The sequence below is a fragment of the Pan paniscus genome, chromosome 3 (genome assembly GCF_029289425.2).
Source record: "Pan paniscus chromosome 3, NHGRI_mPanPan1-v2.0_pri, whole genome shotgun sequence".
NCBI lineage: Eukaryota > Metazoa > Chordata > Mammalia > Primates > Hominidae > Pan > Pan paniscus.
In genome coordinates this window covers 34268804-34557161 of record NC_073252.2, presented here as the reverse complement: position 1 = coordinate 34557161, position 288358 = coordinate 34268804, and the positions used below count along the sequence as shown (strand labels likewise).

At 34.7% G+C, this 288358-nt stretch overlaps 1 long non-coding RNA gene across 1 annotated transcript; it reads left to right on the top strand.

Moving 5' to 3' along the window:
• The first annotated feature begins 105558 nt into the window (after positions 1-105558).
• LOC130541426 (uncharacterized) lies at positions 105559-252726 on the top strand. Its single transcript, XR_008955482.2, has 4 exons — positions 105559-105683; positions 115988-116127; positions 248107-248168; positions 250239-252726. It is a non-coding gene; the product is annotated as an uncharacterized LOC130541426 (long non-coding RNA).
• Positions 252727-288358: the final 35632 nt, after the last annotated feature.

Here is a 288358-nt window from a genome sequence, read left to right as displayed (position 1 = left end):
TACACTAGGATATCTACTTGACGTATATTTTTTAACATTTTGTGTTAACTTTTCATGCAATATCTTGTACTGTCAAATCTGTAGATTCAGGTTACTTTTATCCCTATTTTTCTAAAATTTTATCTTTTTTTCTTTTCCCTTATATTGCTTCTCTTTTTCAATGAAATCACTTACACATGTGTTGTGTCTCTCTTGCCTGTCTTCAACAAGCATTACTTTTCCTTAATGCTTTTTCCAGAAAACTTTATATTTAGAATCCTTTTTGATTTACAGAAAAGTCAAATGGCCACCAATGTGGCCAGGGATAGTTTCAATCTCATTTCAAACATATGAATTAAATATTTCACATTAAATCAGGTGCTGTCAGTAAAAGAAGGCAAAACTGAGACAAGGCAAGAGAAAATGTCAGACCATTTTGGTAGAAAAAGAAATTGTAACCATATAACAACCGGCTTTAAACAGGGTATGGAAGGAGAGAGTGTGGATGGTTCAGCATTTTATCTTGATGTTGGGAGTGCTTAAAGCTGAATGAAATTTTGTTCAATAGATTTAAAAATTCTGCATGTTTGTTTTAGCTGAAACTGGCATAGTTATCACTTTGCTGTCATCTGAATCTGCTGTCTTGTGTCATTTCCTGACAAATAACAATACTTGGTTGTTTTTGAATTTCCTAACTTAAAGCACATTGTAAGAAATTATGAAATAAATATTGAAACAAATAAATATATGAAGACCTTTATTGAATAAAACTCACAGTGCAAATTTAAAGAATAACTGTTTTTTTTTTCACCAAAACGAACAGCAAAGGAATAAGCAAAGGAATACGGAAATATCAAGTATGTAGTTGGCTGAAAATGGCCCCAAAATATATCACATTCTAATCCCTGGAACATGTAAACATTCCCTTATTTGAAAAGGGGGTCTTTGCAGATACCATTCATTTCAGGATCTTTAGGCGGAGAGATTATTCTGGATTATTTGGTTGTGCCCAAAATGCCATCACATGTACCTTTATAACAAGGAAGCAGGGAGAGTACACACACGCAATGCAGAAGATAAGGTGATAAAAAGATAGGGACAAAGGTGATGTGGATGGAAGCCTGGGAATGTCATCAACCACAAAAGGCAAGGAAGAATGAACTAACTAAAGAAAAAAAGAAGAAAGGAAGGGAAGGGGAGAGGAGGGGAGGGGAGGGAAGTGGAGGGGACGGGGAGCCTCCCGAGTTGGTTAGAGGCCAACACCTCGATTTAACGCAGTGATACTGATTTCAGACTTCTGCCCTCCAAAACTGTGAGAGAGTAAATTTCTCTTGGTTTGAGTCACTCTATGATAATTTATTACTTTTCCTACTATCATAGGAAAGTAATACAAAGTATCTGCTTATTAAAAAATAATCTTGGTAGTACTCATACATGTGAAAGATTTGGAAAATTCAGGTAAAATACAAGTTTCTTTCTTCTTTCAATATTGATTAAAAACAATATTATGTGTTTTCCTTTTGAATCATTGAAGATGCATAACTTGAATCCGTTTAAAGTGTACAAACTTCTTGCATGCAATCTCCACTGAATATATGTGTGTGTATGCACATATGTTCCAAATATGTGTGTATATAATATATATTTATATATCTTATAAAAAGTATGTATCATATATATGCTGATATAATGTGTGCCTATGGAAAGAACGTCTTGGTGTTTTTACTAATATTTTTCTTGTTGGCAGAATAGTAATGCGATCTCAGTTGAAAGCCACAGACTAATTGTATAAACTGTGAATATTGCCTTTTCTGAATCTGTATCTGCAAAAGCAACATGGAGTTAGCACCATCAACCTCATGGATTACTGTGGGAGTTTTACCAAATAGCAAAGTTAAAATGCATAGCACAGAGCAATACAGTGTTTGAAACATAGGAAACACGCAACAAATAATAGAGTCATTTTCCCTTTTCCTGCAAACAAACTTAATATATTTCAAAAAGAATTAATCTGGCAGTAGACCAGAATTGTGAAAATTGTAGTTATGAGAAGTAAGATTGCTTCAGTATCCATTTTCCTTATAAATGGCTAAGCTTGGATATTTTGGAGGTTGCATCTAATTTATCATTACTGTGAAGATGTCATGTAACACTGTATAGAAAACTGGCTTCTGTGAGTGCAAGGATGTTATAGTTTCCAATAAAATTACAAAATATTTACTGCATCGGACCAAAGACTGTGTCTGATTTCAATAGTAAGTAAATAAAGACCTGCTCTCAGAGCCTTAAATCATTGTCATCTCTACACAGGCTTGTTATTCATTTCCAGACTAAAAGGCCCAACACCGCCCAGTTCTATTGATTGTGAATTTTCTTCTTATTGAATTTTACAATCCAAAGCAAATAACAGGGCTAAAAAGGAACAGTCATGAAATTATTAAAACTCAAGTAGAATTTATTTTAACAACATACGTGAAAAGCTCCAAAGTTGAAGTATTAATCAAATTTATAAAATTCAATTAATCATACAGTAAATGTTTTTAAAGCAATATTTCCCTAGGGGGGAAAATTGAATTAATTATAAGGAAGTTTGCTAACAAATGTTTGCTACATGCATAATGTAAAAGCATGATGAGGATTCTATTTTCTACTCAAAATGATGCAATGCCAGTTTTACGGTTGTAAAAAGAGACAGTGCCACAAGTGAGCTCAGGGCTAAATCTGTCTTTGTTGAAACCAGCTCTTGAGCTAAGGCTCTAGCTTTTTGTTACACAAAGGAGAAATCATGAACCAACTGTATAAACCATTATTAAAAATGACAATTCCATTTATGTACGGCATACAGACCCTTTCAAAGTAAAACCTAATGACTGAGCTAGTTAGAACAATAAACTGATAGCTTTTTCCTAAATGCAATCACACATTACTGCTCCCAGAATTGTAGATGGGGCATAATCGATACCATTATTTAGCAGTTCCCATAAGTCTGCGTGTTGCACCACATGCCATGAGATCCAAATAGATCAACTATTTAAATGAAAAAAATAATGGCACTAGAAAAAGTACTTGAAGAAAGCTTGATTGAATTTCTTTATATTTTGAAATGAGAAAGGCCATTCTCACTGTAAGTCAAAATTCAAAACTCGTAAAAGGAAAGATTGATAAAATTACCTACATAAACAAACAAAAAGCAAACCTATTTGAGCAGTAATGGTAATAAACTGTGTCCCTACTCAATTATCTTCTTTAGCTGCCCATTTTCTGTAACACAAAATAAAAGAAAAACAATATCATTCAAAAATAACTAAACTCCAACTTGGTTATTTCTTATGATATTTGGACTAAACTTTAGTTTTTGTGACCCATTTTCAATTTTTATTCTGCTGTAGATAGCATGGTCATCAATCTGCTGTATGTGTATGTATTTCTGTGTTTACTTTAATCCACTTTTTAGAAAATAATTTTATTTTCTGAGTATGACGGAGCAAGATATTTATTCACTCTTTCTGAATTCCCAGCTCACTCTTCTGTATGCTTCTTAGTAACACTGGGCCTGAGACACTATACTCTAAATTTCATTTCCCAAAGTCTCTTACCAGATGGTTTTCTTTTCATTTGTATCAATGGAATGAGGGGCGGGAGACGGGGGGGCATGGAGAGGGGGCCTTGAGGGAGACAGCAAAGAGGGAGGAAGTAAAAAAGAATTATCTTCCAGTTTTCCAACTTTGCCTGCATCCTTCTAGCAGCAAAAGGCAGTTAGGGTCCAACCCAGTATCTGCCAGCACTCCTAGAACCAGCCATCTGCACTGTGTCAGGGATGTCAGCACCAGCTGCACAGTGACCACACCCCCAACACACCACACACACACACACACACACACACACACACAAACACATCTACACAAGAGGTCCAAGCACTTACTATGAAGCAGGAGCCTCAGGAGACCCCTTTCCAGACCTTCAGAGACCAAATGACAATTGTTCAGCCACTGGCTCTAAGCACATAAGTTTTGTGACAGCATATCGTCTCTTAGGTTCCCCAGCATATGGAATAGTAGCTTTTTAAAAGCTATACACATTAGTTCCTATATTTAATTATCGCTGGTGCAATACCAACCACTGCTTCTGGGTTTTTGATTCTTTCTTTCAAAGCCTGTAAGTGGTACCAGGATTAGTCCCAGGAATCATATCCTTAAATACAGATTTCTGAAATTAGTTTTGATGATGAATACAGTTAACAGAAAAAGATGGTTTTTAGCATGCGGTGGTATCAAAATTACTTAAATTAACACTCATCAGTCTTTTAGGTTGATATGATTTGGCTGTGTCCCCACCCAAATCACATCTTGAATTGTAATTTGAATTGTAATGCCCATAATGTGTTGAGGGAGGGATGTTGTGGGAGGTGAATAAATCATGGGGTTAGTCCCCCATGCTGTTCTTGTGATAGTAAGTGAGTTCCCACAAGATTCAATGATTTTATAAGGGGCTTCCCCCACTTCGCTATGCATTTCTCTCTCCTGATGCCATATGAATAAGGATGCATTTGCTTCTCCTTCTGCCATGATTGTTAAGTTTCCTGAGGCCTCCCCAGCCATGCAGAACTGTGAGTCAATTAAACCTCTTTCCTTTATACATTTTCCCAGTTTCACGTATTTCTTCACAGCAGTATGAGAATGGACTAATACATAGGTTATACTATCTAAGATCAGGCAGTTGTTGGCCATTATTGTATTAATACTGACATAAAGAACTGAGGGTGGGAAGCTGGTTTCTGATTATTCCAAGAGGCTTATAGAAATAAACATAAAAGATCAGTGTCTTAAAGTTTTCTTACCAATCACAGAGAATTAGAGAGGTACTATCGTGGTCCTAAAATAATCACTTACATCTTATAACGACTGAGGAGATAACAATGAAAATTATACCCCAAATTTAATTATGCTGGTTGAAAATAATTATACAAGTTGAATTCTTACTTTTTAAAGTCACTTCTATGGAATTGTCACTTATTTGGGAGTAAAATGAGAAGGGATGAATTTTGACACTTGTTTGTAATTGAAACCCTTAAATATTAAAATTTCCTTTAGATTATTTTACCTGTGGAAGCATCATCTCCAGCAGTGGGTAAGGAGACTAATTTTATCTTACTTCATAACTGTAGGCTGTTGCCTTGCATGGGGATGTCATTTCTCCTCAAGACACAAGTTCACCACAGCTTATTGTTCAAGACTTATGATTATAATCATATTTTAGCATGCTTCAGAGATAAGATAAAAATCAGACCCAGAAGATTAGTTTATATTTCAAAATATGGGCAAGATTTGCTAATTTATAAAGGCAACAAAACTGAAAAATATATGTGGGGACTAGGGATACAAGAGAATTAAATCAAGAAAGCCAAAACATATCAATACACTGGGGCAGTATACTAAGTGGAGACACTTTGGTTTCTTGACTGAATATATTAGTTTAAATATGAGGAGTAATTCTACTATTTATTTGGTTTGTTGACTGAAACCTAGCCTTGACAACGTCAAATATTCAATGAGGTTGAGATGATTTGCAGGTTGAGTTCTCTGGAAACAGCAGCCAAAATGAAGTTTTAGTGCAAAGCATTTGTTAATGATCAATGACTTTGAAAAAATAGGAGGAGAAACAGGGACCATATAAAGGGAAGAGCTGAAATACAATGCTACCCCAAATAAAAAATCAGTCAAGTTAGTGATGGAGAGCTCAGAAGCAGGGATTTCCATTCTAAATTTTCATGCATTAGACCAAAATAGCTACAGCTTTATAATCCCTCCTCAGTTAGCTGTAGAACATTGGCTGCCTCAGGCAAAACATGACCTTGGACAAAGCTGTCCCTGAGGCAAAGGTAGGTCCTGAAGAACCTGACAACTGGAGGTTTTCTACTGACCACACTTTCTTTAAATAGGCAGCTATTCCTTCTTTGAAGGGGAATCTAGGTAGAACATCTGTCTACCACACGATGTCAGAATGTCCTTGACATGATCTACAGGAAGAAATCTGATGTCTTGGCAAGGTGAAAAGGCTGAGAGGGATTCTTCATGTGTGGTGTCAATATCACCGTGTATTTTCTGAGGACGCAGAGAACACTGGCCTGAAAGACATTAGTCTCATCAACTCTTCAAACAATGGTACATTCAGGGCCTCCCTCCTTCTAGTAGTCTACTCAGAAGATGTTTCTATTTGGTTTTATGACTTTTTAAGAACTGGCAACTTAATCTGAAAGCAGTTTTTCACATTATCTCTTTAAATAACAACCACAAGTATTCATCTTTGCCCAAACACAACAACATTTTATACTATGCTTTTGTTTCTGATGTTGATAACTGAGATAACATTCCCTCCGTCTTGTCTGAAATAAAATTCATAGTCACTCTTCAAATTGTTTTTAACATATTTTGTTTCTTTAAAGCTTTTTAAAATTACTTTTGACAGAATAGATTAGTCCATACCATAGCCTGTAAAACCAACAGATTATATTACTACATTTTGTTTACATATTAAATCTTCTACCACATTAGTTTAATATCCTTGAGAGCATGGACTAAATCTTAGTTATCTTTTTAATTCAGTATTTGAATTATACTGAATTCCCTCACTAATGTTTGCTGAAAAAAAAAACATTATGGCAAATGTTTAAGTAATGATACAATTAACTAAAATTAGGAAGTGAAGAAGAGAAGTCTTGTAAAGGACATGGGAAAATGATAACTTGCTCAATTTAAGAGAACTTGAGTTTGAAGGGTCTAAGACAGACCCAGACATAGAGAGATATGTTGATAGGATAATGAATGAAACAATACCTGAATGAATAAATTAATGAATGTGAAATATCCCAATGGAAAGTTGTTAGACAGCAAAAGCTAGTCCCTCAGTAAAGGAGATCACTTAACAAAGTAATCATATTATTTCGTGACTGACATCATTGTACTTAAGAGAATGGGATGCTGTAGCTTCTTCAAAAGTCTCAGGATCACTTCATGAATGAAGACTCTCACAATTATTTTCTTAAGCAGTATTACTAAGAAATAATTGATATTCAATAAACCACACATATTTAACATGTATTTAAAGTATATGATTTGACAAATGTTCACATATGCATACACAATAAAAACCATCACTGCAATCATGAGAAAGTATATATCCAAAAGTTTACCAATGCCCCTGGTAATTCCTCCCTCACACTCTTTTTTACTCCACATCTCCAAAACACAATTGACCTGTTTTCAGTAACTGCATATTACTGTTTACTTTCCTGAGACTTATAGAATGAATTGATATGGTATGTACTCTTGTATTTTGGTCTGGCGTATTTTACACAGCATAAATATTTTGTGCTTTATCCATCTCAATACATGCGTCAATAATTTATTCATTTCAATTGATAAATAGCATCCCATTGTATCGATATAACATAATCATTCATCCATTGGTAAACATTTGGATGTTATTTGGACAATTTGGATATCTTGGTTATTACTTGAATAGTTATCACTTGGATGTCCATTGAATAAACAATGTATAAATTGGTTATTCATTATCTGGTGATAAACATTTGTACCATTTCCTTTTTTTTTTTTCTTTTCACTTCTTTTAGCTTTTACAAAGAAATTTTTGGCTATTGTAAATAAAGCTGAACATTTGGTATAAGTCCTTAAAAGGACATATATTTCCTTTTTCTCTTTCATAAATACCAAGGAGTAGAATGGTTGGGTCAGATGATAGGGCTATATTTAATTTTTTAAGAAGCTGAAGAACATTTTCCAAGAGATTTTACCATTTTACATTTCTAACAACAGTTTATGAAAGTCACAGGGTACACTTTGTCCAAAACTCTTAGAAAATTATATGAATGAAGATCCACGTTAATGTTATATATCCAGTATTGCAGATTTTTTTTCTATTTATCATAATTTTTCTGTTCCTGTCTAAAGCCATTTATGTTTTAATTCCCTTTAAACTTTTCAGCATTGTTCAGTTATGGTTTACTTTTCTTAGCATTTCCTTGTTTCTATTAAGAGCCATTTTCCCTGTCTTCTATATTACAGATTGGTTCTTTTAAAGTCCTTTCCCTTTCTAAGACATGGAAAGCAGTAAGCATGAGCTGAACTTAATGCTTAATCTGACACTTCATGTTTCCAGACAGTTAATCAGGGAATCTTTGAAACAGATTGAATCTCTAAATCTTTTTTTTAAAGATGGGACTTTGTTTTTTGTGGCTCCTTAGAGTAACTTCCTTGGATGTCTGCCTGTTTCGTGCCAGGCTTCTTATGTGGCTTTCTTTATGTGTTCTTATTTTTTCTCCGGTACTTCGTTCTACAAAATTTCTTATTGACAGTCATAATTAATCACAAATAAATTTACATGAACAACTAATGGCATCTACCAACTGAGAAGCAGCTAGGAATTTAAAAGCTTTACTTACATCCCTACCTTTTTTTTTTTTTTGGCTAAAATCACAAATTAACTCTTTTGCCAATAATTCACATTACTATGACATTCTACATTACCATAAATAGTTTAGTTCAGTGAAGTATTTAATGATGAAACACCACACTTTCCTATTCCCTCACTTCAATAAGCTAGCTGTGATTATATCTCCTCTTTAATTTCCTTTTTAGGCAGTATGCTGTTTTTTTGTAAATAGCTCTTCTCATATTATTGGTATTATGTCTTTACATGTTTGTTTTCCATTATTGTGGTGATTATTTTAAAGACAGATCAAGTATTATGAGTCCTTTTATCTTTATACGAGGTACTCAGTTCACATATAATTTTTTCAGATGTCACATTTATATGATTTCTGCTTTCCTGGTTTCAGAACTTATAAGAGCTAGGCATCTAACAGGAAATATTTAAAAATTTATAGATAGATAAATCAATAACAATTTTTTTAGAAATATTAAACAATATCTTTATTGATTCTGAACTAACCTGCCCTCTTATGCTGAACTGACCTTTTCAAAATGATTATTGACAGAGAACATAACCAGGCCATTCTTTTTGTTTTTTACTAGCTAAAAAGGTTTATGATCTCTAGTATTATATGATGATAAATGACAGTCACAAGTTTATGTTACCATTTATGTATTTCCGGTCTGCATTGCAACATTAAGACACACAATAATCTCAAAAATTGGTATTATTTTTCATTTCATAATATAGAAATGTTACACATGCCTCGTACTGTTTTATCTGTACCAGCCTTGTTGGTAGATAAGGGAGGTTGAAAGAGCTACCTACAGTTATAACAATTCAGGCTAAGACTTATTCAAAATTTGCCAGAGAGAGAGACACTTCCATTAATCATGAAAATCAACAGGGAGGCTATAAAAGTAAGAACATATCTGTGAACAGTAAAAATGCTAAATAATGGAATGGCAGTTAGGTCCTTTTACCTCCCCAAACAATTAAAACCTACTTGCGAAAGCCAAAGCCATCATGGTAGGGTAGAGCAGAGCTTTTAAATATTCAGAGTGGATGTTATACCGGAGCATTCAGAATTGAAGAGACGGATTTGAATGGCAATGCTAATTCTGTTGTTAGTCATGGGCTTAAGAGAGGCAGCACAATGTCATGGAACATAGAAAGGTATTCTTTTCTAGTATACCTTCACCCTGCTCCAATATATTCTATCATAACGGATGCATTTGACCTAAAAGTTCCTCTTTTATATTGCCTTTGTTCCCAAGAGAGTTTATTCTCATTGTTGTCTTCCATTAAGACTGGTTTCATCAGAAAATCGGAAGGCCACTTATGTTAAGGGACTTTGGGAGGATAAACAGATTAGAATGAGACTAGGATAATTGTAATGAATACCTAAGGTTCAAAGGAGAAAGAGAGAGACCTACAAGTGGGAGCAAAATATAGTCAAACTGCACTTACATTATTAAGAAATTGACATAAGACTAACCATAACTTAACCAGATATGAACTTTGCTCTCTAACCCATAAGGCTAACCCAGTCAATTAGCCTATCTTTACCTTTTTTGACTGTATTTTGACTGCAAATTGGTCTCAACAACTGAAAGATAACAGGAGGAGTTTGGATAGCAGAAGAAAATAGGTAAGGCTCTCTTCTTCTGTGTCTTCCCTGCTTCACTTTTTGGATTATGGCAAATGCTACACCCCTGCAGGAATACAGCCTCTGCTAGTGTACCCATTTCAAGGATTCCAACTCTTTTGGAGCTCTAATAACATTATGTCTTCTCTTTGCACTATCAGACTGAGAGTGGCAACTGTTTTCCTGTTGTCACTACTTGAGTGCTTCAACATAAGTTGTTTTTTTTTGTTTGTTTGTTTGTTTTCCCAGAGAGTCTTGATCTGTCACCCAGGTTGGAGTACCATGGTGCAATCTCGGCTCGCTGCAACCTCTGCCTCCTGGGTTCAAGAGATTCTCCTGCCTCAGCCTCCCAAGTAGCTGGGATTACAGGCACCCGCCACCACGCCCAGTTAATATTTGTATTTTTAGTAGAGATGGGGTTTCACCATGTTGGCCAGGCTGGCCTTGAACTCCTGACCTCAAGTGATCCACCTGCCTCAGCCTCCCAAAGTGCTGAGATTACAGGTGTGAGTCACTGTGCCCAGCCACTTCAGCATCTCTTACTGGTTCCCTTTGGTTCTCTGTGGTTCTCTTTTTGGTTTCCTTCTTTGTGCTCATTATCTCTGTTGAGAGTCACATTATCAAAACCTTAGATCCTCCATCTGACTACAAAACATTAGCCTCTTCTGTCATTTCTTATTAGTATCTTTCTTATGTCTGCCAAGTGTCTTTTTCAACTATCCCACATGCTGTATTTTCTAGAAAGCTTATAAGTCCCTTTGAACTACAGCTTTTTTTTTAACTCATTTTTTTCTTCAACCATCCCCATCCACTTCCTGTCTCATTTTTACTCTCTCTTCTTCTAATCTCTTATTCTTTATTACTATAGGTCATATATTTTTCATTTTATCATAACTCCATGACTCTTTGTCTTACCTGTCTGTGTGACAAATATACTATTTTCTGTTTAAATGTTACGGTAAGTAGTCAGACACGAACAGGGAAGGAGAGTCCCTTGCCCTCAGAAATGCCAGGCAACTGTCAAGTTGGTTGTTTAATTGTCTCAGTAAAGTAATAATTGGTCACAGTCAACACCAGGGAAAGGCAGTCTCCCCATAGATAGAAAATACCTGAGGCTGGGCGTGGTGGCTCATACCTGAAATCCCAGCATTTTGGGAGGCCGAAGCGGGCGGATCACCTGAGGTCGGGAGTTCGAGACCAGCCTGACCTACATGGAGAAACCCCATCTCTACTAAAAATACAAAATTAGCCAGGTGTGATGGCATATGCCTGTAATCCCAGCTACTTGGGAGGCTGAGGCAGGAGAATCGCTTGAATCTGGGAGGAGAAGTTTGCCGTGAGGCGAGATCACGCCATTGCACTCTAGCCTGAGCAACAAGAGAGAAACTCTGTCCCAAAAAAAAAAAAATACCTGAGGCTGGCGATCAGCAGCTTCCCATTAAGGTCTCAGGACTTGGGCAAGTAGGCTCAAGCATGCACAGAAAGAGGTAAAATGGTGGAGTTTAACTGGTACATGACCTGCAAGGAACACTTGACTGGTAAGGGAAGAATGTCTCAAGTGAGCACGCATACAACTTCAGTAAACACATTGTGCTTGTGCCCCCTCCAAGTGCTGGCAGGCCCCTGCATATGTGGACAGCCTACCCCAAGGGAAGAATCATGGGAGAAGTAACACAAGACCCTGGAAGCATGCCAACACATAAAACCCCAAGTCAAAAATCAAAGCATGCACTTGATCTCTCAAGTCATCTCCCTGGCCCTTTCCCAAGCATACTTTACTTCCTTTCATTCCTGCTCTAAAGCTTTTTTTTTTTTTTTTTTTTTGAGACGGAGTCTTGCTCTGTCACCAGGCTGGAGTCCAGTGGCGTGATCTCAGCTAACTGCAACCTCTGCCTCCTGGGTTCAAACGATTCTCCTGTCTCAGTCTCCCAAGTAACAGGGACTACAGGTGCACGCCACCATGCCCAGCTAATTTTTGTATTTTTAGTAGAGACGGGGTTTCACCATGTTGGCCAGGATAGTCTCGGCCTCTTGACTTCAGGTGATCCGCCCACTCGGCCTCCCAAAGTGCTGGGATTGCAGGCGTGAGCCACCGTGCCCGGCCTATAAAGCTTTTTAATAAACTTCCACTCCTGTTCTAAATGTTGCCTTGGTTTCTCCTTCTGCCTTATGCCTCTTGGTTGAATTCTTTCTATTAAGGAGGCAAGAACTGAGGTTGCAGGAGATTCATACAGATTTAATGCTTCGAACATATTTTGATGCCATATGATTCAGATACATTTCCTGGTTGTAAGATATGTGTACACCTTGCCTTCTTTGGCTGGTAGCATTCAACCCCCGTATGTGTTTTTTTTTTTTTTTTAACTTTTCACTTTCAGGCTTACTAAACAACCCCCAGAACAATTCCTCTTGGCCACAATGGCTCTGCTTTTCCTGGCTCATCTCTCAGTTTCACCCTGATTGGTGGCTCACAGGGCTGAGAAGGATGTTGGAGTCTGCACCGAGTAGACTTGAGATGCCAATGGTCATTTTGGACAAAAAGGTCATGAGAGTGGTAGGGCTAAAGCCAGTGACTGTGCAATGTCTGGAGTTTCCTCTGCTTTTTCCACTAAAATAGACTCTTTTACAAAAACCCACACCACCTATTCTCCTGTTTTTTTCTCTGTGTATTCTGAAATGGCCTTGCACACCTGCAGGACCTCTGCTTAGGAGGCAACCTGTCTTTTCTCTAGCTTTGCTTTGCATGCCACGTGACTCCTTTCTCTGCTGTTGGCTCCTTGCCAGGACAGACACTAATTGGAACCTTGGCTCTGCCAGCTCCTTATGACTTACCATGTGCTTTCCATTCCTGTTATGCCCCAGGGCCATGTTTTCCGGTGGATTTTGAACCAATTTTTTGCCTGCATAAGATCTCACCCTGTGGTCCTTTAACAACCCCATCTCCTTTTATTTATTTATTTATTTTTTTAGTTAATACTACTTTGTGAGGAGAGGAAATTCTGCCTTTGCCATTTGTGAGCCCTTACCCATGCCCCAAAATCCTCCAGAAGTTTCTCCTTCATGTCAAGAGGGCCAATAAACATTGCCTTCCAGAATCCAAGGGCTGCTGTTTTTGTGAGCATATAAAGGCTTTCCATGAGTATTCCTCTCACTTCCTCCTGCTTCCTCCTGTAGCCTCCATTTCTGTAATTACTTCCACACCCTTCTCAATATGCATTAAGACCTTCAAAGTCATATTTGAAGGGAGCGAAGTCCTGTTCCCTTGCAGCAGGTTGCTGAGAAATAGGCTTTCCATCTTAAAGAACATGGGAAATTGGAATGTGAGAAGAGAAGTAATCATTTTTTTGCTAGAATTCTCCAAGTGAGAGTCACTATAATGTCATGGAGACAAGGCTATAGGACAGCCCAAGACTGCAGGTTCAGGAAACCATAGGACAGAGCTGAAGGCTTGTTCTAGGCTAACAAATTGCCATTACAACAGAGACAAAGTCAAGGTTAGGGGTACCCAATAAGACCGGTTCATTCCAGATACCCCAAGGATAAACAAGCAGATCTCTGTTGATTCCAGGATCTCCTCCATTCTCAAACGGATAATTGTGATGAGATGAGACCAAGGTTAAGGGTACATGATAAGACCAGTTCATGCTGGAACTCTAAGGATGAATGGAGGATGAATGGGGGAATGCCTTGTTCAGACTAATAATAGGAAAGTAAGAGGTGACACCTTCTTTTCCTTTTTCCTTTTTTTTTCTTCTCTGTTCTTTTTTTGCAGACAGGTAATTGTGTCTCCATAACACAAGACACACCCCTCAGATGCATCCTCAAGGGAAATGTCCGGTATCTCCAAACCTTAAAACAAAAAATTAGGTTTCCTTTGGAATACTGTTTGGCCCAGAAATGAACTGGGAGAAAATTATAAAACTCAGCCTTAAAAACTATGCAGCCATAAAAAAGGATGAGTTCATGTCATTTGTAGGGACATGGATGAAGCTGGAAACCATCATTCTGAGCAAACTCTCACAAGGACAGAAAACCAAACACCACATGTTTTCACTCATAGGTGGGAATTGAACAATGAGAACACTTGGACACAGGGTGAGGAACATCACACACCGGGGCCTGTCATGGGGTGGGGTTGGGGGGAGGGATAGCATTAGGAGATATACCTAATATAAATGATGAATTAATGGGTACAGCACAACATGGCACATGTATACATGTGTACATGCAGTAACAAACCTGCACGTTGTGCACATGTACCCTACAACTTAAAGTATAATAATAAAAAAAATACTCAGCCTTAAAACCCAGTGACCTTACACAGGAAATACTCAAATTAGCCTCCTCATTCTTTTATAACTGAGATCAGGACAAGGAGGATAAGGCTAAGGAAAAGGAAACATGCAAGGAGAAGAGGCAGGCCCAACTATTGGCTGCTCTGCAAGCTGTCTGGCCTCCTCCAGGTTGTCTTAAGGGCACTCCTCAGGTCACTGCCACTGCTGTGAGAATCCAGGCCACTGGAATGCAAACTGCTACTGCAGGATAAATGTGGAAAAGCCCCACATATCTTGCCCCCTCTGCCACAAGCTTGGCCACTGGAAACTCGACTGTCCGGAGGGCCAAAGGGTCTCTGGACAGAATCTTAATTCCTGATGGCCTTGAGCTACGGGGCTCTCTGCTCGATTAGCTCCCAAATCAGACATCATCATCAACAAGAGAAAGACAAGGCCAACTCTGTAGGTGGCAAGTAAAATTATAAATCTGCCTTTTGGGTTCAAGAGCTATCTACTCTGTGCTAACCTTCTCTAAGCAACTCTCCTCCAAATCCTGTTGGGTCATAGGAGAAAATGGCATCTGCCCTCTCTCCAAAATAAAAGATTCATACTCCTTTGGAGAAAACCATACTTTCAAAATAGGTCCCTGCTTAATATTTGCCCAATCTCTGAATTCATCTTTTTCTCTAACAGCCCTATTTCTCCCAAACAGCTATGTGAATCCTTAACCAATAACTTAAACCCAGACATTCCTACCTCATGATTTTAGAAATATCCCACACTTACTTGACATGCCCTAGCAAAAATCTAATAAATTATTTATTTATTTGTAGGGGAATTAATAAAAGAAGTGTTATACAATGTTAAACATTATTGGGTCTACTAAATGTCTTAAGGTCATACACAACTACTATGACTCTTAACTGTACAACTTGCCAGCTTTAAAGCCATTAATATCTAGGTTAGGCCTGGGGACATACAGAGTTATCCATGCCTCCTAGCTATGCTGGTAAGAGTCAAACCTTAACTGCACTTCTGTCTAGTATCCTAGGCTTCAAACCTAGTACATAAAGATAATTGATTACTTACCAGGTTTTTCACCAAAATATAAGTTGCTGAGTTAACAGTGTAATATGTACTTGAGACTACTGCAAAAACAGTTTTACATCCAAGGCATATAAGGAAAGTAGAATGTAGTTTTGTTAAAAAAGCACAGGAAGGCTTGGGAATGTGGAATTTTGCCTACTTTAAGAGGATACAGGATTATTTTAGGTTGCATAGGATAAAGCTGAAAGTTTAAGCAAGTTATGGAAAGTTTGTGAAATATTAATGTTGTTAAAGATTCTGTATATGAATACATTGGCTAAAATTAAAGGGGTAACATTCAGTTTATCCATAAATTGAACATTGGGATAAAAGCACAACACAGTTTTCTTAGAGCATTGTTCTACTCTATAACAGAAAATTGTAAAGGACTATGAAAGGTTTATGAAAATCTTACCTTATGGTCAAACTGATCAAGGCTGGCTAGATTTATCTACAAGGTTTTATTACTAACTGTGTTTGACATCAATAGTACACTAATGCAAAGGTATAATCTGGCTTTCTTTGAGTTTTATTTGTATAAATGTGTTATTGGTTTGTGTTCCAAAATTATGCAAAAGTCCCATAATTCTTACATGACTTAGTATATGTCACCGATAATAATTATAATTTTTATGTTAAATTGTTGTGTGCCACAGAGCTAACACATTTTCCTACCTATTGTGTCTTTGGCTGCCCTAAGGCTTTCGGTCATCTGCAGATAATTGTTGTTTTGTTTTAATCCTCTTTAAAAGGTAGTTTTGTAATCACTCATAGGGTTAAATGCAGTTTCTGATAACTTTGATGACTGTGACATTAGAACAAAAGAAAAAAACTTTCAGGGCTCTCATGTAGATCTGGAAATGTTTATAAATATCAAGCACAACAGAAGTTAACTACGTGGACTGAACTCACAGAAGACTTAAAATATTTCTTGTATGTCTTTTTGCTTAAAATGTTGCTAATTCTTTGTTTCTCAAAGCCAAGAAAACATTTTCTAAGCTATATACAGCTTTTAACAATTGAGTAAAGCATACTCCTATAAACAAAATTTGGAGTATATTTCTGTCTCGTAGATTTGTTCAGAATTTGGAGTGATTCAAGAGTATTCTTAACTTATGGCAATATAGTTATTTATATAAATACCATATTAATTTTTTTTTTTAACAGGACAAAGTTGGAGAAACTGGAACTTTGACTGGAATGGCATGCTTTCAGCTACAAACAGATTCCTTTAAGGAATCAAAGTTGACTTATAGAGTCAATAAAAGACCCTTAGGAAAACTAGTCTTATACTTTGTCTACACAGTTCCTATACAGGGTTTCTGACTTGTGGTAAATAAATAATGACACTTTCAGAACAAGTTCCTGAGTCCCAAGTCATCTTGGGACCTCAATGAAGAGGAATTTTTCTAACTTGTACAGGTATTTGACGGCACAAACCCATGGCTGGGCTTAAGGCTTTAAAAGGTCTTATTTGGGATTCCTTGTGAAGCAAAGTTCCATAAAAGCCAATTTACAAAAGGCAAATAATTATTGTTGATACGCTTCGTACAAATAATCAGGCCAAGTGTAATAAGGCTACAGCTTATTTTGCAAGCAAATCAGTCTTATCATGACTTGTTGTTAAAAAAAAATGAGGACTGGAGAGAGAGAAATTATTTTAAGAACTGTGGTATACCTGTTATTAGGTGCCAGACTCATTAATTATTTTTTAGTTTTTGTCTGCACTTTAGACTAATCTTGCTTATTTCTTTGAACCAACCAGTGATCTTTGACTGCACCTCAAAAGAAACAAGAGAGTAATGCAGTGTAATGTAGAAAATTTGAATCAATATTTTAATTCTGGGCACATATTGAAATTGGCTGGCAACCCCATGAACTCAAGTTTTAGCAGGCATAACTATAGCCACCAGCTACCTGGGTATGTCAGCAGTCTTAGAAATTTTTGAAACTGTCCTCACCCTGCTATTTTGTTTTGGCATCTCTACTTTTCCTTTTTGGTCCATGTCTTCTAAATCTAATAACACAATTTATCTCCTCTTGCCTTCAGGCCATCAATCTCCAGATGATCCTCAGTGAGAGATACTATCCTCTCAATATTCACTTGTCTACAGGGGACCCCTATGCTGCCCATTAGTCAGACACAACAGAGGCAAATCCTTCCCTTTTCTCCTTTGGAGCTGTCTAAATACCACTTTCTCCAATGCATGGAGCCACCCTACTCTCACAGTTAGCAAGAGGCCAAGACCCATAGAACAACCATCACATCCCCTCTGTCAGCAGGAAGCAGTTACGGAAGACTGACCTTTGACCATTTTCCCCAAAGAATTGGGGTCTTGGATTCTTGAGCGTAAAAAAATGTTAGAGTAGGTAGTTAGTCAGACATGAACAGGGCAGGAGAGCCCTCCAAACTGCCACCAAGAATGGCAGATGACCATCAGGCGATGGTCAGGCAATTATTACACTCTCTCTCTAAAATAATAATTGGTTGCAGTTGGTGCCACAGAAAGGCAGTTTCCCAATAGATAGAAATACCTGAAACTGGTGATCAGCAGCTTCCGGATAAGATCTCAGGAGTTGGCCAGTGGGCTAGAGCATATGCACTAAGAGGCAAAATGCCAGCGTTTGACTGGTAAACTACCTTCTAGGGAGATTCAACTGGTAAGGTAAGAACACGTCAAGTGAGCATGCATACAACTCCAGTAAATGCACTGTGCACACGGCCCCTCCCAAGTGCTGGCAGACCACTGCTCACGTGGACAGTCCACCCCAAGGGAAGAATCAGGGGAGAAGTGATTCAAGACCCTGGAAGCATGCCAACATAAAAAACTCCAAGTCAAACATCAAACCATGCACTTGATCTCTCAAGTTGTCCACTTGGCCCTCTTCCAAATGTACATCACTTCCTATTGTTCCTGCTCTAAAGCTTTTTAATAAACGTTCACTCCTGCTTTAAAACTTGCCTCAGTCTCTTACTCTGTTTTATGCCCCTCAGTCAAATTCTTTCATCTGAGTAAGCAAGAATTGAAGTTGCTGCATACCTGTATGGATTTGCTGCTACTAACATACGGACAAACTGTTGTGGAAGCAGCATTCAGAAGACACACTCTCAAAAGCAGACTTGGCCTTTTTCTGACTCCATTACTTCAATAAATTGATTAACCTCATGAAACTGTTCTGTTTTCTGTATCAAGGCTGTACTAAAAACAGTGCTGCTTGCCTCACAGGCTTGCTTTGAAGACCAACTAATGTAATGTAAATAAAAATGCCTTGAAAACTTCAAGGTGATATCTGAGCATATGTATTATTATTTTATTTGATCATTTAGGATTCTAAAATAAACCACTTTAGCATCATTTGTAATATATTATAACTATAAATGTTGGAAAATGGTGGCTGGAAAGTTATGATAACATTTTATACATAATTATTTGAAATATAAATAGAGCAACATTTTCTTTTACAAAGAAGGAACACAGACAGGTTGCTGAAATTATGAAGTTTCTTAAATACTCTGATTCCATTGGGATATAATGAATAGAAAATAATTTTAAAAGAATGAAATAAAATCTGATGTGTATATTAACCCCTACACTCATCTCTACCTAAATTTTATCACATTGCATTTCATGTCTGGTCCGCTTCTGACTGAACTGTGTATATTTTTATACTTTTCTTTCTTCAATATTTTAACCAATTGTCAGTGTTGAAGCAGACCAACTTTTAGCAACTTTTGTCAAGAAAAATGCTAACGCTGTTTGCCAAAATTGTCTAGATTTATTTGTAATAATATATGTATCTTCCCCTCATTTCTTTAGAATAAGTCACGTTAGTTTACATTTTTTAACTTCTACTTCAGTATGTGGATTATGAGACAAGAAAAAAAGACATCTTGCTTTTTCCTGAATGCACAAGTCTGCCATGTGGAAATATCCTTCAAGGAAATATGACAAGGACTCTATTTTGTTTTATATATATAACTTTATTTATAATATAATTCCGCAGAACCCTCTGGTAGAAAAACAATGTCCTCTGAACTTCAACTCAGTATACTTCCCCTGATAATCAGATTGCACATTGACATGACCTTGTAATTCCCATTTACTAAGCCATTTCTATTTGAAACAAGAAATGATTTTGCCTTCTTTCTTATCTGAGGTAGTATTAAATAGAGTTTCCCTCAACACGCCCAGTCACTCAATCTCCTTGTTTCAAAATGCAGTATACATAATCAAGTTGAAAACATGTTTACTACAATATATTTAATAAAGAAGAATGGTAACCTTCAGTGAGTATCCATTAAAATGTTATATCTCAGTGCATTGCAAAAAGCTGAATTTGAAAATTAAGGCTTGTTTATGTAAGAACAGTGATTTTAAAATTCCACTAATTATTTCTCAAATCACTAGCAGTAGGGCTACAATTAGTGGGGAAAAAAGTCCCTAGGCAGTTAAAAACATTGAGCAAAGTTTCAGGCTGGCATTAGCAAAAAATAAAGATGCCACTTCTTTGTATTCTTAGTGATATCTTTTTCATATCAAAAGCACAGTTTCAAACTTTGTAACAGAGCAAGTATTCTATTTAGTATTCATTATCTGAAAGAAATAGTGATAATTAACTGTATCCACTGAGATAGCTGCTAATGATATGTGCTGAGACCAGGCTGGTGATGTTGAAATCTATTGAACTAAAGACAGATATTTCTAAAATCCAATTGTGAGCTCTATTTCTTTCTTACAAAAATGTTGATAAGACCTACTATATAAAGGAATTACTAATTACTTGATGGAGAATTGTATCTCAGTGATGATTCATTGTTTAAGAAATGACATTTTGTTCTTTAAAATTGTAACTCCATTTCTGAGAACTGTCAAGCTCTCTCTGAGCTTTTGATCTGTAATGATATTGCTAGATAGGCTCAAAAATGTATAATCATAATAGCATAGCATTTTTGTTCTATCTTACTTAAACTATTATTTAGAAAGAAATGTCATTGAGATATACAGGTTATGCTCACTTTGCGGTTAAAGAACACAAAATAATATACAAGGGGTATTTGAATGAACCATGGGAAGAATTGAGAGAATGCTGTTATCACTATATTTAATAATTTGTGAAAAAAATCACACTGAAATAGAATTTTCCATCATCCAGAAATGTTTCCATTCTTTAATAACCATGCCTAAATAAGTTTCTAGTCAATGTTTCATTTAAAATTTTATTTCTTATACAATTAAATATGTGTCAAAAAACCTAGGTCCTTAACATAACTGAATATAAAATAACTATAATTTAACAGATTCTTATTCCTATTACAAAGCCACTCTTAAAGAAAGATGATGCTTTCTTCATGGCTGGGTTAATTTTAGTTATTCAAATTAGTAATTCCTTCTTTTATTAATAAACATTTAGTGAATGTGTACTGTGGTCCACGTATAGTGATATACTCTGGAAATACTAGGATAAATGATTCATAATTCATGCCCTCAGGGGTGTATATTGAATGGAAACACAGACATCCTAGTGTGCCACATCTCCATGCATTTACCAAGAGTGATATGTGAATGCTTAACTGAATTTCATAGTGGCTCTGACATGCAGCCACAAACCAGTGTGGAAAAATATATATCGCTGATGCAGAAACAAACAAAAGAGCATATTGCTTTCGGTATACACTGGAGGTAATGCCACTTCACATTGATAAAAATTAAATAAAATTAAACATAACAATACATCACTATCACCACAAAAAATACAAAAATTAAAGATTTATTTTCCTAGATTAGCTTTTAGTTTAGATTCCTTAAAATAAACTTTTCTTGTTTATTTTCAAATGGCCCAGTTATGTTTTGATTTGTTTTTCCTTTACTTGGGAATATCATACTAAGCTTGGCTAGATCACTATTGTTTTGGTCAATGAGTTCCACTCTGGAAAGTTTTATTGTAACCATTATTGAGAGCTAACAATATAGAAAAGGGGAAAAAAAATCCACAGACAAAGCTTCCTTACCCTTTTTACTGTTTTTGTCTAACTACATGTGGCAAAGCAGAGAAGTAATAAGTCAAGGGCTTCTAGTATGTGTGCATATGTTTTTAAATTCTGTCTATACCCTCACAGAGCTACCTTGAATAAATATAAGGCTTTTAAGAACTTAGCTGATGTAATGGATCTATTTGATAATTCTGTGTACTCTCCTGAGTGTGAATAGAAAAAAATAAAACTCTTCATTTTGGAAATACGTCTGCCTTCATTCATATAAAAATGTTGGTCTACTTTACATATAAATATAAAAAAGTAAACTACATAAGTTTAATGTGAAAGTACAGGCAATATATCTTACTTATTTTGAAATAAAATATTGTTCTTATTTTACTTGTTAATATGCAATAGTAACACTTAGAGGTGAAAAGATTGTACCATTTTTGGAAAATAATTGAACAGAGAAATATTATAGCTTTGCTTCTTTTCCAATGGATTATAAATAGCAAACATTAAAGTAAAATAAAGAATCAAAGCTACCTTTCATTTATCTGTTTTTTCCATGTGTTAAAAATGAAATTCTATTAAAATGATATCAATTAAAATGGTAGTGTTTTACTGAGTAGAATAACATTATAATGTTCAACATAAATGGAAGAAAAGGATATGTCATTAATGATTCTTTACCTTTTTCTAAAAGTACTTAGCCTTTGAGATACTTTGTTATCAGTAAAAATATTCTCCTGCTTTGCATGCTTAATAAAAACAACCCGCAAAAATCATAAATGCCTATTATGTTTCAAATATCTTCCTCTTTCTAAACATGTATTATTTCATTTTCTCATCACTTTTATATGATATGAGTTAGATACTATTAGTAGCTCCATTTTGAATGCATGAAATTTAAGTCCTTTTTTTCCTCTCTTCCAATTTCAGATATCCAATTGAGTTCATTCTCTCTTTATTAAGATAATTAACAGATGGTTCATGCCTATAATCCTAGCAATTTGTGGGGCTAAGGTGGGATGTTGACTTGAAGCCAGGAGTTCCACACCAGCCTGGGTAAAAAAGGAGACCTATTTCTACAAAAGGCAAAAAGTTAAAAAAGAAAAAATTAGTCAAGTACAGTGGCACAAGATTAGAGTCTCAGTTACTCAGGAGGCTGAGATGGGAGAATCCTTTGAGTCCAACAGTTGGAGGCTGTAGTGACCTATGATCATGCCACTGTACTCCAACCTGGAAACAGAGTGAGACTGTGTCAAAAAAAAAAAAAAAAGATGGGCTGGACATGGCGGCTCACACCTGTTATCGCACTTTGGGAGGCCACGGTGGGTGGATCACCTGAGGTTAGGAGTTTGAAACCAGCCTGGCCAACATGGCGAAACCCAGTGTCTGCTAAAAATACAAAAATTAGCTGAGTGTGGTGGCACACTCCTCAATCTTGGCTACTCAGGAGGCTGAGGTAGAAGAATTGCTTGAACCTGAGAGGCAGAGATTGCAGTGAGCCGAGTTCGTGCCACTGCACTCCAGCCTTCCCAGGCTGGAGCGAGACTCCATCTAAAAAAAATAAAATAAAATAAAATAAAATAAGAGGAGGAAACCAAGCTAAATCCACAGGCAGAAAATGTAACTAATTGTGTATTTGAGAATGAAGATAATGTTCAGATCATGAAATTGGAATAGATCCACTTCAAAACTCTTACTAACATTTGTATCTAAATATGTGACAGGAGTACTGGGCAGATTAGTCTCCCCTGCCCCCCAATTCATGTCCATCTGGAACCTGTGAATGTAATCTTATTTGGAAATAGGGTCTCTGAAGCTGTAATTGAACTAAAATGAGATTGTATGGAATTATTGTGGTTCCTAATCTGGCGAATAGTGTCCTTATAAAAAGACGGATAATTTGAACACAGAGATACACATGGAGAACATGACTTGATGACGGAGGCAGAGATCGGAGTCATGCTGTCACACACCACGAAATGCCAAGGATGATTAGAAATGATGGGAAATGGGGAGAGAGGCATGAGATAAGTTATCTTACTGAGCCCTCAAGAAAGAAGCAATTTTGCCATTATTTCCATCTTGGACTTCTGGCCTCTAAAGTGTTAGAGAATAAAGGTCTGTTGTTTTAAACCACTGTGTGTTGTGGTGATTTGTTATGACAGCCATATAAAACTAACACAATATGTTACTGTTAAGTTGAAAAGTGGCGTTTTCTCCATCTGGCTGTTTCATCTGATCTAGATCCAGTTCTTTCCTTGTACATAGACGGTTTTAGCCAAGTTTATTTAAACATACAAATGATTTTATTTTTATCAATTAAAGCTCTACCCAGGCTATCGTAATGATAAAGTCTTTAAAATTTAATGCAAAGGTAACTTGTCTCCTCTCCACCATTTTGAATCTATTGTAGGCTTGGAATCTTGCTCTAGGGCGTTGGAGAAGTTTACTCCTTTTCTTCAACTCTGCTCTTGTCATGCTTCATGCCTATGCACTATCCAGTTTACAGACACTTCAAGCATTGACGTAGAAAGAAAACACAGAAAAAATAGAAAACTGAATGCATTGTGCTTTATTATTAGGGAAATCTGCACATTAAATGTACAATTATTGGCTCTCTCTATAATGTTGGGTTTTATATGTTAATTAGAGATATTTACCTCCTCTACCTTCACCCCTTGGTGGAAAAATTCAAATGCAATTCATAATGGGAGAGAGAATCTCCACCTGGCGTTTTACAACTTAGCCACATGAGCCTTGGTTTCCATGCTTTCTACTTTGTTGGGTCAATTTTCAACTCATGTCAGGACAATTGGGTAGATTCTCTTAAGAAAGCTCCAGCCACCTTCCTTCTGCATGGTTCAATTTTGACAAATAGAATACAAGATTTTTGAAACTTTCACTATAGATAAAAACATGGATCGCAGATAGTGAATTTTGTGATTCCCTGATACACTGTTATCCAAATCTAATGACCATCTAGCCACTGCCCCTCATAGAGTCCTCATGCTTCCCAAACTCAATAGTGTATATGTTAACATCTTTGAGTCATTACCTCAAAATCCCTGTCGTGTACTTTGGCTTAAAATAAATCGACACAAAACACTGACAAGTTCCTCCATAAATAGAGTCTCTCCTTGACCTTTCTAAATTATTATAGGTGAGTGATTACTAATGCCGAGAGAATCAGTGCTACATTTCCTTAACATGTCATGTGTATGTAGTCAATGTCACACCTTAGATCTGGGGTAGTTGGTACCCAAGGCCTCTGCTGAAACTCTGAGATAACATGAAAATATTATACTAAATATCTTGATATATAAGAAGTCTAGAATATTGTTTTCCTTGTCCCTTCCTTCTCTCACTCTCAACAAGAAAGGAAAATATTTTTTTAGTTTGAATTACTCATAAAAACTACAGATTTCTATGCACATATAGCATAATTTAACAAAACCTATTTTAAAAATATATAGGCTTTACTCTGTCATCTTCACCTCTGTGAGATGGGCAGTCATATGTGTAGATGAGGGTGTTTTGTTCTCTTTAAGATGATTAAAGTAGATTACTACTTACTTTTGGTACTATCCTAGTTTAAAATGTTTTGTAAACTTTGTGAGATTATTGACTGTGTAGCATTTTATTGTCCTCTTCAAATATTTATAAAATCAAATTATATATGACCTTGGGCCATACTATTGATTATGCGTGCATTAATGTAGAAAATATCTTGCATCACTGGTGTCTCACCCACTGCCTGGAACACAGAAGACAAGCAGTAATTGATAACCCAGTGTCAAGAAAGTAGAGAGAGTGAATTTCTTATTCTCTTGAAAGAATTAGAAGTCTTTTGGGATTCTAATGGAATCAGAGACCTATTAGATTAGTCAAAGCTCTTAGCTAATAAGAAATGAATAAATGGAGAGAGGCTCTATTCTAAATCTAGCATGGTATATAGAGAGGCAATGCAAACTAAACTGCCAAGTAAAATATCTTTTACGTTTGATAAATCTATCAAAATTTAGACTTTTTAAATAATAAAGTATGATATCAGGATTCTATGGGGGTTTGACCAGATTCTTTGATGTGAGTATATATCAAATGCTATTGACAAAACACAAAGCTCTTCATATATACATAAATAGGGCTGCACCACATGCATTGTGCTTTTGGTTTATGTGACAATCATACCAGTAATAATAATTATAATGAAAGTTCCAGGATCTTTTATTCTAGGATGTACTGTTCTGAGAACACTATATAGATAAGCTCCCTTAACATTCAGAAAATCAAGGAGTTAGACACACAGTCATTACTCCCATATTACCAGTGAGGAAACTGAGGATCATAGAGGTTATATTTCTCATTCAATGTCAAACAATTTAGAAGGGATGAAGTCAGAATTTGATTTTTTAAACGGCTTCAGTGTTGATGCTGTTACTTACCATACTGTATAGCTTCTCTGAAAATACGTTAAAATCCACAAAGCAAAATTTGACTACCATAAATTTAAAACTGTAAATTAACATTAAACATTTCCATATAAGACAACTTATATATTTCTATATTAGCTAATTGAGAAAACTAAGTTTTCCTTATACAAAGACAAGAAATTTATCTTTATTTATAATATAGATATATTTATCTGTAAGAAATTTTATTGTTTTTTAAAGAACAAATGGAAAGTAGAAACAACAGAAAAAAACAGGCATTGAAAGTAATTCTTAAAAATATATGTTCTTTTTACAGCAGGTTGCATTCAAAATTATGTTTATGGAGAAAACTATCTTAGGTTCAATAAATCTGTAAGAAAATATTATAGTAGATATTTCTTTGTAAACCAAAGTAGTTCCTAGTTTATGCAATGCCCTGAAGAGAAATAGAATTAATTACATTAAATCATTAGCCTGCTCTGTTTTTCTGATACAACTAAAAAAATTCCTTTTGCCTGTATTTAAATGAAATCAGAACTATGGAAAAGGCCAAAAAACAAGAGATATCGTATATTTTATTTTAGTGGAAAATACACAAGAACAAGAACTTGAAAATATGGATTTGTGTGTTTGTTGTGCTTCTGACAGCAGAGTTTCACTACGTTTTTTATAGTCGAGTTTCTCCATCTGGACAGCAAAAGCAATGACCATTTCACCTCTATGTCCCACTCCTATTTAAATATCTCAAAATCAACTAAATATTTAAGATGATGGAGAACACACAGAAGAGCATACTTTTCAAAGTATAAAAAAATCTGAGTTATATATAGGTATATGTGGATGACATTTTTTCTTCTTAGTTTCTCACAGCTCATCTAAACAAGAAGACTTAGAAATATTGATCACCCTAATGACGTGAAGAAACTTGTTCTTATTTCGTTGAGTAATCTGAACTTCGCAACAGAAACGAAATTAAGTCAATGATTATCATAAACATAACTCCAAAACTTAATTGCTGTAATGAATCAGATGTTGAGTAAATTCCAAAACATATTATTTATCTTCTCTTACTCTCATTTATGCTATCCTTTTGTTTCTTTATACATTTACATTTTATTCATTTTATTTTATTTACATATATAAATATATGAAGAAACAAAAGGATAATATAATAAAGGATATATATATGCACACATATTTATATACATTTCATTATGTCTCTTATGGCAGATCTTTAGGAAAAAAGGGTGGTACTTAAAAATATGTTCTAGCATTACATAGAAATGATAGTTAACTACAAAATGTAAATGGGAATTGATTGGTTTATTGGTTTATCTAAAACCTATTGTTTATATGAAAGTGTTATCTTGTCATGTTGTATAAATATTTGCTCTAATTCACAATCTAATTTTAATGTTAACACTTGGATAAACTGTGAAGTTCTTTGCAAATGCTTGGGGATATGAATGAATGAAGACAATAATTATCCAGATTAGAATAAAAAATAATATGTTCTAAATTTTACATAGGCATGCTTTCCATGTATTCATATTCAAGAATATCTCTTAGAAATATATAAGTACAGTTTTCTATTTTGACTTTGGAATTATTAAAATAGGAGATAACTTAAATAATGTATCCAGAAAATTATATGAATCCCAGCCACAGCGTGTGGTTGTAATATCTGTGAATGACATTCTCTGGAACTGTACAGTGCCCAACCTGTGCACTCATACCTATAATCACTGAATATATAGAAATACTTCAAAAAGAATACCTTAAAAATAAAAAAAGAAAGGAACACTTTGAAAATAAATGATATAGTTGGTCTGTCCATTTTCCATGTATTTTGGCTAATGAGCAGGCTAAGATTCGTATTCTTAAAGAAAAAGTAAGACACGTAGAAAAATAATCACTGAGACTGCTGTTTAATACAGAAGACAGATTGGTGAATGGGGCCAAATAATCAAGCAAGAATAATTCCTTTTCAGGTTCCTTCACTATTTTAAATAGGTTGAATAATAATATTTTGATAATTATGAAGATAAATAATTGAAACATAAAAGGTAATTATTGTGGCCAAGGTCATATAACCAGCAAACTGGTGATTACATTGAGGCAAAGGAACTGAAGTTTAAACTTTTCCTATTAATTTCAGACACCACAGTTATTTGACTTTCTGTGCTTCCTGTATGATGGAGCTCCTAGCCATATTTGGGTTGGTCATAGCATCTTATTATATTCCTGCCTCAGGTTTTCATCAAGAGATAAAAGTAATAATAAAAACATCTACCTCAGAAAACTGTTTAGGTAATTGCATGTGCTAACTGTGTAAAGCTCTCAATAGTGCTCGGTACCTAGTAACTGATACCTATAAGCTTACTAATTTCATGTTAATTATAATTATTTTTATTAATGCTGACTTTATGTCATGATATTATGTTTAAGAAATTTTTATTGGATAACGGTGCGATGTTTTATACTAAATTTCAAACTTTTAAATGAAGACTGGAATAAATTTTCTCAAATAATTGTTTCCAGAATATCACAAAAGCTGCCATTTTCCTTTCCTGTGGATGTGAGAACAAAACAGTTGGGAACAGGACAAAATACAAACCTTCTGTTTATATCACAATTTAGTTTTCTAGAAGTAGAGAGAGAGTCATAAATGAAATGATCTAATTCAGGAACAAAAACAAGTGCAATATTTCCACTTTTATCTTTTAGTAATATTGAATTTTTATTAATAAAAATTATGCATACTAAATATATTTTAATCCACAATATACTTTAATTAAAAAACAGACAATGTAGAGATGCCAACCTAGACACTAACATGTGGGTAATTACTTTGAGAACCACCTAAGGGAGAATAAAAATACATTTTTAAAAATCCAACTGCAACAGAAAATGATTATTTGCATGACAACTAAAACATAAATATGTATGATAATTGTGTCAATTAATGTAAATTAAGTAGTGTAAAAAGAAACAATAAAATAAAATTTCTTAGTAATTTGTTTCCCTTAACTTTTCTATAGGGCTACGGAAGGATTCATTGATTTGTACTCACAGTAGAAAAAAGATAAATGTTTTATAGACCTATGAGATTATACCCTGTTCCCTTGGCCCATATACTATGTCCCAAATAACTATCTACAATGATGGAAATCCTCTACATAGGCTTTTTACAATATAATAATCACTTGTGCCTATTGAGCTATTTAAATAGTACCAGTGTTTGTAAAAATATCAAATTTCATATTATTTATCTGAATTAATTTAAATTTAAACATGTAGAGCCTTATGTAGTTAGTAGCTACTGTATCAGGTGGCACAGTTTAGAAATATGCAGTCGTTGTACATTTTATTCAAAGCATCAGGATGCACAACAGTGGCAAATAGTGATGGCAGTTTCACTAAGTACACTGAAGCATGTACATTTAGTCAGGTGATACTGATGAGACAGCAGAAAACCTATGGCTATTCCTGAAGTTGAGTGAGGGTTGACATGGTGTATTTTAGCAAATTGTACAATAGCTTACCATAATACCCACTGTGGAGTTAGAACATCCAAATAGTTTTTGAATGAAGAATAAATAGAGAAAAATGTTAATTAAAGAAATGATTACATATTTTATCTTCAGTGAGAAAACTATCTTTGTTTGGCAAAAGAAGAATTTAAAAAATCACTTAAATTCTTCTTTTTCCTACACAAAGAGAACATTTTTGTCAGAGTCCAAAGAGTAAAAAAAAACAGACAGCAAAAGAAGATGAATAAAAATGGGGAAAATAAAATTACAATAATGTTTATTCGTATGGTCTTAAGCAGAAACAGAGGTTATCTGAATAGAAAGTACCTACTGAGTAATTCTCAACAGAAGAGGGTAAACCAGGAAAAATATTAGAGTAAATGTACTAGTTTATTCTCATGCTACTATGAAGAAATATCTGAAATCGGGTAATTTATAAAGAAAAAAGGTTTAATTGGCTCACAGTTCCACATGGCTAGGGAGGCCTCAGAAAACTTACAATCATGGTGGAAGTGCGTTTTCTCAGGGCAGCAGGACAGAGTGAGTGCACAGTGAAGGAAGAAATCCCTTATAAAGCCATCAGATCTCACAAGAACCCACTCACTATCATGAGAACATCATTGGGGAAATCTCCCCCATGATTCAATTATCTCCACTTGGTACTGACCTTGACACATGGAAATTATTAAAATTCAAGGTGAGATTTGGGTGGGAACACAGAGCCAAACCATATCAATAAATAAGAAAAAGTTATGGTATGTTGTGAGTATTTACATCAATTTTTTTCTTAAAGTTTACCAAAATAAATTTAAATATTGAATGTGTATATTTGTGTTATTTCCAAATGAAAATGGTGAGCAGTTCTCAACAGAAGAGGGTAAACCAGAAAAAATATTAGAGTAAATATAATTATTGAGTTCAAATTCAATATTTGAATTTCCATATAGAAATGAAACAAATACCAACACATATTCAATATTTGAATTTACTTACATATATATATATATAACATACACACACATATATATGCACACATATTCCATAGATTGTGTATACACACACACACACACACACACCAACACATATATTCCATAGATTGGGCTTTCTGTGCTTTACTAGATTCATATAAGATAGTATTTTTGTTTACACATAAACACTTCTATAAAAGTGGAAGAAGATTTAGAAAAAGAGAGAAAAAATATGTAAGAAAAGTATATAATAGGTAGAAAGTAAATGACAAAATAAAATTCCCCCAAGAAACATACATATGTGGGAAAATTCTATCATCAAACTGAAGGCAGCAACAATCTCAAACTACCAGCCATGAATACAAATATAGTAGAATTTAGGCTAACATTAAGAAAGAATATTTTAGGGAAAAATATTCACTACCTCAGTGTTTAAGTTGGGCACTGATTTATCTGAAACTAATGAGAGAGAACCCTTAGTAGATTAACTTCCTGCATTCTTCCCACAATAAATGTGTGACACATAAATCGTCTTGGAAATTAAACAGGGAACATATTTTATGCCATAATTAAAGCAATGTCTGTTTGCTTCTCATAAAGAACATGAAGATAAAGAAAAAATTAATTGTGATCCATTTAGAATCTGGTGTCAAATAATGTATGCATTATATAATTCTAGACATGTACATATTGGGATTAAAATACGCTATTTTATCTAGGTTCACAGAGACGTTATCTGTTACACAATTGTCCTTTTCAGACATAGAGAACGTTAGAATAAGATTCTATGTGACACAAATGAAAATTCATTGCCTTGTGCTCTACTGTTTAGTATGAATTTATGAGTTTATTATCTTTAGGGTAAATTTTATATCCATATAATGTTTCTAGCCATATTTTCTGCATTATTTTGGAAATATAAAATATGTGAATCTGAGGGTATGCATTATCTTCTTGTTAAACACAAATTTTATAAAATGTGAGGAAAGTCAATTTATCTGTTCAATACAAAACCAGGTCATCAGAAATTGCCAATTATGTAATATCTCTCTGACATATTTTATTGATTTAAAATTCACCTATTTTAGATGTAAGTGTGCATGTTCTTTACTACTCATCAATGTATATAAAAGTTTGAATCATAATACATATAACTTCATGTTTTGCTCTTTGCACAGAGTACATTTGTAATTCTTCTTGTTGTCTTTTATCCAGTTTTTTAATCCTGGCATTTATGGTCTTCTATCTAACCTAATTATCCCCCTTTCTTCCACCTAATGTTATTAGAATCACTGAGATGTCTTCAGTAGAGCGTATCTTTTTATTCTTCCTCATTTTTTTACCTCTGCCTGAATGTTCCATTCTACCTGCTCTAGCCAATTTAAATATACCCTGTGGTGTAAAATTTCTCTACTATTGACCCAATAGACTTGATGATTGCTTCTCCATAACACTGTGTCATATACACATATACAGGGTTACTTCCTTAAACATATACAAGATCCTTGAGAGCTTTGTTCTGTTCATCCCAAGCTGAACATAAAGATTTGAACCTTATATAAAGCCAATAAATATTGTAAAAGAATAAAGCATAAGGATATATTTCTACCATGAAGTTGTTTTGAAGATTTCTCAAAATGCCTGGTTACCTGAAATTTCCAGGGCCATTATATTGATATCTATTCCTGCCTGCCTCTATAACAGAGTTTAAAAAGCTCATCACCTCGTGTGTTTGGGAAAAGGGTCTGGTCCTGAGAATGGGCTAACTTTTAAGAGAAAGAAATAATCCACAACTTCAAAAATAGGTAGACAAATAAACAGTCATGGTGAAACACTGAAAAAGAGGCATATGCTTCCAGCCTAGAAGATTACTTGCCTGAACCTCTGACTTGCATTTGAAGCTAACTGGCACTTCCATGGACACCCTTATAGTTATTAAGTGTCAGAGCAGATGGTGCGCTCTTTGCATATCCACAATTATATCTAACCCTCTTGGAAGACTTTTTAAATGTTAAACAATAGTAGCAATAAGAATGTGAAAAACAGTAAAAATGAAAGAAAATAATAAAATAATTCTGTGTATTCTACAATCACATTATCTAAATGATTTTAAGTTTATGATTTCTACTTTTGACAGAAAGTTGTATGTGTCCTTGCTAAACCAAGATAATAATTTTAATACTCTTATTTATTTATTGTTTTTTGAGATGGAGTCTTGCTCTGTCACCCAGGCTGGAGTACAGTGGCACGCTCTCAGCTCACTGAAACCTCCGCCTCCCAGGTTCAAGCGATTCTCCAACCTCAGCCTCCCAAGTAGCTGGAATTACAGGCGCATACCACCACGCCTGGCTAATTTTTGTATTTTTAGTAGAGACTGGGTTTCACCATGTTATCTCCCTGACAAAAAATTTCAGAATGTTCTATATTTTTAAAGCAGGTGAAAAGTTTTAAATTGCCATCTTGCCACGTCCTCCTACACATTCACACAATGGAACTCACTTGCCCTTCCTGTGTCCTACGCTTAACTATGCCATGAATAGAAAATATAACAATCTTCGTCTACTCTTAAAGCATCTGTTCTTTTGTTAGTTGCCTACTATGCTGCAAGTAACTCAGCATTTTAGAAAATCCTGTTTGCGTTCATAACTTCGCCCCCTCCATATGGCAAAAAACTGGAGCCAAGGTTGTTTTCATGTTTTGTGGATTCTACTGAGACAGGAATCCCCACACACTTGAAACAAAGTTTAACCTTAAAAATTGTTAAAGAAGAAAAGACACAACATTATCATAGAGGAAAGAAAATCACAACTCTCAGATGCAATTAAGGGGAGAATACATTTATACAATTTTTATGGAAAGCAATTTAAATAAAGAAATGTTTTTTACATAATCTCGAAAGTGGAAATTTATGCTATACTATTATTTTCTCAGGCTATAATAAAGGTGTGTAAGAATATTTTCTTGTTAAAATACTTAACATGGTTGATATGGTTTGACTGTGTCCCCAAACAAATCTCAACTTGAATTGTAATAATCCCCAAGTCTCAAGGGCAGGGGCAAGTGGGGATAATTAAGTCATGGGGGGCAGTTTTCCCCATACTGCTCTCAAGGTAGTAAATAAGTCTCATGAGAGCTGATTGTTTTATAAATGGGAGTCCTCTCCACAAACTTTCTTGCCTGGCACCATGTAAGATGTGACTTTGCTCCTCATTTGCCTTCCACCATGATTGTGTGGCCTCCCCAGCCTTGTGGAACCATGAGTCAATTAAATCTCTTTCATTTATAAATTACCTAGTCTTAGGTATGTCTTTATTATCAGTGTGAGAACAGAGTAATACAATGGTGTTATTTTATTACTTTAAGTTTTTTGGAACAAGCAAGATAAATGCAAACAGTTGATTGGCTAAATGAATGGTAATACAGGCATAAAATGCCATGAAGGTACATGGTTAGGAAGAACACACATTCTGGAGTCACAGTACTTGGGTTTGAATTCTAGTTTTACTACCTTCTAAATGGGAGACCTCTGATAATATATGTATTTTCTCTGTACTCCTTCTCCTAAAATGAAGAATAGGGACATAATAGTGCTTACTTTCATAGTTTGTTGTTAACCTTAAACAGGTTAACCTTTGTTAATTTTTTGGAATAGTTCTCATCATGTAGTAAGTACTACATTACTGTTAACTTTAATATGTAGCCAAAAATATTAATTTTGTTAAAAAACATATAATAATATTGAAAGATTTTCTGAGTAAAGGAACACGTCTTATTTGGTTGTATCATAAAACCAATCACCTTTGCAGATCTTTCTCCCTTCATTTCAAAAGCAGAAACGTAATTGGTCAAAAGTATTTTGTGAAAACAACTTTCACAAATTGCTTTAAATGATATGTGATTTATAAATGGAGATGATATGAAAATTTGTAATAAAAGAATTGAAGATATTCAGTGATTCTGGTTTATGGTTATAGAGTGAATTTTAGTATTGTAAGCTCTTTAAACATAAGTGAAAAGATAAAGGCACATTCTGAACATATGGGCAAAGGCCATATGATCTTAATGTCAGAAGTAACTGTATCAGAGATCAAATATTACAAATAATGAACCACTTATTCAATTGTTTTGGCATACTACCTAGAAAACTAAAAAATATCTTGAATCTTAATAGTTCAGTAGGTTACCAACAATTCATTGATTTAAAAAATGCAGTTCACAATGTAACAAAAAGCAAACACAAATAATTAAAAACACTAAAACTAAAGGGCTCTTAACCATCTACCAGCATGTGATCAATTCCTGAATTCAGAGGTGAACTTTCATATAGTTCATATAATTTCATAATTCATGAAATAAATTGTATAAAGGTGATGAATAATTATTTGAGCTCTCCTATGATACTACTTAAGAGTTAATCAGGCCAGGTGCTGTGGCTCATGCCTGTAATCCCAGCACTTTGGGAGGCCAAGGCGGGCAGATCACCTGAGGTCAGGAGTTTGGGACCAGCCTGGCCAACATGGGGAAATCCCATCTCTTCTAAAAATACAAAAATTAGCCAGGTGTGGTGGCGAGCAACTGTAATCCTAGCTACTTGGGAGGCTGAGGTGGGAGAATTGATTGAAACTAGGAGGAAGAGCTTGCAGTGAGCCAAGATAGCATCACTGCAGTCCAGCCTGGGCAACAGAGTGGGACTTGGTCTCAAAAAAAAAAAAAAAAAAAGAGTCAACCAGTCTCACCACTTTTCTTGCAGTTACATTATTATAACTTATAACCATGGTATTCAAATTGTGGACATTTGACGCTCTTAATATATTTTCTGAAAGATTGTGTATAAGTATATAAGCCTAACTTTAGTTTCAAAAATTAAAGTAGTAAAACCAGCATAATATTTTGTAATAAACTTTTCAGATCCTAAGGTTTTTGTTGAAACAATAGCCAAGCATTATATCCTCAGGCCAATCTATGATGTTTTCTGCAGAATCCCTAGCTCACTGGTTCTTTTTAATTGAGAACTTCTCCACAAATTTTAGTTTATGTTTTAAAACATATTTCTGTAAGTAAACTGTATCCTCTGAATCTCCTTCAATCTCTTTCCTCTGAATCATTTTCTAAATTGCTGGTAGAGTAGTTCTCCTAAAACCCAAATATGAACAATGTGACTTTTTTACTGCCTACTTGTTTGAATCTCCAGTACACAGAGCCTAGGCACTTCATATTCCCTTTTAGTGGTTTTTTCTTCTCCACATACTTATCTTGATCTAAAGTGAAATATACAAGCATACGTTGCAGATATTGCAGGTTTGGTTCTGCATCACAGCAATAAAGTGAATATTTCAATAAAGCGAGTCACACACTTTGGTTTTGGTTTGCCAGTGCATATACATTTTGGTTTTCCAGTGCATATAAATGTTATGTTTACATTATATTGTAGTCTATTAAGTGTGCAATAACATTATGCCCGAAAAAGTATATACATTAATTTAAAAATACTTTATTGCAAAAAAATGCTAATGATCATCTGAACCTTTCCATGAATGTTGTAATCTTTTTGCAGGTAGAGGATTTTGCTTCAATGTTGATGGTTTCTGAATAATTAGGGTGGTGTTTCCTGAAAGTTAAGATGGCTGTAGCAATTTCCCTAAACAAGACAACAATGAAATGTGCTGCAATGATTGACTCTTCCTTTCACAAAAGACATCTCTGTAGCTTGTGATGCTGTTTGATAACATTAAACAAAGTAGAGCTTCTTTCAAAATTGGAGTCAATCCTCTAACAACCCTATGAACTGTTTTATCTGCTAAGTTTATGGGATATTCTAAATCCTTGGTTTTCATTTCAACAATATTCACAGCCTCTTTGGCAGGAGTAGATTCTATCTCAAAAAACCACTTTGTTTATCCATAGAAAGCAACTCCTCATCAGTACAAGTTTTTTCATGAGATGGCCACAATTGAGTCAGATTTTCAGGTTCCCCTTATAATTCTAGCTCTTTTAATATTTAGAGCTGGGTGCAGTGGCTCATGCCTGTAATCCCAGCACTTTGGGAGTCTGAGGCGGGTGTATCACTTGAGGTCAGGAGTTCGAGACAAGCCTGGCCAACATGGTGAATCCCTGTCTCTGCTAAAATTACAAAAATTAGCCGGGTGTAGTGGCGCATGCCTGTAGTCCCAGCTACCCCAGAGGCTGAGGCAGGGGAATCGCTTGACCTTTGGGAGCGGAGGTTGCAGTGAGCCGAGATTGCACCACTGCACTCCAGCCCGGGCTACAGAGTGAGACTCTGTCAAAAAGAAAAAAAAAATTCACCACATCTGCAGTGACTTCCTCCACTGAACTCTTGAAAAAGTAATCAATAAGTGTGGGAATCAACTTCTTCCAAACTTATATTAATTTTGATATTTTGACCACTTCCCATGAATCATAAATTTTTTAGTGGCATCCAGAAAGATGAATCCTTCCCAGAAACTTTTCAATACACTTTGCCCATATCCATCAGAGGAATCACTACCTATAATAGCTATAGTCTTATGAATGTATTTTTTTTAAATAGTAAGACTGGCAAGTCAAAATTACTCCTTGATCTATAGGCTACAGAATGAATATTGTGTTACCAGACATAAAAACAACAATAATCTCCTTGCACATCACCATGAGAGTTCTAGAATTATTATGTACATTGTCAAGGAACACTAATATTTTGAAAGAAATATTTTTTTTGTTGTTATTTTCCCTGAGCAGTGGATCTCAACAATGAGATTAAAATATTCAGTAAACCATGCTGTAAACAAATGTGCTGTCATTCAGGCTTTATTGTTTCATTTATACAGCACACAGGCAGAGTAGGTTCAGCATAATTCTTAAGGCCCTCAGGATTTTTCAGAATAATAAATGAGCATTGGCTGCAATTTGAAATCACCAGCTGTATTAGCTCCTAATATGATAGTCAGCTTGTTCTTGGAAGCTCCGAAGACAGGCCTTGACTTCTCCTCTCCTGCTATGAAGTCCTAGATGGCATCCTCTTCCAATAGAACACAGTTTTGTCCACAGCAAAAGTCTGTTGTTTAGTGTAGTCACCTTCATCAATTATCTTAACTAGATCTTCTGGATAACTTGTTGTAGCTTCCACATAAGCAATTGCTGCTAACCTCTTACTTTTATGTTATGGAGGTAGCTTGTTTTGTCAACCTCATTAGTCAATATCTGATACCTTGCAACATTTCTTCTTCAGCTTCCTCGTTCTCTCAGCCTTTATAAAATTGAAGGCAGTTAAAACTTTGGTCTGAATTAGGTTTTGGTCTAAGGGAATGTTATGGCTGGTTTGATCTTCCATCCTGACCATTAAAACTTTCATAGCTAATAATCAAGCTGAAAATCAAATCAAAAAGTCAATTCTATTTATAATAGCTACAAAAAAAATAACCTGGAAAGACTTTGACTCAGGAGGTGAAAGACCTCCCCACAAGAAAACTACCAAACACTGATGAAAGAAATTTCAGATGATAAAAACAATTGGAAAAACACCCCATATTCATGGATTGAATCAATGTTATGAAAATGACTATACTGCTCAAAGAAATCTACAGATTCAGTGCAATTTCTACCAAAATACCAATGCCATATTTTATAAAATTACTAAAATATTCTAAAATTCATATGGAACCAAAAAAGAGCCCAAATATCCAAAGCAATCCTAAGCAAACAGAAGAAACCTGGAAGCATCATATTACCTGTCTTCAAATTATAATACAAGGCTATAGTACCCAAAACAATATGGTAAGGGTATAAAAATAGTACATAGGTAAATTGAATGGAAAAGAAAACCCAGAAATAAAGCTGTAAACTTACGGCAAACTGATCTTCAACAAAATTGATGAAAACATACACTAGGGAAAGAAACACTATCCAACAAATGGTGCAGAAAAAATTGAATTGCCATATGCAGAAGAATGAAACTGGACTCTCACTATATACAAAAATCAATTCAAGATGGATTAAAGAGTTTAATGTAAGACCTACAACTATAAAATATTAGAAGAAAACCTAGGGAAAACTTCTGGACATTGGCTTTGGCAAATAATTCATGACTAAGACCCCAGAAGCAAATGCAACAGAAATAGACAAATGAGACTTAATTTAACTAGAAAACCTTCTGCTAGTAAAAGAGATAAGCAATAGAGTAAACAGACAAGCTGCAGAATGTGAGAAAATATTTTCAAACTATGCATCTGACAAACGACGAATATTCAGATTTTTACAGGACACTCAAACATATTGACAACAACAAAAAACAAATAACCCCATTAAAAAGTAGGCAAAATATATGAACAGACTTTTTTTCAAAAGAAGATATAAAAATTGCCAAAAAACATATGAAAACATGCACATCAGAGAAATACAAATTAAAATTACAATGAGATATCATCTTACGCCAGTCAGAGTGGCGATTAGTAAAGAGGCAAAAAATAACAGATGTCGCCAAGGATGCAAATAAAAGGGAATGCTTATACAATGTTAGTGGAAATGTAAATTAATGCAACCTCTATGTAAAACAGTATAGAGATTTCTCAAAGAACTAAAAATTGAACTGCAATTTGATCCAGTAATCTTACTACTGAATTTCTACCCTAAGAAAAATAAATCATATCAAATAATATCTGCACTCGTATGTTTATCACAGCACTATTCATAATAGCAAAGATATGAAATCAAACTAAATGTTAATCAACAGAAGACTGGATAAAGAAACGTTGTGTGTGTGTGTGTCTATGTGTATATATAGACACACACACGTATATATAGACATACACATATGTATGTGTATACATATATACGCCCTATGGAATGCTACTCATCCATAAAATGCAATTGAGAGGTGACAGCGTGCTGGCAGTCCTCAGAGCCCTCGCTTGCTCTCTGCACCTCCTCTGCCTGGGCTCCCACTTTGGCGGCACTTGAGGAGCCCTTCAGCCCACCACTGCACCATGGGAGACCCTTTCTGGGCTGGCCAAGGCTGGAGCCCACTCCCTCAGCTTGCAGGGAGGTGTGGAGGGAGAGGCGCGAGCGGGAACCGGGACTGCCTGCAGCACTTGCGGGCCAGCTGGAGTTGCGGCTGGGCGTGGGCTTGGCGGGCCCCGCACTCGGAGCAGTCGGCCAGCCCTGCTGGCCCCGGGGAATGAGGGACTTAGCACCCGGGCCAGCAGCTGCGGAGGGTGTACTGGGTCCCCCAGCAGTGCCAGCCCACCGGCGCTGCGCTCGATTTCTCACCGAGCCTTAGCTGCCTTCCTGCGGGGCAGAGCTCGGGACCTGCAGCCCGCTATGCCTGAGTCTCCCACCCACTCCGTGGGTTCCTGTGCAGCCCGAGCCTCCCCGATGAGCGCCGCCCCCTGCTCCACGGCGCCCAGTCCCATCGACCACCCAAGGGCTGAGGAGTGCGGGCGCACGGCACTGGGACTGGCAGGCAGCTCCACCTGCAGCCTCGGTGTGGGATTCACTGGATGAAGCCAGCTGGGCTCCTGAGTCTGGTGGGGCCTTGGACAACCTTTGTGTCCATACTCTGTATCTAACTAATCTGATGGGGACGTGGAGAACCTTTGTGTCTAGCTCAGGGATTGTAAACGCACCAATCAGCGCCCTGTCAAAACAGACCACTTGGCTCTACCAATCAGCAGGATGTGGGTGGGGCCAGATAAGAGAATAAAAGCGGGCTGCCCAGCCACCAGTGGCAACTTGCTGGGGTTCCCTTCCACACTGCGGAAGCTTTGTTCTTTCGCTCTTTGCAATAAGTCTTGCTGCTGCTCACTCTTTGGGTCCACGCTGCTTTTATGAGCTGTAACACTCACCGCGAAGATCTGCAGCTTCACTCCTGAGCCCAGGGAGACCACGAGCCCACAGGGAGGAACGAACAACCCCAGACGCGCGGCCTTAAGAGCTGTAACACTCACCGCGAAGGTCTGCAGCTTCACTCCTGAGTCAGCGAGACCACGAACCCACCAGAAGGAAGAAACTCCGAACACATCTGAACATCAGAAGGGACAGACTCCAGACGCGCCACCTTAAGAGCTGTAACTCACCGCGAGGGTCCGCGGCTTCATTCTTGAAGTCAGTGAGACCAAGAACCCACCAATTCTGGACACACAATGAGGTATGTCCCTATGGAAGTTAAGATTCATAAGGCAGGGTTTTTTTCTTTTTTTCTTTTTTCTTTTTTTTTTGAGACGGAGTCTCAGTCAGTCGCCCAGGCTGGAGTGCAATGGCGCATCTCCTCTCACTGCAAGCTCCGCCTCCCAGGTTCACGCCATTCTCCTGCCTCAGCCTCAGGAGTAGCTGGGACTACAGGCGCCCGCCACCACGCCCGGCTACCTGTTTGTATTTTTAGTAGAGACGGGATTTCACCGTGTTAGCCAGGATGATCTCGATCTCCTGACCTTGTGATCCGTCCACCTCGGCCTCCCAAAGGGCTGGGATTACAGGCGTGAGCCACAGCGCCCGGCCATTTTTTGTTTTGTTTTGTTTTTTTAAATTTGTTTGCAAAATGCCTTTTATTCTCAGCCATATTTCCATTGCCTAATACATGTTTTCTGAATAAATGCAAGTGGCACATATTGAATGAATAAATGGGCCTTAGCAGACAGGTTGGCGTAATGGTTAAAAACATCTTGCCTACAGTCAAAGTGCCTATGCTTGATTCTCTCTTTGTCATTCGTTACCTGTATTTTCCGACCTATTTAGTTCTTTTTTCTGTGCCTCATTTTGCTGTATTATAAAATGCCACACAGAATGGATATGACAAAATATAGTAATATATAAAGCACTCAAACCTTAAGCTTAACTTTCTTAACTATCAATATATTTCTCATTGTCTTTGTTCAGTACTTTTGCATTTTCATTTTATACATTTGTCTTCTCTCAAGAAGGACAGGGAAGAGATATTCCCTACACACATATGAAGGCTTTTCTATATCTTTTTTCCTTAAGGCTGCTAATATCTTATTATGGAATATTGGTTGTTATGGTGACAGGAAGAAAGGATGAGGAGGGCATTGAAGAAGATGTTTTGATAGTTAAAATTAAAGTTAAACGATTTTAATGATAATTTCCTACTTGGAATTAACATTGTCTAGGAATCAATTTGCTACTAGTTTATACAAAATAAACTCTTTTATACCAGTAAATACAAATCATTAAAATCTCCTAATATTTTTGAACCAGACTTGTTTTTCTCTTCTGTACTTTACCCTAAGAATTTATCCTTAGTGGCCATAGGAATAGAGGAAGAAGTTCTGGTTCTGCTATTAGTTTTAAGAGGCCAGTAAGATTATATTGAAGTACAATAGAGCTAACTCAGAATGATGCCATGCAAAGTTTGTTTTTAAAAGTTTTCTATATTATCTGAGGATGTGATCCTGAGGGCCAGATACTGTGTCATTGCCCTGCATGGGCTAATGCATGTCTAGGTATAAGAGACTCATGATCTCTTTTTACCCAGATCTATCTAACAGCTGCTGGGGTCCTCATGAAAGATTTCAGATTGTCTGCTGAATTATCACTTGGTACTTTGTCCAGTGCAGAAACCTCCATGATTAGGGACAAAAAAGGGCAATTACACAGCTGAGGGACATGTTCTTTCTCATCACTGAAATGAATTATCAGGTGGTAAAATAAAATTGTAAGAATGTGAAGATAGATGTCTTTTTATTTTGTTTTAAATAAATTGGGGTTGTGCTTACAAAGAAGAATTAAGGGACCCATGAGAAGAGATAGAATAAGTCTATAGACAAAGACCAGACATGTTTTTTTCCTGTTTGAATTGTACCTTAAATTCTTTCAAGAAACACTTTTCTTCTTTGGATTAGAGACCACATTGAAAATATCATAAATTGATGGCTATAAAAGATTTATCTTTTATAGATATATCTTTTGTATCTTTCAGATACAGATATAAATTAGTATCTGGACGTTTTCTATATTACATAGGGTCATTCTAGAATAGTTGCATGTTTTCTGAATTCAGAGCCTTAGGTTAGAAATTTACCACCCTAAAATACTTCCTATCCAAATGTGTTAAAAGAATAATTAATCTGGGAAATTTTAAAAGCCTCCTCAAATAAGATACACTGTTTACTGAATACATTTTTAATCAACCAATAAGGTAAAAATGGTGAAGTATGACTTGGTTTTATCAGAGATCCAGAGGGTTTTAGTATATTAATTTGGGATTTGGCTGTCTTCCTATAATTGAACTTGAATATACTCCTCACTTTCATATTTTCTGATTTGATACAGATTACAGAATTTTTGAAATAGTCAATTTAGAAGTCATAATGTATCTGTTAATGTTCAATAATGGTTATAATATAAATAAATATAAGCCTTAATTACATGTAATTGTTAATATTAAGTGTCAACTTGACTGGATTGATGGGTGCAAAGTATTGTTTCTGGGTGTGTCTGTGAGGGTGTTGCTAGAGGAGATTAACATTTGAGTTAGTGGACTGACAGAGACAGACCCACTCTTAACCTGAGTGGGCACCATCCAATCAGCTGCCAGAATGGTTAGAAATAGTGGACTGAAGAAGATGGAATGAGCAGACTTACTGAGTCTTCTGGCCCTCATCTTTCTCCTGCCCTCGAACATCAGACTCCAAGTTCTTTGGCTTTTGGACTCTTGGACTTACACCAGTGGTTTGCTAGGGGCTCTCAGGCCGTTGGCCACAGACTGAAGGCTGCACTGTCAGCTTCACTGCTTCTTAGGTTTTGGACTCAGACTGAGCCACTACTGGCTTCCTTGCTCCTCAGCTTGCAGACTGTCTACTTACCACAGGACTTTACCTTGTGATCCTGTGAGTCAATTCTCTTTAATGAACTCGCCTGCATATATACGTATATCCTATTAGTTTTGTCCCTCTAGAGAACCCTGACTAATACACTTTAATACTAAAATTGGGGTTTTTTTTTTCTTTTTATGGTAGTATGGAATTAACAAATAATATACAATTTGAATGATGTTTATATTGTCTTTAACCCACAGAGATAATAACATAAGTCTGAAAACTGCAATTGGGCCTACTAAGGTGAGTGAGCTTATCTTAGCTATGCTACATATTGCTTAGCTTTCCTTGTGTGTCTCTGTGAATATGTATTTTTTTTTATTTTAAATTTTTGTGGTAAATAATAGGTGTATATGCTTATTGGGTACATGAGATATTTTGATACAGGCATGCAATGCATAATAATCACAACAGCTCAAGCATTTATCTTTGGTATTACAAACAATCCAATTATACCCTTTTATTGATTTTAAATTTATAAATGAATCAGTGTTGACTATAGTCAGCATGCTGTGCTATCAAATACTAGATCTTATTCATTCTTTGTAATTTTTTTTTATTCATTAAAAGTCTTCACTTCTCTCACAACTTCGCACTAGGCTTCCCCACTTCTGGTAACCATCATTGTACTTTCTATCTCCATGAGTTCAATCGTTTTAATATTTAGCTCCCACAAAAAAGTGAGAACATGCAAAGTTTGTCTTTCTATGCTTCGTTTATTTCACTTAACATAATGATTTACAGTTCCATCTATGCTGTTGCAAATGACAGAACCTTATACATTTTTATGGCTGAATAATATTCCACTGTGTATGTGTACAACTTTTTTTTTATCCATTGCTCTGTTGATGAACACAGGTTAAATCTAAATCTTGGCTACTGAGGACAGTGCTGCAATAAACATGGAAGTGCTGATATCTCTTTGATATACTGAATTCCATTCTCGCGGGTATATACCTAAAAGTGGGATTTCTTGGATCATATGGTAGCTCTATTTTGTGTTTTTTGAGGAACCTCCTAACTCTTCTCCACAGTGTAAGAGGGTTTTCTTTTCTCCACACCCTGGCCAGCATTACTTATTGCCTGTCTTTTGGATACAAGCCATTTTAACTGGGATGAGGCTATATTGTAGTTTTGATTTGCATTGCGCTGATGATCAGCAGTATTGAGTACCTTCCAATATACCTGTTTGTCATTTGTAGATCTTCTATTGAGAAATCTCTTTCCTGATATTTTGTTCGTTTATTAATCAGATGGTTAGTTTTTTTTCCAATAGAGTTGTTTGAGGTCCTTATGTGCTCTGATTATAAATCCTTTGTCAGATGGAGAGTTTGCAAATATCTTCTCTCATTCTGTGGGTTGTCTCTTAACTTTGTTGATTGTTTCCTTTGCTGTGCAGAAGCTTTTTAATTTAATGTTATCCCATTTGCCCATTTTTATTTTGCTTGCCTGTTCTTGTGGGGTATTACTCAGGAAACCTTTGCCCAGTTCAATGTCTTGGAGCATTTCCTATTTTTTTTCTTTTAGTATTTTCATAGTTTGAGGTCTTAAATTAAAGTCTTTAATCCATTTTGAGTTGATTTTTGTATTTGGCAAGAGATAGGGGTCTAGTTTTATTCTTCTTCATTTGTGTGTTAGGCCATTCTTGCATTTGCATTGCCATAAAGAAATATCTGAGACTGGGTGATTTATAAAGAAAAGAGATTTAATTGGCTCACAGTTCTGCAAGATTTACTGGAAGCATAGTGCTGGCATCTGCTTGGCTTCTAGGGAGTTCTCAGGAAGCTCACATTAATGGTACAAGGCCAAGGGAAAGTAGGTACATCACACGGCAACAGCAGGAGCAATTGAGAGAGAGAGAGAGAGAGAAAGAGAGAGGAGGGGATGAGGTGCCACACAATTTTAAATGACCAGATCTTATGAGAACTCACTACTACAAAGACATTACCAAGCCATGAAAGACCTGCCCCGATGATCCAAATACCTCCCACCAGGCCCCATCTCTAGCATTAGGAATTACAATTCAACACAAGATTTAGGTGGGGGCAAATATCCAAACTATCTCAGTATGAATAACCAGTTTTCCAAGCGCCGTTTATTGAAGAGACTTTCATTTCCCCAGTGCGTGTTGTTGGCATTTTTTTTTGTCAAAAATGAGATAGCTGCAGATGCATGAATTTATGTCTTGGTTCTCTATTTTGTGCTGGTCTTCTATATGTCTGTTTATATTCTAGCATCATGCTGCTTAACTTACAGTAACTCTGTAGTATAACTTGAAGTCAGATTACGTGACTCCTTTAGTTTTATTGTTTTTGCTCAGGATAGCTTTGGCTATTCAGAGTGTTGTTTGATTGCATGTAAATTTTAGGGTTGTATTTTTCTTTTTCTATGAAGAATATCAATGGTATTTTGATAATGATTGCATTTAATCTGTAGATTTCTTTAGGTAGTATGGACATTTTAACAATCCATGAACGTAACCTCTTTCAATTTTTTTGTGTACTGTTCAATTTATTTTATCAATGTTTCATAGTTTTTATTGTAGACATGTTTCACTTCTTTGGTTAACTTAATCCCTAGACATTTAATTTTATTTGTAGATATTGTAAATATGATTACTTTATTGATTTCTTTTTCAGATTGTTTGCTGTTGGCATATAGAAATACTACTGATTTTGTAGTTGATTGTGTATCCTGCAACTTTACTAAAGTTCTTTATCAGTTCTAATAGATTTTTGGTGGAGGCTTTAGGTTTTTCCAAATATAAGATTATATCATCTGCAAACAAGAATAATTTGACTTCTTCCTTTCAAATCTGGATGCTTTTAATTTCTTTCTCTTGTCTGATTGCTCTAGCTGGGACTTCCAATACTATATTGAATAACAGTGATGAAAGTGGAAACCCTCGTCATATTCCAGATCTTAGAGAAAAGGTTCTCAGTTTTACTCAATTCAGTTTGATATCAGCTGTGGGTCTGTCATGCATACCTTTTATTATGTTTAGGTATGTTGCTTCCATATCCAGGTTTTTGAGTGTTTTTATCCGGAAGGGATGTTGAATTTTGTAAAATGCTACATCAGCATCAATTGAAATGATAATATGATTTTTGTCATTCATTCTGTGGATCTGATGTATCACAATGATTGATTTGCATAAGCTGAGCTGCACTTGCATCCATGGGATAAATCCCACTTGGTCGTGATAAATAATCTTTGCAATGTGATGTTGAATTCGATTTGTTAATATTTTCTTGCAGATTATTACCTCAACATTCATCAGAAATATTGGTCTGTAGTTTTCTTTTTTTGATGTGTCTTTGTCTGGTTTTGGTATCAGTGTAATACTGGCTTCATTGAATGAGTTTGAAAGTAGCCCCTCTTCCTCTATTTTTGTGGAATAGTTTAGATTGGTCTTAGTTATACTTTAAATGTATAATAAAATTCATCAGTGTAGCCATTGGGTCCTAGGATTTACTATGAAGATAATTTTTATTATGACTTTGATCTTACTACTTGTTATTTGTCTGTTCAGGTTTTGGATTAATTTATTATTCAATGTTCGTTGGTTTAATTTATCTATTTAATTTATCTTACCCATTTCTTCTAGATTTTCCAATTTATTGACACATAGTTGCTTACAGTAGCCTCTAATTATCCTTTGAATATCTGTGGTATTGATCTTAATGTCTCCTTTTTCATTTCTGATTTTGTTTGAGTCTTTCCTCTTTTTTTCTTAGTTTGGCTAAAATGTGTCAGTTTTGTTTACTATCTCAAAAAACAACTTTTTGTTGTATTGATCTTTTGTATTGTTTTCTTCATTTCAATTTCATTTACTTCTGCTCTCATCTTTATTATTTCCTTCCTTGTACTAATTTTCCGTTTGGTTTTCTCTTGCTTTCCTAGTCCTTTTAAGTGCAACATGATATTATTTCTTTGAGGTTTTTCTACTTTTTGATGTTGCTGCTTATTGCTATGAACTTTTTTCTTAGTACCACTTTCACTGTGATTGAGTATAGTGTGTTTCCATTTTTATTTCAAGAAATTTTTCAGTTTTTAAAAAATTTCTTTATTGACCAACTGTTCATTCAAGAGCACACAGTTTAATTTTCCTGTGTTTGTATATTTTAAAAATTTTCTCTTACTGATTTCTAGTTTTATTTCATTGTAGTCAGAGAAAATACTATATACAGTTTCAATTATTTTTAATTTCCAAGTTTTATTTTAAGTTCAGGGGTACAAGTGCAGAATATGCAGGTTTGTCACATAGGTAAATATGTATCATGGTGGTTTGCTGCACATATTATCTCATCAGGTATTAAGCCCAGCATCTATTAGCTAATCTTCCTGATGCTCTTCCTCTTCCCACCTCCCTCCTCCCTCCTCCCACCTCCCACCCACCTACAGGCCCCAGTGTGTGTTATTTTCCCCCATGTGTCCATGTGTTCTCACTATTCAGCTCCCAGTCATAAGTGAGAACATGTGGTATTTGATTTTCTGTTCCTGCATTAGTTTTCTGAATATAATGGCTTCCAGCTCCATCCATATCCTTGCAAAGAGATGATCTTTTTCCTTTCTATGGCTGCATTGTATTGCATGGTGTATATGTACCACCTTTTCTTTATCTGATCTATTGTTAGTGGGCATGTAGGTTGATTCTATGTCTTTGCTATTGCGAATAGTGCTGAAATGAACATACACATGAATGTATCTTTATACAGAATGATTTATATTCCTCTGGGTGTATACACCATGCAGTATATTTCTCATTTCTCCTGACTGGGTGAGACCTTCCAACTAATGTCTCCAACCACCTCCTACAGGTTCGTTTGGGCTGGCAATAGGACACTACACCCCTGAGATGGAGCTTCCAGAAGAAGGGGCAGGCTGCCTTCTTTGCTGTTTTGTAGCCTTTCCTGATGATACCTCCAGGTATGGGAAAATACTGAGGCAACTAGAGTCTGGAGAGTACCCCCAGCAAACTGCAGCAGCCCTGTGAAGGAGAAATGGGATCGAGGACCCACTTAAAGAAACAGTCTGGCTTCTTTTGGGTAGAGCAGCTGTGCTGGACTGGCTGAGAAGTCTGAATGGCCAAGGTGGCTGCCTGCCCTGCTCCTCAAGCACTCCATCCCAGGAAGAAATTAGAGCTCTGTCAGCCCCATAGAATGTGGGTGGGGGTGGCCGGAAGGACTCACTCCATGAGAAGTTGATCAGGGTTCTGCTTAAAGAAGCAGTCTGACCACTATCTGGCAAAACCACCGTGCTGCACTACTAGGGATACCCTTCCTCTTCTGAATTCTTTAGACTCTCCAACGCTCACAGGCTACAATGGTTGAGTCAACGAAACAACAGAAATAATGCCTGCCCCTTCACTTGGGGGCTCCATCTGATCTCAGGCAGGCTCCATCCTGTTGCAGGTGGCAGGCTGGAATTCCAAGCCAGTGGGTCTTATCTTGTGAGGTGCTATGGAAGTGGGGCCCTCAGAATAACACTGCGCACCTCACTGGATTCTGCCGCTTTACTATGGGTATGTACAGACTTCCCACTTTGCTTGAGTTGCAGACATGTTTTTTTGGGATCCCAGGGGCTGAATGTGTAAAGCTCTTGGATCCCTGTTCATGACTGAGCAGCTGATCTGCCAAGACTCCACACAGCTTTGTGTGTCGAGCCCTTGTGGTGTGGGCTCACAAGGGGATCTCCTGATCCATAGGTTGAAAAGATCCATGGGAGAAGCCTGGTTTCATAGGGTCATACCACTTCCCTTGGCTGAGGGTGGGGATTCTCTTGGCTCCATGTTGCTTCCAGGTGGGCCATTGCCTCACTTGCTTTTCTTTGTTTCCTTGGGTCAAGTTGTTTTCCTAATCAGTTCCAATGTGAGAAACTGGATATTTCAGTTGAAGGTGCTGTATTCATTCACCCCTTTTGTTTCTCTCTGTGAGTGCCGTGGATCACAGCTGCTTCTAATAGGCCATCTTGGCCCCTTATAATTTCAATCTTTAAAAATTGTTTGAGACTTGTGGCTTAATATGTGATCTATCATTGAGAATGATTCATGGGCTGAGGAGAATGTGTATTCTGTAGCCATTAGATACAGTTTTTTATAAATATCTATTAGATCTATTTGGTCTATAATTCAGTTTAATATTGATTTTTTTGTTGTTGTTGTTGATTTTCTGTCTGGAAGATCTGTTTAATGCTAAAAGTGGGGTGTTGAAGTCTCCAGCTATTATTATACTGGGGTGTATCTCTCTTTTTATGTCTAATAATATTTGCTTTATACATCTGGGTGTTCCAATGTTGGGACATATATATTTACAATTACTATATCATGTTAATGAATTTAGCAGTTTATCATTATATTATCACCTTATTTGTTGTTGTTTATAGTTTTTGTCCTAAAATATATTTTTTATGTGTAGATATAGCTATTTTAACTCTATTTTAGTTTCCATTTGCATGGCATATCTTTTTCCATCATTCTATTGTCGGACTATATGTGTCTTTGTTGGAGAAGTGTATTTCTTGTAGGCAGGGATCATTGGATCTTGTTTTTTTAATCCACTCTGCCACTCTATTATCTTTCAATTGGTGAGTTTACTCCATTGCCATTCAATGTTATTATTGATAAGTAAGAATTTACCACTGCCATTTTTTTTTTCTGATTGTTTTGTGGTATTCACTTTCTTCTTTGCTTCCTTTCTGTCTTCCTTTTAGTGAAGATAATTTTCTCTGGTGGTATGTTTTAATTTCTTGCTTTTTATTTTTTGTGTATCTGTTGTATCCCTTTGATTTCAGGTTATCATGAAGCTTGAAAATAATATAACCCATTATTTTAAACTGATGGCAACACTAATTGTATAAACAAACAAACAGAAAATTAATAAAAACTCCACATTTTAACTTTATGCCTCCACTTTTTAAGATTTTTTTTTGGCTTCCACTTACATCTTCCTCTACTGTCTATGTCTTGAGAAGTTGTTGTAGTTATTATTTTTTTTCAGCTCATCATTTAGTCTTTCTACTTAAGGTATGAATAGTTTATACATCACACTTACAGTGTTATAATACTCTCTGTTTTTCTGTGTCCTCACTAGTGAGGTCACAGATGATTTTTAATGCTCATAAATGTTCTTCTCTTTTAGACTGAAGAACTCCTTTTATTATTTCTGGTAGGACAGGTCTGGAATTGATGAAATTGCTCAGCATTTTTTTTTGGTCTGGGAAAGTCTTTATTTCTTCTACATGTTTGAGGAAAATTTTTCCTGGATAGTCTGTCCTAGGATAAAAGGTTTTTTTCCTTCAGCACTTAAATATGCCATGCTGCTCTTTCCTGGCCTGTAAAGTTTCCACTGAAAAGCCTTCTACCACACATATTGGGGATCCATTTTATATTATTTTTTTTTCTTTTGCTGCATTTAGGATCCTTTCCTTATGCTTGATTTTTGGGAATTTTATTGTTAAATTCCTTGAGGTAGTCTTCCTTGGGGTAAATCTCCTTGGTGTTCTATAACCTTCTTGTACTTGAATATTGGTATCTTTCTCTAGGTTTGGGAAGTTATCTGTTATTATACCTGTTAATAAACTTTCTACCCCTATCTCTTCCTCTGCCTACTCTCTAAGGCCAATAACTCTTAGATTTGCCCTTTTGAGGTTATTTTCTAGATTCTGTAGGTATTATTCATTCTTTTTTCTTTTGTCTCTGACTGTGTATTTTCAAATAGTCTGTCGTCAAGCTCACTAATTATTTCTTTTGCTTGATCGAATCTGCTATTAAGAGACCGTGATGCATTCTTCAGTATGTCAATTGAATTTTTCAGCTCCAGAATTTCCGGTTGATTCTTTTTAATTATTTAAGTGTCTTTGTTAAATTTATTCAATAGGTTTCTGAATTTCTTCACTGTGTTATCTTGAATTTCAGTGAGTTTCTTTATAACTGCTATGTCCTGAAAGGTCACATATCTCTGTCTCTCTGGGATTGGTTCTAGATGCCTCATTTAGTTCATTTGAGGTCATGTTTTCTTGGATAGTTGTGATGCTTCCGGATGTTTGTTGGTGTCTGCGCATTGAAGTGTTAGATTAGATTATTGTAATCTTCACAGTCTGGGCTTGTATGTACCCATCCTTCTTTGGAAGCACTTTGTGTGTTGTAATCTAAGTTTCTGGTCACTGCAGCCATATCTGCATTAGGGGGCACCCAAGCCCATTAATTCTCTGGCTTTTGCAGACTTATAGAGGTACTGCCCTTGTTTTGGATGTGATCAGGAATAATTCTCTGAATTACCAGGCAGAGATTCTTGTTCTTTTTTCTTACTGCCTCCCAAAGAAACAACCTCTCTTCCTCTGCTGAGCTTTGTGGAGTTAGAGGAGGAAAGACAAAAAACCCCTGTGGTCACCTGAAGCCAACACAGCACTGGGTGTCACCCAAGGTCCAATGTAATCACTATTTGGCTGTTGCCTCTGTTCATGGCCCTAGGGCTATATAATCAACAGGTGGTGGCATCAACCAGGCATGTGCCCTCATGAGCTCCCCTGGGGTCCAGGAGGTTTCAGAGATGCTGTCTGAGAGCCAGAGCCTGGAGTCAGAAACTTTTGACATCTATATGTTCTATTATACTATAGTGAGTTGGCATCTAAATCACAAGACAGAGTCTATTATACTCTTCCCTCCCTTCTCACAGGCAGATAATTCTGTCCCCATGGCCACCACTGCCACATGCCCGTACTGCCAGGCTACCACTGATGTTTACTTCAAGCCCAAGGGCTCTTTTATCAGCTTGTGATGAATGCTACCTGGCCTGAGACTCACCCTGCAGGGCAGTGAGCTCTCCTCTGGCCCAGGGCAGGTCCAGAAATGCTGTCCAAGTGCCAGGGCCTAAAATCAGAGACCCCAAGAGCTCACTTGGTACTCTAACAAGCTGGTGTCTAAGGTGCAAGACAAAGTCTCCTTTATTCTTGTCTCTACTTTTCTCAAGCAGGAGTCTTTCCTTGCAGTCACTGCAGCTGGGAATGTGCTGGGTCACATCTGAAGCCAACATGTCTCAGTCATGCCCAAAGCCCATTATATTACCTGCCTACCGCAGCTGATTATTAAGGGATCATGGGCTCTTCAGTCAGCAGGTAATGAATCCTGCCAGGATTGCTTTCTTTCCTTCAAGACAGAATGTTCTCTTTGGCTCAAGGTGTGTCTAGAAATGTCATCAAGGAGCTGGAACCTGGAATCAGGGCCTCATGACTCTGCCTGGTGCTCTATCCTACTGTGGCTGATCTGTTATCCAAGTTGCAAGACCAAAGTCGTCTGTATTCTTCTCTCTCCCTTCAAGAAGAACAAAAACGTCTCTTTGGGAGCTATGAGCTGTGCTACCTGGGGTTAGGATAATGTAGTGAAGCACTCCCTCAGCCACTTCAGCTGGTGTCTCACTAGGTTGCCTTCCCCCTAGGTCTACTGGCTATCAGCCCAGAACAGCACTAGGACATGCCTAGAAGTTGCAGTCTTTGTGGCCTAGATGGGCTTTAAAGTTTATTAGGAACTCCATAGCACTTTAGCCCATGGTGCTGAGGCTTGCCAGAACTTAATTTCTGCTGGATGATTCCTCTCTAGCTATGGCTTGTCTCAGCGCTCCCTCCTTGGGTGTTGGGTGAGTTCTGCCCAGTATCGCTTTTCACTGTGACAGGGCAGCTCTGAGTTCCACTACAATGTTCCATAATCACTGAGATGTCCCTCCCTCAAGGGCACAGATTCTCTGTGCCACATGGCCACTGTCGGGGATGAGAGAGAGCTGTCATTGACAATTCAAAGCTGTCTCTTTTACTCTGTTCAGTGCCTCTTTCAGTGATATGAAGTTAACATTAGATACTGTAATCATGCACCTGATTTTTGGTTCTTATGAGGGTGATTTTTTTGTGTGGATAGTTGTTCAATTTGATGTTCCTGTTGGGAGAACAATCAGAGGAGGCTTCTATTCAGCCATCTTGCTCCACCTCTCCTCTATGTGTTTTGGTTAATATAAAAAATTCTGGGTAATTGCCAAGAACAATGATGAATTACATTAAAGAGTGTTGAAAATACATAAAGATAATTTATGTGTATCAAGTTTATATGATGTAATTCCACCCAAGCTGAGATGATATCATTAATGAAGAGCACAGATTCTGTCCTTCAGAATTTGGCTTTGGTAGTCCTATAAAAATTGTAATAAAGACAAAGGTAGGTTCTTATATTTTTTATCTTGAACTTTCCATGTGGGGTGTTATTAACTTTAAGGGTTTTGCATATTTTTCTGATGATGTTTAATAATTTGTCTATACTCTCCAACATTGTATTGCTATGTCTTATCTTTTGTAACTTAGAAAAATTGCAAAAATTAAGGAATACATCATGATGTATATCCCAGGTTTTCTGAACTTTGAATTTACAGTATATATTTTTCAGAGTACCTAGCATTGTCACTAATCAATGCAATTGATTAGAGTAGCACCCAATGGTTTTATATTCAATATTTTCTCAGGTACAAGAAGTTTTGTGTTTTTAAATTCTGGACACAGATGTATAATTTCATGACTATTAGGGTTCTGTACCTCCAGAGAGACAGTTACTGTGAAATTTCAGCAAAGTGTAAGAATGCCCAGAACTTCTACTATTCTTCGGTGTTACTGGTGGCCCAGGGAGGCAATTACCATTTTTGTAATTGAACATGGCAGAGGACAAATACTAACTCCCTAATTTTAAATGACTATTTTAGATTTTGTATCCCATATTTTCCCTTCTATATTCCTAAGTATAAATATTAGTGAAAATCAAAATAATAGATGTCAGTTATATATTGTTGCAGTAAATATAATGATAGAATGTAAACAGGTTTAATATATTTCACTAAATATGTTAAGATTTTAGAGTTAGATCATGTACAAACCTTAAAGCAATGTCATTATTGCTAAAGTATCCAACATAGTACTTTCATGCAATTTTTGGAAAAATAAGCATGTGTAAGGATCATCTTCATAGTTTTAAGTTAAATCAAATTTTTTTCTCAGTGCTCAAGTCCTTTATACAAATGGAGTACTATTTGTGTATAACCTATGCACATCTTCTCATGTACTTTAAACTATCGCTAGATTTCTTTCTTTCTTTTTTTTTTTTTTTTTTTTTTTTTGAGATGGAGTCTCACTCTGTCACCCAGGCTGGAGTGCAGTGGTACGATCTCAGCTCACTTCAACCTCCACCTCCCAAGTTCAAGCGATTCTCTTGCCTCAGCCTCCTAAGTAGCTGGGATTACAGGCATGAGCCACCACACTTGGCCTTAAATCAGAATTTAAAATTAATTCTTTTAAATCTCTAAAATAGTCTAGATAACAATTGGAAATGTTACATTTTTGTGACACAATTTTTAGTCTAAAATTTTTTTTTGGTTGAGTTGTCTTGTTAAAACAACAATGATTAATTTATACAGCTCTTAGTATCTTTTGATTTTCTCAAGATTTAAGCAGAAAACTATAAAACTTAAGATTATATCAATTGCTTTTTTAGGGATTATTTTAAGTATTTATAGAAGATGATGCCTGTGAAAACATGAAAAATGTGCTGAATAATTGAGGCAACTGTCCAGATGTTGAGGTGAGAGGAATACTCTAAGGCACAGAAATGAGCTTAGAGATAAGTTGTTACATGAGAAAAACAGATTATTTTGGGATTAATCTTTGGATAACATCCTCAGTTCTTTATTCAAAAGGAAAGAATCCATAAAAAAGGAATCACGGAGTAAACCAAACAAATACCCCCTACTCTATTGTTCTACAAAACAGTGAGATGATTAAGTATCCAATAAATCCTTTAGCTATGTTATTAACAACATATAAATATATAGATTATAGGTAATAGGCACTTATGAGACATTAAAATATAATTGAACTATATATATAAAATTCTCTTTGAAAAGTATTTCAATTGTTCATAATTATTGTAATAAAATATAATAATGAAGAATTTTTTACATTAGAGCATTCAAAATAAAAGTTTCTGATACTGCTCAACATAGCCTAATTGATGGTAGCTATAGGTAGGACAAGAAAAAGAGGAAACTATTGAACTTAAACAAGAAGATTTCTGAATACTTACATATCTACCCTTTGTTATATATTTAAGCAATATGCAAATCACTTATAAAATTTTGTGCAAATTTACAGGAATTAATAATGTATATTTTTTCATTTGTTTCTGTCTTTAAACATCCACTAAAGACATTGAATAGAACAAATGAGAGCTAACAGATAATTTCCTAAGTAGTCACAGATTAGTGAAAGATGACCCTAACCATTCTTGGCAGACAGCTATGAAAAATCCACGGCCTTCTGTTCATTTCCCTACCCTTTAATCATAAATGAGTGTTTCAAAAGATGAGCTTGATTAAATCAATCTCTTCTGAGCTTATATATGTTAATAAGTTAAACTTTCCTTTCTCTGGTTTGTTTAACTAAAATTAGTATCAAATGCACTGTATTAAATTTTAATTTTGTGGTTAAATTTTATTATGTGGATTTTACTCATAATGCAAAATAATTACATTTGTCTTCATAATCAAACCAAGAGTAGACACAAAAGTTGTGTGTGAGTCCTTCTAAATGTTGAACCTGTTGCTGTCTCCCTTGATTCTGTCACATCTTCTTTGTATACAACCCATGCATTATTAATAATTCACTTTTCTATGTAATAAAAGTAAATTTTAGTTTCTTTTTTTCATAAGCCAAATCTTATACTATTTTTATAAACAATAACCGTATACATGAATTTTAGGAATACATTTTACACACACACACACATCTATATTCACAACAATATGTAGTATTTTCAGTACATTTCAAAAATATTTAAATTGAATGCATATATCTTAATATGATTAAGCATACTTTTGTAAATATGCTCTGTCATATAGGTTGGGAACTCTCTGTACATGTAAAACACTAGCTTCTCCTCATCATATGGGCTCTAAAATTATAAACACACTGGTCAGCTCAAAAGAGACAGCTCCACTGGAATATCTTTCAAACTCTCTGCAACTTTTTGCTAAAGCCTTAATTTCTTCTAGCCTCTCTCCCCACACACATAAAATTATATCATCTCTAAATTTTGATTAGCTTGTTAAACCAGATTACATTAACATTTTTTATGTGCTTAGATAAAGAATCTTCTCTTAGAATGCATTCACTGAAAGCATTGATTCCTGTTTGTGAACACATGTTCACAATTACATCTCACTGTGTGATGTCTGCACAATCTCAAGTTTCAAAATTATTGTCAGAATTCAAATGTAATCTATCTGTTTTAAAATCTCAGGATCCATTACCTTATACACACAAATATATAAAAAGTAGCATAGTACATGTAAAATAATTCTAGGTAAGTAATCTTGTAATTAAATATTCTAATTGGAAAAATAACATGTGCAACTGTGTATAACACTAAAATTTAAATGTGCAAAATTGTAGATTATACTATTAATCGTGATATCATTTCATCCATAAATGATCATATAGTAACATCATATATGTCTCTAACCATAAGTGAGTTGACAATATGTTTTTCACGTTGTCATTGCTTGCCACAATTTCTTGTGCTCACACATTTTCAAACAATTAAAACGTGCTATTATTGTCCAGGTTATTTCAGTTTGTGAAGAGATAAAAGACAATTACTGCTCTCACACAGAAAAAAAATGCTTTGCATTTATTTGTTTTTGTTCCAAGTCATAAGATTCATTTAGTTATCATAATTTCTAAGGCAAAGCAAAAAATATGCAGAACAGCGCTATTTTCTTCTAAACAGAGATGATATACAAATAAAATAAGAACACTTTGAAACATTCTCCTAAGAGATATCACAGAACATATGCTACATATTCGTGAGTCAGTGGTTTTAATAAATTTCTAGTGCTTTTTAGCCAGTCTGGTTCATTTTAGATGTATTATTCATAGAAATATATTTACAAAATCACATACCTATTTTACTTAAATAAGGAAAAATATGGAGTGTATAATTCAACTGGGGCACATTTACTATTTCTCTTTTCATTTAATATTCTCTTTATTAACCTTTCTCCTTTATTAACCTCCCTTCTTCTCCTCAAAAAAGCCAAAAGTAGTTAATTCCAAAGATTAAGCGCCTGTAGTTCTATGTTGGGATGTTGTTAACAAAACATGAAGAAATTAGTTGATGGTTTGTGAGAAGTCCTAGAGATTCATTGATAAAGTTATATTTTGCTATGCACCTTCTCCTATATATCTATGACAAATGAGGCTGCAATACAATTTTCCTCTTTAAAACTTAATCGGAAATATTGCTGGAAAAAGGTTAAAAATGTCATATCTTTACATATTTAAAATGATCTGTTCATGCTTTTCTAACTAACTCAAGATAAGGGTAAATTATTTGTTAGTAATACTTTATTTAAAAATGTACTTTCGCAAGCTACTATAAACATCATTTCTGCATTACTTTTTATGGCTGGGTTGTTAAGAGCAATAAAGACAAATGATAATACCTGCTGAGTTCCTGCTGCATGCCAGGAGAATTATATCTATTCTTCACCAAGCTGTCTATGATGGGTATTTGCATTACTGTATAGATGAGGACTAAGAGCCTGAGAGGGTATATTTGTCTTACTCTAGCTCATGAAATTAATACGTGGTAAGGTTCAGGTTAGTCTGAAGTTGAAGTCTATCTTTTTTCTATTAGCAAACCCACACATCCTAAATACTAGTCTATAAAATGTATCAAGATGTGTTATTCAGACCTTGGTCCTGACTGATGGGTTGCCCATAAGACAGTTTGGACATGGAATAGGTATATATATCATTATTATAACCTTGGAGAGTTTTTGATTGTATGGATATCTGCATAGTAATAATAAATGGCAAGATTGTTAGAAAAGTGCTTGTATTCTTCAGCTCTAAGTTCTTTATTGTATTGGTTTACATAAACATATAATAAAATAGTTTCTTAAGTAAGACATTCATATTATCCCATGTCTCCCAGATCTCATTTTACTATGGTCCATGGTATTGGATTTAATGTAAAGAGTATATAAATTGATTTTATGATCATGAATTTTCCAGATTTTATTTATGGGCCTAATGTACAATATTTGGAATTACATCAGTTTTACTTTTAATATGTATGTTGTTAAAGTTAGGTTATTTAATATATATGTTATTAAAATATCAATAACTATAATATGTATAAATGCAAGCATAATTGAGGTTTTCTTTTACAGGTCAAAATAAGTTATTGATGTATACTATTCCTGTTTAGATGTGCAGATTCAGTAGCAATATTGAAAAGCATTAATTGTCTACTGGTGTACAGGAAATTTTAGTCCATACCGGGTATAGATAGCTCTTCCTATGAGAATGAGTTGCTACAAATTCCAGGATAAAAAGTCTCAACATAGTCAACTGGTCTCACAAAGAACAGTGCCACTTTACAGGATAAGTGATTTTCTCTGTAGTTGAAAGTTTGACTATTTAGGGAGATACGCCTTAGAAAGGCTTATTGACTGAGAGTAGTGCTCATGCAATAGCCCCTTTTTTCTATCATTCTATGTGGTCACTTTGTTTATATGTGCATCATGCTGTTTCCAGAGTAACTGATGATAATCCATAACCAAAGACTGCTACCCAAGTCATTTAAGTATTTAAAACTTTCACAAGCCTCCACTGGTGACACCTTTCACTACTAAAACGTTGTATTTTTTTAAAATTTCTATATTGATTTGAGAAAAGCATTTTAAGAAATTGCCACTTGTTCTTCCCCACTATGACATGTATTATCCCATAGAGAAAGGACAAATGTGGAGGTTATTCCAACTGCCAAGTATATTAACCATAATTATATATACCAAGTGGTTCTACTCACCCCACATGAACGCTGAGTCAAAATTTAGCCACAGCTTCACTTATTGCCTAGACTTGATAAGCCACCACTCTAACAAGGGGAGAGGGGTGTCAATGTGATGTTTAGGTACTCTGGCTTTAAATGTCAGCACAGGCTGGGCACAGTGGCTCACGTCTGTAGTGCCAGCACTTTGGGAGGCCAAGGCAGGTTGATTGCTAGAGCCCAGGAGTTCGAGACCAGCTTGGGCAACAAAGCGAGACCCTGTCTCTACAAAACATACAAAAAATTAGTGAGGAGTGGTGACGGGTACCTGTGGTCCCAGCTACTTGGGAGACTGAGGCAGGAGGATGGCTTATGCCCAGGAGGCAGAGGTTACAGTGAGCCCAGATTGCACCATTGCACTCCATCCTGGGAAATAGCAAGATCCTCTCTCAATAAAAATATAATATAATATAATATAATATAATTATAATGAACATAATATAATATATAAAAAATAAATATCAGCAAATATCCTGTGTTCAGTAAACTTAAAATGTCCTAGATGGGCCGTGCGCGGTGGCTCACGCCTGTAATCCCAGCACTTTGGAAGGCCGAGGCGGGTGGATCACGAGGTCAGGAGATCCAGATCATCCTGGCTAACACGGTGAAACCCCGTCTCTACTAAAAATACAAAAAATTAGCCGGGCGTGTTGGTGGGCGCCTGTAGTCCCAGCTACTCGGGAGGCTGAGGCAGGAGAATGGCGTGAGCTCGGGAGGCGGAGCTTGCAGTGAGCCAAGATGGCGCCACTGCACTCCAGCCTGGGTGACAGAGCAAGACTCCGTCTCAAAAAAAAAAAAAAAAAAGTTCTAGGTGGGTTTTTTGTTTGTTTGTTTTTGTTTTTGTTTTTGTTTTCCCCTAGCGCAAAGAGCCGTAAAGTAATTTGGAGAAGTATTGGGGAAATTTTACAGCATATATTTGACTTTTGCTTATTCTGTTTTTGGTTGTTTTTTGTTTTTCTTTTTTTCTTTTAGAGATGTTAGAGATGGTTAGAGTTGTTAATAAGAGACTTCATTGTCAGCCTTTCGTCCCAGATACGTTATGCTCTAATAATCATCTTTAAAACTCCCTCTGGGTCAGGCAGAGCTTGCAGTGAGCCGAAATCGCGCCACTGCACTCCAGCCTGGGCGACAGAGCGAGACTCCGTCTCAAAAAACAAAACAAAACAAAAACTCCCTGTGGGTCAAGATGCTTTGGCTGCCTCTCTAGCCTTGCCAACCATTATGGTCATTGAAACCTTCTGCTTTTTGGCATCTAAGCACCTGCATTTAGTTGCTATTACTTGTGGGGAGAGTTGAGGGAGAGACATCATTCTCCATGCATATAAATGACCCAGATCTGTGACCTGCTGTCAGCCCAAGCCTGCAGAGGGAGTCAGTACTAAACTTCTTAGTGGTGCTAAGAAATGGTACTCTTCTCATTGATGCATTTCCAATGGCTAAGGTGAAGAATATATTCTAACTTTACATATTGTATCTAATCTAGCACTGTCTCAGCCTCTTTAGACCTTCCACACCTGTTTCAGTATTCTATTGCTGCACAATAAAATATCACAAAGCATGAGCTTATATTATTTAAACAGTTCCGAGGGCCAGGAACTGGAGAGAATTGATTGAGGTGGTTTAGGCTTGGGGTCTCTTAGAAGTTTGCAGTTAAGATATCAGCTGGATCTGAAGTCAGCAGAAAGCTTTACTGAAAAACTGAGGGATTCACCCCAAGGTAGCTGCCTCACACACCTGGAAAGTTAGTTCTTATGGTGGTCAGAAGGCTTTGGTGCCTCATCATATGGAGCTGTTCATTGTCTTTGAGTATCTTCCTGACATGGCAGCTGGCTTCCACCAAAGTGATCCAAGTGAGTGTGTTTCAGAAGTTACAATGTCTTTTATAATCCAGACTTGGAAGTCTCATACTATCAGTTATGCCGTATTCTATTGGTCACATAGACCAACCTTGATACGATGTGAGATGAGACTACTCAAGGAGTATAAACACCAAGAGGCAGAGATCATTAGGGGCCATCCCGGAGACTAGGAACCACAACCTGCTTTCTGGACTACAACATTCATATCTCTTCCACATCAAAATTCACTCTCCCCTCAAGTACTCCAAAAGTCTCACTCGAAAGAGTATCAGTTCAAATTCTAGACTTGCATTGTCTAATCATGTCCAATTGTAGAGGAGTTTCCCACTGTGATTCCTTTAATGCAGATCTTCAAGTGCAATTTCTCTCAATCTGAAGTCTTTGAACTATTCCACAATGATGTGTCATGTATATGAGGAGAAATATACTTTGTTTTTTAAAAAGTTTCTTCAACATTTCCTGTGAAAGAAGCAGAGAGATTTCTGCAATCAGTAACTCATTGTATTCATTGGAAACTTAAAACAACAACAACAAACAGAAACCATTTGTAAGTAAAATTATTGAAAGTATAAACTGGATTTAAGAGAAAACTCAAGTGAGACATAACAAATGGCTTCCAATATTTAATATGTGGATCATGAGTTAGGATTTCCTATGGGTCATAGAAATAGTACATACAATTCTATAGAATACCTTGGCATGAAGTATGAGAAACACAACAGCAAATAGGTGGTAGAATTTGTAACCCTTCAACTTTGAAACCCTAGGTTTTCATGAATGTGTAACATCAAAAATAATATTAAAGGACCACACTCAATCAAATTGTCAAAATTTGGTTTAGAGTCCTGAGAACTAATGAAATAATGCTTTCATAGTAAATGGAAGATGGTGAAAAAAAGAATTTAAATATAATTCACAGCATTCCATATATGTTTTAACATAGGCTCAGATTATGAAAAAACATTCTAAGTTGTTGGTGCAAGAACGTTCTCATTCGACATTTATAAGCCCTTAAATCACTTTTATGTTCCTGAAATTTTGGTCATTTAATTTCACATTTTTTTTCTCTCCCTCACTGTCTCCTTTGTTTCATTCTTTTTTAAATCTTCCTTCCATGCTTCTCACCTTTCTCCCTCTCTTAGCCATGTTTTTTTCTTTTGTTTTTTTTTCCACGTTTAAGAATTTATTTTACACTCAGTTATATTTATACTTATCAGCCAGTTCAGAATAGAGCATGAACTTGAAGTCAGAGTAATAGAATTTAATTCTCTATGCAGCCACTTCGAAAGATGTCTTGGGCAATGTATCTTCTAATAGTTCTAAACTCCATTGTCCTAATTTGTAAATTGGAGAATTTTAAAGTACCTAACTCAATTATTTACTAGAAAAGATGTAAAATAATTTATATGAAACTAGCATGTATTCAGATAAATAATAATGTAAAGTATTCTTGTTGTTCTATTTTATGACATTTAACAATATCATTTTCCCTGATACTTGCATCCTTCTATAAATCTTTGCCAGGGCAGAATTGTCTGTTTTGTAAGAATATATACTCCTAATAAACACTATGATAGTATAGATTCCTCTGAATCTTATACTAGACTCAGTCTAGAGTCTAGAGCCTTCTGTAGTATGCCTCAGTTTATGAGGTTCATTTTTTCTTTTTTGTCTTCATCATGTGAACAATAAAGGTTAATATAAAGGACGTAGTTATGGCAGAAGATAGTCCAAATTTGTACAAATGTTATTATAATACTATTTTGAAACAAGTAATTAAACTGCCTACACAGTAAGCTTATGGATCTCAAAGTAATCTTACAGATTAAAGAGACCAAACTTTTATTTATTCAATGTCCTCTGGATAATTTCTCCAAGTACTATCTGCATTCAAGATGAGACCTACAAACTGTAACATCTAGGAACATAGCTCCTATGCACGTACTCTTTATTAATGGTGATTTATAATGGCAGTAATGTAATCCTCATTACTAACAAAAATATAGTTCAAACAGAAAATTCTGAGGAAGGAGGTTTGTTCAAAATAAATATTAATTGCTTTGACATGTTAAGTTAAATATTTTAAATACAAAAAGCCAGGTAGAAAATATTTCACATAAATGCAAGTATTTCTCATAAATATTATAGGACCAAAAGTCATTTCAAGGTGAAATAATATTTATTAATCTGATCAAATAATAATTGTTCACTAGGATTTAATTTAAGCTTTATTAGTTTATGACTATCTTTCTTTGTAGATTACTCAAATAGAAATATACATATGTAGTAAAAAATGTGATCTGTTTATTGAAATAATTTTCAATTAACATATAATTGCCAAAGCAGCAAAATTGGTAAATAACAATAGGAGACAAGCATGACAGTTGGTCAAACATATGACTTTTCTGTATTGAATTGGTTATAATTCAGATAGTCAAGGAAGCTTTCTTTGTTATGCATCTCTCATAGCCATCAAGATGGTTCTGGTTCAGCATGCACACTTTGCATCTTTACTTTCAACACAGATAGATAAACCCCTTCAGTGATCTTCATGACATGCTGTGTGGATCAGCTTTAAACACACACTCCAGGATAATAACTGCCTATTTTTATGCATTATGGGATATCTGATCAACAAGAAGATGCTAATTTTGGAGAGTGTCACAGGTTCTCTTGCAAGGGTTCTTTCTGAGTCCATTTTGTGTTGCTGTAACAGAATTTTGAGACTGAGTAATTTATAAAGAAGAGGAGTTTGTTTGACTGAGAAACTCCAAAAGTACTCTGCCCTGGGTTTAATATTCTGGATGCAACTTGGCACACTAAGCTCCGGGGTTGCAGAACACGCTGTTTTTTGAGGAACGAGAACTCAGCAGGGGTAGTTTCATGCATTTCCTCTTCATCACAGGATGCTGCATTCTCAGTAGATTTCTGCTCAAGAACTGAAAGGAAGAAGGGGAGAGCTGGGTGGCCAAGCCCATCTGGGGACCTGTCTTCCTGTATCTCCTGGAAGCAGGTACTGAAATGAATTTATACATGCAGGAAATTTATTATGAATGCTCTTGGTATCAACATTTTGAAGGAAAATGAAATGAATTGAAGGAGACAATGTGCAGTCCCGCGGTTAAAGCAATTCCTCTGCCAACACTGTGAGAAATTTTGAAGCTAATAGGGCTTTTCAGAGTTTGACCAACTCTCGGGGAGAAGGCTGGGTCTTTATACCCTTGTGTCCAGCAGTCACTGAATGTGGGCTGACCGGGAAAGAGAACATGAACAAAGGGCAGGTGACACTGTTCAGCAAAAACAATTGCTGAATAAGGCTCAGCTCTCAGATGACAACCTTCTGACCAGGCAGAATAATAAATCAGTACTAACTGGGAGGAGGCTTTGCTACCTGACTTGAACAGCAAAGCCTATATGAAGTCCCTTCCTTGCACTACTTAGATCCATTTACTTAGTTTGATTCCTGGGGGCACCTACCTTAATACAGTGATCCTCTTTTTCTGCAGAAAAATTTTAAAAGAAATATTGGTGAAACAACTGGCACACTATATTCCCTGCAGCTGAAACTGCAGGAAACTTTACAGAAGGCAACACATTGTTTTCCTTCTCTACCTCTGTAAATTCCCTTTACTCTTAGCTAGCCACACCTCTGTGATCAAAATGGCTCACCTGGTGGGATGATCAAGACTCATCCTTGAGAGTTTCAATCCTCTGTTTAATATGCCCTTCTCAAGCCATAGGTGCTGTGCTTTTTCATTTACCATCAAAATTGGGCAAGAAAATTGTGCTAGTCCCTTTTGTCTTGCTATAATGCAACACCTGAGGCTGGGTAATTTGTAAAGAAAAGAGGTTCATTTGACTCACAGTTCTGCACATTCTATAAAAATCAAGGCGCCAATATCCACTCTGCCTTTTGTAAGGCCTCGGGAAGCTCTCAATCATGGGGGAAGGCAAAAAGGAAGCAGGCATATCACCTAGCAGTAGAGAAAGAGCAAGGGAAAGAGAGAGGAGGAAGTGTCAGGTTCTTTTTAACATCAGTTCTCATGTGAACTAATAGAGCAAAAACTCATTAATTACTCTTGGGAAGCCATCAAACCACCCATACTTCAATGGCCTTAATATCTCTCACCAGACCCCACCTACAAAATTTAGGCTTGCATTTCAGCACGAGATTTGGAGGGGACAAATATTCAAACGGTATTAGTAATTTTTAGAGATGGTTAGCAAATACACTTATCCCTGTCCTACCTCCTCCTAATGATTACAATTAATTAACCATTTCAGGGTGATGATTCATTGACTTGCTTGCTGAATTCTTGGCACAAGATGCACAAAGTGGCCAAACAAGAGCTATAGGTTAAAATTCAATAGGATTTTCTCTTGCATTGTTTCTTAGTGGAAATGTTCCTCTTTTGAGAAACAGGTTTCTTTTTCTACACAGCACAGAGTTATAAAGATAGAATCACAGATTCCTCCAGCAAGTCATGGGAAATGATGGCAAGTGGGACAATTTCTGCATCTGTGCCTTGGTTACTGGACTTATGTATATACATATCAGAATACAGGAATGAATAATGCAATTGATTTAGCATATACACAGCATTCCAAAGAATGGTGACCCTCTTAATAGAACATTGTTACAAAACCCAACACTCAGCTATGCCTTCAATAGGCTGTTCACCACTCTCTTTTGTTGTTCCACTATTTTTATGTTCATGACTCTCTTGACATAATCTTTTTAAATGTAAAATGAGTGCCTTGATCTGATGCAATATCATAGGAGATGCTGTTTTGGTGAATCAAACACTCTATGAGTCTTCAGTGGGGGTTGCTGGTTGACAGATTGCAGGCAAGAAAAACAAACTCAAGTGCAAAGTAAGAAGTGATTTCAGTAAAAATAAATTTCTACCCTATTTCAGTGTGGAAAGATTCAAATTTAATCATTTTATCACCAAAAACTGGCTTGTATCTTTGAGGAACAATGCCATATCAGGAATTCAATGTCCATCTCTCATTCTGGAAGATTCGACACTTGAAAGTGTCAGTAGCTTAATCAGACTTGTCTTATGTAGAGACTATAGCTTTGCCCCTTTGTATTCATACATCTACCTATTATTCCTGCTCTGGGTGGTCAGTGACAGAGGTGGGTTGATATAAATTTACTGAGTAAATCTATTTGACAATTTAGTGTCTCTTCCAATGTGGTTGATCCCTGGTAGGCATTTAAATGCAATACAGCTATTACTATGTTCTGTGACCATTACTGGCCAGTCCTCCCACAAGCTTATATCTAATATTTTCATTTTCTGTCTTCCAATCTTTTTCTTCCAAGCACCTGACCAATAGGTCAAGCGTTTGCAACTGTCTGTGAGTCTGGATGCGTTCCAAACTTGTGCTACTTTCTCTTCCACACATAGTGGATATCAGATGTCCTGCCCAAAGCTCTGTCCTTTGAAGAACTGTCTCTCATCAGGGTATTTCACTGTTATTCCTGAAAGGACCTGTGGCACAGACAACATCTATTTTCAGCTTAATTAATATTGAATTAAATTATTTAATTTGATTTATTTTTAATGTTTTCTGTGACCTAGTGAATATATGTCTGCCGTGCTTTTTTAACCTACATATCTACCATGCTTGGGGTAGAGCTTCTGCTTTCCCAGTAAAGCTGTGTGGACAAAGAGAGACCTGGACCTCTCACCTGCTCTTTTTGGAATAGAACTTCTGTGTCATGCAACAGGAAAAGAGGAAGAACATGTGTAGCCTTTTTGTGTATCTGGGGTGGGAGATACCACAGACCTTGATTGAGATCTGAGGGGAGAGGAATACCTGCTTAGAGCCTCTGCATTATTGAGCTGGGTCTGGGGAGCAGGCCACAGCTCACGCCAATGACTGCAGCTTTTTTTTTTTTAAGACTCAGTAGATTGGGCCAGGCATGGTGGCTCACGCTTGTAATCCCAGCACTTTGGGAGACCTAGGTGGGTGAATCACATGAGGCCAGGAGTTCGAGACCAGCCTGGCCAATATGGTGAAACCCTGTCTCTACTAAACAAACAAAAATTATTCAGGCATGGTGGCGCATACCTGTAGTCCCATCTACTTGGGAGGCTGAGGCAGGAGAATTGCTTGAACCCAGGAGGCGGAGGTTACAGTGAGCCGAGATCCCACCACTGCACTCCAGACTGGGCAACAAAGTGAGACTCTTTCTCAAAAAAAAAAAAAAAAAAGATTCAGTAGATTTTCTTGAATAAAAATTTCTTTATCTTCTATAGTCCTTTAGGGAAATTTTAAGACTTCAAATGTTTATTTTTAAATAATTTTTATCAGTTATGATTGCTTTGCTTAAGAGAGTGTTTGTGGAGTTCTCACTGCCTTAATTCTAGAAGCTACCTCACCTAAAGTATTTTTTACAGATGTTTAAAAAATCAAATCTGTTTAGAAAAACATGTATACCTAATTATTTTATGTATCTGCAATGAATTTGGGGAATTTCAATAGGAAAATATTTATTGAATAGTTTCTTTGTATAAATTGTGCTGAAAACTCCAGCTAGTGTGTGGCATTTGATGTTAAATTACCACCATGCAGAAGAGAATCCAGACCAGAGTGAAAGTTAAAAGATTATCTTACACAGATCTTAGTCCATATGTAGGAATCAGAGAATGACAACTTCAGTAGTAGGGAAGTAGATTTTCTATATATAAAGAAAGTTCAGTAACAATCAGGCAGATAATAGAAAATAATTAGCCAAAGTGTGCAACAGAGGAGGCTGGAAGAATGTTATTGAAGAAACAAGAGGGCAAAGATAAAGTACAGTAAGCTTTATAAGGTCAAGATATGAATGAAAGAAAGATAGGAAGCAGAATTTCAGCTGGCTTATGGGAAACAGATGAAGATGAAACTCACAATATTATAAAAATAATGGCTTTTTTAAAAGTGACAGGGGATCTGCACCTGATATTGAGTGCCTAGCATTGTTTAAGTGTAAAAGTAAACTGAAAGAAATGTTTCTCATGGATCAGAGACATTTCCTCAAGTTAGAGACTCTGCAATGTAGATAGAAGGTTAACTTTCCTGAGGGTGGGTGTTTCTATTTGTTTCAAAACTTTAGAGCACAACTTAGGGAAGGCATAAGGTTCAAATAAAATGAACATTCCCTGAAAGAAACAAAATATATCAGAAACGTTTTAAATGAATAAATGTTAATATATGACAAAAATAATATGTCTTGTCTGAGCTGACAGGTTTCAAGGTGGTCAGTTAGCCAGACTGAAAGTGATAATCATGACTTTATTCACTTACTGTACAGAAGAGGTAAACATAGGTGCCAATACCTTATTGGGAAGGAAAAGTTGGCGGAAATATCCAGAGCCTTAATATTTTCATGTTATTTTATAGCATAATTAAAAGTCTATTAATTTATCTGAAGGAATACATTCTATACATAAAAATTTATATATTCTAAAATGTTCAAGTTTCTTATCATAGAAAACATTGGCAACAACCTACATGTCCAACCATGGGGAAATGGTTGAGTAAAGCCTGGTGTGCTTCTTAAAAAATTATATAATAGTTAAAATTTTAAAATGGCAGTTTAAAAATAATACAGTCATTTTTCATTATTATGTTAAATGAATACCAAAAAACTCTGGTTAAATCCAATTTTCCACTCACATTCCACCTATATTTATGCAGCCAAATGAGGCTAGAGGAAAATATACAACCAAGCCGATTTTTCTTAATCTAAATCCCTAACCACAAATCTTTATATTGCCGTGCAATTATACTATACTTTCCTAGTCTGTTCACTTTCTTACTTTACTAGGTTATTTTACACTTTCTTCTCAAATTTCTGATATGTCCTCTCTGTTTTTCTCTAACAGATATCCTTATTTCATCTATGGAAATAAAAGTGGTGACTAAAGACATTTTAATACATGAGCTTGCACTAATGATCTACCTGTCTCCAGCATCTCTGCTCATATATTCTATATTTCTTACTTTTAAGTGTATTGTCTGTGCCTAATTCCATGAGTAAACCTTCCATGCTCCTATACAAGTCCATCCCTGTCACCTGGTTGCTAAATCAAACCCTTTTACTCTTTCCTACACAAGATATTTTCCCAATAGTTCCCTAATCTCTCTCTTGCATTATCAAACTGTTCTGTCAAATGAATCATATTCTTTAGTATAAAACCATAATTTTCTTTTTTCTCATGTTAAAGAAAGCAAAAAAAAAAACAACAGTCATTTATCACATAACTTTTATCTTTTACACATAATTCCTGAAAAGGGTTGCCTTCACTTTCTCTCTTTTCTCTTGTTACCCAATTCCAGTCAGATTTTGAATCATGTCATGATTAAACTAGTTTTCTCAAGGATCTTCATATTATCAAACCCATCATCATCTTATTGGATCTTTTAGTAAATTGGAAACAGTGTAAATAATTACATTAGTTAACATCTACTGCACCACAGAATACTGTCTCCTTTAACTTTTGGCTGTTTTGGTCCATTGCTCTATTTTCCTGAGGGATTCTTTCTATCTCAACCACATTGTAGCATTTAACTAAATCAGAATGTTGTCTCCAAATATTAACTCATCTCTTTCTACCCTCAACAGTTTGGTAATCTCATTCAGTCTCAGTATTCTACTAATAGCACCCCAAATTGCATCACTAGTCAAGATCTCTCCAAAAGAATCAGAGTAATTTATCCAATTGCTTATTCATAATATAATTTGGATCTGTGTCCCTACCCAAATCTCATGCTAAATTGCAATTTCCAGTGTTGGAGGTGGGGCCTGGTGGGAGGTAACTGACTCATGGGGGTGGATTTCTCATGAATTCTTTAGCACCATCCCCCTTGGTATTGTCTTGGTGGTGCTGAGTTCTCATGAGTTCTGGTTGTTTAAAAGTGTGTGTCACTTACACCCTTCGTCCTGTTCCTGCAGGATGCCAGCTCCCATTTTTCCTTCCACCATGAATAAAAAGCTCTCGGAAGCCTCCCCAGAAGCAGATACTACCATGCTTCTTATACGTTGTATACATAAAACAGCCTATGGAGTTGTGAGCCAATTAAAATTCTTTTCTTTATAAATAACCCAGTCTCAGATATTTCTTTATAGCAATGTGAGAATGGACTAATACACTCAGCATCTTTGCTTGGCTAGCTAATGCATATTTTATAACTTCCAATGTCCCAAGTCCCAACAAAATTCAATTGTTATATCTAAAATCTAATTATTCATTCTCAGTTAATGACAACTTTCAGTTGTTCAGGCCAAAAAAATTGGAGTCACCCTGAATCTCTCTCCTCTCCTCTCTTCTCCTCTCCTCTTCTCTCTCTATCTCTGTCTGTCTGTCTGTATTGCACCTTTTAGCCATGCATGAATGAATCTTACTGGATCTACCCTCAAAATATGAAAAAAATTTGTTACCTGATCCAGTTCACTATCAATCCAATGCTTGGATTATTGCATTGCAGTGACTCTTAGCTCATCTCCCTATATTCCTGCCAACAATTCCTATAGTTTGTTCTTAACATAGAAGCCAGAAATATGTTCAAATAATATTAGTTTATATTACTCTTCTGTGAAAAGAGATAAGTTGTAATAATTTTTCTCACTCTGAATGAAACAAAAGCACTTCCTTATATAGTCCAAGCCCGTAAAGCCCTTTGATTTCTGATTCCTCATAACCCACCTGAGCTTCTCGTCTACTAATCTCTCCCTTCATCATTCTTTTCCAGTTACTCTGCTCTCACTCTAGCTTGGGGTTTTTGAAACAGCTATGGACTTCCCAGAGCATACTCTTCCCACAGGTGTTCATACAGCTTATTCTCTCCTCACCTTAAAGTCTTTCCTAACATAAAATTCACACTGAGGGCTTCGTTGACTGACTTAAGGTTGCAGCCTTCCTAGTACTGCATATACCCTTCCCTGCCTTATTTTTCTCTGGAATAATTCTCACTATATAGCATAATTTAATTTTGGTGTTTACTTTCAATGACATCCATCTGGAATTTAAGCTTTCTGATGAGTTTATGTTTCTCCAGAGTCATTATAACTTTCTAATATATTATAAAATTTAACTATTAATTTTAATGACTATCTCCCTTTGAACTAGAATATTATCTTCATGATGGCAAGGACTGACATATCCCTGATATCTAGAAGAGGGACTGAAATTGATATTGAATAAACATTTCATGAATTCAAATATATTAACAGAGTGTTTTGAAGTGTTATGCTTCTCTGTACTATCCAATTTTTCTTCCAATGATTAATATAGTGTATATGTATACACACATATACAGAAATTAATATAGTATATATGTATAAAGGCATATACAGAAATGTATATGCTTACATATTAATAAACAATTACAGTTCGATTGATCAATAAACAGATCAGTTCTATTTATAAGAAGCTTACAGAGTAGATAAGAGTAGATAAGAAACATAAGCCTGGGATGAAATTACTTCAGTGGTCAGCTCGTTATATAAAATGTAGACAAGAAGAGCTATTAAAATTTACTGAAGGGTGAAGTCACTTTGGCCTTAAAGATAAGGAAGGCTTTAAACCTATTTTGGAATAATTATCAGCATTTTGACAGAAAGATGTGTAATATCATTCCTGGCAAGAAAAACTAAATGTGGAACTTGAGAAAACATCTCTTTCTCAAAATGACATAGGTCATTTCTATTATGCTTATCATAATAAATCTCTCACTAGATTTATTGTCTGAGATGGCTCATTTTGGTGCTAGTTTAGAAACAGATTTAGAATAACAAATTGCTCATTGATTGTAGATAGTAATATAGACTAGTATAGGCCATGTTGCATAAATTTATTTATTTATTTATTTTTTGAGACAGAGTTTCACTCTTATTGCCCAGACTAGAGTGGAATGACATGGTCTCAGCTCACTGCAACCTCCGCTTCCCAGGTTCAAGCAATTCTCCTGCCTCAACCTCCCAAGTAGCTGTGATTACAGGTGTCCACAACCATGCCCTGCTAATTTTTGTATTTCTAGTAGAGACAGGGTTTCACCATGTTGGCCAGGCTGGTCTCGAGCTCCTGACCTCAGGTGATCTGCCTGCCTCGACCTCCCAAAGTGCTGGGATTACAGGTGTGAGCCACTGTGCTTGGCCCCGTGTTGTATACATTTAGAGTAGAAGTGGTGAGTAAATGTTGCATTGGGGTGGGAAGCTGCTAAACATGTAAGTATTAGTTAAGATCTCATTATAGTCTCTGGTATGTGGAATCTAAGTTCATAGAAGTAACAACTAACAAAAAGTAAAATGATGCATTTGAAAGAACATGTGTCTAAAGTATTTAGAATGCCTGAGATTAATTACAGTTAAGGGAATAATACTTAAATATATTATTTGAAACTAAAACATCATTGATAAATATATTTTAGGAAAAATTCCATAAAAATGATAATACACCAAAGTATTATACCTTGAAAAAAATAACTCCTGTTGACATAATTTTTATCCTGTTTACTAACTTGCATCATGATTGTAAGAAAGTTTTTCATCTCTTGGGAAAACTGACTGTTATTTAGTACCTTCTATATGTCATTTATGTTCTATCATTTATTTTCTATGTGTCATCCCATTCCATCTTAATGTTTAAAGCATTATTTCTCTGTATGTATAGTATAAAAAGAGTCTCAGGGAGTTGAGAAAGTTGACCGAGATCACATAGCTAGTTGACAGTAATGAGACTGCATGGCCCTGAACCCTGCATTCTTCCATTATTTTTCTTTGACTATAGCTCATGTAGGATTGTTAAAGTGAGCATCATATGGGGTCAGAAGAATCAAGTTTCTGTCTGCACTCTTTTTATTTCTGCCACATTGTTAATCCTTCAATACATCTGTACATCCTTCTCCTTTCTGCCTGGAGTGCTATCGCCAACTCAACACTTCTCCTGTGTACATATGACATTTGTTCCTGTTTCAACTCAAATCACTCACTCTAGAATGGCTTCACCAAATTCTCAGAGAAGTTCAGATTTTCTTCGTATACGTGCTTATAATATGCTATTTATTTCCTTTTATCCCTTATTATGGTTTGAGATGTTACATTTGTGTGAAACTGATTAATGCCAATCTCCTCCACTAGGCTATAGGAGTAAACACCATGTTTTTACTTACTATTGTGTTCTTAGAGCCACCTATATTGCCTTTCAGTGAGTAAAATCTTGAAGATGTTTGTTGAATATAAAAATATTCTCTGCTTTAGGGAATATTGCTTGAGAACATTTTAGCCAAAATCTCCAGTTCATGGTGTTGTTGTGAGGAAAAAGTAATAATGTATGAAATGTGCTTTTCATCTGTCATATGCTATTTGAATACAAGTTAAATATGCATTCTTAGACTTACAGCCAGACTCTGTCTTAATGGGAACCCACTCTGGCCATATCCTCAGCACCTATAGAGTACTACATGCCACATCAAGCCCCCATTTACTTGTTGCCTTTAATTATTTTCTATGCATTTTTTTGCGTTGAATTTACCTCACTGTCTCAATATGCTGCAACAAGAGAGGAAAACTCTCTATTCTTTATTGGAAACAACAATGAAACTACTAAAAAGAGAGGCCCCTGTTGGCATGTGGACATATTGTAAAATGGATGCATAATTGTATTCCACATGTCACACTTAATTGAAGAGTAACTTTGAGATTAAGCAATAACTAACTTGGAAAAGCAGAAACTTCAAAAAACTTAAAATGCTGTGGTTTCTGCTTTTTCACTCTTATAACAGACTAGCCTGACTTAAGCAGTCTTGACTGAGGAAAATCTCTTGCGGCTTAAGTAGCTAAAAAAGTAGTTAAGACACTACTGCTATATTTCCGTAAAGGCTAACATTTTGCCTCAGCATATGAACAAATTGGCTCTTCATAGGAGATCTTAACAGAAAGATAAATGGTATTATCTTTGAATTTCAGACTTTGGATTAAATGCTGCAAAACATGTTTCCTCACAAAAATTATAAAAGCACATGGATTAAAAAACCCGGCTTCAATGTCAACAAATAAAAATAATGAGTAAATAAATACTCTTTTAGAGGCTGTATTTTCCCCTTTTCACAAATAAGTGTTATTGCAAATATTAGACTCCATGTGAATAATTTTCTTTTCAAATATTTCCATGGACTTCCACTTCCACCTGTGATGAACTAGCACGTAGAACAGCAATACTTCTGCAAAGAACAACTAGAAAACAAAACAAGCAAAATACAAAACAAATATATCACAAATATATCTTCTCTTTAATATCATGAGAGAGATGCTAAAGGTATATGGCACTCTGGGGCCAAAATCATAGACAGAAGAGACACTTATAAAGAATATATTAATTATTAAAGTTATAATAAAACATTTTATACCACTGTTTTATTAAAATGTTTGTCAACTTCTGTGCAATTTGAGAAAGACATGGAGGTACTGAGTAGAATTTATCTTCTAAGAGGTAGAGAATTTTTTTTTTATTATACTTCAAGTTTTAGGGTACATGTGCACAACGTGCAGGTTTGTTACATATGTATACATGTGCTGGTGTGCTGCACCCATTAACTCATCATTTAACATTAGGTATATCTCCTAATGCTATCCCTCCCCTCTCCCCACACCCCACAACAGGCCCCGGTGTGTGATGTTCCCCTTCCTGTGTTCATGTGATCTCATTGTTCAATTCCCACCTATGAGTGAGAACATGTGGTGTTTGGTTTTTTGTCCTTGCAATAGTTTGCTAAGAATGATGGTTTCCAGCTTCATCCATGTCCCTACAAAGGACACGAACTCATCATTTATTATGGCTGCATAGTATTCCATGGTGTATATGTGCCACATTTTCTTAATCCAGTCTATCATTGTTGGACATTTGGGTTGGTTCCAAGTCTTTGCTATTGTGAATAGTGCCGCAATAAACATACGTGTGCATGTGTCTTTATAGCAGCATGTTTTATAATCCTTTGGGTATATACCCAGTAATGGGATTGCTGGGTCAAATGGTATTTCTGGTTCTAGATCCCTGAGGAATCGCCACACTGACTTCCACATTGGTTGAACTAGTTTAAAAGAGTCTTCCATGGTGTTTGGAGACCAAAGCTGAAATTTAGAATAATCAAAGCCTCCCCAGGAGTTAAGGAGTTCAAATAGTAGAGAAAGACAAACTACACAGAAGTAAAGTCAACAACAGGAATACTACTGGGCCAGATACCACTTTTCCAAGCAAACTTATAAACATCTCTCCTTTTGTCAGCTGGTACAATATTAAATTTGCTAGTGGAGAGCCCTGGTGGGACACTGCAGGAAGAAAAGGTTTATCTTCCTGGTTCCAGTATGCGTTTCCTTCTTGCTCCTCTGGTGATTGACAGCCACAATGAAACTAGACTCCTAGTGGTTCTCACTCTCAAGTGTGTTTCAGAGGTGCTGCTGGGGGCAGCTTTCCCATAAGTTTCAGCGTTGCTCTAGTGGGCAGCTTTCTAGCAGTTGTTGTTGGCACATCACTATGAAGTTTCCCAATGAGTCTCCACAGCATTCTGGAAAGCTCTCCATCAAATCTTACCAGTGCCCCACTGGGCAGTTTCCTGATTTTTATTCCTGGACTGTAGCACTTCAGCAAACTTCTCCATAAAGGGCTGAAGTCACATCCTTTCAAAGGAAGTCTGAAATCTGAGAGTCAATTGGCAAAGGTCTCCCAAGTTTACTCCCTTCCCGGATACCCTGCTCAGTCTTAATGGCTGATCCCTGTATCTACTTTTTTTCTGAAAGTTATTCTTACCTTATTTAAATAGTAGTCATTGGTTAGTGGTCCTTTATGTTAAAATTCTGACATTCAAATTATTGGTGTGATTATTTAAATGCCAGAATTTTACCAGAAAGAACCATTTCCTGACTTTACATTGACTAATACAACCACCTTGTTATTTTCTACCCAGCTTAATATTTTCTTGTCCACATACCTCTTACTTATATGAGGTACTTAGTTGAACCCTATCGGTAGCTTGTCCTACAGTCCCCTCATCTCAATAATCCTGATAACACAAAGCCACATTAGTATGTATTCACTGGTAGCAAAAATATATTTAATTATTGATCAGAATTCAGTAGCTCTTCATGAAGGGTTTGGCTACCATGTACTGAAACATACAATTTAAAAATAACTAACAAAAAATGCCTAAGATTGCTAAAATTTCTTCCCAACCAAAGATGCTTTCATTCAGTCATACTAAAAATAGGAGTTTGCTGTTCAGATGTCATTGAATTTTTTTCGAAGTTTGTGTTTTTGTCTTAGTAACATTCTGACAAACAGTTTTTAAGTACAGATGATTGGCATGTTGGGAGAAACTATAAAACTTTTAATAAAAAAAGTTTAATAATTTAACAGATGATGGAAGAATTCACCCAGTCATAATAAATTAAGTTTTAGAAAGTTTCTTAAATGAAAATATGTGCAATAGAGCTTATTCTTATTTTTGTTACAGAAAAAAAATTTAGGAAATTTTTTGTAGTACTTTGCTATATTATTTTCATATTAATCCTTCTCTTAAATTTTGAAGAGCTAGGGTAAAAAAGCATTGGCAGAAAAAGATCATCTTCATTTTTTTTGGCCTCTAAATCCAAGTCTGTTATTTAATTTTTGATTCAAATAAAATTGTCAAAAGCCAACAAATACCAATGCATATTTTTCCCACAGTTGAGACTAAATTTTTCTCACCTTGATTACCAATAGAGATTAACCAACTTTTCCCATCTGTGATTTTGTGGTACATGAACCAGAAGCATTTTAGCACGTGATGACATTGTAAGTACCATCAAGCATTATTACCCACACGTTTGCACAGTCACTGCTGCTCATCTAAAACTACAAGTAAGAGAGCTAAAAGCAAACTTTACATATCCCTGTGATGGTAGTATGTTGAAAAGCATTTTACAATACACATTTTTGTAATAGGATCTCAAATAATCAAGCATTACTGAAATATATTGTTAGAGATGATCTAGGGAGACGGCTATGCAATATCTAGTCACATTTCTTCTTAGATCTTTAAAAAAATTAAATGATCTTTAAGACAACTAGAAAGTGCATTTATTCTCACCATACCACTTAAAACCCATCTTCATTTTATTGAGAATATCTAGTTGTGATTTAAGTGTTAGACAACTGGAAGAGAGAACAACCTGCTTTGCATCAAAAGTCAATTACACACTTCACTCCAATTAACTTTTAGTGGAACTACTTCCGGGAAAATTATAAAGATGACAAAATAATAATGATGCTGGTTTAATTCTTTTATACCTATTTCTAGATTAAAACACATTTCCAATAATACTGACAGGTAAAACAACTTTTCTCCATTTAGAAATGAGTAAACTGAGACTTAGGGCAAATATATGCTTTTGCCAATCATGTCATAACATCAGTGTGTGAAGAAGCCCAGGCCCAAACCAAGGCTTTTTGATGTTTGCAGAATTAATGGCTTTTAGATCAGAAATTGCAAAGTGCCAAACATAAGCATAATTTAAAATAACAATCACAACAATAATATTTATTATGACTTTACTGTGTGATAAGGGATATAACAAGTAGTCTATGCATGGTGTAATCTAATTGCCAGAAATAATCTACGTCGCAGATACTATACACACACCCACACACATACACATACACAAACACACACACACATGCACATGGGTAGGGGGCTGCTATACCTCTCTATTTCTATATCTAACATCTTTCTGACAAACACTTGGAATCTTGTTCCAAGTCGATTAGCCAATAAACAACAGAACAATAGGAAATGAGCAATACATAATATATTAGTGCACATGAAACTATCTCTGTGTAAATTCTATTTTATTAATAAATTTATTGAGTTTTACGAACTACGCAGCCCTAGGTTTTACCCTTTGGTACAAATACCAGATCCAGTAAATACGGCTTTTAATAAAAGCTTTTTGGAATTCATTCTGTGCCTCCTGAGGATCTTACTCAATAAAACATAAAACCATTTGTTTTACTACTTGTTGAATTATTTTCTTCTATGATAGTTCCTGTCATTTATTTGAATTAAATATATTCTGTATCTCCAAGGATTCCTTCTCCCAGGTACTTAGTATGTAGAACTGTGTATCATTGCTTTTTCTATTACATTCATGGTATCAAAGTACAGTGAGAGCAGTGTACCTGAATGAAGGAGATGGGAGTCCAAAAGTGGCATTTCTTTGTCCATGACATTACTTCAGCAGCTCTATAGTAAATGTACTCAAGTTCAAATTGTCACCTCACCACTTCCTAGCTTCATATCAATGGAAATTTAGTTAATTTAACTATGCCTATAAGTCTTATAGGATTGTTGTGACTTGTAAGAATAAATAGAGTAAAACATGGAAAATCGTGAGCACAGTGTTCAACACATAGTATAGCTATTAATAAAATATGTTATAATTATGACATTGTGTGCATATAATTTTCTTCATTTATATCTAATAATATTTAGAAATATTACAAAAAAGTATATACTGGAATTACTTACTTCCAAAGAGAATTTGAAAATCTGCCATCATGTACCTTGTTTTTAATGGAAGTAAAAGATAATACCTATTAAATACCTCAGTGCTTTATTATTGCCTTTTGATGTCAATAATCATTTTCAACAAGTGATTTTCAAATATAAATTCTTAGGAACAATTTTTTTGGACAGCTTCCTGTGTTTTCAATAGTCTACTATATACTGGTCACACATTCTACTTCAAAGTCAACTTCAGTAGTCTCATTGGAAGCTCTTTCTCTTCCTCCTCCCTATTGTTCTCCTTCTCCTCCTGTTTCTCACTGATATGGTTAGCTTTGTGTCCCTGCCCAAATCTCAGCTCGAATTGTAATCCCCAGGTGTTTAGGGAGATACTTGGTGGGAATTATAAACTCTTAATAAAAGTTACAGTGGCTTTGTATTCTCAGTATCTAAGATGTTGATGATTTTTTTACATTTATTTATGACATACCTAGATTTTCAAAAATAGAGTAGAAATGTTTAGTATGGAAGAAAAACCAGTAAAAAAGCACAAAGAAGTTATCCGAATAAAATTATTTAAAAGGGAAAGAATAGGGAATTTAACAGTCTGGTAACTAAGCCATTGTTTAATATGAATGCCTGTTCTTGTTTGCTGTTTTGTTTGTTGGTGGAGAATCTAAGATATGAATCAGATGAATCCATACATTTATATAATCTTTATTTAATATTCCAAAAATAAATGCTATGAGCTTTTCTTTAAAATTTCACATCCAGAGTATTGAATTTAAGCTAGTTATAAAGATGCTGGCCTCTTAACAGAAATACACACCTTAAGTGATGAATATTAGTCAAATGAGCATGTAAATTCAAATAAAATGAGAAGATTTTAACTTTGAATAACTTAGTAGATGATGGTGCCCAGGCAAAGAGGAGGAAAAGAGGAGAAGCAGCAGAAGGTGGATAAATAAGAAAGAAGATCAAGAGGAGGATGAGTGTGTTAGTCCATTTTCACACTGCTATAAAGACATACCTGAGACTGGGTAATTTATAAAGAAAAGATGTTTAATTGACTCACAGTTTATTAAGAGTTTATAATTCATTGGCAATAAGTATTCTATATGAATGCACACATACAGAAGACAAATGCAAAGGTATAGTAAGAAATATTCATTCTGCTATGGAAATCACAATTACTATGATGAATAAATGCTTGCGTGGGATTCTAGCAGAGGGAACAGAATGTGTAAACCGTTAAGGTAAGGAATGTTCTAGTAGCCTGTAGTCCCAGCACTTTTGGAGGCTGAGGTGGGCAGATTACAAGGTCAAGAGATCGAGACCTTCCTGACCAACATGGTGAAACCCCGTCTCTACTAAAAATACAAAAATTAGATGGGCGTGGTGGTGGGTGCCTGTAATCCCAGCTACTTGGGAGGCTGAGGCATGAGAATAGCTTGAACCCGGGAGGTGGAGGTTGCAGTGAGCCGTGATCGCACCACTGCACTCCAGCCTGGTGACAGAGTGAGACTCAGTCTCAAAAAAAAAAAAAAAAAAGAAAAAGAAAAAAATATTCTAATAGCTTAGCTTGTATAATATGTCTGGAAATTTGACTATGAAAAGTATGAAAAGATGAATTCTAAAAACCAAAGCAAGCAGGTAATATAAATGGAATTCCTCCTTCACCATGCTACAGCTTCTAAGATTTATCCTGAGGATAATTAAAAGTCATCGTTTGATTTTAGATTGATGATATTTAATTATGAATGAGATTATTTAATATCTGCAAAACTTCAGCATAAAAATAAGCCACAGAGGACTGGCAGTGGAAAGCCAGAAATACCACTAAAATTCAGGCTGTATTATAAACCAGGTGAAAAATCATGGCCTGAGAAAACTTAATATTGGCAGAAATGGAAAAACAATACATGACATGTATTAATCATATGTATTTATAGATTTTGAAGATATATGAGAGGGGTATGATGGAGAAGTCACGTAAACATATATGTCTCTTTTGCTCAGAGTAAGGGATGGTGGTATCAACCATCACGATTACGATAAATGAGAAGAACAAGTTGGAAACAATACACTATTATGAATTTGATGTTGGAATTGTTGAGTTTTGGGTGCCACTGAAATATTTCTAAATAGCAGGGAGATATTTGGAAAAGTAGACCTGGACGTTGGAGAGACATCTGGCCTGAGATGATTAGCTGAAAGTTACAAAACACAGATTACAAATATTGCCACTGTAGTGAAGTATATCTGCAGAAATCATGCAAAAAGTGAAAAGAGAGTGTAGGATACAATGCTGGGGAAAGTGTCAGAGAATATTTAAGGAAAATAGTCCTCTTCCTCCATACCTCACATCTTAATTATTTAATGTAAATTTTATCTGAGTACAGTTTTTCCTGTAGCAGTATTATCAATAGATAATGAATACCTTCTCTCATACTTTAATAGAACAGAAGGAGACAACATAAGGGAGAGACAAGGAGCTTTCTCATCTTTTATTTGTCTATCTTTTCACTCTTTTGCAGACAATTAAATAGCACATCTTCTTGTTTTGAGGGTCATGCCATTCATCTAAAATACCTTTTCCTTGAATCTAGTAATTAAAATAAAATAAATAGCTATTATGGAATATTCATTCTTGTATAATCATTGTAACATCCCTTAAACTTTATGTTGTCTTTCAGTCTATCAATTTTTACTTTCTTGCTTTGTTCAATACCTAAAGTGACCAAGAACATGAAATGCATAACTTCAAACTCTCTGGTCAAAATACCCAAATCCATTGCCTTCTTGATTTTTTTGTTTTTGTCACTTTGCTGAGCCCAGCCTAAAAGCAATTCCATATTCAGTTATCTCATCTAATTTATAGCTGATTAAGAAATCCTGGGTATAATCACCTAACCTGTCAGTACAATAGCTAGGAAATGTATTATTTCCAGTCTTAACTCTACACTGTCCTCCTCTTTTTTAACAATGCCCTTAACCTCATATCCCTCTCTAAACTTATTTCTCCTCTGTTTTACTTCTCTTGAGAGAGTAGACTCTACTGCCCTCTCTATGTCTCTACTTCCTCCCATGCACTCATAGATCTACAAAGAGTCTGGCTCCAGTCCCATACCTCTAAAGAAACTGCTCTTTATGATTCAGCAATGTCCTGCTGGGGCTGAAGACTTTGATGAGGTTTGATGTACCCATGCTGACAGAGCAAAGGTATCTCTTTTCTGAGATTAGCTATGAGGATACCACTCACTCCTCCTTGGCTAGAAACATGCAGGCCTCTCATAAACCAGACACCATTGAACAGATTTCCTCATTTCACATACATCTTTATCCAATCTACAGCCAAAAACAAATTTAAAAAATGTAGTTTTTGCAAATGGAGCCTACTAAATATTAAGGAAAACTGTTCCAACCATGAGTGTGCAAATTGCAAGAAACATGCAAATCTTTTTAAAAAAATCTTTATTTTTACAACCCCAAATGCAAAGACCATGTAATTTTGGATCTGCTTAAGGACATCTTGCATACCATATGGATAAGCTTACCTTACAGTGATGTCAGCACATAGAAAAAACAACTGAAACAATAGATTTATTTTTCTCTTCTTTTTTTGCTTTAATCAAGTTGTTTTATTTTTATTTAAATACACGTTCGTTTTGAATAATCAATATATCTACCTTAAAAATTTGTTTTGAAAATTAAATGAAATAAAACATTATTATATTTTAGTTTGCAAAAAATTTAAATATGCTTTTTGTTAAAGCACAAAGTGCCAACAAAAACGTCTTATTCAGTCAAAAGGATATACTTTAATTACTACTTTAAAGGGAAAATGAGCAAATTTACTTTAGAGAATAGGATCTAAATATGTCAGCTGACATGGGAACTTGGGGTAGACAGTTTTAAGAGAGAGTGGTAATGTTTGAAATGAGCACTTTTAAAACATTTAAATAAAATACATTTGATTACTTACCCATAATATTTAAAAACACACAAAAAATTAACAATTATGTGTTAGTATTATGTTATATTTTTAAATGTTTAATACAAAATGATTATATGTAAAACATGCAAGTTATAAAACTAATTATTTGGTTTATTTTTGAGTTTTATAAGAATGATGTAATTATATAGGTAGTCTCCTAGAACTTCCAACATTCTAATTTTTAAAATCCATCCATGTTATTGGTTCTAGACATAATTCTTTCATTTGCTCTGCTACATATCATGGTAATTTTATCACAATTTATCCATTTGTTATGCAGATAGAATTTGTGTATGTATACATTTTTAAAAATTAAAACAAACAAAACTACTATGTACATTCTTGTACATATCTTTGGGCACACAAATTCAAGAGTTTTTCCAGAGGTTATAGTGAGAAATGGAAATGCTAGTTCACTAGAGAAGTTTTGTTTTATCTGAGACAACACCAAATGGTTTTCCAGTGTTGGTTAATTAATGTACACTGTCATAAGAAATATATTGTGGCCCCCTTTAATCCATATCTTGCCTAACATTTTTACCAATCAATAAGTAAAATGTAGTTCTCATTTTGTTATTAATTTATATTTTCCTGCTCCTGTAACAAGCATAATTTTCTGTATATATTGGGTTAGGTACTTAGCCTTCTGAAAAATTTCTGCACATCTTATCACATTCTCTGTTTTTGTTATTTTAAAAATTTTAAAAGATTAATCTGTATATTAATCTATGTTCAACTTTCTGTATTCCTATTATCTTCCTCCAAGGAGCTTGTCTTTTCACTTTTGTTATGGTATTTTTCAAATTAACATATGTTTTTAATTTTGTTGTGAAATGTATCGATCTATTTTTAAAAAATAAGAATTTGAGTGACATGCTGGAATTATTTATTTATAATTCTTATATATTCAGGATACTTTTGTATATTATTAACCATTCTTATTTATTCAGTAAACTTTGGCTATTTTTTGTCATTTGTTCTTCCATTTCCTGTTTGAGTTTCTGCTTGCCACATTTCTCATACAACCTATTGAATATTTATTTGAAATCATAATAAGTCTATAGGCTAGTTTGAAAATAATAGATCCCTATACAATAAAGACAGAAATGTCTTTATTGAGTGAACACAAGATAGCTCTCAAATTATTTGTCTTATTTAATGTTTTCAATAAAATGTTACCAATTTCTGCACAGAAATCTTACACATATTTTGTCAAATTTATTCTCAGTAACTTAAATCTATTGGTACTGTGAATGGGTCTTATTTACAATTCCAGTTTTCTAATTTTAGGCTACCATTTTAGAAATAGATCATTTATCTGTACAAAAATTTAAATATTTATGAAATCATTCAGTTTTCTGATTTTTCTTGAGTCACGTTTTTAATTTGGTTTATTTAGGACTTGACAATCTTGCATAGGTTTTTAAAAAATATTGGTATACAGTTGCTTGTAATACTTTACTCTCTTAAATAACATCTGACTGTAGCATGCTTTTAGTCCTACTATGCTGTTAAGGGTGTGCCACTTTCTCTTTCTCTCACTGTTTCTTGATGGTTCTTTTAAAGTATTGTATATTTTGTCTTCAAAGACGCAACACCTTTACTTTTTAAACTGTGTTTGTGTGTGTGCGTGTCATTGTAGATATTGCCCTTCCTTCCTTCTTTCCCCCTTCCCTCTCTTTCTTCCTCCTTTTTTAGTGGAATAAAGCATACAGGGATAAAATGTGTATTTCAGAGGCATTCAATATAATGAATGATCCTAAATTTAGTACGCTATGTAATTGCCACACAGGCAATGAAATAAGAAAATAACACCTCAGACATGCCCCTTGTGCTCCTGCCAAGAGCCTCTTTGCCCTATTTGAGTTTGTTGAATTCAGGTAGATGTGCCAGCATGAAATTCTTCACCTTGCTGCTGGCCCCTAGGCTCTGTCCCCACAGCAGTACTGCCTTGGCAGCTCACCTCAAGGCAAGTCTTCTGAATTAAACTTGGCTCCCACTGCAGTAGTTTCAGCACATATTTTAGGAAGGGGTACAGTTTTGGTGACCTCTCCTTCATTTGTTAGACCTGTGATGGCTCAAGGAGAATTTATTCCGCAAGTGCAATTTCCTCAGTGCCATGATGCTATACGCACAGCTATACCATTTGCTATTAAAGTTAATATTTCAGTCTTAAGGGAGGAAGTACATCATCATTCTTTTAAGGAAGTCCGTAAAGTGGACCACTTAGATTTGGCCTAAGTTGCACCATGTGTTCTTGGGCAAAATGCAAATTATGTTCTTGTACCTCAGCATTCATACCACTAAAATGGAACAATTACAGTAGCTATGACATAGGGCTGCTGTATAGATTAAGTAAAAAACAAATACAACAGTATAATAATATATGGAATGTGGCAATCAATATAACAGTAGTTGCTATTATTATTAAAATAATTTCATTTAAAATATACATTTAAGTTTTTTACCCCTGGGAAACACTTTTTATAAAAGCAACTTTGATTTAACATAATGTGCTGCAGAATGAATGAGCCACTACCACAATTATTTTCTTAATTAATTTTCTGACTAATTCAAAAACACTGTCCTCTTATAAAACTGCTATGGTTGGAATAATTTCTTGTCAATGACAGTTTTAAAATGCTGACAGTGACAATCACAATTTGTCATTAAAATGTTAATTTTAGAAAAGTGTCAGAAATTAAAAAGTCAAAGTAATAAATCCATGTCTCCATAAATGACAGTATGGCATAAAATTTTAAGACACTAGGAATTTTTATTTTATTGTAATCTGATTGCTTTTGAAATGCTTAAAATACACCAAATCTTTTTTATCAGTAAATACATTTAAGATAAAATAAGTTATACTATATTTGCTTAATTTATCTCGAGTTATTCTTATTATGTCATTGAACTTTTTCGAATAAGTATAAGAATTAGGTAAAGCATCAAGTAAGGAATAATAGGACACTTGTTTAACAAAATAATTTATGAAATATACATTTGAAAATTTGATTTTAAAATTATCTTTCAGTCATAGTGCATGTGTTGTCTGAGTTGGCTTATATAAATACTTCTGAAATTAACTGAGTCAGACACAGTGAATCAACGGTATGCAGATAACTATATTTTTGTGTTCTGAATATTTCCAGATGGTGCTTATTACTGCATGATACACATGATTGTATCTCATACTCCTTGTGTATTTTCTAGGGGTTAATAACAATTGAAAAAATGAATACGAACGATAACACCTTTATTAATTATGAAAATTTAATTCTGCTATTCTCCCTTTATTTGCAGAGATATTACAAAGTACAACATGTCTAAACATTTTATCTCTTCTTATTGCTTATTTCACAGGGTGAAAGGAATTTTTCTGTTATCCTAAAATTATTAGTAGAAAGGCATATTTAAATCATTTGAGCTCATCCCGTAAACCATCAAACATAATAATTATTGGGCATTATTTATAGAAACCAAATAAACTGTTGTTTTAATAATAGAGCATCTTTCGAGCTGTGATGTTTGATTAACAAGAGGCATTTTGTTTTGGGGGTGTTTATGTGGGTGTGTTTGAACTAAGCATCAAACGTTAGAATTGCATTGATATCACTGACTCTTAAAGCAATTTCATTGTGACTTACAAAATACGGAAGAATCTCAGTTAAGTAACTAGGTAATTGAGTCTAGTGGAAATAACCTTTGGCCATAATCTAGATGCAGACATTATGAGTTGCAATTTTTACTACATTTCACAGTAAATTCTCTATTTCATTCATTCATGAATAACCTCATAAAAAAATCCTTCCTCTTTCTTCTAATGAAACAATGTGGTAGAAATGAGAAGAATGAGATTGCAAGAAATAAGTGAAGTGCCCTGAAAGTAAAGGGGGGCAACTGCCAGTTGTCATTAACTCTGTTGGGTTTTTCCCAGGTCTGGGTCAATACCTGTGATAACCAAAATATGTAGATATAGCTACAACATAAGATACGTAACTCAGGTCACCATAATTGATGTATAACTGTAAGGTTTTGCAAATTTAGCTTAATATTTTCAAATGGAAGGTAAACCATAATGTTATTTGGGGACTTGATTATAAATATCGCAAAGTAAAATTTTATCGTTTTGTAAGCAATTACTTTGGTATTCGAGATTTCTTTTTAACATAAAAACATAATAGGGGTCGGGCACAGTGGCTCACTCCTGTAATCCCAGTACTTTGTGAGACCGAGGTGGGAGGATCACCTGAAGTCAGGTGTTTGAGACCAGCTTGGCCAACACGGTGAAACCCTCTCTCTACTAAAAATACAAAAAAAAAAAAAAAAAAATTAGCCAGGCATGGTGGCACATTACCTGTAATCCCAACTACTCAGGAGGCTGAGACAGGAGAATCATTTGAATCCAGGAAGCGGAGGTTGCAGTGAGCCGAGATCACACCACTGCACTCCAGCCTGGGTGACATAATGAGACTCTGTCTCAAAAAATAATAATAATAATAAAATAAATAAGTAAAATAAAAACAATAGGATATACAGCCCTTCTATAATTAAATACAGATTGTATTGATGGCTTACAAACTTTAGCTACTCTAATTTTACTTATATGGAAACTTTTTTTTAGTATTTGAAGAATCTCTCAACTTGACAGGCTTAAGAGAGAGAAACTTTGCCCTACCCAAGTGATATGGGAGAGCTAGAAGAATTAAAATCTGACATACGCCCACAAAACTTAGTAACTTTTTCACCTCTTGCTAATTTCCACATTTGTATGTATGTTTAAAAGATACATTACCTATTATAAAACAAATGCAAGAAGTTTCCAGGTTGTTATGTAGTTTAAATTATTGTTTCCACATAACTCCTTCAATTTCTGAATAATTAAGTGATATTACTAATTATGGTAGTAATATTTGACCTTAAAACCTATCTATAATAGCAATGTACCAAAAAGAGCTCATGAAAGAAATTCTTCCTTATTCTTTGTCATTGAAGTATATGGATGAGACTAGGAAATTATAAGGAGATAGATATCTGTAGCAGGTATCCATGATGAAGATACTTACTTATAATCAGTTACAGAATACATGAGAAACTTTAGAAACAAGAAACACAAAAATATCACCTCTTATTCTCAGTGAATAAGTCTCCTTCATATTCTGGGTAATCCAATTGATTGGTTCATTCAGAAGTTAAGAACAAGGAGTCACAGAGTTTCTCAGTGTTTTCAGAGGTTACCAATGTTACAAGATTTGAGATAATAAAATAATAAATTATTTTCTCACTATTAGGCTTTTTCCTAATTAGTGAGCTAATAATACAAATCTGACAGGTGCAAATGTGCTCTCTGATATCTTTCACTAAAGTAAAAATATCCGCTTAACCACAGCTAAACACTGGAATTTTTTTAAGTGTAAAAGCAAAATATGATTTATAAGAATCTGCCAAAATAATCATAGTTAACACTTAACCATTTATATGTGAAACTAATAGGTTTCTTTCCTCTAGAAAAGTTATTGTCCAGAGATAAAATTTTTATTGGCAGAATCAATACATATATTTAATTAACACTTCCATTTTGGTTCAAAATTGATATTTATTTTCCAAAACTTATTAAGGTAAAATTTACAAAAAATAGGATTTACTCAATTTAAGAGTATTATTTGGTAAGTTTTAAAAATTGTTTAAAATTATGTAGCTTCCACCTTAATGAGATAAAATTTTTCCACTGATGATTTGCTGTCAAATACCTTTTTTCCAACCTTTTTGGAAGTAACCATTTATTTGCTATCTGTAACTAATAGCTTTGCCTCTTAATACTTTTTTATAAATGGAATAAACATTTGTATGTAGTCTTATGCATTTCACTTATTTTTCTTGTTACAATATTGTTATAACTCGGCCATGTTGTTGATGTATTGATAGCTCATTTCTTCATATTGCTGAAACACATTCCATAATTTGCGTATAGCCATTTTCTTAATCCATTCACTATCTGAAACACATCCCATAATTTGCATATAGCCCATTTATTTATCCATTCACGATCTGATGACTAATCACATTATTTTTAGTTATTGACAAATATAAATAATGCTGCTCTGAGTTTCACATAAACGTCTTTGTGTTAAAATAGCTCTTCATTTATATTGGAAAAAGTCCTAAGAATGAGAGTGCTAGACTATATAATAAAGTAAAACTTGTAAATATTAATTTAAAAATACCTAAAAATAAATTTGAGAAGGTAAAATATCTCTACAAGGAAAACTATGAAACACTGATGAAAGAAATTGAAGAAGATACAATAAAGTGGAAAGACATCTCATGTTCATAAATTGAAAGAATTAATACTGGAAAATGACCATACTACCAAAAGGGATCTACAGATGCAATGCAATCCCTGCCAAAATATAAATGACATTCTGCATAGAAATAGCAAAAGAAAAAATTTCTAAAATTTATATGAAATCACAAAAGACCCCAAATAATCAAAGCTGTCACAAGCAAAATGAACAAAACTGAGGGCATTACACTACTACCTGACTTCAAAATATACTACAGAAGTGTACTAACCAAAACCTCCTGCTACTGGCATACGAACAGACACATAGACCAATGGAATGGAATAGAGAACCAATAAATAAATCCACATATTTATAGCCTACCGATCTTCAACAAAGATGCCAAGAACATTCATTGTAGAAAGGACAGTATCTTTAATAAATTTTACTTAGAAAATTGGATATTCATATGCCAAAAAAAATGGAACCAGACTTCTATCTTCCACTATTATACAAAAATCAACTTAAAGTGAATTAAAGACTTTAATGTGAGACATGAAACCATGAAACCACTAGATCAGAAACCATAGACTCAAAAACACAGACTCAAAACTATGAAGCCACATATGGGAAATGCTTTAGGATACTGGTATAGGCAAGTATTTTTTAAAGAAGACCTTAAAAAACACAGGCAACCAAAGCAAAAATAGACAAATGGACTACATCAAACTCTAAAGTTTTGGCACAGGAAAGAAAACAATAGTGAAGAGACAACCCACAGAATCGGAGAAAATATTTACAAAATATTTATCTGACAAGAGATTAATATCTAGAATACATAAGAAACTCAGATTACTCAACAGCAATAATAATACTAATAATCTAATTTTAAAATGGGCAAAAGACTTGATTAGAAATCTTTTTAAAGAGGACAAACAGGACCAACAGGTGTATAAAAATACTTTTGCTTTTGTTGCTTATGCTTTTGGTGTCATATACAAGAAATCACTGCCAAGACCAATATCAGGAAGTGTTTACCTAACAGTTTTATACTTTCTAGTCTTAGGTTCAAATATTTAATCAATGTTAGGTTGACTTGTTTTGTGTATGGTGTAAAATAGGGTTGAAGTTCATTGTTATGCTTGGAGATATTGAATTTTCCCAGCACCGTTTGTTGAAGAAATTGTCTTTTTCATATTGTGTGTTAATGGCACCCTTGTTGAAGATCAGTTTGATCATATTTGCATATGTTTACTTATGGGCACTCTATCTGTTCCACTAGCCTATATGTTTGTCTTAATACCAGTGTCATAATGCTTTAATTAGTGGCTCTTTGTAATATATTTTGAAATCAGGGCATTTGATTCTTCCACCTTTGTTCTTTTCCAAGACTGCTTTGGCTATTTGGAGTCCTTTCTGGTTCTATATGAATTTTAGAATTGCTTTATTTATGTTAAAAAAGTCATTATAATATTGATAGGCATTGCATTGACTCTATATATAGCTTTGAGTAGTGTGAGCATTTTAACAATATCAATTTTTCCAGTTCATAAACACAGGATATCTTCTATTTATTTGTGCCTCTTCCATTTTTCCATCAATGTTTTATAGTTTTCAGTGTGCAGATCTTTTAGCTCCTTAGTTAAGTTTATTCCTAAGTATTTTTTGGTGCTACTGTAAATGAGATTATTAATTCTCATTTGGCTGTGGGTGTATAGAAACACAATGGACTTTTGTATGTTGATTTTGTATCCAGCAACTTTACTGAATTCATTTCTTAGTTTTAAAAGTTTTTTGGTGGAGCTTTTAGGGTTTTCTGTACATATGATCATGTAATCTGCAGAGTAAAATTGACTCCTTTTTCTGATTTAGATGTTATTTTATTTTACATTAATTGATTAATTTTTGCCCAATTGCTATGACTAGAACTTCCAAATCTATATTCAACAGAAGTGGTAAGAATAGGCATCTTTGTCTTGTTCCTGAACATAGAGAAAAACTGTCAGTTTTTCACTGGATTTTATCATGTTGAGCCAAACTCCTTCTATAATTAAGTTTATTGCGAGTTTTTATATAATTTTTTAGTGTTAATAGTTTAGTTAAAAAATGTATGACTCTCCCATATAAAGGATTTAATTTTACTTTTACCCTCTATGTAGTGGAAACTACTATACATATGTCCTATGGCTTTTTTTCACATTAAGGAAATTGTTCATATTAATAAATATAGCTATAGTTCATTTATTTTAACCTCTTTACTTGTATTTACTTATATGTGTGGGACGTGTGTGTGTGTGTGTGTGTGTGTGTGTATTTCACCATACTTTTATCCATTTTAGTGTAGATAACATGTACAGTTTTATAACTTTTTTTCTGAAACATATTGCTAGTATTTGTTATATAATGAATAAATAATCTAAGAATGTAATTGTTGAATTATAGAATACAGCATTTTTAATTCTACTAGTTATTGCCAAAGTGCGAAGTCAATTTACAGTTACTCTACATTTGATGCAACCTCTGATGTTGCTGGAAATTATGACATCATTGAGGGTTCATTTACATTTTTGTTATGAATAAGTTGAGTAAATTTTTTTTTTTTTTTTTTTTTTTTGAGATGGAGTCTCGCTCTTGTCATCCAGGCTGGAGTGCAGTGGCTCGATCTTGGCTCACTGCAAGCTCTGCCTCCTGGGTTCACGCCATTCTCCTGCCTCAGCCTCCCAAGTAGCTGGGACTACAGGCGCCAGCCACCACGCCCAGCTAATTTTTGTATTTTTAGTAGAGACGGGGTTTCACCGTGTTAGTCAGGATTGTCTCGATCTCCTGGCCTCGTGATCCACCTGCCTTGGCCTCCCAAAGTGCTGGGATTATAGGCGTGAGCCACCATGCCTGGCAAGTTGAGTAAATTTTTGTATATTATGAGTTCTTTTTTTTCTCTCTAGTGAAGTGCCATATTAGTTATTTTGCATTTTTGTTGGTTCATTTTTTATTTATTAAAATTACTTTTTCACATGTTTTATATACAAATCATTTCAAATTTTAAATGAAAATGTTTATACCTTTCTCCCAGTATGTGGCTTGACTTTTTATCAACGGCAGAACTTTTATCTTAATGTAAATGAAACAGATTTTTTTTTACTATTTGCATTTTTTGTCTTCTTGAAGAATGTCTTACTCCACAGTCATAAAGACATTACTTCACATTACCTTCTAAACATTTTGTAGACTTTATGCTTTAGCCTTTAATCCACCCGGAATTTATTTTTGAGAATGGTATGATATAGAATATCAATTTTATTTTTCTATATTTTAATTATTTATTCCAGAATAATTTATTAACTATTTAATAATTTTATTCATAATTTGAAGTGCTATCTTTCACAATTCAAGTTCCCATATGTACAAGGAATAATTTTGGATAATCATTCTGTTTCATTTGTCTATTTATCATGGGAAAAGCTTACAAAACCCTTATTACTAACACTTTATGGTAAGTTTTAATAACCACTTTAAAGTCTAGCCATCATGTTTATTTTTAGGAGTGTGTCAGGCATACTCGACTTTGCTCTTCTGTATAAAATTTAGTTTCTGTTCTCCTGATAATTGCTTTTATGCCTCTGTTTAAAATTGCAATTACTCTAAAGATTGTTTTTACAGGTCAGACATTTGATAATACTGAAACTCCTATTTAAAAATGTATATTTCTACATTTGCTTATTTCTTTAAATCATAAAATGTGTTGCATATTTTCTCTGTAATAGTCTTGCATATACTGAATTATATTTTTCTTAGGCTAGAATACATATATAAACAATTTTATTAGGTCCAACTATTTTAAAGCTTTTTTCTCCCAGTTTTCTATGTAGACAGCTGTAGCACCTGAAAATAATGAGGATTTATTTACTTCAATTTTAAATTTTCAATATATTTTCTTCTGTTATCACAGTGTATTGGACAAAACTTTAGATGAAATATAAATAGATTTAGTAGTTTGATAGATTATTGTCTCTTTTCAAATCTTAAGAAGTGTTTTTGGCATTTTAATCATTAAGTATATTAATATCTCAGTGGTTTGTAGATGTACTTTATTGCATTATTCTTTCTTTGTTAATAGTTACTATTATGAAAGTTTGTTAAATATTATCAAAATATTTTAATCTTTCCCCTCACCTTCCAAGACAGCAGATTTTGGCATTGTTAGCGTGCCTCTCCTACTTGGAAAGACAGAATAGTGTGTATAGATTCACACTGAATTTTTTTCCAAGAAGCAACACAGGAATTTAGCTGAAAAACTGAAAGAAACCACAGACCCTTTGAAAGAAGTGTCAGGCTGCAGCCTGTACCATGAGCCAGGTGGAAAACTGTAGGTCCTCAGAGTGTGAGAGGTGGGAAAACTGCTTTTGTTATTATACACTCCCACTGGGGAACCTGGCTAGCCAGGCCACGGGGGCAGGCCTTAACCCTACTCATCACTGTAATTTAGAGAGCAGTGGGGAGTGTATGAGAAGGCGTGACATTGTGACATGCATTGCATGCATTCCCAGTCTCCAGCGAGGTTGGAGGGAAGCCATCCCTGATTCTACCTCACAGAAGACCTCCTGGAAGTCTGGTAGCTAACAGAGGTGTTGGCCGCATGTTAAGAAGAGCTCGCAACTGAGATTTGCAATACAATCTCGAGTAGGAACAAGTTCCCTTGGCCAGAACTGAGGGTCAAGTGGGAACTATGCTGCGGCCCTGAGTGTAGGAGCTGGCAGATCAAGAGGGGCAGGGTCTGAAAGCTGAGGTTGCTATCTCCATGGGAAGGCTTATGTCAGTTGTGAGTTCTGAGCATAGACTGCCTGAAAACCAGCTAACTGCTTTACCAAGTGTGTGGGAGCTTGGTGGAGCTTACCGCTGCCTGCTACTTCCCACTCCCCATGTAGATTCTTCTGTACAGCAGCGGCAGCTGCACTCCTTAATGGAACATTACCCCAGTGTCCAGAGAACTGCTCTCTGATCCCCACTGGGGCCATTTCTAGCCTGGCATGTGGAGAGTCAGAGCGCAACTTGCCTGACATTGTCTCCACTTGGCTTTGCACCTCCACCTAACCCGGTAGCTTAACACAAACGACAGAGACTTTTGGGAGCATTATGGTCCTGCTCATTGACTGTGACACCAGAGTACCTCCCCTGCATAACCCAAGGCAAGCACAAATCCCACTGCTACCACTTGGAAGTACCACCTCCTGGCTGGATGCCAACTGACATAGTCCACTACAGCATCTCCAGGTAGAATAACACAATGCCCAGGAAGGAGAAAACTTGTCTGTGACTTCAGCTATCACCATTGCCTGCATCACCCTGGCTAACTGGGAAGTTCTGAGTCTGTCCACATAACGAATTCATTGCTACTACAACTGGTATTTTAGAAAGCCAACACACTAAGCCTATTTATAGAGCTGCCATCCCCATCTGAGCTGGTGCTGGTATCCACTGCTGGGAGATGTGAGGACAGGTCACATTACTGGATTTCTTGCAAACATCCCCCAACATAAGCTTGGAGTGTGACTAAATCCAGAGCAGCAGCAGCAGCAGCATTCATAGCAGTCTGGCTTTCATGAACTCCTACTCATAGGGGAAGGAGGAGTACACTACATCAATGGAGCAATCTGTGGGACAAAATAATCCAGATAGCAGGTCTTCAGTCTCAGAACTTTCCACTTCTGGGAAGTTTCTATCAGCAGAGACACAGGTGCAGTGCTGGACTGATCAGGGAATGTGTGTGATTCTACTCCAACAGTCAGACAGCCCTAGTGCTCATGAAGGGTCTTGGAGAAGTAGACTTCTTTTCTCCTTCATCCATCACTGCAGACACAGCTGGAGCTTCTTCCACAGAAGCTCAGAATAGGTGCATCTGTATACAGCCTTTCTGGAATATTTTAGGATGACTGCATTTCCACATGAGGAGTGCCCTCTAGGTTCAGGCTTGCATGAGGAGAAGAGTCAAAATTCCTACTTACATGGAACATGAACATTCCTGCATATGAAGAGGTGCCTGTCTGTTCGAATAGCCAAAACAGTGGGTCAGGAGTGTGACTGGGAAGTGGAAAACTTTTCTGCTGCACTGGCAAGTGAACTGAGGTGGCTCCCTCTCTTCCTCTTGAAAAGACTTCAGTGTGTTTCGCTGAGAGCTCCCCAGCTGCCTCTCACAAGGCTAGGACCTCTGCCAACCACTGGGTATGGCATTTACCCATGAGAGTAAGCCACAGCTGGTTTTTACCCATGGAAACGTCCCCTACTGGCTTGAGGCCTGAGCTGTTCAGCCCAATAAGTAAAATACTGGGGGAAAGTTAAATAAAATGTGCACACCACTAGGGAATGAGATTAGCTTCAAGAGACTTTTACCACTCCAACCAAACAGGAGACAGTGAACTTGTTCACATACCAAGCACATTGCTGCTACAACCAGCATCTGAGAAAGCCATCATGCAAAGACTCCCTATAACCAAGGACCTCATACAGAGTCTTCAGCACTAAAACCACCAAGAATCAAATTAAACTATAGTAAACTAAACATTAAGGTCACATCCTCAAAAGAAAGACAAAGAAATAATAATTTTAAAAAGACAGTTAAATAAAAAATAAATTCAAGAATAATTAGAATAGTCTACCCACTACCCAAATGAAAAGAAATAAGAAAAATAACTCTGGCAAATGAAGAAACAGGGTACTATAACACCCCCCAAAAGATCAAGCTAGCTCTCTAGCCATGGTTCCAAACCAAGATGAAATATTTGAAATACCAGGCAAAGAATCCAAAAGACTGATTATTAAACTACCAAGGAGTTATAGGAGAAAGGGGGAAAACCAAGATAAAGATATTTGAAAAACAATTCAAAATATGAATAAAAATTTTTCTAAAGAAATAGGTATTTTAAAGAAAAACCAATTAGAACTTCTGAAAATGAAAGACACATTTAGAGAAGTACAAAATACAGTGGAACAATTTAACAATGGACAAGACTAAGTAGAAGGAAGAATTTCAGAGCTCAAAGAAAAGCCCTTTAAATTAACTCAGTCAGACAAAAAGAACAAATAATCCAAAGAAATAAACAAAGTCTCTTAAGAAATATAGGATTATTCTAAAATGGCCAAACCTAAGAATAATTGGTGTTCCTGAGGCAGAAGAGAGGGCACAAAGTTTTGAAAAATTATTTAAAAGAATAATTGAGGAAAAGTTCCCTGTCCTTGCTAGAGATTTAGATGTCTAAATACAAGAAGCTCAAAGAACTCCTGGGAGACTCATTGCAAAAATGATGTCACCAAGGCATGTAGTTATCAAGCTATCTAAAGTCAACATGAAGGCAAGAATTCTAAGAGCAGTGAGACAAAACCATCAGGTAACCTATCAAGAAAAACCTATCAGACTAAGATTTTTAGACAGAACCTTGCAAGCCAGAAGTCATTGAGATTATATCTTTAGTCTCCTTAAACTGAATAACTGTCAGCTAATCATTTTTTTGGTCCAGAAAAATTGTTTCATAAGTGAAGGAGAAATAAAGTCTTTTTCAGAGAAGCAAATGCTGAGAGAATTTGTCACTACCAGAATAGCTCTACAAGAAATGCTAAAAGGAGTTCTAAATCTTGAAACAAAAGGTAGATATGCACAAGAATAGAAACTCTTGAAAGCATAAAACTCACAGGGCTTATAAAATAATAACACAATAAAGAAAACAAAATATATAGGTAACAATCAACATGATAAATGAAACAGTACTTCACATCTCAATATTAACATTGAATATAAATCATCTAAATGCTGCACTTGCAAGAGACAAATTGACAGAATGGATAAAAAAATCACAAACCAAATATTTGCTGTCTTCAAGAGACTCACCTGACACGTAAGGATTCATATAGACTCAAGGTGAAGGGGTGGAAAAATATCTTCCATGCAAATGGAAGTTAAAACAAGCAAGAGTAGCTATTCTTAGATGAAACAGACTTAAAGCAACAACAGTAAAAAACAAAGAAGGTAATTATATTATGATAAAAGGACCAATCAAATGAGAAGATATTACACACACACACACACACTCACACAAATATATATATACACACACACACATGCACCTAACTCTGAAGCTCCCAGATTCATGAAACAATTATTACTAGACCTGAGAAAAAAAATATATCATCACAATAATGGACTTTAACTCTCCAGTGAAAGCATTAGACAGATCACTGGGACAAAAAGTCAACAAAGAATTGAACTGCACTCTAGAACAAATGGATCTATCAGATATTTACAGAACATTATATCCAAGAAATACAGAATATGTATTACTTCTATCAGCAATGGAATATTCTCCAAGACAGATCATATCATGGACGACAAAACAAGTCTCAATAAGTTTTAAAAAATAAAATTTATATCAAGTATCTTCTCAGACTGCAGTGGAACAAAACTAGAAATCAACTCAAAAAACAATCCTCAAAATAATGCAAATACATGAAAATTAAACAATCTGCTTCTGAATGATTTTTGGGTTAACAGTGAAATCAAAATGGAAATTTAAAAATTTTTTCAAAATGAATGATAATAGTGACACAAGTTATCAAAATCTCTGCTGTGCAGTAAAAGAAGTGCTTAGAGAGAAACTTACAGTGCTAAATATCTATGTCAAAAAGTGTGAAAGATCTGAAATTGAAAACTTAATGTCACATCTCAAGGAACTAGAGAAAAAAGAACAAACCAAACTGAAAGCTAGCAGAGTTAAAGAGATAACAAAGATTAGAGAGAACTAAATGAAATGGAAACAGCAACAACAACAACAAAACAAACAACACAGCAAAAGTAGGTTGATAAACAAAATCGATGGATCATTAGCCAGATTAACCAAGAAAAAAAGAAAGAAGATTCAAATAAGCTCAAATATAAATGTAAATTGAGAAATTAGAATGAACACCACAAAATACAAAAGAGTATTGAAGATAACTCTGAACACCTCTATGCATACAAACTAGAAAATCTAAAGGAAATGGACAAATTACTGGAAACATACAACCTTCCTATCTTGAATTAGGTAGAAATGGAAATCTTGAACAGATCAACAACAAGTGGTGATTTTGAATCAGTAATAAAAAAAACTTCCAACAAAACAGCCTGGAACCAGATGGATTCACAGCTGAATTTTACCAGACAAAGAAACATTAGTACCAATCCTACTGAAATTATTCCAAAAGATTGAGAAAAAGGGAATCCAATCTAATGAAGTATTACCCATTATCTTCATTCTATGAAGTCAATACTACCCATATATCAAAACCAGGAAAGACATAACCAAAAAACAAAACAACAACAACAACAACAAAAACCCCAAAAAACTACAGACCAATATCCCTGATGAACATAAATGCAAAAATCCTCAACAAAATACTAACTGAATTCAACACCACATCAAAAGATAATGTCATAATTGAGTGGATTTTATCTCAGAGATGCAGAGATGGTTTAACATATGCAAATCAGTAAACATAATTTATCACATAAGCAGAATTAAAAACAACAACCATATATATGAATATATATGATCATCTCAATAAAATTTTGCATCTGTTTATGATAAAAACCCTCAACAAACTATGCACAGAAGAAACATACCTGAAAATAATAAAAGCCATATATGACAACCCCATAGCTAACAGCATACTGAAGTGGGAAAAGTTGAAAGCTATTCCTCTAGGAACTGAAAAAAAAAAAAAAAGAAGCTCACTTTCACTACTTCTATTCAACGTAGCACTAGAAGTCAGTCAAATCAGGCAAGAGAAAGAAATAAAGGGCATCCAAATTGGAAAAGAGGAAGTCAAAGTATCTCTGTTTGCCAATGATATTATCATATTCTTGGAAAACTCTAAGGACTCATCCAAAAGACTTACAGATTTGATTAATAAATTCTGTAGAGTCTCAGGTTGCAAAATCAATGTACACAAATCAGTAGCACTCTTATATACCATCAGGAACCAAGCTGAGAATCAAATCAAGAACTCAATCACTTTTGTAGTAGCTGCAAAAATGTACTTATAAACATGCTTAACCAAAGAGCTGAAATATCTCTACAAGGAGAACTACAAAGCCCTGCTGAAAGAAATCATAGATGACACAAAGACATGGAAACACATCCCATGCTCATGGATTCGAAGAATTAATATAGTAAAAATAGCTATACTTCCCAAAGCAATCTATAGATTTAATGCAATTTCTATCAAAATACCAACACAATTTTTGACAGAATTAGAAAAAAACAATTCCAAAATTCATATGGAACTGAAAAAAGAGCCTGAATAGACAAAACAAATTTGAGAAAAAAGAAGACATCCAGAGGTATCACATTACTAGACTTCAAGTTATACTACAAGGCTATACTTACCAAAACAGCATGGCACTGGTAGAAAAGTAGACACACAGACCAATGGAATAGAATAAATAACCCAGAAATAAAGCCAAATACTTACAACAAATGATCTTCAAAAAATATACAAAAACATAACTTGAAAAAAGGACACCCTATTTAATAAATGGTGTTGTGAAAACTGGATAGCCACATGTAGAAGAATGAAACTGGATTGCTATTTCTCACCATATGTAAATATCAACTCAAGATGGATCAAAGACTTAAATCTAAGACCTAAAGCCATAAGAATTCTAGAAGAAAACCTAGGAAAAACTCTTCTAGACATTGGCCTAGACAAAGAATTCATGGCTAAGACCCCAAAAGCAAATGCAATAAAACCAAAAATAAATAAACAGGGCCTAATTAAACTAACAGCTTCTGCATAGCAAAGGTAATAATCAACCAAGTAAACTAAAAAACCACAGAATGAAAGAAAATATTTGCAAACTATGCATTCAACCAAAGACTGATATTCAGAATCTATAAGGAACTGAAACAAATCAGCAAAATACAACAAATAATCCCATCAAACAGTGGGCAAATTGCATGAATGGACATCTCTCAAAAGAAGATATACCAATGGCCAAGAAACATATGAAAAAAAATGCTCAACATTAATAATCATCAGAGAAATACAAATTAAAACAACAATCAGGTATCACCCTACCCCAGCCAGAATGACCATTATCAAAAGGTCAAAAAGCAGTAGATGTTGGCATGGACTTTGTGAAAAGGGAACACTTATACACTGATGGTGGGAATGTAGATTAAATACAACCTCTATGGAAAATAGTATGGAAATTTCTTAAGGAATCAGAAGTAGATCTAATATTCCATCCATCTATCCCACTCCTGGATATCTACCCTATTCTCTAGGAACCCTATATTATCTTGGTGAAGAGTTTTTCACTACTGATTCTATTTGTCTAATTATTATAAGCTTGTTCATGTTCTATAGTTCTTTAGTCAGTTTGTTAAATTGTAATTTTATAATAATTCCTCAATGCATTTGATTTATATTTTCAAACTTACTGACTATAGTTACTTATAATGTGTATATTTAAATACAAAGGAAAAGAAGTCATTATATTAAAGAGACACCTGCATGCATATGTTTATTACATCACCATTAGCAATTGTAATGATATGGAACCACCCTAAGTACCCATCAACTGATAAATGAATAAAGAAATTGTGATGTATATACATCAAGGAATACTACTCAGCCTTAAAGAAGAACAAAATAATGTCATTTGCAGCACCTTGAATGGAGCTGGGGGACATTATTCTAAGTGAAGTAAGTCAGAAATGGAAAAGCAAATATTGTATGTTCTCACTTAAAAGTAGGCACTAAGCTATGGGTACACAAAGGCATACAGAGTGATATAATTTGGTGACTTAGCTGGGGGAGAGTTGGAAGGAAGTGTGGGATAAAAAAACTACATATTGAGTATAGCACATACTACTCAGGTGATGAGTGCACTGAAATCTCAGACTTTGCCATTATACAATTCATCTATTTCACCAAAAAACCATTTGTACCCCCAAAACTATTGAAATATAGTTGTAATAAAATTAAAATAGGGGAGTGATTATAATAATAGATTTTCTAGTGTTGAAATGTCTTTATATACTTGGAGAAAGTCTATATAGTTAGGATATATTTTTGTAGGTATATATTGCTAGATTTTGTTTAATAATTTGTTCATGACTTTAACATCTGTGTTTACTCGTAAATTTAGTTTTAAATGTTTTTTCCCATAATGTCTTCAATGGTTTTGTTACCAGGCAAGCTAGCATCATAAAATATCTTGAGAAAGAAGGTAGGATGTTTTACATGGTTGTTTACACTGCAGAAGAAGAGCTTGTGTACAAATGGAATTATTTATTCTTTAAATACTTAAAAGAATATTCCTGTAAATCTTCTAGGAACTTTATATTTTCTTGGTGAAGAGTTTTTAACTACTGATTCTATTTGTTTAATTATTATAAGCTTGTTCAGGTTCTGTAATTCTTCTTTAGCCAGTTTGTTAAATTGTAATTTTATAATAATTTCTCAATGCATTTTATTTATATTTTCAAATTTTTTGACTATAGTTACTTATAATATGTACATTTAAATACAAATTTAGTAGCATCTATGGTTATATTCTCTTTTTTATTCCCAAAAGTTGTATGTTTACCTTCTCTCTTTGTTTCCTTTATCATTTTTTCAGGGGTTTGTGTATATAAGGGTTTGGTAGAGTTTTGGCAGGGGTTTGCCCACTTTTTATTAAATAATTAAATTTTCAATTAATATTTATCACTATATATATTTTATTCCTGTCTACTTTCTTTGAATATATTCTGAATTAAGCATTTGAACTTTTAAACTTATGTTCAGCTAATTATCTTGTGCCTGTCTTTTATAATGTGAGCATTTAAGGGCATAAATCTCCCTATGCATAATCTTTCATCTGCATCCCGCAAGTTGTAATACCTAGTGCTATTTTTGGCATTCATTTAGAAATCAGTAACAAAATTTGTTACAATTCATTTCTAAAGCAATTACAATGAGTATGCAAATACCTTCTGATGATTGTGAATATGTCTACTTCATTCAATAAACATTTATATTCTTACAATATGATAGATTCTGGAGTTAGTTCTCTCATGATGCTGTTTATTCCTTGTATGATTATTCATTTTTGACTCTGATGCATTGATTTGCTGAGGATCTTAGTTGGTAGAAATAATATCTCAAATGAGGGAAGATTCCCCTGGTGAGGAATTTCACTTCATTTTAGAAAATGACCCACATTATTTCAAAGACTTTAATATAAATTTAAATTTATGAATTGAGATTTTCTTGAAAGAAGAGTGTTATGGACTGAATGTTTGTATACCCCTCAAAAATTCATATTTTAAATTCTAACTCCCAATGTGACAATATTGGAGGTGTGGCCTTTGGGAGGAAATCAGGTCATAAGGATGAAGCATTCATGAATGGAATTAATTGCTCTTACAAGAAGAGAAAGGAGAGAGCTTGCTTCCTCTCTCTCTGCTCTCTGCCATGTGAGGACACAAGAACATGGCCCCGGCTCAGTGGCTCATGCCTGTAATCCCAGCACTTTCAGAGGCCGAGGCGGTAGGATCACCTGAGGTCAGGAGTTTAAGACCAGCGTGACCAACACAGAGAAACCCCATCTCTACGAAAAATACAAAATTAGCCAGGTGTGGTGGTGCATGCCTGTAATCCCAGCTATTCGGGAGGCTGAGGCAGGAGAATTGCTTGAATCCAGGAGGCAGAGGTTGCAGTGAGCCAAGATTGCATCATTGCACTCCAGCCTGGGCAACAAGAGTGAAACTCTGTCTCAAAAAAAAATAAAATAAAATAAAAATAAGATGGCCATCTTCAAATTGGGAAGAATGCCCTCACCAGAACCCAAACATGTGGGCACTAAGATCTCAGACTTCCAGCCTCCAGACTGTAATAAATTTTTGATGTTTAAGTCACCCAGTTTATGGTATTTTTGTTAGAGCAGCCCAAACTGACTAAGAGAGGTATTGTAATTTTGGACTGAAATCTACATTTGGATTTGCTATGGCTATTGCTTTTCAATAGAACCTTTACTTCACAGTCATTCAGCACTAAATTTTGAGACAAGAGAAACTCCATGAAGTCTGGAAAATTATGAAGAAAGTCAAAAGATTTTCTATATTTATAATTTCTTTTTATACTAAACCTATAGAATTTTGGTTTTCTCAGTTTGAATGGGGGGTAGTTATTAAGCTCACAGTCTTAGGTGAACTTTGAATTTTATATTCTATGCTTAAAATCAAAGAGATTATGAAACGTGATTAATAATTAACAAGGGATTTCAAAGAGTTTTCAAAGTGAAAGCCAGCTTCAATACCTCCTAAACTCTTTGGTTTGTACTTTCACTTAGTTCTTTACCTATCAAGTGTTTCTTATTTACTTTACAGCTCATGAAAACAGGTACAAGATATTACATTCTGGCAGATATATAGTTGTAAACTGTGACATTGTTTCAATATTAAGCTATTTCCTCCTGGATTGAATATTGTATTTAGCCCTTTCCCTGCAGCTGAGCTGCATTTGAGGTCTTTATTCTAAGTAATAGTTATAAAAGTCATGAGGCAAATAGTGTTTCATGGGTAGAATTACACATTCGCAAAGCTTCTAATTCAGACAAAGCAGGAAAGACTCCTTAGCCTTCTCAGATAGTAACAGAGGGACTGTGCTTGGTTGCAAGAAGTATTTCGACATCTAAATTCACCTAAATTAACACTTGTGATTACTGAATGCTCATGGTTTTCTAGTCATTGCTTGCAATTTCACATATAATTTCTGGCATGATTATGAATTCTGTCTATATGTCATTCAGTGACTCATATGATCACCTGTTTCTGTGGTTGTGTCAGCCTTCAGAGCTAAGAGAGATGGTTGCAGCCCTGAAGCTCCCTGATCATTTTTACCCACTTGAGTTGAGCCTTTATAACACTGAATTTATCATATTCTTTCTTCTAACTTCAGTTCAGTTAGAAATAGGCAACCCTTTAGCTGATTATTATCATGATGATTTATTAAAATTCTCCCTCCGTTTTCCAAACTTGCTTCCAAGAGCAGCTTTATGCCAAATAATCCACAGGTCAAAATGTAAATGATGAATTCTCCACTGCTTACTTCGGACTAGCCAGTGGTCCTGCCTATGCTGCTGACATAGCTTCATGTGCCTTTGAGTCCAACATAGGACAAAACAAATTCCACGTTTGCATCTCTTTGAAACTCCATTGCCTGTGACTACTTGATATGGTTTGGCTGTGTCCTTACCCAAATCTTATCTGAAATTTTAATCTAAATTGTAATCCCCAGGTGTCCAGGGAGGGACCTGGTGGGAGGTGATTGGATCATGGGAACAGATTTCTCCCTTGCTCTTCTTGTGATAGGAGTGAGTTCTCACGAGACCTGATGGTTTTATAAGAGGCTCTTCCCCTTCCCTCCCTCTCTCTTTCTCTTTCTCTCTCTCTCTCTCTCTCTCGCTGCCTTGTGAAGAAGGTGTCTGCTTCCCCTTCATCTTCCACCATGATTGTAAGTTTCCTGAGGCCTCCTCATCCATATGGAACTGTGAGTCAATTAAACTTCTTTCCTTTATAAGTTACCCAGTCTCGGGTATTTGTTTATAGTAGTGTGTAAACAGACCAATACAGTACTCAGTTACTGTATTGAAACAATTTCATGTTGCCTGAAATAGAATCGTCTTGGGCTAGTTTAATTTGAAGGACATTTATTAAATGTTTTATGAGGCTTACGGAGAGATTAGAGGGGCCCAAGCCTTGCCTCTCTACAGGGCCTTACTTTTTGATGTGGCTGGGTATTTTTGTTTGTTTGTTTCTTTTTACATGTGGCCAAGGTTCCTCCTCAGAAGCCCCTTTTCCGTGGCTACAGTGCTTGACAGGTTTGATTAATGCCACTCACTCCTTTTACCTTACACCTGGGGAAGTAAAAATTTCCTAATGTCGTTGATTCTGACTTTTTTGATTCTCTGAACACTGCCCACTACTTTATTTAAGAAAGAGCTTTTCTATTAACCCTTTAAATATTTCACCTATTTTCATCAGGATCTTGACTGATGTAACCATACTTGATTGGTGATTCCTAAACGTGGCTGCTAATAAAACATTTGGGAATGTTCAAAGTTATACAGATTTTAAAATATCTATTTTTTAAAATTCTGAGCCATACTCTCAGACTAATTAAATCAGGATTTTTTCAACTGGGTTTGGACAAAAATATCATTTTGTTTTCTCCATTATTGCAATGTACAATCAAGCTTTGAGAAAAAGCTGCTCTAAGGTATAAATTTCAAGCAGATTTAGACTCTGTGTATTAACCCTATAGAGAAAACTGAAATCTAAATGTTCCCTTTCCTTGTCATTCATTTTGCCCATTAAAGGAGCAGCTTTATTGTCACTTTGAGTAAATATAAATGTATGAATTGATTACAAATGGAGATGTAGAAGAACAGATAGAAAGATTTGGCCTCCTTTGTCGTGGAGTATTGTAGCAAATTATTGGAAAAATTAAAATTCAACAGCTTCTATGCTGCACAAAGAAGCAGATATAATATAAACCAGAAATAAGTATTTTTGAGTATTATAACAATGTAGTCACCAATTTTATTTTGTTGGTAGTATTTTTTTTCCAACTGACTCTCATGCTTTATTTTCTGCTGAAAACTTTCTTTAATCCTTGTCAGGTACACACAGGCTTAGACAATATTTAACCAACTGGTATTTACATGTGATGAGAAACATGGGTACATTGAATTTAGAAAGTTAAATGTAGCAAACAACCTGACAGACTGTTCAGTCTTTAATAATGTGAGAATAAACAGAATAAATTAAAAGCACCCTATATTCTTATCAGCTTCCTCATGGGCTTTGTCCAAACAGCTTGAACAACTGCAAAATAATATTCAGGTAATTTTCAAGCATTCTGCTGTTATCATTTATTCTTCTTTGTTTATATTTGACACAAAATAGTTGTACATATTTATGTGGAACAGATTAATTATTTTGATAAATGTATGCAATGTGTAATGATCAAATCAGGGAAATTGGTATATCTGTCACATCCAACCTGTATCATTTCTTTTTTTAACATTCAAAATCCTCTTTTCTTGCTATTTGTGCACATGCCATAAATTACTGTTAATCATATTCACCCTACAGTGCTGCAGAAGAGTAGAACTTATTCCTCCCATAGCTATAATTTTGTATCCCTAATTAAACTTTCCCTATCCTCTCCCATGTCGCTACAATTCTCAGTCTCTAGTAACCATAATTTTACTTTCTACTTCCATGAAATCAATTTGTCTTAGCTCTCACATGTAAGTGAGAACATGTAGTATTTATCTTTCTTTACTGGATTTATTTCACTTAACATAATGTCCTGTCAGCTCATCCGTGTTGCTGAAAATAACAGAGTTTTATTCTTTTATATGGCTGAATAGTATTCTATTGTGTATATATACCACATGTTCTTTACCCATTCATCAGTTGATGGACATTTAAGTTGATTCCACATCTTGGCCATTGCAAAAATGCTGCAATAAGCATGGGTGCAGATATCTACATATGTTTTTGATATACTGACTTTTTTTGTCTTTAGATGAATAATCAGTAGTGAAATTGCTGGATCAAATAATTATTTTTGTTGTTTTTTGAGAAAATGTCATACCGTTTTCATAATGGCTGAAATAATTTTTATTTTTCACTAACGGTGTGTAAGAGCTCCCCTTTCCCCATATTCTTGGCAACATTTGTTACTTTTGTCTTTTTTTTTTTTTTTTTGAGACGGAGTTTTGCTTTTATTGCCCAGGCTGGAGTGTAATGGTGCAATCTCAGCTCACAGCAACCTCTGCCTCCTGGGTTCAAGCAATCCTCCTGCCTCAGCCTCCAGAATAGCTGGGATTACAGGCATGTGCCACCATGTCTGGCTAATTTTTTGTATTTTTAGTAGAGACAGGGTTTCTCTATGTTTGTCAGGCTGGTCTCGAACTCCTGACCTCAGGTGATCCACCTGCCTCTGCCTCCCAAAGTGCTGGGATTGATTACAGGTGTGAGCCACAGCGCCCAGCCTTGTCTTCTTGATAATAGTCATTCTAACTGGGATAACACGATAGTCCATTTTGGTTTTGGTTTGCATTTTTCTGATGATTAGAGATGTTGGGCATTTTTTTCTCATATACTCATTGGCCATTTGTATATCGTCTTTTGAGAAATATCTATTCAGAATGTTTGCCCATTTTTAACGGGAATGTTATTATTATTTGCTCTTGAGTTGCTTGAGTCACTTGTATATTCCCAATATTAGTCCCTTGTCAGACGAATACTTTGAAAATATAGTTCTCATTCTACAGGTTGTCTTTGCATTCTGTTGATTGTTACCTTTGCTGGAGAGATGCTTGTTAGTTTGATATATTCCTATTTGTCTATTTTTTTTTTTTTGCCTGTGCTTTTGTAGTCTTATCTATAAAATATTTTCCTAGATCAATGTTCTGAAGGATTTCTCTTCTGTTTTATTCTAGTTGTTGAATAGTTTTGGGTCTTGAATTTAAGCCTTTAATCCATTTTACGTTGATTTTTGTACGTGGTGAGAGATAGGGGTGTAGTTTCATTCTTCTACACATGGATATCCAATTTTCCCAGCACCACGTATTAAAGAAACTGTCCTTTTCCAAATGTATGTTCCTGTAAACTTTGTCAAAAATAAGTTGGCTATAAATACGATATGTGAATTTATTTATAGGTTCTCTATTCTTTTTAATTGGTCTATTTCTGTTTTTATACCAATACCATGTTATTGTGGTTAATATAGCTTTGTAGTATATTTTGAAGCCAGGTTGTGTAATGCCTTCAGCCTTGTTCTTTTCACTCAGGATTGCTTTAGCATTTTGGAGTCTTTTGTGGTTCCTGTTTTCCATCAGTTTTGGTATGCTGCATTTCTATTTTCATTTGTGTCAATAAGTTTTTTTAAATTTTCTTCTTAATTTCTTAATTGGCCCACTGGTTTCTTTGGAGCATGCTGTTTTATTTCTCAGTACTTGTAGAGTTTAAAAATTCCTCTTGTTGCTGATTTCTTGTTTTATTCCATAGTGTTCTGAAAAGAGACTTGATATGATTTTGATTTTTTAGAATTTTTGAGATTTGTGTGGACTAACATATGGTCTCTTCTGCAAAATGTTCTATGTACTGATGAGAAGAATATGCATTTTGTAGATGCTGGATGGCATGTTCTGTGAATATCTGTTAGGCCTATTTGATCTATAGTTCAGTTTAAGTTCTATGTTTCTTTGTTGATTTTCCATTGAGATGATCTGTCCAATGCTAAAAGTGGGATGTTGAATTCTTCCATTAATATTTTATTGGGGCTGGGCACAGTGGCTTACGCCTGTAATCCCAGCACTTTGGGAGACCGAGGCGGGCAGATCACCTGAGGTCTGGAGTTCAAGACCAGCCTGGCCAACATGGTGAAACCCTATCTCTACTAAAAATATTAAAAAAAAGAAAAGAAAAAAATATAGCTGGGAGTGGTGGCAGGTGCCTGTAATCCCAGCTTCTCAGGAAGCTGAGGTAGGAGAATCACTTGAACCCGGGAGGTGGAGGTTGCAGTGAGCCTATAACACACCACTGCACCCCAGTCTGGGTAACAGAGCAAGACTCTGTCTGAAAAAAAAGTTTATTGAGTTTGATCTTTCTTGTTAGCCCTAATAATATTTGCTTTATGCCTAGATTATCTGGTGTTGGGTACGTATATATTTGTAATTGTTATATCCTCTTGGTGAGTTCATTACTTTCTGATTATATAATGAACTTTTTTGTCTCTCATATTTCATTTTTAATTAAGGTCTATTTTGTCAGATGTATAGCTATTTTTATACATTTTTAGTTTACATTTGTGTAAAGTATCATGTTCCATCTCTTCTCTCTATGATTGTTTTTATAGATGAAGTGAGTGGCTTGTAGGCAGAATATAGTTGGGTCTTGTTTTTTAATTGATTTAGTAAATCTCTATCTTTTCATTTGAGAATTTAAACCATTTTTTTCTCAACGTTGTTATTGATAGGTGGGACTTATGCCTGTCATATTGTTAGTTCTCCTTCCTTCCTTCCATCTGTCCATCCTTCCTTCCATCCTTCCTTCCTCCCTCCCACTTTTTCTTTTTTCTTGCTTTCTCTTTCTCTCTCTTTCTTTCTTTCTCTTTCCTTCTCTCCTTCCTTCCCTCCTTCCTTCCTTCTTTCCTTCCTTCCTTCCTTCTTTCCTTCCTTCCTTCTGTTCCTCCCTCCCTCCCTCCCTTCCTTTCTTCTTTCCTTCTTTCTTTCTTTTTCTTTCATTCTACTTTTTTAAATTTAATTTTATTTTTGGTCCCAGGGTACATGGGCAGGATGTGCAGGTTTGTTACATAGGTAAACTTCTGCCATCGTGGTTTTCCACACCTATCAACCTGTTACCTAGGTATTAAGCCCTACATGCATTAGCCATTTACTCTAATGCTTTCTCTCTCTTTCCTTGTATATCCTTTGTTTCTTTTTTCATCTCTTTATATCTAATTTTTCAGTTTGGTTTCTCTCTGAAGTTAATAGTGTTTGAGTCCTTTCTTTTTCTCATTTGTGTATCTGCTTTACCAGTGAATTTTATATTTTTGTGTGTTTTCATTATAGTAGATATCATCCTTTTGCTACCAGACGTGGCGGCTCTTTTAGAGCTAGCCTAGTGGCAATGAGTTCTCTCCATTTTTGCTTGTACCAGAAAGACTTTTTTTCTCTTATGAGGCATAGCTTTCTGCACATGGTATTTTTGGCTCACAGGTGTTTCCTAACCCCCCTCCCCACCCCCAGGATGATGAATATATCAGCCCATTGTCTTCTGGTTTATAAAGTTTCTGCTGAGAAATCTGATGTTAGTCTGATATGCATTTTCTTATATGTGACTTAACACTTTGCTATTTTTAGAAAATTTTCTTTGTGTATTTGAAGTTTGGCAGTTTGACTTCAATGTGCCTGAAAGATGACCATTTGGGTTGAAATTTTTGGATTTATTTGAGCTATCTGTATCTGGATCTCTATTTCTCGCTCAGGACTTAAGTTCTTAGCTATTATTTCATTAAATAGATTTTCTATATTTTCTCATCTCTTCACATTCTCGAACATTAAAAAAAGTAAACATTTTTGCACTTAATGGTGTCGCATATGTCATGTAGAATTTCTGTATTATTTTTATTCCCTTATCCTTTCTTTTTTACTGATCTGACTGTGTTATATCATAAGACCTGTCCTCAACAGATTTTTTTTTTTTTTTGCTTTGTTTGGTCTAGCCTATTGAAACTCTCAAGTGCATTTTTATTTGATTTATTGAATTCTTCACTTCCAGGATTGTCATTTGGCTTTTCTATATGATATCTGTTTCTTTATTGAATGTCTCATTTAGGTTATGAATTGGTTTCCTGATTTCTTTGCATTGTCTGGCTATATTCTCTGCTATCTGAGTTTCATTAAGATCTTTATTTTGTATTCCCTTTCAAGCATTTTATAAATTTCCTTTCTTCAAGGTATATTAGTAGATAATTTTTGCATTACTTTACAGCTTTCATGTCTTCCTGTTTTTAATGAAGTTTGAGTCCATACGGTTATATCCATGCATCTGATATAATGGTTGATAGTTTTAATTTTATGGATTAGCTTTCATAAGGTAAAAGTATGGTTTGGCTGTGTTCCCATCCAAATGTCATCTTAAATTTTAGTTCCCTTAATTCTCACATGTCATGGGAGGGAGTTCGTGAGAGGTAATTTAATCACAGGGGCAGTTACCCTCATGCTGTTTTTGTGATAGCAAGTTCTCATGAGAGCTGATGGTTTCATAAGGGGCTGATTCCCCTTTTCCTTGACACTTCTCCTTCCTGCCACCATGTGAAGAAGGATATGTTTGTTATCTCTTTCTCCATGATCTTAAGTTTTCTGAGGCCTCCCCAGCCCTGTGGAACTGGAGTTAATTAAACCTCTTTTCTTTATAAATTACCCACTCTCAGGTATGTCTTTATTAGCAGCATAAGAATGGACAAATAGAGTAAATTGGTACTGGGTAGTGGGGCACTACTGAAAAAGGTACCTGAAAATGTGGGAGCTACTTTGGAACTGGGTAGCAAGCAGAGGTTGGAAGAGTTGGGAGGGCTCAGAAGAACATAGAAAAATGTGGGAAAATTTGGAACTTCCTAGAGACTTGGTGGACTCAGAAGTCAGGAAGATGTGGGAAAGTTTGGAACCTCCTACAGATTTGTTGAAGGGTTTTGACCAAAATGCTCGTAGTGATATGGACAATAAGGTCCAGGCTGAGGTGGTCTCAGATGGAGATGAGGAACTTATTGGGAACTGGAGTAAAGGTCACTCTTGCTATGCACAGAGACTGATGGCATTTTGTACCTGCCCTAGAGGTTTGTGGTACTTTAAACTTGAGAGAGATGATTTAGGGTATGGGGGAAGAAAGTTTTAAACAGTGAAGCACTCAAGAGAAAACAAAGCCTAACATTTGGAAAATTTGCTGCCTGATAATGTGATAGAAAAGAAAACTTCATTTTCTGAGGAGAAATTCAAGTCAGCTGCAGAAATTTACATAAGTAATAAGGAGCCGAATGTTAATTAATAAGACAATGAGGAAATGTCTCCAGGGCATGTCAGAGACCTTCAGGGGCAGTCCCTCCCATCACAGGCCTTTAGGCCTAGGAGGGAAAATTGGTTTCTTGGGTCAGGCCCAGGGCCCCTTGCTGTATAGCAGCCTTGGGACATGGTGCCCTGCATTCCAGCTACTTCAGCTTCAGCCATGGCTAAAAGAGGCAAATGTAGAGCTCAGGTCATTGCTATTGAGGGTGCAAACCTCAAGCCCTGGCAGCTTACATGTGGTGTTGGGCCTGCAGGTGCACAGAAGTCAAGAATTAAGGTTTGGGAACTTTCACCTAGATTTCAGAGGCTGTATGAAAAAGCCTGAATGTCCAGACAGAAGTTTGCTGCAGGGGTGGAACTCTCAAAGAGAACCTCTGCTAGGGCAGTGTGGAAAGGAAATGTGGGGTTGGAGCCCCCACACAAAGTCTCCACTGGGACACTGCCTAGTGGAGCTGTGAGAAGAGGGCCACCATCCTCCAGACCCTAGAATGTTAGATGGACTGATAGCCTGCACTGTGCCCATAAAAAAGCTGCAGACACTCCACTCAATGCCAGCCTGTAAAGGCAGCCAGGAGTTGGGGTGTATGCTGCAAAGCTACAGGGGTGAAGCTGACCAATGTGGGAGCCCACCTCTTGTATCAGCAAGGCCTGGATGTGAGACATGTAATCAGAGGAGATCATTCTGGAATTCTAAGGTTTAATGACTGCCCTATTGGATTTTGGACTTGCATGGGGCCTGTAGCCCCTTTGTTTTGGCCAATTTCTCTCACTTGGAATGGGTGTATTTACCTATGCCTGTATCCCCATTGTATCCAGGAAGTAATTAACTTGCTTTTGCTTTTACAGGCTTATAGGCAGAAGGGACTTGCCTTGTCTCAGATGAGACTTTGGACTTGATCTTTGAGTTAATACTGGAATGAGTTAAGACTTTGGGGGACTGTTGGAAGGGCATGATTGTGTTTTGAAATGTGAGGACATGGGATTTCGGAGGGGCCGGGGTGGAATTGGATATGGTTTGGCTGTGTCCCCAACAAATCTCTTCAGCTGTAGTTCTCATATTCCCCATGTGTTGTGGGAGGGACCCAGTGGGTGGTAATTGAATCATGATGGCAGTTACCCTCTTGCTTTTCTTGTGATAGTGATTTCTCATGAGAAGTGATGATTTTGTAAGGGGCTTTTCCTTTTTTTTTTTGCTCAGTACTTCTAGCTGCTGCCATGTAAAGATGGACGTGTTTGCATTTCTTTCCACCATGATTGTAAGTTTCCTGAGGCCTCATTAGCCCTGCAGAAATGTGACTCAATTAAATCTCTTTCCTTTATAAATTACCCAGTCTTTGGTATGTCTTTATTAGCAGTGTGAGAATGGACTAATAGAGGGTAAGACATTTTTCTGTAGATGTAGCTATAGTGTTGATTGAGTCGTGCTTTGGCTTTGGTTCTGGGTGGACACAGTAATGGATTCTTTATATGATTTATTCTGCTGTAATCTCTCAGTGGTATCTGCAAGTTCGTTACTGGCTTAGGCTGTTATTGTTTTTGGAAGGTGTGGTATGAATTTTGGGGGATGGAAAAAGCCTTACAGAGAGGTCCTCAGGCTTCTGGGTGGCATATGTGGGCACTGTCACTGGCAGCAGTGTCCCTGGGTAGGCTAGCTGTTGCTCCCCTGGGTGGCACATGTGGGCATCAGTGGTGGCAGTGTTGTGCATGCATGTGGTTGCCAATGACAGCAGATATGGGCACATGCACAATTGCTGCCAGCAGTGGTAACCTGTGCAGGCTGATCCTCATGTTCCTGGGCAGCAGTCATGGGCATGTAATGACCCTACCACTGGAGGGCATAAGGTTGCTATTACCAGCACTGGGTCCCAGCATGTGGCTTGCAGGTTGTGGGAAGTGGTTACTTTGGTTCCTTATATCCTGGGAGCAGCTTCCCTCATGTGCTGGACTGCCTGTTCCCCAGGATGCAGTGTATTGTATGTACCAGGAATGTGGCTGCATTGCTGGGTTCAGCTGGCACTGTGACTCTGCAGCTCTCTGAGTGGATGTGAGGGGATTCTGGCAGGGCTCTAGGAATGTGGTGATGCAGGGGCTCTTGGTTTTGAGGGCAGAAAGTAGTCTAGAGGGAGTCTACTCTCAAAATAGCACTGTGCTGCAGCAGCATGGGTCCTAGATATGGGGAGGTTACAGTGTGAATTCCCTCTCTGGACTAATGGAATCACATGAGTTCCAGGGAGTTCTCTACTATGAGGACTGAGGGGATCTTCCATACCTAAGACTGCAGGGAATGTGCATTGCTAGGGATCTCCTGCTGCATTATCTCCACAATGGAATGTTTTTCTTCTCTCAGAGTCAATCCCAGCTGGCTGCTTTGTCTCCCTCTATTTGCTGCCATTTTTAAGTTTTTGTGTCTCAGAAAATCATTTTCACTTTCTCGCTAAATTCCAGTGTTTTCCCTTAGAACGCTACTCCACATGTTATTATCTACTTCCTGTTTTAGTACCTCTTTGTGGAATAGGTGAGTGCTGGGCATCTCTAGTCAGTCATCTTGATGATATCTTTCTCTAGTTGCAGTATTTTAAACATTTTCTGAAAGAAGAATATAGCCACATTACATCAAAAGTGCCCTTCAGAGAGTCTGGTATTTTATATTGCCTGAAGTTTCATATAACCATCAAAATATCCATATATATGTATACATACATATATACACACATATACATATATATACACATACATACAAACACACAAACACATATATTGAGTCATTTTTTCAGAAATATTTCAGAAAAAGGGAACTGTGTGTGGAGACCTTGCCTGGCTTATTCAAAACTAAATACCTACAAAAGTGTTTGAATTGTAATATTTTGAATATTTGCCAAAATAATGATCAAATGAATGAATGAAACAAGTATAAGCATACATGAGTTTGAAATTCAGGGTAAAATTTAAGGCCGAAGACAAATCTATGAATCATGGGTATGTAGATAGGTATACAGTGAGCCCTTTATATCCCGGGGTTTTACATCTATGGATTTAACCAACAGCAGATTGAAAATATCTTAAAATCCATCTGGCCTGAACGTGTACAGACTTTCTTCCTGTCATTATTTTCTAAACAACACTATATAACAACTATTTACATAGCATTTACATTTCATTGGTAATATAAGTAATCTAAAGATTATTTAAAGAATATAGGAAGATGTGCGTTGTTTATATGCAAATACTACACTACTTTATACAAGAGACTTGAGCCTTTGCAGATTTTGGCATCCCTGGGAAGTCCTAGAACCAATCCCCAAGAAATATCAGCCAGGATGAGATTACCATGAGATATAGTGTATTAAGTACAAAGTTACAAAAAAGAAACATAAGAACAATACATCCCTGAAATACACTATATTTACAAGTTGAAAAAAAGGGAAGGATTCATAAAATGGAACTCAGAAGTACACATCAATAAAGCAGGAAGAAAATCAGGAATCCATAATATCACATAAGTCAAGGGAATTTACTGTTTAAAGAAGGAGGTGCTGTTCAATTTTTCTGAGTGATTCTGAGAGAGCATGTAAGATGAGAAGAGACAAAGGGCTTTTGTTCTTTGTAATAGGAGGTCAGTGGTGATATATACATGAACAGCTTCAGTGGAGTTCCAGGGGCACAAGTTCAGCAAATAAAAGAAATTCAGAAACTTGAAATGGATTACAGCCAACTATTTGAGTTTTCATGTGAAAAGTGACAAAAAATAGGGCAGTACCTGAAGGCAGATAGGAGGTCAAGAGAAGCTTCTAAAAATATAGATTGCAGATATAGAACATGTTGTAAGTTAATGGGAATTATTTCTTGATTTTACAATAATTAAAATTTTTAAGTCAAAGCTGGAAGAAGTAATTTTATTTAGTAAATGCTAATTAATAAAGAACATTAAATTCTTCTACTTTGTTACAAAAAGAAAATTGAGAAGTGAATGGATAGTGGAACACACCAGCCATTAGCACAGATAGTTATAAAAGACGAAAAAACAAATATCATGCTATGGACATAAATAACTTAATGGATAAATTGGACTTTTCCTTTTATTATCTTGCATAATAATCTATAATCTATTCAAAGATACTGGAAGCAACAAGACAATGAAGTGATGTGACCAATCTAAAAATATTTTTCCTCTAAATATGCTATCACATATTTTATATCTGACCACAACAGCATGTGCATAGATCTATGCTAGCCTAATTATAGTGCAATTAACGATTATTGACTTCTACCACTAAATTATAAGAATTCCTTTACCAGAAGATTCATTTTTTATGATTATTTTTATTTATTTCTTTATTTTAGGGTTAAGAATGTAGTCTCTGGGGTTCTAGTATCTTGATTCTAATTCTACTGTATAGTCTTGCTTAAGTTTTTTAACTTCCTTAAGCCTCAATTTGATTTATTTTAAAATGGACATAATATTAACATATACATAGTATGATTTTCCAAGGTATATCATGACACATGAGTCAAGTTTTTAGTTCATATAGTAAGCACTCAATAAATTTCGCTATTATTGTTATGTTTCAGGAACCATGATAGTGTTTGGTACATAGAGGACACTGGAAATAGTTTTCTTAACTGAACAAGTGACTAGAATAAAGGAATTAATGAACGACATCAGAGCCGAAATCCCAAACCGTGAATCATAAAAGGATCAGACAGCAAAGGTAAGGATAGTGTTTCTTGAACAGCTGTGTCAGTGTGTCCATGATCCTGAGAGGAGAAGGGAAAGTCTTGGTTGACAAAAGTGCTGATTCTGAACTGTGAATAGACTCAAGAATATCACTGTTTTGCTTAATCTATTCTTTGATATCTAGTTTAGGGCCAAGAAGGAATATGTGTTCTTGATAATGACAACAGATATGTATATTGATCATAGCAAGACATATAAGATAGCTGCTTGGCCAGAAAAGGAGGAGAGAGCTGAGCCTGGGGACCTGGTTATGAGCAGGTGGTTTGTGTAGGTGGCTTTGGTACTTGGTTTAAAATATAGCTGGGTTCCTGGGATAGAAAGACAAAAATACTCTTAAGAGAGATTGCATAAAATTTGGCCACCAATGAAATCTAGGTGCTTATTTATTATTTTGACATATTATGGTCTTTTAAAGAGGAAATTTATACATTGTCTGTATTTATAATATAAAATGACTTGATCAGAAAGAGTAAATAGAACAGCTGATTTTTAAAAATGCTACTAATTCAAGTTCTAGAGAAAATTAATAATTTTAATAATAATAACTACATTTTTAATAATATCTTTGTTTTCTCTGTAATGAAGTGCATAAATTTAGTGATTCATGATAAAGTCACCTGCATTTTCCTCCAAGAAATTTAACTTCCAATTCTATGGGGAGTTTTCAGTAACAGAACAAACACTCGAATTCTCCAATGTTTACAAACTGTTACGGAATGTTGGTACTCTCTTGGGATTTTTGTCCCTGACAAGCAATTAAGATTAGATTTTGAGAATAAATTGTGTCAAATGAGTGGATACAGAAAGAGTGGTTCTGACAAAAAATAATAAAGCATCATGACAGAGATAGATAGGAAGGCTTACACTAAACAAGGACACAAATAGTAGTTAAGAAATTTTGAAAACAAACCTACTTTTACTACCTACAGCATATATTTGATAGATTCACCTGAGGATACAAAACCAGTGAATTTATCTCTGGGCTTACCCTCGAACAACAAAAAAGGAGTGAATTTCCATTTCCACAAGAAACATTATGAAATCTCCTTGTGATTTCCCCTATTTTTTCTATATCATAACAACTTATTCTTTGATCTTAGTTGGATAATATCCTTGTGATTGTCATTTGTTCTTTTAAAAAATGCACCTCTGTACACATGAGTAATTGAGTATAAACATCTGGAGCCAGATTGCACATTTAAACTATGGATCAATATTCCTCCAGAAGTGATAAAAACTTTGTGTGTTCTAAAGTAGTAAGAAAAAAGAAGTACCTTTCTGTTATTATCCAGTAGCTCACAGGAATGTGAGCACAAATTATTCTAAGTAAATAACAACATTCAGAGCACACTGTGCTATAACACGGCATGATAATGGATACCATTTGCTGGTTTCTATTGGTTTTCTTCTCAATAGCTATGAAGTCGGTTGGGATTTGGTAAATGATATTTGTCTCACACTGAGAAAATGTGTATTCCCTCAAACTGCTGTTTCTCATGTAGTGCTTATGTATTTATATGGATATTACTGTTAGGAAAAATCCTACATTACCTAGTGCACTCAGCCCCTCTTTCTGTAGTAGCAGTAGTTGTTGTTCTTGTTTTGTGGCGGAGAATTGATTGTTGTTTACTTGTTTAATTTTGTCAACATATTTTGAAATATGAATTTTAGGAAAATAAAGTAAAAATGAGTTGTGACAATTCAAACTTTAATTAGGGGCCTTAAATTTTACATTCATATATGTAAATGTTTGCATTATTATTCTGTAAATATTTGAATATTTAATCATGTAGCTGTATATCACTATTTTTTTTAGGTTTTAAAGTAATCAGGGATTACTTTATGGGATTATGTGAACTTCTTTTTGATTAGTATTTATTTATTTATTTGGTTTTTATTTATTTATTTATTTATTTATTTTGAGATGGAGTCTCGCTCTGTCGCCCAGGCTGGAGTGCAGTGGTGCGATCTCGGCTCACTGCAAGCTCCGTCTCCCAGGTTCACACCATTCTCCTGCCTCAGCCTCCCAAGTAGCTGGGACTACAGTGACTGGCTAATTTTTTTTTTTTTTTTTTTTTAGTAGAAACGGGGTTTCACTGTGTTAGCCAGGATGCTCTCGATCTCCTGAACTCATGATCTGCCCACCTCGGCCTCCCAAAGTGCTGGGATTACAGGCGTGAGCCACCACACCCGGCCTTGAATAGTACTTATTTAGACTAAAACTATGGTAGTTACAAAATAAAATCCAGTGTGTATAATAGGTTATGTTTTTTAAAAAATCTATTATAATTTTACAAAGTAAATTAAGACTTGGGAACATAACAAAGAAGGAAGCACCCAAAGACAAACTAGGTCTATTTTTTCAGGAAAAGATAAATTTATTTCATCTTCCTAACATCTCTTAAATTTTTCATAAGCAATCTGGAACCCTTCCACTGCCGTTTTTCTTGTTTTGTTTTATATCTCACCTTTGGGGTATTGACAACTTATTTTGAGTAAGCAGATGTTCATATGATTATTCCTCCCTATCCATGTGCTCCATCTTCCCTCTTTATAATGTGTAGACCCAGCTCATTCTTCACCTGTCATAGTATGCTATTCCTTGCCCTCTACTTCTCCCTATCTCTGAATTGCAGTGCCCTAATTTTTTCCTGCCTCCCATACTGCCCTAATTTTTCACAACTTATTGCACTGTCCTGTTTCTTTGGATTTAAATCCTTTTGTCCTTCATCAGTCTTTTCACTCAAATGTGTATGTACATGGACAAATTTATTTTGGGATCAAAAATTGAAAAGAACAAAAAATGTCTACAAGGACACAAAGAAATATAATGTGTACCGGTTTTCTCCTTGTTTTTCTCAACATTTCTCCAATTATATTATGGAAACAAAAACACTAGACTCAGACAGCTTTCAATAAAGCATAGTAACTTTAGAAATATTTAGAATATGAAAGGAAGCCATGAAGTATAAAGAAAAAAAGCTATGCTTTGTATTTACTATTTTCTAGGCCAGGAGGCCACAGTGTCAAAAAATTAATTCACTGTATTTCTATCACTTTTTAAAGAAAATTCTGGTCAACTAAATTTAAAAATCATAAAGACTGCTTTTAAATAGTTGAAGACTAAGTTTTAAAAATATGTATATATTAATATTTAGCAACTTTTTTTTAAATTTTGACATTGAATAAAATACTAAGTTTAAGATGATGAGGTAAGCTTTGGTAAGGAAAATTAAAAACCTACTGAATTTAAATTCTAGAATTTTAGATTTTAATATAAGGCTAGTGGTTATTTGAACATAAATAGAAAAAAAAATGAGTTCCTAGTCAGCAAAGTGATTTACACAAGTTACATGAAAAGTTTTCTAGAGTAACTAGAGCTTTAGAGCCTCCTCACTCCAGGGTATGTTCTTTGGAATAAAGTGCTTGTTTGAATTTCATTTGCCATCTGTGTGACTTACATCCCAGAAAACACACACAAAAAAACACAAAAACAAATAAGAAATAATAATACCAGTCAGTGCTCACATTTTGTTTAATTCTATATTAAACATAATAGATGGATTGACATTTTTGAGCAGTGATATGATCAGTGAAATCATTCTTAATATGTTGATCAGACCATATCCAATATTCTGGATCATGGATCTGTAAATTTTTTCAGTAAAGAGCCAGATAGTATAAAGTATATGACTTTGTAGACTCTATGGTTTCTGTTGGCAACTACTCAACTGGGCCATTGCTGCACTAAAGCAGGCAAGCACAAAACTTAAGCGTGTGAGTATGTTTTAAACGGCACTCAAATATTGATTTCATATAATTTTCATGTGTCACATAATATTCTCTTTCTTTAGCAATTAAAATTGTAAAAATCATCATTAGGTCATGGACTATGCAAAAATAGGTCATGGAGCACATTGGTCCACTACACCACTCTTTGCTTGTCTTGAGTGAAACACAATCATAATGTTGATAAACATAGAAATAAGGTTGGAAACCTCAATGGTGTCATCCACTAAAAATGTAGTAGTCTTTAAAGAAACTTCAAGACTAGCTGGGCACAATGACATGTTCCTATAGTCCCAGGTACATGGGAGGCTGAAGTGGGAGGATCCCTTGAGTCCAGGAGTTCAAGGATATAGTGTGCTATGACCACACCTATAAATAGACTACACTCCTGCCTGGGCAACATAGTGAGACTCTATCTCTTACTAAATGAATGACTGGATGAATGAATGAGTGAATGAATGAATGAAATTTAAAAAATAAAAAATTCCGGACCAATTTTGTTCTTTAAAAATATCTAGAGTATAGGTAAGGAAGATTCACTCAGCAAGCACACACAATGTACCAGGCACCCCCTGGACACATTTCAGATACATGAGCAGATTTAATCACCATAATATGTGAGATGAATTAACAATGATAAGGCTAATAGGAAGGGGCTAACTAACTTACCCAGGAACACACAACTATTAGGTGATTAAACCCAGAGTTCTAATCCAAGCCTTTGGATTCCAAAGCCTCAGTTTTTTCCACTTTCCCTTATTATAATAAAGTTCATGTTAAATAAGGAAAATGTATGCAGTTTGATTCCTCAGTAATATATGATACCCCTTCAAACAAGTTTGAGATTGATTAGTGGTGACAGCATTTCAGATATCATTATGCAGAAAAGGCTGCTGAGAAATTCCCCTGGAAGGAACATAAAAGCTCAGGGAACAGATGAAATTACAAGCGTAGCCAAATCTACTCAATAAAACTTGACTTTGTCTTTTTTTTATGTTTAAGCAGATGAAGGCCACAGGGTGGTCTGAGTTCAAAATTGATGCTTACTCCAAATGAAGAGCAGTCTTTAGTAGTGAAGGAATCCCTTGCATATCTACGGGACCTTGTTTATGAAAGCAGAGAACCACTGTTCTAGCAAACTGGCAAAAACTTACATTTCCCTAGTTTTGCTGGCTCTGCAAAACATTGTGCACAGCTGTACTCAAACCCATTAGCTCAACCTTTCAGAAAATTCTCTCACAGAAATTGCTTAGAGGTTCATAGCCTGACAGTTGCTGTGTGTTTTGAGAGCTTTACCTGTCGGAAGCCGGCTCAGCATTCTTTTGCTTAATTGGTCTGTAGAGACTGGTCATTTTAGATGAAGAAGTTCCACACCTCGGAGAGAATGACATCTATCTCAGCCCATAATCAGCTAATTTGGAGAATGGGACTACAGCTAGCTCTGGGGGATGCTTACCCTCCACTCTATGTTGAGACAGGGTGAAAGGACTGTAGAAAGCACATCAAGCAATGTAAAATTAAGGGGAAACTGGGAATAGAGAAAAACAGTGTTTAAAATATAAAAAGTGTATTACTTCAAAATCTAGGATACCTGTGTGTATATACAAGTTTTGAAATTTAAAAAGGAATATCTAATTTTGATTTCAGATTGCCAAATAATGACATTTCACATTTAGTTATAGCTTTGTCTATCACACAAGCTGTTTCTAAGATCAATGAATTTTGTAGCGGAAAGGATCAAAAGAATAGAGTAACTTGGGCCTTGAATCATGAGGGTGTGCCAGATAATGCTTTAGGGAGCAAAGAAGCAAACAGCGTATTCATTTCTTCCAAGTAATTTACTTAGAAGGCAGTTTAGCCTACTGGTTAAAAGCTTGCAGCTTGGTGCATAGCAACCCAGACTTATGCCTGGGCTTGCCATCTTCTAGCAATGTCATTTTGGGCAACTTAACTTCTCAGTGCTTCTGTATTTTTAACCTAAAAATCAAATTCAATTGAATTATCTTTTATTCTTATCCTTAAAGCTTTAAAATGTAACATTTAAATCTTACTATTTTGAATTAAAAGTCAGGACCATCCTTAAAACATTCTGGTGGCAAATCATTAAGGATATGCCAAGATGACTGATAAAATTATAATTTCTCTTGAATGTTATAAAAAGCTCCTATTACTCTCTAGGTGCTTATTGAAGAGTCCAGGAATCATCACATTGTTCTATCTTATTTAAAAATGAACACTCTCTTTAAAAAATAAGAACTATAAAAGTTATACACTTTCACAAATAAGAAAACACCAACAAGAGCTATGTAAAATATGCGACTGTTTTCTTCAATTTTTACTTTAGAAAACATTATAAAAGCACATGGACACCCTAAAATGACACTCAGAGAGATAAGTCATGGTCATTATAAATTCAGCCTGAACCATTAGAAGTAAAATAGCCAGATATATTTATAAAATTATAGCACATAAGAAAGTAATGATGATCATCATTTCAGATTAATAATGTGGAAAAAATAATGCAATATAATATGGCAAATATGAAACAGGAAGATTCAGGACATACTCTATTAAGCTGAACATTTGAGTATTTAAAAGGGAGAACAGATGGCTTAGGAAAATGTCTGGGATATTATTTAATTGGCACACAAACTTCATTGTATTTTATCATGTGTATAAATAGGAATGATTTAGAAATATAAAACTATTTAGTTTGATATAAATTATTATAAAAATGTTTATATTTGTTTAAGTGGTACAAGGTGACCTGATTTTATCAAATACAAAATAATGTAACAACACTAAAAAAATAAAAAATCTATGGAAAATGTTGTTTTCATATTTCTTTACTAATTTAATAAATGGTTCCAATTAAGAATTCTTAAATCAGTAATGAAATATCTTAATAGTCACTATATTTAGATTAATGTATGAGAAATCATTAGACCTCAAAGCAAAAATTATACAGGATAAAGTTAAACAGGCAAGGAAGACTTTAATTTATTGCAATGCAGTGTGGAAAGGGGTGGACATAGGCCATTTATGGTTGTTAATTGGTGTTACCCAAATGAAAAGTAAACTTTCTGATATTTTCATAACTAGACGTAGTTTTACAACTTAGAATATGTCACCCATTGAAGTCAGATTCCTACCCTACCACAGAGGCTGGGAGGTAGAGGTGCTGTCTTCCTTGATGATGATTATATATCAAAGGGATGGCTCCCAGGTCCTGGTGAGACAGTCCTGGGTGGTAAATCTGACAAGAGGCTTTTATAAAGATCTGCATTTCAAAGACGCAGAGAAGAAATCTGTAATTACAAGTTTTCTAAAGGAAAGGGAAGTCAGGGTCTATAGTAAGGAAGAAGCTTCTCTAAAACATAGTCAAACTGAGCCCATCTTGTCAGTCTAGATACTATGAAACTGTCACTACAAAAGTGACAGTTTTCTTCAGGAACCCGTTATTGATCTAAATATAGGTACACTGTTAGGAAAAGCACCACAAATTAATAGCAACTCAGAGAATATGTTAGAGAATGAAGGCAAGGCGAAAAGGAGCTTGTAGACAGGGCCAGGCTGGTGGTGGACTCCAGGAGTCAGTTCTGATTAGGAAATGAACCAGTAGCTCAATACATTAGAGTTAGACATAGCTCAGAAAACAAAAATTTAAAACACTTTAAAGGCAGTAGATTAACCAGAGATAGATAAATATGGAATTAGAAGATCTGAAACTTACATGCAGAGGCATTCAATAATCTGCGCACACCCTTGCAATGATTTTTGTTTCGTTAATAGTAGGTGCTACTAGAATCTCTGTGTCTTTTGAGGGAACTCTATGGGCTATACTCATACCTGTGGTTGCCCAGACCTTAAGGAATCATTCACATACTAGGAAGCATTTAATTTTCTGGTAATGACTGAAATGTTGCTTTTTTGGCTGGACCTGGGCCTCCCAATGTCTTCTTCCTCTCCCCCTCCTCTTGTAACCCTCCTTAGAGACTATAAAAACGAGACTGAAAAAGAAAGTGCCCTGTGCTGTGTAATCTCACTTATCAAAATGCTTATTCCACAGTGAATTAGTTTCCCAAATTGGCCACACATCAAAATGGCATTCAGGATTTGTAATTGTTAGAATAGGTAGTTAGGCAGACATAAGCAGGGCAGGAGAGGAACCCCCAGGAATGTCAGGCAAATGTCAGGTGATGGTCAGGCAGTTGTTAAACTGTCTCTCTGAAATAATAATTGGTCACAGCCAGTGACAGGGGAAGACAGTCTTCCAATAGATAGAATACACCTGGAGCTGGATCTGCAGCTTCCCAGTAAGAACTAAAGAGATGGGCTAGCAGGCTCAAGCATGAATACTAAGAGGCAAAATGGCAGATGCATGACCTTCCTCTGTGGGTGTTCAACCAATAAAGGAAAATTGCCCCTAGAGAGCATGAGCACAACCTCAGTAAACACACTGTGTATGTGTCACACTCCAAAATGCTGACCAACACTGTGCATGCAGCAGTTGAGCAACATCCTGCCCCAGAGGAAGAACCAAGAGAGGAGAAAAGAAAATCATGGAGTCATGCCAATGTATGAAACTCCAAGTCAAGAAATGAATGGGGCACTTGAGTCCTCAGAAATAACACCACACATCTACAACCATCTGATCTTTGACAAACCTGACACAAACAAGCAATGGGGAAAAGATTCCCTATTCAATAAATGGTGTTGGGAAAACTGGCTAGCCATATGCAGAAAACTGAAACTGGACCCCTTCCTTACACCTTATACAAAAATCAATTCGCGATGAATCAAAGACTTAAACATAAGACCTAGGACCACAAAAATCCTAGAAGAAAACCTGGGCAATACCATTCAGGACATAGGCATGGGCAAAGACTTCATGTCTAAAACATCAAAGCAATGGCAACAAAAGCCAAAATTGACAGATGGGATCTGATTAAACTAAAGGGTTTCTGCACAGCAAAAGAAACTATCATCAGAGTGAACAGGCAACCTACAGAATGGGAGAAGATTTTTTGCAATCTATTCATATGACAAAGGGCTAATATCCAGATTCTATAAAGAACTTAAATTCACAAGAAAAAACAAACAATGGCATCAAAAAGTGGGCAAAGGATATGAACAGACACTTCTCGAAAGAAGACATTTATGCAGCCAACAGACATGAAAAAAATGCTTATTATCACTGGTCATTAGAGAAATGCAAATCAAAACCACAATGAGATACCATCTCACGCCAGTTAGAATGGCAATCATTAAAAAGTCAGGAAACAACAGATGCTGGAGAGGATGTGGAGAAATAGGGCTTTTACACAGTTGGTGGGAGTGTAAATTAGTTCAACCATTGTGGAAGTCAGCGTGGTGATTCCTCAACTATCTAGAACTAGAAATACCATTTGACCTAGCAATCTCATTACTGGGTATATACCCAAAGGATTATAAATCATGCTGCTATAAAGACACATGCACACGTATGTTTATTGTGGCACTATTCACAATAGCAAAGACTTGGAACCAACCCAAATGTCCATCAGTAATAGACTGGATAAAGAAAATGTGGCACATATACACCATAAAATACTATGCAGCCATAAAAAAGGATGAGTTCATGTCCTTTGCAGGGCCATGGATGAAGCTGGAAACCATCATTCTCAGCAAACTATCACAAGAACAGAATACCAAACACTGCATGTTTTCACTCATAAGTGGGAGTTGAACAATGAGAACACATAGACTTAGGGAGGGGAACATCACACACCAGGGCCTGTTGGGAGGTAGGGGGCTAGGGGAGGAAAAACATTAGGAGAAATACTTAATATAGGTGACGGGTTGATGGGTGCAGCAAACCACCATGGCACGCATATACCTATGTAACAAAACTGCACGTTCTTCACATGTACCCCATAACTTAAAGTATAATAAAAATAAATAAATAAAGATGGATCTTTCACAGAGAAGTTTTGAAAATGACTGATCTAAATAACATTATGTAAAATGATAGGAAAACTCTAAGTTAAATAAAAAGAAACAAGTTTATTTCTTGCAGGACTTTACAAACTCCTTAAAATGGAAATTCACAGTGTGAATCTCCAGATAACAGTTAATAGAATGGTTTATTTTCTTTTGGGTGTACACCCAGTAATGGGATTTCTGGGTCAAATAGTAACTTTGTTTTAAGTTCCTTGAGAAATCTCCAGACTGCTTTCCACAGTGGCTGGACTAATTTACATTCCCACCAACAGTATAAAAGCATTCATTTTTGTCCACAGCCTCATCAGCATCTGCTGTTTTTTGAGTTTTTGATAGCAGTCAACCTGACTGGTGTGAGATGGTATCTCATATATACCATTGAATACTACACAGTCAAAAAAAAAAAAACACACACACCAATAAAATCTTATCCTTTGCAGCAACATGAATGGAACCAGTGGCCATAATCCTAAGGGAGTTAATGCGAGACCTAAAAACCAAATACCACATAGCCTCATTTACAAATGGAAGCTAAGGCCAGGTGCGGTGCCTCACACCTGTAATCCCAGCACTTCAGAAGGCCAAGGTGGGTGGATCACAAGGTCAGGAGTTCGAGACCAGCCTGGCCAATATGGTAAAACCGCGTCTCTACTAAAATTGCAAAAATTAACTGGGCATGGTGGCTGGCACCTGTAATCCCAGCTACTCTGGAGGCTGAGGCAGGAGAAGCGCTTGTACCCTGGAGGCAGAGGTTGTAGTAAGCTGAGATCGCACCACTGCACTCCAGCCTGGGCAGGAGAGCGAGACTCCATGTCAAAAAAAACAAAAAAAGGAAGCTAAATATTGATTAGCACAGATAGACATAAATACAGGAACAACAGACACTGGACTACTAGAGTAGGAAGGGAAGGAGGAGGGTGAGTTAAAAAAACTAACTTTCAGGTACTATGCTCACTTCCTGGGTGATGGGATTCATATCTCAAACCTCAGCATCATTTAGTATGTCCATGTAGCAAACATGGAGAAGGACCCCCATATCTAAAATTCAAGTTGAATTTTTTTGAAAAGTTGAGTAGACAGTGTTTCTAAATTTATTTGAACACACTGTTTGTTTTTTTTTCTTATTCAGCATCTCATGATCTCTTGTAACTAAAATTCTTCAGAACCCATGGAAAATACCTTTTCAAAAATAATTAATGGATGCATAAGAAATGCCGTTTTAGTTAGCACATACACATGCAGTAAGCGTCTTCCAGAAAATCTCTAAGTGCTCAATTTTCTAGAGAAAGAGTAAATTAAGTACTAGGAAAGGAAATATTCTATTCAGTTAACTAAACAATACGTAAGGTATAAAAATACACAAGAAGAAACTAAATATGATTACCTTGTACCTTTAAATTCAATAAATATAGGCTTGTTGAAGACTTACTATGTGTTAGTTTTTATTCTTAGGTAGCATCTATTCCAAGAGCAAAAATTGAAGTAATAAACATGAGGGAAACCCAATTGCTAATGCAAAATATTCTGTGTTTTATTTCAGAGGCAGTTTTATGTGCAAAATATTTGAAAATGTATTTTCTTTGATTTTTATAACTTTGAAGAGTCCTAGAAGATGATAAACTCTATTTTTTTCATGAGACTAGAAACAAATTGACTTCTATATATTTCACATATTTAATAGGATAGAAACAAACACAATACCTTATGTAAGAGAAGGCTGTGCAGTACTATAGCCTATTGAAAAAGGATATTTCCAGCCCTGCCTGAAGACCCTGAAGGTACTTTTTAATCTCAGAACAATTCTCTGAAGTACCAGCTTGTTTATTTGATTTGCCTGTCTGTTATCTACTAGTGAGCCAAATAATTCTGCATTTCTTACTCATGGCCCTAATTCTTTAGAGAGCTTTCTAGGGGTCATACCCATGCCTTACTGTCTCAGTTTACTCAGGCTGCTCTAACAAAGGCCCATGATCTGGATGGCTTTTAAAAAACAGAAACATATTTTTTACAGTTCTGAAGGCTGGAAGTCCAAGATCAGAGGGCAGCCTGATCAGGTTCTAGAGAGGACTCTCTTTTTTCAGGTTACAGATTGCCATCTTCCCATTGTATCCTCACATAGCAGAAGAGGGCAGAGAGCTCTCTGGGATATCTTTTATAATGGCACTAATCCTACCCATGAGGGTTCCACCCTCATGACCTAATTGTTTCCCAAAGGCACCACCTCCTAATATCATTGTACTAGGGTTAGGATTTCAACATTTGTTTCTGAGTGGGGACACAACAATTCAGTCCATTGTACTTACTAAATATCAAATCTGTAAAGTAATAACACTGAACATCTATGATATTTGTTTTAAAAAATATGCATGCAAATTAGAGTCGCCAGAGCATCTAAATGCATATGTTACAAATGCTCTAATAATGAGATTTTGCATATTTAATATGAAGAGAAAAAACAAACACAAATAAAAATTGTGAAATTACAGTCAAGTCAGGGCAATATATATTGTGCATTACAAATGAACATTATCATTGAATCTATTATCTTTCAATATTTAGCTATCCCTGTGGATTATACTACTTTGGTAAGGTTTCATGAAAAAGGAATTTGAAGTGGGGATTGAAAGAGAAACAGGGCTGACAGAAAAGTATTTTAAGCAGGGAGAATATAGATTCAAAGGTGGAGAAAAATGCATGGCACATTGAAGGCGTAGCTGGTGGGCCAGCAAGCTCCTTAATTGATATAGAAAAACAATAGAAAATACTTTCACCTAGAAATTATCTAAGGTTGTCCAGAGATTAATTGTAAGTTATCATAAATATTAAGCTAAGCTGAATAGATGTCATAAGCAGTTCCGTATCACTGAAGGTATTTATTTAAGAAGGTCAAAGTAGAATTTTAGGAAATTTAATCTGACTGCTATGTGAATCTTGGCATTGGAGAAACAATACTAAGAGACCATACAAAAGTCAATTTGTAAGAGGCATCAGTTACTAAAACTAAAACTTATTACTGGTCAGGGAGGTGAAGCAGAATTGTTCTTATCAGAGATACTGCAAGTATTGATGCTATTAACAGCTAAAAACTGTGATAGCTCGGTGGATGGGAAGTCAGTAGACAGAAGAGTGTTAAATTTATTTTCAAAGCATCAAGCCTATCCATGTAATAGACTCTCTGATGGAATTTTTACAAAACACTGTAAGAGATGCCCACTAGTAGATATTAAAATAGACATCTATATAGATGTTTATACAGACAAGTAGATGTTTATATAGACAAGGATGTAAAAGTGGGACAATATCTTACAAATATTGTCTACTCTGTATGGAGAGGAGGCAGAAAATTAGAGAAAAGATTATAATAAAAAATTAACATTTAAAATCAAGTGTAAGCACTGTATTTGAAGATGTGACAATGAGTAGTATATCTGAATGAATAAGGGAAGACTAAAAATTTCAAGTAGGCCTAGAACTGAATTTTTATATGAATCCACATTGAATGGGTGAGAACTATATAAGTTTATTCAGCTAATGAGACAGAAAAAAATGCAAGTAAGAGGAGCTCTAGAAAAATATAATGCAAAAGCACAAGTGAAAACTAGAATACAAACCAAATCATGTATAACATACACAAGTGATAGCTATGCAAAAATAAGAAAGGAATCCATGTGTCAAATGCAAATAAAGCTTGAAAATCTGAAACCATGTAATTTTCTGTCCATGTGTTAAACAATATTGGAACCAGATATATTTCCTGGTCCCTGTGTTAAACAATTCTTGGAAGAAGCATAATTTCTTGTTCTTTGCTAAGCAACACTGAGAGCAACAAAAATAACTCCAATGCTTACTGAAGGAAATACCAGTTCCTAGAAGGTAAGAAACCAAAACAATTGAACAGCTTACTTATGGCTCATTTAAACATCTTCATCTTGCTGTACCCTTCATCCAAACAATTGTCATAATAGTAGCCCATCTACTTTCCAACCCTGTAACAGCCATCTCAAAATTCTTCAACTCAAGCCTTCAAACTGCAACTAAACCATGCCCATATTTTCCATTTTGAAACACTTCTAAGATTTTTGTTGAGATACTGCTCTACTTTGCTTCAATAAGTCTAATGAGCTTTGTTACGTCTTATCAAAAGGTTGTTCTGGTTGTCTTTTTGGAAATAAACAATTGATTCTTGATGAAGAAGCAAAAAAAAAAATGAGAACATTCATATTCATTAACCTAATGAGTACTTACATGGTGCCTACTAAATGCCAGATGGATAGAGTAGCACATGATAAAGTCTGTCCTCTTATGGACAGACATTGGAATTGGGAACTAATTATGAAATAGTACGTAGATGAATAAACAAGATAACAATTACAAATGCTAGGAAAACAATAAAATAGGGTAACGAGATAGAATTGCTTGTTGGAACTAATTTAGATTAATAGTACAGAAAGGCTTCTCTGGGGAGGTGAAATTTGAGGACAAGAACAGGGTCAGGGAAACTTAAAATAAGATGCTACAATTGCAGATTTATAGTTCTATTATAAAGCCTGACAACAATGACAATGACCACAAAGAAGGAGGAGGAGGAGGAGGCAGCCAAAATGTCTAATGTGAAAACTGTGTCAGCTCCATTATATGCATCTTTTAATACTTTAAACAACTTTAAGAGATAAGTATTGTTAATACAGCCACTTTATAAAAGAAATAATGGAAATTTGTGTGGTTTAGTAATTAATCAGGTTACGTAATTAGTGAATGGTAGAACCCAGATCTGCCTAATTAAAAAGCCTACCTTCTTAAGTTAGATACTATAATGTCAAGAGTTCATTAACATATAGAGAATATAGAAAATTATTGCCCAGTTCTATAAATATGTCTTCTATACCAGACTCTTCCTCTAGTTTTTGTAGGTTTTGTTTGACAGGTTAAAGAAAGTGAAAATTTATTCATTTATTAGTTTTATTACATAACAGGTAGATAAAGAAAACCTATACAAATTTGGAACAATGTGTAAACACCTTTCCTTTATTAGGAATTTTTTGTCATATATCTCTGACCAATCAAGTATTTTTTAAAATGCTACATTCACTTTTTAAAAATTGACACCAGACTGTAATTTCCAGAGTATATTTAAAGACACTGGCTCTACTGACAAGATACATTTTGCCATTCATAATGTGTGGTGGCTGTAGGGAGATTGAAAACTTCTGTCAGGGATACTAGTAAACATATTCTGGAGTACTCTTTTCAGTTTGCTTTTGTCTTACACTGAAAACTGATTATGGCAACTTTTGCCTTAGGGGCTGTGTGGAGCAGTGTGTTCATTGATTAAAGAAACTAAAGATGTATCAAGACAGAGTGAAACACAAATAAGGAGTTTCAAAGGCATCTAAACATGAGATTTCTTCAGGGCACACACATTATCTTAAGCTTCTAAACTTCACATAAAATGTCTTTATATAATCTCAACCTCATTTAATTTTTAGAAGGTAAAATCAGTCTTTGCAGGCTGCAATAAAAATGGAAGTTTTTCAAATCTATATTGAACAAAGAAAGAATATCCTAGTAAGAATAAAGCAAAAATTTTACTTGGTTTTACAAATACATATAAATATGACTAATTGCCATATCTTTGTTTTATCTTTCAATGTAGATGACTGAATTTGCTTATTACCAGAGAATACCGAGTAAAAAATTTGTTCTTAAATACTCCACTCAAGACTGAGACAACCAATCTTTTCCCTCATGTCTTATCAAAATTACAGACTTCAACTAAAAATGACTTCATCAGTATTGCACATCTCCATTACCATTGATTTTGATATAATATATACATATAGAGTAACAGTCCTCTGGATTTAACGTTATATCATGTACTATCTTCTTTGTAGTTATGAGCAAAGGTGAACTTTTTATGTTAGATGTCATATCCTAATACACCTATGACCACGGAACCCCTAAACAGGTTAATGATGTAATGTGATTTAGTGTTTTTCTCTGGGTACGTCTCCCACCTTCTAGAGTGGATGTATCAGCAAAGCCCTCCAATATGCTAGGCATTTCTTGCTCATTTAGACCAATTAGCATAATATTATTGATTAATGAGTCATTTTAATGTTCTGTGGGACATCCAGATGGTCCATATCACTTTGGACAATGTTATGATACATAACCAAATAATTGACATAGTTCTAGAGCTAAGCTATAAATGTGTATTGTTTCTTTTCTATGTGAATCTGAATATAAACTGTTCACCAAACCGATGTCTTCATACTATGTCTTGGAGATCATGTAAATCTGCTGTAACAAATATATCACATTTGATATAGAGTGAGAATTTGGTGCCACTAAATTGAATTTGTGAAAATCTGCTGTCACTAAAGATTTAGAGCTTTACTGGAGGATCCAGCCTGGTGAGTTATGTGTTGATATCATAGGAATCCTCAGCTTTGTGTTCTTTATGTACTTAAGGGTGGCATTATTTTAATAATCCCTTCCCACAACTCCAGAACACGATTTCTTTTTGATTTACTATCTTGACTCCTGAAGGGGTTGTTTTTGAGGCTATCACTTGACTTTCACCACAATGATAGCCTTATGCCACAGGACAATCATGCAGTAGGTGGTGTGAGTGATTGTGTCGAATCACAAGTATGGTTACACCGATTATATATGTGGTATATTTGTTTTCCATTGCTGTATCAGAAATTATACCAAACTTAGTGTTTAAAATAATACACATGTATTATCTCACAGTTATGAAGGGTTAGAATTTCAGAAACAACTTAGCTCAAGTTTTTGTTCATGGTCTCCTAAGGCTGCAATCAAGGTGTAAGTCATACTACATTCTCATCTAAAGGCTTGCCTGAGGAGGGATCCATTTGCAAGCTCTCCAGGTTGTTTGCAAAATTCATTTCTTTATGGTTTAAAACTGAGGTCCCTGTTTTCTTTCTGGTCATTGGCCAGGGACACTCTCATCACTTCTTGGCCACCTCATAAGCCCTCTTATAACATTGCAGTATACTTCTGCAAAGCTGGCAGGAGTTTCCCTCTCTCTACTCTGACAGAGTGGGAGCAACATCCTATTGCCTTTGCTCCACAGCATAACCTAATGAAAGGAGCGACAGCTCATCACTTTGGTAATATTATTTTAGTTAAGTTCAAGTCACAGGTTTCACTTGCGCTCAAGGGGAAGAGATTCCATGAGAGTAACTCACTGGGGTCATCTTAGGGTATATCTACCACATTTGAAGACCAGGTAAATCCCCCTTGCCCTGCACAGGATAGTAAATATACCTTAAGGAAGTGGCCTCTGTATTGTTTTCTAGCAAATAGTGAGTGATAATCAGGAGGATTCGGGTGATTAGGGTGTCACAGATATAGTCTATTACTGGATATCACACATGGGAGATAATGAGGTAAGCAATTATAACCATATCTCCTCTCCTCTATGCCCATCTTGAATAAAACAGAGATAAATATGAGAGTCAGAGGTAAACTTTTATTAATTTTTCTTGTGAAAAACCGCTTAGAGAAAAGTTGTTTAGTTTTAATGCCATACGTACTTTCTGACACTATTTGAATTGAACTTAGCCCATCTCAAAAGTTACCCTGCTATGCTTACTGCAGGCCAGTGGGGCTCAGCAGCACACGTTCTCTCTTCAGGCAAGCAGGAAGGACTGCACATGTCCAGTTTGCTCTCCCAACTCACCAATAAGTTAATGCACCCCTTTCCTTTTGGTACTAATTGATTAAGGATACATAGCAGGAAGTTAAGCCAGGAAGATGAGTTATCAAATATCGGTTCTTTAAGATTAATAAGTGTTTCACCTAATATTCAGTCATGAGTAGAATCAGACACATATAGATTTGGAAGTTAACACAATTATAACTAATGTTTATTTTTCATGTTGGTCAAGTTGTGTAATTATTCTGTGTTTTGGTTTCCTCTAGCCAAAATGGCAATAATAATAAATATATTTATTTCATGGAATTTTATTGTATTAATTAACTATAATGCATATAAAAATACATGTCAAGAATAGTGAGTGCTCAAAAGGTTGACAAGTAGTTATTATTATCGCAGGTGTATACACATGTTTTTAATTTGTAATCTCTTTTTGTTTCTATAATGAAACAGTGTCTGCTTCTGGATCCATATCTTGGACACATTTCATTTTCTTTTCTTTCTTATTATCTTTCCTCTAAGTGAGAATGTGGTGAAAAAGATTAGGCATCATATTTTGCTCATTCTCTCTGAGAGCTCAAGTAGTATCATTGCTATGAGACAGGCAGACACATTAAAGCTAGATTCTGAGCATCTCTGTTCAACTCCCAAGTATCTGATCCTGAAGAGTGCTATATCTGATCCTGAAGAGTGCTATATCATCTGCAATCTGTCTTGTTAAAACAAGTTCTCCATCTTCCCTTATATAACCTCTTGCGTTTCCAGTTATGCCAAAGCCACATGATTCTTCCTTTCTTTCATTTCAGAAACCTAAATTCATCTTTGACTCCAATTGCTTCTCTTCCTATTTCGGGATAATTTTTGTATTTAACCTATCAATTCTTCTCATCTTCTTAGATCTATTTATATTTTTATTTTATTCTCAATGTCTCATCCATAGTTCATCCCTTCACTGGCTGTTTATCTTTCTTGGGCTATTGCAAAATTTTCTAGCTTGTCAACTTGACACTCATCTCTTCTTGTTTCAGCAGTTTCTCTATGATTATCAGGATAACATTTGTAAAACACAATTGAAAACATACTAAACTATAATGTAAGACCATCAGAATCATCCCAATTATAATAAAATAAATATCATACTCTCATCTGACACTTGGTATTTTTCATAATCTAGCATATCATTAATTCAAGTTTATCACCTGATTTTTTCTTAAGCAAATTCTACACTAGAAATAACACAAATTCTAATGTGTTATGCTTTTTCCAACACCTTCCTCCTTTCATGAAGCGTGCTCTTAAGTCAGCTTTTCCTAATGGCTTTTCCTTTGAGTCAGCATAACATTCATTGGTATCGCACTAGGCATTGGACACATATAATTGTATCTGTTTCCTATTATAAGAAATGAAGAAAATATCATTCATTTTACAAATGGTATAATGTATGCAAATTACCAAATATTGTGCTTTTAAAATACTAAATAGTGAAAAAAGTAACTTTCCTTATTATTTTTAACAATTATGTATATGCTTACTAATAACAATGAAGATTATATGAGTGATGAGGATATTGAAGAACAGAAGAATACAAAGAGGTAAAAAAATAAAAAAGAGGAGAAATATAGTTAATTGATTTATTTATCAGCTAAAATAAGTTTTCTTTGCCCTTTATATTTTGTGCGCACAAATTTTCTATACTCTTCAGACTAAGAGATGTTTATTGCTGAAGGATGAATACAGTTGTTTTATTTTTAAATATGTGTGGCATTTGCAACAAGAGGATAAATTAATAAGTATCAAGATTATTGAATAAAATATATTTTAGAATGACAAATGGTTTCAATATGTCAGCTATAGTCTATGGATCAATATGAATGCTAAGAATAAAATCATCTATAATATATTTTCAGCTTCTTTTTTAAGGATTCTCAGGTTATAATTTGTGGGAGGTAGCATCATCAGAAATTTAACAGTAGTAATTTATGTTAAAAGAAAAGATTTATGATAGGTATATTTTTATTCATGAAATAAGATAAATTGAAATTATCCATCATTACTGTCTAGAAGAGTTTGGTTTATTACAATTTATTTTATAGAGTATTCTGTAGGAAATAGAGTTGGCTAACTTACATTTTATTATTAGATTCACATCATTTTTATTCCATAAATATCAGCTGCCAAAAACTTAATGTTATGGGAGAGAAAATCAAAACCTATTCAGAAAAAAACTTTATTTTAGTATTTGCTACTATTTTTGTAGTTAAGGTCAAATTCTGAAAATCCATTAAGCAAACGCAGATCTGAATTATTCTCTTTATTGTTAAAAATCACTTTATAATACTAAATTTCAGCATCATAGAATGTTATTTATTCTTTCATCCATTTAATCAAGCACTTTTGAACATCTATAATACACCTGAAATTCTTCCAGGAACTGTTAACAAAAACAGCAACTAAAAAATGTACATTAATTACGATTCAGCTATATTTGAGGAGGCTGTGTTCTACTCGGTTAGAAACATGAAAAACAAACACACAGAAATACCCAAACATACGCACACACACTGCATATGTGGTATGGTCAATGCGTGTGCACTGTGCAATGCACTGAGAACTCTTCTGATTCTTGCAACACAACATGAAATCTTCCAAAGACAAAAAGTAGAGATGGTCATTCTGAGCAGGAATAATCTGACGTTCAAAGACACAAGAATCTGAATGTCCCTGAGATAGTCTAAGGGATGCATGATATTCCACATGGCTAGAGATAATGCTTGATTTGGGGATAAATGAAAGAAAGAAGAAGTGTTCAGATTTGGAATAGTCCATGGCAGAAACAAATTTTGGGACTTCTAATTTCCCCCAATATACATTGTTAGTTATATACTGAGTAGTATCATCTGTATTTAGAAATAATATTATGAAACTCATTTGACTTACCTCCCACTGGGTCCCTCCCATGACATGTGGGGATTATGAGAACTACAATTCAAGATGAAATTTGGATGGGGACACACTCAAACCACATCAAATTAAATTGAGATAACATATTTAATTTATACCAGAATGTTGGCTATGTATTACACATAGCTGTATAATATGTGCTAGTACAATTTATATAATTATAAACCAAAGATGTTCTCTTGGCAAAAGCAACACAATTATTGTTTTAGAAAAATGAAAGAAAAATCATCAGTGATGAAAGAAGTGTGTGTGGAAGGAGGAGATATTCAGGAAGACAACTTGAAAAACTCCTGATAAATTTTGGTGAGAAATAATATAAAATAAACATAAAAACACCACAGTCTAAACAAAGATGTGACATGTTCAGGACATATGCAGGAGGAATTGATAGGAACAGAAAGAACCAATTATTCCCATGAGCTAAGTGAATGATAATGTTCTTTAAGCCTAAATATTTTGAGGGTGACAGCAATAATATTACCTTATTAATACTTTAAAATTATTCATTAGCATATATAAAATGATTTATTATAAAAAGAACAATACAATTTATATTGTTCTTGGTTGAATATAGTATGCTATTTAACTTTTGCAAAGAACCTCCAAAATAACTTCTATTATTAACTCCATTCTAAAAATACAAAAATTAATGCTTAATTAGCTAGTAAGTGATGCAACCTAGAGCTTAAACTGAAGTCTGTCATATTTTCAGAGCCTGAATTCTTAACACTCATTTTGCTGTATTGGTATTTAGGCACCATTCAAATTGTTTAATGATGGTTTTAAAATTCAAAGGCTAAAAGGTTTAAATCCTAATTGATTTATGTTTCTGTTCACTGATCTATAAAGCTCTATTGAACCAGATTACATTTCTACAGTCTAACTTTTTATATAAAAATATGTTTTTAAATATAAGAAGTTGTCAAAAACTTCAATTTAAAAATATTTTTTGTTTTCATTGTATTTATTGATAATTATTTTCCTTATGAATTAATTGTGCTTTTTTATGGACTTCTTTGACTACTTTACGTTTACAATCTCATTGTTGCATGTCTCATTTTTTGACTTCTTAAAATTAGAGAGACTTCAAAGCACTGTCATTCTTCAGTGGGTGACCTTCCTTCTGAGGGACATTGCCCTGAAACATTCCTGGCATCCCCTAGCATCTTGGAGAACTTGACAACTTTAGAAGTAGTTACTTGGAGTGCCAGTCATAATTTATTTGGCTGGAAATTCTGATGTCAGACAAGATTAGGTACAAGAGGGCAAAAATTATCTGCCTTTACAGTTTGCATTTTGGTGAATTAGCTAAAGAGCAAGAATGTCGACAAATGATGTGACTTACCTATCTTTATACCTATGTCATATTAGAGAAAATGTAGACTACTAATGTGTGATTTATATAAATAAATTTTTAGGAATATTTTACCTTGAATTGTCCTTGATTTCAGTTTGTTCACAGTGCACAACATGTACATTATCTTATATAGCTACAGATATATCCTGTTATTATATTAAATTTATTATGTAAACAGACTATTAATATATACTACAATTACAACAGAAGCATCAAAGAGGTATGGCTATATTAAGACAAACTCACTCATTCTGTGGTAATTTGATTTGGCTGTGTCTCCACCAAAAATCTCATCTTGAATTGTAATCCCCTTAATCCATATACTCCCCACATGTCAAGGGAGAAATCAGGTGGAGGTAATTGAATCATGGGGTTGGTTCTCCCCTTGCCGCTCTCATGACAGTGAGTGATTTCTCATGAGATCTGATGGTTTCATAAGTGTTTGATAGTTCCTCCTGCATATATTCTCCTTCCTGCTGCCTTGTGAAGAAAGTGCCTTGCTTCCCCTTTGCCTTACTGAGGCCTCCCCAGCCATACTGAACTGTGAGTCAATTAAACCCTTTTCCTTTGTAAATTACCCAGTCATGGGCAGTTCTTTACAGCAGTGTGAAAATGAACTAATACATGTGAGAAAGCATGGATTACTCTATCCTCACTCAGGAGAAAATGTTAGAGATTGTGAGGTGGTTTCTAATAGTTTGCACGTCGTGTGTCCACTAGCTCCCCTTTTCATGCACACACTACTCCCTCCCCCAAGCCTCCAGAAACTCAAGATAGATTCACAAAAAAACAGTTTTTAAAATGAAGTCATGTCAGAAGCGATGATAAAATTCTCATTAGAATAATATATAGAAGTAATGGTAATTGGCACATACTCAGCATCCTCTGATAGTCTACTATGTGGCCATATCCTTAAGATGATCTAATCACCCTTCCTTTCACCAGAGCATCTCAAGTCAGTGAGCCCCATCTGTCAGTGGAACATCAAGCAAACTGACAGTTTGACATTTTTTCCCTGGAGTCTGTGCTTGAGATAAGATGAAAACTAGAGCTCAGTTGGGGATGAGAATGAAAACTTCAAGGATAGAAAAGACTAGAGGATCTCTTGGTTAGGAGAAGAGAGATAATAGGTCAACAGAGTGGACACTGGAGATACAAAGAGCCATGCACAGGCCTATTATTCAGAATCCATCTTGCTCTCCCTCTCTTTCTTTCTCACTCTGTGTTTCTTCATCTCCCTCTCGTCTTTTGAGAGGAAGTACAGAATTGTGTTTTAGACCATGCAACTATGAAGTAAAACTACCTGTATTTGTATTCCAATTTCACTGCTTCTACTTGCCTCAGTTTTCCTCTCCATAGAATGCCCCAGTTCAAATTCTTATCCTCGCCTAGTATTGGGGGTTTCTGAGCATTGATGAGAAGTACTCTAAAATTTCTACTAGGATAATTAGTTCAGATAGGAAGTAGTGCTGTCTGTTGTTTTTTAAGAAAATAAGAAAGATAACTTTAAGAAAATAGACACCCAGAATATTAAATTCCACAGGATCTGAAATTACATAGAGGTGAGCAACCCTAAATAACCCCCAATATGCTCTGGAATTTGGCAGTCCTCTTTTCTCTTACAACAACCTGCCTTTGTTCTCAAACTTCCATCACTAATACCATTTTTGGAATCCATAAGGTGACCATTTTTACTTTTTCCAAATTGGAAGAGTTTTGAGTATAAAAGGGTACATTGTCAACAGTTACACTGGCCCAACTGTGACTATTAACTATCCTACCTTTATTGTGAGATGTCACCATGGGGTTAAGTCTCTCTCTCCAAATATATTTCTTAAAACAAAAATATGATACATGTAAGGACCACCTATGACATGGTTTGGCTGTGTCCCCACCCAAATCTCACATTGAATTGTAATAATCCCCCCATGTCAAGGGTGGTTCCAGGTGGAGATAACTGAATCATGTGACTGGTTTCCCCCATACTGTTCACGTGGTAGTGAATACGTCTCACAAGATCTGATGGTTCTATACATTGGATTGTCCCTGCACAAGCCCTCTTGCTGCCCATGTAGGATGTACCTTTGCTCTTCTTTCATCTTCTGCTACGATTGTGAGGCCTTCCAGCCATGTGGAACTGTGAGTCCATTAAACCTCTTTCCTTTATAAATTGCCCAGTCTCAGGTGTGTCTTTATTAGCAGCATGAGGACAGACTAATACAATGTAATTAGCTCACTTGTTTATATAACTCATTAGATTGAATCATCAATGAGTAGGACTTGAAAGAACCAAACTATGGAATGAGTAAGACTTAGTTTGGAGGAGAGGGATTTGATGAAAATAAAAGTGGTGATGTTGGAAGATGGTAAATTCATGTAAAATGTTTATGTGAGAGATTCTGAAATAAAGGCTGCAGCCAGGGATTATGATAAGGAAGAGGAGGTGAGGGAATAATCATGAAATAAGAGAGCCTGAAATCAGCCTTGAACCACTACACATTTTAGCCTAGGGAAGTTCCTGGTTTTGGTGGACAACTCTGACCAAGATCTTTCCCTGGGGCAGGGCCTCATCCTAAGGACACTTCCAAATACATGCATCTCAGACTCAATGTTTGAATGAGTTCTTTCCTAAGTGGGTTAACTCATTTGTATTTTATATAATACATTTTAGGTCAGGTCTGAGGAACTCAAATTGCTTTCCTCATTTAAACTGCCTTCAGGCATGTACTCATCTGTATTTCCTGATAAACTGTACACATCCCATAGCCTTATTTAGGGAGCAATTTTTTAAAAATAACTTGGTTTAAAATAATGATGAATTAGAGAGAGAGAGAGTTTTTTTTTTTTTCACGTATTTTACTTGAAACTGAAATGAGACAATCTGAATGCTAATTCCAAATTAGGAAAAAAAAATAAAGTAACATAATAGAAATTAGAAACAGTGTAGGAATGGTGATAGAATTTTGTATATTTTTGGACTATAGACCTTGTATCTATTAAGAACGCTCTAAGAAAGATTATACCTCACCAGTTATATGGGAAAGGATTATACTGTAGATGGAGAGAGAGATTAACTTCAAAGATTAAATTCAACTCCACTGAAACAAAAGACAGGATGATTTTTAAACACTGAGTGAGTTTATACTACTGTAGATGGAGAGAGAGATTAACTTCAAAGATTAAATTCAACTCCACTGAAACAAAAGACAGGATGATTTTTAAACACTGAGTGAGTTCATAAAAAAGGGCTGCATTATGTTAGGGCAAGTTTGTTTAATGTAATTAGGCCATTAGGCTCCTACATTTCTACAGAGACCAGGAGATAGAGGCCCTATCTTTCTTGATTATTACATTTCAAAGAGATAGCTCTTGGGGCCTTGAGAAAGATATTTCTGAGTTTTAGAATATTTACATCTCAAAGAGACAGGAAAGGAATTTTTAATTGGAAGTTTTTTTTAAAGAAAATGATCTAAGAAAAAGGAGATCAGGAACATTAGCCAGGAACTAGGGAAATTTTAAGTTGGCTTTAGTCAGTCGGTAGTGTGTTTAAACAGTAAACTGTCTGTAGGCCAATGTTGCCTCCCGTTTCCTCTCTGATGAAGTAGAAAAGTAAAAGGATGAGGCAGGGACAACAAATGTAAATAATCCTCTAGTCACATGCTCGATTAAGGAACTATTAGCATTTTTATACTATTTTAACTCTCTCCACATTTTGTGGCCATCTTCTAGAATAGCCTTCTTAAACAAGCTCCTAAATCAGTCTCTTCCTCACCCTACTTGTATCCCCAATTTCAGTTGTATTCCTTGCTCTTTATTAGCAAGGCTTCTGTGCTTATGAATGAATATGAAAAATGAAGACACATTACGGTGAGTCTCTCATAATAAAGCTATTTGTTTGTCATAAAAAGCAGACAAACATATATAATTAAAGTGAAAGGAATAGTACTACTACAGAAAAGGAGCCTAGCATAGCTATTCACAAAGGGATTACAAAGATAAATTTGCATATTGTTCCGACTTTGAAGACTACAATAAATACTTAATTCTTCAATGCCCAGACACTGATGAACATCCAAAAGCATCAAGACCATTCAGGAAAACGTGATCTCACTAAATAAGTCACCAGGGCCCAATCCTAGCGATACAGAGATATGTGATATCTTAGATAATTCAAAACAGCTATTCTGAGGAAGCTCAGTGAAATCCCAGATAACACAGAGAAAGAATTTAAAACCCTATCAGATAAATGTAACAAAGAGATTAAAATAATTTTTAAAAATCAGTCAGAACTTCTGGAGCTAAGGCTGGACATGGTGCCACATGCCTGTAATCCCAGCACTTTGGGAGGTCAAGGCGGATGAAATACCTGAGGTCAGCAGTTCAAGACCAGCCTGACTAACATGGTGAAAACTCATCTCTACTAAAAATACAAAAATTAGCCAGGCATGGTGGCATGCACCTGCAATCCCAGCTACTTGAGAGGCTGAGACAGGAGAATCACTTGAACCTGGGAAGCAGAGGTTGCAGTGAGTCAAGATTGCACCACTGCATGCCAGCCTGGCTGAGGGAGTAAGATGCTGTAGAAATAAAGAAGGAAGGAAGGAAGGAAGGAAAGAAAGAAAAAGAAAGAAAGAAAGAAAAAAGAAAGAAAGAAAAGGGAAAGGGAAAGAAGAAATTCTGGAGTTGAGAAATGCAATTGACATACTGAAGAATGCATCAGAGTTCCTTAATGGTATAATTGGTCAAGCAGGATAAAGAAATGGTGAGCTTGAAGATGGGCTATTTGAAAATACATAGAGGTGACAAAAGGAAAAAAAAATTAAAAAGAATGAGGCTTGCCTGCAGGATCTAAACAACAAGTGTCAAAAGGGAAATCAAAGAGTTCTCATCCTTAAAGAGGAGGTAGAAAGAGAGAGATGGGGACAGAAGTTTATTTAAAGAAATAGTAACAGATAACTTTCCAAACCTAGAGAAAGATAACAATATTCAAGTAGAAGAAAGTTATAAAATACCAAGCAGATTTGATCCAAATAAGACCACCTCAAAATATTTAATAATGGAACTTTCTAAAAGTAATGGATAAAGAAAGGATCCTTCCTTTAGGATTCTAAAGGAGGAAGAGAAATCCAGCAAGAGAAAAGAAACAAAAAGCACATAAACGAGCTCCAATATATCTGGTGGCACATTTTTTAGTGGAAACCTACTGTACTCATTTTCACACTGCTATAAAGAACTACCTTGCCGGGCGCGGTGGCTCACGCCTGTAATCCCAGCACTTTGGGAGGCTGAGGTGGGTGGATCACGAGGTCAGGAGATTGAGACCATCCTGGCTAACACGGTGAAACCCCGTCTCTACTAAAAATACAAAAAATTAGCCGGGCGCGGTGGTGGGCGCCTGTAGTCCCAGCTACTCAGGAGGCTGAGGCAGGAGAATGGCGTGAACCCGGGAGGCAGAGCTTGCAGTGAGCCAAGATAGCGCCATTGCACTCTGGCCTGGGTGAAAGAGCAAGACTCCGTCTCCAAAAAAAAAAAAAAAAAAAAAAGCAACTACCTTAGACTTGGTAATTTGTAAAGAAAAGAGGTTTAATTGACTCACAGTTCCGCATGGCTGGGAAAGTCTCAGGAAACTTACAATCATGATGGAAGGTAAAGATGAAGCAAAGCACATTTTATTTGATGACAGGAGAGACAGAGAGTGGAATTGCCATACACTTCTAAACCATCAGACCTCGTGAGAACTCACTCACTATCATGAGAACAGCATGGGGAAACCACCCCCATGATCCAATCGCTTCCCACCAGGTACCTCCCATGACACATAGGAATTGCAATTCAAGATGATATTTGATGGGGAAACAGAGCCAAACCATATTATCCTGACCTTGACTCCCCTGAATTTCCTTCTCACATTACAAAACAAAATCATGTCTTCCCAACAGTACCCCCAAATCTTAACTCATTCTAGCATTAATCCAAAACTCCAAGTCCAAAGCCTTATCTGAGACAAGGCAAGTTCCTTTTGCCTATGAGCCTGTAACATCAAAAGCAAGTTAGTTAGTTCCAAGTTACAATGGGGGTACAGGCATTGGGTAAATGCTTTCATTCCAAATTGGAGAAATTGGCTAAAATGAAGGGGCTACATTCCCCATGCAAGTCCAAAATCCAACAGGGCAGTCATTAAATTTGAAAGCTTCTAAATCATCTCCTTTGACTCTGTGACTCCTACCTGACAAGCAAGGAGAGTTGGGCATGACATATTTAAAGTGCTGAAGAAAAATACTTTTATGCTAGAATAGTATATCCTATGAAAATATCTTTAAAACCTGAAGGACAAATAAGACTTTTCCAGATAGACAAAAGCTGAGGAATTTCATCAGCACCAGACCTGTCCTATAAGAAATGCTAAAGGGAGTTCATCAGTTGGAAAGAAAAGGGAATTAATAGCAATAGGAAATCATTTAGTATAAATAAGTACATAGACATATTTGTCTATGTACATAAATACATAGACAAATAAGTACAAGACATAGAATATTATAAAACTCTAACTGTGGTGTGTAAACTACTCATACTTTGAGTAGGAAACGCTAAAAGAGGAACCTATCAAAAAAATAACTGGAATAACTTTTCAAGACTTAGGCAGTATAATAAGATATGAATAGAAACAAAAAAAAAGTTAAAGCTCAGGGGGAAGTTGTTAACAAGCACAATTTTGTGAGTTTACCCTTTGTTTGTTAGCTTGTTAATTTGTTTATGCAATCAGTGTTAAGTTGTCACCAGTTTAAATTAATGGTTTATAAGCTGTTATTTACAAGCCTTAGAGTAACCTCACGTCAAAAAACATACATCAATTACACAAAAGATAAAAAGCAATAAAATAAAACATACCACCAGAGAAAATCATCTTCACTAAAAGGAAAACAGGAAGGACGGAAAGAAGGAGAGAAAACCAGAAAACAAGTAACAAAACAGCAGGAGTAAGTTCTTATTTGTCAATAATAACATTGAATGAAAATGAACTAAACTCTGTATTCAAAAGATATACCATGGCTAAATGGATAAAAATAAGATCCAATGATCTCTTGCCTGCAGGAAATAGACCTCACTCATAAACACACACATAGAATGATGATAAAGGGATGGAAAAAGATATTCCATGTTAGTGGGAACCAAAACAGAGCAGAAGTAGCTATACTTCTATCAGACAAATAGATTTCAAGATAAAAATTATAAAAAAGGAAAAGAAGGTCATTAAACAATGAAAAAGTAGTCAATACATCAAAAGGATGTAACATTTAAAAATATATATTCACTGAACACTAGTGTGCTCAGATATATAAAGCAAATAATATTGGAGCTAGAGAGAGATAGATCCCAATATAATAATATTTGAAGATTTCAACACCCCGCTTTCAACATTGGACATATTATGCACACAGAAATCAACAAGGAAATATCAGACTTAATCTGCACTATAGACTCAACAGAACTAACAGATATTTACAGATCATTACATCCAGTAGCTGTGGAATACACATACTTCTCCTCAATACCTGAATCATTCTCAAGGATTGATTATATGTAAAGTCAGAAAACAAGTCTTTAAATATTCAAAAATAATTAAAATAATATCAAGCATCTTCTCTGACCACAAAGGAATAAAGCTAGAAATCAATAACAAGAGGAATTTTGGAAACTATGCAAACACATAAAAAAGAAACAATATGCTCTTAAATAAGCAATGGGTTAAGAAATTATGAAGAAAATTTAAAAATTTATCGAAACAAATGAAAATGGAAACACAACATATTAAAACCTTTGGGATATAAGAAAGCAGTAATAATAGGAAAGTTTACATCAATAAAAGCCTAGCATTTCCACTGTTCTGATAAGAACAAAATGCCTGTGTGTATAAGCGACGAAGTATGTATTGTCTAATTTTAATAATCCTGCATACTAATTAAATGCATTTAAAGTGCAAAATAAAAAAAAGAAAAACTTCAAATAAACAACCTAAATATGCCTCTCAACTAGAAAAGCAAGAACAAATAAAACCCAAAATTACTAGAAAAAAAGAAATAACAAATATAAGAGCATATAAATGAAACAAAAATTTGTGTTTTTGAAAATATAAGCCAAATCAACATTTAGTCCATCTAACTAAGAAAAAATGAACACACAAATAAATAAAATCAGAAATGAAAAGGAGACACTGCAACTGATACTTCAAAAATTCAAAAAATCATTAGAGGTTACTGGGAGCAATTATAAGTCAATAAATTTAAAAACCTAGAAGAAATCGGTAAATTCCTAAACCCATAAAATCTAACAAGATTAAACTACGAAGAAAATCAAAACTTGAAAATGTTGATAACAAATAATGAGAATAAAGTTGTAATGAAAAGTCTCCAGGTTGGAAAAAAAAAAAAGCTTGGATCCGTTGCATCCAGCGGCTTCACTGTTTAATTTTACCAGATATTTAAAGAAAAAATACAATTTTATTCAAACTATTTGGAAAAATAGAGGAGGATAGAATACTTCCAAACTCGCTCTACAAGGCCATTATTACCCTGATATGCAAAACAGAAAAAGACATATCTAAAAAAAGATAAGAAAACTAAAGGCCAATATTCCTGATGAACATGATGCAAGAACATTTAACACAATGCTAGAAAACCAAATTTGACATTGTGTTAAAAAGATCCTTCATTGTGATCAAGTTGGATTTATACCAGGGATGCAAAGATATTTCAACATATGCAAATCAATCAATGTGATACTTCATATCAATAGAATGAAGGATAAAAATCATATGATCATTTCAATTAATACTGAGAACAAATTTCATAAAATTCAACATCCTTTCAGGATAAAATCCATCAAAAATAGATATGGAAGGAATATACCTCAATACATTTAAGCCATATATGACAGATCCACAGCTAATATCATACTATAGGAGAAAAACTGAAAATCTTTTCTCTAAGATCTGGAACAATACAAGGATGCCCACTTTCACCATTGTTATTCAACATATTACTAATGGTCCTAGCTAAGGCAATCAGACTAGAGAAAGAAACAAAAGGCATCCAAATTGGAAAGGAAGAAGTCTTATTACCCTTGTTTGCAAATGATGTGAGCGTATGTTTGAAAAAAAAACCCTGAAGACTCAACCCCAGAATTATTAGAAATGATAAACTAAATTCAGTAAACTTGCAAGATATAAAATCAATGTACTATTAGTAGCATTTCTATCTACTAACAGTGAACAATCTGAAAAAGAAATCAAGAAAGTAATTCCATTTATATTAGTCACAAATAAAATTAAATGCCTAGGAATAAACTTAACCAGACAAATGAAAATTCTCTACAACAAAAACTAGACACACACACACACACACACAGAAACACAAACACACACAAAGGAAATATTTTCCATGTTCATTGATTGGAAGAATCAGTGTTAAAATATCCATACTATACAAAGCAATCTTTAAATTCAATGCAATCCCTATTGAAATATCAATGACATTCTTAACAGAATTAGAAAAAAAAATAAAATTTATACAGAAACACAAAAGAACCAAAGCCATCCTGAACAAATAGAACAAAACTGAAGGAATCACATTATCTAACTTCATTCACACTACACTACAGAGCTATTGTTACCAAAGTGGCATGGTGCTCTAATAAAAAAATACACATAGACCAATAGAATAGAATATAGAACTCAGAGATAAATCCATACATCTACAGTGAACTCATTTTCAACAAAGGTGCTGTGTTAGTCCATTTTCACACTGCCAGTAAAGACATACTTGAAACTGGAAAGAAAAAGAGATTTAATTGAATGTACAGTTCCACATGGCTGAGGAGACCTCAGAAGAATGGCGGGAGGCTAAAAGCACTTTTTACATGGCATTGGCAAGAGAAAATGAGGAATATGCAAATGTGGAAATGCCTGATAAAACCACCAGATCTTGTGAGAGTTATTCACTACCATGAGAACAGTATGGGGGAAACTACCCCCATGATTTAAATTATCTCCCACAGGATCTCTCCCACAAAACACGGGAATTGTGGGAGTGCAACTCAAGATGAGATTTGGGTGGGAACACAGAGCCAGACCATATCAGTCTGCCCCAGGCCCCTCTAAATTTCATGTCCTCACGTTTCAAAACCAATCATGCCTTCCCAACAGTACCCCAAAGTCTTAACTCATTTCAGCATTAACCCAAAAGTCCACAGTCCAAAGTCTTATCAGAGACAAGGCAAGTCCCTTCCACTTATGAGCCTGTAAAATCAAAAGCAAGCTAGTTACTTCCTAAATACATTAGAGGTACAGGCATTGGGTAAATACAGTCATTCTAAATGGGAGAAATTGGCCAAAACAAAGTGATTACAGGGCCCACGCAAGTCTGAAATCCAGCGAGGCCGTCAAATTTTAAACCTCCAAAGTGGCCTCCTTTTACTCCAGTTCTCACATCCAGGTCATGCTGATGTAAGAGGTGGGTTCTCATGGTCTTAGGCAGCTCTGCCCCTATGGCTTTGCAGGGTACAACCTCCCTCCCAGCTGCTTTCATGGGCTGCCATTGAGGGTGTGGCTTTTCCAGGAGAATGGTGCAAGCTGTCTGGATCTACCATTCTGGGGTCTGGAGGACGTTGGTGCTCTTCTCACAGCTCCACTAAGTGGTGTCCCAGTAGGGACTCTGTGTTGGGGCTCTGACCCCACATTTCCCTTCTGCACTGTCCTAGCAGAGGTTCTCCATGAGCTCCCCATCCCTGCAACAAACTTCTGCCTGGGCCTCCGGGTGTTTCCATACATATTCTGAAATCTAGGCAAGGTTCTCAAACCTCAAATATTGACGTGTGTGCACTTGTAGGATCAACACCACATGGAAGCTGCCAAGGCTTGGGGCTTGTACCCCCTGAAGCCATGGCCTGAACTCCACATTGGCCCCTTTCAGCCATGGCTGGAGCCACTTCAACACAGGTCACCAAGTCCCTAGACTGCACACTGCACAGGGACCCTGGAACCAGCCCAAGAAACCATTTTCTCCTAGGCATCTGGGCCTGTGATGGGAGAGGCTGCCTTGAATGTCTCTGACATGCCCTGGATATATTTTCCCCATTGTCTTGAGGATTAACATTCAGCTCCTCATTACTTACCTAAGTTTCTGCAGCTGGCTTGAATTTCTCCTCAGAAAATGGGTTTTTCTTTTCTGTCATATTGTCAGGCTGCAAATTTTCCAAATTTTTATGTTCTGCTTCCCTTATAAAACTGAATGCTATTAACAGCACCAAAGTCACCTCTCGAATGCTTTGCTGCTTAGAAATTTCTTCTGCCAGCCGGGCGCAGTGACTCACGCCTGTAATCCCAGCAGTTTGGGAGACTGAGGCAGGCAGATCACGAGGTCAGGAGATCAAGACCATCCTGGCTAACACAGTGAAACCCTGTCTCTACTAAAAATACAAAAAATTAGCCGGGTCTGGTGGCGGGCACCTGTAGCCCAGCTACTCAGGAGGCTGAGGAAGGAGAATGGCATGAACCCGGGACGCGGAGCTTGCAGTGAGCCGAGATCGCACCATTGCACTACAGCCTGGGTGACAGAGCGAGACTCCGTCTCAAAAAAAAAAAAAAAAAAAAAAAACAGAAAAAAGAAAAGAAATTTCTTCTGCAAAATACCATAAATCATCTCTCTGAAGTTCAAAGTTCCACAGATCCCTAGGGCAGGGGCAAAATGCTGCCAATCTCCTTAAGAATTACCTTTACTCCAGTTTCCAACAAGTTCCTCATCTCCATCTGAGACCTCCTCAGCCTGCACCTTACTGTCCATACCATTATCAGGCTTCTGGTCAAAGTCATACAATGAGTCTCTAGGAAGTTCCAAACTTTCCCACATTTTTCTGTCTTCTTCTGAGCCCTCCAAACTGTTCCAACATCTGCCTGTTACCCAGTTCCAAAGTCGCTTCCACATTTCCAGGTATCTTTTCAGCAATGCTCCACTCTACAGATACCAATTTATTGTATTAGTTTAGTTTCATGCTGCTTGTAAAGACATACCCGAGACTGGGAAGAAGAGGTTTAATTGGACTTACAGTTCCACATGGCTGGGGAGGCCTCAGAATCATGGTGGGAGGTGAAGGGCACTTCTTACATGGTGGTAGCAAAGAAAATGAGGAAGATGCAAAAGCAGAAACCCCTGAAAAAACCATCAGATCTCGTGAGACTTATTCGCTACCATGAGAACAGTATAGGGGAAACTGCCCGCATGATTCAAGTTATCTCCCATCAAGTCCCTCCTACAGCACATGGGAATTATGGGAGTACAATTCAAGATGAGATTTGGGTGGGGACACAGAGCCAAACCATACCATTACAACATACATTGGAAAAAGGCTAGCCTCTTAAATAAATGGTGCTGGGAAAACTGGATATCTATATGCAGAGAAATAGAAACTAGACCCCTATCTCTCACCATATACAAACATTACATTATAATGAATTGAAGACTTAGGTCTGAGACTTTAAACTATTAACTAGTAAAATAAGACATTGGAAAAACTCTCCAAGATATTGGATTGGGCAAAGATTTCTTGAGTAATACCCCACAAACAAAGGCAACCCAAGCAAATGTAGACAAATTGGATCACATCAAGTTAAAAAGCTTTGCACAGCAAAGCAAACAATCAGCAGAGTGAAGAGACAACTGATATAATGGGAGAAAATATTTTTGCAAGCTACCCATCTGACAAGGGACTAATAACCAGAATATATAAGGAGCTCAAACAACTCTATAGGAAAAAGTTTAATAGTTCAATTTAAAAATGGGCAAAATATTTGAATAGACATTTCTCAAAAGAAGAGATATAAATGGCAAACATGTATATGAAAATGTACTCAATAACATTGATCAACAGGGAAATGAAAATCAGAACTACAATCAGATATTATCCTACCCTAGTTAAAAATGGCTTTTACCCAAAAGACAGGCAATAGCAAATGCTGGGATGTGCAGAAAAAGGTACTCTCATACACTGTTGGTGGGAATGTAAATTAGTACAACCACTATTGAGAACAGTTTGGAGGTTTCTCAGAAAACTACAAATACAACTGCCAGATGACGCAGCAGTCCCATTGCTAGGCATATATCCAATAGAAATTAAATCAGTATATTGAAGAGGTATCTGCACTCCCATGATTATTGCACCACTATTTACAATAGTCAATATTTGGAATCAACCTAAGTTTCCATTAATAGATGAATGAATAAAGAAAATATAGTAAATATATATAATGAATGCTATTCAGCTATAGAAAGAATAAGATTTTGTCATTTGCAATAGCATGGATGGATCTATAAGTCATTAGGTTAAGTGAAGTAAGCCAGGCGTGAAAAGACAAACTTCACATATTCTCACTCATTTGTAAGAGCTAAAAATTAAAACAATTGAATTCATGGATGGACTGTAGAAGGATGGAACCCAATGCTTGGAAGTGTAATGGAGATTGGGGAACCGGGATGGTTAATGAGTACATAAATATATTTAGATAGAATGAATAGGAGCTAGTATTTGACAGCAGAATAGAGAGGCTATAGTCCATAATAATTTATTGTACAATTAAAATAAGTAGAAGAGTAGTATAATTGGATTGTTTGTGATACAAAGAAAGGATAAATGCTTGAGGTAATGGCTACCCCATTTACCTTGATGTGATTATTAAGCATTGTATGTCTTTATCAAAATATTTCATGTGCCTCATAAATATGTACACCTACTCTGTACCCACACAAATTAAAAATAAAAACAAAAAAAAATTGAAACCATATAATTTCTGAGATAGGTTCTGGCAGCGATGAGGCTGGAGAAACAGATAGAAAGCACGCTATTCATATCACCGTGTGTCAAATTAAGGAGTAACTTTCAGTTTGGGATCTGCCAGAGAAGGAGAAACCAATAAAACAGTAAGAAACCTAAATAATCCATTCTCAGGTGACTAATTTTCAATTACATCCCTAAAGTGGGGAAAGCCTTCTACAACACGACTGAGATATAGATTCTTTTGTTATCACTATCATGAAGTTTCCACAGGGTATAGATGAAAAGGATAGGAGTAAGGATCAATGGTTAATGAATCAGGGCTGAATAAATCAGGGAAGTTAGGCAGCCAGACTAAGATACTAAATAATAAATAGAGGAAAGGGGAGATGGTGCTTCCCTTTCCTTAGTGGTGGAAGTTACAAGATAGAAGGTGAGGTTAGGACTAACCTCAGTCTCCCAAGAGAGGTTCAATTATTTAATGATCAGGAACTAATAATATTTGAGTCACAGAGGATGCTAAATACCAGAATGAGGGACTTTGTTTCAAATACCTTTGAATAGAAAATACGAAGTCAGATTTTAAAGGACATTAAAAGAATAGACAAACACAATCACAAGAGCTAAATTTATTTGATATTTATTACAGGACATACATTCCTTTAATTTTTTATGCATATTGAATTCTTTTATTCCTGCCATCACTCTAGGGAATAGGTAGTATTATTTCTTTCATTTTACTGTTTAGGGAATTTGGGACAGAGCTGATGAGCAACTTGCCCACGGTCATACAGGTAGCATGTTTTAGAGCTAGGATTTGAACACAAAGAGTTACATTAAAAACAATGTAGTTTTAAACATTACTTCTTGCTTCACATGGAAGAAATTTTGAACTACCTTTGTCTTTGTTAATAGAAACTCAAAAATATTAAAATTTAAAAATGGCTTCACTCCCTTCAGTTGAAACAAAAGGATTTTTCTCCCTAAAATTGAAACCTGAAATATACATTCAAGTTACCATGTGAGCCCTATAGCTTGACAAACTCTTTTACTCTGATCGTGTTTTAAGCATCTAGATGTACATTCAAAATCATATGTGCACAAAATCTTTGTTTGCTTCTTGTTAAAATGAACATTGCAATAATGGATGGTTGCTAGTGGAAAATTTCAGAGTAGGAATGGAGGGCTGCTTACTAAACCATGCTCTCACATACATGATGGGATATACTGTGTTTTAGGAATTTACTCTCCTCTGTCACATATAGCAGTTGCTTGGGGTTATGTCAGTATATTATTAATGACGTTGCTGCAATAGCTGTAAGCATGAAGTGCACCTTGCTTTGCAATAAATTTTCGACACTCTGTGAGGTAGTCAGCAGTATAGTTGAACTGAGACTGATGGCAAAAAGACTGACTTTGTCAACTGTGACTGTGACAGGCAATAAAACTAGAGCAAAGCTGCAGCACATGGTACATGACATTTTCTAAAACAAAGAAAACCAAAAAAGATACAGTATTCAGAGACAACATTGAAAATGACATCTGGTGTACTTTGCAACCCCAGAGATTATCTTTGTTTCCTTTTTTCCCCCTCTTCTTCCTCTTATCTTCCTATTTTTATTCGCCTTTTAAATGTGGTGCTTAAATCATCAGTTCCTGTTTGAACACTGTTATGAAACCCAAAGAACACACATATATTCCATACTTATGGTTTTTAAATATAAAATTGACTTATAATTTTGACAGATTTTGTCAGGTTTCTTCATTATAATTAATAGATTGTCAAATAATACATCTTTAAGATTCTTGCTCAACATTCAAGCACTTTCTAAATCATGACTCATGTTTTCCTTTGTGATTTATCAATTAAGAAAAGGTGAATTTTTCTAAACTGAAAAAAGTCTATCTTTATCATCCATTGACATTGATTATATTAAACAATGTTAATTTGGGAAAATAATGAATAGAACAGTAAGTGTTAGTCACTTTTAAAATAAGGTAGCTTCTACAGGTCAGTTTTAACTTTAGAAAAATGTATGGTCTTTTTAGGAGGAGTAAAATAAAGGCTAATACTTAAAATGTCCCTTTTAACAGAGGAAATATGCAAAAAAGAAGCCTGAATGGTCCCACTCTTTCTCTTTGAAGAAGAGATATATAATTTAAAGTTTCGTAACCCTATTATATTGTCTTTGCCATCCCAGTTATAAGATGAAAATAATGTGAATACTTTTTTTTTTTTTACTTATGTACTGGTATTTGTATTTTTATAAAGGAGTGTCCAGCGTGTAATTTCTGAGTCAACATGTAGGGATGCATCTGTTAAATGCCATTGTTACTCTGCCAGTTGTTAATCTGAAGCTATTTGATTTCTTCTGTGGAATGATAGAGTCATGGAACTTTTAGGAATGGAGCAACTGTTCATAAGAGTTGACTTCCTTTGTTCTAAGAGAACATTTTGTAATGCTCTTTTCCTGCCAACATTTAAAACGTTTCAAACATACAGCAAAGTTGAAAGAATTTTACAATAAACATCCATAAACCCACCACCTTGATTCTACCTATCATTAAGATTTTATTATACTTTTTTTATTACATATCTGTGCATCTATCCAAGCCTCCAACCATCCATCAAACCAGCCGCATTAGTTTCCTAGAGCTGCTGTAACAAAGTACCATAAATTGGGTAAAATTTATGGTACTTTGTTGTAAATTGGGTAGCTTAAACAACAGACATTTCTTGTCTCATTTCTAGAGGCTAGAAGTCCAAATTTAAGAGGCCAGCAGAGTTGGTCCCTTCTGAGGGCTATAAGACAAGATCTGTTCCAGCATCTCCCACTGGCAGCAGATGGCTGCCTTTTCCCTGTGTCTCTTCATACAGTCTTCTCTCTAAGTTTGTCTCTGTGTCCAAATTTCTTCTTTTAACAAAGACACTAGTCACATTGGGTTTGAGCTTATCCTAATGATGTCATTTTACCTTGATTACCTGTGTAAAGACCGTATCTCCAAACAGTCACTTCTGAGGTACTAGAGGTTATAACTTCAACATATGGCAGGAGGTGTGGCGGGAGACAATTCAACCCATAAATCCAACTTCTTTTGTGATACATTTCAGGGTAATTTTTTAATTTTTATTTTTTCCATAAGTTACTGGGGTACAGGTGGTATTTGGTTGCATGAGTAAGTTCTTTAGTGGTAATTTGTGAGATTTTGGCTCACCTATCACCTGAGCAGTATACACTGAACCATATTTGTAGTCTCTTATCCCTTGCCCCCTCCCACACTTCCTCCCAAGCCCCCAAAGTCCATCGTATCATTCTTATGCTTTTGCGTCCTCATAGCTTAGTTCCCACATATCAGTGAGAACATAGGATGTTTGGTTTTCCATTCCTGAGTTTCTTCACTTGGAGTAATAGTCGCCAGTCTCATCCAAGTCACTGCAAATGCTGTTAATTCTTTCCTTTTTAGGGCTGCATAGTATTCCATTATATATATGTGTGTGTGTGTGTGTGTGTGTGTGTGTATATGTATATATGTAATGGTATATATAAATATATATAGAATAGTATATATAAATGTATATATAATGGTGTATATATATATATATATATATATATATACCAGTTTGTATATATATATATACCAATGGTATATATATATACTAGTTTGTGTGTATATATATATATATATATACCAATGGTATATATATATACCAGTTTGTATATATATATATACCATTGGTATATATATATATATACCAGTTTGTGTATATGTATATACACCAATGGTATATATATATATACCAGTTTCTTTATCCACTTGTTGATTGATGGGCATTTGGTTTGGTTCCAAGATTGTGCAATTGTGAATTGTGCTGCTATAAACATGTAAGTGCAAGTATTTTTTTCAAATAATGACTTCTTTTATTCTGGGTAGATACCCAGTAGTGGGATTTCTGCATCAGTGGTAGTTCTACTTTTAGTTCTTTAAGGAATCTCCACACTGTTTTCCATAGCAGCTCTGCTAGTTTACATTCCCACCAGCAGTGAAGAAGTGTTCCTTGTTCACCACATCCATGCCAACATCAACTGTTTTTTGATTTTTTGATTATGGCCATTCTTGCAGGAGTGAGGTGGTATTGCATTTTGGTTTTCATTTGCATTTCCCTGGTCATTAGTGATGTTGAGCATTTTTTCATATGTTTGTTGGCCATTTGTATATCTTCTTTGAGAATTGTCTATTCTTGTCCTTAGCCCACTTTTTGATGGGACTTTTTTTTTTCTTACTGATTTGTTTGAGTTTTTTGTAGATTCTGGATATTTGTCCTTCGTCAGATGTATACATTGTGAAGATGGTCTCCCATTCTACCCATTCTATGAGCTGTCTGTTTACTCTGCTGACTGTTCCTTTTGTCGTGCAAATGCTCTTTAGTTTAATTATGTATCAGCTATTTATCTTTGTTTTTTATTGCATTTGTTTTTGGGTTCTTGGTCATGAAATCCTTGCCTAAGCCAATGTCTAGAAAAGTTTTTCCAAAGTTATCTTCTAGAATTTTTATAGTTTCAGGTCTTAGGTTTAAGTTCTTAATCCATCTTGAGTTGATTTTTTTTTAAGTAGGCAAGAGATAAGGATCCAGTTTCATTCTCCTACACATGGCTAGCCAATTATCCCAGCATCATTTGTTGAAATGGGTGTCCTTTTCCCGCTTAATGTTTTTGTTTGCTTTGTCGAAGATCAGTTGGCTGTAAGTATTTGGGTTTATTTCTGGGTTCTCTATTCTGTTCCATTGGTCTATGTACCTGTTTTTGTACCAGTACCACACTGTTTTGGTGTCTATGGCTTTATAGCATGGTTTGAAATCAGGCAGTGTTATGCCTCCAGGTTTGTTCTTTTTGCTTAAAAGTCTTGCTTTGGTTTTGTGGGCTATTTTTTGGTTCCACATGAATTTTAAAATCGTTTTTTCTACTTCTATGAAGAATGATGGCGGTATTCTCATGGGGATTGCATTGACTTTGTGGATTGCTTTTCACAGTATTGTCATTTCCACAATATTGGTTCTACCCATCCATGAGCTTAGGATGTGTTTCCATTTGTTTGTGTCATCTATAATTTCTTTCAGCAGCGTTTTGTAGTTTTCCTTGTAGAGGTCTTTTGACTGTTTGGTTAGGTATATTCCTAAGTAAATTTTTTGGCAGTTATTTAAAAAGGGGTTGAGTTCTTGATTTGATTCTCCACTTGGTCTCTGTTGGTGTATAAAAGAGCTGCTGATTTGTGTACATTAGTCTTGTATCCAGAAACTTTGCTGAAGTCTTTTATCAGTTCTAGTAGCTTTCTGGAGTAGTCCTCAGGGTTTTCATGGTAAATAATCATATCATCAGCAAACAGTGATAGTTTGACTTCCTCTTTACTGATTTGGATGCCCTTAATTTTTTTCTTGTCTGACTGCTCTGGCTAAGACTTCCAGTACTATGTTGAAGAGGAGTAGTGAGAGTGGGCATCCTTGTCTTGTTCTAGTCTTCAGAAGAAACACTTTCAACTTTTCCCCATTCAGTATTATGTTGGCTGTGGTTTTGTCAGAGATGGTTTTTATTATATTAAGGTATGTCCCTCGTATGCCAATTTTGCTGAGAGTTTTAATTATATAATGATGCTGGATTTTGTTGAATGCTTTTCTGCATCTACTGAAATGATCATGTGATTTATGTTTTTAATTCTGTTTATGTGGTGTATCACATTTATTGACTTGCATATGTTAAACTATCCTTGCATCCCTGATATGAAACCCACGTGATCATCGTGGATTATCTTTTTGATATGTTGTTGGATTTGGTTAGCTAGTATTATGTTAAGGATTTTATCATCTATGTTTATCAAGGATATCTCTCTGTAGTTTTTTATTTTGGTTATGTCCTTTCCTGGTTTTGGTATTAGGGTGATGCTGGCTTAAAGATCAGATCAGAACTAAATGAATTTGAAACAAATAAACAGAAAAACACAAAAGACAAATGAAATGAAAAACTGTGTCTTTGAAAAGATAAATAAAATTGACAGACCATTGGCAAGATTACCCAAGAAAAGAAGAGAAGAAATCCAAATAACCTCTTAGAGAAATGAAACAGGAGGTATTACACCTGCACCACTGAAATACAAAAGATCATTCAAGGCTATGAATGCCTTTATGCACATAAAGTAGAAAACCTAGAAGAGATGGATAAATTCCTGGAAAAATACAACCCTCCTAGCTTAAATCAGGAAGAATTAGATACCCCAAACAGAGCAATAACAAGCAGCGAGATGGAAATGGTAATTTAAAAATTACCAACAACAAAAAAGTCTAGGACCAGATGGATTCACAGCAGAATTCTACCAGACATTCAAAGAAGAATTGGTACAAATCTTTTTGACACTATTACACAAGATAGACAAAGAAGGAACCTCCCTAATTCATTCTATGCGTACACTTCAAAGTTTACTTGGGTTACATATGCAGTATTTAATGCTGCTCACTAATAATCCCTATCCATTTTTCCTTCTGTGCAAAAGGGGATATTTCATTTCACCATATCTTTGATGTAAAGATTTCTACATAATCCCTTTCATCAATGAAGACTGCACACAAGTTACAGCTGTCTTTTGTGGGCATTATGGTAGTGTATCTGGACAGGGAGTTGCCATAAGGTTAAAGCAATCCAGAATCGTACACCATAAGATGGGAGTCAACTGTCCTAGAGAGTCGCTCAAGCTTGATGTGGCATAGCAGAGCAAGAAATAACGTTGTTTGCATTGCCACTGAAATTTTGGTGTTGCTTCTTCTATAAGCCATAGCACAGAGTATTCTTAGATACAAAACAAACCATTTCCAATTAAATGAAATATATAAAAATCTAAAGCATACTATATCCATTTTTTTTTTCTTGAGACGGAGTTTTGCTCTTGTTGCCCAGGCTGGAGTGCAATGGCATGATCTCGGCTCACTGAAACCTCCACCTCCTGAGTTCAAGCAATTCTCCTGCCTCAGCATCCCGAGTAGCTGGGACTACAGGCATGCACCACCATGTCCGGCTAATTTTGTATTTTCAGTAGAGATGGGTTTCTCCGTGTTGGTCAGACTGGTCTCGAACTCCCGACCTCAGGTGATTCACTTGCCTCAGCCTCCCAAAGGGCTGGGATGACAGGCATGAGCCACCGCACCTGGCAATAGCTACATTTCTTAAGGCAGTTGTAAATGATTGGCATCAAGAACTGGGCTAATTAAAAATTATATACATATGCATACTTGAGAAATGCTGGAAGATACAATCAATAACAATTTACATAATTTGTGAGCAAAACCATAGCACCAAATTGTACTTATTTGATATTAATGAAGTAAACAGACACACACAGAAACATTACACTTAGGAATAGCTGGATGTAGCATGGAGGTGCTAGGCATTTGTGATTACAACTACCAACCTACTACTATTTTTTCATAGAGTAATGGTTGCTGCCTTGCTTCTATTTCTCAAATTACTAAGTATGTCTATAGGCCAAAGTTCACCATGGTCCCTATTCAAGGAAGAAAATTTTAGGAAACAGAATTCCAGGCTAACCAAATTGGCAATGTAAGGTTCCAACACAGTCAAACTAAGATACCAAAGCATGGGAACACTTCCACTGGGTTTTAGTTAGGAAATGACTTTAATTCCTCTTTATGTAGAGATGTAGCAAGCTAAGTTAGATTTCAAGGAATTAAGATAAAGCGATTTATTATATATTATTGTGACTAAGTAGAGATTTTGTAGTGATCAAAGAGATGGAAAACTTTCCAGAGGATTGTTTGAGCCCAGGAGGTAAGGGCTGCAGTGAGCTATGATTGCACCACTGCACTCTAGCCTGGGAGACAGAGTGATACCCTGCTAAAAAATAAAAAATACAAAAAAAAAAAAAAAAAAAAAAAAAGAGGCCAGGGCGTGGTGGCTCACAACTGTAATCCTAGCACTTTGGGAGGCCAAAATGGGTGGATCACTTGAGGTCAGGAGTTTGAAACCAGTTTGGCATCACAGTGAAACCCCGTCTCTACTAAAAATACAAAAAAATTAGCTGGGCACGGTGGTGCGCGCCTGTAATCCCAGCTACTTGGGAGATTAAAGCAGGAAAGCTACTTGAACCTGGGAGGTGGAGGTTGCAGTGAGCCGAGATCATGCCACCGCACTCCAGCCCGGGCAACAGAGCGAGACTTCATCTCAAAAGAAAAATAAATAAATTAATTAATTAATTAATAGAGAGCGCGCAAGCAATGAGTAAGATGATTAGTTCAATGTGGTAGCAGTGTCCAGGCAAACTGACGTTTGTGTTCAGAGAGGAGGCATTTATATATAAAAGAAAAGGTAATAAACCCAAAAGGAAACGAATTCTCATCACTTTTAAAAAAAGCCATGGTATAACAATGAAGTGCACACACTTCAGAGTTAGATAAATTTCAGATATATTATATGAATTCCATTAACTTTACCCTTCTAATATTTAAAGTGATAATAATCATAGTGTCCTTTCATGTGTTCATACTGAGGTAAATAAAATTTTATATACATAAATAAATATATAAATATAATGTGTATACATATATCATTAGACTTAGAACATAAGAATACTAAATGGTTGACAATATTTATATTGTTGATGATATTAATTATAGAGTTTTTACATTCAAGTTGATGATAAGCTGATATTTGTGGTTAGTACGTGTCAAAGAAATTATTTATTGCAATGCCACTTAGATTTGCTATATCAGCAGTGGATTATTATCTTTTCATCAGTCTCCTCTAAATAAATTCCTACTTGTTGATATTCATATTCTGTTTTGTTGTAACTTGGACTCTTTCAGATTCCAAAAAAGACATGTGATCTGTATTTGTATATGGTGACCTGCAAAATAATAAAGGTGGACCTTTTTCTTACACTATGCACAAAAAAATTTACTTAAAATTAGTCATATATTAAAATGTAAGTGATACATCCCCACCAACAGTGTAAGAGTGTTCCTATTTCTCCTCGCAAGCATCTGTTGTTTCTTGACTTTTTAATAATTGCCATTCTGACTGGTGTGAGATGGTATCTCATTGTGAATTTAATTGGCATTTCTCTAATGATCAGTGATGTTGAGTTATTTTCATGTTTGTTGGCTGCATGAATATCTTCTTTTGAGAAGTATCTGTTCTTGTCCTTTGCCTACTTTTTAATGAGATTGTTCCTTTTTTTGTTGTAAATTTGTTTGAGTTCCTTGTAGATTCTGGACATTAGACCTTTGTCAGATGTATAGATTGCAAAAATTTTCTCCCACTCTGTAGATTGCCTGCTTACTCTGATGATAGTTTATTTTGCTGTGCAGAATCTCTTTAGTTTAATTAGATCCCATTTGTCAATTCTGGCTTTTGTTGCAATTGCTTTTGGAGGTTTCATCATGAAATATTTGGCAATGCCTATGAACTGAATGGTATCGCCTAGATTTTCTTCTAGGGATTTATAGTTTTGGGTTTTATATTTCAGTCTTTAATTCATCTTGAGTTAATTTTTGTACAAGGTTTGATGAAAGGGTCCAGTTTCAATTTTCTGCATATGGGCAGCCGGTTCTCCCAGCACCATTTATTACATAGGGAACCCTTTCACCATTGCTTTCTTATGTCAAGTTTGTCAAAGGTCAGATTAGTTCAATCATTGTGGAAGAGAGTGTGGCAATTCCTCAAAGATCTAGAACCAGAAATGCCATTGACCCAGCAGTCCCATTACTGGATATACACCCCCCAAAATATAAATCATTCTATTACAAAGATACATGCACATGTATGTTCATTACAGCACTATTCACAATAACAAAGATATGGAATCAACCAAAATGTCCATGAATGATAGACTGGATAAAGAAAATGTGGTACATATAAACCATGGAATACTATGAAGCCATAAAAATGAATGAGATCATGTTCTTTGTAGTGACATGGGTGAAGCTGGAAGCCATTATCCTAGCAAACTAACACAGGAACAGAAAACCAAACACTACATGTTCTCACTTATAAGTGGGAGCTGAACAATGAGAACAAATGGACACAGGGAGGGGAATAACCCATGCTGCGGCCAGTTGAGGGATGGGGTTGGTGGAGGAGGGAGAGCATTAGGAAAAATAGCTAATATATGTTCAGCTTAATACCTAGGTGATGGTTGATAAGTACAGCAAACCACCACAGCACACATTTACTTATGTAACAAACCTGCATATCTTACCCATGTACCCCAGAAATAATAATAAGATTTAAAAGCAAAAAAAATGTAAGTGCTAAAGCTATGACATTCTTCAAAGAAAACACAGGAGTGTGTCTTCATGTTCTTGAATTAGACAATGGTTTCTTCCATAAGATATCAAAAGGACAAGCAGCAAAAGAAAAAAAGAGGTAAATTGGACTTTATCAAAGTTAACATCAAAGGGCATCATTAAGAAAGTAAAAAAAAAAAAAAGATAGAATGGGATTTTTTTTTTTGCAAATCACGTATCTAGTGAAGGACCTAACATTGAGAATTTATAAAGAACTCTTCGAACTCAACAAAAAGACAACCCAATTTAAAAATGAGAACATTATTTAAGTATAATTTTTCTAGAAGGAAGGTATATATACATTGCCAATAAGCACCTGAATAGATGTTCAACATCATTAGTCATTAAGTAAATACAAATCAAAACCATAATGACATACCATTTTACATTCATTACAATGGCTATAATAAAAAATGCAGACAATAGCAAGTTTTGGAAACCTCAGAAATTGTTGAGTGAATTTAAAATGGTGCATTGACTTTGAAAATGTTTGACATTCACTCAAAATGCTAAACTTGGAGATAGTCACCTTATGACTCAGAAAATAAATTTCTAGTTACCAAAGAGAAATGAAAACATACGTCTACAAAGAAATGCATGTGAATGTTTATAACAGCATTATTCATAATAGCCAAAATAGAAGATAACCTATCAATGTTTATCAACTAGTGAATGGATAACAATATTTAGTATATAAATATAATGGAACATTTTTAGACAGTAAAAAATAAAGTGACAGTACATTCTACCTAATGGGTAAACCTTGAAATATTATGCTAAGTGAAAGAAGCCAGTCACAAAAAAATTCATCGTGCATTAATCCATTTGTGTGAAATTTCTAAAATAGGCAAATGTACAGAGAAAGAAAGTAGATGAGTATTTTCCAAGAGCTGGTGGTGGGTAAAAGGAAAAGTTGGAATGTGGTTGAGGGTGAGGAATGACTGCTAATCTGCTAATAATTTCTTTTGAGGCTGTTTAAATAATCTAAAATTGGATTTTAGTGATGGCTGAGCAACTCTCAAGATACTGAAAACCATTGATCTGTCTGTGCACTTTACATGGGTAAATTTTATGGTATGTAAAATATATCTCAATAATGCTATACAATACTATTCCGTTTTTCATTATTAAAAATTATAAACGGTCCATCTTTATTGCTTTTTATCTGTTTATCCCTTTCTTCCTTCAATACATATGTATTCATGCATGTATAGAATAACATTTACATTTAACTGACTTGGTTATTTGCACCTTACTATTAATCGCTATCTTTATCACTGTCCCTTCTAAACATTTTCGATATGGTCCTTCAGACTTCTTAGAGTGAAATATTTCTGCTTAATTATTTATTTTATTTTTATAAGTAGTCGCATTCTTCTAAAACTAGTAGTCATATGAAAATTGAAGGGCATACAAAAAATACAGTCTTCATTAGGTTATTATAATTTGCTTTGACTTTCCATGTATACCTTCTATGACCATGTGGCCTGGATATTTTGATGACCAACATCTCTGATCAAGGTCAAAATGTACATAATAATAATATTCAAGTGAAGTTCACTTTGTAATATGTGAACCCAGATTAAAGTTAGTGCTGGAAGTGTTAAAACATTATTTGTATGTCACATACAGCAGTGTCTAGTTGACAGAAGTAGAAGACAAAATTTAGAGAAGCTCTATTTAACAAGTTATAATTTATGAAGAGATCCCCATTAATATTAAAATATTGAGCTTATTAGTTAGTTACAAGCCTTTATGAATGATTCACAATAAAACATCATAGTGTTATCTCTATCTGCACATATAGATATTTACAAAGCCTACTGAGTTGACTTATTACTTATTTTTTTAATTTCTAATTAACACATAATCATAGATATTTTGGGGGTACAAGGTGATGTTTCAGTGCATGTATACATAGTATAATGATAAATCAGAATAATTACCATATTCATCACCCTAAATATTTATCATTTTTTTGTGATGACGTTCAAAATATCTTTTATACTACTTAGTAAGTTTCTCAGCTGTAAGTTCACTACAATAGCTAAAATTGAATAGTTAACCTAGCATCCTATCAATAACATTCCTTATTTAACTATTTATTTTCTTGTCTTCAATTTCCTTTCATTTTCTCAGTTAATCAGACCTTACTGTTTTTTTAATTCATTTTGAATGGCCTAGCATTTAGAGCTTAAACATAATTTATAACCTTTCCAAAGAAGCCATCTTAAAATCATGTGGTGGCAATTAATCAGCAGATTATTAATGACCCTGGATGCATATAACCTTAATTAAAAATCTTCTTTGGCATAGAGAAATGAGGTAATAAGAAACAGTAGAATTTCAATGAAGCTTAAAGAAAAAAACCCGAGTATTTTGGACTGCTTACAATGGTCTTCATTAAAATAAAGAGAAAAATCTAGAAAAAATCTAAATAATAACATTGTAATATATATTATATAGATATATACATACATATATTAGTCAGGGCTCCCTAGAGGGACAGAACTAATAGGATATATATGTATGTGTATATATATATATGTGTGTGTGTGTGTATATGTGTGTGTGTGTGTATATATATATATATATATATATATATATATATATATATGGGACTTTATTTAGGAGTGTTGACTCACACAGTCACAAGGTGAAATCTCACAATAGGCCATCTGCAAGCTGAGGAGAACGGAAGCCAGTCTGTGTCCCAAAAACTCAGAAATAAGGAAGCTGGCAGTGCAGCCTTCAGTCTGTGGTCAAAGGCCCAAGGGCACCTGGCAAATCACTGGTGGATGTCCAAGAGCCCAAAAGTTGAAGAACCTGGAGTCAGATGTAGAAGAGCAGGAAGCATCCAGCACAGAAGAAAGATGAAGGCTGTAAGTCTCAGTGAGTCTGCTCATTCCACTTTCTTCTGCCTGCTTTACTCCAGGGGTGCAGGCAGCTGATTAAATGATGCCCACCTAGATTGAGTGTGGGTCTGCCTCTCCCAGTCCACTGACTCAAATGTTAATATCTTTTGGTAACACCCTGACATACACACCTAGGAACAATGCTTTGCATCCTTCAATCCAATCAAGTTGACATTCGGTATTAACCATGGCAATACACATATACACATATGCATTTGTATAAAGCAAAAAGTTACGTTGCAACATTTTAATGTTATAAAAGAAAGGAATGCCTGCCTGGGAGTAAGTAGGCTTTCTTCTAAAACACACCTGGAGACAGGCGGATCACGAGGTCAAGAGATCGAGATCATCCTGGCCAACTGGCCAACGTGGTGAAACCCTGACTCTTCTAAAAATACAAAAATTAGCTGGGCGTGGTGGCACGTGCTTGTAGTCCCAGCTACTCAGGCGGCTGAAGCAGGAGAATCGCTTGAACTTGGGAGGCGGAGGTTGCAGTGAGCCAAGTTGGAGACCCTGCACTCCAGCCTGACGGCAGAGCGCGACTCCATCTCAAAAACAAGCAAACAAACAAACAAACACCTCAATCCCTCAAAAAAGGGTGAGCTTCTAAGAGCTCAACTTTAAAATGAACTGTGTGGTTTGCTTTGGTAAAACTTATTTGCAATTGCATTAGACTTTCCTACTGGGTCCACCTTTTCAAACAAAGAGCATAAAATATTTTTAGAAGTCAAGTGAAGCTACGCTGGTTAAATCCTTGCTATGGAATTAGATAAGTCCTAGATTATTTATTAAGTCTATGAGGAAGTGAAAACAAGCTACATTCTTAAAAAGACCTTGTAATTTTATAGAAAGCTACCCAAAATATACGCATGAGAATGAATCAGGAGGAAAAATTCTAAATGGATCTGGCTCTATAAGGGGTCTATTTTCTCTTTGGTATTTCAAGTTTTGAAATACCAAAGTAGCCTATTTTTCCTGCAGTTACTGAAACACAGTAACTGAATGAATAATAAAAAGAAAAAACTTTAAAAAAATGGAAATATTTACTACATTTAAGTAGGCATTTAAAAAATCTAGGGTAAAAGTATGATTAAAATTCTAATAACATAATTTTGCATATAGTAGTATTTAAATATTTTGCATTACAATTTAGTCAGGGCCTTTTTTTTTTTTTTAAATAGTGCCCTAGAAAAGCAAGCACAAAAAACAAAAGTTAAGACTAGGAGTTGGTAGTCAATCTCTTACTTTAAAAAGGGCTGATAATATTTAAATATTTTGTATTTTATAAAAGAATACCCTACATAGTTTTAGAGATGACATCTGTAATGTCATCAAACAGTAATAAACATAAGTTCTTATTTAACATTGGTGCAACTGACATGTACTCATTGTGATAATTACAAATAGAATAAATTGTGATATTGCAAGTTATAACGTTTTATCTTTTCAAGACCAGCATTTTAACAGAATGTTCAAATTGAATCTTAATATGTTTACAAATCCCATTACTAGATAGTGGATCTGAGAGAATAACTGAAATAAATGGTAGAAGTACCCTTATTTCCAAGTCACTTATCTATACAAATATATTTATGAGACCAGCTTTGTTATTACAATAAACAACAAAATCATTGAATTTCTTGGCATGCTAAGGGTCTCTTCCTTTTATTGGCAGAAGAGCTAAGGTAAATATTTAATTTACCTACTAGATTTTGTAGATATTTTTATTATCTTTCAGTTGCAGAGCAGTAAGAGGAACAAAACCCTACTTAAATTATTTTTATCTGAATTCTCAGTTTTGTTATCAGATTATGATTCTTTAATGTTGCTATTCACCAGCATGATTGACAAGCATGCTTAGAATGTAGACTTCCCCTTTTCAGACTGTCCGCTTAATTTCTACTGACTTGCTGTATTTGCGTGTGTGTGTGTGTGTGTGTGTGTGGGTGTGTACATGCACCTGTATATATGTGTATGGTGGGGGTATTGTCCTTTTTATCCTAATATGTCAACCCTTCATGGCAATCTTGTTTATTTTCCTCTTCTTGCTTTTTACCTTCTGGTTAAATTCTGTGTCAGGAATCCAAAGAGAGCAGTCTTCTTCAGAAACTTTGGAATTTTTAACAAATTTACAAAGTCTATTTTGATTAGAGTACCCGATTCACAAAGAAAACAGCATCTCCTTAGGAAGATGACTAATTAGCACTGAAGATTCATTAGCATTGACTTCTACTTGGACAATATACTTCTATAGAAAAGCCTCTTTATGTATTTTTATTAGTCCATTCTCATGCTACTATAAGGGCATGCTTGAGACTAGATGATTTATAAAGGAAAGAGGTTTAGTTGACTCACAATTCCACATGGCTGCGGAGGCCTCAGGAAACTTACAATCATGGCGAAAGGTACCTCCTCACAGGACAGCAGGAGACAGAATGAATGCCAGCAGGGAAATGTCAGAGTCTCATAAAACCATTAGATCTTGTGAGAACTCACTATCACGAGAACAGCATGGGGATATCTGCCCCATTGTTCAATTACCTCTCAATGGCTCCCTCCCACAACACATGGGATTATGGGAACTATAATTCAAGATGCGAGTTGGGTGGGACACAGCCAAACCATATCATTCCACTCCTGGATTCTTCCAAATCTCATGTCCTCACATTTCAAAACATAATCATGCCTTTCGAACAGTCTTCCAAAGTCTTAACTCATTCCAGTATTAACCCAAAAGTCCAAATCCAAAGTCTCATCTAAGACAGGACAAGTCCCTTCCACCTAGGAGCCTATATAATCAAATTCAAGTTAGTTACTTCCTAGATACAATGGGGGTACAGGTACTGGATAAATATACCATTCCAAATTGGAGAAACTGGCCAAAACAAAGGGGCTACAGGCCCCAGGCAAGTCCAAAATCCAATAGGGCCATAATTCAAACTTAAGGTTTGAAAATGATCCTCTTTGACTCCATGTCTCACATCCAGGTCATGCTGATGCAAGAGATGAGCTCCTAAAACCTCAGGAAGCTCCACGCCTGTGGTTTTGCAGGGTACAGCCTTCCTCCCAGCTGCTTTCACAGGCTGGCCTTTAGTGTCTGCAACTTTTCCAGGCACATGGCAAGCTGTTGATGGATCTAACCATTCTGGGGTCTGGAGGATAGCGGCCCTCTTATCACAGCTCCATTAGGCAGTGCCCTAATGGGGACTCTGTGTGGGGGCTGTGACCCCACATTTCCCTTTTGCATTGTGCTAGCAGAGGTTCTCCAGGAGGGCTCTGCCCCTGTAGCAAAGTTCTGCCTGGATATCCAGGCATGGCAATATATAATCTCAAATCCAGGCAGAGCTTCCTGAACCAGAATTCTTGACTTCTGTGCACCCACATACTGAACACCATGTGGAAGCCACCAAGACTTGGGGATTGCACACTCTAAAGCAAAGGCCCGAGCTGTACCTTGGCCCTTCCAGTCATGGCTGAAGCTGAAGCCGCTGGACAAAGGGCACTGTGTCCTGAGGCTTCACAGAGCAGGGGGCCTTGGGCCTGGCCCAGGTAGCAATTTTTTCCTCTTAGGCCTCTGGGGCTATGATGGGAGGGGCATCCCCTGAAAGTCTCTAACATGCCCTGGAGACATTTTTCCCAGTGTCTTGGTGATTAACATTCTGCTCCTCATTGTTTAAGCAATTTTCTAAAGCAGGCTTGAATTTCTCCCCAGAAAATGGGTTTTCTTTTCTATTGCATCACCAGGATGCAAATTTTTCAAACTTTTATGCTCTGCTTCCTCTTGAATGCTTTTTTGCTTAAAAATTTCTTCCACCAGATACCCTAAATCATTTCTCTCACGTTCAAAGTTCCACAGGTCTCTGGGGCAGGGGCAAAATGCTGCAGTCTTTTTGCTAAAGCATAGCAAGAATCACCTTTATTGCAGTTCACAACAAGCTCCTCATCTCCATCTGAGCTCACATCAGCCTGGACTTCATTGTCCTTATCAATATCAGCATTTTGGGCAAAGCCATTCAACAAGTCTCTAGGAAGTTCCAAACTTTCCCACATCTTCCTGTCTTCTGAGCCTTCCAAGTCTCTAGAAAATTCCAAACTTTCCCACATTTTCCTGTCTTCTGAGCTCTGCAAACTTTTCCAATCTCTGCCTGTTACCCAGTTCCAAAGTCACCTCCACCTTTTCAGGTATCATTATAACAGCACTTCACTCCTGGTACCAATTTAGTGTATTAGTCTGTTCTCATGCTGCTATAAGAACATACTGACTCACAGTTCCACACGGCAGGGGAGGCCTCAGGAAACTTAGAATTATTACGGAGGGTGCCACTTCACAGGGTGGTAGGAGAGAGAATGAATGCCACCAGGGGAAATGCCAGACATTTATAAAACCGTCAGATCTCATGAGAACTCACTCACTATCATGAGGATAGCATGGGGGTAACTGCCCCCATGATTCAGTTACCTCCCACTGGGTCCCTCTCACAACATGTGGGGATTATGGGAACTACAATTCAAGATGAGATTTGGGTAATAACACAGCCAAACCATGTAAATATTCATTAATTTATTTGTTAAATTCACTTTGAAAACTGATATTTTAAAATATTTTCATTTGTCAGACATAGTTGAATTACAACGGAATATGGCCAGTAGGGCTTCTTCCCTTTCCAGGAGATTTGATGGAGAAACCTTTTAACAGGTGTCTCATGAAATTTGGCTCAGTTAGCCTGAGGTCTCTCAAGAGTCTACAGTATTAATAGAAAGGAGAATACTTATGGAGGAGGAAGGGAGGGGAGAACAAGAAAGAGAACTGGTTCTTATATGCCTGTCAACTCTCACACTAGAAATAACAGCTTGACAGTACATGTGATCAGACAGAAGCATTTAGGACTACTGTGGATCTTTAATTTAGTTCTTTTAATTGAGGTGTTTTGCATTATAATTCATTCACAGAAAGTAAAATAAGAAAAATAAAAACAGGAAGGTGCTATCCCCTTTATTTAAGTAGAATAGAGGACTTCCTGTCCCTGCCACACCCCTTCCCCTGTGTATGATTATTTCATTAAATGGTTCATATGTATTTCCACCCTTAGGGAAGATCCACTTTTATGAAATAATATTCATCCTGATCCACTCAGTAGAAATTAAATTTTACTCTACTACCATGCACATTTTAAAGATGCAAGAACTAAAGAGCATTAAGTCAAGCAGCTCACACATAACTCCTAGATGCATGACTAGAAATCAGGTCATCTTATCATGATATAGAACTTGGAGTTACAAAGAGACAATATGTAGCATAAATACTCATAATATATTATATATATATAAATATGCTAATTAGCCATGTGAACTGAATATTTTGAAGTGGAACCATAAGGCAAACTTATAAAGGCACATGGTGTGAAGTTATGCATTCATCGTAGCTCATCACAGCAAATCTTCAGAGCTGGATTGGGGAAGTGCTGCTTTGCAAACCTTCAGTTGTACTGCTTCCTTAAGATGGGAAAATGAACCTTTGTGAGACAGTAGTTATTTTTCTTTTCTTGCTAGATGTCTAGTGCCTAAACCAATGCTTTTTCTATAATTGGCACTCAATACATAATGGTTAAACAAATGAATAAGGGGCATGGAGTTTAAGTCCACTCTGATTTGTTCTTGCCGTAGTAACCGAGCAATGGAATAAAAAGCATGATAAATTGTTCTTACCTCTTTTCAGCAGTATCTCCCTGCTTTTTCCCTGCAGTACTTCTCCTCAACACACTGCCTCTTCCTCATCTAGCCCAGGGTTGTGTTTGAATACTAGCCTTGACTGCCAAATGCAAGCTAAGCAAGTAATCAGGCATAATTTCCTGTATTTTTACCACCCACTTCCACCAACTCATACACACTACACATGTTAACTTACCCCTAAAGGTATCGTTAGAAGAGAAAGAGGAAAGCAGATACCATGCAGGAATCCACTTTTTTTTCAATAAAATCTGCATATAGCTGATACATAAAGTAAAAACAATAAAAGTTAATAATATCAATAATTGGTATTCATAACCCAGATCATAAAAATATTTAATAATAGTCACACCACATTTATTTGTGGGAAGATTATTTTGTCCCATAATAACAGCAAAAACAACAGCAAAAGTACAGAAAAAGACTTTAAGAACAAAATAAAGCTTATGTTAAGCAATCTAAATTATGAATGAATATCTAAAAATGTATCATAAAGTTATGCTCTTTTTTGGAATTTCATTATTGCTCTACAATTTATAGTATCTTTTTATAATATTTTAATGTTACTTTCAAAAAATATATGACAGCTCATTAAATATAATAATGACCACATATCCAGAGTTAGCTTTTTGAAAAAACTTTTAGTGGTCCTTATATTAATACTTCACATGTATTGTCTTTCAATAGCCTTGAACATTAAATAGAATAAACAAACATTTTAAGACATTTTTCTCTCCGAAGGCGTATCCTATTTGCCCTGGTCAGAAAAATCACATACTGATGCAGTTAAGCCAGGCAATTGTTACCTGACTAGATGAAACACATACCAATGCAAAATGAACTTTGTAAAACAGGTGGCCCAATTTAATCAGCTTCAAGAGTTCATCCAGAATCTTTTGCCAATCTTATCATTATCTATCTTCACAATCTGCATTGTTTCGATACGGTAGTAAAAGCAGTCTCTTGGGTAGTGAAGTTCATTAAAACTTTGCAAGTTTTTAATCAGGAGGCTAAATTTTGGAAATGTTTCTCAGTAATAGAATTCTGTTAGAGTAATTTGCAAAAGAAAAAGGCACAGACTGAGTGTCCCATTTAGATATGATAGAATGAATACAATAAGAATTAAGAAATTGTGATACAATTTTAAATTGAACAAAGGTAGATGGAAAACTGAAGATATAAAAATAGGAAATTAAAAGGAACAGGTATGAAGTAATGTTGGACAGAGTGGTAATCAGGTTCATGACAATAGCATGAAACACAATGTGGTGACTAATGAAATAAGCAGTCCTGGACTTTCCTATCTCTGTGCCTCTTCTGACTTGCATACCTGCTGCTAGTATCCTTACCTATCAGAGGTGGAGCTCTGCTCAGTTTCTAAGCCATTACTCTTGACCTGGGCAGTGAATGCTTTAATGGCATCAGTCAAATCACATTACCATTTCCATCTCAACACAATTTTGTGGATGTGGTCCATAAGGGCTGCACTGGGTTACTTTTCAGACATTCCTAGGCCATGAATGCACAGGTTTTTCTAATACAATTTGTCTTCTGTTTTGGTTAATGGGGCATGCTAATTTCTAGTGAATATGGGGCGTAGGTATTTATTATTTCACTTATTTGGTAACATAATAAGAAAATATTAATAAACAATAAATATGTGGTAAGCTCTGTGCTAGATACTGGGAGATAATAATGAACAAGACACAGAGCAGGCCCTTAGGGAGATTAGAAACGCAAATGTAATGAAACAGGCATTTATACTGCAGCCAGAATAACTACAGTCAGGCTAGGTATAAAAATCTGTGTAAGCTGTGTAAAGAAAAAAAAAACAGACATCTAATTCAATCGCATTCATCAGAGGACTCTTTCTAAAGTATATAGGTTGAGGACTGCAGTAGAAGAAATTTTCCAGGAGAAAAAGGAGAAATGAATTGAGGACATTCCAGGTAGAGTTCTAGAATGTGCAGTAATAGGTCAGACCTTCGTGTAAGAATTTTATTCTTGGATTTACCACTTCTTTAGGATAACTACAGATAACAGCAAAAAGTCAAGGGAGACAAAAGAATGGGAGGAGATGGAAAGAATGAGGCAGACCCATCACTGGGACTGTCAAAAACAAATGCAGATGTAGGTGATGATTTACCCCAAAAGACTTGCAATAGGGAGGAAACGCTAATCTTAGGATGTGCAAATATCTTATCCAAAAACAGAAAAAGCTCTCTTTTATAGGGAAGGATAAGCAGAGATAGCAGGAACTTGAGAAGAACCTGGACATCTAGGTGGGGATTGGCAGACAGCATGATTGGGGTGGTTCAACCAGAAATGTTTCTCTTTGTGTGGTAGTTGTTGCAATGAGCTGTTAATGGGGCAAGTTCTGTACCTTAGTGCGTGCTTAGACTTGGGGTTGAACCAAGTTTAGGTTCAGAGGTCTGTAAGGAGAGGAGAAGCATGATTAAAATTTGCTCAAGCCAAGTCACTGTGTACTCAATGGACAATTGGATTGGACAGGACTTAAGCAATCTGCCTGCTGAGTATTTGCCAGCAAATTCTTCTTGTAACTGAGTCCTATTCTCTAGCTTTGTAATGAGCCGGGCAACTCTGAATAGACTGATTCCTCGGGCCCACAGTGCCACCACCCATAGGACTTTGATCTCTTGCATCCAAGCTCTACCACAATTGATCTGACAAGTTTGCATGCCCTTGTAACACTGTGCACTGGTAAATGTTATGCCCTCAGTGGTAACTTTCCTTCCATACACTACCTGGCTTGACATCTTCTTGCTTCAGCTCTCAGCCAACCTTTGCTGCTAAATTACCAGCCTGACTCCAGTCATGCCAGGGACATGCTTCTCTGCAGTTCTCTATTAACATATCTCTTTATTTTGAGTAGTTTTGGGACGCCCTAGAGATCCTCTTCCTTGCTGCCAGAATTATTTCAGGATTAGCAATTATAATGGCAGAATAATACTGGATGTGCTGAAATGTGATTTCATATTTATATATGTTGTTTGCATATTGGTCTGGATTATAGCTGAAAAGAAGATTCAGGAAAATGTATGCTAATCCAGAGTTAAGTTTTTTTATATTATCTATTTAAGGTAAAAGTACATTTAAATCTTAATTATTCAGACTAGGTTTGCATTTTGAAGTCACATTTTATCTGAACCTCAAGCTATTCCCCAGGCCAAGATAATCAAACTTTGGGTAAATACTCAACAAAACTTATAAATTGCAATTTCATTCTGAATTTTTTAAAGAATTTTTTTAAAGAAATAGCACTCTGCAAAAACTAAGGTAATTTTTTAAAGTCTTATTTATTTTTAATAATTCTAGTAAAGTTTATTCTTAGTAGAAAAATAATGACCGAATAATATACCATATTTTGAAAAAATTCAGTTTCATTAATGTGCACTCTGACTAAACTAGGTTAACAAAATATTGCCTAACAAAGGAAAACTGTTTTAATGATCAAATAAGAAAGGGTTGTAATTAGCTCTGAAAAACTTTTACATTATTAATTTGCTTGGCAAACCATTTCTTCCTAGGGAAAAATTATTTTCAGTCTTTCAGACACCTTTTCTCTGGAATTAGTAATTTTAGATATTATGCCAATTCAGTTTAGCCTGATACACTTATGTATTAGACAAATCAAGATGGGCAAACTAAATATCAATTTGCTGCAGTTATGAATAAGAATGGCTACTTTTTTTTGTTTTGCCTTTTAATTAGAACCTGGCTTAAGGTAAAAAGTAAAACCAAGTTTATCTAATTTCTATACTTGAAGTTGAGGAAGCAGTTGTTGCAGAACCTCCAGAATGAAGAATCATTTGAGGATAGAAGCCAGGACAGAGCCATCACTTCTGAAGGCAGAGACAAAGAAAAGGCCAGCTGCCAAGGGAGAGCAGGACAGGGAAAGACCCAATAAATGAAGAGCAGAAAAGGCTTCTACCTACATCTCCACCGTAGCTGCTGTCTTCAAAACTTCATAGTCAGTGATAGAATGATAGGAGGGATGAAGAAACATGACTGGAGGTGCTGTTAATATCCTTTCAAATTACAGTATAACATAAAAGGGACTCATGTCTGACATAATCCTTACAGAGCCATAGCTACAAGGTTTCAGTTATGCAGGATGAATGAGTTCTGAGGATCAAATGCACAGCATGGCGACGATAGTTAACAATACTGTATTGTATACTTGAGATTTGTTAAGAGGGTAGATCTTAAGTCTTCTCACCACAAATAAATGAATCGTAACTATGGCAGATGATATGCTAATAAGCTTGACTGTAATATTCATTTCACAACATATATGTCTATCAAAACATCAAGTTCTACAGCTTAAATATTTGCAATTTTTATTTTTCAATCATTCCTCAACAAGGATGAGAAAAAAAAAACAAAATTTAATGCAAGCCACATAAGTAACTTCGTGTTTTCTGGTAGCTATAATAAAAAAGTTAAAAAAAGAAACCTAAGAAATTAATTTTAATCATGTTATGTTTAATTCAATAAATCTCAATATTATCTTTTCAGCATGTAACACAAAGTATTAACAAGAGAGTTTACATTCCTTTTTTTTTTTTTTTTTGGTATTATATGTCTTCAAAAGTTGATGTGTGTTTTATACCTGAGGCACATCTCAGTGTAGACTAGCCATATGTCTTTGCCCAGTAAACCACATTTAGCTAGTGGCTCTCCTATTGGAAACTAAACAGAGAATATGGCAAGATTTCCCCATGGCTATGCACTACATTGTGGTTCATTTGCAGAATACTGTTTCTACAACTGCTAAGAAACAAAGCCAAGATGGGACTGAAATTTGCAAAGAAGTTACTAATTAGCAAATTAATTAGCTGACCACAAATTATTTGGAGTACTCTACATTGTTCGATGACTGCTTTTTTGTTTGTTTTCTATTTTAACTAAGAACATGTCTCGTATTTGCAAAGAAGCACTTTTCAAACTCTTTTATTTTTACTCCCAGTAGATTGATTTTCCTTAGGTTCTCTTAATGTTCTCAAGTTTCTTTGTCTGCTAAAATATTTCAAAATATTTTAATATTATCTTTGCAGTTGTTAGATATTTCGCATGAGGAAAATAATATATTCATGTTAATTTTTACAGAGTGGTGGGATTATTAGGATTGTTCAAAATATATGAAAAACTTCACAAATTATGATTTCTCTAATTTGGTTATACTGTAAGAATTTAATAATATGAAAGAATATTATGGCTGAAGGTGTCACAGAACGAATCTCTCCCTAAAAAGTTCTGCGCCTATTTTCAAGAAGAGAATGCAGCTTCCAGAGAGAGTATAAACACATAACAGGAATGTAGAGTTGTTTTGGTCTTCTTTCTTTCACCTAAAATATTGTCTATAATCCACCTGAAAAGTAAGTGAGTTGTAGGGAGAGAGAGAGAGAATGAGAGACGGATTGATTCTTGGATATCAGAGTAGAAGTACTGAATCAGAATCTCTTGAGATGGGGCTCTGCAATTCTGCAATTTGCATTTTAAATAAGATTTTCGATTGATTCTTACGTGCTTTAATGTTTGAGAACCTCTAGTTAAAGAGAATATTCATAGACATCATTTAGCTATATTTTTGCAGGTCCAGAGAGGGGGTTTAATTTAAGTAGGCAGCTGTAATTTGCAGAACATGTTCTGAGTTAACAAAGACTGATAATTGATTCTGTACTTATAGTACTTTAAACACTTGCATAATCAAAGTCTAAAGAATTAAATGGAGATGCCATGTGGTGTCTTACTCTGGGAATTTCCAAAGCCTTAAGGTAAATAGTTTAGTCATCATGGTATCTCATAGATAGATAGATAGATAGATCTATAAATAAATAGATATATTTACTTCCTCCCATCCCTCATCTTTTACATTTATTAGTAACCAGAAAGAAGATCTTAATGTATAAATAAAAAATAGTGCTTGTTCAATAAATACTTCCTGGCTTGAGAGAACAGCGTTTCTTCTCTTCAAGGAGTGCTATATGGGAGGCCTGGAAAGTTAAAATACATTTCATTTAAAGTCATTCAATGATACCTATTGCCTGTAGCATTTAAAACAAAGTGTTCTAACATTGACACATATTTCACAGGATAAGGCCCCAAACAGTCTTTCTGAATTTTCTTCTCATTATTCCTTTCATAAACCCTGTGTCTACTTAGCTGCAATGGGCTTGACTAGTTATTAATTTAAAGTCTACTATTTTTTAAATTTAGGATACATTTATCAATAGTGTAGATGCACAATATTTAAAGAATCAAATGATTATACAAGGATTTAATTGAAAAAAGCAATCTTTCATGATCCTTCCCCCATTTCCTGATCACCAGAAGCAAATGCTTTGAACAATTTGGATTTCTTCTTTTTATTATGTTATATCTCTAGTTTACAGTAACATACTTATTTGTTCTTTACTTTTATAATGATGTAGCACTCACTGCTTCACTACCTGCATTCTGCTGCCATCACCATTCAACATACTACTGTTCACCCATTTCCACAGAATTAGTTGTATCATAATTTGTGATTATATATTCTCCGTATTATGACTGTTCACATAAGAGGCATGTATAACATTTTATCCACAAGTAACACTAAGTCACATCCCAGCACGTCATAATCCCACTCCAGAAATAAAATCAAAACCATCAAGAAATACCACTTTTGTAACATTTTATCATTATTGGTTTTGTAAGCTTAAAGGCATCTCTAGAACTTTCTGGCTTGCTGGACAGGCTGCTCTCTCCGTTTCTTGCACAACTCTCAAGGTATAAACTCCCTATGTTAACTTGGAGATTGCTCCTGCTGGCATGTGTATTTCATTCCCTGATTTCATAACCCATGTAGTTTCTTTTTATACTCTCTCATTTTGTTGCATATATCCTTCTGTACCTTCCTAAAATGGAAAATATTTTGATATCTATGCCTGAAATGTCTTCATTTGACCCCTATTATTACATGGACGGCTTAGGTGGGTACAGTTCTGGAAATCATTTTCTCTGTGAATTTTGAATGCATTGCTCCACTTTTAACTTCTCAGTCATTTCCTTTATCAATATGATAAATCTTCTTCAATATGGGAAAGATGAGAATGGGGCAGGATATCTGGCATTATATAGCTGAGAATGGGGCAGGATATCTGGCATTTTGATGCTTTTAAAACGCTTTTGGCTTGCTTCGTGTTTTGAGCACTACCCTTCTACACTGTCACAGACGAAAGTTCAGCATGCCTTATCAGCAGACCCAAAAGTTAATGGTTTTTTATTTGTTTGTTATCTTTCTTTGCTTTTATAATGAGTTTGGAAACAAACTATGACCTTACTATTATATATAAGGTTTTGCTTTTTCTTCGCTATGAATTATTTGTATGTTTCATTGCAGTATTAATGTGTGTTACATGTTACATAATATACGCACCATATTACCTTTCTAAAATCCAAAAGTTCTGAATTTTGCAACTCATCTGTTGCCAAGGAATTGGAAGAGATGTGGATCTGAACCTAGTGCTACAAAACTTTGAGCATTTGTAGGTTCTTATGAAAGAAAAAAGTTGTGTCTTGTATTCCTACTCAGAGGGCTTGTGTTTCAAATGTGTCATATGTGCTATATCAGTGATTGTTTATCTGTTTTTCACTTCTTTAATTTTGATTGTTTTTCCCCTACCATTTTTTTAGTGTGTGAATATATACACACTTATTGATATAAAAGGAAAACATTTCAATGTTATTCTAGTAAATATTCTGAAGGAAGACTGGTTTAAGATATTTCAAAGCAAACAAGAATGTTTTCTCTACAATAGAAGAAAAGTTAGCAACTGTTGGATAGCTTTTAAGATGAAAGCTCTGAATATATGCGTTAATAAATTTTGACAAGTCTAGATAGATAGATCAATAGATGTTACAGATATGAGCTCATATTCCATTTTTTCTTCAAAATTAAAAAATATCAGTAGAAATCACAAGTTAAAGCAAAATTTCTTCTAATTTTCATTAAATATTTATATGTAGACTGAGTATTTCTGTCATGACAATTGGACTAATATTCTGTTGCCGAGATAGAGAAGACAATCAAGTAAATAGTATCCAAATAAATTCTGCCTCATTTTAGCTTATGCCTTTTTATGCAATATTTTATATTAAAAGCACACAATAGCCAGGCTGTGTACCTAAAACTTAATACAGAGTAATTTGTTGTAGCACCTATCTCTACCACTACAGAGGACAATCTATTAATGATTTTACTAGCAAAATATTATGATAAATGTTTTGTTGAGTATGCATACTTCTAACAGCTAAACTGTGGTTGGAATAGTCAGCAGTATCTTCTTGCTCCCCATTTCATATGTAAAAGTTTTTCAGTCATTATTTAACTTGTTACCTATGTTACAAAAAAAACTTTTGTTGTAAAAGGCAATGTATATTCTAGGTTATGCATAAATATTACTGTCTCACAAAGAAATCAGTGATCATTCTTAAGCTATGTGACCATGAGTGAAGCCCCGCCTTAGGTGTTTCACAGCCATTTATGCTTAGTCGACTCTTTTGATATCCTGTAACATTTTCCCTACCACATTCTATAGTTTACTCCATAATCTATTGCTAAATAATTCCATAGTTATCCCATACTATAATTATTCCATAGTGATTGCTAAAATTCTTATCATTTACATACTTTGTAAATGTATATTCTTTGCTTATATTATTGCTCAAAGATGATTTTAGCATATTCTTGGTTATGACTTGTATAAAATTGTACTTTCTCCAATATTTATTTTTATTGTGACCCTCAGGACTAGATTAGAATATTTTCTTGTTATTTTTACATTGTTTCTTAGTACTAATCTTCAAGATAATGTCCATATTACAGCTGTTTCTTTCCTTTCTATGTTGCTACCTATATGCAGGGTTTGAATGATAACAAGGACATTTCTTTCACATACTTGTAGCTAGATTTCTTGAGGCAATATAGGGTCAGCTAATGAGATGCACTTGAACAGAACCAGGAGGGTTGACCATTCTTCCTACAGCAATGAAGGCAAATGGACAGGCTTCCACAGGCACGAATATTTACTGTGAGGTGCTAGAACTTATACTCCATTGTCTAGCTGTCAATGTACCAAGAATAGCCTGGTTGTGATGGCAAGAACACTGATAGCAACGACAACACCATTCTCCTGATCTTATAGATTGCAGCCACTGGATTAAGGAATGAACAACCAGGAATAGTCCCCTGAAGACATGCATTATTAGGAAGACAGATAGTAAAGTGGAAAATAAAGTTGAATGATAAAGTAGAAAGTGAAGTAGTAAAGCACAAAAATGAAAACAAAGATTGTTGAATACTACTGCTGGCTGGGCTACAACATTCCTTAGTAATGAGTAAATACCCTATATCCTCTGAGCTTTAACAATTCACAATATACAAAATCTTTCCCGTTAATTATTTTTAAGCTTTTCTACTCAAATTTACCAGATAGCACAGCACTTCTCCAAATGGAGTGAAGTGGTGCTATGTCTGTGGTCTTACCGGAAGTGCAAAGGGTATTTTCCAACTCATGTTTTTTACATTAAAATGAATTTATTTTAAATCATACATTCTTCACCATGATGTCCTCTGGTTCCCTTTGTATGAAATGTGATTCTAATTATACATAATTCAAAACACCTCCATATTACAGGAACATTTGCTCCCGAAAAACGTGGCATCATTTCCCCATGGGGCTGTGTATGTCATGCTTTACTATACCATATCCCTGGTAGAAAACATTGAAGAGCCTGGTACTAGAGAGTCTTAAATGTTTTCTTTAAAAAAATCCTATTCAAAGATAATATACATACTAACTGCTACTGAAAGTTAGATTTTTTAAAAATAAGTTTTGTTATTGTTACTATAACTATACTTCATATCATACATTTGTAAGAAATATAGTTAAATGTCTTTTATTGTCAGTATTATCAGAGGAGTCTTTCAACAATTAGTTATAAGAATCATATCATACTGTAAAACAAAATACGGAAATGTTAGAATTTCTTTATTATTCATTTTATTCATATTTTATATTAAAGAAACCAAGAGTGTCATATAAAGAGCAACTATATATATATATAGTTTATACCAGGTATACACAAAAAAATAGATAACAGAATGTCTCAGAGCAAGATTCTGGATCAGAGTAATAGAATTTATCTTTTGGACCCACTATGCAGGAGTTGTCTGATCTTCGACAAACTATTTACTGCTCTGTTGCTCAGTTTCCTCACCTGTAAAATGGAAATAATAGGAATCAGTATTTACAATTATTTTGAGGATTAATCCATAGCACATGCTCAGAACAGTGACTGGCAGATATTAAGCTGCAAGGTATTTAACTGTTACTGGTATTACACAAACTTAGATATATTGTACAAACACTTATGTCTTTGGGGATGTGATACCAGTTTATATGCTATAATAATAATATTAAAATATTAGCACTTTTATGAGATCGTAATTTATAAACCAAACAGTACTCATCAGGTTTTTGCAGATTTAACACTTGAATTTAATACATTTGCTTTTATAAACCAAGTTTCAATCACACATAATTGAGTGCAACACAATTGTTGCTTTGGAAAATTATCTGTGATTAAGTAAATAAGCCAGATAAGATATACGAGTAAAAAAGTTGACAGATTTTATTTAAATGGCCTACATGCAAATTCAATAGGCTTTTCGTAATATACATAAATATTAGAATATAATAAATTTCTATATAAATTAAGATGCTTAACATATATGCATACTAAAAAATGTAAAGTAAAAATAATATGTATTTTTGGTTATTTTCAATTCATTGCAACTTCTCATTTTTTAAATCACAAAAATATACTTGTGTGGTACTAACAAGATTCATCATGCCCTGGTTACCACTTCAGCTCACTGAATCTTGGTCTGCAATTTTACTGCTTGCCAGAGTTCAGTGAGATAGAACATTCACACTAGTTGTATGAAGCAAGTTTATTGCTTACAGATACGCAGTAAGGAACAGCAGAAGCCTAGGATTCGTAGAAACCCGCTCCTTCAAAGCTAAGGAAATCTGCTCAGAGTGAATGGAATCTTGTCTGCCGGTCCCTCACTTACATCACTGCTGAGGGACCCTGAAAAGTAGCCCACCTGGGTTATATACCCCAGAATTACTGGATTCAGTGGGCTAAAATGCTGTAGGACACTCTTCTCTTGGAGGGAACAGAAACAGAGCTTAGGCTGTTCCAGTCAGTTCAACCTCATCTCAAGATGTTGCATTCCCAATACAATCTACAGATATTCTCAAGAACCACAAGTGAGAGTGGGGAAAAACATGGTCAGTTCAAGGCCTCCCAGAGATCTATTCTTCCTGTAGCTTTGTAGCCCAATAAATATATATGCTTAGCTTTTGAGATCTGATTTTTGAGTTTTGAGGCTAGGTTATATGCTTATAATTTTCATCAATGTTACATTCTAGAGATTGAAGAAAAACAGATTTAATTACAGGAGGAAGAGATAGACTAATGGAATGTTAAAACTTACAACAAAGTTAGAGATAATTTAAGTCATGTGCTGCATTTTACAGATACCAAAACAATGTAGAGAAAAGGTGATGAATATCCAAGAGGTTATATTACAATTTTAATGGAAATGGGCTGGGCACCATGACTCATGTCTGTAATTTCAGCACTTTGGGAAGCCAAGGCAGGAGAATTGCTTGAGGCCAGGAGTTTGAGGCCAGCCTAGGCAACACAGCTAGAACTGGCCTCTACAAAAGATAATAATAAAAAAAAATAGCTGGGCATAGTGGTGAGCACTGTATTAGTCTCTTCTCACACTGCTATAAAGAAATACCTGAGATTAGGTAATTATAAAGAAAGTAAATTTAGTAGGCTTATGGTTTTGCAGGCTGTATGGAAGCATAGCAGGTTTCACTTCTGGGGAGGACTCAGGAAACTTACGATCATGGTGAAAGGTGAAGGGGAAGCAGGAATGTCTTACATGGCTGGAGCAGGAGCAAAAGAGAGAGAAGCAGAAGGTGTTACACACCTTTAAACAACCAGATATCATGATAACTCACTATCATGAGAACAGAACTGAGGGGATGCTAATAAACTATTCATAAAGGATCCAACTTCATGATTCAATCACCTCCCACCAGGCCCCACCTCCAACACTGGGGATTACAATTTGACATAAGATTTGGTTGGCGACAGACCCAAACCATTTCATTTTTCCCCTGCCCGTTCCCAAATTTTATGTCCTTCTCACATTTCAAAATAAAATCATGCCTTCACAACGGTCCCCAAAGTCTTAACTCATTTCAGCATTAACTCCAAAGTCCAAAGTCTTATACAAGGCTAGTCCCTTCCACCTATGATACTGTAAAATCAAAAACAAATTAGTTACTTCCAAAATACAATGGAGGTTTAGGCAGTGGGTAAGTACTCCCATTCCAAAAGAGAGAAATCAGCCAAAAGGAAGGGGCAATAGGCTCCATACGAGTCTGAAATTCAGGAGGACGGTCATTAAATCTTAAAGCTCCAAAATAATCTCCCCTGACTGCATTTTTCACATCCAGGGCATACTAGTGCGAGGGTTGAGCTCCCAAGGCCTTCAACAGCTCTGCTCCTGTGGCTTTGCAGGGCTCAGCCACCACAGTTGTTCTCAAGGGCTGGCACTGCAGCTTTTCCAGGCACGTGGCACAAGCTGTGGGTGTCTCTCTACCATTTTGTGGTCTGGATGATGGTGGCCCTCTTCTCACAGCTTCACGTTGCAGTACCCAGTGAGGACTCTGTGTGGGAACTCCAACACCACATTTCCCCTCTGAACTGCCCTAGTAAAGGTTCTTCATGAGGGCTGTGCCCCTGCAACAGGCTTCTCTTCTCCCTGGACTTTCAGGCTTTTCCATACATTCTCTGAAATCAAGGTAGAGGCTCCTAAGCCTCAATTCTTGCACTCTGTGTACCCACAGGCTTAACATCACCTGGAAGCCACCAAGGCTTATGGCTTGTACCCTCTGAAACAGCAGCTTGAGGTTTACCTGGGCTCCTTTGAGCCACGTCTGGAGCTGGAGTGACCAGCATCCAGGGAACAGGAACCTGAGGCTGTGCGGGGCAGTGGAGCCTCGGCCTGGCCCACAAAACCAGTCTTTCCTCCTAGGTATATGTGCCTGTGATGAGAAGGGCTGCAGCAAAGTTCTCTGAAATACCTTCAAGGCCTTTTCCTCATTCTCTTGGCTATTATGACTTGGCTCCTTTTTACTTATGTAAATTTCTGCAGCATGCTTGAATCCCTGCCCCAAAAATGGGTTTTCCTTTTCTATCCTATGGTCAGGTTGCACATTTTCCAAACTCTTATGCTCTGCTTCCCCTTTAAATATAAATTCTAGTTTTACATCTTTTATTTGCTCATGCATATGACCACATGCTGTTCGAAGCAGCCAGGTAAATTCCTGAATGCTTTGCTGCTTAGAAATTTCTTCCTCCAATTACCTTAAATCATCGCTCCCAAGTTCAAAGTTCCACAGATCTCTAGGGCAGAGGCACAATGCCTCCGAGTTCTTTGCTAATGCATAGCAAAAGTGACCTTTACTGCAGTTCCCAAGAAGTTCCTTATTTCCACCTGAGACCTCCTCATCCTGAACTTCATTGTCCATATCACTATCAGCATTTTGATCACAACCATTTAACAAGTTTCTAGAAAGTTCCAAACTTTTCCTCATCTTTCTGTCTTCTTATCAGCCTTCTAAACTGTTCCAACCTGTGCTTGTTACCTAATTCCAAAGCCACTTCGACATATTCAAGTATCTTTATAATAAGCACTGCCTCACTCCTGGGTACCAGTTTTTTGTATTAGTTTGTTCTTGCACTGCTGTGAAGAAAATACCTGAGACTGGGTAATTTATAAGGAAATGAGGTTTAACTGTCTTATAGTTCTGCAGGTTGTAGAGGAAGCATATCAGCTTCTGCTTCTGGGGTGGCCTCAGGAAACTTACAATTACAGTGAAAGGTAAAGGGAAAGTAGTCATCTTACATGGCCAGAGCAGGAGCAAGAGGGAGGTGGTGCTACACACTTTTAAACAACCAGATCTTGCCACAAATCACTTACACATTATAAAGAGAATAGCACTGAGGGGATGGTGCTAAACCATTTGTGAAGGATCCACTCCCAGTCACCTCCCACCAGGCCCCACTTCAACACTGAGGATGACAATTTGATATGAGATTTAGGCAGGGACATAGATCCAAACCATATCAGTGTTTGTAGTCCCAGCTACTTGGGAGGCTGAGGCAGGAGGATTGCTTGAGCCAGGGATGCTGAGCTGCAGTGAGTCATGATGGTGCCACTGCACCCCAGCCGGGGTGACAGAGTGAGACTCATACTCTGAAAAATAATAATAATAATAGAATAAAATATGATTTTAATGGAAATTCTGAAGCATACATATCGTTACTTGCACAGTATTAAATAATTGAAAACAGCTGGATTTTTGTTATATACTATTACACGTTACCATTTCTAGAAATGTCTTCTAAGCAAATAAATGAAAATTTCTTGTGTGGATTAATGCCCACAGTCAAGAATTTTGTGTGTGTGTGTGAGACAACTGAAAAAATTATGTAGGCACATGTGAAATACTCAGCAGCCACAAAAGTCAGGCTTCATGGTAAATTGGACCATTTCAAAAACATGTGTGGATTTAACACCAAGTCATGTAAAACGTTCAACATTCTTTGAAGTTACTGTCAGTTTAGTGTTATTGTTAACTTACTATTCTATCAGAGACAGCATCTAATGCTATCTAATCAAGTTTGCGACTTAGGTTTTCTCTCTCTTAGCTTTATGCATACTATCTCTTCTACTCTTCCTAGCATTTTTGTTCCCTCTTTGTGCCTTCTTCTTTACAGACCCCGAGTAAGGATCCAGAAATTCAACCACTATTTAATGACCATTTATGCAGAATTCTCATATCTGCCACCTTAATTTATTTATACCCTATCAATTGAGCGGAGCACAGTCTCAACTGTGACATGAATTTTAAATAACTTAACTACAAAACATCAATGGCTGCTTCGCATGGAAAAGGTAATAGGCATGAGAAATGCTTACAGTGTCATGAACAATCTGAATCAGTGTATTATGCACCTGACTCAATATATTATGCACCTTTTCTTGCACAAACATTGTCCCTCCAAAAGAGTCTCTCAGTAGTGTCATCAGCTTTACAAAACTACTATTTTCTTTGTTGATATTGCAAAAGTGTTCAGAATATGGGACCCAAGATAACATTGTCTGAATCTCAATATTGGTAGTATGCCATGCTAGCTAAGTTATATTTTCAAATTACTTGCTTTTTCAAAGTCTTGTATCAGTTGTTAAATAAGGAAAATAATAGCATCTACTAGATAAGATTGCTTTGACTATTAATTGCAATAATACAGGGAAATATTTAGTGCGGATATAGTAAGCACTCAATAAATACTAGTTATTAGTATTATTTGATTTTCTATAATGTTCACTTCACTTCACATGCCTGATACCCATATAAAAAAGTAAAAGAATCACTTGTCTCTTAAAAATAATTTTAAATCATCAATTTGAAATAAGTATGGAATTATAAATAATAAAACATAAAGTCAGAGAGGCAGTATAGCATATCTTAGCATGAATTTCAGTAATACGTCAAGTCCTAGATATTCCACTTATGATTAGTGTGGCAAGTGACATTCTTTATGATTGTGCTACAGGAAATATCTAAAGGGTTCCTAGTATTCATTCAGCGATTAGTAACTACTATAGATAGCTAAGAGATATATATATACATATCAATGAGAGAGGGTAAATAAAAAGCATAGGAGAGTAGAGTCCTAAAGACCACTCTAATGGGCCTTTTTAAATTGAGTATGGAGTAATGCCAGGGTAGGCAAACCCACTGAGCTTGTGGCAAAATACAACTGCAGTCTGTTTTTCTAAATAAAGTATTACTGGAACACAGATTCATTCACATAACTTCTACAGCTGCTTTCTCGCTGCAACAGCAGAATTGAGCAGTGGTGACAAGGACCACATGGTCCACAGATCTTACTCTTTAGCTCTTTATGGAAGATGTTTGCCAACTCTGAAATAAAAGAAAATATGTTGAGCCTGATTCTGCTCATGTTGAGAATAGGATACAGGAAGAACATAAAGGAAATTGTTGTCTCTAGTTGAATGGAGTAGAGAAATGAAGTTGAATGAGAACTGAGGTAATGTCATTATGTTTGACATTGGGCTAACTGCAATTTCACTATTGGTTGTAGAAGGCAATCTTGTTAATAAATAAAGCAAATAAATATAGAATGTATGATTATGGATGTTGAAATCATACTGCCTTGGTTTAATCCTAATTGTAACTTACTATGAAACCTTGGTCAAATTAATTAAGTCCCTTTCCTGAGGTTCTTCATTTGTAAAATTGGAATAATAATAGCATCTCTGACAAGTTGTTTGTGAGAATTACATGAGTTTATATAAGCAAATCAAAAACCTTTGGCAAACTTATTATGCCATCAATTTCTAGCTTCATTTATATAAGCACATTTAATGTTATTCAGTGATAATGACCCTATTATTATATTAATGACATGTAAGTGATACTTAGTAATAAGAAATCTCATTTAAGAGATTCAATGATAATAAAGCTTTTCAGCAAGAACAGAAACCTAACATACAGTTGTCCCTCTGTATCCACAAGGAATGCATTCCAGAACCCCTGAGGATACCAAAATTCCAATGCTCAAGTCCCTTATACAAATGTAATATTATTTGCATATAACCTATGCACATCCTCACAAGTACTTTAAACTCTCTAGATTTCTTACAATAGCTAACACAAGATCAGTGTTATGTAAATAGTTGTTATATATTTTTTAATTTGCATTATTTTTAACCGTATTGTTATTTTTATTGTTTTTTTCAAAATATTTTAAATTCATGCTTGGTTGAATATGCAGATGCAGAACTTGTGGATATGGGGACACCAACTATATTTAGAAGCTTAGGTTCTACCTGAGAATGAGTCTCTGAAGCTTTTTTCTAAGTTCATATAGTACTTGAACGTTTAAATAGTACTATTATTCTTACAAACATCTTAAGGAAAGAGAGAGATGAGAAAAAGACAATTGCTGATAGTTACTTTGTTTTCTTATGATGACAGGGGACAGGTTGAGGATGGACTAGTCCCCATAAATGTCAGTCTGAAGTCTTGACTGAAGTACAATTGTGGGAAAAATTAAGTTTACAGAAGAACATAAATTATTTTTATTCAGAAAACAGGAAGTGACAAAAAGATGCTGTTCTTTTTACCCTTGATATCAACTATTCTGAAATATAAAGTGACCTAAAAAATGACTCAGAAGTGTATTTTAAAGATAATATTCAGAGCAACAGATTTAATAGTGAAATGATGACACTTGTTTAAAAATAGAAATGTATGACAATGTAGGGTTGATTTGATGAATTCATTTGACATTCAAAATCATTTTATTGAATATCTGCCATGTGGTAGTAATTATACAAAGCAATGAGTCTAGTCTGTTATTTACAATGAATTACTATAGAAAGACTAAAATGACATAAAAAGAGACACCTGCTTCAGGTGGGAATGTAGAAAGTCACAAGAAATCATTAATAATTTCACCATATAACTGATACCAATAAGGTGAATGAGAGAGAAATTTATATTTTTAAAATTTTTATCCTATAATGGAACTGAAGATATAACAAAAAATAACAAGAAGTTAACGAAATGAAAACAAGTCCAGAAAGTGACACATGCTTACTAGGAGACAGAACACCAATAGTTGCTTTCATTACTGATCAAGGGGTGGAAGGAGAAGAAACCTAGTGTAAATAACTGATGAAGAAGCCAGCCGCACCATTAAGAAATCTTTAGCCGTACTTTATATATAAGCTGTTATGATGGTTTGGAAACTTATGGAGTCCAGCCACAAGGTTTGCATGGCCTTGCAGACTATTTTTTGAGTCTGCTTGGTGGGTGGCAGTAGCATGCAGAGGTCAGTCAGAGTGTGGGAAGGGGATCTGAGGGACCCCTCCTAGGGTTGCACAGCCTTTTCAGGTGGAAGATAGTGGCCTGTTGAAGGCTTAGGGGACAGGACAGAGAGAGGAGACAAATTCACACAAGGAAATAGAGGCTTAAAATGGAGCAAAGAAGCTGCTGTAAAATGCTGGGAGCAGGACAGGAGAAATGAGGGAAAGCTTTCTCAGGCATGATGGTCGTTAACTGCTAAAGCCTGGGGAAGGCCCAGAAAACATGAGAGAAATTCTTTTTCTGTTGTTGTTTGTAAACTGTTTTATTGAACTTGAAGGGCATCATGCTAAATGAAATAAATCAGTCACAGAAAGACAAATGCTGCGTGATTCCACTTATATGAAGTATCTAAAATAGTCAAACTTACCGAAGAAGAGTCTAGAATGGTGTTGACAATGAGCTGGGAGAAGAGGGAAATGGGGAGTTTTTCAATTGATATAAAGTTTCAGCTTATGCAAGATGAATTAATTCTAGAGATCTTTTTACAGCACAGTGCCTAAAGTCAACAATTCTACATTATGCATTTGAAAATTTGTGAAGTGAGTAGATCTCCTGTAAAGTGTTCTTACCACAAAGGCAAGCAAACAAAACAAAGAGCAACAATGACAACTAAGGGACACAAGGAAACTTTTAGACATGATGAATATGTCTATTACTACCTTCATTGTGGTGATAGTATCATGGGTGTATCCCTATGTCCAAATTCATCAAATTTATACATTAAATATGTGCAGTTTTTGTATATTGGTTATATCTCAATAAAGCTCTTCTTAAAAAGAGAGAGAGAGAAAGAGCGTGCTTTCAGCCATACTGGTATTCTGTTGCAAAGTGGCAGCCACTGAAACCTAGTGCAAGGTAGGAAAGCTCAATTGTATTCCTACAGGGCACTTCAGTGTGTCTTCACTGAGGGCAAGCAATGACTACTCAAGCAGATAAAAATGAAATAAGTTCTATTTTATTTCCACTCATTTTCCTCTTTGGAATCTAGTAAAACACAATGAAGGCAGCATTACCACTTCCTCTCCAGCAGAGCTTGGGACATGAGCATGGAAAAGGCTGTGGACAGCTGTGATTTATAGCCCTGACACCAGCATCAGAATGAGGAATTCCCTTTGCTCTTCTGCTGTACTCACAGCTTTTGGTGCCTCGGGCAATCTCTCTCCCCATTTCCTTGACCAACCTGTAGCAGGCCTTTACTGAGCACTAGATGAAACCTAAAGTATTGCAGAGGACATTTTAAACTGTCTTCTAAAGACGTTTAATCTAGAAAAATTTCCATAAAGCTATTTTATAGCATCTTTATTTGTAACAACCCAAAAGTGTAATACCCAAACTTCATCAGCAGTAGAATAGGATAAACAAATTGTGGCACGTTGATACATTGAATATTATTTAATAAAAAACAAGCACACAATTGACATATGCCACTGAATGAATAAATCTCTAAAATATCATGTTGAGCAGAAGAAGCCAGAGACAAAAGAATACATCACATCTTATGACTGTATTTATGTTAAGCTTAGGAATAATAAAAAAAGATAAAATCAAAACAGTGACCATAGTGGCGGTGGTAGTGGTGGTGGTGTGAAGAGAAAAGGCACAGGGAAGCATTCTTTCCTGGAATACAACAGTCACATCTTTTAATAGTGTTTACATCAGTGTATACAATTGTTAAAAAATGTATCAAATGGAACATTTATGTTCTCTACATTTTATTATAAATTGTTGACTTCAGACAGCACCTTGAAGTGCACATCATAAATGATAATTGTGAAAGCAAACATTCTGATAGGCAAATTGCAGGTTTTCATGATAAAAAAATAGTTCTGTAGAATCAAAAGCCTCCAAGGTAATATCGCATCGATGTAATAGTGCCCAAAGTATTTCATAAGGCCTATAGACCCAACCCTAAAGCAATCCAGATAAAGGAGGAGTTAGATATGACATGACTTGGAGGATTGATGAGGGGAAACACATGCAGACAAAGCATAAACAAACTGCCTAGAACATGCCAAGAACATGAAGACTTAAACGTAATGGCACATATATTCGTAAGTCTTGTCTGTTGTTCTCAAATCATTAACAGGAATAATTTCTTCCCTGACCCAGGGTTAATCTTGATGGGGATTTATTATAGGATACTGATATGTCCCCACCCAATTCTCATGTTGAATTGTAGCTCCCATAATTCTGACATGTTGTGGGAGGGACCTGGTGGGAAATAATTGAATCAAGGGGGCGGTTTTCCCCATACTGTTCTCATGGTAGTGAATAAGTCTCATGAGATCTGCTATGTTTATAAGGAGTTTCTCCATTCACTTGGCTCTCATTCTGTCTTGCCCGCCACCATGGAAGACGTGACTTTTGCCTTCTGTCTTGATTGTGAGTCCTCCCCAGCCACATGGAACTGTGGGTCTGCGAAACCTCTTTTTTTTTTTTTTTTAATATATAGATTATCCAGTCTTGGGTATGTCTTTATCAGCAGCACAAAAACAGACTAATACAGATACTGATGACCTTTCAAAATATTTAGAATGACTAACAACAGACTTTATGCTGACCTTCTCCCATTAATGACTTTCAAAACTCACAGGACACATTCAGGATGCTGAAACAGCCAGTGCTTCTGCTGCAATCAGGAAACGGCCTGCCAAATCTGAACGTTACTGCAACACTGGCCAGATCTTAAGTCTACCACCTCCGCTTTTCTGTGAAGCAGCCAATATTTCCCAGAAGTGATATGAATGATGTAAACCAAAATCACATCTAGATATGTCAAGAGAACCTGGAAAACTGTGTGTGGGCTTGCTTTTGTTTTTGTTTTTGTTTTTTAGCTTTTTAGCCTCTGCAATATAAGAAAGTACACAATAAGCAGGTTTGAATGGATGTTGAGCAAGCCAATCCAAATATATCATCCCTCACACATATTTTCTTCCCATTCTTAAGCCTCCAAACAGCAATAAGAAACAAACAAAAAATGCTCCTGTGTAACACAACCTGGCGATCCTAACATAAACAACTGCTCACCCTCACGTAAAAGGAAGAACAAAGCTCTTAAGTACTGCCTCCATTTCTGAGTAATGTTCACTCCTCCTCAATTACAATCCATCTTGACATTGTGCAATCAATGACAATGAATTTTCATTTTAATAGCCATCAACCTTCTATTGTAAAAGAGTAAGAACAGAGAAGAAAAAAACAGGAAATTGAGTACTTATATAGAAACAAAACAAAAAGTTATTAAGAGTAGCCAAGGAAATCCTTATTTCTACAACTGAACAATCATTCATAATCAATATTTGAAACTTAACACTTAAGGATGGTGACACCATGGAGTTTGCTATTCACAGTTGACATAATTAAATTTTGCATTTGGTTTTTGATGGTATCAACCTTATGACCCTAATAAATAAGATAGTATTTTAGGACTGTTATGAAATCTCTCTGGTTTAGTCATGAGTTGACGTCTAAATTCCTGAGCTTATCATTCATTTCTGTAAGCGTTCCAAGTCACTCAGGAAATTCTGGCCACAGCATAGTCTTTGTAGTCACTTTCTGTACATTAAATTATGGCAGCCATTGAGTTTCCATGGGACTTGATTCAGTCAGCACTTGATCACAATCAAGCACAGGTGATGTCTAGATTAATTGGTATGCCACTACATGCCATAGATTACTTAGCACTCTGTTTCCTTCTGGCAAAGGTTTCACCAATATGCTCAAGCCCAAGGGCATGAGTAAACCAATGTCCAAATACCATCTTTTCAGATCTTTCTCCAGGAACCACTCTACTTCCTCATACCACAACTGTTATTAGTCGACATTCAACCAAGAGACAGAAACCACAGAATAATTTGAACACAGGAAGTTTAATACAAGGAATTATAAACTCTCATAGGGGATTAGCTATTATGGGAAAGAGACAACTCTAAAGAATTCAGGAATAGCATATGGAGTAAGCAGCCACAAACTTTGAGGCTGAGGCAGACCTTCTAAAGAAGGAACAGATGTGGAAGAACCCCCTACCTGTGGCCCACCAGAGTATGAAGTTACCTTAGATTCTGTATAGAAGAAACAGCTTGAAAGCGTTCTTCAAATATACTGGAAGAAACTGCCTCCTGAGAAGTAGATTATATTTTAGGCAGTATATCACAGCAGGCTGTGATATACTGTTGGTTGTCATGCACTAGAAGAGCATGTCCAGAGATGTGTCCTGGAGTGAAGAAGAGTAGACCCTTTCATCCACAGTGTCCCTGCAGAGTCCTCTATTGACAAAGTTTAACATCATGCCACCTGGAAAAAAAGAAATGTTTACCAGGTTTAACTCAATTATACATTAGGAAATGAAGGGTGGTTAGAAAGAAAAACTACCTTTCCAATGAACTATTTGAAATATAAAGCTTGTGTTGTTAATTACAGAAAAAATGCAAATGAAGTATAAGTTCATATACCACCTCTAATTTTTTTTTTGTAAAAAATATTTCAATGACAAAATCTCCCAAATTAGAATATGAGAACTTTGATTCTGGCAATCCTTTAATGATGATGTAGTAGAAAAAGAAATGAGGCAGGAGCTTTAAGTCCAGGTGTCATATTTTTCTGTCTATAAATAAGTTGTTATGGTTTATTTTGAACAACATAGAGTATAATTAGATGGTTCCTACCTTTTCTAGGAAATTTCTGGAAAAATAACATTCTCAAATTAAAATATGACAAGTAAAATGATACAAAAAATAAAACTTTTAGGTTGATTTATCAAAGAGGCATGAATAAACTCAGAATAAAATAATGAGTTTGAATTATCATATTTTAAATAATTGCATTAAAATAGATTGGTATCAGGTGCCTTTAATTCAATAAGCCTTGAGCTCTTTGTCACACTTTTTTTTCAGTATTGAGTTAAAGAGTGGATATTATGAAAAACCTATCTACTGCTGATGTAGAAAAGGAGTGACCGACTTCATAAGTTATCTTTGTTTCCAATCATTTGAAAGAATGTCCAACATTACTTATAAGTTTTCTATAAACCTTCAGTGAATGTTAATAATTGTTGGCATTTTTTGAACAAATATTATGTTCCATGGTATATTCATGTATTCCTAGAGCTTTATACAATTAATGTATTTAATATTCATAAATACCCAGTAAGACTATTTATTAAATGCTAAAATAAATTATCATTGTCATTTTACAGATGGAGAAATTTACCAAAACCTGACTTTTAAAAGTTAAAGAGCTATGTAATGAGACAGCAATTCCACAAAATTTGGTTCCAGAATTTGATATTTATTCTATTACTATTTCCATGATGAAAAAAAAACTGAAGACATAAAAAATTTGGAAGTATATTTCTATTTTGATTATAAATTCTTTCTTCTAAGCACCACATGGTTAGAAGGGCAAAGTTTTGCAACCTATGATGGTAATTTTAGGTGTATAAAATAATCCACTTTTGTCTATTGGTAACTATTTTGCCAATTAAATTTTGTGTGTAATAACTGGGGCAGAATCTATGATTAGCATTTGCAGCATCAATAAATTGCCTAATTGCAAAGTCTTGTTTTAGCTATTGCTGATTCTGTTTAAATTTTTAAAATTCCTGCATATTGAAGAATATATGCAGTCTGAGTCATTTAAAGTGGGATTTGAGTAACCAATGTTTGGATTTCATGAAATCAATAAAAACATATTTTTATTTCCCTTTGCATTTTGAAACAGATTGAAAATAAAGATTCCCTAATAACAGTGAGTATATATAAAATACCAGAGGGTCAGTGCAGTCTGACTGAGAGTACTCAGATATGCTGAACCAAGCATGTTCTATTTATTCTCCCCTCCTCACCATGGGAACCTCTCACTTCTCCTCTTCTTTGTTGGAGCAACTGAAGTATTAGAGTAGATATTGAAGAGCTCTCACAATACCTTTCCCCATCGAGTATAAATTTTCTTCCCTCAGTAGAAATATGATTGTCAGACTATGAACATTTTTTCAAAATTCTAACTCTCACTTTCAGATTTCTGAGGTTCTTCCAAAAATGAGCTAGTACTGACAACTTTTGAAGCACAGGTAAGGGGTGCCCTTTTAAGTAAGGACAGATTTCATATAAATATATAAAGATGTATCTATTACATGTTATATGATATCTATCTATCTATCTATACTCAGCAGAGCTAAGGTAAATTATAGGGAATGGTTGCTGGCTACAATAGCTGCCAATAATATCAGAATTTATTGCAAATCAGTCTTTAGCCATCGGGTCAATTGTCCCTTTCCTACCAGATTCATGTACAGTAAATTGGAGCTATTTCACTGCAACAGATTTATATAATTAAAAGATATATATTTATATACAATTATATTTAAAACTATATAAACCTGTTGCAGTGAAATAGCTCTAATAGGAGAGAACACATTCTTCACAGAGGTGTGATGCAAAGTTTGGGTTGTTTCTAAGGAAGAAATTCTTGCATATTCAGTAATCATCACCTGAGCCAAAATGGAATAAAGAGTTTCCCAGTGAGCTAATCCAGAGCCACAGGCATCCAAAGGGGAGAACTCCCTGTTTGTCACCCAGGCAGTCAATTTTTATTGTGGCTCTGTAAAAAATAATGTCTCATTAATAAAGTGCAGTACTGAGGAATGGCAATGTCCAGTTTGAGGAGAACTAAGCTGGTTGGTGTTTTCAAGAATGTCTTTGGTCAGTGAGGAAACAATAAAACACAATACAAACTAAATTACATTTATGGCACAAAATAATAGATGTGTCCAGTCCAAATGTAAGATCTATGCACATTCCACCTAAAGAGTAAAGTGGCCCACATGATAGTTTACTTGGGTTATATTCAAAATTTCAAATTAAATAGCATACCTATACTTTTTGTCCTTGGAACCCAATAGCCAGAGCTTAGGATAAGTCACTCATCCAAGGTCAGAACAAATAACAGAGTTACTTAACAATTTTGGGAACAAATGAGAATTCCTGCTAGAATTTACTCAAATTAAATGTGAGATTTTGAATGTCACCAACCTCAGGATATATTCCACATAACTATAGTATTGCAATGAAAACCTGCCCCTTAGCATCCACAGGAGAACAGAGCTGAATATGTTGGCAACTGTTTCTCCAGTGCAGAAAGGACCAGTACAGAAAGGGTTGAAGAACTTCTAATTCACATCTATAATATTATGAAGACATACATTACAGGTTTTTCTCATTATATCATTGCATAGCAACCTATTAAGTTAGACGATGCAACTTATTTGAATGACATATTTGTTTTGGTGGTAAAATACTATTTCTTTTCTTCACAATTGTTTTTAGTTAACTCTGTGGTTTTACCATCACACTGCATGAATAAAGAGAATACTTTTAATGTGGTAATTAGAATTTTCAACAAGAATTTATAAAGTAGAAATTGGATATTTGTCATAATTGTCAAAATATATACATATATATGTAGAAATATCATTTGAGCTTTTTCTTCCTCCTATCTTCCTACATGGAAGATTACTAATTAAATAGTCCCCTTTCAAGTGCTCCTTTCCTGGTCACACTGACTTTAACTTGTTTCCTTTGCTCTCAGGTGTATGCCCTTATTAATCTCTAAGAGAGTGAAAAACAAAAAAAAAAAAGATAATTGCAGACAAGATGATGTTTGTCTAAAGCATTCATTTTGATTAGAGCCTGGGCTCCTGAATAGTGATAGCAATTAATACATAAGTCTAATGTGACCATTGCTGGACAAGAGTTCTAGTACTCCAGGTTTTCTAGTATACTTGGGTTCTTCCAGGGAAAATTTCCTTTTTCATATTCCCAGTGTGATATTCAGGCATGATAGAGTAATAAATATGTTATTTTATTTTTAAGATACTAAGCAAACAGATGAAAATTGTGTAGGAACGGGCACTAATTAGAGCAACATGGGGGGAGTGTGAAGTTGAAATCTATGATAAAAGACAGACAATATTGCTCATCCGAGGGAACAATTTTATTCTTATTTTATTTTATTTTATTTTTATTTGACTTCTATTTAGGTTCAGGGTACATGTGCAGGTTTGTTATGTAGGTAAATTGCATGTCACTAGGGTGTGGTGTACAGATTATATTGCCACCCAGGTGATAAGCATAGTACTCTAGAGATGGTTTCTCAATCCTCACCCTCCTCTCACCCTCCACCCTCAAGTAGGCCCCAATGTCTGTTGTTCCCTTCTTTGTGTCTATGAAGTCAATGTTTAGCTCCCAGTAAGAAGTGAGAACATGCAGTATTTGGTTTTCTGTTCCTGTGTTAGTTCACTTAGGATAGAGGTCTCCAGCTCTCTCCTTGTTGCTGCAAAGGACATAATCTCATCCTTTTTTATGGCTGTATAGTATTCCATTGTGCATGTTTACTACATTTTTTTTTATCCAGCCTACTGTTGATGGGCATTTAGGTTTATTCCACATCTTTGTTATTGTGAAGAGTGCTGCAGTGAACATACATGTGCATGTGTCTTTATGACAGAATTATTTATATTCTTCTGGGTGTATATTCAGTAATGGGATTGCTGGTTCAAATGGTAGTTCTGCTTTTAGCTCTTTGAAGAATCACCATATTGCTTTCCACAATAGTTGAACTAATTTACACTCCTACCAACAGTGTATAAGTGTTCCCTTTTCTCTGCAACCACACAAGTATCTTTTTTTTTTTTTTACTTTGTAATAATAGCCATAATGACTGGTGGATATGGTCTTGATTTGCATTTCTGTAATGATTAGTGATATTCAGCATTTTTTCATATGTTTGTTGGCCATATGTATGTGTTCTTTTGAAGTGTCTGTTCATATACATTGCCCAATTTTAAATGGGGCTGTTTGTTTTTTGCTTGTTAATTTGTTCAAGTTCTTTCTAGATACTGATTATTAGACATTCGTCAGATGCATAGTTTGCAAATATTTTCTCACATTCTGTAGACTGTCTATTTACTCTATTGATAGTGGGTTTTTGTTTTTGGTTTTTTTTTTTTTTTTTTTGGTGCCATGCAGAAGCTCTTTAGTTTAATTAGGTCCCATTTATCAAGTTTTATTGTTGTTGCAATTGCTTTTGGTGTCTTCATCATAAAATCTTTGCCAGGACCTATGTCCAGAATGGTATTTGCTAAGTTTTCTTCCAGAGCTTCTATAGTTTTAGGTTTTACAGTTAAGTTTTTAATCCATTTGAGTTGATTTTTGTATATGGCCTAAGGAAGTGGTTCAGTTTCATTCTTCTGCTTAAAGTTAGCCAGTTATCCAAACATAATTTGTTGAATACAGTGTCTTTTCCCTACGCTTGTTTCTTTTTTCTACTTTGTTGAAGACCAAATGGTTGAGGGGTGCAGATTTATTATGTTGCTCTATATTCTATTGCTTTGATCTAAGTGTCTGTGTGTGTACCAGTACCATGCTATTTTGGTTACTATAGACTTTTAGTACAGTTTGAAATCAGGTAATATAATGACTCCAGCTTTGTTCTTTTTGCTTAGGATTGCTTTTGCTATTTGGGTTCATTTTAGTTCCATATTAATTTTAGAAGTTTTTTTTTCTTATTCTGTGAAAAATGTTATTGATAGTTTGATAGGAATAGCATTGAATCTGTAATTTGGGCAGCATGGCCATTTTAACAATATTGATTGTTTCTATCCATGAACATGGAATACTTTTCGTTTGTGTAATCTCTGAATTCTTTGAGCAATTTATAAAAATTCTTATTGCAGAGATCTTTCGCCTCCCTGATTAGCTTTATTCCTATGTATTTTATTCTTTTTTTGGATATTTTGAATGGGATTTTGTTCTTGATTTGGCACTCACCTTGGACGTTGTTGTTGTATAGAAATACTACTGAGTTTTGTACATTGGTTTTGTATCCTGAAACTTTGATAAAATTGTTTATCAGGTCTAGGAGCTTTGGGACAGACACTATAGGGTTTTCTAGGTATAAAATCTTACCATCTGCAAACAGATATTTGACTTCCTCGCTTCCTACATGGATGCCTTTTTTTCTTTCTCTTGCCTGATTGCACTGGCTAGAACTTCCAGTACTATGCTGAATAGCAGTGGAGAGTGAATATGTTCTTGTTCCAGCTCTCAAGGAGAATACTTCCAACTTTTGCCTATTGAGTATGATGTTGGCTGTGGTTTTGTTATAGATGGCTCTTACAATTTTGAAGTATGTTCCTTCTAGGTCTAATTTGTTGAAAGTTATTAACATAAAGAAATTTTGAATTTTATCAAAAGCATTTCCTGCATCTATTGAGATGGTCATGTGGTTTTTGTTTTTAGTTATGTTCATGTGATACATCACATTTATTGATTTGCACATGTTGAACCAAACTTACATCCCAGGGATAAAGCCTTTTTTATCATGCTGGATTTGCTTTTTCATATGTTACTGAATTTAGTATGCTAGTATTTTGTAGAAATTTTTCGAATATGTTCACTTTTGCTGCTGAATTTAGTGTGCTTGTATTTTGTTGAGAATTTTTACATTTATGTTCATCAAGGATAATGGCTTGATGCTTTATTTTTGTGTTGTGTCTCTGCCAGGTTTTGATATCAGGATGATGTTGGCCTCATAGAATGAGACAGGGAGGATTCCCTCTTCAATTTATCAGAATAGAAAAGGTAACAGCTCTTCTTTATACATCTGGTAGTATTTGGCTGTGATTTTGGTAGAAGGTTTTTTCTGGTTGACAGATTTTTTATTAATGATTTAATTTTGGAACTTGTTATTGGTCTGTATAGGGTTACAAATTTTCCAGGTTCAATCTTGGGAAGTTGCTTGTTTCCAGGAATTAATCCATTTTGTGTAATTTTCTAGTTTGTTTGCTTAGGGGTGTTCACAATAGTCTCTAAGGGTTTTCTGTATTTCTGTGAGGTCACTAGTAATGTTTCCTTTGCCATTTCTGATTGTGATTATTTGGATCTTCCCTCTTTTTTCTTTATCATTCTAGCTGAAAGTCTGTCAATCTTACATATACTTTCAATGGACAAACTTATGATTTTGTGTTCTTTTGTATACTATTTTTTGCATCTCAATTTTTTTCACTTCAGCTCAACTCTATGCCATCTTCAAGAGACCCATCTTACATACAATAAAACACCCACAGGCTCAAAGTAAAAGGACTGAAAAAAATATACCAAGCAAACAGAAAACAAACAAACAAAAAAACTGAGGTTACCATTCTAATTTCAGACAAAACAGAGTTTAAACCAACAATAATCAAAAAAGATAAAGAAGGGCATTACATAATGATAAAGGGTTCAATTCAACAAGAAGGCTTAAGTATCCTAAATAAATATGTACACACAACACAGGAACACCCAGATTTATAAAACAAGCTCTTAGAGACATACAAAGAGACTTAGATAACCACACAGTAATAGTGGGATATTTCAATATCCATGGACAGTATTAAATAATTCATGGAGGCAGAAAATTACCAATGATATTCCAGACCTAAACTCAAAACTTGACCAAATGGAACTGGCAGACATCTACAGAACTCTTCACCCAACAACAACAAAAAATACATTCTTCTCCTCTGCACATGGCACATGTCTAAAATCGACCACACAATTGGCCATGAAACAATTTTCAGCAAATTCAGAAAACCAAAAATCATACCAACCACACTCTCAGACCACAGCACAATAAAAATATATATTAATATTAAGAATATTGCTCAAAACCGTACAATTACATTGAAATTAAACGATCTTCTTCTGAATTACTTTCAGTTAAACAATGAAATAAAGGCAAAAATCAATAAATTCTTTGAAACTGATATAAACAAAGACGTACATGTCAGAATCTCTGGAATGCAGCTAAAGCAGTATTAAGAGGAAAGTTTATACTGCCAAACGCCCACATCAAAAAGTTAGAAAGATCTCACATTAAAAACTTAACATCACACCTAGAAGAAGTAGAAAAATACGAGCAAACCAACCCCAAAGCCAGCAGAAGACAAGAAATAACTAAAAATAAAATAAAATAAGACAGAACTGAACTTTAAGATACTGAGTCATTGAAAATATTTTAAATGGCCACAAGCTATCATAGAAAATATTTTAAATGGCCACAAGCTATAGTACTAATAAGAAAAAATAAGCAATGTAATAATTATTTAAAAATGACATTTGGATTTCAGCACCTTATTTTGTTAGTTTATTTCTTTTCCTGAGGATAAGAATATTGAAAAAATGCCAGTGATTATTAACAGATGATTAGATACCAAGCTCAAGCAGAAAGTCAGGAATCTCAACAACACCATTTCTTTAAAGCTGATGTTAACAGCCATGAACCTATTGATACAGCTATTTTTAAAATGGAGTATTTGAAGAGAAATTTTTCAGATACATCATAGTTGAAATATGTTTACTTTCTATATTAGTTGTTGAAATTTCTGAAAATTAATATAGTGATATGCAAGAACACCAAAGACGGAGTCTACAGCTTCACAGTATAAATAGGTGTGTGGTTTAATCAGGAAGCAGTCTTTCATACTAGTTTAGAATCTCTGGAATCAAATTGTCAGGACATAGACTTGACTGTTTCATTCACTAACTGTAAGATACTGGGCAAGATTGTCCATTTTCTATACTTGAGTCTCTTCAACTCTAGACTGGGTATTATAATGGTTCCTACTTCATGGCTAAGTTCTGAGTATTAAACGTGATGTTATATGTATAATATAACCTGGGATTGTGCTTAGCAGTCCTAGATACAGAATAACAGTGACTTAAGTGATGTAAACAAGCAAACACACAATAAAGTTCATTTATCTTTCATATAGAAACTAAAAATCATGTGGAATCTGGAAGTCCAGTGTGGATATGGCAGTTTGCTTCATAAACTACCTGTCTATCCAGGCTTTTTTGCTCAGGAACAAATCATGGTGCATACATCTGCTCCTTCTGCCTCTGTGTCTACACATCAGGTTACAGGAAGGGGGTAAGGGACAGGGAAACAGGACAAAGGATCGACAACTACTGTCTCTTAAGAAGGGTTCCTGAAAAGGTCCACATGACTTCTGCCCAACTTCACATACCCCAGTGACCAAAATTTGGTCAAATAATACACTTCTCTACAAGAAAGCTGGACAATGTGATGTCTATTGGTTTGCTTATGTGCCCAGCTAACAATTGGGAGTTTAAATTCCATAGACTACAAAGGAAATAGATATTTAGGGAATACCACTCTCTGTCATACAATAGTTTTCAGCACAAACTAAGCACTCAATTAGATGTTTGTAAAATAAGTATAAATTACCTACTCACATCATGCTGGACTAATAGGTAGTGAGTTAACTCTTTGAATGAGTCCATTTTTGTTAATTACATTCGTTAAACTTGCTAAAGTGTAAAAAGAAAGCACCTAATTTTCATTCTTTCTTTTTTGCCTTAGAAATATTAAAAAAGAGCAGTTACTTTCTACCTTTAATGATGAACACATACTTAAGTTCAGTATTAACAAGAAGTTTTGGAGGGTAATATCTATTAAAGTAATAAACAGATGTAGATGTGGGAACTGCATTGTTCTCTGAAATTCAGGTTCCAAAGGGGAATTCTTTTAGGAAAAAGAACTAAAAGCATATTCAATCAGACTTTTCAAAGAGATCATCATGAGCAGAACTATATCTTTGTTAAAAAAAAAAAGTAGTCATGATTGCAGAAAGTTCAGTTTAGAAGAATAGTCAATTAAAATTGATACTGATTTCCCCAGGTTTATATAATATATGTTACATTTTGATGTATCCTTGTATGTGTGACAATGTTTTGTAGCCTAAAATAATATAATACACTTCCATCAGAGGGCTATCTTTTTCACAAGAATTTGATAATCATATTTTATTATCCAAAATATTTGGCCTTTATATTTCACATTGTGGTATCAGATGACTGGCCCTCACTTGATGATTCTTTATTATCCTTAACCACTGCAGAGGAGGACAGAAAGAGGGATGTGATTAATGCTTTAGTCAATGAAATGTCACATAGCAGAAGACAAGCACAGTGATTGCAAATCAAACTGTTATTTCTATCTTAGGCTTTCTATTCATTATTTATGTAAGATATAGGTACTCTATTGGCTTAATATTACTCAAAATTATTAAATGTTAATAGTGAAAGACAATGAAACAAAGCTATGGTATCTATGATATAATTGTGTATATTCATACATAATTCATTATAGATGCATCTCATATTGTGGAATGAATGGTATAAAGAATAAAAACAGAAGGAAAGCAGTAAAATAGAAAACAAAGAGCTTGCTAGCTGGGACTAATTTCCAAAATTCAAATTTGAAAGAGAAAGGCTTTTATTCCGAAAGTTTAGCAACCAAGTCATCTGCTGCTAGAAAGTGGAGGAATCGGTGTGTTTCTAAAAAGACACCACAAAAAATTAGACGCTTTTTATATGAAAAGAAAAAAAAAGAAGTGGCAGATTTCTGCATCTCTACATAGTACCACTCAAACTTTCAAGAACACATTTTGGGCAAAAATCTGCTTCCTTAATTAAGGGCAGATATAACATGTGAATAAATGATAACACTCTCAAACTATGGGATAAATAAAGTTAACCAGCTGTATTTAACCTAATCTTAAAAGGACAAAAGAGATGAACATCTGCTAGGACATGAGTTAAAGTCTAGATTCCAGCTATGGTGATTTTATTAGGCAAGCAGGATCAAAGATGACTAAATCTAAGCAATATTCTAAATGAAGCTGCCCACAGATGCTCTAAATTAATCAAAATATCCTGTGTTCATTTTTGTGAAACCAAATGCTTACCCACATAAAAATAAAAGAGAAACCAACAGTACATTCATATCTAACATATATTTGCCCAAGAAAAAAATGTTTTTAAACCATCAGGACAAATGATGTAAATTTTCAATGTAATTTGACATTATGCTTATGTAGTACAAGTGTGTCTTTAAACAATTGAATTGGGACCATTGTGAATAATACATGTATTTTAAAATTACTAATCTCCAACTCAGAACAAAGGAATCATATTTTTTAGAACTTAGGCCATTGAATGTAGATTTTAATAAGTTTCCCAAGAGATTCTCATGCTCATCAAAGTCTGAGAACCACTTTTTACACTATAGTATATTCTATTACCTGATATTATATAATTTTAATTAAATTGCTACTCTTCATAACAAATCATTTTCATGCATAGTTGTTACATGTATTAGAGAGCTATTGCTGCAATAATACTGCATAAAAAATAACCCCAAATTTCAGTGGCTGTACCAAAACAAACCTTCATTTTATATTTTCGTATAGGTGTATTTGGGACCAAGGCATATTTGTTTTAAGATCTGGACTGGCTGGTCTTGGTTCCAGCATTCAAGTCCAGTTGAAGTCTTTTTCATGTGCCCACTCTGGGGTCCGCATATGTCCTTCCAGAGAACACAGGCACACAAAAATAAGTGTGTATGCACACCCACATTGAGTGTCTCCTCTTGCTTCAGAAGTTGGTTTTCTTGTTTGTTCCATCAGACTGCATCTGTTGGTCTAATTGCCTACTATCATCCACACGGGGATTTTTCCTGTTGTCTCTCTCTTTTTTTTCCAATTCTTATGCAAAATTTTATCTCCTCAGATATGTCCCTATCTTCACCCGTTCCAGTTTACTCCTTAGCCTATCTTCTAATGCTATTTTCTTATGACTTATAATTACTTGAATGTTTTATTTATTTATTGTTTTATTTTAAAGCTAATAATTTATTGAGATGTAATTTACATCCATTAAAATAAAAAAATCCTAAAGACATACATCATTTAATTTTGAAATTGTAAAATTGTAAAAATTGTAAAAACACATGTATCAATTACATGGATGAAGAGAGATAACATTTCTATGATGTCAGAAAGTTACTTGTGCCTCTCTCTAAGCAATGCACACTACTATAGGTCTGTACTCATCTGATTGCTATTACTACAGATAAATTTTGTGTGCTCATTAAATTCATATAATTGAAATCATACAGTGTGTATTATTATTATTATTATTATTTTTTTTGAAACAGAGTCTCACTCTGTCTCCCAGGCTGGAGTGCAGTGGTGCAATCTCGGCTCACTGCAACCTCTGCCACCTAGGTTCAAGCAATTCTCCTGCCTCAGCCTCCTGAGTAGCTGGGATTACAGGCACCTGCCACCGCGCTTGGCTAATTTTTGTATTTTTAGTAGAGACAGGGTTTCACCGTCTTGGCCAGGCTGGTCTTGAACTCCTGACCTCATGATCCACCCACCTCAGCCTCCCAAAGTGCTGGGATTATAGGCATGAGCCACCACACCTGGCCCATTGTGTATTATTTTGCATTTCATTTCTTTCACTATCATGCTTTTGAAATTCACAGGTGTTGTTATTTACATCAATTCTTTTTTCCTTGTTAATTCATTGTATAGATATATCATAGTCTGTTCATTTATCTTCTAATAGATAGCTGATTTTTTTTTCTTCTAGTTTCTGAATATTATGAATAAAGCTGCTATGGACATACTTACACATATCTTTCGTGTAAACTTAAAGCTTTTTTTTCCTCTCACATAGTAACTAGGAGTGAAACTGCTAGGGTGTAGGGTTGATATCTATGTAACTTTATGAGAAAATACATACATTTCCAAAGTAGTTATGTCATTTTTTTACTCTCACCAGCAATATATAAAAGTTCTGAATGCTCTATATCTTTGCTAATACTAATTATTGCTGGCCTTTTCAGTTTTTTTTATTCTGGGTTTTAAAATTGTACATTGTGATTTTAATTGACATTGTTAAAAAATATTAATGTTTATCACTGATAGGGTTAGGCTTTGTGTCCCCACCCAAATTTCATCTTGAATTGTAAACCCCATAATCTCCATAATCCTCACTTGTGAAGGGAGAGACCAAGTGGAGGTAATTGAATCATGGGGGCGTTTCCCCTATGCCGTTCTCATGATAGTGAGTTCTTACGAGATCTGATGAATTTATCAGGGACCCTTCGCCCTCCACTTGGCACGTTTCCTTCCTACTGCCTTGTGAAGCAGGTGCCTTGTTTCGCCTTCACCTTGCACCATGATTGTAAGTTTCCTGAAGCCTCCCCAGTCATGCTGAACTGTGAGTCAATGAAACCCCTTTCCTTCATAAACTACCCAATCTCGGGCAGTTTCTTATAGCAGTGTGAAAATGAACAAATATAATCACCCTTCCACATGTTTCTTGTGAGTCACTTACGTCTTTTCGGACATACATGTTCTAGTGTTTGACACAAATTTTAATGAAAATGTTTATCACTTTAGTACTAATGTGGAAGAATTATTTTTATATTCAGGGTATGAGTCCTTTGGTAGCATAGCTATTACTCATCATTTTGTTCAGTCTATTTGTGACTTTTCACTGCCTTAATAATATTTTTGGTGATTAAAATATGTTAATTTTGGTAAAATACAAATGATTGCTTTTTCCCTTTATTGCTAAGTGCCTTTTGAGTTCCATCTAAGAAATATTGACAAACCAATATCATAAAAGTTATTACTTTGTATATTCTACCAAAACTGATGTAGCTTTAGTTTTTTTATTTTATGTGTATATATTTTGAGACAGTATCTTGTTCTGTTCCCCAAGCTGTAGTGTAATAATATGATCACAGCTCACTGCAGCCGTGACCTCCTAATCTCAAGTGATCCTCCCACCTCAGCCACCCAAGTAGCTGGCACTACGGGTGCACCAACTTGCCCAGCTAATTTTTGTATTTTTTGTAGAGACAGGATGTCCCCGTGTTGCCCAGGCTGGTCTTGAACTCCTGGGCTTAAGTAATCCACCTGACTCTGCCTCCCAAAGTGCTGGGATTACAGGCCTGAGCCACCGCACCTGGGTCTAGATTTAGTTTTCAAAATTTTATCTATCATCCATTTTAAGTTAAAATTTCTGCACAGGGTGACTTGGGGTTGGGAAAAGATTATCGGGTTTTTGAATATATATATTGAGCTTATTAAGCATAATTTTTTGAAAAGATGTACTTTTCCCATAAAATTGCTTTGATTCCTTCATTAAAAATTAATTATCCTTTAGTTTGTGGATCTACTCTTGCCTCTATTTGTTTTTGTTGATCTGTTCACCTATTCTTACATAAGTGTTCAACTCTCTGAATTACTATAGTTTTGTAGTAACCATTGTAGTCAGCTCTGTTCTCCTTCATTATTCCCTTGAATATTCTAAATCCTTGGTATTTTTAAAAATATGTTTTATATCCCATTTGTCAATTACTACCTATATTTTTTAAGCAGAAATAGGTTGTCTCTGTAGTTAATTTAGAAAGAAAATTATAAATTGACAATATTGGGTATTCTTAACCATAAAAATTTAGCTAAGTCTCCTTTAGTTTAACTCAGCAATGATGTTTTATTTGTTACATATTTTTTGTTACATTTCTAAAGATTTCATGATTTTTATGCCATGGAACGTATTTAAACATTTTTTACCACTGTTTTTAGTACCTAAATATAAAGTTAGTTTTATATATTCACCTTTACTTTCTGCTAAATTTATCTACTATTTGTATAAGTTTGTGCATTTTTAATTTTTTGTTACTGTTTATACCAACAGTGAATTAGGGCAGTTTAATTTTTTCCAACTTTTATGTCTTATATATATTTTTATTTTCTTATTGTACTAGCCAAGATGTACAGCACAGGGTTTATATAAATATGGAAAAGAAATATTCTACATTTAGACTTAAAAGTAGGAGTAAAACATTAACTGTTTTATCATGCAATATGATATACTAAAATAAATTATATAGATACTCTATAACATTAATATTCTATTTCTAGATTGCCAGTTTTTCTTATAAATGAATATTAATTTTTATCAAATCCTGTTTCTTCATCTATTCAGATGATTTTATATTTTGTTTATTTTGCTAACATGCTGCGTTAATCTACTTTTTAATATTACTTCAATCTAACATTACTACTGGGATAAATCTCACTTGGTCATGATGTATAAATCTTTTTATATATTGTTTTATAGTATTTGCTGATATTCTTTTTAGAATTTTTCTGTCTATATTTTGATAAAAGTTGCTCTGAAATTTGCTCTTCATATAATATTCTTTTTAGATTTTAATATAAGAATATTTTAGTCTTTTAAGACTGCCATAACAAAACACCACATCATGGGTGGCTTAAACAACAGAAACTCATTTCTTACAATTCCGGAGGTAAACATCCAAGATCAAAGTGTTGGCAGAGTTGGTTTTTCCTGAGTCCTCTTTGGCTTGCTAATTGTCACCTTTTCACTCTGTCCTCACATGGCTTTTATCTGTGCATGCATACACCTGGTGTCTCTTCATCTTATAAAGACAACAGTCCAATTGGATTAGGGCTTCACCTTTGTTGACCACATTTAACATTACGTACCTCTTTGAAGGTTTACAATATTACCTCATTGTCCTAACAAATTTTACAGCACCTGGAATAATATCTCCTTCTGCATTTCTGAAATTGGTCATTTGTATATACTGTGTCTCATCTTCTCAGTAAATCATATTATGAATTTATTAAATTTGGTAACTTTTTCAAATACAGTCTTTTGGATCTATGATTTTTTCATCTGTTTTTCTGTTCTAATAGTTTATTTATTTATGTTCGTATCTTTTTCTTTTTTCCTTTTAAGTTTTTATTTGCTTTGCTTTTTTCAGCTTCTCGTGCCAAGGTTTGGATGATTGATTTTAAAACTGTTTTCCCCAACATCCAATTAATGAGCTTTGAGGTTTAAAAATTCCTTCAAATCACTACTTTAATTACGTACAAACATTTTGTTAGATTTTCTATTCACTATCATTTAGAAAAAATATTTTCTCATTTTCACTGATTCCTTTTTCACCCATACTTATTTAGAATGGGGTTTTGTATTTCCAACTTTTGATGGATTTCTAATAATTTGAAGTAGTTTTTCAGTTTGTTTTTATTCATACAGATTATGATATCTATATAACTTTAATTCTTTGGAACTCATTTTATGCTCCATCTTGTAGTGTATTTTGGTGAACATTCCTTGAGTGCTTTAAAATAATGTATATTATTCCATTGTTGAATGTAATGCTCCATATCCGTAAATGTGAATGTGGTCACCTTAGATAATGTAATCCTTCTACATCTTTAATGACATTTTGTCTACTTGTTCAAGAAATTTAAATTAGTGATATTATTATTATTATTTTAAGAGACGTGGTGTCCCTCTCTTGCCCAGGCTAGAGTGCAATGGCACGATCACAGCCTGCTGCAACGTGGAAGTCCTGGGCTCAATCCTCCCACTTCAGCCTCCTGAGTAGCTATAATTACAGGCACACACCACCCAACCTGGCTAGTTTTTACATTTTTTGTAGAGAGGGGATCTCACTGTGTTGCACAGGCTAGTCTCCAACTTCCAGTCTCAAGTGATCCTCCCACCTCTGCCTCCCAAAGCACTTAGATTACAGACGTGAGCCACTGCACCTGGCCAAAATCTTAAATTTAGTTATTTTTCTTTTAGAACGTTTAATTATTATCTTATGCATTTTAAACCTATGCTATGAGATGCATACATATATAAGACAGTTGTGCCTTCATGATGAATTGACCCTTCTGTCAAAAAATCTCTCTTTCTCTCTCTGGTAATATCTACTTTTTAGATATCTATCTAGGGTTCTGTCTATAGCTTTCTTATCATTACTGTTTGCATTACATATTGTTTTTCATCCTTTAACCTTCCATTTCCTGGTATCCTTATAATTAAATTTTGTCTCTTGTAAACACCGTATAGTTGGATGTTGTTTTTTCATCCAGTCTGGCAGCCTTTGGCTTTCAAATGTACAGTTTAGTGCCTTTGAATTTAATGTAGTTAGGGAAATGATTGATATTGTCTATAGTCTTGTAATTTATTCTTCTATGTTTCCTCCAGTCTTGTATTTTTTCCTGACTTTACTTGAATTAATCAAGTATTTATTCACTTATTGAATACTCTCATTTTATTTTCAAATTGATTTTTAATTTTTGTGGGTACATATTAGGTGTAGATATCTATAGGGTACTTGAGATATTTTGGTACAGCAAGAAATGCATAATATGCCTCATGGAAAATTGGGTATCCATCCCCTCAAGCATTTATTTTTTGTGATACAAACAATCCAATTATATCTTTTGATTAGTTAAAAATTTAAAGTGAAATTATTATTGTCTATTACCCTTAAATACTAAGTCTTATTCATTCACTCTGTATATTTTTTGCACATATTAACCATCCCACCTCTCTCCTGCCCCCTGACAACCATTCTCAGCCTCTGGCAACTAACATTCTATTTTCCATATCCACAGTTTTAATTGTTTTGATTTTCAGATACCACAAATAAGTGAGAATATGTGATGTTTGACTTTTTGTACCTGGCTTATTTTATATAACATAATGACTTATGGTTCCATCCATGTTGCAAAAGACTGAATCTCATTTTTTTATTGTTGAATAGTACTCCATTGTGTATAAGTACCACATTTTCTTTATCCATTCCTCTGTTAAGTCTTTAATCCATATTAATTTAATTTTTGTATATGGTAAGAGATAGGAATGCAGTTTCATTATTCTGCATTTGGGTGTACAGTTTTCCTAGAACCATTTATTGAAGACCATCTTTTCCCCCAAAGAATGTTCTTGGCACCTTTATCAAAAAAGTTTTTGTAGAGTTTGGATTTTCCTCTATGTTCTTTATTCTGTTTCATTGGTCTATATGTCTGCTTTTGTGTCAGTACCATAATATTTTAGTTACTGTATCTCTGTAGAATAATTTGAAGTTGGGTAAATTATTTCCTCCAATTTTGTTCTTTTTGCTTAAAGTAGCTTTGTCTATTCTTGGTCTTTTGTAGTTCCATATAAATTTTAGAAGTATTTTGTTTCTATTTCTGTAAAGAATATCATTGGTATTTTGTTAGGTATTGCATCGAATCTATAGATTTATTTGAGTAGTATGGATATTTGAATAATGTTGATTTTTCCAATCCATGAAGACCTTTCCATTTTTTGTCTGTCTTCTTCAATTTCTTTAATCAATGTTTTATAGTTTTCATCATAGAGATCTTCCATTTCTTGGGTTAATTGCTAGCTATTTAACTTTATTTGTAGCTATTGTAAATGAGATTCCTTTATTGATTTTTTCTCACATTTTTCATTGTTGGCATATATAAATTCTATTGGTTTTTGTATGTCGATTTTGTATCCTGCAAGATTACTGAATGTCTTTATTGTTTCTAATAATTGTTTAGTGGAGTTTTTAGGTTTTTTCAAATATCAAATCATATCATCTGTCCACGAGAATACTTTTTTCTTTCTTCTTTTCGGTTTGGGTGCCTTTTATTTTTTTCTCCTGTCTGATTGCTCTAACCAGGACTTCCAGTACCATGTTGAATAAAATTGGTGAAATTGGAAAGCCTTGTACCGCTCTAGGTCTAAGAAGAAATGCTTTCAGTTTTTCCCCATTCAGTATGATACAATTAATAGCTGTAGTCCTGGCCTATATGGCTTTTATTATGTTGAGGTGTTTCCTCTATATGCATTTTTTGAGAAATTTTATCATGAAGGGATGTAGAGCTGTATCATATGCTTTTTCAGCATCAGTTGAAATTACTATATGGTTTTGTCCTACATTCTGTTGATATATCACATTGATTCATTTGCATATATTGAACCATCCTTGCATCACAGGGATAAATCCCACTTGGTCTTGATGAATGATCTTTTTAATATATTGTTGAATTCAGTTTACTAGTATTTTTTGAGGATTTTTGCATCATTATTCATCAGATATATTGGGCTTTTCTGACAGTATTCATTTTATTAATTATTGGTCTGTTCTGATTTTGGATTTCTTCGTGGTTAAATCTTGATAGGCTGTATATGTCTAGAAATTTATTCATTTCTTTTAGATTTTCCAACTTATTGGAATGTAATTGCTTGTAGTAGCCACTAATGATTCTTTGAATTTCTGCGGTATTATTTGTAATGCCTCCTTCTTCATATTTGACTTTATTTATTTGGGTCTTCTCTTTTTTTCTTAGCTATTCTGGCCAAAAGTTTGAAATTTTTTTCATGGATATTTTATATTGTTTTCTTCGTTTCAAATTTAATTCTGCCCTAATCTTTATTATTTGTTTTCTTCTACTAAACTTAGGTTCAGCTTGCTCTTTCTTTTATAGATCTTTAGGATGCATTATAAGGGTATCTTTTTGAAGTTTTTCTTCTTGTTTGAATTGGCACTTATGGCTATAAATTTCCCTCTTAACACTGCTTTTGCTGTATCCTACAGGTTTTGTTATGTTGTGTTTCCATTGTCATTTGTTTTAAGACATTTTTCAATTTCCTTCTTAATTTCTTCATTGACTCAATGGTCGTTCAGGAGAATATTGCTTAATTCACATGTTTTTCATATAGTTTTCAAAATTTTTCTTGTAATTGATTTCTAGTTCTGTTCCATTGTGGTCAGAGAGGATGCTTGATATTGTTTAAAATTTTTGAAATGTATTAAGACTTGTTTTGTGACCTAACATATGATCTATTCAAAAGAATGATCCATGTGCTAAGAAAAAAAAAATTGGTATTCTTTAGTCATTGGATGCAATGATCTATAAATATCAATTACGTCCGTTTGTTCTACAGTGACGATTAAGTCCAATTTTTCTTTATTGATTTTCCATCTGGAATATCTGTCCAATGCTGTAGGTGCGGGTATAGTAGTCTCCAGCTATTGTTGTGTTGAGGTCTATCTTTCTCTCTTTAGCTCTAATAATATTTGCTTTCTGTATTTGGGGTGCTCCAATGTTGAGTGCATATTTATTTGCAGTTGTATTGTATTCTCTTGCTGAATTGAGCTCTTTATTATTACATGATAATCTTCTTTGTCTTTTTATACAGTTTATGTTAGGAAATTTTTTTTTCTGACATAAGTATAGCTGCTCTTTCTCTTTTTTATTTCCATTGGCATGAAATAACTTTTTCCATTCCTTTATTTTCACTTTTTGTGTGTCTTTATAAGAGAAGTATGTTTCTTGAGGCAAAATATCATTGAACCTTGTTTTTTCATCTTTTCAGCCACTGTATGTCTTTTAATTGGATAGTTTCTTCCATTTACATTCAACATTTTTATTGATAAGTAGGGAGTTACTGTTGCCATTTTATTATTTGTTTTCTGGTTGTCTTGCAAACTTCTCCTCCTTCTTTCTTTTCTTCCTGTCTTCCTTTCAGTGAAGGTAATTTTCTTTGATAGTATGCTTTAATTTTGCTTTTTATTTTTTGTATATTTGTTATGTCTTTTTTTATTTGAAGTTACCACGAGGATTGCAAATACTGTTTAATAACCCATTATTCTAAACTGAAAACACTGATTCCATAAACAAACAGAAAAGAGAAAACAAATAAAAATTCTACACTGTAAATTTATACTCCCACTTTTTAACTTTTTGTTGTTCCTTTTTATGTCTTATTGTGCTGTCTATGAATTTAAAAGTTATCATTTTTGATTGGTTCATTGTTTAGTCTTGTACTTAAGTCAGGAGTATTTTACATATCATAATGACAGTGCTATAGTACTCTGTTTTTCTTTGTGGTTACTACTGTCAGTGAGTTTTGTACCTTCAGGTGATTTTTTTATTGCTCATTAACATATTTTTCTTTCAGACTGAAGAATTTTGTTTACCATTTCTTGTTGAACAGGTCTGGTATTGATAAACTCCCTCAGCTTTTGTTGGACTGGGAAGGTCTTTATTTCTCTTTCATGCTTAAAAAATATTTCTACCAGATATACTATTCTAAGGTAAAAGTTTTTAATTCTTTAGCACTTCAAATATATGTCATGTCATCCTTGCCTGGCCTGCAAACCTTTCCACTGGAAAGTCTGCTGCCACACATATTAGAGCCACATTGTATGCTATTTATTTCTTTGCTCTTACTGCTTTTAAGATCCTTTCTTTATCCTTGACCTTTGGAAGTTCAATTATTAAATGTCTTGAGGTTGTCTTCTTTGGGTTAAATCTGCTTTGTGTTCTATAACCTCCTTTTACTTGAATGTTGACATCTTTCTCTAGGTTTGGGAAGTTCTTTGATATTATCCCTTTGAACAAACTTTCTCCCCCTATCTCTTTCTCTACCTCCAATTTTAGGCCAATAACTCCTAGATGTGTCCCTTTGAAATTATTTTCTATACCTTGTAGACATGCTTCATTCTTTTGTATTCTTTTTTCTTTTGATTCCTCTGACTGTTTATTTTCAAATAGCTGTCTTCAAGCTCACTAATTCTTTCTTCTGCTTGATCATTTTTGCTATTGGGAGATTTTGATGAATTCTCCATGTGTCAATTGCCTTTTTCTCCTCTAAAATTTCTTCTTGATGCTTTTTGTTTTAATCTCTTTGTTAAATTTATCTGAACACCTTCAATGTGTTATCTTGAATTTTGCTGGGTTTCCTCAACACAGCTCTTTTTAATTACTTGTCTGAAAGACGATATAACTCTTTTTCTCCAGTATTAGTCCCTGGTGACTTATCTTGTTCATTTTGTGGGCTCGTGTTTTCCTGGATGGTGTTGATATTTGTAGGTGTCTGGTCATTGAAGAGTTAGGTATTTATTTGTTATAGTCTTCAGAGTCTAGGCTTTTTGTAACTCTCCTTCTTTGGAAGGCTTTTCAGGTATGCAAAGAGATTTGGGCCCCAAACCCTATAACACTGTTTTTTGCAGACTTGTAGAGGTACTGCCTCCGTGGTCTTGGATAAGATTTGCAAGAATTCTCTGGATTATTAGGGAAAGACTCTTGTTATTTCCCCTTGTTTTTTGCCAAACAAATAAAATCCCTCTGTCTCTGCTGAACCTGGAACTGGGGGTGTGGTAATTCAAGCACCCCTGTGGTCATCAACACTGAGACTGTGCTAGCTCAGACCTGATGCCAGCAGAGCACTGGGCCTTGCCCAAGGCCATTTTCTTCAGTGTGGTGAGTTCCCCCAGTTTCCAGGCATGTTCAGAGACATTTTCTGCGAGTGAGGAATTAGAGGCAAAACCTTAGCAATTTACTTGACGTTATATACTACTGCAGCTAAGCTATCACTCAAACCACAATATGAAGTCATTCTTGCTCTTCCCTCCCATCACTTTTCCGCAGGCAAAGGAACCTCTCCCTGTGGCCACCACCACCACCAGTTCATGGGTGGTTCTGCCAGGCCACCAGTGATGTTCACATAAAGATCAAGGGCACTTCTGTTAGCTTGTGGTTAATGCTGTCATACCTGGGACTCACCTTTCAGGTCAGTGGGCTCTCTGGCCAAGGGCAGGTCCAGAAATGCAGTCAGAGTACAGGCCAAAACTGAGGGACCTTAACAGACTTCTTCTTGTTCTATGCCACTATGGTAAAACTAGGTATCTGGTACACCAAAACACTTCAGCCCACAGTGGTGAAGCTTGCTAAGACTCTCAAATTCTGATGCCTAGGATGGATGATTCCCCTCTGGCTAGGGCTGGTCTAAATGGCCCTCCATTCACAGGTGCTGGCTGAGCCCAACATAGCTTTCTTCTCTTCTGCAACAGTGCAGCACTGGGTTCAATGTAAAGTCTTCCAGTCGTTGTGCTCATCCTCTTCAAAGTCCACAAATTCTGTCTTCATGTAGCATGGCCACTGCTGGGGTGGAGTAGGGGTGGTGTCAGTGATTCAACACTATCTCTCCTAATCTCCTCAATGCCTGTTTCAGTGATGTAAAATCAAAACCAGGCACTGTAATTGTTCACCTGCCTGACTTTTGGTTCTTGTGATGGTGTTTTCTTGTGTGCAGATAGTTGTTAAAATTTGGGTTCCAGGAAAGCGGGGAAGGGCAGGTGGACTAACAGTGTAGGCTTCTATTCCATTATCTCACCCTACCTTCCTCTATTTTAACTCTTATTTGATGTTTTTAGCTGTCACTCTTTTTATTACATGTTTAGTGGTAGATCAAAGGATTATAATACACATTCTTAACTTATCTGAGTCCATCTTGCTTTAATATTCTATCACTTCCTGTATAAAATAAGATTTTCTAAGGTACATAACAACACAATAAATAAGAGCATACAGACAGTTCTTGTTTTGCATAGTTCTGGTATGTAAGAATTTGTTAACACAATTTAATTGACATCAAGTGACATTAACTACACATTTAATATTTTAGATATTATAGTATATTGACTATGAGTAAGCTACACATTTAGCTAACTCTTTGTTTCACAAACCACTATGTAAATAGCATGTGTGGTTCATGCACATATGATGTGCACTGGTTATAATAAATTATAACCAGTCTTTTCACTTTTTTCAAATTCTTTTTGTGTTTGGTCACCATGCATCTGTTATTCACAGGCAGCAAATCTTATAGTTGGATTGTCTACTTATATTCTTGCAATAAGCCCACATGTCACTTTTGAAAAATAAATAATCCAAAGAGTCATTTGACTAAAAAGTTGAAAAGGCAGCAAAAAAATGTTATAATGTGGCAAATACAGTTTGAATAAAACAAAAATAAAATTATAGAAGAAATAGCCAGCTATGGGGATGTTGACATTGCTACTGTTTAAGAGTCTCAATCTACAATCAGAGAAACTTGAAAGTGAATTTATTAATAAAAACGAAGAAAAGTGTTTGAAACAAAAAGGATAAAGGTATCTCAGAAGAAAGGACACTTGCAAAAATATATTTTTAAAAATTCTTACATTAAAGAAACTCTTGGAGATATCTTAACGATATTGAACATGCAAAGATTAAAATGTTCAAGGCTGATCCACACTTAGAAAAAGAGTATGACAATTTGCCAAGACATAGGAAAGATTTTCATGGCATATAAAAATAAGATATATGACCAGAAGGCAAGCAATATTGATACTCTTCTTAATACCTTTGTTTCTTACAAAGAAATAAAACACTTTAGTGTTTCAAATCACAGTGTAACAGATAAATATTATTTAAAATTTTTTAATTTCCATATGCATATCTGGTTCTAAGCAAGTTTTTAATATTTTGACACAATTTTTACAGGTCAGAGAATAGTTATTTTTTCTCATTGATTTTTAAGGTCATGTTGCACAGTTTCAGATTGCAAAATTAGTACTGCATTTAATTCATTTTACTCCCACTTCTAGACACATTCTGTGTGACTGTTGTTTTATTTCTACATAGGACTTCATTTAATTTATTTTAATCCCTTCCCCACATATATTTTGTGCTACTGTTGTTTTATTTCTATGTACGTCATATTTAGTGCATTATTACTTTTGCATTAGTGACATTACATTTATTATCTTTTAAACATTTAACATTTTTTAAAAAATTGTAATGAAACTGTATGTTTACCAACATAACTGCTATTTGGGTTTTTCTTCATTTTTTAATGAGATCCAAACTTTCATCTGTGAACATTTCTATTTAACCTGAATTTTCTTTTTACACATTAACAATTTCTAATTACATTTTGGAGAAAATTTTTACTAAATCTGGATATCTAAATTGACTTTTCTCTTTTGGCATTTTAAAGATGCTGTTTATTTTTTTTGTGACCTTTACTGTTTTTGATGTGAGTCATTGTTCATAACATTTTATTCCTGAGTATAATCCTGTTTTTTTTATTGGGAAGGGGTTTCTGATATGGTTTGGCCCTATGTCCCCATGCAAGTCTCACCTTGAATTGTAATAATCCCCATATTTCATGGGTGGGACCAGGTGGAGATAATTTAATCATGGAGGTGGTTTCCCCTATTGCTGATTTCATGATAGTGAGTGAGTTCTCACAAGATCTGATGGTTTTATAAAGGGCGTCCCCCTTCACTCGACACTCATTTTCTCTCCTGCCACCCTGTGAAGGGGTGCCCTTTGCCATGATTGTTAGTTTCCGGAGGCCTCCCCAGTCATGAAGAACTGTGAATCAATTAAACTTCTTTTCTTTATAAATTACCCAGTCTCCAGTATTTCTTCATAGCAGCATGAGAACAGAGTAACAGAGTTACTTAGCAGTTTTCTTTTTATTGTTATATTAAGCAACTTAACTGTTTGCCCAAATATGTCCTCTATATTTATCCTTCTTGAACTGCACTGAGTTTCTTAGACTTGTGGGTTTTTATTTTTCACTAATTTTGGAAAAAATGGGAATTATTTCTTTAAATATATATTCTTTTCTATTTAAATATTTTTTCTTCTCATTCTTCACTGTCCATTGCTCAATGCATGAAATTATTCTATGTATTTTTCCCATTGTCACAGGTATTTATCTAGGGAAGTACTATTGTCTAAGTATTTAACAAAATTTATATGTTGAAACCTAATCATCAATGTAATTAGGAGGTAGAAATTTGGAGGTAGGGCATTTGGGAGGTGATTAGATAGTGAGGGCAGAACTTGCATGAATGCGATCAGTGTCTTATAAAAGAGACCTTGGAGAGTTCCTTTTCCCTTCTATTATGCCAAGTTACAGTGAGAAGATGGCTATGAGGAAGTGGGTCATCATCAGATGCAAAATCTATCAGCCTTTTCATCTTGTACTTTCCCTCATCCCAAATTGTGAGAAATAAATTTTCATTGTTTATAAACCATCCAGTTTATGGTATTTTGTTATAGCAGCCAAAATGGACTAAGATAGGGAGTTATGTCTGATAGTAGCTGCTCCATCATGGTGAAAAATAATGTTTATTTCATTTTAAATGGGCTTATTTTCCTCTTCTCCCCTTTAGAATGTATGACATACTAAAGAGGGGAAAATCATCTATCTTATTTTAAACTATTTTCTTGTCATCAATATCAATGAACAATACATCTTAATTAATTAAAAGGATTTTAAGCCATTGTTTGAGGACATTGTTTTATGAATACATTATCAGTTGATCCAAAGTATGAGTAGAGTTATTAAAAATATTTCAAAATTCTCTAAGTATCTGTGCTGAAATTCATTTAGTATAGTGTTGAAGCTGTTCCCATTGTTCAGAACTGAAATCTATTTATATTTATGATGTACATTGCATTCCAGTGATTATTCAATATTTAAAATATCAACTTTGGCTGTAACTACACCTAAAATATTGTGCTGAAGTTAAAAAAAAGTCAAGAAAAACTTAATAGAACTGGAAAAAGTATTACAAAGAAATTTCAATTATAAAACGTTGGAAGATCTTTATATCCATATAAACTAAGTTATGTTTATCCTGTAAAGATGACTTTGAAGGAAGATGATTTGAAGGGAAAAGCACACTTGCAAAATTCATGACTTATGATCTATGATATAAATCTTCATTTATTAAATCTAATAATAGATTTATTAAACTTAAATTATTCCATGAAACCTCAAAAAAGGGGTTCTGAGAAACTTCAGGAAATCCAGTGCAGAAACTTAAGGAAATCCAGTGCAGAAACAGTCCAGTAAAATAGCATGAGTTCACTCTACTTTTTGATAAAATGTAATATATATGTAGTTATATTTCATGAGAAGAGAGTAGTCAGATCCAAAAATCCAAAAATATAATGTAATTATACTTTTTACTTCTGTAAAAAGATCCAAAAATATAATGTAATTTTGAATATTTAACTATTCATGATAGGAGATAACTGAATAGTTAAAAAAATAAAATGGGACTATCAGTCCACATATTTAATTAATAATTGCAAATAAAATATTTGAATTTTTTATTATAAAATATTTTGATTGAATACTATAGTTCAGTATCATATTTTCATATTCACCAATTATAGAAAATATATAAGAAATTTTATTTTGTTTTTATATTCAATTTATTCAGAAACTATATGTGATTCAGAAAAAATATATTTATATATTATGTGAAAGATTTTTTTATATATATACATGTATATAATCTTTTAAATTTTATTCTCCTTTAAAACTCTTTCTCTTTCATGTTATGTATATAAGATCAATGAATTCAGGGCACATTTATAAATTTGTATAAATTATGTATTAATTTATATTTTAGCCCACAAAAAAAACCATGTAAATTTATTTGTTTATTCTAAGACATTTTTATTACATTCATTTATTAGGCAATTACAGTAAAATAAATTTTAAATAATTCTATTTTCTTATTGTGTACCGATTTTTTCCAGCCCTACATACTTTTTGATATTTAGCACTTATGATTTTAAATCAAGGGCCTTTTCACATGAAGTTAGGTTACTTTAAAAAATTTATTTTTTATTTATAGGAAAAGCAACTTTTTAATTTAATGCAAATTAAATTAAGAAATTTTGTAATTTCAGTATATGTGTCCCTTTAAAATTCATATGTTGAAATATAATAATAAATTTATATTATTAAAAGGTGGGGCCTTTTGAGAGGTAATTAAATCAGGAGAGCTCCACCATCATGAATGGACTAGTGTTCTTATAAAAAGGGTTGAAGGAATCACTCTAGTGCCATTTTTGCTGTTTTGTCTTCTACCATGGGAGGACACAGCAACCAGGCTTCAACTTTGAAGCAGAGGGCAGCCCTCTCCAGACATTGAATCTGCTGGTTCCTTGAGCTTGGACATTTCAGCCTCCAAAACTGTGATAATATAAATTTCTGTTTATATTATATTATAAATAGCCTAGTCCCATGTATTATTGTAGCAACCTGAAGGGACCAAGATGCTATATCTACATTCTATTATTTTTTCAAATTGTGAAATTGAGAAGATTTAAAATTTAGGATATGTAATTACTACTGTTCATTGTTGAGAATAAGATAAAATATTATAGATAGGTATAAATATACAAATAACAAATTTTTAAATATCTCTATACTACCATACATTGAAAGAATATGAATTGTCTTAGTAGTCAATAATTTATTATTAGAATTTTGAAGCACTTTGAATTTTCTCATGCTAGTACTGATATATATGTTCATTCTCAAGTTGCCAATAACTTTACATTTGTTTTTCTGTTTATAAAACTTGTATGTAGCTGAGTGCAATTGTGCACCCTTGTCATCCCAGCTACTCGTTATGCTAAGGAAGGAGAATGATTTGAGCCCAGGAGTTCGTGACCAGCCTGAGCAACATAATGAGACACTCTCTGAAAACAAATAAAAAATAAAAAAACTCTAGAAACAAAAAAGTGTATGCATTATTGTATATAAAAATTGAAACAAAAAAAACTAAAATGTTCCAAAGAAGGTGAGACTATAAAGAGAAAAACATCATTTATCTCAAAACTTAAAGATGCATTTTGCTGGTATGCATACCTTTTTATATGCACACATGTGAACAACTATTGGTTTATTCTGTTTTTCTTACATATAATAGTTATTTTTTGAGTACCTACTGTATAATAGGTATTGTTCTCAGTTATGGAGGTATAACACAAGTTAATCCTCCTTAAGCTTACATTTTAGTGAGAAGAGACAAATTAAAAACTAAGAAGTTCATAATAATAAAGAATGATTGTAATACATGCCAAAAAGTTAAGGAGGGGATGGATATGAATTATAATGAGGTAGGAAGGGCTAACATAAGTTGAGAATTTGGAAGGCTTCTGGGACCTAGGTGAGTAGAGTAGAACCTGAAAGATGAGAGGGAGCAAGACGTGTGAAAAACAAAAGACAGGGAGTTTGAGGCAGTGTAATTGCCCATCATCTCATTGTACCGTAATTTATTACACTATCCCCTATTAATACCCACATACCTCACACTCATCTCAGAGATATCTGTAATTACTTTTGTAGAATCAATTATTAGATGCGGCATTTCTTGCCCCAATGGGATTTAAATTTAGAATTCTAAACACATTTCACTTCAAACAGTACATTCATTTTTATTCTACCAATTTCAGATATTTTGAGATCAGTTTTAGCATATGGTTATAAACATTATATGTTATGAGCCTTTTCTTTGTAGTTTAATCTGAAAGATCAAAACTGATTTCTCATTGGTTTAGATTTCATTTATTTGTTTATGAGTGAGATGGCAATCCTTCATAGACACATGGATTACAAACACCTCTGGAGCCAGCCCTTCTTGGTTTAAATTCTAGTCCCTCTAATTACAGGATGAACAACTTGGATAATCTATTTAAACCCCATGCATGCCTTATATTTTTTCAGTAACTGAAAATTAGAAATAAGGGTAATAATAGTGCTACATCACAGGATTATTAGTGAGTAAAAATAAAACAATAACTTTAAAATATTAAAATATTAGAAGTACACTTGGCTGATAGTAAGCATTAACTTGTGTTAAAAATGCCTTAGTAATAATAATAATAATATTAATTGAAAATCTGTGTTTATTCTTTTGTACATTTTACTTCACATTGACTCTTTTAGTTCTGTATTTTGTTGGTTTTTTTTTTGAAACATAGATCTTTAAAACTATTTTAAATATTAATGTATTTGTTTAAAATTTTCTCTAAGCTATAGCAGTTTTCCAAGTTGGTTGTTCATTTAAAACATTAATTATGGAGTATTTTTTCAATAAAATAAGTTTATAGTTTCTAAGTAACAATATTTTCACTTGTAGTTGCTGGCTTTAACATTTTAATAAGTAAGTACTATGATGCAATTTTATTTCTAAACTTCTTCTCTTGACTTTCTACTTAATGTTTTTATAAATTAAAACATAAGATCCTTGGAAACCCATATGGATCATATTTTTCTACATGATCTGCTTCAATATCTATGACAATCATTTCAAACTTCTTTCATATATTGATATGATGAATTAATGGATATTTTAATAATGAATTATTATTGGATTTTTTAAATGATACCATTTGTTAAGGCAGAAAATTATTTTGTTACATAAGTAGATTCCATATGCAAATATTTTATTTATGAATGGAATATATACATGTATAAAGGTGTATGTGTGTATTTATATATATATTTAGTCATACATTTTAATGGTCCATAGTATTCTTTTTTCCTGTTTTTTAGCACGTTTTAATTTTATACTTATACTAACCTGATAAGTAAAAAAGCTGTCTTTTTTTCTATTCTAAGGTGTTTTAAAAGCCTAGAAATCTGTGCTCTTATAGAAGATTTGAAAATACTCTTCAGACTCTAAATAGTCTCTTTCATAATCTTTTAAAGTATATTGGTAGTTGACTAGCCTAAAATATCTTCTGAATTTTATTCATAGAAGTCAACTTAACTATGACTTATTTACACATAATAGGTGCCCATTGATAAATTAATGTAATAAATTAGTGGTCTAAAGAATTATTATTTCAGCAAAATACACACTCATTGCTCTCATATTTAACTTAAGTCAGAGCTAGTAATACATTACTAACATTTTTGCTAATTAATACACACGTCAATCATTTTGTAATAGAGACTTTTCATCATCTTAACACTAGTTCCCTTTTCTACTTAGGGCTTTCTTGGAAGCATCAGTGAGTCTTTACAGTCAGTAAATATATGTGGTAATATCTATTTTGGACTTTTTGAATGTAGTCACCACAGCTGTGTTTTATTTTTGGGAGGGTTTCATTTTTCAGCTTATAAAATTGTAGGGAAGATGATGAGATAAGTAGAAAGTAAGTAAAAGCTCCAGCTCAAGGATGGGAAACATTTGATCCTGCTCCCAAACGATAATGATAAAGAAAATTTGTTTTACCCCTGATGGAATGGAATTTTCAGATAAAAGAAATAACAAAGGTTTTCAATCATTACGTTCCTCATGCGTATTACTGATTTTTATTTATTTTATTTATTTATTTATTATTATTTTTTTTTTTTAGAAGGGGTCTCGCTCTGTCGCCAGGCTAGAATGCTGTGGCGCGATCTCGGCTCACTGCAACCTCCAACTCCCTGGTTCAAGGGATTCTTCTGCCTCTGCCTCCCGAGTAGCTGGGATTACAGGGATGCGCCACCAGGCCCGGCTAATTTTTGTATTTTTAGTAGAGATGGGGTTTCACTATGTTGGCCAGGATGGTCTCCATCTCCTGACCTCGTGATCCGCCCGCCTTGGCCTCCTGAAGTGCTGGAATTATAGGCATGAGCCACCACGCCCGGCCTCATTACTGATTTGAAATTATTTCAGTAATAATCACATGATATTCAGGGATATGTGGATCTCTGTAACTGTACCTAACTTTTTGACAACTTAGCATATTTGTGGAAAACAAACTATGACTTGTGTGTTATCCTAAATTAACAAGTCAAGTGACATGATATATATTAGTTGAATGATTAAACAGAGAAGTATTGCCTATTATTCTCCAGAAAAAAAATAAAATGCATGCCAAAAAATTTATTTTTGCAAGGATGTTCCCACATCTACTTTGTGCCCTTCACATCTAAGCTCGTTTTTATTACAGAATCTCTAGTGCTGTAATCATATCTTTCTATCAAAAAATTTGGGACATAATTATTTATGTTAATTTATGATGTTTTCAAGTAGTCCTTAAACTATTTCTGGTTTTAAATGATCTTTTGAAATCTTACCATTGCATGAATAAGACTTGAAGCTTATGTTCCTTCCCAATGAACCTGGGCCAAGTTTTGTGATACACCAATAAGAGTCTGGCAAAAGTTGGTTATATAACTTCCAAGGCTCGGTTCTTAAAATCAGTATAGTTCCCACCTCACCTTCTCTCTGTCTTGGAATAATTGCCCTGGGAATACAGCCACTATACTCTAAGCTTACTTAGATGGGTAGTCCAAGCAACATGAAATGGAACCAAAACTCCAGGACCTTAGCCCCAGGTGAGATCTTAGCTAACAGCCAACACCAACCTGCCACCCCTGTAAGCAAACTGTCTTGGAATTAGATCTACAGTGTTCAATCGAGTTGCTTCAGGTGATGCTATGTGGAATACACAGGTCTTTGACCTATGCTGTCTCCAAATTATGCATTTGTGGGCACAATAATTAATTGTTATTTTAAGCTGCTAAATATTGAGGTAGTTTATTTCTCAGCAACAGATACCCAGAATAGTTGAAGTGAGAAACATATTTTGCAAATTTTCACCAAGATAAGTAAATAGCCATAGAAATAAATTCAGATGTTTACAATCCCACGATCAATGCATTAAGTTTCAGCCTCCTGTTACGGAATCTCCACATCTGCTATCATTTTCATGAACAGTCCATCTCCTACCCAGTTGATACATGGAAATGTGAGATATATGAGGCGCTTTATATCACGTGAAGAATCAAAATCTTAAGGCAGAAACAAAAATTTTGACTTGACATAAAATTTGCAAAAATGTAACCAACTATAGTGAACTTTACCTGAGTTCCATGCTCTTGGAAAAAAGCTATGGTGACAAAAGCCACACTTCTTACCCCAACCTCTTTTTTTCTACTGTACAAAATTTTTATTGCAAAGAATCTCTCTCCCTAGATGACTCAGAGAAGACAATCATAAATACCCCTTTGTTTACCTATGACAAGGTCAGACACAGACTTTCAAATACTCATTCTGTGTCTCATAAATGTTTAGTTGAATTACTAATATTTGTCTCCAGCAACGAATCTGGACAAAATTCTTGCAGTGGAACTTAAACGACCCTTCCTCAAAGGTCCCTCCTGAGAATCTGCTAATACCAGGGGAAAATATACTCAGGTCAGCTATCCAGTCTCTCCACTTCATCATTCCATTTCCCCACACCCAGTTCTTTCTAGCCTTGTTTACTTCTCATAAAAAAAAAAAAGTTGTTTTTTGCCTCACTTTAATACTACTCCAGATCTCAGGTTAAGCTGGAGCTTTCTTTCTATGGCAATAGTACTTATGCGCTATCACAACGTTACTTTCCTCTATTGCAATAGTCTTTTCTAAAAAAACCTCTCCTTTACTTAAGTCTGGACTTGCTTTCATGTGATAGAACTAATAGTAATAATTTGAGAGCTCCCTTTTCTTAGGTCAGGAACATCAAATAAGTGATCCATTCTCTCTGATACCACATCCTGTCTGATTCAATATGATCGCTACATTGACAATAGATTGTGTGCTTCTTAAAGGCAGAAAGGTTAATGTTTTCTTTGTTAGAGCTTTGTATGATCAATCATTTGAAATCCAACCATGCTTATAGTTATGGGGAAAGAAAAATAGGTAGGAAAGATAAATATGGCAGTTTGATAGGCATTTCTCTGAAACATTGATCTGCAAAGATTCTGCCCATGGTTAAAACTGCCTTCTGCATTCAGTAATTTGTCCAGGAAAAAAAAATAAAACATGCAAACAAGGTAACATTGTGTACCAGGAATAATGTATGAGCAGCCAAATATACTAATCAGAAAAAGAGACTTAATGACTTGAATAATTTCTGTGGTGTTTGAAATATGCCAAAACATAATGAATTCATCTGAAAGAATGCCTAATAAAAGACCCATATCCCTTGACAAGGGGGTTGGAGAACACTAATGTAGTGACATTAGTTACTACAACAACAGGAGGTGCAACAGGAGGTGGTTCTGCTAGGAAAAGTACTATCCACTACCCATTATGCACAAAATTTCAGGACAGATCCTAGGGTCACTACTTACAAAATGTTTGAAAGCAGAAAAGTAGTGAATTCCCTAGCCATTTCATGAAACCGTTAATTTGCATGACCAGAAATACACACGGACATATTCAATTTATATCAATTTAACACACACAATTTAATATGTACAGCGACATGCTGGTAATGTTTAACTGCTAGCTTTCTGAGAGGACAAGAACAAATTAGAAATCCCATAAACCCGTGAATTTCAAAGTTTCTTCCATTTTCTCTCTTTTGTCTTTATAAAATAAATTATTTTGTTTATGTGATATAAATATGGTTACTATTGTCAATTTCAAACTACCAACTGGAGGTCAGTTGTTCCCAGACAACACTCAATATATATGTGCATTTATTTGTGTGCCTTTGTGCATTTGTGTGTATGTGTGCATATAAACATACTAAGTATATAAGTGTCTACTCAACTATATATTCCGTGTATATTTGATATATTCTTTATATATATTCTATGTGTGTGTGTTTCATATAAATATATCGATAAAAGAAGAATGTCCATCTAAAACAGTAAATACAGTGAAACATTTTGGTTTTGTCTTTAGCTTTATTGAGATATAATTGATGAATATAATGTGTATATACTTTTAAGATGTATAACATGGTGCTTTGATATACATTCTGAAATTATTGCCACAAGGAAGCTAATTAACATAATAACCACCTCACATAGTTATTTTTGTTTTGTGATGAGAAAATTTAAGATCTACTCTGAGCTAATTTCAAATATACAATACAATATTATTAACTATAGTCACTTTGCTATACACTAGATCTTTTACTATTTATTTTGGTAATTATTCACAGAACTTATTCATCCTGTATAACTGGAGCTTTGTTCTCTTTGATCAACATCTCCTCATTTTGCCCACTCCCTAGCTCCTGGAAACACCATTCTATCCTCTGCTTTTATGAATTCAACATGTTTAGATTCCACATATAAGTGAAATCACTTAGTATTTGCCTTTCTGTACCTAGTTTATTTCATTTAGCATAACATCCTACAGTTTCATCCATGTTGTTGAAAATTACAGGATTTCTTTCCTTTTTAAGGCTAAATAATATTCTGTTTTATATTTTATGATTTTAAAATAAAAGATAATTCTAAGAGTGCTACCTGAAAACTATGCTGAGAACACTGTTATTTAAGTTGAATTGAATGTGATCACACTGTAATTAACGCATGTTGTGAAATGTTTTTTGTTTTGTTTTTATAATTTTATATTATGGGAGTTTTGCATTTTTGTATCTATTTTAGGTGCACAACATGATGTTTTTATATACACATATATAGTTTAGTTATTACTACAATGAAGTCAGTTAACATAGCCCTCAATTCACATAATTCATGTGTGTGTGTGTATGTATTTTTGTGTGGTAAGAACATATAAAACCTCTCAGAAAATTTCTAGTATACAACACAATATTATTAATTATTATCCTCACACCTTGTATTAGATTTCCATATTTATTTATCCTAAATAACTGCAACTTTGTATTTTTGACCCAAACATTACCTTTTCTTTATTCATTCATCTGTGAATGGACACAGGTTTATTCCAGATGCTGGCTGCTGTGAATAATGCTGTAATGAACGTGGGAGTGCAGATATCTCTTCAACTTTCTGATTTCATTTATTTTGGATGTATACCCAAAATGGGATTGCAGGATCATATGGTAGTTCTGTTTTTAAATTTTTTAGAAACATCCGTGGTGTTTTCCATAATTGTTGTCCAAATTTACATTCCCACCAATGATGTATAAGCGTTTCCTTTTCTCCATATCCTTGCTTAAACTTTCATATTTTGACGTCTTAATAATAATCATACCAACAGATATGCGATGATATCTCATGGTAGTTTTGATTCACATTTCCCTGATGATTAGTAATGTGAAACACATTTTTATATACCTCTTGGACATTTGTATGTCTTTTTTGAACAATTTCTATTCAGGTGTTTTACATAATTTTGAAATTGCCCTGTCTATGTCATTTTGAATTAAAGATTAGGCATGATTTTTAGATATAGGATCAAAAGGAACTAATTGCCTTTAAGTAAACTTATCAGAAAACAACAAATAACAAAGTTTTGTAAGTGCTATACTTTGGTAATACTTTTATACATGTATAAATTAATGCGGTAAATATATTTTACTATATGTTTTAGTAATTATATTTCTAAATATGCGGATGCAGTCATTTTATTTCTTGCCCAAGTGCCCCACAGATTTTTTTGCTGTATATAAATCTATTGTGAATTTTTCTTTTATTTTGGTCTGAATTACTGTAGTAAATTTAACGACATATAATGGCAACATAATCAGACACTGATAAAAATGACTCTTGGATTTGCCTTCCAGACAAATACATGCAGAGCTTAGAAAAGCCAGCAACAAGCTGTAGCCAATAGAGCTTTACTGCATGTAATTAAGTCAGCATTGGCATTACTATAGTCAAGTGCTTTGGGAATTGAGTTGATTTTTTTTAAAGACAGGGAAATAGAAAAGTCTTTGGGAGGTATATGGTAATCTGGGCTGTAATAAAACATATTCATCCAGATGATTGATTTTAAATGGATTTACCAAAAAATGGCTATAATTCTGTTGCACAAAACCTGAGCAAGAAATGCATATAAAATTAAGATGACTCATGAAAAAGTTGCACTTACCATGTAAAAATCAAGAGAACACTTTTTTCTATTTTTACCTGTCAAATAAGAAAAATCTACTGATATCTTTTTGTCTCTTTCTAAGTGTACTTTCATAGAACTAAGAGTTAAATTCAATCTCTACTCTAAAAGGAATAAATAAGTGATCTGAAACAAAATAATTTCTTTCACAAAGACAAAAAGAAAAAATAGAAGTAAAAAGAAGTTCTTCAGAAGCTACCGTTTGTAAGAAATGATCATTGAAAATACTCTATGAATGGCAAAGAAAACATCCTTTTGTACTAATCCTTGCTTAACATATTTATATCTCAAAGAGGTACTTTGGGGCAGGTTATTTTATAGTTCTACTAATTACTAATTTGTAGGTCTTAACTATCTCATTTTATTGAATTGTCTTCTTAAAAATGTTTATGAATTGACAAATAAGATATTATTTCACAAAGTTTCACCAAAAATCAAATATTCAAAGAAAAAAAAGGACAGTTGAGTGGCCTCTGGAAAGGTTTTATTTTTGTTTGTTTTGTTTTGTTTAAGACATGGTAATCTGAAAAGTTCTTAATATAAACTTGATCCCATAAAAAGGAGATAGGCTGCCTTATATATGTCGTATATTCTGGAAAATCATTTGAGATCAGGAGGACTTATTCATTATTAAAGAACTTTATTCTCGGCCTCCTCTCTAGCCCTTTACTTCTTCAACACTGCTTGGTTTCTATTGGGAAGCAAACTTTCCCCTTTCATTCAGTTGACAGCATTTTGGAGTTCTGATCCTGTCTAGGAATATGGCCCTTAATCAGCCATACTAGAATAATCTAGAGTATTTAATAATTTTTAATCTTCTTTGAAATGCCTAGATCAACTACTTTAGACTTTATTGGAAATGGATTTGGGAATCTCTAATTTTAGCATTTCCAGTGATTTTACTTATATTAATGTTACAAAACCACTAGCCTAGAGGAAGATTGAAGCTACCTGTCTTGTGCTCATTACAAATTTTGTAAGAATGGCTCATTAACCTTCTTCCTAAAGCCAGCTTTAATAACAGCAAAATCGTTTAATTAATACAAAATATGGCATAGATGGAAGACTGTGCTTTCACCGCTTTTTAACTTGGATGTAATTAATATTTAATTCTTTTTGGTTGAAATGCTTAGTGAAAATTAGTCATTTGCAAGAATGTAGCATAAGAAAATTAGTGACTATCATAATTGTCAGAATTCCTAGGCTTTAATATTGTCTCGAGCACTAATTAGTTTTTTTACCATGGGCAACTCACTCAAATTTTCTCTTATTTAAAAACTCATTTTGATTATAGAATTTATACATAAATATGCTATTCTCATAAAAAGCAAAATTCAAATATTGCATAGGATCCTTCAACAATCACTCTCAATATCAGTCCTATCCCAGAAATAACCACAGTAATTAATTTGGTTTATATCTATCCAAATATATGTGGATAGGTAGGTAAATATAATAACAGCCATAAATATAAATGTAGATACAAATGCATAACATTGTAAAATATACTTTATAGAGAGCATGCTAGTGCACATTTTGTCTATAACTTGATTTTTCTGTTTAATAATAATATATCTTCTAAATTTTTCTATATTAGTCCATTGAAAGCACATTATTCTTAACTACTGCATCATATATTATAACATGAATAACATAAAATGGATTTATCCATATCTATACTCATAGCATTTAGGGACCTTCTTTCTTTATATTTTTGTTTTGTTTCATTTTTCCTTTTTATTATTATTTTATTTTTTGAGACATAGTCTCGCTCTGTCTCCCAGGCTGGGGTGCAGTGGCGCGATCTCAGCTCACTGCAACCTCTACCTCCCAGGTTCAAGCGACTCTCCTGCCTCAGCCTCCCGAGTAGCTGGGATTACAGGTGTGTGCCATCACACCCAGCTAATTTTTGTGTTTTTGGTAGAAATGGGGTTTCACCATGTTGGCCAGGATTGTCTTGATCTCTTGACCTCGTGATTTGCCTACCTCGGCCTCCCAAAGTGCTGGGATTACAGGCGTGAGGCACTGCACCCGGCCTTTATTGTTATTATTAATCCAACTAATATATATTATTCTTGTGTAAACATTATTGTTGACATATGTAAATGCTCCTCCAAAGTATATATCACAATCTAGAATTACTGATTAAAACCATATATGTATCAGATTTGAATAAAAACAGTCAAATTTTCTTCTGAAGGTACTTTACCTAATGAAGGTCCTGGAATCTTAACTGCACGATTGCATCACTCAAGCTTGTTCTTAACTGGATCTGCAGCAAAAATTATTCCAAAATGATCAAACAAGCCACAATCTTACTCAGAAATTTCACTGGTAGATCCTGAACTTTTTGTGGAATTAATTTCCAGCTCACTAATGTGCATATGTCATACTTAGTTAAGTAGTATAGCTACTATTTCACACTTTCTGTATTCAGTATTAAGCACTATGTCATCGATGCATTGACCGATATGACGAACTCTTGAAATTGGAAAATATTTATGTTCTCTCTGTATTAAATTATGGGAGAGATTTCACATGTGTCCAAGGCATCAAATTAAAGTTATAAACTATCTTTGCCAGATGAAAACATGATTATTTAAGAACTTTTTTGTACAACTATATATGTATAGGGTTAAAATATCATTTTTCAGTTCACTAGCTGTATTCCAGTTGCTATAAGTTGTATAGGCTGACTACAATAAAGAGACCATATTAGGATAAATAGCAAGTTATTCTTATTTTATTCATTCCTCTTTTCTATTATTTGTGTTGGCTGATTTAGAGAATTAAACATAAATATAATAGGATTCACTTCTTAGCATTATTCAAAATTTTGAGTGTGGAAGAAAGAACCAGATTTGCAGTCGTTCAATAATCAATGTATCTTTGGGTTCTACAGAAAGTGCCTTACAGTAAGGTCAGTCTGGTGCAGCTATTTCTATTGAGATTAACTCACTCCTGTCATTGCTTCTGTTCTTGCAAACCTCACTTAAGATTCAGAGTCCCTTAAAAATGTGGCGGGGTTTTGGTTGTTGTTGTTAAGCTTAAGTCATGTAATTAACCATTGGCAGAATTGACAAGGTAAGAGCAAGGATCTTTCCCATTTTCTAACATAATTGGTGGTACATAACCATATGCATCATCCCCAAAGGAAAAACAACATGTTATCAAATAAAGGAATGGAAGCTGGTGGCCATGAAGCAAACAATGTCACCTACCAATGTCACTTTGTCATGATATTTTCTTTGCTCAAATATTTGTGAAATCTTAAATGTATGTCCATTTATATAACTTAAAGCCCATAAAATTTTACCAAGCATATCTGTGTTTTGAAGACTACTAAGGAAAGTTAAGACTTGTTTTCTGATTTATTTTTGCAGAGAAGGTGAAGAAATGGAATGGGCTCCAATCATTTAAAGGATGAAAAAACTTTTTGAAATACCATTTCACATCAAACTTTGATTTATAGCTACTAAATATTTAACCTTTTTCATATAAAATTTACAGTATGTACTGTTATCTCAGAGGCCAAAGTGATAACATTTGTTAACCCCAAATCCAGCAGAAAAACAACTTTTTGCTTCATTAGAGCACTGTCCCACTTGTTTCCATGGGTGGCAAGAAAGTCTTTTGTTTGTTTGTTTGTTTGTTTGTTTGTTTTTTGAGATGGAGACTCGCTCTGTGGCCAGGCTGGCGTGCAGTGGCGTGATGTCGCTACAACCTCAGCCTCCTGCCTTCAAGCAATTCTCCTGCCTCAGCCTCCCGAGTAGCTGGGACTATAGCTGCTTGCCACCACGCCCCGCTAATTTTTGTATTTTTAGTAGAGACAGGGTTTCACCTTGTTGGCCAGGATGGTCTCCATCTTTTGACCTCGTGATCCACCCACCTTGGCCTCCCAAAGTGCTGGGAGTACAGGCATGAGCCACCGCACCCGGCCCAAGAATATCATATTTTTAGGTGCATAATGGTGATCCTTTGCATGTTTACTGGCTTATATTCTATTCCTTTTGCACATCTGCGTTTTTATGCCAAATTAAATAAGGTATGTTTATATATTTCTGAGGAATAAAATTCTTTGTCAGCATTCAGTTTTCTGCATTCCCTTGTGAGTTCAAACACTGGAAATTATTTCATTAGAATTTACTGAAAATGTTTTTGAGACCAGTTAAAATTGCTGTATAAAATTAATGATATTGAAGACCCTTACACCATGTATTTTTATAGTAATAAAGATTTCCCTAAGTAATTTGACATATGAGTGTGACTGTAAGAAAAACTTCCCCCTTATTTTTATCTAAAGATATATATTGCAGCTATAAATAAAAGTAATGCTTTATCTGTAAATAGTTCATAGTTAAATAATGAAATTTAGGTAAGCAAAATGAAGAAAAACCTGCAATCCCAATTCATATTCCAAGTTATTAATATCCTGTAGAGGATGGATGTCAATAATAATGAATATATTTTATAAATACCATTATTCCAGTATGATCTCACTAGAGCTAGTCATACCAAAAATATCATCCTTCAAGAACAGCTGCTTTTAAGCCTTGGACGCATATATTCTGAAACCAAAAGGCTCTAAGATTATTTTGAGTCTTACACTGTTTAATAATGTGTTAAAAGCCCTCACATATGTTTCTTTTTTATACAGCAGTATTCTAAAGAATGTGAGACAATAAATAACCTTTGTGTAAGATTTAACAATTTATGTTTTGATGTTAAGAACATGCAGAAACATAAATCATAGAGCTATATTAATATATAAATCATAGTATCTCATTGTATAAAATTATTTAACCAATCCTTCACTATGGAAATTTTAAAGTTTTAACAATTTTACTCTTATAGACATTGTTTATGAACATTCTTGTATAGACACATTCACAAACTTGTATACATATTTTTGTAGAAATATTTTACCATAGTAGATTTGCTTTGTCAAAGAGAATTCAGTTCTCCATTTGAGGTTCTTCTAGAAACATTGTAACATTTCCCCCAATCACGAAAAAAAGGTCATTCCTCCAAACCCATTCTCAAATAGTGGTATTATTAGTTCTCTGCATGAACTCTCATCACCAGACAGTCAGATGCACTTACTCCCCAGCTGCTAAGAATGTTAGCTACTAGAGGACTATAGCTACTAACTTTTCTGGAAAATTGATGAGGCCAAGCAGAAACTACCTGATCAAAAAATTTTGATTGGTAACTTTCTGGAGCCATTAGGCCAATGATTGACTCAACTGAAGGAGTGGTAAGAAAGTTTAGTTATCTCATTTTAAGTTGAGGCTAGCTCCTTAGTGCAGTTTATATAGCAGAGAGTCTCATGAGACCAGATTGAAGCTATTTTCCAGCCAAAGCAGCTTATCTTCAGCTTTCTTCCCTTGTACTGCCTTGCTTCTCTTAATCCTCTTTTTATAGGAGAATTTTACCAATAAATTATCTCCTCCCAGAACTCATATCTCAAACTCTGATAGCAAATGAAGACCCCCATCATTGGTGGGAGGTAGAGTATTGATAGTCTCCAGGAAATTGTAGCAGTGAGACTTCTAAGATTTCTAACTGTGGTAAATGTAGATGGGAAGCAAGTGAATGTGATTTACAACCTGGTACATTGCTGTTAGAATTTGAAAGATAAAGGGAAATATCAAACAAAAACACTAAGGATTTGGGTGGTTTATTGCTAGGAAACAATGATGCATGAAGCAATCTGTTAATTATTCAAGTGTGAGAGCCAGAGAACTCTTGGACAATATTTAAGAAGGCATTCATCTTCTGCAACTAGAAGGCACACAGAGTTGAAGACCTAAGTGTAAGCAGGGTGGCCATAACTTCAAATAAGGTTCAATTCTCAGAGGGGGAAAGAATCCCAAGCCAAAGTTGAGATTTTGGGAAGAAACAGGTAGGAGATGTGGTTAGATGTCTTTCAACACTTCAAATAGGAATGATTTTGCATTTCTCCACTCCTACTAATCTACTTGGGAAATTGGAGTTCTCTGTTCTCATAGCTTTAGGCTCTGTAATTATAATGCCTCTGGGTACAAAAAAGAGAAGCTTTCTTCGGAGGGCATAGAATCCCAATACATTTGAAGATATTACTGCTACCTGGCCACTTTGCCCACCTTATGGCAATAGTTTATCAGGCACAGAAAGAAATTATACCAACAGAAGCGTGTGTTGCTTACAAGACCAACTTCTTAGAAAGCAGAAGTATTTATTACAAATATAGAATGGGGTTGGAGGAGGCCACAGGCTGTTTATCTGGTAAACATTACTAAGCTGAACTCTCAGATGACAGCTGCATCAACTGATAGCCATATGAATAAACCGTCTTGAATTACCAGGCTTGTTCTGCCTTCAGTGATTGAAGCACAGAAAACATTTTACTATAACTGCATGAGCATGTCCAAGTAAAAAAGTCCAGCCACACCCTTCAAAAATTCCTGACCTGGATCACATGCAAAGGGAACCACATCAGACTAACAGTGAACTTCCCAGGAGAAATCTTACAAGCCAGGAGATATTAGGGGCCTACTTCTAACATTTGTAAAGAAAAAAAAATTCAACCCAGAATATTATATCCTTCCCAAAAAATGCACTAAAAATGCACTAAAAGAATGCATTACCTCTAAACCCACCTGATAAGAAATCCTTAAGGGAGTTCTAAACATGGGGAAAAAATACTTGCTACCACAAAAACACGCTTAAAAACAGAGACCGCGGACCCTATAAAGTAAAAACACAATTGAAGCTGCAAAGCAAACAGCTAGTATTTGCACAGTAGGATCAAAGCTTCACATATCAATGTTAACCTTGAATGTAAATGGTCTACACGCCCCCAGTAAAAAGGAACAGAGTAGCAAATTGAATTTTAAAAAAGGGCCATCAGTCTGCTGTCTTTGAGAGACCCATCTCACATGTAATGATACCCATAAGCTCAAAGTAAAGGGCTCTAGAAAGATCTACTATGCAAACAGAAAACACAAGAGACCAGGGGTCACTATATTTATATCAGATAAAACAGATTTTAAACCAACGTTAGTAAAAAAGGACAAAGAAGGGCATTACATAATGACAAAGTGTTCAATTTAGCATGAATTAATGATCCTAAATATATATGCATATAAATATATAAATGGATATATATATCCATAAATATATATGCATCCAACATTAGAGCACCTACGTTAACAAAACAAGCACTTCTAAACCTATGAAAAGACTTATACAGCCACACTATAATAGGGGGGATCTTTAACACCCCAATGACGGCATTAGATCATTAAAGCAAAAACAAACAAAGATTCTGGAATTAAAATTGACCAATTAGACAATTTGATCTAATACACATCTACAAAAACTTCACTCATTTTTACATGGAGCATACTTCAAGATTGACAATATTCTCAGCCATGAAGAAATTCTCAATAGATTCAAAAAAAGTTTCAGAATCATAACAACCACATTCTTGGACCACAGCAGAATAAAAACAAAAAAACAATAAGAAGAAGATCTCTCAAAACCACATAAGTTCATGGAAATTAAGCAACTTGCTGCTGAATGGTGTCTGGGTATGCAATGAAATCAAGGCAGAAATGAGAAAATTCTTTGAAATAAATGAAAATAGACACACAACATACCAAAATACCTGGCATGCAGCAAAAGCAGTGTTAAGAAGAAATTTCGTAGAGCTAAATGCCTACCTGTAAATGTCAGAAAAATTTCAAATTAGTGATCTAACATCTCACCTAGAGGAAACAGAAAAACAAGAGCAAACTAACCCAAAAACTAGCAGAAGAAAGGAAATAACTGAAATCAGAGCAGAACTGAATGAAATTAAGACTCCAAAATCCATACAGTTTAAAAAAATAGTTGGGTTCTGAAAATCTAAACAAGATTCATAAGGCTGCTAGCTAATTAAAGAGAGATTCAAATAAGTCCAATCAGAAGCAACAAAGGTGACATCACAACAAACCCATCGGAAATACAAAAGATCCTCAGAGACTATTATGAATATCTCTACATAAACAAACTAAAAAATTTAGAAGTAATGGATAAGTTCCTGGAAACCCAAAATCTCTCAAGATTGAATGAGGAAGATAATGAAACACCGAACAGACCAATAGCAAGTTCTGAAACAGAATTAGTAATAGAAAAGCTACCAATGAAAATAAACCCCAGACCAGATAGATTCATAGCTGAATTCTACCACACAGACCATGAATAGCTGGTACCAAATCAACTAAAATTATTTCAAAAAATCATGGAGTAGGGACTCCTCTCTAACTCATTCTACAAAGGCAGAAGTACCTATATATGAAAACTTGGCAAAGAAAGAGGAAAAAAAAAAACCTAAAAAACTGCAGGTTGTTGCTCCTAATGAATACTGATGTAAAAGTTCTCAACAAAATATTAGCAAACTAAATTCAACAACACATCAAAAAGTTAATTCACCATGATTAAGTAGGTTTCATTCCTGGGATTCAAGGTTGATTCACCACATAAACAGAAATAAAAACAACCATAGAATCATCACAATTGATATGGAAAAAGCTTTTTATAAAATCCAACATCCCTTTATAATAAAAACTCTCAAGGGGCTAGGCATTGAAGAAACAGACCTAAAAATAATAAGAGCTATTTATGATAAATCCACATAAAACATCATACTGGATGGGCAAAAGCTGGAAGCATTATTCTAGAGAACCAGAACAAGACAAGAATATCCACTGTCACCACTTCCATTCAAAATAAGACTGAAATTCCAAGCCAGAGCAATCAAGCAAGAGAAAAAAAAGTCACCCAAAGAGCAAAAGAAGAAGTCAGATTATCTCTCTTTGCTGATGATATAATTATCTACCTCAAAAACCTTAAGGACTCCACCAATAGACTCTTAGACTTGAGAAATTACTTTCATACAGTTTCAGGATATATAATCAATGTACAAAAATTAGTGACATTTCTATACACCAATAACATTATAGCTGAGAGCCAAATCGAGAACACAATCCCATTTGTAGTAGCCACAAAAAATTGAAGTACCTAAGAAAATCTCTAACCAAGGAGGTGGAAGATCTCTGTAAGAACTATTATACAAAACGTTGCTGAAATAAATCATAGATGATACAAACAAGTAAAAAATTCCATGCTTATGGATTGGAAGAACCAATATTTTTTAAATGGCCATATTGCCTAAAACAATCTACAGATTAAATGTTATTCCTATCAAACTATCATGTCATTTTTCACAGAATTAGAAACAAAACTTATAAAATTTATATGAAACCATAAAAGAGCTGGAATAGCCAAAGAAATCCTAGGCAAAAAGAACAAAGCTGGAGACATCACAATACCTGACTTCAAACTATACGGTGAGGTTACAGTAACCAAAACAACATGGTACTAGTACAAACACAGACACATAGAACAATGGAACAGAATGGAGAACCCAGAAGTAAAGCCACACACCTACAGCCATCTAATATTCGACACAGTCAACAAAAACAGGCAATGTGGAAAGACTCCCTATTCAATATATAGTGCAAGATAGCTGTCTATCTGTATGCGGAAAAATGAAACAGGACTCCTGTGTTTTATCATATCTAAAAATTAACTCAAGATGGATTAAAGACTTAAATGTAAGACCTCAGGCTATAAGAATCATAGAAGAAAACCTTGAAAACATCATTCTGGACATTGGCTTTGGCAAATAATTTATGACTAAGGCCTCAAAGGCAATTGCAACACAAACAAAAATTAACAAGTGGGACCTGATTAAACTGAAGAGTTTCTGAACAGCAAAAGAAATTATCAAGAGATTAAGTAGACAACCTACATAATGAGGTTGCACTCAACAAATATCTAATATCTAGTATCTATAAAGAATGTAAACAATTGAATAAGCAAAAGACAAATAACCCCATTAAAATGGGCAAAAGTCATGAACAGAAGTAATCTAAGTGGCCAACAGGCATATGAAAAAATTCTCATAATCAATAATTATCAAAGACATGCAAAAGAAAACAACAATAAGGTACCATCTCACACCAATTAGAATGACTATTATTAAGAAGAAGAAAACAACAGATATTGGTATGGCTGAGGAGAAAATTAAATGTTTGTACACCGTTGGTGGGAATTTAAATTAGTTTAACCACTATGGAAAGAAGTTTGGATATTTCTCAAAACAAAATTTCCATTTGCCCCAGCAATCTCATTACTGGATAAATATTCAAAAGAAAACAAATTGTTGTACCAAAAACACGCATGCACTTGCTTGTTCATCACAACCCTATTCACAGTAACAAAGTAATGGAATCAACCTAGGTGTCCATCAGTAATTGACAGAATAAAGCAAATGTGGTGCATACGTACCATGGAATACTATATAGCCACAAAAAATAACAAAATCATGTTCTTTGTAACAATGGATGCATCTGGAGATAATTCCTTGAAGTGAAATAACGCAGGCACAGAAAACCAAATACTGCATGTTCTCATGTATAAGTTGGAACCCAACATTGGGTAGTCATGGACATAAAGATTATAAAAAGAGACACTAGAATAAAGGGGAATGGGTTGAAAACTAACTATTGGATACTATGTTCAGTACCTGGGTAACAGGATCATTTATACCCCAAACCTCAGCAACACGTAATATAACCAGGTAACAAACCTGTACATGTACCTGGAAACACAAATCCAAAATAAAAGTTAAAAAAGGAAGAAAAAGAAATAAATAATTTTTAAACAGAAAAATAAATAAAAAATAAAAATCAAACACACACACACCAAGCATATTTTCCATTGGGTAAAAATAAACTCAACTTAGTAGAAAAAAAAAAACCTCCCTGTCTTTCAAGGTAATATCTTTATAATATATAAAAATGCTCCTTGTAAAAATATAATCATTCCGGAATTAAAAAAATTAATCCACATTGTTGTAGACAAAGTAATAGGTTGGTTTGTACTACTCTGATTTAGAGTAGCCTATTATGTAAAATTAAAAATTAGAATAGCAAATACATATCTACTAGGTGGTATGGAAACATAAAAGGCTCAGAAATTTTCACTGCTTAAAACTTTATCACTTTAAATTTATAAATGGGAAATTACAGTGAAATTAACACACACATACAAATGAGAAAGTAGCATCCAACATTCTTATAAGCTAGTAGTTCTCAATAATATTTGTAAAAAACATTTGAAACGTTTGTTAATATTAGAGGTTCCCAAATTAAATCCCAACAAAGTCTGAGATAGTTTAACTAGGATGCTCCTAGAAGCCAACAAGATTATCAAACCCACTAGGTGATTCTAACATGGTTGGGACAAAAATCCCTCTAGAACGTAGTTGGTCTCAGGCTCCAACTGATTTTTTTATATGTGCTGTAATCTGGATGTTTATGCCCCTCCAAAATTCATATGTTGAAACCTAATCATCAGTGTAAAGGTATTAGGGAATAAGACACTTGAGAAGTAATTAGGTTATAATGGCAGAGCCCTCTTGAATGAGATTAGTGACTTTAGAGGTACTAGGCTGTTCTTTTCTAACTACTCAGTAAAATACAAACCTTTAATGACCAATGCTGAAATAGGTGTTCCTAAAAGCCATGTCTGTAAAGATCTTATATGTGATAATGGATAGGCTATCTGGTAAAAGTTGGCCATATAACTTGAATGTGAAGATTCGCAAAGAATCCTCTGTAAATGTGCATTGTGAAGAATCCTACACTATTTATTCATATACTTGAGAAAATTAAGAAATAGAAGACTCTAAATTTTCTTTACCCAAAAATTCCACACTAATAAAACTGATTTTTGTGCAATTTTTCTTCATGATTTGAAATGAAATTTTCTAATGACACATTATTTTGTTTGTCAGGTCTTCATCATTTTTTATTCTTTGCTTTCTTGCTTAACTTTTGAACTTTGGGGACTTTTAGAAATTATCATCATACTCAGCATGAAGAAAGTGCATAGAAAAGAAAGAAAATCTTAAATTAGCTAACATTGCTGTGTTTTTGAAGATGAGGTACATTTTACAATTTTCTACATATGGTGGAATATGCATCTGTGCCTTCTCCTTAACCAAGAGTTACATCAATTACACACAAAATTACATTGAAATAAAAATGCAGCAAAAATTAATCAGAGAAGTTGAACTGTGTCAGAGATGGATGTAACTTCCTTCAAATTATATTGATAAAATACCTAAACTTGAGTCCACTGAAATCATGCAGACCAAGTCATTAGGAAGGTTGCTTCCTCTGTGTTGTACCTCACATTAATAGACTGCCAACCACAGCTTCCATGAAATACCTGAGATTGGATAATTAATAAAGAAAAGAGGTTTAATTGACTCACAGTTCTGCATGGCTGGGGAGGCCTCAGGAAACAATCATGGTGGAAGGCACCTCTTCACAGGGCAGTAGGAGAGATAATGAATGCTGAGGGAAGGGGGAAGCCCCTTATAAAACCATCAGATCTCATGAGAACTCGCTATCATGAGAACAACATGGGGAAAACTGCCCCCATGATCCAATTGCTTCCCACTGGGTCCCTCCCATGACATGTGGGGATTATGGGAACTAAAATTCAAAATGATATTTGGGTGGGGCACAGCCAATCCATATCAACTACTATACTCACCAATCTCACTAAAACATAAAATAGGGCATGAGTATCTGAATTAAGTGCCCTTGGGTTTCTGCGTTTAATTTTCTCTTCAAGTGTGTTGAACTAAACCACAACCTGTATGGAGCTTTGAAATATTGTTATCATTTGAAATATAATTGAATATATAAATATTTTATATGCAAATTAGATAAATCTATATGTGATTGAAAATGTTATATGATTATGACATGTCTTTCAATTTACTAATATGGTGAAAAATTAAAACTGAGAATATTTAGTGCTTTTTATATTTTTAACCTTTATGTGTACATAGTAGGTATATATATTTATGGGGTACATGAGATATTTTGATACAGGCATACAATGCAATATGTAATAATCACATCAAGATAAATGGGGTATCCATCACCTCAAGCATTCATTATTTCTTGGTGTTACACACATTCCAATTGTACTCCTTCAGTTATTCTGTAATGTACAACAAAGTATTGCTGACTGTAGTCACTCTCTTCTGCTGACAAATACTAGCACTTATGCATTTTGTCTAATTATTTTTGTACCGACTGTGTCAGGCTGTTCTTGCATTGCTGTAAAGAAATACCTGAGACTGAGTAATTTACAAAGAAAAGAGGTTTGGTTGGCTCAGGTTTCTGCAGGCTTTATAGGAAACTCAACTTTTGGTGAAGCCTCAGGGAGCTTTCAATTATGGCAGAAGATGAAGGAGGAACAGGAATGTCATAGAGCAAAAGCAGGAGCAAACAAGAAAGAGCCTTTGGGGAAAGTTTCACACAGTATTAAATGACCAGATCTCATGTGAACTCAGAGAAAAAGCTCACTTATCACAAAGGGGATGGCTGAAACCATTGATGAGAAATTTCCCCCATGATCCAAACACCTCCCACCAATCCCCACCTCCAACATTGGGGATTCAATTTCAACATAAAATTTGGACGGGAACAAATATCCAAACTATATCACCACTAACCATCCCTGTTTCCACACATCCTCACTACCCTTCTCAGCCACTGATAACCATCATTCTACTCTTTATCTATATGAGTTAGTTTTAATTTTTAGCTTCCACACATGAATAAGAACATTTGAAGTTTGTCTTTCCGTGCCTAGACTATATCACTTTACACAATGTCCTCCAATTCCATCTGTGTTGTTGCAAATGACAGGATCTCATCCTTTTTAGGGCTGGATAATATTCCATTGTGTATATGTACCACATTTTCTTTATCCATTTATTTGTTGATGGACACTTAGATGGATTTCAAATCTTGGCTATTGTGAGTAGTGTTGCAATAAACATGGAAATGCACATATGTCTTCTTATACTGATTAGGTTTCTTTTAGTTATATACCTAGCAGTGGGATTGCTAGATCATATGACAGTTTTATTTGTAGTTTTTTGAGTAACCTCCATACTGACTACGTAGTAGCTGGACTACTTTATATTCCTACCAACAGCATATGAGGGTTCTGTTTCTGTGCATCCTAACCAGCATTCATTATTACATGTCTTTTGGATGAAAGCTCTTTTAATTGGGGTGAGATAATATCTCCTTGTAGTTTTAATTTGCATTTCTCTGAAGATCAATGATATTGAGCACCGTTTCATATCTGTTTTCCATTTGTATGGCCTTTGGAAAATGTCTATTCATATTTTTCAACCATTTTTTATCAGATTATTAGATTTTTTTGATTGAGTTGTTTGAGTTCCTTATATATTCTAGTTATTAATCCCCTGCCAAATAGACAGTTTGCAAACATTTTCTCCCATGCTGTGAATTGTTTCTTCATTTTTATGATTGTTTCCTTTGCTGAGCAGGTTTTTAACTTGATGTGATTATATTTGTCCTTTTTTTTTCGTGGGTTGCCTGTGCTTTTTGGGCATTACTCAAGAAATCTTTCTCCAGACAAATATCCTGGAGAGTTTCCTCAATGTTTTCTTTTAATAGTCTCATATTTTCAGGTCTGAGATTTAAGTCTAATTCATTTTGATTTGACTTTCATACATGGCAGGAAGTAGATGTCTAGTTTTATTCTTATGAATACAGATATCCAGTTTTTCCAGCACCATTTATTGAAGAGAGTGTCTTTTCTCCAGTGTATGCTCCTTGTACTTTTGTTGAAAATGAATTCACTGTAGATGTATAAATTTATTTCTGGGTTCTATATTCTGTTACATTAGTCTATGTGTCTCTTTTTATGTCAGCACCATGCTGTTTTGGTTACTATAGCTCTGTAGTATTATTTAAAGTCAGATAATGTGATTCCTCCATTTTTTTTTTTTTTCCTCAGGTGGCTGTGGCTATACTGAGTCTTTTGTGATTACATCTAAATTTTTGGATTTTTTCTATGTCTGTAAAGAATGTTGTTGGTATTTTGTATGGATTGCACTGAATCTGTAGATCCCTCTTTTATGGACATTTTAAGAATTACATCAATTCCTCCAATCCATGAACATGGACTATTTTTCCATTTTTTATGTCTTCCTCAATATTTTAAATAAATGTTGCATAGTTTTTATTGTAGAGATCTTTTACTTCTTTGGTTAAGTTTATTTATAGATATTTTATTTTACTTTATTTTATGTAGCTATTATAAATGGGATTACTTTCTTGATTTATTTTTCAGATTGCTTGCTCTTGGTGTATAGAAATGTTACTGATTTTTGTATATTGATTTTGTATTATGGAACTTTATTGAATTTGTTTATTAGTCCTAATTTTTTTGGTAGGGTCCTTAGGTTTTTCTAAATATAAGATTATATTATTTGCAACCAGGATAATTTGACTTCTTTCTTTCCAATTTCAATGCCTTTTATTTCTTTCTCTTTTCTAATTGCTCTAGCTGGGATTTCCAGGACGATGTTGAGTAACAGTAATGAAAGTGGGAATCTTTATCTTGTTCCAGATCTTGGAGAAAAGGGTTTGTTTTTTTTCCCCCATTCAGTATAATATTAGCTATGGGTTGGTAATATGTGACTTTTATTTTTTTTTTTTGAGATATGCTCCTTTTATTCCCAATTTTTGAGGGTTTTCATGATGAAGGGATGTTGAATTATATCATATATTTTTTCAGCATCAATTAGAATGATCATATTCTTTTTTTCCTTCATTCTGTTGATATGATGCATCACATTGATTGATTGGTGTATGTTGTACCATCCCTTGCATCTCTGGGATGAATTACAGTAGGTCATAATAAAGGATCTCTTTAATGTGTTTTGGAATTTGATTTGTTTGCATCGTGTTGAGAATTTTTCCATCAATATTCACTAAGGATTATTGGCATTTCATTTTATTTTTTTATGTATCTTTGTCTGTTTTTTTGTGTCAGAGTAATGCTGATCTCATAGAATGAGTTTGAATGTATTTGTCTACCTCTATTTTTATGAATAGTTTAAGTAGGATTGGTATTAGTTCTTTTTTAAATGTTTGATAGAATTCAGCAATGAAGCCATCAGGTCCTGGGCTTTGCTTTATTGGGAGACTTTTTATTATGGTTTTGATCTCACTACTTGCTATTGATATCTTCAGGTTTTTGAATTTCTTCGTGATTCAATCTTGTTAGGTTATATATGTCTAGGAGTTTATTTTCTTTAGGTTTTCCAATTTATTTGCATATAGTTAGATATTAAAGAGTTAGACATTTTTTTTCTAATCTTTTCAGTCTGGGCTTGTTTGTACATGTTCTTCTGGAGAAGGCTTTCCAAGTATTCCAAGGAAATTGAGTGTTGTGATCCAAGTCTTTGGTCACTGCAGTTGTATGTGCAATAGTGGACATCCCAAGCCCAGTAATGCTAGTTCCTGCAAACTCATAGAAGTTTCATTTTAGTGGTCTTGGGTGCATATTGTGAGAATTTCGTGGATTACCAGGTAATGTCTCTTGTTCTCTTCCCTTACTTTCCCTCAAACAAACAGAGCCTCTCTCTCTATGCTGAGCTGCCTGGAGTTGTGGGAAAGGCAATGCATGCACTCCCATTACCACCACCACTGGGACTATGCTGGGTCACACCTGAAGTCAGCACAGTACTGGGTCTCACCCAAGTCCTCTGTTGGCTATTTCCTGGCTATAATTGATGTTTATTCAATGTCCAACTGCTCTTTAATCAGGTTATAAAACCAGTCAAGACTGGGCTTTTCTCTTCAGATCAGCAGGTTCCCTTTTGGCACTGGGTGGATCGAGAAATGCTGTCCAGCAGCTGGGACAGGGACTGAGAGCTTTAGGTGCCTGCTTGGTGCTTTATTTAACTGTGGCTCAGCTGGTACCCAAGTTTCAAGACAAAGTCCTCTTTTCATTTCCTTCTCTTTTTCTTAAGCACAAGGAGTCTCTCCCTGTGGCCATCAAGGCTGGGAATGCACTGGGTCATGCCTAAAGCCAGCATACTACTGGGCCTAGAACTATGGCTTTCGTAGTGACGCCCAGAGAGTCTGTTAGGACACCTAGAAATGTAAAAGAGCTGTTGCCTTGTTGTGTAGTCTTTGATAAGGTACAGCAGTCAAGAAGGAGCCATGATATCAATGGTTTTGCCCTTCATGCCTGAAAACTGTCCCAAGATGGATTTGTGTCCTTTGGGTCTCTAGGGACATCCCTCTAGGACACAGCCCCCCGATGTATTTGTTGGAAACCTATGACCTGTTCTTTAACTCTCTTATATTTGCTCTATCTCCAGGCCTCACTTTTCTTTTGCTTTAGTGGTCCTCAGAATTGCACTTTTAATAAAGTATTAGCTCACAAGATTTTGCCCCAGTCTCTGCTTCCTAGGAACCCTGTGTAAGACATTCCTCTACTGGAAAATGCTCTTACTCTTTCATTTCCCAACTGAGAAGCACAACTTTACGGAGTTGTATTCTACCCACTGATTTCAGTAAAAGTAATAATTTGGTAATGCAATTATGCGACCTTAACAATGAGAATATTCCTCTTACAACTTCACAATAACCAGGAAGTAAGAGTCAAAAGTTATTACAATTAATGTATTTTTACTCAGGTCAAATATACAATATTGATTATATAAAATAGCGGTGTACTAGACATTTCCGTAGGACTACATGACTTTGTGCGAACTGAAAAAATGTACAAATATGTAAATATAGATAACTATCTTATATTAAGTAATCATTGAACAATTAAACATTAAATTTTGAGGTATTAGCTATAATTGTTGTAAGGATTAATGTAAAATAGAGATTATTTATCTCACTAGAAGTGACTTAAAAGGGGATGACATGGTACAAATCTTTGTAAATTAAGAGTCGAAAAGCAACCAGAATTAGAATAGTTGAATCCTACTGCCTCTAATAAGAGGCATGGCAAAGGAAGAATGGATGAAAATTAATAGAGAACAATTGCTTACTTGCCAAAATCATTTACATATGTAAAGTAACTGTGATTATTTAATTAAAATATTGAAATTTTACATTTTAATTCAGTATTACAGATAAGCTACAGTGTCCAGACCATTGTTTAATGTGATGTACAATTCCTTAACGATTCTGAAACACCTCAAATTGATTTATACTTAGCTCTGACATCAATTGCAATAATACCCTTAGATTGTTGCTTTTTATTCAAACATCCAATTAATTTTAAGAAATAAAAATATCTGACTATATTTTTTCATTAATAACAATTATACTACCAGTATGTGAGTCACTATTATATGTATTCATTCAAACTAATAATACCAAATCTTAACTTCTTAATTTCATAATACTCATATAAGATACTACTATTATTAAATGAAGAAACCATGGATTAAAAATTTTAATTTCTCTCCATATAAAAGACCAACATTAGCTTCTATTTTTAGATTTATTTAATTGCAAAGCCCAAGCATTTTATCAACATTCTATACAAACCAGAGGTCCAAATTATTTCAAACTATAAAATTCATAAACATGATAGAGATGAATGTTCTAAAATAAAATATGTAAGTATTTAAGTTATAGCAATAGTATAAATGAGTTGCAGATAAATCACAAAAAATATGAAAAGTTGCTCAAATTCACTAATAGATACCATTTTTAAGAAACAAACAAGGTACACACACTATTCACACATAAACAGACATGTGTGTATGGATAAAGGTGAAAATATATGCTCATATTTATACATGATTATAAGAGCATGAAGAGATTTGGACAGATGCTCACTAAGTTATTACTACAGTTTTGAACACCACACTTTCCAGCTCTTTTAGTTAGCAACTTGAGCTTCTTTAGTTTTCCTCCTACTAACTCTGAATTCTTTGGTCCTTGTCTGTATTCATTCTCTATCTTCACTCACTCTGTAAGTGACCTAATTAATTACTACAACTTTAAATACTACCTTTAATACAATGATGGTTAAATATATTTATTTTCATTATTTTTCTTTTAGAGTACTCAAAAGCTGATTTATTGAGATCCTGATTAGTTTGAAGTAACTAGAATCTTGATCAAGTAAGTGTAACAATAATAGTAATAGTCAAAATAAAACAACAATCATAGTTTCTTTTATATTAACAGTATTATGTAGACAATATAGGGACTATTCAAGAGAAATCTTCGTGCTAACAGATATACAGAGAGATCTAGATAGCTTAATATCGTGAAACTTGAAGATTTCTCAATGACATAAAAACCTATAGTTTTTCCAAGAAACACCATTCCCCAAAAATTTAATTTGTAAAATGTGAATCCTGTCTTTCTACTAATTTAGCATATTTTTGAAAAATTTCCTTATTTTTTTTGGTTTCTCTGATTTATTAGCCTTACTGCAATTATAAAGGAACCCTGGAATTTTGCTTTAAGCAAATGTCATCTATTTATCTATGAGAAAATGAGTGAAATGAATGAAAAACTATGTTAAAGATAAGGGGAAACCAAGTGTTTTGTTTTAAAAGTCAAATGTGGAATGACTAAAGTATACAAGTTTTAATATAAAGTAGAAATTTAATATGTGCTCCTTCAACGTGATCTGTATAAGTTTTTTTGCCATAAAATTCTGTCTACTTAGAGAAAAAAATAAATATTTATTCTGAAATAAAATAAAATATGCAAATACTCCTTGCAAAATTGAAGTGAAAATTATTAGAGTATTTTAATTTTTTAATTTTTTTTGAGACACAGTCTTGCTCTGAGGCACAGGCTGGAGTACAGTGCCACAATCATAGCCCACTGCATCTCATCCTCCCGGGTGCAAGTAATTCTCCCCGACACTCAGCTAATTTTTTATTTTTATTTTTTTCTGGGAACAGGGTCTCACTATGTTGCCCAAGCTGATTTTAAACTCTTGAGCTTGGACAGTTCTCCCATCTTGGCCTCCTAAAGTGCTGGGCTTATAGGCATGAGCCACTGAGTCAAATCTGTTAGAGTATTTTAAAATGTAAAAATAATTTCCTTTTCTTTTTCTTGTGATTGATATTTATCGAACTACTAAATGTTACTTTTCACAGAGAAAAGTTATGACCATATACTATCAGATTTCTAAAACCAGTTTTAATAAATACTTCCATTTAGATTTTCTTAGAAGTTTTTTCTTAAATAACAGTTGAATAGAATAATTCCTTTCTGTAATATCGCCAACATTACATTGCACCCTAGGAGCAAATCATGAATGCTAATAGATGACTATTGAAAAATACTGGTATTATTGGTGGGGTTCCTTAATTTTTCTGGGCCAGTTGTATTCCCCCCCAAGAAAAAAAACAGGTTCCCCCCAGTATAGCAAGACATCATCTTCACTTCATATTGTTATAGTGAAGATTAAATTAATTAATACCTGTGAAGCATTTAGGACAGTGTCTGAAAAATTACTCCTTTAGGTCACTTATTACCTCAAATATGACTTGTCTCACAGTTCTCTGCCCCCTCGTGGCTGCCCCTCTTTCTAACAGCACTTTCTAAGTCTTACTTCCAAGTCACTATCTATTATTTTCTTGTAATTTCTAGTAATATTTACTAATACTCTAAGCTATCAACTTGCCTGGACTCTTAAGATGCATTTCTACCAGGTCTCCAGGATCCTCTTCTTGTTCTAGAACAAATATCGCTGAGAGCTTGAGAATGAGAAGAGAGAAGTAACCATTATATTTGAAAACATAAAAGTGTTTGATATTCTGGCAAAAATTGTTACAGTGTAATTGACCACACACAAAAAAATTAGGTAGCTTAATAGTGAAATATATTTATATTTTATCAAATAAGCAGTATGAATTTAAATTGTATTCTGAGAATGAAAGGGAATATGGAAAGAAGGAAAGCTGAAGTGTTAATTGCCTCCTATCTTTTAGGTCTGGTGGAGTTTGTTGTCTCTTGACGCAAAGTCACAAGTCTTTAGTGGCCCTTTCCGTATGTGTACCACTCACATTATGATAATCATTTCTACTCTACTCTTTGTTCCTTCAGACTCAGGAGTGAGAAGTGCTACAGCTCTCACTAATCCTGGCACATGGCACTGTCCTTTGTTGGTTTTCTTAAACTCAAACTCTCACAAATTGTTGATTGTGAATGTGCCATTTTTTCTTCCAGGACCCTGACTAATATAAGATGATTTTTAAAAACTGGAATCTCAGTGGATTCGTCTCAACATGGCCAGATGGATGATTCTTCCAGAGACTAATGAACTTGGTAGAATTTCGGATAACATTTGGTTGTCAAAAAAAAAAAAGCGTAAAAAGTAATAGACCATAACTGAGATGGGTGGGGCTTATTCTAGATAAGATAGTCAAGGACTGACGTATGGAAAGAAGGCTACCTTCTGTGAAGGCATCAGCCATTGAGGCTGCTACTTCTTTAGCATCTGGAGCAAAATATTCCAGGCAAAGGGAATAAGAAGTGACTCTAAAATAATCAATAATATGGAAATTGTACAGCAGAAGTTGAAAGATTAGAGAGGCAGAAGTTCAGTGAGAAAAAAAAAAGTAGAATAGATAAGGTCAAAGGCTTAAGCCATAGCATATCAGACAGGCTAATGTTGACCATTAAAGAAAGTTCCAAATTCTAAGAGTAATAGGAGGCTATTAGATGTATTTAATTAAGAAAGGATGTGCACTGATGAGCATCTTAAACAGATAGCTTGCTGCTATTTAGAGAACAGATTGCAAGAGGGAAAGACCAGCAGTACAAATATTGGCTAGTCTGCTACTTCTATAGTACAAGTGAAGGATGATGATAAAAAGAGGACATTCGTGGTGGAGTAGGGGTTTTTTAATTTTATTTTGATGATGGAGCTATAAGAGTTTCTGATGATAATATATGTGTGGTTAGAAAATAAAGGCTTAATCAACTGGGCACATGATGATCCCATTTCCAGAAATAGGAAAGATTGGGGGAAAATAGATCTGATGGGAGGAAAAAAAATCAGAAGTTATATTTCAGTTATGTTAATTTTTATGTTAATTTGGTTATGATAAGTTTTACTAAATCAGACAAGAATAGAAGGAATCAATGATGTGTCTTTGCTACATCTGAAAGAACTGATTGGCATAGAAACTAGAAGAGATTCCAGAAGAAATCTATTTAGGGAATCTTAAATGGACTACAGTTAAGACTAAAAAAAAATCTGTATTTCAGTTGATGGAAACTGTGCATCCCTCCAGCAATTCTGGAAACCACACGGAGCACGTTGCCTACTGTACATAATTCTGGTTTAAGAGGGCCAGAGAGGTGGGAGTGGTGTGGAGCAGGTAGAGTAAGAATCACTGCAGCTTCCTATTAATAATAAAAATGTGCAAGACAATAAACATGGCTGCTATACCAAAGAAAAGCGGATTTCTACTCAGAAGAAAATTCTCTGAGTGACTGCCTGTATCTGTACCTCTTTCCTATAACCCTATAGCCTTCCAACTTACTGAACTACAATATAAAACTATAGGAAACAATCAGCTTTACTATAAAGCTATAGTAAAGTTTTGTTCAGTTTTTCTCTGAATTCATAGAAGGCTATTGATTCAGAATCCATAGCCACGCCTGTCGCATCATTTTGCCTGTTTTCATTTAGAATCTTTCCCTACAAATTTCAGAAGTGTCCTTAGTGTTTTAAATACTGTTCTTTGCACCTTATGTTTCAAGTATTAAGCACTTTTCTCACCTGCACTTCCGAGCTGAATTCACCAGCTGGACGCCATTCCAGTCCACTTATAACCCAGGCTTAGAATACCCTCATATTCAGGGAAAGGGCAGTTGTAATGTAACCTGTGACTCTCACCTTCGATGATTTTGTGATCTGTGCTACTGCCTGTAGCCTAGTATGCATTATAACTAAGCTGCTAAGCTATATTCTGTTGGTTTTTACTCCTACCAATAAAGTTGACTATGTATTTCCAGTAAAGAAAAAGTTCATTTTAAAATCCACACACTAGCCGACTGGGTGCAGTGGCTCACGCCTGTAATCCCAGTACTTTGGGAGGCCAAGGCGGGCGGATCACGAGGTCAAGAGATCGAGACCATCCTGGCTAAAATGGTGAAACCCCGTCTCTACTAAAAATACAAAAAAAAAAAAAAATTAGCTGGGCATGGTGATGGATGCCTGTAGTCCCAGCTACTCTGGAGGCTGAGGCAGGAGAATAGCGTGAACCCAGGAGGCAGAGCTTGCAGTGAGCCAAGATCGTGCCACTGCACTCCAGCCTGAGCGACAGAGCGAGACTCCATCTCAAAAAATAAAATAAAATAAAATCCACACACTAAACATCTCTGTTCTCTGTGGAAAGACACAATTTCAGCATCAATTAAAATATAACTTTATGTAGGTAACATATTTGATCTTAGTGATGTGTTTCTCTTAATTTCAGACAGTGACAAGACCCAAGATTTGTTTTACTCTAAAGTGAGAAATTATCCTCAACAAAAAAACATTTCACAGTGAGAATCAGAAGAATATTTGCATCAGGCAACTCTGGGTGCTAGATATTTATTTTTTCTTTTTCACATGAACTATAAAAACTTACCACAAAAGATTGATCTCCATAACTGCTTATACTCTAGGTATGTGAACATAAGCACAAACCCAAAGGTCATTATCCAGTCACAGTTTGGTATTTTATCAACATCATGGCAAAGGATGTTGTTCATAAGAATCTGAATCTTATGCTTCCATTTTCCAGAATTATTATACATTGCACTGTTCTTGCTAATACTCCAAAGACATGTAGAAAATAGAAAGGTAAGTTTGCAGGGGGAAAAAAGAACAATGGAATGAAGAAGCAAACAGGGAGTTAAAATAACTCCCTGGAATAGTAGAATCAGGAAAGCAAAGGTAAAGCATTAAAGACTAAGGACTGCATGACTCCTAAGGGGAAAATGCATTCTTTTATTTTGCACTGAGATTAAATTTGCTGATTTTTTTCATACTGTGTGTTCTTTCTCTCCCAATCCTCACAAAATATTTCAGGGTGACCAACTGCTCTTTTGTGTTACATTTTAAACAGGTAGATGACTTTCACATGTAGGCAAAGTTGATTCTAGGAATTATTGTGAGGTAAGAGAAATGTGTTTGAGACAAGGTGTGGTCTCTTCTTCTTAAGTTTTCCTCCCTGCATGTTTTTATTTCATCCTAACCCAGAGTCCTTAAATTCTCCAGCATCAATCTTAATGCACAATTTACTTAACGCTTTTGAGTAGAGACACATGGGGAGCCCATAAACTTAAATATGAAATGTGAAATCAGATATGTGATTTCTGTGTAAATGTGTCTCTTGCATCTGCTGTGGGTCTATATTTTACTGGACACTCCAGATGCTGTATCTTTGGATCCACAACTGCATTCCCACTAAGATCATACTTTCCTCAGATTTCCCCAAGTCAATGACTCAGTATAATGTGAACACACAGTGGATTCATTACTGGGAGATATGAGAGTTTTCCAACAGGATACCGTGGCTCAAGTACTCCTTTTCTGGAACCCAAACCTCTGTTGGAATCATGCTACATCAGAGAATCTTCCTCTTAATCCATTTTTTCATCCCTATCTCCTTCTATGTGTATCAGCCCAGCATTATAATATAAAGAATCTACTGTTCTTTTCTTGCTTCTCCCTACAATAAATATCTTGAATGTCTAATTCTTTCTTGCTGTCTGCCACTCGGTGGTCCTAAACAAATGCAAATGATACCAATATATTTAAGAAAAAAGATGGAAAAATGAAGAAATGGGTGTTATTCATTGGCGGAAAAAGTAGACATTATCTTTAATGGTAGGAGGATCACCAATAGAGGATGATACAAGATGGCATCTTAACTGCCAAGGGTTTATCTTGCAGATACTTGGGGGAATGGTGGAAGTCCTCACCTCTTCAGGTGCAATGATTCAGGCATTTTACATATCTGAGGGCTGACAAGTCATAACAAGATAGCCATACTGGCTGTTTGCTGCTAATTTGAATGAACTCATTGAAGAGGGTAGGACAATCTGATAGTGTTGCAGACCTTCAAATACATTTTTATGCTCAGCCAAACAAGATCTGTTATGGAAAAGTCAGGCCTTAGTTATGAAAACCTTACCATAACACATAATCTGGGGACATCCGTACGTAACTCCTGAGGATATTGGCTTTGCAAATTTGCTTGAACCCTCAGAGCTTGAAGATGTACCCCATCAGTCCCTATTAGGCCCTAACAGTACATTGTACAGAAGAGGGCTTTTTATCACTAGGAAATAATTGCTTTCCTCAGAAGCTGCACCAAACAAAATTGGAATTAATTCCAGTATACCCTGGCTAGGAGCATGCTGAGGCTGATAAAGGAAGAAATAAATTATAAACAAAAGGAGAAGTTGGAATTAGATATCATGTGCTGGCAAAGGCCAAGGAAGTTATTCTCAGATTGGATTTTTCGTGTTTAATCAGGGGACCAGAATTTCAAACTTGACAAGTAAGAAGTAATAAGTAATTGACCAGGGGACAATTTATCAAAGCAGAAACTCCAAAGATTGAGACAAACTTACAACCAGGTGAGTCTTAGAAGCTGAGTGCAGTAGTACTGTCCAAGGTGCTCTGGCAGACAAGGAAGAAAAATAGAAACCCAAAGAAGTGGTCATGTAAAAAATGTTTATAATGCAAGGCAAAAAAAACAAAAACAAAAACGCCAGATGAATATATGTTTACGGGATAGGCTCTAAGGACACACCCTTTACTAGCACTATCAGGAATACACTTAGAAGCAGGATATCGACATCCTTAAGAAGTTCAGCAGCGACTGCTTGCTGCAGGTTCAGTTTGAAGAGAAACAGTGATAAAATGAGGCTCACTAAAAGCCATTGAGATTAATGGACCCTAAACTAATAGAGGCCAGGTGGCAACATATAATGTCTAAAACATGAGAGGTCAAAACTATTGTAATAGCCAGTACAACTGGAGGAAATTGATGAGACATTACTCCTGCGAAGTTGTAGAGATGGTTGATTTAGCATCCCTGGACAAAGTAGATTGCAGTCAACAAGAGTGCTACTGAGCATATACAATCAAATAAGGATGAGAATTAAGGAGCAGGAAACTGAGGGCTGTTATCCCAATAAAAAGCCCCAATCATTTGTAGAGCTTGTAGACCTTGACCTCACCATTTTTAGATCTGGATCCCAGTGACTAAAAAGGAGGTTATATCTCTGGAAGGAAGAACCCTGTAACACCATGACAAGTACATACAGAAAATGGCTTTATCCACCTACTTCAGGGATTGAATGCCGAAAACAAAATACCCAGACATTTCAAGAACTATGTATATAGAGTAAGAGTTGATGCTGATATCCTGAGTCTCACAATATCATCATGCCTCCTGTTAAAATGGAAACTAGAGGGGGAAAACTAAAATAAATTCCTATCTGAGGTGTTTCATGTGAAATCACGGGTATTTTAGAACTACCAATGGCTTTGAAGTATGTATTTGACTATACTGAGAAATTGAAGTAATCTGAACATTGACTCAGGGTTGAGTTGTCATAGTAGGGAAGGTTAAATAGAAACCTCTGAAATGTCCAGGAGAAAAATTGTTGGCAACCTACCTCAAGCTTAACCACGTAGTAACCACAATTTCAGCTGTTGTGCCAGATACTTTTTGTTATGCAGTAATTGATTTAGGGAGTACTTTCTTTTCCATTCTAATCATAAAAGAAGATCAGAGACAGTTTATGTAGGAATGGACAAGAATATTCATTTTCAGCTCTGCCTCAGTCATATTAACTCCAATGGTAACTGTTGTAATGCGAGTGACAGACAGACACAAATGCACGCATGTAGTACGAACACTCCAATATTACTGAATTGTGACACTGTACCAGTAATATTCTCTTTACAAATTTGACTTAACGGTATAAGTTGCAACAGGCTATGATGGTAACATGAAGAAAATAATGTGATATATTCAATTTTGTAGACATTATAAATGATCTATTTATGGCACTGGTGATATATATGTTGCCAACATGTTGACAGTAACTCATTATTTTTTATTTAATCCTGCTTTATTCTGATTTTTTTCTTACATTTTTTGTTTTGGTTTGTTTGTTCATTTCCTTTTTTCTTTTTTAACTGAAGATTCAAGGAGGGTAATATAGCTCAAATTATACAGTTCCGTGTTAATGTAAAAACGAAATTCTTTCTGAGAAAAGAGTATTAAAAAAAATTTTCACCCCAACCCCTGGTAAAGTACATAGTAGGTACAACTAATGTTGGATTAAACCTTACCATAGGAATAGTTTAAAAAAAAAGAGAGAGAGAGAGAGAGTGCGTAGAAGTTAAAGGAATGTTTGAGTATATGGCAGTTGAGGTTTTCATAACTTTATATTACTAAAATATTTTAATCTATGAAAATATGTTAATTTTAACTATTTATTTTGTAACTGAGAATGATTTTGTACAAGATTGAAGTATAACTGCTTTTGTCAATATGTGAATTCTGGTTAAAACATTAAGATATCTCTTCAATGGAATTAAGTTTCAGATATCATTTTGAAATTTAGGTAGATTCTATCATTATAAAAATCGTAGTTATTAAAGATGAACAAGGGAGATTACAGAAAACCATCTATTCTGTGCAACAACACAGGGTTTACTTTTTTGTCTCTCTGAACATCAAGGAATGAAATGAAACTGACCAGAAATCTTCATCCAATCCAGATAAAGTTCAGTGGAACAATGACTTGGAAGGTTATTAAGCAAAACAATGCACTTTGTTAAATCTTATGAAGTATTAGATTCACTCGTGTGATCTCAAACCAATCTGAGGGTGTTAGAAGAATATCTGGTCCCAGGGATCCTCCAAAATAGGCAGTATAATCAAAGTTTATCTCATTAGACATGTATATTATGTTAAATATTATAATTTTATACCTTTTTGAATTCTCATAATCACCCTTAATACATATTATATTCCACTATTAATAATGATGAAATTGAGACTCAGAGAAGGAAAGTATTTTTCTAAAAAATCATCTAGTTATAAAATATTAGAACTATTAATTAATCCCTTCTTTGCTGACTCCACGCCACTTTCCCTTCTAATAGCTCATGCTCTCTGCAAGCAAAATAGAAAACAATACTTTTCAGATTTTAAAAAGATATTTATTTTCAATTAATCATTGAGGTTGACTTTGAAAATACTATTATGTAATATAATCTGAAATTTCATCAGAGATACATTCTTCAAATCTGTGAATTCAAACTTATGGAAATGTTTAGAGATAAATTTATAATGTCTAATATCTCTATCAAATATCACAATCTACAGTCATTTCATTTAGTGCTATAATTAAGATTTACCAATACATAATTTAAAAATTTAACACATTGGTAAAAGTAATGTCTATTGTAGTGATAGAAACTATAGCTTGGCTTTTGAGAAATGTTTTATTAGTGGGAAGTTTCACACAAAGTAGTTTTCTGAAATAGGCAATGCAGCAAAAAATATTCTGACTTTCCATGATTTAAAAAGAAATGCACTTGGTTTCATATTTTTTTTCACTAGTTTTATCACATTCTTACATGAATTGAGACAAATTACCTTTATTTCCTTAAAGAAGAAATGACTTTATTCTGTGCTACTGTTTATTTGTGTAACCCACCAGGATCTCTTAATTTAGCATAAGTGCGAGCAGTTCAGACATATATCCACTGTGATAAAGAAATTGACACTGAGATTGTCACTAAGATGCTCCAAGATTGATGATCCTTCTTAAACGTAAGGTATCATTATCAATTCAAGGTCACCCAAAAGGAAATCACTGAGCTGTCAAAAGTATCACACTGCTACTTTTCTCAAAAGAAACATTACCTACATTTTGCTCTGGCTAGTGAGTCATTTTCTGTATATAAAAATAAAACAAAGACTATATAATATAAAGAATTTTACAACAACTAAGCTCACTGATGATTCTTAAAGAAGAAATAATATCGCTTTTTTCTTCCTTCTACATTTAATCTGAAAACTCAAGATGGAGTACAATATTTTTTATTGTTCACTTTAGTTGGTATTGGGGCAATATTATATTGGAATATTTGATAATAAAATAAGACCTAATATGTAGTGTAGATGCTTTCTAAAAAAAATTCCTCACTGCAAGTACTTGCATGCATGTATTACATTTAATAAATTTTAAAATATGTAGATCGTTAAAAGAAATACAATGTAAAATGCACAAGATAGGTTTACAAAGTGATATTTTATGTGACTATATACGTATGTGTGTAGATATACACCTGTATTTGTGTATGTCTATGTGTGTGTTATTTGGAACAGATACTAAATTTTAAATTTTATCTAACTTTAATTATTTTTAGACAATAGAAATATATACACAATATAAATTGTATATATATGTGTCCATGTGTATATATATAAACACAATATAAATTGTGTATATATATATGCACACATGTATAGATTGTGTGTGTGTATGTGTGTGTGTGTTTGTGTGTGTGTGTCTGTGTAGAGACAGGGAGGGATTTTCCAAGTAGGATGGAGTTAAATTCATTCTAGGAAGAATTGGAAAAATTTGCAACGTAATACTATTGCTTCACCACACTGATTATTAATGTACTCAGAAAAGCTTACTTTCAGGTCATTTGTAGCCAAACTACTGAAAAACTTGAAGTGCAAAGAGAAAAAAAAATCTAAAGAATAAAGTTCAGTTTTAGGCAACTGCATAGAACTCTAATATTTCTATGAAATTACATTAAATGCATTAGTTTGAGTTAATCCATACCTGCTGATAAGTGCAACCATTTGGAATTTGGAATTTAATTTTGTACCTCAGAATATTGTTTTAATTATGAGGCAATTGTGTCTTTCATCAGCAGGAAATTTTTTGTGTTTTTGTTTTGAGACAGAGTCTAGCTCTGTCGCCAGGCTGGAGTGCAGTGGTGCAATCTCAGGCTCACTGCAACCTCCGCCTCCTGGGTTCAAATGATTCTCCTGCCTCAGCCTCCTGAGTAGCTGGGATTACGGGTGCCTGTCACCATGCCCGGCCAATTTTTGTATTTTTAGTAGAGGTGGGGTTTCACCGTGTTAGCCAGGATGGTCTCAATCTCCTGACCTCGTGATCCGCCAGCCTCAACCTTCCAAAGTGCTGGGATTACAGGAGTGAGCCACTGCACCTGGCCATCATCAGCAGGAGTTTTAAAAAATGTTCAATTTCCATTATTAATGCTGTCATTCAAGTATGCTAGGTTGTATTCTAGTGACTTGGACTTGCTGGACCTCCTTCATTTCTTTATACTTTACTTTATTTGAGAAGGTATTAGCTGTGGAAACACTTTTCATGCTACCAGATAGACTGAAGAACAGGTAGCACAACTGGATTCTTTAGGTGGAAGGCCATCTCAAAAATAATCTAATGATTTTAATCCTGTCATGTTTGCCAATTTTTAATTTAATCAGTACATGAAGGATGTTTTAATTGGAATTAAGAAAAATTGTTTTGTTAAAAATATCAAACTGGGGTTTTATTTATTTCATTCTTTCATTAAAATATTAAAAACTAATTTGTGAACCACCACTGTATATCAGGAAATTGAACAGGTACAGAGTACTCATTCTCCTAACAGAATAGGTTTCTGCACTTGTAAAGTCAAACTTGTTATTGAATCACATACACAAAATTCTAAGGAAACAAACAGAATTAACTACCCAATTTTTTAACCAACAAACTTTAATTATTGTAAGAGCAAAATCAAGGCAACTGTAACCCATTTGAGGAACAGAAAAATATCATTTACAGCATTACTGTCTGGTATTTCATTTATCATAACATATTTACCCAGATTTTGTAGTTAAATTTAAAAAATTATGAATCATACTTGTCATCTTAATAACACCTGGCTGTGTCTCAACTTACATTTACAGGATCCTCACCTTACATAGAGCCTCACCATCTCAATAACAATTCTGTGCCATATTCCATTTCACAGCAAGGAAATTAACACTATTAAAGGCAAGAGTTACTGTCTTAAGATACAACTCTTAATAAGAACTATACCAAAACCTGAAATCAGATCCACTGATACTTGATCTCATATGTTTTTGTACTGTAAGGGAAGATTTTACTAAGATTTATACAATGTGATATCTGTTGTTGCTTTATTAACTATATTCTATTTAAGTATATAGACCATGGATTCTTAAACTATAATACAAATGTGTTTGTATACCTAGAAATATTGTATACATGAGATTAAAATTTTTGAACCACTTACATTTAGGTATATGCATTTTAAGTGATTAAACTTTTGAATAAACGAGGACCTAATTGCAGATATTGAAATTGCTATTTTTCCAGCAAGGCATGGTGGCTCATGCCTGTAATCTGAGCACTTTGGGAGGTTCAGGCGGGTGGATCACTTGAGCCCAGGAGTTCGAGACCGGCCTGGGCAACATGGGAAACCTCGTCTCCACAAAAAGTACAAAAATTAACCGGGTGTGTGGTAAAGCATGCCTGTAGTCCCTGCCAGCTACTCAGGAGGCTGAGGCAGGAGGATTGCTTGAGCCTGGGGGGTAGAGGTTGCAGTGAGCCAAGATTACACCATTGCACTCCAGCCTGGGTGACATAGTGAGACTCTGTCTTCAAAAAAATTACTATTATTCTGAGAGTGGATGGTTTGTCAGTTGGAGTTTTTGGGAACATACCAACCTACTTCCCACTGGGGCTGAATAGATAAATCTTGTTTAACCTGTAACAATATGGTTCTTTCTCTTATCAATATTTGGTGTTTCTAATGAAATGTCTATCAAATGTCTATTTCTACTGTGGAGTATTGATAGCAAAACAAATAAATTCAGATGGTATTAGCACCAAAATCTACTTCTCAATATGTATGGATAAGTGTCCCAGGTGGTCTTCCTTCTCTCCTTCTTCTCCTCCTCCCCTGCCTCCTCTTCCACCTACTCCTTCTTCTTCTCATAAGAAATTCCAGAGATGCAGGATGAGTAAAAAGCTGCTGTAAGCAGGCTGAGTAGAGTCTGCTGATGATGTTTCGCACGGACAATGAACTTTGATTCTTATCGATTGCTTCTTGTCCATTCATCTCATCTCTCCTAAAACTCTGTATTCTTTTGTCATCTCTCCACTACTTTGTATTTTTTACACTGTATCTTTCTATTGGGATGTCCTTGTCTGAATTAAGAGTCATCCTCCTAACAGAAGAGAATTGAAAGATGACCTTCACAGGTCACTATTAGCCACAAGATACCATGGCATGCTGTCAGAAAATATGTAAAGTGAGAAAATATCACTTTATATTTTATATTTATAAATATATATTTATAAATATATATTTATAAATATATATTTTATATTTATAAAAAAGGAGGGCATCTTTAAATTTTGTTTTAATAGTATGTTTATCTCTCTATAAGATCTCTTTGATGTTTATTATTACTAAAGCCTCATACTGTTCTTATCTTAAAATCATCAATGAGATTATTATTGATATATATATACTAAGGATAAGATAAATGATTTCAAAAAATAGTGCTAATTCTTGTAGGTTTGGATTTGTGGTGATTGTCAGATGCCAAGTGCTTCCTCTTCAAATAAAATTTGTATTTTAGTCATTTATAAACATATATATGTATACATATGTGTATATATATGTATATATGTATACATATGTATATACATATATATATGTTTCCCTAATATAATATATAGGTTTGTTTAGTCCACATAAATGTCTTAGTTTTATTTTTCAAATAACAGTTAAGAGCCAGCATGCATGTATTTTTAATCTACTGGAGGTTAATTGTGATAGAATTAAAAGAAAGAAAAGCAGAGAGAAAAAGAAAGAATGAGCTTGTATGCAAATATAGCAATTTAAATAGTGTATTCTCTTTGCCATCTAGCACAACTGAGTATGTCTCCTTATGGATATGATATGGTAAAAGTTTTTCTGCTATTTCTTTAGCCAGTTTTAGTACCAAATTTGCACTCTCAACACTGATGTGGCTAGTGTTTGAAGGTAAAATATAAGGTCTTATTTCCTTGGCCCTCAAATACAAGGAAGCCAACAGCTTCATTTAGTACTCAACTAGAAAACATTGTGAGGAAAGTGGCTGTGTTAATTTAGTTAAGAATTGCTATTGCAGTGCCCAATGCAATGCCTTGTTAACAGGTTTCTGAAAACAAATTTTACTTCATGAGATACTTGCCTAATGTTGTGTATAGATAGCAATTCTATCAAAATACAACTCCATTTCTCCTTTGATGCATCTGAGTTGCTTTTCTGGAATTTTCATTTTGTTTCATTTAGACTGCAAGGCATTTGGAACAGAGGCTATGTTTTCTGTACCTTTATTACTTCTATAGCACGTAAGACTATTATGAACATGGTTTGTGGCTCAACAAAAACAAATAAAAACATATAAATTAATTTTTAAGTGAGTGGGTAGAGCTATTGACGGATTAAAATACTCACCTTGCAAATTCTTGAGAGGATACATAATATTTTATTTTTGCTAGAACAAAAGCAGGAATAATAATGGAACATTCTCAGTGAATTTAATTTATGTATCCCAATAGCCTACATTATAATTAGTTGCCTTTGTAAGTGCTACAATTAACTTCTTATTAAATGGAAAATATATTAAATATGTATTTCCTGAAGTTAAAACACTTCAAGTACATATTTAGTAAGGATATTTCTAATGCATACATATCATAATATTTCCTTAATACCACAACCTGGATTGTAGAAACAGCAACTTCAATGTTTAAATATACTAATAAATGCCCTTACCGGTGTCTTTCAAATTCTGTCTTTGTCTCCTCACTTAGCCCTTTGACTTTCATTTTGGCAGTGACTTCCGTCTATGGGGGTAATAATAAAATACCTACTACTATTTCCAAAACTATTAAACATATTACTGTACTGATGCTACTCCACAAGCTGGGGCTGGAGTAATGAAAACTGAGAAATCTAAGGACCCTATGCAAAATTATGTATGAGGTAATAGCAGGAAATCTGACCCTCCAAAATACCTCTTCAGTTGGGCATCAGCTATCACTACCCAAGCTCTTCAGCTGCCAGACGATTACCGTGGTGCCACTACAGTGTTCTTTGAATAATGATGTTTCTCTCATGCTAATAAAAATCATTTTATAATATTAACCTTGGAATGAATGAACAAACATCATTATTCATGTATATACGTATGCATTCATGTACATGATATGGACTGCATGGTCTGTCTGAAACACTTGCAAAATAATTTTTGAAATCAATTTTATAGATAGAAATTTCTTATCCTACTGTCATACTTTATAAAATTGTTTTAAATCAAAATTGTATAACTAATAATCTATTCCACTGACTGAAGTTAATATAATAAATTTTGTTTCAGTGATCCAATGAACACTATAAATATACCAAATTCTTGTGTGAAGTAAAATTCATCTCACCACATAACATTACATTATTAATATCGCACACAGTGTGAGACAATCTTAAAATAAGTCTAACATCTGGACTCATCCTTCCTTCCTTCGCTCGTTTCTCATGGTAAATTGCTTTCCTTCCTCTTCTAAACTCATTTCTCCCCATGAGTTTTTATGCCACCTGTCTCTTTGGAAACTTTATTTGGTAGAAAGGGGTAACCAAAAGTCTGTAATCCATGCCCTCTTTCTCTTTTGAATGGTAGCAAAAAAGAATGATCTCACTGAAATTTCCTTTTAAACAAGACTCCTTATTAAAACAACAACAACAACAACAACACTAATGATAGCTATTAGCAAAGGATAACAAAGAGTTCTTAATTTTGAAGTATTTTTAACAGAATTTAACTGTTTTCCAGGTTGTTTTTATGAGTAGGCATACCTAGTATTTTTTTCTGAAAGTTCTGTTCAATCCGTTGATGATTTCTTACTTTTTGAAAATATAGCTTTAGAAAAATAAATCTCTATATTGTTCATGATTTTTTTTTCATTTTATCTGTTGTCTTCTTCCGGAGCTTCTACCAAGTAATGTTGGACCTTCTTTATTTATTTTCACATTGCTTAATTTTTGCCTCATTTTTTATTTAACTCATATTTTATTGCCTTTTAAAATGCTGCTTCTGCTCCATTATCCTCTTCTGTTCTTCTGGGAATCAAAGTGTATATTGGCAAGAAATGTTCATATTGTTCCACATTTTGATTTCTCTGTTGTTTTCTCTTTCCTTTTTAAAATTTTTATTTGTGTGTGTGTGTGAGTGTGTGTGTGTGTGTGTGTAGTCTGAATCATTTCTATTGACTAACCTGTAACTTTAACTGATTCTCTACTCTGCTTTTTTTTTTTTTTTTTACTGATCTCATAAAACTGTTCAAGGAAATAACTATTGTCTATCTGCAGAGTGGTGCTACTAAATGGGACTTAGTTCACCTCTTTCCTTTGTAGCCTTGGCCCTTTTATCTGCTAAAAATTTGATTTTGTAGATAGTCTGAATTTTTCGTATTGATTTGGGTGAGAGGAATACTCTTGTGACTTCCTTTTGTTATGGTTGCTTACTTGTAGAAAAAAATAATAAAATTAAAAATGTAATATGTGATTACAATATAGAGATCATGAATAGACATGTACTGCATAGATGTCTTCATGCTAAATGAATAGATTCTTAGGATTAGAATTAAAATATCCAATGACAACTTTCCTTTTTTCCTTCCTTCCTTCCTCCGTTCCCTTTCTTTTCTTTTCTTTCTTTTCTTTCTTTCTTTCTTCCTTCCTTCCTTTCTTTTTTCTTTCTTTCTTCTTTCTTTCTTTTTCCTGTCTTTTTCTCTCTCTTTCTTTTTCTTTCTTTCTTTCTTTCCTTCCTTCCTTCTTTTCTTTCTTTCTCTCTCTTTCTCTTTCCTTTCTCCCTCCATCCTTCCTTCCTTCTTTCCTTCTTTTATTTTTTCTTTCTTTTTATTTAACTTTTATTTTAAATTCAGGAATACATGTGTAGGTTTGTTATATACATAAAGCGGAGTAAAGCACATTAGAAACACCACTTAAACTTTCTACAGGCTATAAGTGTAAGTGGTATTTCTAATGCTCCTTAGCTCATGTTAAGCAATTTCATGCTTCTGTGGCTTTGCAGTTGCTGGTTGTTTGGGGGTGGTGGGGATACGTTCTGCCTCTAAGTATTTACAAGATTAAAACACTTTCAGAACAAAGATCAAGCACTCAGAGAGCACCCATCCTTCCCATTCCTTCCATACAAGTATTGTTTTTATCTTAATAATACAGCTTACCATTGTTAGAAATCATCTTGTTCTTTTACTTGATTACAATTTAACTACAAGAGAGTATAAGCTCCATGAGAATAGGAACCCTATATTTTCTTTATCATTTATCTTTAGTAATTAAAATAGCAGTACCAATAATGGGTATTTAGTATGCACTTTCTGGTGATGAATAGCATACATGCAGTATGTGAGAGATATGGATCAGAGAGAAAAGGGGTATTTAAAAGGATTAATGACAGCAAAACTAGACAAAAACATTGAAAGAAAAGAAAACTACAGACTAATATCCCCCATGAAAGTAGTCACAAAAATCCTGAACAAAATATAATCAAAATAAATTCATCAAAATTTAGAAAGGTTAATACATCATGACTAAGTGGGCTTTCTCATAGAAAAACTAGAATAGTTAAGGTTTTTAAAAAACAATTTGCTTCACAATATATACAGAATAAAGTGAAAAACAGCATGGTCTTTTTTTTTTTTTTTTTGAGTTAGAGTCTGGCTCTGTCGCCCAGGCTGGAGTGCAGTAGCGAAATCTCGGCTCACTGCAACCTCTACCCGGGTTCAAGTGATTCTCCTGTCTGAGCCTCCCAAGTAGCTGGGACTACAAGCATGCACCACCACGCCCAGCTAATTTTTGTATTTAGTAGAGATGGGGTTTCACCATATTGGCCAGGATAATCTTGATCTCCTGACCTTGTAATTCGCCTGCCTCAGCCTCCCAAAGTGCTGGGATTACAGGAATGAGCCACGGGGCCCGTCTATGCATTGTCATCTTAATAGAGAAAAAATTACTTGGATAAATTCAGCTTCCATTCAGGATAAAATTCTCAGGAAATTTGCACTAGAAGAGAATGTTTTTCTCAATGTGATAAAAGGCAACTACAAAAACATTATGCATAAAATTATGCTTAATTTTGGAAGATTAAATGCAGAATTTTTTGTGGAAATTGATAACTTCATTTTAAAATTTATATGGAAGGCAACAGGATTTAAAATTGTCAAAGAAATTGTGAAAAAAAATCACTGATTAAAGACTCATATGGCCTACTTTTAAGACTTATAACTACAATAAGTAATAGAGCCTCAGTACTGGAAAAATATACAGACACAAGGTTCAATGGAATATATTAGAGCATCAAGAAAAGCCTGTAATCCTAGCACTTTGGGAGGCCGAGACGGGCGGATCACGAGGTCAGGAGATCGAGACCATCTTGGCTAACACGGTGAAACCCCGTTTCTACTAAAATTACAAAAAATTAGCCGGGCGTGTTGGCGGGCGCCTGTAGTCCCAGCTACTTGGGAGGCTGAGGCAGGAGAATGGCGTGAACCCGGGAGGCGGAGCTTGCAGTGAGCCGAGATCGCGCCACTGCACTCCAACCTGGGAGACACAGCGAGACTCCGTCTCAAAAAAAAAAAAAAAAAAAAAAAAAAAAGAAATAAATCGACATATGTATGGTCATTTAATTTTAATAGAGGTACAAAGGCAATTTGGTAAAGACAAATAGCATTGGGAAAGTTGGTGCTGGAACAAATGGTACTGAAATAATTGATATCTATATGCAAACAAGAATCTTGATCTATATCTCATACCATAATGAGTATATTAAAATGTATTATAAACCTAAATGTACAATGAAAAACTATAAAAACTTTTAGAAAACAAATAGACAAAAATATCCATGATTTTGGGTTAGGCAAAGTTCTTTTCAGCATTTTGAGAGGTAACAGAACTGTTCTACGTATTTTACATCTATATGGCTTACTTATATGTCTTATGATAGTAAAAACTGTACCCTTACAAGGCTGCATTTTATACCACATGTTATACCTCAGTAAAAAAGATACTGTCATCCGGTCTATTTTAAATTCAGGTATAACATGTATTATAAATTTCATGTATTCATACTAAGAATCTTTTTTCAAAACTATAAATGAACCAAAAGTCCATACACAGGAAAATGGATCAGCAAATTATGGTGTATTAATAAAAGAGAATACTCTTCAATAGTAAAAGTGGATGAACTACCTATCTAAGAATATACAAAATCTGGCCCTAATGTCAATCTATTCAAATTCATAAAAACAGATGTGCCCATATAAACATTTCTTAATTTTCTTGGCTGAAGTTCTGATGAATTTATAAGCTTATTTCAGAAATACCAGCACAGGGTTTCTGTTGGAAGAAGTGTTGTGATATACCATCAACTAGAGTTATCAAGTGAGCCTTAAAACTAAGTCAGAAGCAGTTAAACTTAGCTTTTCTGACTATGCAAACTCGAACATTATTACAATATTTGAATTTCTCTTTATCATTGCTCTAAGGCATAAACGTAGGTCTTGCAGATGGCAGAGCTAATTAGGTTGCAGAAAGAATTAAAGCAAAACAAAACAAAAAGAACAATCAAGATAACCCTCTAAATAAATAAGTGTAAATATATATTTTCTGTATCTATTAGTTTCCATTATTAATAGTGACAATGGTAACATCAGTTCACAATTTCTAATGTGTTTAACATATGGTACTTGGGTAAGATAGCCAATAGTATTTACTTCTTGTCATAAATTGCTGCTTGATTGCATATGGTAGATTGATAACTGTCTTTTTTGTTTTTCCACATACTGGATATGTAAAAGGCCCTTTATTGGTCCATGAAGAGGCAGACCACATGCCTCATCAGAGAAAAAGTTAAAATACATACAATTAAAAATTAAAATGAAACTAACACATTAATTTTTAATCTATAAATATTCACTTTTTTTTTCTTAGGTTAATAGTGTTTATTCTGAGCCTTTCAGATAATGCAGAAGTCACTGGGTTTCTAACTGTGGCACAACAGCTAGCTCTGCTGCTGTTCTTATTTCCCAATATTCACAGCTTTGCCATATGGTTTCAAGTACATCAGGGCCTTTTAAAGGGCACCTTCCAGCTATCCAGCCTGTGGTGGGCTCACCACAGCCCTGCAGTCCACAGATGACTAAGAGGCCTGCTGTTTTCACATCTTCACATGCTCTCAGCACCAGAGATTTGCAATGCAAGAAGCATTGCTGCAAACCTAGAGAACTGGCTGTTTTCCAAGTCTTTGAATTTACTCCTCTGGATGTATCATTTATGAAAATTGATTCTCTTATTTATGTCTGGGAGGTGCCTAGCAACTCTCTGTGGAATGTAGCCATAGGAATAGCATAGGAGAGGTAATTAAAGAGGCAGAACAGTTGCATGTGTGGTGAAGAACAAGGAAAGGTAAAATTTTCTATGCAAATATCAAACAATTTCTTAATTTTATTCAGTAACTCACAACTACTCAGTATCAGACCAAGGTTTATTGATTATCAATATAGTGCTTTTTTCAATAAACCACAACATTGTTATGTAAAGGCATTTCTGTTAAACATCATCATTGCTATTATTTAAGTCAAATCCTTTCCAAATGAGAATTTACAAAGATCATGATTTTCCTGAGTCAATTTGACTTGAGATATTCATGTGAGTATTTAAAATTGTAAGTTCTCACTCCTTGTATACACACATGCAGACTTGTCCTGGAACAAGAAAGAGCAAGAAACAAGGTAATTGTTAGAAGCACCCAGAAAGTCAAGGGATACCTATAATTTCCAAAATCTTTTCCTACTGCCCAAATTTTTATATTTATTAAACAAAAAATAATTTAGACATTATATTTGGCACTGAACATACAGCAATAAAAGGAGGATATATTGTTACTCTTAATAGCTTATTGTCTCAGGAGAAGAAAGATAAATAATGACAATTATATGTAGTCAATTCTAAAAGTGACGTAAGCCCAAAATGCATATAAATGAGCACTAACCTATACTAGAGGGTTCTAGTAAATATTCTCAAAAAATAATATCTTATTTCCTCTCTCGTATTTCCACTATTGAATTATAAAACTCTCCTATTACAACTCTTCAGTCAGCTCCTTCTTTTCATGTTCAGTTTCAGTATCCTAGTTCAACTCATCATCATTTTTATCTCAGGTATATAATAATCTCTTCATGTTGTCCTACATTCACTCTGGCATGTATGCTGTCTGGCCTTTAGGCAACATCTCAAATTGTGTTTTAAACATTTTTATATGATCATAGGACAAATTTGTGTAAAAACATATGGAAATATTTCCTTTGATTTTAAAAAACTTTATTTTTTATTATGGTCTGTAAGCTCCTGCATAATTATGCCCTGGTGTTTATCTCTAGACTAAGCTCACACTATTTTTTTCTCCCTGCTAAATTTCTTTCCAACCACTGTGACTTTCTATTTTGTTAATGCTCAAAGTTCCAGTTTAATCATTAAAGTGTACAGTTTCTTTCTTCTTGCACTTTTCTTAAATCTTTCCCACTCTGATTTTGCTACTCAATTATCATGTCTCATGGCTGCATTATCTCATTCATTAATTAATTTATATTAAGTAGCCTTTATCCTAAGTACCCTTTGCAAACCTTTCCAAAAGGCTAAGGCATTTTGTTATATATTTGCATAGTATTTTGTAATTTCCCCCATAATAATAATGCTTGTTGCATTACATATTTATATTATAATTGTTAATCATAATATAAATAGCCTTCACCAGAATATCAGCAACATGCAAGCATATCTCTATCTTTATATTCTTACCATTTTTCTTCATCTGTTATCAACACCTAATATTATACTTCATATACTCACAACAAATCTTTGTTGAATAAATAAATGTTCCAAATTATGCAAAATAAACTAAGCTGGTAAAGAGAGGAAGAGACTTTTCAGGAAGAAGAAGCACTGATATCAACATTTCTGAAGATTATGGATACAAATATCTGTAAATAGATTCAGGAGGCAAGAGTAGTAAAATGTGGACCTAAGTGTTAGTAAAGTGCTCATTAATGAAGGATGTTTTATTCTATGCTAAGGAGTTTGGATTTTATTCTAAAGTCAATGAGAACTAAATGACAGATTTTATAATTTGGTAAGTTACATGTTTTAGATACTAAGGTACTAAATATATTAGTATTAGCAAGATTTGAAACTTTAATTAGTGTTAGAAATCAAAAGACAATGGATGGTAAAATAAAGTAGGAAATCTAAGATTATACATGCCCTTCTAAATTAGAATCTTGATGTCTTTTTTTTTTTTAGAGATTTAAGCATTGCAAATTGATTCCAATCATAAAACAAGTATATATATATACACACACATATATGAATTTTAAAATTACATATATAAATATATACGAAAATATACATATATGAATTTATTTAAAAAATTTGACCCTGCCTACTCATTATCTACAGGTATATTTCACTCTTACCTTTTATAGTCAATTTCTTGAAAGATATGTACATGTCGTTACCTTGCGTTCACCCCGCAACTGACTTCTGTATAATTTTCTACTCACCACCAGTGAAAATGCACCTGTCAAAGGTATTAACATCACCCTTATAACAAATCTAATTACCATTTTTAGCCCTCACCTTATTTATCATTTGAGTTCTTTTAAAATTCTCAGAAGTTCCACCATTGGAAATAAAAATGAAAAAGATTTTGCAAAGGCAATTAATAATGAGTCATCAGAGAGAATGAAGCCACCAAGGAAATCTAAAGTTTCAAAAACTTGGGAAAGGTCGACAATGTCAGACATCCAAGGGATGACTGAAAATATTCCTCTAATATGCCATTGGTGAACAATACAGGTTAGTATCAGGGGACTGCTGGAATAGATAAGTGGGAAATTAGCAAGTAAATACACTAAATGTGGACAAATTGATTTGGGAACTAGGCACCAAATGGAAGGTGGATAAGGACAATAGCTAGATACTCAGAACTAGAGTTGATGGAACCATATTTACTGTGGCTATAATTATTATTATTATTGCTATTACTCTTTATTGTCCAAAAATAGAACAAAAGGTGGGAGAGTAGATGAAGAAATTCCCTGAGGAAATAGAAACCAGTTAGGTCAGAGAGTAGATATATACCATCAATAAGAAAAGGAACTCTGTTTCCACTGAACTGTAAGCAAGGAAGCATGATGAAAGATGTAGGTAGAATTTTGAGGTGTAGACAGCAGTAACGTGAAGTTTCTCAATACCCTGATTTCCAAGAATAGAAATAGAACATGAATCATGTTCTCAGAAATGTGTTGAGTTGAGTTATAAGAATAAGGCTGGAAGCTAGAAATAGGAAATTTATTAGGAAAACAGGAAAATTTCAAGACAGGATTCAGATCTTATTGCAATTCAAAGTATATTTTGTATGATTTTTTAATACCAGTGATCAGCGTTTTGTGTGCAAAAGCAAAGTCGTATGGTAGTGTTGAGATCAGATTCAGATTTGTCTAAAAGGAAATAATAATGGAAGAGGTATGGCTTACATGATGGATAATGGGTAGGTTAGGATAAGGAAAAAGGGAAATAGACCTAATTTTTTAAAGAAAATAGGAATTAAGGAAAAATTCATTTTAATTTAGTCTGAAATCAGGAATTACAGGGAATTAATGGAGTAGAGAAGAGGAAATATATAAATTTATGGTCAAGAGTTGGATACTGAAGTATATAATCTCTAAATTTAAGCAATTCCTAGATATAATAATTTTATATGGTAGTAGATTATAGTTTAGATATCAAGAAAATATGTGTTAGTAATTGAGATCAATTCCCCATTTGATTGTGTTTTATTTTATAGAAAGTTATCCAGTTATATCTGTTGTGGAGATTTGCCATTTATAAAATATTATAAATATGCAAACTTGCTTTTCATTAAGTAACATTTGCAATTTTGTAACAAAATATTTTAGTCACAATTAGCACAAAATAATAAAAATATATATTTACTAGACAAATTATTCCAACAAAGTAACTGTTAACAAACATTAGTCATCCACTAAGGAATTCATAATAGTATTGCTAGCAACATAAAATTATGATGATGAAGACACATATCTGCTAAAGAAACGTCAGCAATATTTCAAAAGTTAGTAGTTTTGAAACAAAGATAATGAAAATATTCAGCTGTAAGAGTTGTTTTTGTATATGACTTTGTTATGATTCATTTTTTTCAGATCAAGTTATTCTTCTAAATTAATTTTGCTAATTTTTAGTTAGAAGTTTTCTTTTGCATATTTAAAAATTGGACTAAGATGTATTAATGTGTAAGATCTGTTAACAGAAAAACGAAGTCAAAATTGTTAAATAATGCAATAGGATATCATCAGTTACTTTCTATAGTAATTCACTTACTGCCAATGATGGCTCAAAATTTTCATCAAATTCATGAATTAAACGTTTTAGAAGTTTATTCTGCCAAAGATGAAACATCTGATATTATTGTGAAAATAAATTTGCAGTTATAATTCAGTTTCATAGATCAATATTCCAGATAAAATTACCTAGGTTTATAAGTTACTATGAATATAAATTTGACTGAAGGATGGTATCACAGTTAAAGCAACATTCTGATTAAACATCTGTCAAGCAGGAATATACATGGAATTGGTTGTGGTGAAAATGTAATATATATAGGAATCTATACTTGTCAAGTTTTCAAATGTTTAAAAATATTCACAAAATAAGTATATATTACTTATTTATAGATTACACACACAGACAAACACAAATCTGATGTTGATACAAAAAATACTTGAAGTATACCAATATGCAATTTTTCTTTTCACAGCTTATCAATTTAAAATATTTGTGCTTCTGAGAAACTATTTAATTAGCAACCTAAGAGCCTGCCTATGAAACTGAACCTTTTTGCAAATGAGTCTTATAAATTATGATTACATTTCCAAAGTAGTTGGAGAACAGCTATTCATAAAGAATAATGAATTAGAGGCAATAACAAAAACAAAATCACTTTTGAAGTTTTCAGAAAATTGAAATTATTTAAAATAAGTATTTTGAAACAGAAGGACATAAAAATCTATTCTCTCAAATAAGGAGGACTAAATAAATTGAATAATGGCAGAGATCAAGTGGTGTACAATATTTGATTTTAAAATTTTACAAGAGTTTTTAAGAATATGTGAACTTGTGGAAACAAACTTTTGATGGATTTTTTGTTTCAAATTTCATAAATTTAAACTCTATCAAACAGTTTGTCATTCAAGAGATAAAATATTCAAAAATTATCTATTTTTATATTTATTGTCCCTTTTCATAGTCAAAAATATCCATATATAGATAATAAATTATATTTTAATAACACTATTGGTGACACTAATAATATTGGATCAAAATATCAAATTCAGACATGAGAGAACATTCTGGAAACAAGGGAGACAAAGCCTGGTACAAGCTTAGATTGAGAAGAAAGTATGAATTCTGCTGTAGTTGAACTGTCAACAGAGACTTGCTGCAGTATTACTGACTGATGGTTTTGTCAGTCTGTCCAATGTACATCAGTTGTCTGTCACTTATTGTGGGCTTATGGGGGCTTATACCTTCAAAAAAGGAAAAGTAGGCCAGGTATGGTGGCTCACGCCTCTAATCTCAGCACTTTGGGAGGCTGAGGCCAGGAGTTCGAGACCAGCCTGGTCCAACAGAGTGAAACTCCGTCTCTACTAAAAATACAAAAAAATTAGCCAGGGGTGGTGCCAGGCACCTCTAATCCCAGCTACTCGGGAGACTGAGACAGGATAATTGCTTGAACCCGGGAATTGGAGGTTGCAGTGAGCCGAGATCGTGCCACTGCACTCCAGCCTGGGTGACAGAGTGAGACTCTGTCTCAAAAAAAAAAAAAAAAGGAAAAAAATATATATATCTATCACCAATTTATCGAAAATTTTGTCGTTGTTTTTCACATATCATATTTTAGTAGGATCAATATATTTGTGATGCATGAACAAAAGAATAAGTAAATAAATTACAGAATCACCTCAGCTTGATATTTGACGGGAATTCATTGAAGCAGAGGAAATTGGGAAAATTATGAAAAACATTAACAGGAGGAAGCAATAACAAGTTACTAGATTTAGGACTGGGAAAATTCTAAATTAGGCTATTAATAATGTCTTTAAGAGGGGTCTTAGTGTCCTAAAATGAAAGGGCAGAGGAAACACTTGAAAAAAAAAAACAAAACTTGTGTAAATAACGGAAAGACAGGAGATAGAAATTTGAGTGAAATTTAGGTTGAAAAATTTTGTACCATAAAAGTGAGTGCATCTTATGAGATGTATTGAGCGAGAATAAAAAATGAGAAAAAAAGCAACTGTCACCAGCTTAGCCTGATAGACGCCGAAGTTTGCTCATACAAATCCAGATAGTGTCTTCCCATAGATTTAACAACTTGCAAATTGGCCCTAGTTTATATCACTGTTAAGTCAATTAATCACTTAATTTATTATTTTTCTTTCTTTTACAGTAGCATGCATTGTTTTGCTAAGTAAACTCAAGTTCAGCAAAATAAAACAGTTTCTAATATGTAGACTTCATTCATCTGCACAAATATATGCTACAAAAACCATGATTTTGTAAAATATAGGAAATATTAGAGAAAGCTATAGTTAATTAGAATTTAGTTCAAAAATAATTAAGTTACCAATATTTGGTAACTGATGAAATATTCATATTTTGAATATTTTCAAGAAAGCAAGAAGTTTTGGATTCTAATAAAACATTTTCTTAGTACTCTTTGCCAGAAAATATATATTTGCTTTATTTCAGAGATTCCAAAATGAAAGAGTCATCCTCTCTGGAAATGTGAAGCATAACTAAAGTTTGACCAACAAGTTGTAGAAGTAAGGAAAACTTTTTTCAAGATAAACATTATATTATGGATTAAAACAAGATTTGTATTATATAATATGGAAATATTGTCAACAATTGAGCATTACAGATACTATAAAACGATTTTATTTTGATTCATATTTTGCCTTTATTTTCCTTCATAAATGTGAAGTGGTTGCTATTTATTTCCAGTATTTTTTCAGAGCTTATTATTTTCAGTTTCAACAATATCACCTAAAGACAAATGATGAAAAGTTGTAAATTTAACAAGTATTTTCTTCATCCAAATTATAATTCGGTGGTTTTTACGGGGTTTGAATTTTGAAAAGACAATAAGTGAAGAAAGTAAATAAATAGTAGTAATTCAATAGAATTTTAGAGTATAAAGTTTTTAAAGGAAAATGTATAAAATAAACTTGTTGGCTAAGTGTTTTAGAAGTATAAGGTTGAGAGAGATTTCTCAGTCACTGGTGATTTGAAACTGCTTTTCGGGATTTATACATTTGTTTATATTCTGTTCTAATTTTTAGTGAAAATAGTGCCATTGATAGAGGATGCACAGTTAAATGGCAAAAGCCTATGGCATATTTTATCAAATATTTACAGTTCTAAAAGGCAAGTGTTATTATTATTGCAAATGGTGAAAGAGAAAAATTGGATACATACTTTATCACTATCACTGTTCATAAGAAACAGTGGAAAAGTGAGAAAAAACTCCAGATTTGTCCAATATCCACGCTCATGTTCTTTTCCCTACGCTATGATTTCTGTTTAGAACTTCTTTCTTTTATATTTTCTAATTCTGTGGCGAATAGCCCATGACATCCCTCTTTTTACATTTCACATGAATACAATATATAATCATTACCTATAGTCACCTTGCTGTATGATAGATCTCCTGAAATTATTCCTCTTAACTGCAATTTTGTATCCTCTGATCAACATTTCCCCATCCACCCCCTCCCCATAACCTCCCCAGGCTTTTATAAGCACCTTTGTACTCTCTACTTTTATGAGACCCACTTTTTTAGATTCTGCATCTGAGTGAGATCACGCCATATTTTTATTTCTGTGCCTTGCTTATTTCACTTACCATAATGTCCTCTAGGTTGAGCTATGCTGTCATGAATGACAGAATTTAATTTTGTTATGGCTGAAAGTATTCCATTGTGTATACATATCACATTTTCTTTACCCATTCGTATGTTGTTGGATACCTAGACTCCATATCTTGGCTATTGTGAGTAGTGCTACAATTAAAATGAAAATGCAGATATTTCTCTGATACCCGGATTTCTAGTGAGATTGGTGAATTGCATATATAGTAGTTCTATTTTTAATTATTTTTGTGGAAACTCCATACTGTTTTTCATAAGGGCTGTACTAATTTACATTCCCACCAACAGTATGTAAGAATTTACTTTTCCACAACCTCAACAACTCTTGTCTTTGAGACCTGAAACTATGAAACTACTAGAAGAAAACATAAGGAAAATACTTCATTACATTGGTATGGGCAAGAATTTTTGTGGGATAAGACCTTAAAACTACAGGCAACAAAAGTGAGATTGAATAAATAGGATTGCCTGAAACTAAAAACCTTCTGCACAGCAGAGGAAATAATCAACAGAGTGAAGAGGCAACATACAGAATGGGAGAAAATATTCACAAACTGTACATCTGACAAGAAGTTAATATTCTAAATATGTAGGAAACTCAAACAACTTGACAGACAAAAATAAAATAAAATAACCTGATTTTTAAAAGGAGCAAAAATCCTAAATAGACATTTATCGAATGAAGAGATACAAATGGCCAACAAGTGTATTAAAAAACAGTTCAACGTTACAACATCAGAGAAATGCAAATTAAAACTGCCATAAAATATCACCACACTCCAGCATAAAAAATACTATTAACAGGCCAGGCGCGGTGGTTCACGCCTGTAATCCCAGCACTTTGGGAGGCTGTGGTGGGTGGATCACGAGGACAGGAGATCGAGAACATCCTGGATAACAAGGTGAAACCCCATCTCTACCAAAAACACAAAAACTGAGCCAGGTGTGGTGTCATATGTCTGTAGTCACAGCTACTCAGGAGGCTGAGGCAGGAGAATCCCTTGAACCCAGAAGGCGGGGATTGCAGTGAGACGAGATTGCGCCACTGCACTCCAGCCTAGGTGAGAGAGCAAGAATCCATCTCAAACAAACAACAACAACAACAACAACAACAACAAAACACTATTATCAAAAAGATAAAAGAACTTTACTTTCTTAATAAAATGAACATTTTATTTTGGCATTCATTTATTAAGAACGAAACTGAAAGGGTCTGAAGATTAAGGTATCCAGAAATATGTTTTTAAAGTTATGTAGGGTTTTGTAAATATATATTTTGGAAAACATGTTGATAAAGTTATTCAGGGCTTTATAAATAAATCCTTTCTAAATTTTTATTTTATTTGTAATTGAAAATAATAATTACATGAGACCTACTATTTGATAGCATAATAGGGTTACCATAGTCATTAATACATTAGTCGTACATTTTAAAATAACTAAAAGAGTGTAATTGGATTGTTTGTAACACAAAGGATAAATCCTTGAGGGGATGAATACCCCATTCTCCATGATGTGATTATCACGCATTGCATGCCTGTATCAAAATATCTCATGAATCCCATAATATATATACATACCATATACCGACAATATTAAAAATAAAAAAGGAAATTATAATTGCATATATTTATGGGCTACAATGTGATGTTATGATACATGTATTCATTGTGGCATGATTAAATCAAGTCAATTAACGTATCCATCACCTCACATCCTTAGCATTTCCTTGCAGAGAGAACATTCAAAAATCTCCTTTTTTAGCAAGTTTGAAATATATATTGTTATTAACTACAGTTACCATGCTGGGTGATAGGTCACTAGAATGTATTCCTCCTGTCTAACTGAAACTTTGTACCCTTTGGCTGACATTTCCCCTTTTCTTGTATCATCCCAACCCCTCTGGTAATTGCCTTTCTACTACTACTTCCTTAGGTTTCACATAAAAGTGAGATAAATGTGATACCTGTCTTCTGTACCTGTCTTGTATCACTTAGCACTATGTCCTTAAATACATCCATGTTGTCACAAATGACAGAATTTCCTCTTTTTTTAAAAAGGCTGAATACTATTCCTTGTGTATACATATCACATTTTCCTTATCCATTTATCCATTGATGGGTATTTAGGTTGTTTCCGAATTTTCGCTGTGTTAATAGTGCTGCAACGAACTTGGAGAGGTTTCAACATACTAATTTCAGTTCTTTTGGCTATGTAGCCAGAAGTAAGAGTGCCAGATCATATGCTAATTCTCTTTTTAGTTTTTTGAGGAACCTCTATACTGTTTTCAGGAGGCCGAGGCAGGTGGATCACCTAAGGTCAGGAGTTTGAGACCAGCCTGGTTAACATAGTCAAACCCTGTCTCCACTAAAAATACAAAAAATTAGCTGGCCATGGTGGTTGGCGCCTGTAATCCCAGCTACTTGGGAGACTGAGGCAGGAGAATTGCTTGAACCCGGGAGGTGGAGGTTGTAGTGAGCTGAGATCTCGCCACTGCATTCCAGTCTGGGCAACAAGAAAGAAACTCTGTCTCAAAAAAAAAAAAAAAAAAGGTTTATATTAGTTTACATTTACATTCACACCAACAATGTGCTAGGGTTCCCTTTCTCCACATCCTTGCCAAAAAATTGTTATCTTTAATATTTTTTATAACAGCCACTCTACCATGTATGAGGTGGTAGCTCATTGTGGTTTTAATTTGTATTTTCCTAATAACAGGTGATGTTGAGCACTTTTTCATGTATCTGCTGTCCATATGTATGTCTTCTTTTGAGAAATTTCTATGCAGGTCCTTTGACCATTTTTAAATTGGGCTATTTTGTTTCTTGTTATTGAGTACTTTGTGTCTTTTATGTATTTTCAATATTAGACCATTATCTGATGTATGATTTTCAAATATTTTCTCTTGATATATAGGTTGTTTCTTCAATTTGTTAATTGTTTCTGTTGCTGTGCAGAAGCTTTTCAGTGTGACATAATCCCATTTGTCTATCTCTGCCTTTGCTGCCTGGGTGATATCTAGGAAATCATTGGCAAGACCAATTTTGTGGAACATTTTCTCTGTGTTTTCTTCTAGTAGTTTTAGAGTTTCAGGTCTTACATTTTAATCACTTTTGAGTTGATTCTTGTATAAAGGGTAAAATGAGGTTCAAATTTTATTCTTCTGTATGTGGATAGCCAATTTTCCCAACATCATTTATTAAAGAGACTGATCTTTCCCTGTTGTGTGTTCTGGGCACCTTTGCCAAAAATAAATTGACTGTATATGTGCGAGTTTGTTTCTGGGCTCATTGTCTTATTACATTTGTCAGTGTATGTGTTTTTATGCCAGTATCATGCTATTTTGATTACTATATCTTTGTACTATATTTTAGGTGTGGGTTGCCTCAAGCTTTGTTCTTTTGCACATGATTGTTTTGGCTATTCACGGTCTTTAGTAGTTCCATACAAATTTTAGAATTGTTTTTTCTATTTCTGTGAAAAATGACATTGCAGTAGGAATTGCATTGAATCTGTAGCTTGCTTTTGTAGTATGGAAATTTTAAAAATATTAATTCTTCCAATCAGTGAACACAGGATATCTTTTTATTTATTTGTGTCATATAATTTAATCAATGATTTATAGTTTTCAGTATACAGACCTTTTTTTCATTAGTTAAATTCATTCTTAAGGTTCCTTTTCATGCAATTGTAAATAGGATTGATTTTTCTTAATTTCCTTTTCAGATAGTTTGTTTTCAGTATATGAAAATGCTACTGAATTTTGTATGTTGATTTTGTGCCCTGTGCCTTTACTGAAATTCATTTATTCATTTTAACAGGGTTTTCTTTTCTTTGGTAGGGTGTTTTGATTTTTCTGTTTATAAGATCATTTCATCAGCAGAGACAATTTCACTTATTTCTTTCCCATACGAGTGCCTTTTCCTCGGTGTTCTTCACCAATTGCTCTGGATATGAGTTCCTGTAAAATGTTGAATTGAAGTGGTGAGAGTAAACATGTTTATCTTATTTCTGATCTTAGAGGAATAACCTTCAACTGTGAAGCTAACTATGATGTTATTTGCAGGCTTGTTATAAATGGCCTAAGTTATATTGAGAAACACTTTTCTATACCTAATTTGTTGAGAGATTTTACTCTGAAAGGACATTAAATTATTTCAAATGCTTTTTCTGCATCTACTGAGATGATCATATATTTTTTATCCTTTATTCTGTTAATATGGTGAATCACACTGATTGATCTCCATATATTGAACAATCCTTGCATACCAAGGATAAATCAGAGTTGATTGTGGTAAATGATCCTTTTTATGTTCTAATTAATTCAGCTTACTAGTGTTCAGTTTAGAATTTTTGCATCTATGCCTTTTCAAGCTACAATGGTATAAAACTGAAAATCAATAATAGGAAAACTCAGATAAAATTCACATATGTGGAAATTAAACAATATGAACAACCAGTGAGTCAAAAAGGAAAAAGAAGTTAAAAGATATTGAGATTAATAAAAGTGGAAATACAACACACCAAAAACTTATGGAACACAGCAAAAGCCATCCTAAGAGGGAAGTGTATTAACTTTAAACTTAATAAATGTCTTAATAAACTTAAAATTAAATATCTACATCAAAAAAGGAAGAAATATCTCAAATAAACAACTTAGTATACTTCAAGGAACTAGGAAAATAAGAACAAACTAAACCAAAAACCAGCAGAAGAAAGAAAAAAATTGCTTTTATTAGAGCAGAAATAAAATACAGACTAGAAAGACAATAGAAAAGATAAAAAATACTAAGAGTTGGTTTTCTAGAAAAGCTCAAAAAAATTGACAAACTCTTCACTACATTTATTAAGAAGAGAGAAGACTCAAATAAATGACATCAGAAATAAACAGAGACATTATAACTGATAATGCACATGTCTAAAGATCGTAAGAGACTACAGTGAACAATTATATGCCAAAGACTTAGATAACCTAGAATAAATGGATACAATTCTAGAAACATATAACCTACGAAGACGTAATTATGAATAAATCAAAAATCTAAACAGACCAACAGTGATTTAGAAGAGTAAATGAGTAATAAAGTCTCCCATCAAAGAAAAGTCATGGCCAGATTTATTCATGACTGAATTTTTACCAAAGATGTAAGGAAAACTAATATGAATTCTTTCCAAACTCTTCCAAAAAACTAGAAAGAAGGGGATATTTCCAAATTCTCTTCACAAAGCCAGCATTACCCTCCTATCAAAGACAGGCAAAAACACAACAAGAAAAGAAATCTGAAAACCAATATCCCTATAAATATATCTTTTTAATTAGTTTTATGACTATTATAATTGTCTTTATCATTTGTTTTCCTTATATGGCCTATATTCCAATATTCAGTGTTTCATAAGTAACCTAAGATCTTTTAGCATGCAGATAATCTTTTGGAAATTTGTCTTCTTTTTTTTTTTTTTTTTACTTATAACTCATTGACAGGAAACAAAATCATTCTCTGTTTAATCATTAAGTCTTCCTGTCTGAGCAACTAGTGTAGACCAATTTCACGTTATTATGTAATCGACGCAATCCAAACTCTCTCCTACCTAACTCAATCCAAAAGTAATATATTCTACTTGTTGATTATCACATGATGAGGTTACTTTGTATCTATCTTCAAACTAAGCTCTGAGTAAATATAGAACTAGTAAAACTTCCTTTATTTCACTCTTCCTAGAAAGGGATTATTGAAAAAAAAAATTTGAAAACTGAATGAAGAGAGAATCATCTCAGGGCCTCTATGCAGTATTTTCAAGGAATTGAGTGGCAATTACGTATCCTTGATCAAAATTTTGGGTTTGTCAGGAGACAAGAGAATAAAAAGCAGTAGAGGATTATAACATTATCTCTTTGTGCATTTTTAGATATGCATTTAATTGGAACACATGGACTTCATTTTGGCTGATATATTCAAACCATGTGCTACTTTGTATTGAAGATACATCAGAAATACATATCTTAACTTTTTCTTTTCATATATACATCAAATTGGTCAAATTAGACAAAGGAAATGAACTTTCATTCTTGACATATGTATTTTACATGTATACATCATTTTAGTTAATATAGTAATAATCCATGTACATTTTTACTAAAAGTATCTAACGGTTCTATTAAGTATAAAATGCAAAACCAGATAAGCAACACTCATTTCCACCTTCATTTCCCACAAAAATGCGTTGATTCTATTAATGTTCACAGGATGTTCTTATTTTAAATATTTTAATTAAAGAAATATGTCTTACGGTTCCATTACCTAACGGGTAGAGAGTGGTAATCTAATGATGCACTTGGGTCTGTTCTCATATACTTTTATATTTAACATAAAGCAGTGTGAAATAATAGCAGAGTATGTTAATTATAAAAACATGCAATTTTCAAAAATAAAGTATGTGTCAGCAATTCATACTATCTCCATTAAAATGTTATGATATATAACATTTATAAGCCTACAATAGCAGAATAAATTTTTATTTGATATCTCTATTAATTTTTCCCTAATTTTATGTGGTTATTTCAATACACTTATGATTTTCAAAATGATAGAATTATAATTTTAATACTAGTGTTATTTGTCACTGATAATATTTTGAAAATAAGTAAATAATAAAGCCTGTTATAACTGCTTTCACATTTGATCTGAAATACAGGTGAAAGGCATCAAATACAATAACCAAAGAAAACAGAAAAATACCACACGTCCAGTAATTCCTCAGCTGGCAGTAAAAACAGACTATTGATTTAAACCTTTTCTCTACATACATTCTCAGGTGGGAGGCCTTTGCCCCACATTTTGCTAATAATGTTATGCATTTCATGCATCTAATGTCACACTCTCAGTGCTGGAATCAAAGCCATATAATCATCAAACAGGTCTTTGGTCTTTGTTATTCAAAATCAGAGGAAAATAGAATAAATTAATGACTAAAAAATAGTTAAGTCTCTCACTTTTTGAATCCACCTATCTTTATAGTATTCCTTAGGTTTCCCTGTTTTGAGAGTTAGCACTTGCCCCAGTTGTGGGGTGGGGAGAGTGGGGAGGGATAGCATTGGGAGACATACCTAATGATAGATGACGAGTTAGTGGGTGCAGCGCACCAGCATGGCACATGTATACATACGTAACTAACCTGCACATTGTGCACATGTACCCTAAAACTTAAAGTATAATAATAATTAAAAAAAAAAGAGTTAGCACTTGTATCTGATGGGAGGGGAGTTAGTTTTTATTAATTTTTTTTAATTTTTAAGTTTTGTAGGTACATGGCATATATATTTATGGGGTATATGAGATGTTTGATACAGGCATACAATACATAATAATCACATAATGGAGCATGGAGTTTCCATTCCCTCAAGCATTTATCTTGTGTGTTATATACAGTCCAATTATACCCTTTTACTTATTTTAAAATGTACAATTAATATGTTACAGTTAGGTAAAGAATATAGGTTGAATAGTCATAACAATTTCATAGACTTCCTTTACATAGCTAAGACTAAAAGTAATTAAACATCATTAAAAAGTGATTCAAACTCATTAAACACTTGTTATTATGCCTTTGAGATTCTGCAACCAAAATTACACACAGTATTTCACATGTACAAACGCCATGGCATTATCCAAAATTGAGTGAGCTTTGTTCTTCTTCCTATCCCCCTTTTTCATCATTTTTATTTTTTAGATTGAAATTTTGTGCAGGGTGAGTTATAACAATTTTACCCTCTTGGATAACCCATAATGATAACTAGATTAAAAATTATCTCACTCTGTCTCCCAGACTGGATTATAGTGGCATAATCTCGGCTCACTGCAACCACTGCCTCCGGGGTTTCAGCGATTCTCTCATGTCAGCCTCCCAAGGAGCTGGGACTACAGGCACATGCCAATGTGCCCAGCTAATTTTTTGTATTTTAGTAGAGACAGGGTTTCACTATGTTGTCCTGGCTGGTCTTGAACTCCCGACCCTAAATGATCTGCCTGCCTCGGCCTTCCAAAGTTCTGGGACTACAAGTATGAACCACTGTGGCCTGCAAAATTAAAAATTTTAACTTGAAAACTGGAAGACTACAACTCAGAAGCTATAATCATATAAATTGTTCATTGGTAGTTTATTGGCAGATACCAATATAACCTAAAGTATTTTGTCACCTGAATGTAAAACATGGTGAGATATACATCCTCCTTTAGCTACTTTCTTTACTTTTCTCCTTGAAATGTAACATTTTATAGATAATACTCAGGGAAATCTTTAAAAATATTGTCTGTGATGTACCCTGTGATTTAAGCCAAGTGAAAAAAAAAGTATTATGAAATTTGTGTTGTAGAAATACGACTCACAACATGTAGAAATGTTAGTAAAGTTTGTTTAACAAATTTTATTAAAAGGAGTGTGACTATGCTTACAAGCCTATGGTAGTTCTCCATGTTCCTGAAGTTAAGGAGATGCCAGATCCTGAGTATGATAAAATGTTGAGTTTGCTCTAGAAAGAAGCATGAATTTTAATACCATGCATGAACAAAAAGTAGGTTATCAGAGATGGGTTACAATACTATGGGGTGATCAGAATAGGGCTCATCAAAATGATGCCATTTGAGCAAAGACTAGATAATAAAGGAATTATGAAGAAGATATCTTGAGGAAAAATATTATGGGCTGAGTGATAATATGTGCAAATGTTACATTATAGTGTGAGGAAGTCATAAAAACATGGTTATTGGTGATATTATACATAAAATAATAAAGCCATTGCAAACTCAGATAAATCAGTTCTCCGACAAGAGACGAACACACTTGTTTCTTACAGAATTTATGGTGAGAAAATGCATCTTTTAAGAATAAACATTCTGGTACACTTTCATGTTTATTTAGAGTGCAGAGTATTTCACTTATATGGCTTAGTAACTCCAAGATAAGAAATTATTTTTTTTTTTACAATTTCACAGGCAGAGTGACTTTTGTTATGGTAGAATAAGGAGATCATCTCAATAAGCAATTATATAACTCGGGAAAAATATTTTTAAAAAAACACCCACATGTTGCAGGCATTTGGGTATCAACCAAATGCAGACAACACATTGAGAAGCATTTATTCACAATAATCCTTGGTGTTCTTATCCAGACTATTACTATCACCCACCGATTGGTCAGCAGTTCTGTAAGTCAGGAAATACCACAAAAGCCAAGCCCTCTACTCGCCAAGGAAATCACTTGATTAGGAACAGAAAACAAAACAATCATGCCCAGCAGTGATGTCAGTGAAATTATCAATTTCAGTTTCAAGTGAAGAGAGAAAGTTTAGTGGACCAGCCATTTTGATCTTGTCTCCTAGCTGGGAGGAGCAATGGGACACTAAAATAGCCAACATTTTCAAAAGGAGATTTTATAGATGAGGCAGAGTGGCTTGATAATTTATCTACAGTTCCCAGACTGACTTGATTGCTGCAGCTAGTGAAGACCAAAACAGAAGACTCAAGCTGTTAAGCTATGTACATATTATTTTGGCTGTCAAGAAGACGGTGATCATGCATAGAGGAGAGATAAAGGGTCCAGCAAAAAGTAAAAGTTAGAGTAAATCTGAATTCTTTTTCTTAATTTTGGAAGTATTCCACAACCCACACACACATCTGTCAACGGGGTGGAAGCCTTCTTGGCAGATGTTTGGACATAATATTACACACCTGTAGTCCCTGCTCCTTGTAAGGCTGAGGTGGGAAGATCACTTTAGCCTGGAGGCAGAGGTGGCAGTGATCCAAGATTGCACCACTGCACTCCAGCCTGGGTGACAGAGTGAGGTCCTGTTAAAAAAAAAAAAAAAAAAAATGAAAAGTAAAAGCAGAAACATCAGGAGTCCCACACTAGAATGGAGTCAGATTGTACAGATTTAGCTTAACAAAGTAACAACTTACTAAATAAATAATGAAACAAAACAAAAATAGCAACAGCTTTTGGGAGGAAAATTGAGAATCTGGAATTCCTGCAATATAATATCAAAAATGTCTAGATTTATTTTTCTAATTAAGAGACATAAAAAGAGAAAAGTTAGTCACGGTGTGGAAGGGGCAGTCTGTCAACAAAACTGAGTGTACTCAGATGTTGGATTTGTTATAGTATACAGCAAATTCAAAGCAGCTATTAAAATACTTTCAGTATTAGAGAAAGTATAATGATAATGAATCAAAAAATAGAAAATATCAACAAATGAATAGTAATTACACACAATAACCAAATAGTTATCCTGAAATTAAAAAATTGAATAACTGAAATAAAGTTCAGTAGAGTAACTCAACAACATAGGTCAGGTTACAAATGAAAAAGTAAGCAAAATATAAATGTAGATTAATAGAAGCTGTCCAAAGAGAGAAGAAATGATAAAACTGTACATAAGAGCAACATCAAGTATACTGATGTATATGTAATGTGTGTGCCGAGAGAAGAAAAATATGGGAGCAGAAAAAATATTTAAGCATATAGTTGCCTAAAGCTTCTTAAATTTGATGGGAAAAAATTGTCCACATTTCCAAGTTTAATGAATTACAAATAGGACAAGCAGACAGTGAGCCATACCTGAACATATCATAGTCAAACTGTTGAAAGCACAGACAAGGAGACCACCTTGAAATCAGTAAGACAAAAAGACTTATTATGTAAAGAGGGAGATCTATACAATTAACGCTGATTTTTGATATAAAGCAAAGGAAGTTACAATGTATTGCAATAGCATATGTTTCAAACGCTGAAAGAAACAAGCAAACGAACAAGAAACAAAAGAACCATAACAAAGAATCCTATTTCCAGCAAAACTACTCTTCAAAAAAAAACATGGTAAAAGGAAGACATTCCTAGAAACATGATGATCAAGAGAATTCATTACTACCATATATGTATTCGAATAAATTCTTAAGAAAGTTCTTCAAACAGAAAGGAAATAATACTGGCAGCTAATTCAAACCCATAGGAAGAAACAAAAACAACTAGAAGTCTTGGTAAATTTAAAATTATTTCTAAATATATTTTCTCTTAGCTTATTTCAATGTTACAAGGTTATATAAAGCAATTACAACATTGAGTTGTCATGTCTATTGCACATAGAGATGTAGTGCATATGAAAATCATAACATAGGGGAGATAAAATGCAGCTATATTGGAAAAAAATTTTCTCTAATTTATAAAAATTAGCTAAGTATTGATCAATATGTATCTATCGATCCATCTATGTATATATCTATAAAAACACACAGGCATACTACACTCACAAAGAAAAAGTAATATTCAATACTATAGTCACATTTAAAATTTAATTTCAGATACATTAAAGACACACAGAATAATAACTTTAAACTATTTATCAGTTAAAACATTTTATTATATATAATATAGGCAAAATTATATTTAAAATTTTAATTAGGCTGGGCGCAGTGGCTCACGCCTTTAATCCCGGCCTTTGGGAGGCCGAGGCGGGCGGATCACGAGGTCAGGAGATCGAGACCATCGTGGCTAACACGGTGAAACCCCATCTCTACTAAAAATAGAAAAAATTGGCCTGGCGTGGTGGCGGGAGCCTGTAGTCCCAGCTACTTGGGAAGCAGGAGAATGGCGTGAACCCAGGAGGCAGAGCTTGCAGTGAGCCGAGATCATGCCACTGCACTCCAGCCGGGGTGACAGAGCCAGACTCCATCTCAAAAAAAAAAAAAAAAAAAAAACAATTTAATTAAACACACTTTTTCTAATTCACCCTGACATAAATTTTTCTAGGTGTTCAGCATCCAATAATGAATATTACTGACAAATAACCCTCTCTCATGTGGCTTACAGTCTCATGTGTTTAACAGTATACACACAACCAAATGAATGAAGTGTAAAATTTTACACAGTACAATGAAAATCTTAAATGATATGAGATACTACAAACAAAATAGAAAGACAAATTATATGCTGAAACAAGGTATATAGTACATACATAACAACAGAGGCTTTTACTCCAGCATATGTAAAACGTGTTCATATATCAGCAAGAACAATAAGATGTGCCAAGATAAATGAGAAAGTCTGTAAAGAGAAAATTTGAATGACCAATAAGC